Source organism: Camarhynchus parvulus, chromosome 5 (assembly GCF_901933205.1).
Source record: "Camarhynchus parvulus chromosome 5, STF_HiC, whole genome shotgun sequence".
NCBI classification, from domain to species: Eukaryota; Metazoa; Chordata; class Aves; order Passeriformes; family Thraupidae; genus Camarhynchus; species Camarhynchus parvulus.
Genome location: NC_044575.1, coordinates 56522808 through 56811165, shown reverse-complemented (window position 1 = coordinate 56811165; position 288358 = coordinate 56522808). Strand labels below are relative to the sequence as shown.

At 45.5% G+C, this 288358-nt stretch overlaps 5 protein-coding genes across 6 annotated transcripts in view; 2 read left to right on the top strand and 3 right to left on the bottom strand.

Moving 5' to 3' along the window:
- The window catches only part of DAAM1 (dishevelled associated activator of morphogenesis 1), a 93537-nt gene extending 28823 nt beyond the window's left edge, over positions 1-64714 (top strand). The window contains 26 exon segments of the mRNA XM_030948901.1: positions 11460-11686; positions 24823-24912; positions 34783-34854; positions 36032-36126; positions 38033-38366; positions 39490-39600; positions 39726-39829; positions 40230-40296; positions 40635-40752; positions 40867-41005; positions 41339-41397; positions 41726-41913; positions 42216-42328; positions 42330-42519; positions 42613-42720; positions 46700-46729; positions 48025-48128; positions 53550-53634; positions 54408-54514; positions 57119-57207; positions 57522-57690; positions 58405-58512; positions 61421-61481; positions 62108-62239; positions 63764-63934; positions 64505-64714. Coding sequence (XP_030804761.1) covers positions 11504-11686; positions 24823-24912; positions 34783-34854; positions 36032-36126; positions 38033-38366; positions 39490-39600; positions 39726-39829; positions 40230-40296; positions 40635-40752; positions 40867-41005; positions 41339-41397; positions 41726-41913; positions 42216-42328; positions 42330-42519; positions 42613-42720; positions 46700-46729; positions 48025-48128; positions 53550-53634; positions 54408-54514; positions 57119-57207; positions 57522-57690; positions 58405-58512; positions 61421-61481; positions 62108-62239; positions 63764-63934; positions 64505-64714 — 3237 coding nt within the window. The 5' untranslated portion in view covers positions 11460-11503.
- Positions 64715-75936: 11222 nt separating this feature from the next.
- On the bottom strand, positions 75937-78419 carry GPR135 (G protein-coupled receptor 135). The gene is given in 3 exon segments (XM_030949881.1): positions 75937-78273; positions 78275-78326; positions 78328-78419. Coding segments are annotated over 3 exon segments (1272 nt in total). The 3' UTR covers positions 75937-77145.
- A 1557-nt stretch (positions 78420-79976) lies between these two features.
- On the bottom strand, positions 79977-83137 carry L3HYPDH (trans-L-3-hydroxyproline dehydratase). The gene is given in 7 exon segments (XM_030949637.1): positions 79977-80475; positions 80781-80918; positions 81762-81884; positions 82168-82337; positions 82559-82670; positions 82672-82824; positions 82826-83137. Coding segments are annotated over 7 exon segments (1116 nt in total). The 5' UTR covers positions 83120-83137; the 3' UTR covers positions 79977-80349.
- Positions 83138-83346: 209 nt separating this feature from the next.
- On the top strand, positions 83347-89892 carry JKAMP (JNK1/MAPK8 associated membrane protein). Its single transcript, XM_030949493.1, has 7 exons — positions 83347-83403; positions 83545-83636; positions 84207-84361; positions 86845-87051; positions 88094-88275; positions 88926-89002; positions 89313-89892. Exons 1-7 carry the CDS (start codon positions 83391-83393, stop codon positions 89529-89531), a joined length of 945 nt encoding a protein of 314 aa, XP_030805353.1. The 5' UTR covers positions 83347-83390; the 3' UTR covers positions 89532-89892.
- A 32643-nt stretch (positions 89893-122535) lies between these two features.
- On the bottom strand, positions 122536-246458 carry RTN1 (reticulon 1). 2 transcript variants are annotated; one of them, XM_030948681.1, is made up of 9 exons: positions 245914-246458; positions 174547-175284; positions 169491-170267; positions 127148-127355; positions 125588-125726; positions 124672-124741; positions 124238-124284; positions 124097-124155; positions 122536-123356 (listed from the first exon to the last, which is right to left on the bottom strand). In XM_030948681.1, exons 1-9 carry the CDS (start codon positions 246101-246103, stop codon positions 123314-123316), a joined length of 2271 nt encoding a protein of 756 aa, XP_030804541.1. In that variant the 5' UTR covers positions 246104-246458; the 3' UTR covers positions 122536-123313. The 2 variants fall into 2 exon arrangements, with proteins under 2 accessions (XP_030804541.1, XP_030804542.1); XM_030948682.1 differs by lacking the exons at positions 169491-170267; positions 174547-175284; positions 245914-246458 and adding an exon at positions 140409-140710.
- Between the last annotated feature and the right edge of the window lie 41900 nt (positions 246459-288358).

Sequence of the window (288358 nt, the reverse complement as noted above, 5' to 3'; positions counted from 1 at the left end):
TCATGTTGCAGTCCATGGGGAGGGGTAACTCTTGCCAGCTCTACAAATCTGCATTTTAAGGGCATTTGGAAAGTTTTTGCCTGGAGGGGTGATTATTTCAGGGTGCTTTCTCTCTTCCTGTGACATCTCTGGCAGTAGTGGAGTGAATCTGGAATTTTCAGGTACCTAAATCCAGTTTGCAGCTTCTTCAAGCTTTCACTTCAGTGTTACGGGTCTTGTGCTGGAAAATGCTGCAAAGATTTGTTATCCAAAAGCCATTTAACTTCCTTCCCCTGTGGGCAGTCAGAAGATTGTGGATGATCTGAGGGTCAGTCTCTCTTTGCATTATGTCATTACCCTGTGTTTGCCATCCAGTGTTAGTTTGGGGCAATGGGATGCAGAGGTCAGACAAGGAGAAAAAATGTTTTTCAGTGTTCAGGGCAGTGTCTGGGCAGTGAGCCTGCAGAATCTGTTCTAGGAGAGGGTTTGAGATGGAGTCATGGGTTTCAGTCCTGGTTGGATTTTTTGGGCCCCACTTTGTTATCCATGGTGTTGCCTGGGCTGTGTTGGAAGACCTGACGCTCTGGTGAAGGCAGAGCTGCCCTCTGAGTGGCCTCTATCAGCCAGTCCCATTGCCATTTTTGCTGATAGAGGTGTCTCCAGAGCTGCTGAAGGAATGGGAGAGCGCTTGAGGCTGTTGGGGATGAATTCTCACTGCACAGCTGGGCAGACCTGGTGTCAGTCAAACACACTGCCCTGAAACCACGACAGGAGGGCAGCTTTGAGGGGTTGCCACCACTCACTGATCACCTGAAGCCTTACCCAGGTGTGGAGAGCTCTGCAGGACCCACCATGTAGGACTCACCTCTTTAAAGTGTGAAGTTCTCCATGGGTTTGGATGGCGGGTGAACCCAGGCTGGTGTTGCTGGGTTCAAAATGCCATCACTCCAAGATTTAAATGCTGAGCGTGACTCCAGCTGCTCTGGAGTAAATAAATAAATAAATATCCCTCTAGATAGTGACCCCCCCCTTTGGTCACTTGGGGTCATCTGTCCTGGCTGTGTCCCCCCCCGGCTCCTGGGGCACCCCCAGCCTCCTCTGGTGGGGTGAGGAGCAGAGCAGACCTTGACTCTGTGCCAGCCCTGCGGAGCAGTAACTCAAACATCTCCGAGTTAGCAACACAGTTTCCAGCACAAACCCAAAGGAAACGAAGCATTCCAGCCACAACCAGCTTGGGAAGGGGAAGGACTGGTTTGGGGAAGGCAAGAGGGGTGAAGTGGAGGTGTGGGAGCATCTCTGCAGAGAGCACTGGGCGGGTGTCACAGTTTGGTGCTGCTTTATACAATCGTCTCCTTTTCCATTAAAAAAAAAAGCCTAGAAATTGCAAAAATTGCAGATAACCACTTTGAAAAAGTGACCCAAGGGGATCCTGAGAGGCTCAGGCACCCTGAGAGAACATAACTCTGCACTGTGTCCCTCTGAGCCCACACCAGGCCTGCAGTGGCCTTGGGGAAGCTGCATCTGTGCTCATGGGCACCTCTGAAATGTGGTGAGTCCCACATTTATCAACACCCACTCTGCCCTCCTGCTGCAGATGCAATTAAATTTTAAAAAAATCAAACATATTTGTGTTCTCTCAGGGTGTCTGAGCCTCTCAGGAGCCCCTTGGGTCAGCTTTTCAAAGGGGTTATTTGCAATTGCTAGGCTTTTTTTTTTTAATGGAAAGGGAGGTGATTGTATAAATATCTACAGGGATACTTATTTATTTATTATCTACAGGGATATTTATTTATTACAGGATATTTATTTATTACAGCCTTCCAGTTGTGCTGGGTGCAATGTGAAAACCTGCAAAGGAGAGAAATCCACTCCCATATTTAGCCCTGGCAGGGATGTGACCATTGTAGCTGTGATATTGCTCCTCCAGGGGGTTTCTTCACTGAAATGTTTGCTCAGGAGGGGTGGAGAGGCTCATTTTTTGAGCAGTTTATAGAGATGAAGGCTGCCTGAAGCACTGGAGATGCTGTGGATGCCTTGTTTGGACTCCAAACTCTCTGGGGAAAACCAGATTTGGTTCAATCAATGCGCAAAGGAAAAACTAACAGTCCTGTGCATGTACTCAGTGTGTTCAAATTCAGTTTGTATTGACACTGCTGATGCTGATACTTTCCTGGATTAAGCATTAAAATAGCCTCTATTGATTTTTAAATGCATCCCCTTGGGACCTCCACTGGGCTGACATTCCCCTCTGGATGCTCCAGCAGGAGAAGAGGAGGTTTCCTTTGGTCCATCCCCAGCAGCCATGTGTGGAAGGCTCCCTCCCCTCTGTCAGAAGCTGGATAATTAGGCAATTAAAACCACGTGCTCCCATTAAGAGAGGTCCTCTGAATTGGGGGTGGTGGATTTGAGCAGCTGTCCTGGTGGAAAATCGAGTCCTGCTGCCCTGTGCCTCAGGATGCTGCAGGTCCATCCTGCTCAGAGCAGGGCTTTTGCCATAAGCTACACTTTGTGTTGTAGCCACATAAAATAAGTCTGACCAAGCCTTCCAATTAATTTCACTTGCTGTGCTTGACTGATTTTTTTTTCCATTTAAATGCCAAGAGTATTTCAATGAAATGTGATAAAAGTTGCTGTTTTTTCCCAGGCTGGGTGGGAGCTGTTGGGATCACGTTGTGCCTGGTCTGAGCTCACATGCTTTGTTTTTTGGTGCTCATCTCCTGGAGCACAGGGAGGTATTAGTGTCACACTGGAAGGAAAAGTGGCCAGGGGGCCTTTTCTGCCATTAGACATATTTATCAAGGAATTCTCAACCCCAGGTTTGTACTTAAGGGGGGAAAATCACTCTGGATTAACATCAGAATTTAAAAAGCTTTAAAAGAAAATCAGCATTGCAGATGGGTAGGCCAGCTGAGAGATCTGACAAGTGTGTTTTGTTTGCTCTGGGCACCTTCAGTACTCTGAATTTAATGGTATCTTGGAGTTTAATGATATTTGGCCATCAGGGTCCCTGCTGGGAAGGACTCCTATTTACAGCAGCCTTCATCCAGTTTCCATTTTGAGAGAGAAAGAAACCAGCTTGCTCCACACCACAAAATGCCTCAACACCTGTGTCGCAGACAACTTTTATGAAAAATCCTCTCCTTAGGATTTTTCCTCCTGAGAAGCTGAGAGGCCTCAGGAACAAAATGTAAACAATGGTTATCTGCTGCTGTGGAATGCAACAGGTGCATCTGTGACTGGTCTGATGTGGTTGTTTCTAATTAATGGCCAATCACAGTCCAGCTGGCTCGGACAGAGAGCCGAGCCACAAACCTTTGTTATTCATTCTTTCCTATTCTATTCTTAGCTAGCCTTCTGATGAAATCCTTTCTTCTATTCTTTCAGTATAGTTTTAATGTAATATATATCATAAAATAATAAATCAAGCCTTCTGAAACATGGAGTCAGATCCTCGTCTCTTCCCTCATCCAAGAACCCCTGTGAGCACCATCACACACCTGTGGTTCCAGTAGCCTCACCTTAAGCACAGATAATGCTAAAAATCTCCAAACACCACCCAAAAAAAGCCCTCTGGGACTCAGCCAGCAGCTCCTTGGTGCCTTGTCCTGGTGGTGGCCCCGTGGCAGATGTTGCTGTGCTGATGGACTGGGAGCATCTGCTGCTGAGAAACTTGGAAACCCCACTTTGTGCAGCCAAATTAAGGGGCTTTAAAAGAGAAAAAAAAACTGCCTGCCTTCAGCCAGTCCCACCCCAGGGATCACTGCTGAAATGGGGAGCAGTGAAATGGAAAGCTCAGCAGTGAGGGTTTGCATACAATAAATCACAGGCACAGCCCAAATATTCATTGGAGGAGCAGGGATGAAAAAAAAAGGAGAAGAATTAAAATAAAGGAAGGCTGTTGATTGAACTGTTGTTCTCCAGGAAAAGGCTAATTGGGCAAACAAATCTCCTCCTCCAGTGGGAAATGCAGCTCCTCTCTCTCTTGCCAGGCTGCTGGGTTTGTATTAACAGCATTTGCATCGTCAAAGGGAGTAGTCAGAACTTGTGATACCTGGTGGAAATCAGTGCAAAGCTGGGCTTTACAGCTGGTTTTAGCACCTTCTGGAGGTGTGCTGTGCTTTGAAAAGTGTGCTTTTGGGGCCAAAACCAGCTGTGGAGAGGGGCTGGGGCTGGATTGGTGCTGGTGCTTGTGATGGGGATGGAGCCAGGATGGAAGAGGATGCTCCCCCTGGGATGCTCAGTGAGACTGTAGGAGCCCCCTGGGATGCCCAGAGGGTCTTGAATCCCTCTCTCTTACCTGGTTTTGTGCTTGAGGGCTGCCTGGACAAGGCTGGGCATCACCCAGCCCGGGCACTCCCAGACCAGGTTCAAATGGCACATTCAGGCTTTCAGGAGAGCTTTGGGTCATGCTAATCCCTCCCTGCAGGTAACCTCAGCCCTGCAGCCCCTCATGCTACATTTCCTTTCTGATGGTTGTTGGTTTTTTTTTTTTTTTTCCCTTTTTTGGCTGTTTTTTTTTTTCTGTGTTGCCTTTTAGAACTTGGCTGGGACACAGGGAGGTCAGGGAATGCCCCAGCATCCTTCCTGGATGCTCTTCCATCTCTGCCTCCCTCTGCCTTCCTGGAAAATCTCTTGGGCTTGGACAAGTGTTGTGCCTGGGTTTCAGGGTGCACATCATGGAGAACATATAAAGGAGTGATATGGGACTTGAGAACTGTTTCTTCTTCCCACCAGTGCCAGCCCACCCCACTTTTTTTTGTTTGATTCTGTGAAAAGAGGACCACGAATCTGCCTGGTTTCTGGGAAAATGGAATGTGTGTGCTGTAAAATTGGGTCATTCAGTCACCCTAGTGAATATCGAGAAATATATATATATATATTTATATAGGTTTGCAAACTGGGTCTTGTCTGTGGCTCCATGTTGTTGTCCTTCTTCCTGAAATAAATGGTATTTATTTCAGGAGCTCCTGTAAGATCTGTAGTGGTTTGGAGGATCTCAGCTTGTCACTGATGAAATTCACCCTTTTAGTGGAGAACTTGTGACCTTCAGTGTTACTGTGCTGCTCACCATCTAGATGGCTGGGAAACTTCCAGCAAGGTTTGGTTTTTAATCCTCAAAAACCAAACAAAGTTTTGCTGCAGCAGCATCTTTCCTGGTTGGATTAATGTGTGCACTGAGCCGTGCACCACAAGGGCTGTGTGGGGTTCCCTGGCCCAGCTCCTGATGGATGCTGCAAGCCCTCAGCTTCTCCTTGGATCCAAGCTTGTCCCCATGGCCTGTGTGAGAAATAGCTACTCACTTTTCAATGTTTAGGGAGGTTTATTAAACTTTATCAAAAATACAACAGAAGACTGAATAGAGAAAAAAGGTTACGGCGCTGGGAGCAAATGTGCTCAGCCTCCCCACAATGGAGGTTTTTTCCCTTTTAACCCCTTAACCCTTCCCAAAGTTCTGTCTATCAGCCCTTTCTTTGCTGTCCAGTGCTGGAGATCCTGACTGGAGGTCAGATGTCACCACAGTGACAAGCCAGCCCTCCCAGATGTCCCAACCACAGCTGTCCCTTGATAACCACACGAGGGGATACAACATAACTATAAATCTATAAAACTTTTCTTAACCTGTATGCATGATATTTATCCATTAATTGTGAGAGTCAATCATGGCATTACTCATCTATCACAACTGTCATGAGCATCCTGCAGCTCACCATCAGCCATCCCCTGCTCCAGACTTTGGCTGGCTTGCCAAAGCGAGCAAGGATTGATTTCAGCTGGAGAGCGTTAAGACAGATCCCGTCTCACCCTGCTGTGCTCCACACTTCCCTCTGAAAAGTGGATTACAGAGCCAGCAGTGCTTCCTGTGGCAGGGACCTCACTCCTGTGCTGGAGGGGTGACAGGCAGGCCAGGCCATGGCACTGTCACAGCACCTGGAGGTTGTTGCTCTTCTCCCTGGATAGCATCAACACCTCCAGGTGGGAGCCCCATGCAAAACAAGTCTCTCCCAGCACCTTTGATAGGGGTAAGTTTAAAGTGGAAAGAGGAGGGCTTTGCTGGTGTGTTACAAATTTGTGAAGCCATGTCTTTCCCTCACTGGCTCTGTAATAAACTTGGTCTAATTTTTCTTGCTGGATGTGGCCATCAAGCCCCCAAAGCTCATCTGCCCTTGAGCTGAGTGAAATGTTTTCTTGTGAGACAGCAGGCCCAGATGTGTGCTTCAGGATGTGACAAATGCCACAACAAATGGAAAAAAATAGAAAGAGGAGGTGACAGATTTTAGGCAAGCACTGGGTTTTTGATGATGCTGGCAGATGGGGCTTTGCTGGAGTGAGCAGAGCAGCCATCTCCTCATGGCATCAGAGGCAGGGTCCTGGTGGCCTTCAGGTACCAGGTAGCCCAGGCAAGGTATGGAGACACAAAACACTCATTTTGTTGGGATCATAGAGTATAATAGGATTTCTGGGATGGGGAAAGAGGATCAGGGTAATTCAGGATTTGGCAGGTGTATTTATAAAGCTATGAAACTCGAGTCTTTGAGATTTGCTTGTGCTGAGAATCAGAGCTCTTGTGATGCACTGGTGATGAGTCAGGCTCCTCCTTGCAGCTGCATCATGGAAAGGGTCCTGTTCCCATCCATTTTGGGCTGCTGTTCTGAGAGTAGATGGGTGGAGAGAAAAGGCAATCAATAATTTAAAGCCTTTTAGCTGAATGTTTTGGGCTTTTTGTCCCCTCCTGACGACATGCACTGATTTCCACCAAACACAAGCTTTGCTCCCCTGTACAGCCTATGCCTGAAAACAGCTTTACACTGGAGAAAAGGGGTTTTGGAAATCAGCATGAGAGTTTGTGGCCAAAAAATCATTCTGGTTGCTTTAAACAGGAGCAGCTGTGCTGGGGATACCAGCACCATGCTCAGCACAGTGGAGCTGCTGGTAATGGGCTCAGATCCTTTAAGCTTCTGTGCTGGAGGGAAGATGATTCCTGCTCAGGGGAAGGCAATCCTATTTCTGAGCATTTCATCCATGCAAGAGCTCAATGTCAAACCTTATATTTTTAAAATTGAATAATACTTAGATCCCCCCCTCAGTAAAAGGTGTTTTCATGCACCATTGCACATTTTCATTTGCACATTTGGTGCAAATATGAAATGGAGGAGCACTTTTCTCTCTTGAGAGGGATGTGCAGCTGCCTTTTGGATGGGCAGAGCACCATGAACACACTTAGGTGGGCTCACAAGCAAAACCAAACCCAAGAAGAGGTTGGGCTACTGAGTGGAGCCGAGGAACGTGCTGACTGTCTTGGGTCTGTAAGGTGGAAAATCAAAATGTGCCTGAGAAGGGCTTTGGTGCTGCTCAGGGAATGCTGCAAATGTACAGCTGATCTGAAGAATGTTGTGGGAGCATCCAGTTTTTATTGCTGTGGAGGTCTGGATGTGACTTAGACGGGAGAAAAAAACCATCTGGAATTGTTTATTTAGAGAAATGGTGCAAGGTATCTTGCACTGTGCCCTGCTCTGGGTGTTGAATTCATGGGGAGAAACCCCAAGGGAGGATGAGCTTTGCTCAGTGGTGGGGTGGGACAGGTGTAGGGTGCACTGTGTGGAATGCCAAATTCCTGCTTTGTAAGAGCTGAGGAAAGAGGTCCAGGTCACCTGGCTCTAACACTTGGTGACAGTGATGGTGTTTCCTAAAGTCCTTGCTGAAGCCAAGTGCCTCCCAACCATCACCAGCCAAGGACGTCGCTCCGCAGTGATGGATGAGAGTTGGAATATTTCCATTGTTTGGGAGCATCCCAGGCTGTGCTGGAGCTCTTGCAGAGTAAAGGCAGGCAGAGCTTGGCATGGCCCAAGATGCTGAAATTGGTGAAGACACCAATTCCCAACTTGGTGAGGACACCAAGGCAGGGGTGGTCAGTGATCGCTGTTACACCAAAACCACCTGGAATAAAGCTCCACATTCAGAGGCAGAGCTTGCTCAGGATCTTGCATCCTCACTTTGGGAGGGGAGCCAGGAAAACAACAAGCTAACATTCATGTTTGAGGATTTAGCTGCTGGCTCCGGGGTGGGTTTGGAGGAGGCGGGTGTGAAGGGGAGCGTGCGGGCTCCTCTGCTCCTCTGCATGTGTTTGTGCCCTTGTTGGGTATTTTTAGGCTGCAGACCGCAGTGCTGCAATACCGGTGCTGGCTCCCAACCAGCTGGTTGGGGCATCGGTCACAGACAGGCTTTGGCAGCTCGTTGCTCCAGTTTAATTTAGCTTGCTGAGGAGGCTGTTGAATATGCAAGCGGTAATTGCTGCTCTCCTTTCCTTAAAGCAAAGGCGGAAGCGACACCAGGGTCCAATTTTCTCCTAATGACTGATTTCATTTAAACACTGCTCAGGGCGATGCAGGCTTGATGCTTTTCTTTTTAGGGCTGGGGAGAACTAAACTTCTGTCTCTGGGTATCACTGAGCCAGGTGGCCTCCATCCGTCCTCGTCACACACTTGAGCTAAGCTCCTTCTCCTCCTTCTTTTCAGTCTGGGTTTCTAGTTTGAACCCATCACAAGCACATTTTCACCCTTGTTTCTGTGAAAACAGAGTTGTTTGGGAATGATTCAGCCCCATCAGCCCTGCCTTGAGATTTGGGCTTGGCTACAAGTTCCCTCAGTGACCCTTCCCAACCTATCATCCCTGGCTCTGTTCATACAGGGGCAATTAAGCTTAATTTATTCTGGCCTGTTCAATAGTAGAGGCCAGAAGGCACCATCAGATCACAATCTGACTTAAATTTATTGATCTAATTAGCAGTCAAAGGTACAAGCAGGAGGTGGGAGCAGGACACTTAACATATGATGCAGCGTGGAACTTGTCCCTTCTGTTCTCCTTAACACAAGCCTCCAGATTGCCAGGGGCTGCTGCTTTTTCCTCTTGAATAACCAATTTCTGCAGGATTTGCAGGGGAGGAGGAGGCTGTGTAGCTGGACTTTGTTCTGAGGATGCAAGCTGCTCTGTCTACAGCTCACAACGACCTGCCAGGGAGCTGTGTTTTGATTTTGATCCATCATGTCAATGAATATTCATCAGCCTTCTGAAGGTTTAATGCTATTTGCCTGGTAGCTAACATATTCTCTCCCTAACCTTTTTTTAGCCTTGGTTGCTAATAACCTACAGCCCACTCAGTCTACATTATAGGGTGGTTTGGTTTTTTAAATTGTTTATAGATGAAAATGAGGAACCTCAGTAGCTCCAGAGCTGGAAGCAGCTCAGAAGTACCTTGTCTTGGTTGCTGCGTGGCTGTCTGCTTTAAACCCCAAAATAAAACCTTGCCTTTTGGTCTGTCATTCAGATGCCTCATAAAACATTGTCAGGAGTGTGTATCTCTGAAGAGCAGGTGTTGTTCTGATGAAAGCTTTCCACACGTTTTTGTAAGCCCAAGTCAGAGCTTGTGTGTAGCAGCAGGTTTCAGGGACGAGGCTGACATGGTGTTGAAAAGGGGATGGAAAATGCCCTGTGGAAGAGTTGGGTCTGTTTGCTCCACACCAGCTCCTGGAGCAGGAGCTGCTTTGGGAATGGTGTGAGTTTACCTATGGACTTGGAATCACCAAACTTTTCATGTTTGAGGACTCAGTGTAGGCTGGGGCAGAGCTCCTGGGCTGGGCACAAAGCGCTGAGCATCCGCCAGCATCTCCCTTTGCACCCTGCTCCTTGTGGCTCTTTAAAACCCAAACCTGCAGCATTTTCTCCCGTATTGGAGTGATCAGAAATCCCTGTGCCTTTGGCTTTTGTTTCCCTCCCTTCTTTGGGAGAGAAGCTCTGCAGCAGGTCCCCAAGCCCTGCTGACACCGAGGGGATGCCAGCAGGCAGCTAATGGATTTGCTGCGGTGCTGGCTGCCGGGGAGCCGTGATGAGAGACCTCTCATGGCAGCTGAAATTCCTCCAGCGGCTGCATATTTCTACATCCAAGATGTAAAAAATGTGAAATGAGATTTGGGGCCTTTCAGGAAGAAGGGGGGACTCTCCAGGCTGGGCACAGAGCAGTTGCACAGGCTGGGATTATCCTGCGTGAAGATCCAATAGCTGTTTCCCATCGTCCGTGGTTCAGCAGATGATTACACCATGTGCTAGAAACGTGCCATCGAGATCATTTCAAGGGTCAAATCCTCTGTTAAAGAACTGTGGGTAGTGCTTGAATTTTCTGCAAGCTCCCTGCTTTGAGAGGGCAGTGTTGGCCGTGCTGTGGTGGTGCAGGGTCTGACCTCGGGTCTGACCCCAGCCCTGGCTCTCCACAGGGCACAGCAGCTGTTTATTCTGCTGTATAAATCCATAGTTGGAGGGAATGGCAGGCTCCAGGGAGATCAGACACTCCTTTCCAAATGCTGACCTTTTTTTCCCCGAGTCTCTTCATAGCTTTGTTAATAAATCTGAGTCATCCATATTTCAACCTTGGCTGTTTGTCCAGTCTCTTAACATCTCAGTGTCTTGTTTCGCAGAGATAAAATATGTGGGTGTGTAACTTTGTAAGACAAATGTTTAGGCTTTCAAAAATTCCCTACTTTGCTGGTTGATTTTTCTCATTAGAGTGTTTCTCCACACTCCTCATTCCTCATAGGTGACTCTCCTCTTGTGTCACTGACTTAAGAGTCCCAATTTTGGGGCAGTTTTTACCTGATCCTCGCTGTCATTAGGCAGGCAGGGCACATGGTTCCTGCCCTGAGCGTTGCTCCCAACCAGAGTTTCAGAAATCAGCAAAACCCAAGCAGCTGCCAGGGCGAGCGATGCCCGACGTCAGCAGAGCTTAGGAAAATCTGAGCTACCGGCCCCGTGTGATTTTTATCAGCTGAAATCGCCTCTTGTAAATATTTACTGGAGCTGCAAGTAAGGTTTATCTAATTAAAGCCAAGCAAAACTTTCCATGAAAAAGAGCTGCCGTACAGGGGGTTGCTGGTGGATGTTTAGGGACACGTTTAAGAGTTGGGGGAAGCGTGCAGGATATTTTTTCACCTCTGCTGCTGTCTGTAGCTCGGGGCATGCTGAGCCACATGAGATCTTCAAGGATTGAATTGCCCATGGTGGGGACCTGGTGGGCCCAAGCACATCCAGCTGTTCCTGACAGCAGTTCCCTGAATTTTCCATACCCCTGGCATGATGGGATGTGAGGTGTGGGTATGAGGGGGGCTGGCTGCCATGGCGTGGGGAGGTTGGTGCAGCTTTGCTGGGACTGGGACGGGCCCAGGACTCCTCATCCCACGGGGACAGTGGCGTGACCCCTGCGGCTGCCAGCTCTGGCACGAGGCAGAGCAAATGCATCTTTTTTAATTTGCGTGGTCCTCAAGGTTGCCAGGACTGTAAACGTCAAATCTGAGCAGAAATATTTGGCATGGAAACCGTCTGTGCTCTTCCCCTCGGTGCCGAGAGCGTGGGTGGCTCGGTCCCTCCTCCCTCCGCGGGACGGGAGCGCAGCGCTGCGGGGCTCCTGCTCCAGCCTCCTCTCTTCTCTTCCCCAGCAGGATCTAGTGCCCAGCAGGGAGGGACACACAGCATTGTGGCCATGGCCCCGAGGAAGAGGAGCGGCCGGGGGATCTCCTTCATCTTCTGCTGCTTCCGCAGCAGCGAGCACCCCGAGATCACGTACCGGCTGCGCAATGACAGCAGCTTCGCCCTGCAGACCATGGAGCCCTCGCTGCCCATGCCGCCCGTGGAGGAGCTGGATGCCATGTTCACCGAGCTGGTGGTAAGTGGGATGCTTCTTAATTTCAGTGTTCATTTTGGGGCTTCTCCCTCTTTCCCCTCAACACCCTGTCTGTAGTCTCCCCGATCTTGGTTTTGAGTTTTCAGGCAAACTTTGGCATGAAGGGAGGCTGAACCGTGAGCTCTGCTCCTCCCTGAGGTCCTGCCACTTTGGGGTGCTCTCTCTCATTAGAAACTCTTAATTTCTTATAGCAGGGGGTTGGGTCCAAGCTGGTAAAGCAGGGTGTTCCCCATAGGTGCAAAGTGACTTTACTTGCTGGGCACTCAGCTTCACAGAAATTGTCAGGTGTGGGCTTCACTGAGATTTGGAAAGTCAGGATATTGTTTCTTTACCCCTTGGTTCCAGAACTTGGAAAAACATGGATTAAGAAAAAAATTGACAGCCAAAAAAGCTTTAATTTCCTCTAAGCAAAAACATTTTGGTGTGGTATTTTGGATGGCGTTCTACTTTGAGTTCATTCAGCAGTGAAATGAGCTTTTCCTACAGTGCTTGGATGCATAGAGGCAGCTGGGAATTGTGACACTGGTCACACCTCAAGGTACAGCACATCCCATTAGATGGCAGGCAGCATGGACCTGTTGAGCCAGGCCTCTTGGTAGAGGAAAGCTCCAGGTTGTGTTATAAAAGCTGATTTTGCCAAGACATCCTTCTCCAAGGGTGTGGCAGACCAGGACACCAACACAGCACAGTGGGGATGAAGTATCCCTGCAGCAGAACTCTTCTGGTCAGGTTGGGTTTGTTCAGGAAAAGTGGCTGTCTCTGTGCCAATGTATTCTCCACTGATAACTTGGCCAACTCAGGTTTTCCTGGGGAAATTCTTTCCCATGGATCACTTTTCCCATGCCCCAGCCAAAGCCTTTTTGGGCTGAAGGAGGCATCTCTGGAGGCTCATTTGCTGGAGCTCCACCAAGCCTGTGCACCTCATCTCAGCCCAGGATTTTCAAAACATCTCTTCCAAACTCCTCCAGGTGCTTTGTGCAGTGGCAGTGCCACAGGGAACCTCTGTGTGTGCAGCAAGGCAGCAGCCAGTCCAGCCTGGGGCGCAGCCTGGCGTGGCCCTTCTGCTCCCCAGCCCAGCCCCTCCATGCTGTGGAGATTTTTAGTTATTTTCCCCCAGCCAAGGGTGAGAAAAAGGCCCAGAGGCAGCTGCTGCTCCAGGGCATGCTGGCAGCAGGAGCTCCCTGGGGACTGAAGCCATGCAGGGAGGGGGACAGAGGGTGCCCACCGTGCTCCTGTGCAAGCAGCTGCAACCCCTGGCTCCCAAAAAACCCATCAGGCAGATCTCAACCCAAGAGGGTTGAGAGGGAGGGAGGAGGAAGCCAAGCTCTGCCCTGTGGGCACAAGGAGGCAGATTCCCATTCAGGGCAGTGCAGTTGCAAATCCTCCCTCTGTCCTTACAACAGCTTCTTCTTGCTCTCTGTAACCTGTTGGTGTGGGGTGTTGAATTTCAGCATTCATTAAATGGTTTGGAAAGTATCCCACTGTTCCTGTACAAACCCACTGTGTAACGTTTGGAGGAGAGACAGAGGAAGCACTCAGAGGTGCTGGGCTGATCTTTGGGCCTGCAGGAGCCCCATGCCATGGTGCTCAGCCCTCCTGGGTGGGATGGCTTGTGCTGCTCTGTGGGTCTGAGGATCCTTGGCTGTCTCAGCCCATTGGGTTGAGGGAAGTTAAAGGGGTTGGAGGGGATCTGGAGGCTTTGCCAGCTGGAGTTGGTCCTTTGCCAACTGTTCCCTTGCAGCTTTATCCTGACTTTTCTACTCCACTTGTTTGCATCAGGGATCAGAGAGGAGGGATGGAGGATTTCAGGCCTGGGATGGGGGGGATCTTTGGGGACATTGCAGCAGCAGGCATGGACAATCCTCCCACAAGCACAAACAATGGAGTGGGATCCCTGCTCCTCAGATCCCAACCTGCTGCTTACATTGAAGGGCAAAGTCCCTTTCTTTTTGGAGCCATCCTTCAAAATATTCCTTGAGCTTTGTGTGTTTTTAAGTGTGGGTTGTTGATCTGAGGCAGGAAACATCCATAGTGTGAGAAATTGGTGATTGTCCCATGCCAGCAGCAGAGGATGAGGGCCTGAGCTGCAGAGGGATGTGGAGCAGCTGTGACTCCAAGGTCAGCTGAAGGCTTGGGCTGCTCTCCCAGTGTCTGTTTTTTGGCCTGTTTTGTGTTAGATGGACACTTTGGATTTTAATTGGGATAGGTAAATAGAACAGATAAATAGTTAGGGGTTTATTCTGTGTCTGTGCAAGTGTTTTTCACTTAGTTGCATTAGAAACAACAGGAAAATGTTTTTTTTTTTTTTCCACAAATTTCAGCAGTAAGAAATGCCTGACCTTCATCCCAGACTGCAGGGACGATGCTCCCTGTCCCAGCCAGCCACATGCAGCAGGCAGGGGCTTTTCCCTGGCTCGGGCAGATGCAGATGTTGTTGTTGTGGTCAATGACTGATCACTGCTTCCTCCCAGAGGAACCTTTTCCCTTTCTCTGCCTCTCCCCAGCCTGGTCTGAATGGGTTTTGTTGGAGCATTGTTGGGATGTCACTCAAGCGGGCACTGGCCCTGTCTGAAAGGATTTTCTTTGTCCCCTGTCCTGCCGGGGCTCCGGCCAGGCTCAGCCACCCAGGGAGGAGCAGGTGCTGGCAGAGAGGCACAAACAAAAGCAGAGGATTTCAGCAAGATTTCCTGATTTGCAGCTCCTCTGGCTGGGACAATGCTTTATGATTTTGTGCGCCGCTGTGTCCTGCCGGCTCGGGCAGGCACTGGTTGCTTCCCAAGGCTCCTGCAGAGGTGTGGCACCTGCCAGGCAGCATCCACTGGATTTAGGGAGTTTCAGGAGCCTCCCATAGGACACATCAGGAGGATCACTGTGCCCCAGAGAGGAGGAAATGTGGGGTTGCAGGAACTGCCTGCGAACCAAGAGAACAAAGCTGTGCCATCTGCCACAGCTTCTTTCAAGAGGCTCCTGCGTATCCAGGCTAACAATACAGCATTTCTTCAAAGGCTGAAATCTTGCTTGCACACTCAGAAAAAGCACTTGCAAAGCTCCACATAATGGTGCCATATGGTAGATCTTGCCATAACAATCCTCTCTATTTTCTGCCAGCAACTAGACTTTCCAGCAGATGGGTGAATGACTGATGTCCTTTATATCTGCTTAACACTCCTTGTCACTCCGAGGCTTGTAATGAAATGCTCTGTGTCTGGTGCTGTGCACCGGGTAGAGGGCTGGGATGGCTTGCTTTGGAGAGGGTGGGAGGAGCCCCAGCATGACCCAGGACCCCTCTCTGGCTCTCCTCACAGTGGGGTGGGTCACGGTGGCATCTCCATCCCTGCAGAATGAGAGTGATGCTCTGATGGCTGCTGGCATAGCTTAGGTGCTCAGAGGAGCTGCTGAGTCTCGGTGGCTTTGCTTGCCCCTGAAGCACAAGATTCTGCCTCTCCCTGATCCCACAGGCTGCTCCCAGCCTGCATCCCTGCTGCTGGAGGGGTGGGTTCAGAGGAGATGCTGCCCCAGACATTCCTCAACGCTTGCCATGCCCGGGCTTTGAGGAAATTCCATTTACTGCTCCCAATGGGGCTTCACAGCCTTTTCACTTCTGAGTTAGTGATGCAGAAGAAATTAGAGCAACCTCCATCCTGCCCTGCATCCTGCCTGTGATGTGCAGCCTGCCTGTTTTTAGCCTGTGAGACCAGAGCAGGTAACCTTCCCTGGGTGCCTCTGCCCAGACTCCAGCAGCTGACAAGTTTTTTGGGATTTGGGGAGGTGACACCAGGAGGTGAATGGCTGTGCAGTGTCCCCAGGCCCCTGGACTCAGGATGGGTGCAGGCCTTTGCCCAGTGATGTTGCCTGAGCTTTTTATGCCTTCCCCTCACATGGAAGGCGGCTGTATCCCCTCCCTGCTGCTTTATGAAGTAGTGGAAACTTGTGAGCCTGAGGAACAATAAAAAGGTCTCTGGCAGCTTATAAGATTTATCACAGCATTTGTTTTTGCTGTACTTGGGGCAGCTAATGCATTTCATCCGAGCTGCTCTCTGGATGCTATCAGGAGATGGTGAGGAGATAGCATCCCCTGTACAGACATTAAATCTGTTGCCTCTGAAATGTTTCCTGGTGGTCAGTAGGTCTGTGGCTCATGATGTGCAGTGCTGGGGCAGGATTCTCCATGGATAACTGTCCCTTGGAGCTGTGCCTTTCCTTCCTCGTGGCACGCTGGGATGATGATGGCTGTTTTATGTGCTGCTTGAGCAGGGAGCATAGAAACGCGAGGAGAAATGCTGGTGTGGTCAGTGTGAGCACTGCTGTGTGTCAGTAACAGCTCAGCCTTGGGAACTCACTGCTAGCAATCTCCATTGTGCTCAGGAACTTCAGCAATGTGCTTTCCCCCCCAGTTTCTAATCCAATAAGGAGAAAGTATGAGGTTTTGGGCTTTGCAAAACAACACGGCTTTTAAGAGGCAACTGAGGGATCAGCTGCAAAGCCAAGCTTTGCATTTCATGCTTGCAGGTCAGCTGTCATATTTTGCTGCCTGGTCCTTCCAGCATTAAGGGCTTCAGGATTTTGAGAACCACTGGATGGTGACCAAAGCCATTTCCCCTATATCTGCAAAGAAAAGCACGTGGTTGGTGTCTGGAAAAAATGACAACTGCAGTAGCCCTTGTGTCCTGGGCAAGCCACCCCTTTCTGCAGAGTCCATCCAGATGCTGAGCATGGAGCTCCTGACCCCATCCCACTGCTGTCTCCCAAAACCAAGCTCCCTTGGCTTATGAATCACTTTTAAGAAGGCAAACCAAATGACAGGTAACATCTGCTTTTAAATTCACTCTGCAGGGATCCGTGTGCCATATGGACACTTCACCAGGCTGCCCAGTTTTTGGTTTTTTTTGATGTGAGCAGTCTGGACCTGCCAGGCTGCCATCCCAGCCCAGCGCTCACGGGCGCTTGTTTTCATCACCTGGTGTTGTTAACACCCTCCCAGCTAATCTCTAAATGTACCTTTTGAAGGGCAAGCATCTGATAGGGAACTTACACACCTACTCAGTCAGAAAATAAGGGTTTTCTGCCTACCTGTGTTCCCTGGACCTGAATGAACCTATCCACCAAGGAACTCTGTATTTCAGCAGAAACAGCCCTGTAATTGCAATATCTATTACTGCTACAAACCAGCGTGGGGGCTTGCCCAAAAAACCAACCCCAGATTCTACAAAGGAGCCACGTTACAGCACAGTGTAAGGCAGAGAGCACATAAGGAACCCCTTTGTTTCCAGGAGAAGTCCAAGTGGAGTGGAAAAATCATACAGTCTACCTGCTAAATGCTTTCCACTTTGCACTTCGTAAAAGAGGAGGCCACATCCCTGGGAGATGCCTGGCAGCTCGTTTGGTAACACATCAGTGACCTTAATTGAGGCATTCAGGTTTTTGGCTTGCACTTGCTCTGAGTATTCCTGGCACAGGTCACCATGGAGGGTACCAGGCTCTCTGGATAGGGAATCTGCTCCAGGAGCAGTCTTCTTCCTCAGTGCTCAGTGGTTGGGTGGTGTTGCTGGAGTTATGAGCAGGACTGGACAGCGGATGAGCTGTGCTCTGTCACCTTGCTCAGCTGGAAGCATTCCTGCCGGGAATAGCCTGTGCCTGCCTTGTATCCATGTGCAGATACCAGTGGAAGCTGTCCGTGCTGCTGTAGCATCTGCTGTTGGCAGAGGCTGGGTGTTCCTCAGCGTGGGAACATCACCAAGGTCAGCTTTTGGCAGCTGAGGCTTTTGCAGCCCTGCAGGGAGGATCCTGCCTGAGTGCCCAGTGATCCCAATTCCCATGAACTCCAGTGTTCCAATCAATACCATTATTTACAGGGATCAGCTTCCCTTTCCCAACCACACGAACATCTCTAATCCAGTCTATGCCTGCTTGCAGGTGACATCTGCTGGGTGTCAGACCCTGAAATCATAGAAATGGTTTGGGTTGGAAGGGACCTTAAAGATCATTCCAGCTCCCTGCCATGGACTGGGACACCTTCCACCAGACCAGGGTGCTCCAAGTCTCATCCAGCCTTGGTCAGAAGTATCCTTCTCTCAGGGTGACTCTGCTTTGCACCTAAATAAGCTCTTAAAAATGCTGTTAGGATTCCAGGTGTGACTAAAGCCAGGCCTGTGGGGGATGAGGACTTGTCCCATCCATTTCCATCCTCTGCTGCTCCATCAGCATCAGGCTACAGCTGGCTTCTGCTTCCCGTTGCTGCATTCTCCAGTTCCCACAACCACAGTGGTATCTCTTGGGATACTTATAGGATTAAGTTGGTGTGGGGCTTTGTAGCCTCTGATTCCACCCAGCCCCTTTTGAAACCCTTCCCAGAGCATTATGTGGGGAAACCTTGGCACGGTTTAGCCCCAGACCAGCCATCCACAGTTTTCCTACCTGAGCATCCCTGTCAGGCAGAGGACATCTGGAGCCACTCTTGACTTGATTTCCAGCTTGAGCAGCTCCCTGGGATGCCAGCAGCAGCAGCAGTGTATAATCTGACTGAAAATGGGAGCTGCTGCTTGGGTTCTGTAAAGAAGTCCACATTTTAAACCTTACTTATTTGCCAGCTCTGTGCTTTATGGTAGGAGGTGCTCCCACCAAAGGACAGCCATCCCCAGCTCTGGTTGATTGGATTGAATCCACCTGAGCTGTCACAGTAGTGGATAATAGGCTGAGACATATTTTTGTTGTTTTTTTCAGGGTGTATGTACAATTGTGTGGAAAAAGCACTCTGGTAGTGCATCTGCAGGCCTTCTGGATCTGAGAGTGCTCTGCAGGGTGAAACTGTGTAGATCAATAACTCAGGCTGGAAAAGTACCCTGGGTTAATTAAAATGGGAGAAAGGTTTTCCAGATGAGGTCTATGAAAAGGTCACAGGAGGCTGAGCTCAATAAATAACATTAAAAAAAAGCGTACATGAGGTTGTATATATATATATATATATATATATATATTTAACAAAAAAGGAGAAACTAAGTGGATACCTCTCTTAAAATACACTAATATTGAAATATGAGCAGCTTTGAAACCTTTATCCTATTAAAATAATTATTGAATTAAAATATTAAAGCATTACATGCTGTCTGCCTCAGTTAGGTGTCTGAACTGATGGGAACATGAATCAGCTGCAGCTGGAGTTTATTGAAGGGCTAAATCAGCTATTGATGGCCATAATCTTTCCTGCAGGAGGAGGAAGGAATATATATTTCATTTGTGTCTGTCCAGTGTGCTCAGGTCAATAACTGAGCAGGGTGGATTGGGGTCTTTCTGATACTAGGAAGAAAAATTAATTGTGGGAGGAGGTTAACTAGGCATGAGCACTTCCAAGTGCTTCTGTGATTCCTTGTTGCTGCTACTCATTCATTTAGCTGTAAGCAATTTGCTTTATTCAGGAAATTCATAAAGGCAAAATGAATAATAATCTTTTATCTGTTATGCTTATTCATTAAAAATATGAATAGTTGATTTTTTTGTTCATGTTCTGTAATTGCAGCTGCAAGTTGTCATGGAGAAATTAAAAATACGCAGTGATAATATTAGCAGGGGTTGGCTTGTCTGAGGAGTTGTTTTTAAGCTCTCAGGGTACTGTAGCTGCAAAGAAGTGTGCTGAGGAGGAGGCATTTTTATTAGTGATAATAAAAACAAAAGACTTTAAAAAACCCCCTGAGATAAATCTGCATACACTGAGAACTGCAGTTGCCTAAATAAAGCTGCAGCTGGAGGAGCACAGGGTGGCTGTGGAGGCAGGGGGCTGTTTGTAACAGCCACTGGTTAATAAGGATTAATATGCTTTTTTTTTTCCCCAAGAAAACAGCTTAAAAGGAAAATAAGGAGCTGAGTGGGGTGTGCTCTGAGGCAGGGGTTTGCTGAAGGCAGCAGGGCCAGCAGTGGAAGCAGCAGCAGCTGCTCCGGCCACAGGGGCAGCGGAAAAACAAGGGATGCGGAATGGGGGGAAAAATGCTGATTGCCATTTCCCCTGAGACCACAGCCTTCTGGGATAAATCACATTGATGAACTTGGAGAAGAATGCCTGGAAGAGAGTGAAAAAGCAATATGACCCCTGAGAAAGGAAGGCGGTGCAGGCTTCAACAGGCCGTTATTTATGGACTTTTTAATTCTCATGCTGGACCCCTTAATGCCAAACATTGCCAAAAAGTTTACACTTGGTATTTTCCTTCTATTTTTTTCAAAATTTTTGGACAATCTTGGATCTCTCTGCTTCATTTGATGATGCAAGAGATCTCATCTTAACATGCTGTAGCCCCACTTACAGAAGTTTCTAAACTCTCTGCATCCATCCACCAGGAGTAAATTCACTTGCTGTTTATTATGTTGGTCATTTATTGATCCAGTGACATCTTTCTGTATGTGTGTGCATATAAATATAAATATATACACACAGATATATATAAAATATATATATGTGCACACCTGTATGTGTAAGTAAATCCAGAGAGAGAGAAGTTCTGGATGCCTCATCCCTGGAAGTTTTAAAACCCGGTTGGATGGGACATGGAGCAGCTTGATCTAGTGTGTGGCATCCCTGCTCACAGGGAATGTGTTAAAACTAGCTGATCTCTATGGTCCTACCCAAAACAAGCTTTTCTATCATTCTATAAACATATATATGTGTGTTTATACAAATGCAGCACAAACCAGCAAATTTTAAATAATCATTTCAGTTACAGCAATGGGTGACCCCCACTAAACTTACACAATTTATCAACCAGAAAGGTACATTGGATGTAAAGGTTTTTAATCTTCTTTTCTTACAACCTGTAAGGATATTTTGGAGTTGCAGACCCCTCTATTGGAAGTTGTTCCTTATTTAATCTCTACTCCCCAGGTGCTTCATGCAGAATGTTTGATGGCACGAAGGACCTGTGGGAGGGATGGGAAGAACCCATGCTGATCACGCTGTGGCCTTGTGGACATGGGTGGGCAGCATTTGGGCTCCCCCAGCTCCAGGAACCCATCCTGGAGGTCATTCCTGAAGTCAGGAGATTTGCAGCGTGCTGCTGTCTCCCTCCTGTTGCCCCCACTAAGTAAAGCTGCAGCTGGAGGAGCTTTCAATGCCCTCAGTCTGTGGAAGGTGCTCATTGAAACATGGCACGAGTGACGTGGCAGGGACAGGAGTTTGTCTCAGTCTGTGGAAGGTGCTCATTGAAACATGGCACGAGTGACGTGGCAGGGACAGGAGTTTGTCTCAAAGGACTGTGCTGCGAGTCTGAGGTTGGACTTGATGCTTTTCCTGCTGGGAGGGTTGAACATTTCCTCCAGTGGTTTGTTGGCTTTGCCTTCAGGAGGTGGTGGGAGATGGCAGTGGCTACCAACCGGAGAGGTGTGACATCTCCCTCCTTGCAGATGCTCAAAAAGCCATCTGTACGTGGCCCTGCTTGACCAGGGGGGTTGATTGCCCACAGGGCACCTCACAGCATTGAGCTTGGGGAGGTGCAGGCCATGGGGACATCTGTCCCTGAGTGCTGCTGTGTGTCCTCCAAGGCAGAGCTGGGGACCACTTGTTGCTTGTCTGGCTCGCAGGGTTGTGCTCACCATGTGCTGAGCTGAGCCACACATTTCTCAGGTAGCTTTAGGTGACATCTCACCTTCAGTGGAGCTCGTGCTGTGCTCACAGAGAGGGGGTGAGGTTTGCTTGGCTGAGGTGGAGAGCTGTCAGCAGAACACACAGCATGGAAGTGTTGTACCTCCTGGAAATAGCAAAATACACACTGAGAGTCAAAGCTTCCCTATGAGGTTTTTTTAAAAGCCGTATTCAGATGAAGATTTAATGTGGAAACCTGTTTCCTGATGTAAAGGTGAATAGTTTAGCTGTACAGGATAAATATTTAAGAGTAGCATATCTCTTTCCAGTAAAAACACTCCGGGCAGAGACTTCCTTTTGGTGGTAAAACGAGGCTGTTATTTTTTATGCCACTGACCTGATTCCAAAAAAAGTATTAAAAATAGTGAGGTTGGCAGATCCTGACACAGCAGGCAGCCAGGTGGAAGGGGCAGAGCTGTGAAAGGTGAGGGGTGAGGGCTCTGAGGGTGATGGACACCAACCCATGGTTGTCTTCTCACTCTTCAACAGCTGCCAGCATCACACGCTGTAGTGCGAGTGTGTGGATTGCAAATGGCCCATAAAATGAATTTCCAGTTAGAATCACCTAATTATCAAGCTCATGATTATTAATTGAGGGCCCATATGGGTGTGAGTTTCTGCACAGCTTCTCTGCTGTGCTGTGACTCCAGTTGATTGTTAAAGGCTTTGTGGGAGCTGCATTTCTACACCTATGAGTCCCCAGAAAACAGGTGCTGTTCCTGTCCTTTCTTGATCTTTTGGAGCTGGAAAGGGCAGGTTCTGAGCAGCCTGCACTGAGATGCACATCAGTGAGCCTAAGCAAAGGGCTGGAGGTGGCTGCAAGAATCCCCAAACACATAAAAACCAGCAAAGACCTGACTCTTCCCAGCTGAGTCACTGTTAGGGCTCTGAATTACAGTCCTCAGTCACTCTTTGATTAGGAGGATTTTCATATTCACCGGGTGCCACACAGCATTTACTCAAACACCTCTCCCAAGCATCCTGCAAGATATCATTAGGTAGGTGTTGTTGAGTGATGCAGGGCTGTGATGACTGAATGTGTTAGAGCTGAGGCATGATGAAATGTGCTGTGTGAGACTTAGAAGCATTTCTGCACCTTTTTTGGATGTGTTTGTGCGTTGTCATGTGCCAGCACCTACCTAGTATGTTCTTCTGTTTTGTCCCTTCTTGCTCCTGCTTAGGTTTCAGCTTGGTTTAGGTTTTTTTTTTCTTGTTAATAAATCTTCACATTTGCACAAGTTGTATTTTTAGGGTATGGGCATTTTGAAAGTTTCAGTAAATATTTTTCTAAGGACCTAAGTGCAGATGTGCATGGCTGGTGCTTTCAGGCCAGATTATCAGATTCACGTGGCCAGAAAGTGGGGTCACAGTGGGAGCAGTTTCCTGTGCTCTCTCAAACCCTCACCACAGAGGCAAATATTCATCAAGAGCCCTTTGTCCTCCCCCACACTCCCACATTTACTTTTCCAGTGAGGTGAATTTCAGCCAGGTCCCTGTGTGGGTGTCATCCTGTTGGTCACCTTTAGACTTCCAAAAAAGTGTTCAAGGCCAGGTTGTATGGGACCATGAGCAACCTGGTTTAGAGGGTGGAGAATGTTGATATTTAAGGTCTCTCCCAACCCAAACCATTCTGTAATTTCTATGAACTGAGGCTGAAGCAGAGCTTGGATGTTTGACTGGCTCATAGCCTGAGGAGACAACGGGGAAGTGCAGTTTTGATTTTGAGGCATGGAAGGGTGAGGAGACCTGCCCAAGGCTGGGGTGGAGGTTGGTTGATAGGGATCTCTGACCTCCCAGGCTGTAAGGACATGGCAATGTTTGAGCATGGCACTGGTTGGAGTAGTCCCTAGCCCAGGTGGGTGCAGGAGGATGAGATGTGTCTTGCACTGGGCTCAGGTTTTCTGTTGTCTCTTTTCCCCCAGTCTCTGTTGTAGCAGCATGGTTCTTTTCTGTTGTAAAGGTGTCCCAGTCTGCTTCCAGAGCTCCACCAGCATCAGCTCTGTGCAGCATGGTGGTTTGAAGATTTGGGGTAAAAAGGTCAGGGAAGAGGCAAAGCCTCCTCAATGAGTGTGTAATAGAAAAAACTCTGCAACAGCTTTCCTTTTGAGGAGTAATTTCAACAAGAAGAGAAATCAATCCCTGCAGTGCATAGATAAGCCTTTCTGAGATGTTTGGGACTGCTAGCAGCCCTCTGTCACTGGTTGTTGTGCTGGAGGGCCCCTGGGTTTGAGTTACAAGATAGCTCAAAGCTCCCTTCCTTGGCTGCTGGGTGCAATATGAGCTTGAATTATATCAGCTGAATTTCCTGGTGGCCTGTGGGCTTGCTGGTGCAGGGACCCATCTTTTGCCAGAGGCATCTTGCTCAGCCTTCCCCAAATGAGGCTTTGATTGGGGTACAGAAGCTGTTTTAGTTGCTGAGTGTTATTGTTGAGGCAGGGAAGCTTTGACAGCTCTCCATATGGGGTTTTTTTTGATTGCTGGAATTAAAAGTGTAATTTTTAATGGGGATCCTCTTACTTAAATCCACAGTCTGGGTGGGATGAGTTGGCTTGAAGCCATGGCAGGGCTTTCCTGTGACCTTCTGCAGCCTCTCAGTGCTGCCCCCAAACCCGTCCAGCACGAGGATTATCATCAGTGGGGGTGGTTTTAAGAGACACCCATGGCTCTAAGATCGATGTTGGCTTCAGCAACGAGCCTCCCAGCCCTGCCTGAATGTTTTATTTAGTTCCCTCATAAAAGCTTTGACCTACATCTAGCACCAGGAAGCGATGAGGCTTTGATAATGCTCGAGCATCCTGGCGGAGGGCACGCTGCTAAGAGAGCTTCCCAGTCAGAAATGGATGTGTGCTTTAAAGCATCAGATAAACCAATAAAGGCTTCAGTCAGTAAACAGCTTTATCTCTGCCAGGCAGTACATGATGCAGTTTTGATGGGGAGGATGTACCTCTTTATGAACTGTAGGTATTAGGAAAAGAGCTTTCTATTTTTAGCTGGAGGAAAACAAAGCAAAAGCCAAACAGTTTTTGATGATAGGAGGTTGTCAGCATTGGAAATGGGCTGGACCACTCGGGGTGAGGTGCTCCAGTGAAGTAGTGATGATAAAAAGAAAGGTCCTGTTTGAATTTTTCTTTGCTGTGTGTCTTAGATGAGATTGCTCACCTGAAGCTGTCAGTGTGAGTCTTGTGGGCAGCCCTGATGGCTTCATGGGCGTCCTTTCCTAAACACTCACAGCCTTTAAAAGCAATGAAGGAGATGTCTGGGAGGGACAAGGCAGGGAGGTTTGCAGCCCCGAGGAGGAGAGGTCAGCAAGAGCAGCGTGAGGATTGGCATCATTGCCCTGACAAATCCAGAGCCACGGGGTGATGCTGTGGGGTCACTGCTGTGCCATGGTGTGACCCCACATTGATTTACACTGCTTGTCTGGGGGGCTGTGTCTGTGCCATCACCTGTGTGAGTACTCATGGTGCATGTTTTGTGTTTCTTTCCCCCTTTCCAGGATGAGCTTGACCTCACAGACAAGCACAGGGAGGCCATGTTTGCGCTGCCGGCGGAGAAGAAGTGGCAGATCTACTGCAGCAAGAAGAAAGTAAGAGACTTGTTGGGTGCTGAGCCTCTTCCCTCTCATGCAGGATGGGGAGGAGCTGGGGGGAAGGACACAGCTCTTTTGGGGTTCCAGGTGATATTTGGGGTGTCACAGAAATGGGCCTGTGTGACAGTGTTCACAGGGGTCCGAGGAGGAGGGAAGAGATGAGGATCTGACTCCATGTTTCAGAAGGCTTGATTTATTATTTTATGATACATATTACATTAAAACTATACTAAAAGAATAGAAGAAAGGATTTCATCAGAAGGCTAGCTAAGAATAGAAAAAGAAAGAATAAATAACAAAGGTTTGTGTCTCAGACAGAGTCTGAGCCAGCTGACTGTGATTGGCCATTAATTAGAAACAACCACATGAGACCAATCACAGATGCACCTGTTGCATTCCACAGCAGCAGATAACCATTGTTTACATTTTGTTCCTGAGGCCTCTCAGCTTCTCAGGAGGAAAAATCCTAAGGAAAGGATTTTCCATAAAAGATGTCTGGGACAGGCCTGTTCCTGGAGTGACCCTGGGAGAAGAAAGTCTTTGGTCCCCAGCCCGTTCAGGCTGGAGAGAGTGTCCCCACAACCCACATGGGTGTCCCCACCCCCATGCTCATCCCTGCCAGCACATCAGGGCCCTGTGGAGCTCTCTGGGCACTGAGGTTGGCCTTGCAGGGGTGGGGGCTGCTCACCACCTCCCTAGAGCCCCTCCCAGTACCTGAAGGGGCTTACAAAACAGAGGAGGACAAGCCTTGTAACAGGGGCTGTTGCAGTAGGACAAGGGGTAATGGTTTTAAGCTGGAGGTTTATTTAGGTCAGATTAAAGGAAGAAGGTTTTTGCAGTGAGGGTGTTGAAACACTGGCACACATTGCCCAGAGAAGCTGTGGATGCCCCATCCATGGAATTTTTTCAGGCTAGGTTGGGTGGAGTTTGGAGCAACCTGGTCTGGTGGCAGGTGTCCCTGCTGGCAGCAGGGCATTGGAACCAGCTGATCTTTAAGGTTCCTGCCGACCCAAACCATTCTGGGGTTCTGTTGATGCCATTGCCAGATTTGCCACAGTGCCCCTCACCTGCCTGCAGGGGTGGCTGGGCAGTGCTGGCACTCACTGCCCCTCTCAGAGGCTGCTCACTGCTGTAAACGTCTCTTTTCTCCTGCTGTAGCAATGGCACCAGATTTTCCATCCACATTTTAGGCCAAGAGCAGGCTTACCTTGCTCATGTAGGATTAAGTTTTAAGCCTCTCATAAATACCCCTGAAATCCCTGTATTATTGTTAGACAGAGGCCTGCCATGCCCCAGATTTAAATGGGAGGGGAGAAGGGATGTGAACAAATTACAGGCACTGCTCTGGATCAACAGGAGAATGGGCAGGGGATGCTGCTCCTCACTCCCTGGTGGATAAGCAGAGCCTGGCCCTGGTGTGTCTGGATAATGGGAGAGTTAAATCAAGCAAAGCCATGTAATTATTATTGTGAGTGCAGATTACATGCTATCTAATCTCCTGAGGAAGGGTTTAGATGGAGCTGATGGTGGCTCTTTCCCTTTCCAGACCCTCCTTGCTCTCATGGGGTTTTTACAGGCTGAGCTGTGAAACTCCTTGCTCACAGGGGGAAGGAGCCACAGGGGAGTCTGGGGCATCCTCTGAGGATCCATCTGAGCCTGGATCCTGCCTCTGGTCCTCATGCCTCTGGCTGTTCCCAGCCACTCCTTCCCTACTTGTGATGCCATAAATATACCTATAAATATAAATACAAATATACCTATAAATATAATATAACAAATATACCTATAAATATAATATAATATAATATAATATAATATAATATAATATAATATAATATAATATAATATAATATAATATAATATAATATAATATTATATTATATTATATTCATATAACTATATATGTAAATATAAATATACTATACCTATAACTATATATAAATAACAATATATAAATAAAAATATAAATGTAACTATAGATATGTGCACACCTGTATGTATAAGTAAATCCAGAGAGAGAGAAGTTGTGGATGCCTCATCCCTGGAAATTTTAAATTAAATTTGAATTTTAAAATTTAAATTCAATTTAAAAATTAGCTGCAGAGCACATGTGCCACTGCTTGCTCTGATGGAGACAAATGCTTTTGAATTAAAAATGAGTGAGACCGTATCAGTGAAGGCTCCAGCCATGGAGGAAATGAGGAATGACATGGGCTGGAGAGCAGGTCTGTGCACAGCAGGCTCTGGGCTGTCCTGCCCTGTGTGGTGATGGCTGGGGAGCAGCAGAAACACTGCTGGATATCCTGGCAGCTCGTGGTAAATCTCACTTGTGCTCCTGGGTATTTATGAGGCCAGATCACCCCCATGGCAGCCTGGCATTGAGCAGAGGGGCTGGATTCCAGCTGAGAGCAGTGTCTGCTTCTTGGGCAGGGCAAGGCTGGGGATGGGACAGTGGTCCCAGCTCCCTGGAGTGGCAGTGATTTGGGGATGGGACAGTGGTCCCAGCTCCCTGGAGTGGCAGCGATTTGGGGATGGGACAGTGGTCCCAGCTCCCTGGAGTGGCAGTGATTTGGGGATGGGACAGTGGTCCCAGCTCCCTGGAGTGGCAGTGATTTGGGGATGGGACAGTGGTCCCAGCTCCCTGGAGTGGCAGTGATTTGGGGATGGGACAGTGGTCCCAGCTCCCTGGAGTGGCAGTGATTTGGGGATGGGACAGTGGTCCCAGCTCCCTGGAGTGGCAGTGATTTGGGGATGGGACAGTGGTCCCAGCTCCCTGGAGTGGCAGTGATTTGGGAAGTGCAGGGTGTGCCCCAAGCCTGTGTTTGACAGCAAATTGTTGCTTGAGATGCTTCTAACACCCAGTTTCACCTGGTGTGTCCCAGGGGGCTGGAAAAGGTGGACATCAGTGTCAGGCAGCTGCCTGATTACCAATAACTCAGAATTGTCCCCTGAGCAGTTTTTGCTCTTTACTCTGCTGCCACTTTGGCTGGCACTTCTGCTTTGCTGTTGGTGTCATCCACCACACTCAGCTCTCCAGAGCACATCCCAGATGTTGCTGTTTTATGTATTCCCATGACAGGCAAGATTTCATAAAAAGGAACCAAAAATGAGATATTTTTTTGCTGGGTTGTCCTGGAAAGAGACCTGACAGCCTTGGCAGCACCTGTTGAGAGGAAATAGGGGAAATCCAGCTGTCCCCCAGGCATGTTTCTTTCCCTGGAATGTTTCCCCCTGGCCTGCAGCCCTGGATCCTGGTTTCTCTGCCCTGCTAGCAGCTGGTTTTATCCCAGCCCACAGGCCTGGCTTGGCAGGGTGAAGGCTTTGTCCTCCCTGATGCTCCATCCATGGAGAGAGTGGGTTTGATCCCATCCTTGGGGTTGCACTGCATGAACTCCTCGTGGTCCCAGCCCTCCTGCATCACCCTATGTCACTCAGGGGACAGACAGAGGGACAAAAAGCATCTCATGGTGGGGCTGCCCACTTCTGTCAGCAGCAGCCTGAGGAGGAGCTGAGCTCTGCACTGAATCCAGCAGCCCTGCAGTGCTGGGATCAGGAGAGAGGTTTATAGATTATTCTCTGAAGTTGTCAGCCCCTCTGCTGCTGGGGTAAAGCAGGGAAATGCAAAGGCAGAGATGAAATCTGCTTTTAGGAGTGGTATTTCTGGACCATGACTCGTTTCATAGCTCATCCCAAAATATTGCACTCCCTGCTGGCCCCGCTCTCCAGGAGAGGATATTGCTAGGAAGTGCAGGGAGGAAGCAGGAGGGCTTCCAGATTTGCTGTTTCTTTGGCTGTGGGTTTGCCTCAGTGCAGGAGTGTGACTCAGGATGGCCTTTTTCCAGGGGGAGTTAATGATTAACCCTTGCTGCTTAGGATCTGTTTAAGCACAGGAGATTTGGCTCCTGACAGCCCATGCAGGTCATGCCAAGCTGTTAAAGCAGCTCAAAGGGTGGCTTTTATGAGCCTCAAAATACAGTACAGGCTGTTGGAAGCTCAGAATAAATAACCAGGTGGGAGGGATGGGTAGTGAAAAACAGCTGATGTGGATGCAGGGTTCTGCCCCTCTCCCTTTGGGTCCAGCTGAGCATTTCCAAAGCTGGAGCAGAGGAAAAATCACCTGCAGGGATGCCAAGGGATGCTGAGCTCTGTAAGCTTGTGCTGAAAACCCAGTGGCATCACCAACCCTGGCTGCATTGCTCTGAGCAGTGTGAAGCAAAGCTTGTGTCTAAAATTTCCTCAGGGGTCAGATAAAAACCTTTTGCACTAGGAAAAGGCAGCAGTGGTGATTTTTCAGGGGAAATGTGTAATAAATGAGTGATGTCTCTGCAGTCATCCTCTATTTCCCAGGCAGACAGCCTCTTTCCCCTCCAACTGCTCCTTCCACCCACTCCCTCCAGAGAGCTTTGCTTTCCAGCTCCTTCTTCCACTTGTCCTGCTCAGCCCTGCAGCTCCTTTTTGGGGTTTGCCTCCCATTTTTTCCTTCATTTAAAAAACATCAATCCCCCATATTTTTTTGCTGCAGTAGCCAGAACTAAGAGCAAAAGCTGACAGAGATGGCATGCAGGGGAGGGGAGGATAAATCAGCTGGGCATTTTGCCATGCTCCAGGGTCACCTGGGATGGATGAGAAGCATTTCATGACCTCTGACCATGCAGATAGACCTGCTGTTATTGCAGCAGCAGGTTGAAATACCATCTCAGGTGTCATTTGCTCAGGCTGACAGAGAGAAACTGCCTGTTTGCATGGCTGGGGATGTTTTTCACTGGGAAATGTTTATAGTTTTTATCTTTCAGGGTAAATTCCCCTTTTAGGTCCAATCACAACACACTTTTGTTTAAGCAAGGTTTTTCTCCCTTTCACCAGCCAAAAAATGCATCTGTTAGCAATCTTTTTTGGATTTTGAAGCAGAGCTTTTCAAACAATGAACCAGCTGACTACCAAAGGCATCTGGTCATGCTATATTTGCTTATGGGGAGCATAATTTTTAAACCCTGGGAAAAGTGTACAGGGGCACGTGTGTGTTTGTGGAGGAGAGGGCATAGCAAGTGTTAGCATATGGAAAAACCAGAGCAGGCTGGGCTGGGCTGGTTCAGACCCTGAGATCCCAGCTTGGGGAGAGTCTGATGAAATTCCAGCCCTTTGCAGCATGGCTCCATGGGGAAGCAGCTTTGGGTGCTGTTCCAGGGATACCTGGAGGGAGGAGGGAGCCTTGGGGGGGCTGTGGTGGGTTCAAACCTCCACCAGCACACTCCTGGCAAAGGCTGGGCCGTGTTGGTGGAGCTGGGCTGGATTTAAACATCTCCTAGAGGCTGCTTGGCTTTAAAACCCATCCATGCCACAGCCTGCTTCGTCTCCTCATCCAGGGGGATCATCCAGAGCACTCAGGGAGGGAGGGGTTGCCAAAATCCAGTGAGCTGCCACTGCTGCCAGCTTTCCCTTGCCCTGCTGTTATGGAGCAGCAAGGAGGGCTGGGGAGCACCGTGCAAAGTAAAAGTTATGTCAGGACAATGTGTAAAAATGAAGGGGGTGTTTCTGTTTTTGCAGCTGGTGCCAATTGAAGAGGGCTTGTTTTAATCCTTTCCTGGGGAGTTCTCCTGGGGCACACCAGCCTTGGAGGTGGTGCCAAGAGGGAGGTGAAGCACCAAAATAATAAATTGTTAAGGTTGGAAAGACCTCTGAGGTCGCTGAATCCAGCCCTTAAGCCAGTGCTGCCGTGTTCACCCTTAAACCATGGCCCCAAGTGCCACATCCCCACTTTCCTGAACACTTCAGGGATGGTGATTCCACCACTCCCTGGGCAGCCTGCTCCAGTGCCTGACCACATTTTTAATGGAGAAATTATTCCAGACATGCAATCCAAGCCTCCCCTGGCACAACCTGAGGCCATTCCCTCTTGTCCTGTCACTTGCTACCTTGGAGAAAAGCCACTGGTGGTGTCCCTGAGGGGCTCTGGGGCTTGCTGTGAGCCAGCCCTTTCCTTCCAGCCCTGTGGGATGTAGCCTGGTGTGTTGGACATCAGCTGGGTGGGGAGCTGAGCCAGCCACCATCAGTTATCCCAGAGCAGCTCCAGATCCAGTTATCCCAGAGCACCACCATGGTAGGGAAGCAGGCTGCTGGCTCAGGTGTGGCATCACCTGCAGGCTCAGGAGCTGTGAGATGCTGCCAGAAGCTGGCTTAGGAAGCAAAGCAGGTGTGACAAAGCACTGAGGAGCATCACAGGTGTGTTTGTCCCCACCACCATGGGGACATGCTGGGGGCTGCACTGCTGCATTCCTGCAGGTCAGGAGCTTGTGGGGAGGCTCCTTCCAGGTGCAAATAGGTTGAGAGCAGCCTTGAAATTGCTTTGAGGCACCACTGGCTGAGCCCCCACCTCCTCTGCCCAGTGGCCATTGGGAAATGAAGGAAATACAGGCTAGAATTAAGGAGGAGGTTTTTCACAGAAAGAGTGGTCAAACACTGGAATCATCTTCCCAGGGACGTGGTGGAGTCACCATCTCTCGATGTATTTAAAAAAAAGACTGGATCTGGCACTTGGTGCCATGATCTGGTTGAGGTGTTTGGGCATGGGTTGGACTCGATGATCTTAAAGGTCTCTTCCAACCTTGTGATTCTGTGAAATCTGGCAGGAAATCTGACACTCCAAGGGGGAGGCTCAAGGGCTGTGGAAGTGTCAGGCTCATAACCAAGGCATGACAGGGCTGGGGAGTGTGAAATCTCCTTGGGATGGCTGGAGCTGCCAGATTGGTGACCCTCACTTGGGAAAGCTCCTGCTAATGACTGGGCACTGCTTTCCCTGCAGTGCTGAGGAGGGGATGGAGCTCATTTATGGGGTTCACATCACAGCAGCCACTGTCACTGCCACCATGGAACAGAACAGCATCCATCAGCCCCATGCACAGAGCTCAGGACAGCAGAGGCTGTGACATGACAGGGTGACCTGGTGACACCAGGGCTGCAGCTGATGGGATTTGTGGTTTTGCCAGGCCCCTGGAAAGAAGAAACAGGTGAGGGGCTCAGGTGGAACAAAGCAGGGGTGCAGCAAGGGCTGCCCTTGTCTGTGCAGCTTTGGCGTGGCTTAATTTTCACAGCTGAGCACACGTGGGCCTGGAGGACAGTGAGGGATGTTGATGTGCAATTAAAGCCATCAATGTCTCTAACAGGGCAGCTCAGCCTGGGTTCCAGCAGGGTTCAGATCAGCCCTCACTTCTTTGCTGCTTGAGAGCACCCACAGCAGCCTCAGCCCAAAGAAAAAGGGTTTGGGAGATGCTCAGTGGTGCAGTGGAGCATCCTGGAGACATTCACATCCCCAAACCCACCCTGCGTGCTGGGAAAGCATTTTTCACACTCACCCTTTCAATGCCTGGTGCTGGAGATGTTCCTCCCTGCCCCTGGCGCTGAGCAGAGCCTTGTGACTCACTTCCCTCCGGGCTGTGCCTTTGCCAGGAGGTTTCTTTACCACCAGGAGCACACCAGAGGACACTTCTCAGTGTGCTGTAGACCATTAGCCCCAGCAATTACCGCTGAGCCACGTCCTGCAGGGAGCTGAGGGGAGGGAAGCCCCTGCCCTGATCTTTGCCTGCTTTATTGTGCAGCCCCCCTTTGCCTGGGAAGCTGCTTTCTGAGGAGCCTGCCCAGCTGCTGGTCGGAATTAATGAGGTTCTGCTGCACTTAATTGAGAGCACTCTCTAAATTGGGGGTTTCAGGGAGGAAATGCAAGAGCCCGAGGGAGCCGAGCAAAGGGAAATATTTATAATGCAGCACGTTAATTATAAATGAGCAGTTTAGCCAATTTTGTTGTTCAGCCTCCCCTCCACCCCCCTGGAGACCTTTATTTGCTCCAGTGCTTCTTTTCAACCCTCACAGGTGTTCCCAGCACAGGGCAGGTCCTGGGCTGTGGGCTGAGCCAGCCCTGCTGCTTTGCCTCCCCATTCCTCAGCAGGGATCTCACTCCCTGCCCAGATGTGCTGGGCACATCTGGACACCTCCTGCTGCTGTGCCATGCTGGGGACCTGCCCACCTTCCCAGCTGGTGTTTCTGATAAGGCAAGCCTCTGGACCTTGCCATCTTTCCCATCTGGACACCTCTTGCTGCTGTGCCATGCTGGGGACCTGCCCACCTTTCCAGCTGGTGTTTCTGGTGGGAAAGAGATGCTCCTTATAAAGAGGGACAATGGGAAGGACCTTCTCTGACACCTCCAGGAGGTGACAGGATGGTGCTCAAGGCACCTGTGAGTGTCCCAGCTCTCCCCTGGAGCCCATTTGCAATGCTGGACTCTAAAGTGGGGCAGGAAAGCTGGGAAATTCAGAATGCCCCCAAGCTTTGTGCAGAGCCCTGGCAGGGCACAGAGAGGGTTGGCACGAGTGCCCAGGGCTCAGTGAGGAGCTGAAAGCCCCCATGGCCGTGTCAGACACAATTGACAGTGAGCAGACAGGTGGCCTGAGCCTCAGCCCAGCTGCTTGGCACCTCTGAGGGACTGTGGGGTCAGGAGAAAGTGTTAAAGCAAAGGGCAGAGCTTTCCAGGCCCCTTGGTGCTCTCACACTTGTGTTGTCCCTGCCTTGGGGCCAGGCACAGCAAAGGAAGGGTCAGGTCTGCAGGCACCCCTGTTCTGCCCAGGGGCAAACTGAGTCTCATCCAAATTACCTGTCCTTCACTCTGCTTGTCCTCATCTTGGGAAGTTTGGATGCACAGGAGTTTTCCAGATCAGCCTCTTGAGGCACAGTGAATGTTTGGGGCTCGCTGAAGGAGCTGCGGTTGTTTGTGAGCACAGAGCTGGGGGCAGAGAGGAGCTTGTGTCCTGCTCCCCCCATCACAGGTGTTTGGGGTGTGGGATGAGGTTTACAAACAGCTCTGAAAGTTAGGGAAGGGGCAGAGCCATGCAGCCAGCCAGGCTGTGATCAGGAGATGGTTTCTGATGGAAGATGCTGGGGATCTGTGTAGAATTTGTTGACTCCTAGACACACATTTGTTGACACACAGCCTAGACCTGTGTGGCATTTCTGCTGTGAAATCCTCTTCTTCTTTTGATTTATATGGCTTTAGGAAAATAAAGTGGGGGAAAAGGTTAATTATGAATTATTCCCTCAAATTCTGCCTGCTTGCTCCGTGCAGCCCCTGGGAATGTGCAGCATTACCTGAGCTGGGCTCAGAGGTAACTGAGGGATTTTAATCCTTCAATCCTGTCCTACAAGAACAAGGTAGAACCTGAAAACCCCTCATGAACCCTGACAGATGCAGGGCATCATGGACCACGATGGCCAGATGAGGCTCTGCATCACTCAGTGTCACAGACCATGGCCCTGGGGTGACATCCTTTAAGAGGTGACATTGCCAGATGCATGTTCCCTCCCAGTGACTTATGAAGTCCCCAGAGGAACTGTTGTGCCTGGAGTCTCTCTTAGGCTGTTGGTATGTTGATAAGTCACGGTTCTGCTCCAGGAGTGCAGCCTAGACCACGTCACATTTAAACATCCTTCATTGCTTGTAAACATTTTCCCCCCTGAGCATACTCAAGGCTGTGCAGCCAAAGCTTCAAGGGCACTGTGCAGTTGAAACAAGAGAGATTTGGATGTAAAATTTCAGTCTGGTTTCCCTGAAGCTGATAATCACAAGACTGATGCAGTTATCAGTGGGGCAGTGTTTGGTCACAGGCAGGTGGTGTAATTGTATTTATGGCAGTTCAATAAATCTGGTAATGTTTGCATAGCTGGAGTCAGGGGGAGCTCAGAATACAGAAAGTCACACTAATATTAAGTAATGCAAGAGCTCAGGGGTGCTTCAGAAATGGTTGGTCACGAAGGGCAGGGGCTGTTAATACTATTTTTTACTAATCTGGCTTTATTTCACTTTTTTTTTTATCCCCTACCCAGGACCAGGAAGAAAATAAAGGAGCCACCAGCTGGCCAGAGTTCTACATTGATCAGCTGAATTCCATGGCTGCTGTGAGTATCCCCCAGAGCCCTGGTGCCTCTGAACCCCAGGTGGGGCAGCAGCAGGGTGGGGACAGTGCCAGCACTGTGCCTCAGAGGGTGGCAGTGTCACCTGTTAGGTCACAGGTACAGCTGCACAGTGGAGATGTTCCTGCAGCACCTGGGGTGTTCTGTGCAGCCACAGAACCATAGATGGGGTTTGGGTGGGAAGGGACCTTAAAGGACGTCCAGCTCCAACCTCCTTCCACCAAACCAGGTAGCTCCAAGCCCCATCCAGCCTGGCCTTGAGCAGTCCCAGAGGGATGAGCAGGGGCTGTGAGCCAGCAGGGAGTGTGCTGATCCCTCTGGGAAGGCAGGAACACCCAGTGCTGGCCATGGGCTGCCAGCCAGGCAGGGCCCTGAGCCTGAGCAGAGCTTGTGATCAAAGCCTGCCAGATGCCTGCAGGGTGCCTTTGATCCCCCTGACGTGCTGCTGAAGAGGAGCTGGGTTCAATGGAGGGGTCAGCTCCTCATATCTGCTGGGAGCCTTTCTGCCTTGGATTAGCCTCAGCCAGGGCTGGCAGGGCTCACCCTGACACCTCTGGGGCCCAGCACTGCTGGCTGCTGCAGGACCCACTCAGGGAGCTGCTTTAGCTGCAGCTGTGCCTCGTGCATGCCCAGGGAGCAGGCAGCCCTGGTGCAGGAGGCAAATCCCAGCCCCAGCCCCAGCTGGAGAGCAAAACCCAGTGTGGGAGATGCATCCTGTGCACACAGCCCTGTCCCCAGCTGAGATGGACACTGCTGGGTTGCACTGGGATGGCTGTTCACCATCCCCATGGCCTACTCTGGATGATCTCCAACAGCCCAATGCCTTTTTTGGATGTCTTTTTTTACATCGTGGTGCCCCAAACTGCCCCCGGTACTCAAGGTGAGGCCAGGGCAGTGCAGAGCAGAGCAGGAGTTGTGTGGGGGCTTGGAGACAGTGCCTTCATCCCTCTGTCCCCATCCAGGCTGTCTCCTTGCAGAGCATGGAGTGGTTTTCCTCACTGCTCCTTTTCCCGAGTTCTGGGATTGCCATCAGGATTCCAGACTCCCAGGGTGGGTTTAGGATCCCCATGGCTTGGCACAGTGGGTGGTGGGCGCTGCCACTGCCACTCCTTGGGCACACAGGGAGATTCCCCTTCTGATCTCTGCCTTCCTCCTTGCACAGAGAAAATCCCTGATCGCCTTGGAAAAAGAAGATGAGGAGGAGAGAAATAAAACAATCGAAAGTTTGAAGACTGCACTGCGGACAAAACCAATGAGGCAATTCCTTTTCCTTTTCCTTTTCCTTTTCCTTTTCCTTTTCCTTTTCCTTTTCCTTTTCCTTTTCCTTTTCCTTTTCCTTTTCCTTTTCCTTTTCCTTTTCCTTTTCCTTTTCCTTTTCCTTTTCCCTTTCCCTTTCCCTTCCCTTTCCCTTCCCCTTCCCTTTCCCCTTCCCCTTCCCCCTTCCCCTTCCATTGTTGTGGCTTTGGATTTGAGTTCTCTGGCAGAGCAGGGGGTTAAATAGGAATATAAATGGGAGGTGAGGACTCTGAGGCACTAACTGCCTTTTTTTGGTTTCACCAACTGCTTTTTTTGTGTCACATTTTGTCATTTTGTTCCTTTTTCTTGGTCCTTTTAGTGACCAAGAGCCACCAAGACCTCCTTGTTAATTCAGGCAAATCTGGCGACTTTTGTATTTTTCCAAATTTTCCTTTGTGCTGAACAGAATGTAAAAATTCCTTGAAGATTGATTTTTTTCCCCAAGAAAACAGCAATTTTTATTGTTCAGCTAGGACCTTTGTTTCAACTCCTCTTGCACTTTATAAGGGAATAAAGTCACATGAATCTTCAGGCTTTTATGAAATGGAAAACACTATTTGATGGGAGGATAAATGAAGGCTAGGATGCTTTCTGAATGTGTCTGTAGCTTTTCCTAATTTCATTTTCTCTGGAGTCTGCATGCACACTTTTGCAACACCTCAGGTGCCTCAGGTTGACATTTTCTGATGGGAATATGTTCCATTGGGAAGTGCCTGACCTCTTTTGGTTATGGAAGAAACAAATTTACTATTTCTTGCAAATACCTTTCCCTTTTCCACCTGTGGTTAATGGTAAGAAATTCCCAGGGTCTGAGGTGAGCATCTGATTTCTGTGGCACCTGGACCTTGTGGGTGCTGGCCCCTGCAGTGAGCAGGGCTGCTGGCCAGCCAGGAAACTTCATAAAATCCTTAAAAGTGATGTTTGAGTGTTTTTTGAGGGATGCAGCAGGCTCTGTAGAAAATTTTACCTGTTGGACCTACCTCTGCACCCAGGGAAGTGAACACCAACTTTCCTGTTGACTTTGGCTGGAAGAAGAGCAGCTCTGAAGCAGAGAAAGCAGTTTTCCCCAAGCCTGCAATTGCTCCTTTTGTTGCTACCCATCAGCATGGCTTGTTTTGAATTAAAATCATCCCAGTGCTGGGATGTTCTTGGCTCGTTTGCCTTCCCAGCCTTTTGCCAAAGCAGAGGACACCCAGCCTGGGTGGCACTGGGCATGGGGGCCCTACAATGCCTCAGCAGGGTGCAGGGCTGGGTCTGCCTGCCCTGGTGAACCTGCCTGGGCAGTGCCCTGTGTTTGCTGTTTGCTCTCTGTTCAGTGGTGTTGTAAATCATCGTAAAAATCAGAAATCCCTTAACACTGGGAGCTGTGCCTGAGGGAGGAGAAGGGTGTGGATGGTGAGGCAGAAGAGGTGACACTGAGGTGTCTGCAGCTGATGAGGAGGTGACTTCAGGGCTTGGGATCTTCTTCCAGTTCAAAAATTGTCTCAAAACTCAGGTTGGTATTTTTTGCAGTGTGACTGCAAACTTCCAACCTCCATCCTGAGACTTGTGTTGGTGGCTGGGTTAGCTGGTTCTCTTTGAAATATCCTCACTCTGAGGAACCTTGTGCAGGTAGCACAGGCAACCAGGCTCCAATTAAATCGATTTTTACACCCCCCATCCCTGTGTCTGGGCCACAGGAGTCCTTCAGGCTTTCTGATGAAAGTATATTCCATGAACAAGTATACAGGATGGTTCTAGGTGTACATCAACAGACTGTTTGGGGGTAAAAGGCCAATCATAAATGAATAAATAATTAATAAATAATTGAATTAATTAATAATTAATTTATAAATAATTATAAAGTGAAAACCCCCTTTTCTGGCAGGTTTGTGACCCGCTTCATCGACCTGGATGGCTTGTCATGTATCCTCAACTTTCTCAAAAGCATGGACTATGAGACGGCCGAGTCTCGAATACATACCTCGCTCATTGGATGTATAAAAGCACTAATGAACAACTCCCTGGGCAGGGCCCACGTCCTGGCCCACCTGGAGAGCATCAATGTCATTGCTCAGAGTCTGAGCACAGAGAATATTAAGACAAAAGTGGCAGTGCTGGAAATCATGGGCGCCGTGTGCCTGGTTCCCGGGGGCCACAAGAAGGTACTGGAGGCCATGCTGCACTACCAGAAATATGCCAGTGAAAGGACTCGTTTTCAGGTAGGTGGGTGTGCTGGTTTTGGTTTGGTAATTTTGAGATTTTTACTAATTTTGAGATTTTTTTACTAATTTTGAGGTTTTTTTTTGGTTATTGGATTAAAGAGGATGGTGGGTTTGGTGTCGGTTAATTATTGGTGTGTTTACTTCTTGTTGTGAGGTAGGATTAGGAGAAAGGTAAAGCAGGTTTAAAACTTTAAAAGGGTATAAAGAAAAATTTATTAATAGTAATTAAAAAGAAAAAAGGTAGTAGGAATTAAAATAAACTCTTCAGAGCACTTCACTCCAAAACCTATTTTTTTCTTATTGAAAATGAAAAGAAACAAAACCTAAAATTTCTAGTCAGTTTATTATTTCTAAAATAGGTTTTTTTCAGTTTACTTAGGGAGATAAGTTTTTTTTTGTTAATGTTGTGGAGATTTTTTTATCAGAGGGAAAATACAGTTCTTTTGTGGTTTCTAATTTCTTCACTGATAACAGTTCTTTGGGGAATCCTGTTACCATGAAGTCCCTCCTGTCTTCTACAAGTTTTCTTACAGTTTGTTGATGGGTTATGTTGATTTATGGGGTATTGTTTTAAAGATGAGTTGTTTAAAGCTAAAAATTTTCATTATTTATTTCTAAATAAGTTCCTTTATTTCTAAATTTTCTTCCTTGGGAATGAAAAGTTTTACATCACTGCCCTAGATTTCCTCCATTCCAAACCACAACAGTGGGTCTCCACTCACCCCTCAGCCCTTGAAATTCAGCATTCCTGACCCTTTCTCCTCCTGAATATCTAAATGGCAGCTTGCAAATGTTTTGTTATGGCTGTTTGGAAGTTGAAAAATCCAGAATTACCCCAGAGCTGTGTCTGATGAGATCTGCAGCCGAGCAAGGAGGGAGGAAACAGTTATTTAAGGTGAAACCCACCAAAAAAAAAAGGCTTGTTTGTGCAGGTTCCCTGGGACCAGAGCTCTGCAAGGCTGCAGCATTCCTGGATGGGCTGGTGCTGGCCCACATGGGTGCTGGGGTGGCCAGCAGCTGATGGAGCATCACCAGGAGCTGCTCCTGCCCGTGTTCCCTGGCTGTTTGGGCAGCACTGGGGCTGTCACAGGGCACTGACCTGAGCCCTTGTGTTTGGCAGACGCTGATCAACGACCTGGACAAGAGCACGGGCCGGTACCGAGATGAAGTGAGCCTCAAGACAGCCATCATGTCCTTCATCAACGCTGTCCTGAGCCAGGGGGCAGGCGTGGTGAGCACCAGGGCTTGGCACAGGGAGGCCTTGGGGTGTGCTTGGGGGGTTTATTTTATTTTATTTCAGTGAACTTTCTGAGGGTGTGCGCCTTGCTGTGCTGAGCCCACACCTGTGCCTTGCAGGAAAGCCTGGATTTCAGACTCCATCTGAGATATGAATTCCTCATGCTGGGCATCCAGCCAGTCATTGACAAACTAAGGCAGCATGAAAATTCAACCCTTGACCGGTGAGTAGGGACCCCCAGCACATTTGTGAGTTTTGTCTGCTGCCCTTGCTTCAGGTGTTGGCCTGGAGTCACACCTCTCATAGAAATTCCTTGCTGTCTCCAGAGAGGGAGAAGAAAATCCCAACATGGTTTTGCTGCATTCTAATGTAGGGTTGAGCTGGGGAGGATGTGCCATCAGGGGATGCTGTCAGCCCTCATCCACCTCTTCTCATCCCAAAAGATTCCTTGCACATCCTGTAGTGACTAGGAAGTCAGAGCTGAAGGTCCCTTTGGTATTTCAAGCCCTCCCAGTGTCTGGTCTGCTGACAGACCAGCTGCCTGTAATTTATTAATTGTCACATTTATATCTGCTTTTAACAGGTTGTTCTGGTTTGGTTTTTTTCCCCCTTTCTTTCCTCAGGCACTTAGATTTCTTTGAAATGCTTAGAAATGAAGATGAACTGGAGTTTGCCAAAAGATTTGAGCTGGTGAGTACGAATGCTGCTGATGCAGACATGGCACTCAGTGTCATGGTTCATTTTAAAAGAGTGGTCAAAGGGACAAAGAGTGGTCTTCTGGGTAAGATGTGGAGCTTGGAAATCTTTTCTGTTGCCCTGTTCTTTGCAACATCTGTCCTAGAACCTGCTTGAGCCCTTTTGTGCTTTGCCTGCCCAGCAGCTCTGTTTGCCCCTCGCAGGGCAGTGAGGCCAGTTTGTCTGTCAGTTTTGGGGTGAGGGTGGCTCATGGGGTGTGCAGCTGAGACTCAGGGATCAGGAGATGCTGTTGTGGCTGCAGTGGCCTGACCTTGCCTGGCTCCTGCCCACAGGTCCACATTGACACCAAAAGTGCAACTCAGATGTTCGAGCTGACGAGGAAGAGGCTGACGCACAGCGAGGCGTACCCGCACTTTATGTCCATCCTGCACCACTGTCTCCAGATGCCTTGTGAGTCCCAGGAGAGGCCAGGAAAGCCAGGGCTTGGTTGTGACACTGCTTGTGCCCAGCAGTGTCACAGCCTCCCCTTTGCTCACGTCAGTCTGTCCCCTTCCTTCCCTGCAGATAAAAGAAGTGGCAACACCGTCCAGTACTGGCTGCTGCTGGACAGGATCGTGCAGCAGATTGTCATCCAGAGTGACAAAGGGCAGGACCCTGATGCCACTCCCCTGGAAAACTTCAACATTAAAAATGTTGTACGAATGTAAGTGCTCAAGGGTCACTGTTCCTTGCTGGTCACTGTCACACAGTGATGTTCCAGCATCCCTGGAGCTGTTGGCTTCCCAGGACTCACTCACCCCACCTTAGCAATGAAGCCCACCCCTTTTGTTAGGCAGCATTTGCAAGTAATATTTGAGATTTAGGAGTTTTTCTGTGTTCTCTGATGAATTTTATATAACCCTGCTGAGGGCAGACACAGCAGAGCTATTAGTTTGGAGCCTTAAATTCCACTTTCTCAGTCATGTTCCTTGCTGGTGATGGTCTCCTCTTTGCTGTGGTAGGATTGTCTCATGTGCTACATCTCCTCTCCTTTTAGGTTAGTCAATGAAAATGAAGTGAAACAGTGGAAAGAACAAGCAGAAAAAATGAGAAAAGGTGAGTAGTGGAGGAATACACAGTGTGAACTCTAACCTTGGCTAAGCAGTTACCATACACATGTATTTATATGTTTATTTATACATTTATCTGCAGGCTTTATTGAAGGGCTGAAATAGTGTCATGCCATGGGGCTGACATGGTAAATGGGCAAAGCAAATAATATTTTTGATGGAGGGGCTCCAAATGGGGTATTGAGGCACAGCACAGGCTCCCTTTTGCCAGCTGCAGCTTCTCTGCAGGGCAGAGTGGGGTTTAGCCCCCCGTGGGCTGCTGTTGGCAAAAAGGAGTGTTTGTCACCCAAAGTGGTCTCCTGGGGCTGTTTCAGAGCACACAGAGCTGCAGCAGAAGCTGGAGAAGAAGGAGAGGGAGTGTGATGCCAAGGCCCAGGAGAAGGAGGAGATGATGCAGACGCTGAACAAGATGAAGGAGAAGCTGGAGAAGGAGTCCAGCGAGCACAAGCAGGTCAAGCAGCAGGTGGCAGATCTGACAGCACAGCTCCACGAGATGAGCAGGGTGAGACCTCAAACCAGTCTGTCACCCCCTGCATGTGCTGTGGGGTGATTCCAGGAGGCTCAGCTGCATGGGAGGGCTGAGAAAGAGGCTTGTTGGAAGAGCCACCAAGGTGTCTGTCCCTAGCGATGGGCTGATTCTGCCTCTCAGCTGCATTGAGCCTCAGTCAGGAATGTTGAAGTCTGTGAATGCTTCCTTTGTTCCCTAAAATTTAACCAAATCAATTAAAAATCAGCATGGGGGTATTTCTTAGGTGGTGTTCCCTAACTCCATATGACCAGTCCCCATTCCTCTTTCTCTCCCAGAGGGCAATCTGTGCTGCCAGTCCTGGAGGACCTCCCATGGCACCAGGAGCACCTGGGGGCCCTTCACCTTCTCCAACTCCCGGCTCCCTCCTTCCCCCTCCACCACCCCCCACTCCCAGGGGGGTGTCCCCCTCCTCCTCCCCCACCACCTCCTCCAGGTGGTCCCCCACCTCCCCCTGGCCCCCCACCCCTGGGGGGGCTGATGCCTCCCCTTGGGGCACCCCTGGGCATGGCCTTCAAGAAGAAGAGCATCCCTCAGCCAACCAACGCCCTCAAGTCCTTCAACTGGTCCAAGCTTCCAGAGGTAAGCTGGGCAAAAATTTGGGCAGTGATGCTGGAGGTGATGTGAGGGCAGTGGGTGAGGACCCCCACCTACAATGCTCCCACTGTCTTGCAGAACAAGCTGGCAGGCACCGTGTGGACCAACATAGATGACACAAAAGTGTTCAAAATCCTGGACCTCGAGGACCTGGAGAGGACATTCTCAGCCTACCAAAGACAGCAGGTAACAGCTGGCCCAGAGTGGGCACACCTGGGTGAGGTGCCACCACTATGGGATCGCGTGGTTTCGCAGGTGGTCCCAAAACACATCTCCCATCATTAGTTCATACCAAAGCCATGTTGGCCAGATCAGCTCCATCTGCTTTGTCCTCCCATCCGTGTGCCAGAGCCTTGCTGTTGAGGCAGCTGTTCATGGCTCATGTGCCTGATTCCACACACCTGACCACGTGCACCCTGAAGATGGATCACCAAAAAAACACACACAAAAAAAAAAAAAAAGAGACAGGGAATATTATGAAAATAACCCCCAAATGTGGCCACAGTTGGGTAATATTTTTGGATTGCTCCTAACAGCAACTTCTCCATGTGTCTGAATTGGGTGGAAAATTTCTATCCCTCTCTGGCCAAGAGGGACTAAGTTTTGCCCACATCTACCATGGGTGGGTCTCTTCTTTTATTTTTGTAGTGAGCCAAGAGCAAAATGTGAGCTTTGAACAAATATCCCAAACCAAAATAATGTCATCGCAGGCAAAACTCTCTGCTTTTTAATCTCCTGCTCAAGCACTGTAGCCCCAGTTTGGAAGGCATCAAAGCACATGAAGAAAATTAGACATTTTACCCCAGGCAGGGTGAAAACGGCAAAAGCAATGAGTGTTTCAAGGAGGCAGGAGAAAAAGCAAGGAGAGAGGCTGAAAAAGGATGTTCACCTGCTGAACACCTGGCTGTGTTGCTGGGAGGAGAGAGCAGCTTGTGTGCTTTGTGCCAGGAAGGAGTGGACCAGACCCATAAGCTCATTAGGCAGTGTGAGAGTTTAATCTGTTCCAGAGGCTAATTGAGGGAGAGATCAGGGTGGATTAGAGCAGGGCAAACATCAAGAGTAACCCACCAGCAGTACGTGCTGCCTGCCCCAGTGTTTTGGGAAGAGGTGACCACAGCAATGTCTCTTTCTCCTGGCATTCTTTGAGCTTGACTCATTCCTACTGCAGGGCATGTCTGAGGACAAGGGATGGAAATGGAAGAGGAGCAAGAATAGAAACCTGAGTGTCAGCAGGATGGTTTGCCCTCGGGCCCCAGCCCATGAGTCACCTGGTGTGATGAGGATTATTGCCAGGCAGGAATTTAAAAATAATTTGGCTTGGCTGAGGTCCTGCTGGGTGAAGTGGCTGGGTAGGTCTGGGGCCAGGAGGAGCGGGGAGATGGCGCAAGGAGAGCTGTGACATGGGATGAGGACCAGAAAGGAGCTGAATGGAGGAGCCAGGGGGCTGGGGTGGCACTGGCAGAAGATGCTGTGAGAGCATCTGAAAGGCAGATGGGAGAGACAAGGCAAAATCCCACCTGTGAGATGCTGCTGGGGCTGGAGCTGCCCTTGGGGCCGTGATGCACAAGTTCCTTGTGGCTCACTCTGTGTGAGTGGAGCCATGGGACACATCTCCCTGGGCCTGAGGGCTGTGTTTGTCCAGCTGGGAGTCCCCAGGGTGCTCCCAGTGTTAGTCCCAGGATGGAGAGGGGGTCATGGCTCTGCAGCCAGCACCAGTGTGTGGGGTTGGGGGTGCTCCATGAGATCAGGAGAAGTGGAGGTGGTTGAGTAGGAATGCTCCCTGCCCATGGTTGCACTAGAGGTTCTTTAAAGTCCCTTCAGCCCCAGCCATTCTGTGACACATGCAAACCACGGGGCTCTGTGTACATGGAGGGGGGCTGGGGCAGTGAACAGCCTGTCCCTGAGGCACAATGAACTCAGAATAATGGTTTCACAACTCCCAGCATTTTTGAGCTCCAGCAAAACTTGGTTTCTGTCACGAAGAAGCAAGGGAGGAGCAGGGTTCTCCCTGCCTGTTCCCTGTCTTGGGCCACTTGCTCAGTGGTGATGCCTCTCCCTTGTCCTGGATCCCAACAGCCACAGGACATGGGGCATCAGGGGCTGCCTGTCTGCATGCCCCCAGACAAGGCAGAGCTCTGGAAATGCCTGCTCAGGGGGTGCATTGCTGTGGCCCTGCCCCAGCAGGACTGGGGGGCAGCAGGCAGAGGTGTGTGCAGTGCACAGAGCTCTCTGACCCCCCCGGGGTGGCTGCTGTGGGGCTGCCTTTGCTGGGATTTGTCTGGTTTTGCCGCCAGAGCGCCTGGGAATCCCAAAGTGCTGCACAGACCCGAGGCTTTAACCATGTACTTAATTTTAAGCATCTCTTTAAATGTTTTTTCCCCACATCACAGGCTGGGATGTAAATGCAGGCTGTTAGCTGAGCTCTGCAGCTTTTGGGAAGGGCCCTTTCCATGTGGGGAGGACAGGAACCCTCTGGGCTTCCTGGGCCTCATCCCTGCCTCACAAGGCTTGAAGCTGTGAGCAGAGCATGCAGCCTCCCATCTCTGCAGATGTCCCTGTCCCCAGAGAAGGTCTGAGCCCTGCAGCTGTACAGAATACCAGCATTTGTAGGAAAGCAAACAGGAGATTTTGGCTGTGGCATGAGAACTGGCAGCAGGGTGTGGCTGTAGTGATGGAGAAAAGCAAGTCCAGGACCATCAGGGCTTGAGCTACACGGGGGTTTGTGCCTCTGTCAGGGATGTCTTGAGTCTTCCTGGGGGCAGAGGCTGGGGGTGATGTTGATGAGTAGCAGTGACACAGCCAGGGCAGTTCTGGCAGGTCCTGCAGCAGTGACTGATGTAAAAGAGTCAGGGCCAAGTGGAAAAAAATATGTGTTGTTGAACCAGGGGCTTAGCAGTGAGCTGGGAAAGAATTCATCTCCCAAAAAAGGATGAAGGAAGGAAAGGCTCCAGCTCCTCCATGCAAGGGAGAGTGACCTGCACAGGGGCCAGGGACAGCAGGGCTGGGAATTGTTTGTGGGGATGGTGGCAGCACATTCAAAGCTGCTCCTCCTTGCACCATCGTGCAGCAGGGGCTGGATCACAGTTCCTGTGAGGGAGAGGGGCAGGGATGAGGCTGGTTTGAGGCCTTTTTGTAGTGAACCTTTTCTCTACCCTAGTGCATGAGGAGCTCTCCCTGTCCCGGAGCAGGGCATTGCAAAGAAAGCCACCATGTCCTCCCTGTCCAGCAGCCTGGAGCAAGTCTGAGCATCGTGGGGCAGGTCTGAGGGTTGAAATGGAAGGAAGAGCTCCTAATTAGGGAGCAGTTAAATGAAAATAAAGATACCCATTGCAGCTTGTGGGTGTGCTTTGTGCATGTCCCACAAATGAGATTGCTGGGTGGAGATTGATCAGTCAAACACTGATCCTTAGCCTTAACTGAACCAGAGACTTTTAGCCACAAGATTCTTGATCAGCAGAGCTCAGCCAAGGGGATGGGGAAGGAAAACTCCATGTGTGTGTGTGTGTGTGCACATGTGTGTGGTGCCAGCTTTACTGCACCTGCTCCCAGCCTGCTGGGGAGAGCACAGCCAGGTCTGGGGAGGGACATGCTGCTGGTGGGCACTGGGGCCAGGCTGCTGAGCCCTGGAGAAGCAGGCAGGAGGAGGAGGAGGATGAGAACTCGAGGGGAAGCATGTTGCTGTGGCCAGTGGTGAAGTTTTGCTGCGGCCAGATTTGCTGCGGGATGCGCCTCTCCTCATTTCCACTCACCAGCCCTGTTTTTCCTGGCAGTCCCATTGGCATTTCAGTCCCTCAGATGTGCAGGAACCAGCAATTTTCCTCCAGGCACGGCAGGCTGAGCAGTGCTGTGCCTTTGGGCCAGTAGCAGGGCTTGGCCAGCATCCTCCCACCTCACCCCGTGTCCCCTGCTCACCCCTGTGCACGATGTGCCTCGGCCTGATCCCTTCATGGAGCCTCCTCTTCATCAGCTCTGCCCTCCTGCACATCCCCTAACCCACATTTTCACCTGCATCACCCCTGTTTTGGCACTGGCACCCCCATGCTGCCAACCCCCCCCAATACTGCACGTTTCCCTTCTGTGTGCTTCAGTTCCCTCTGGTTCTGCTGAGATCACTGAACTGCATGTGTTTTTACTGCCTTTTTCCATGCTTCTGCTATGGCTCTAGGACTTCTTTGTGAATGGTAGCTCCAGACAGGTAAGTGAGCACCTGCAGGAGTGTGGTGGTGTGGGGCTGGGGACATGGGGACACGTGGCTGCTTCTGAGGGGGGTTCATGTGGGACAAGCGGGGTTGAATCGGAGAGGTGCAAAGATCACCAGAAGGAGCAGCTTGAAAGTTGGGGCTGGGGAGGCTGGTAAGGCAGGACTCACCCTCTCTGCTGTCTGGCCTGAGGTTAAAGCCAGTGTCTGAGTCCAGGAGTTGGGTTTTTAACTCCACAGAGAAGCTCCTACCCCTGAGCAGTTTTTGTTTTCAAAAGATGGGAATAAACCCACGGGTGGAAGCTCTCTGCTTGGTCAGAGCTGGCAAGGCACAAGAGAGGGGCAGCTGGTGCTGGGTGACCTGGGGCTCATTTTCCATCACCTGCCCCTCTTCCCACTTCTCATATCTGCATGTTTTCTTAGTTGAAACAAGAAAATGAGTAAAAAAAATGGTGATTTCAGTGCTCACTCTCAGCCCTTGCAGTGGCCATGTGCCAGGTCTCCTATGCTCATGGATGTTTAGTGTGGATCTGTAACGTTCAGGACCTTGCAGCTCCAGATTGTGTTCCTTTCAGGGGGATTAAATAGCCAGCTCTTAATTGATTAACCTTACTAAAATATGCAATATGGTAAATTAAAACCTGGGGCAACATGAACTCCTCGGGCAGCCCTACAAAGCTGCTGTTATGTACATCTGCCCATTTGCCCACAACCACAGTATTGTTACTCATCTGAAGGTGTGTAAGCCACGTAGGAGATACAGGTGCTTATTCCATACCAATTCCTGCTTTCAAATCCCTTCTTTTGGGAGGATTTCACTGAAAAAGCTGCTGGTTGCTTTTGCAAGTCTGAGAGAATGTATTAGCTGGCTCAGGAGGACTGATGCATGAAGGGTGATCACAGATGTTTGGAGCAGGGGTGAGGAACAAGAGCGATGCTGAGTGTGTGCAGCAGCCCATACTGAAATCCTCCATGCCAGGGTTTAATGAAGTATCACAAGTATGTATGCTGAGAAAGCCAGCCTTTATTTATTCAGCAGCTCCCCTGTGTTTGCAGATTTTTAAATCTTCCCTGTCTGAGAAAATATTTACATTTCTAACCAGTGGCTTCAAAGCCAGCTCTGGTTTATGAAATGACTTTCTGTGTTTCAGTCACAGGCGAGGGGTTTTACCCATAACCTGTGGTGCCACTCCTGATTTATGGGGGCCCACTGTGTATCACACTGAGAGTACTAAATGTCCTTGCTGCTCCATGGCTCTTCTCCAGGCTTTTCTTCTTCTTCTTTTCTCTAGAAGGAAGATGCCATCGATGACACGTTGAGTTCCCGGCACAAAGTCAAGGAGCTTTCTGTCATAGATGGCAGGAGAGCTCAGAACTGCAACATCCTCCTCTCCAGGTAGGGTGAGAGCCTTGCTGTGGGGTGTGACAGTGTTCACAGGGGTCCCAGGATCAGGGAAGAGACAAGCCTCTGACTCCATGTTTCAGAAGGCTTGATTTATTATTTTATGATATATATTATATTAAAACTATACTGAAAGAATAGAAGAAAGGATTTCATCAGAAGGCTAGCTAAGAATAGAAAAAGAAGGAATGATAACAAAAGCTTGTGTCTCGGACAGAGTCTGAGCCAGCTGGACTGTGATTGGCCATTAATTAGAAACAACCACATGAGACCAATCACAGATGCACCTGTTGCATTCCACAGCAGCAGATAATCATTGATTACATTTTGTTCCTGAGGCCTCTCGGCTTCTCAGGAGGAAAAATCCTAAGGAAAGGATTTTTCATAAAACATGTCTGTGACAGTGGGGGGATGCTTAATACCCTGCCCTGAGTGTGCTCCTCATCCCTGGCTGATGACAGGAGCCAGTGCAGCAGGAGAGCAGTGACACCTGAGCCCAGCTATAGCCTTACAGCCTCAGGGTGGGGTGACTGGAGGGGGGACAGTGCCATTCAGTGGGTACGTGGCAATTTGGTGTCCTTGGAAAGCCCTCAGGGGGCTGGGATAGCCGGGACAGCCAGGGAGCTTTCACAGGAGGTGGAAGGGGGTTGATGTCACCTCTTATCTTTCTCAGCCTGGATTTTGTTTGCTCTTTGCTGGTGGTTGAACAGGGTCAGTCTGGGCTGGGGAAGTGCTGGGTGTCAGCAGGAGCAGCACTAATTCAGCCAGGACCTTGCTGCCCACGTCTGAATTTTGGGAAGGGGATGTTCCCCTCTTACAGCTGCCCTGGTGGTCTGACAGCCTCCCTCCCACTCCTCACCAGGCAGGCTCAGCACTGCTACCAGCAATTTAATCTGATCTCCAGATGGCTGCCAAAATTACTAAAATTGCTTTGGCAAGATAAACGACACCAATAAGACTGAATTTCCTGAGAAAAGGGAAACCAGGTTGTGGTGGTCTGAAAGGATGAGCTGTCAGTGTAGCTACTTGTAAAAAAACACCCAAAGAACAGCAGAAAATGCCACTTGTTTCTGACTCACCAGGCAAAAAATAAACCCCCCATCAGTAAAATTTAAAAATATTCACTCTGCTGTCTGGAGGCACAGAAGCTTCTGTGCCACCCAGCACTGGCCAGGATGCAGCAGCATGGCTGGCAGGTTGGCTTTGCAGCAGAATTCAGTATTTTCCCAGCCTGTGGGTTCTGTCTGGGTCTTCCAAGTGGAGATGGTGCCTTATTTGGGTGGGTACCTCAGCCCCTGGTGCTTGTCCCAGAGGTGGCTGGCAGCCTGTGGGCAGTGAGTGCCACGGCATCTGGGGGTAAAGCTGCCCTGGTTTTGGCTGGCTCTGCTCTGGGCTGCTTCTGGGGATTTTCGTGCTTCCTAGCAGTCCAAATAAAAAAGGGTGGTGATGAAAGGAGAGTTTAAAGCAGGCAAATGAGTGTGTCTGTGGCAGGCAGCTATTAGCAAGTAAAACGATGGGATTTGGGGCTGAGCTGCTCCTGGCATTCGTGGGCTGAGCGTGGAGTGGGTTTAGGTGTGATTCAGCCAGAGCTTTCAGTGTATATTTGGAAGTTAAGCACACAAATAGGTCCTTCAGTGGGAAGGGGACAGACCCAAGCACTCAACTTCAAAGGCATCTTGCACATCCTACTGAGTGAAGGTCTCAATTTCATCTCACCAGCAAACCTTTCTCTTCCAAGAAAGCAGTGGCTGGAAATGAACTGCCAGTAACTAATCCCACAAAAAGGGCAGCATGGAGGTTGCTGCCTGCCTGCCTCTCCCTGTGGGCCAGTTCCTAGGGGAGAAGCAGGATCAGACTTGCCCTGCAAGGTGGTCCTCAGGCCTCTGTATGGCTTTTCCCAGCCCCATCCTCATGCAGGGATGGATGTGTGGCTTTGAAGTTGCAGTGGCTTGCCCCAGATGCTGCTTTGGAAGTGCTTTGGAGTTCATCCCATGGTACCTCCAGGACCACAAATGAGCTTCTCTCCCCAAAATCCCTTTGGGTGATTTGATGCCAGGTGTCTCAGAGGTGATGTAGGGATAAAGCCCAAGCATCCTTTTAGCATTCTCAGGTCCAGCTCCTGCATCTCCACCAGCAGACTCTGTGTATCACTGGGCAAACCCTTCTGCAGCTGCCCATCCCAAAGCTGGCCAGAGCAGTGGGTCCCTGGTCCCAAGGGTTCCAAAGGGACTGCTCTGGCAGCTGGGCTGCTGCTGTCCCACCTTGCATGGCCACCGTGGGGCTGAGCAGACTTTCACATGTGAAAGGACCTGCAGGCTTGGCCCCTGCTTTAGCCCAGACATTTGTGAGCTCACCAGGCATTGTCTGGCTCGCAGCGTGGAAAGATTGCAGCCACTGAGATACTTTATCTCTCTCTGTAGATTTATTTTTTTGCCTGTTTCCCTTGCTTTGGGAGAAATTACTGCGCAGTGAGATCACTGGATTTTCCTCCAGCTTGTAATGCAGCACAAGAACATTTTTAACACTTGCTTTTTCCTCCTGTTCTTTGGAGAAGGCTTTGCTGATGTCAGTGCCTCACCGTGTCTCCCTCTGTGAACCCACCACGTCCTTGCTTTTGCTCCCTGTGCATGGGTGTGTATTTTTAGTCCTGCTTTCTGCCAGATGCAAACCCACCCCTCTCTCCATCGTTTTCCTGCTGTGAATGGCTCATTTGATTCCCCTCTCCCAGCGAGGCGACATGAGGCATTTTTTCCCCCCTCAAAATCAATGTGGCTTTTCAGGGAGGGCGCGTCCCTTTCCTGGCAGAATTTGTTTTTCCCCTTCACACTTATTACATCCTCCACGGGGTCTGACAAAAGCAGCCCGGGCTGGTGAGCTGTCACCTCTCATTGCCAGGCTGCTGCCTCTAAATCCCTGTGACAGCAAGTCCTGTGACCCCGTTCCTCTCAGACGGCTCGCCTTCGACAGCTGCTGCCAACAATGATAATTATTGTGGTTATAGATAAGCTTCTAGCTTTCACTGGCCCCTTTCCCATCAAATTGTCTGAGAAGCTGTTTTCTTCTCGCTCTCTGCTGATGCAGAGAGCAGGCTCTTGTTCTTGGCACTGGATTGTGATGATTCCTGAGAAAAGTTGGGTTTGTTTTTTTTTTTTTGGTCCAATCTCTTTCTTTTAAAATGCATTTTTATTGTTGACTGTGCTTTCAATGAGTAAGGGCTTAGAAAAGTCACCCTCGTCTTCCCCCACCCTCCTGGAGATGAGCATGGTACTTCTCTGTGCTTTTTAGGGGTTTGCTGTGGATGAGGAGTAGCTGCCTAACCACCCCTTTCTCCCAGGAGCATTTTTGTCTCCCCAAATACCCAGATCCAGCCAATGTCTGCTTTTCATCAGGGTAGAGACTGGTGTTGGTGGTCTGAGCATTCCTTTTTCTGCTTGGGTGTAAAAGGAGTTCTCCTGCAAAAGGAGTTTCATATCCCACCTCGGATCATGTCCCATCCTGGCCACTGCCATTGTAGGGGACAGGCAGGGTGACCCCAGGATGTGGCTGCTTGTTGCTGCAAGCAGCAGAGGGGATGTTTTCTAAGAATTCTGGATTTGTTCCTTTTATGATGACCCCAACAATTGTCTTGGCCTCTGCTCAGTGCAGTCTTTGATCTTCCTCCCCTGGCTGAGGTAGATTTTAATTCTCTCCTGAATTACCAGGCCCTCTCTAGGGTGCTCCCTTGAGGAGGAGGCCAGAGAGGACTGAGTGCAGGATGAGGAACATGGGCTCATAAGGAATGGAGAGTTACTTACCAGGTCTGTGAGATGCACCTGTCTCAATAAAGCTAACCCTTCATTCCAGTCTTGAGCCAAACCCAAAATATTCCAAGCCAAACCAAGCTCTTGCTGCCCTGGCCTTAGAGACCAGAGCCCTTCCTGTATCAGCTTTAGCTCCCAAAAGCCAACTCCACAGTCTCAGTCTGCTCCCTGCAGAGATGTGGGGGTGAAAAACACCCTCCTTGTTTAATTACTCAGGGTGATCAAGTCAGCTCCCCATCTTCTGTTTGATCTGCTGGTCAGGTTGACTTCCAAGGTCTCACATCCTGCTCTAGGGTGTGTTTCTGGTTTCAGCTCATTCCTTGGAGCCACATCCAGTGTTTCAGCATCACTTGGCAGCACTGATCACTGATACATGGGGTTCCTCAAACAGGTCTTTTCAACTCTGTGGTTTTTCCCTGCGTGCAAGTACAGGGAATTACATTTTTTAAGCTGGGTCTGTTGCAATGGCTTTAACCATGACTGCACACCAGGAGAGAGAGAGAGAGAGAGAGGATGTAAATGGAGTTGCAGGAGTTTCTGGGCTTTCCCTTTATTTAATTTAGATTATTTTATAGACCACAATGCAAAGAACCAAGAAAAATACGTGTGGTTTTGCAATCAAAGTCCTTGCAGGGAGCGGTTCCTTGCAGTCAAATTAAAGTGTAATTAATGGCTGCTGCAGCCCAGGAGGAGCTGAGGGCGTCTCTCCATCTCTCTGTTGCCTCAGCTCAGTGTGGGCTGCTGGCAGAAAGATCCCTGCCAGGAAAGCCCAGCCTGGTGGTGCTCGCTGTGACACAGTGGCCTGTGGTTTTGGAAATCTCCAATTTGAGGCTGCACCTTCAGTTCCTGTTAGGTGAGGTAGAGGAAGAAAAAGGTGGAGGAGAGGCTGGTTTCCAGCATCTTACACTTCCAAGAGCATTGAATCCCCACCCCTCCAAAGAAAACCAAACTGATGGGTTTCCTGGGATGCTGAACATCCGCTTGTCCAAATTTTGGATTTCTTTCTGATTTTTTCCTAGAGGAAGACTCCAGCCAAAGGTGGTCAGAAAAAGTGGGAGAGACAATGTGTGAATCCAAGAACAGCAGTGGAAATTGGCCAGATTTTCCTTAAGAGTTGAGGCAGTGGGTTCAGGGGCAGTGCTGAGCTGCACTCCTAAGCCTGGGCTGGGCTGTCTTCCCTGTGGGAATGTAACCTCAGTGGCCCTGTGGCCTTTGGGGGTGCTGGAACTGCAGGAGCAGCATTGCTGTGGGCAGGAGTTACATCTGAAAGTTGGATCTTTAATGTACTGCTTACAGTCCTTACAGAGAGTACTGTTAAACAGGGAAATAGGGAATGGCAGCTGCAGTGTGGGGACAGGGAATTGGTTTGGGGGGATTTGACCCCCTGTTTGCAGCAGGGCCAGGGCTGCTCTGTGCTGTGCTGAGCCTTGGCAGAGCTTGGTCCTGCCACATTTCCCACACATCCTCCTTCATAACACGCTGGATAGAGCTGTTTGTGATGCTGCTGCTGGCTGGGGGTTCAGCTGTTCATGCTGCACAGGTGTGTAAGGAATCTCTCCTGAGCCTTCCCTCGCTGCTGGGCTGGGAATAACTGTCCTTTCCCTCCACCTCCCAGGCTGAAACTCTCCAATGACGAGATCAAACGAGCAATTTTGACGATGGACGAGCAGGAGGACCTCCCAAAAGACATGCTGGAACAGGTGGGCAGCGAGTCTCCTGCTCCTCTGTGGCTGCCTTATGCTGGGACAGAGCTGTGCAAAGTGCTTGGAGACCAAAAGCACAGCTTTGAGTGTGCTGGGCCCCAAATTATTTACCTGCCACGTGCTGAAAAACCACACGGGTGGGCAGGAAAGCAGCTTGGTTGTGGCATCAGTGCTGGGAGCAGCATGGCCCCCATGTGCCATTCCTGTACCTGGATCTGCCCTGGGACCCTGAGGTGGGGCCATTTCGCCTTTTTGTGGCTGCAGCTTGAAGTTTGTGCTCAGTAGTGGTTTATTTTTGAAAGGTTTGACAGTGTTTTTGCAGTCCTCAAAAGGGGAATCCCATTTTCACTCCCTCTGAATCCCTTTGGAGGCATATTATTCACCTGTCCTTAAAGCTGAGCTGGTAATTGCACTTTGAGCAGAGATGTGGGAGGATTCATTTCACAAAATTTCCATCTGCTAATAAGTAGAGTTGCAGCAAATGGGAGTCCCTGACTGACATCTCCTCTGGCAGAGCTGATGTTGAAACCTCCTTGGAGCAGACTTAATTCATTTGTTGTAAAAGTTGAGTGATGGCAGGGCAGAGGCAGGAGACACTGACGCGATGGAGTAACGTGAGGAAGGTCACAGGGACAGCAATAACACTTATTTCACAGGTGCCTTGGGGTCACTGCTGAAAAGGTGTTAGACTCAAGGAAATAAATCACTTTTTAGCTCCTGAAAAAGTGTGCATGGATCTCGTATCCACTGCTGTGCTTTTTCCTGTCCAGCTCCTGAAGTTTGTTCCTGAAAAGGGAGACATTGACCTGCTGGAGGAGCACAAGCACGAGCTGGACCGCATGGCCAAGGCTGACCGGTTCCTCTTCGAAATGAGCAGGTTGGTGCCTCAGGGGACACAGTTTGGCCTTGGAAATGGGCAGGTTGGTGCCTCAGGGGACACATTTTGGCCATTGGGAATGAGCAGGTTGGTGCCTCAGGGGACACAGTTTGGCCTTGGAAATGGGCAGGTTGGTGCCTCAGTGTCTTGGTTTGGAAAGACAGGAGTCTGCTGAGGAAGGCAGGAGCCTCCCCTGAAACAGAGAATGTAAACCCTCCCCACCCCTCCAAATTGCTGTAAATTTTAAATTAAGGGGCTCTCAGGCAAAAAAATATGGGAGCAGGAATAACAGTTCTTTAATAGGGAAGAAAATAAAAGGATAAAATAAACAATGCAGTCCACTAGAACAACACTGACAGAGTCAGAACCCAGCCTGACACCCTGTGGGTCAGGGTGCTGGCAGCAGTCCCATTGGAAATGTGGCTGCAGCCCTCCTGCAGTGTCAGGGGTGGTTCTGCTGGAGCAGGGATCCTGTAGAAAAGGGTGTAGTCCTCCTCTGAAGATCCAGTGGAAGAAGAGGCAGCTGCTGCTCCTCTGGGAAATCCAGTAGAGAAGCTGTGCAGTTATTCCAGGATCTCCAGATTATATCCAGGTAGGAATGCTTGGCTCCTCCCTCTGGGCTCACATCTCCCAATGGGATGCTGTAGTTCTTATCAGCCATGCAGTGACATTCAATGGCTGTTATCAGCAGATGTCCCCTCCCGAGGGAGGAGTGATTGTGATCACTCAGAGAGAGAGATAAGGCAAACTGCCCACTGACAAAAGATAATCTGCCGTACAGATGGTAATGGAATACATCTTGCCTTGCAACCTGGAACACTCAGGGGACACTTTTTGGCCATTGGGAATGAGCAGGTTGGTGCCTCAGGGGACACATTTTGGCCACTGTCTGCATGGGTTGGTCAGGAGGTGGCTGTTCCATGGAGCCTGTGTGGGAAATAAGCCCTTCTTACTGTTTTTCACATCAAGAAATGAGTGGGCTAAGCAGACAGGAGGGCAAGCAAGGTGCTGCAAATTATAAGGATTATTTGTGATGCTCTGGTCCTAAACTCAGGGTTATACTCCCATACAAGCAGCAGCTGGACAGAGCAGGGGAGAGGGATGGGGAAATTGATTTTTTGGTGGTTCTGGGTCGATGGTTGGACTGGATAATCCTGAAGGTCTCTTCTGACCTTGATGATTCTGAGATTCTGTGATCTAACCTGGTCAGGTGGAAGGTGTCCCTACAGGGCAGAGGGGTTGCAAATAAATGATCTTTCAGTCCTTTCCAACCAAAACTATTCTGTGATTCATTGTGGCCCAGGTGGGAAGTGCTGTTAGAATGATAACACAATGCTCCTTTCCCTTTCATCCTAATGAGTATTCAAGCCTTATGTATGTACATTTTGTCCTGCTGTGTGGATGAGTCCCACTTGTCACCTCAGCACTGACTCATCTCCAGGGCTCCTGAGACTCTATGAGACTGAAAGGAAATGTCATTTCTTCCTGCTCCTGGTAGCAATCATTTAAGACTGAGGAGTCTTCGGGGATGAATAACCTTATCTATTGCATGCACATCCTCTAGAGGTGCTGGGTTAAAGTCTTGAAGCTCCTTATTTGAATTGCACTGAGCTCTTTGAATTTCTTAGCTGAACTTCAAGCCAGTCACTTGTTGGCAAGGTCAGTGAGTTTTACAATCAGAGATTGCACTGGGAAATCAAAAATAGAAATGCTCCCATCCTCCCTGAGCAGTGCACCGAGGATGGGCTGTGTACTTGCTGAGTGTCACAGGCAGGCAGGATGGAGCTGTGCAGCTCAGACCTGAGCCCTCAGGGCTCACTGACACTCAGAATTAGCTTTTCTATCACAGGTCACCTTTCTTCTTCACAGGCTCTCACCCAAGTGCTGCTCCCATGCCTTCATCCTTTGGAAAGCACAATGTGCTGATGCAAATGTTTTCCTTGATTTTTAATTTTGCCTTGTGGTCTGTAACTGAGTGTGATGTCTTTGTCACCTCTGATTAGTACAACAGTGCAGCTCATGGCTCTGTGTGTGAGCGTGTCTCCCGTGGGTCCCTGGTCCTGGTGACTCAAATCAGACTGCCACGTGCATACAAGTGAGATCTTGGTTAGCATAAACACCACTGACACGAGCAGAGCCATCACTGACTTGCCCAGGAGAGGGCCTTTCCAGCCCAGTCCATCATTCTGATGACCAGGAGGTCCAGTTTCATTAGTTCTGGTCACAGGTGAGCCTCTCTCCAGCTGCAGCTCATCTCAAAGCCATAGGGAGCCCAGACCTCATCAGCACCTTTGCTTAGGAGTGGTTGTGAAAGAACTGTTTGTTCATACCAGTGGGGTGTAAAGATCCACTTGCTGAACCTGCTGAGTTAAGGGGATAGGCTTAAGCACGTACTCAAAAACCCACGGGGATCCACCCCAGGACAGCTGTAGCTTCAGTTGTCATTTTTTCCCATCCCAGCACAGTTTCAGGGAGAAGAGGGGTCATTATTTTTTAATCACCCTGGCTCAAGAGTGCTTTGTGAGCACAGCTGTGAGCAGTGGAGCAACAGAGCTCTGCCTGGAGCAAGCAAAGCTCAGCCTGCTCCTCCTCCTTGTTTTCCAGGATAAACCATTATCAGCAAAGGCTGCAGTCCCTCTACTTCAAGAAGAAGTTTGCAGAGAGAGTTGCAGAGGTCAAACCCAAAGTGGAAGGCAAGTGACAAAGACGTGCTTAGGGACTTTGTGCCAGCACAGGGATCACTCCCAGGAAGAGCATCCTCTGTGCCAGGATGAGCCTGGATGGAGCTGGCAGTGATGGGAAGGGAAGGGAAGGGAAGGGAAGGGAAGGGAAGGGAAGGGAAGGGAAGGGAAGGGAAGGGAAGGGAAGGGAAGGGAAGGGAAGGGAAGGGAAGGGAAGGGAAGGGAAGGGAAGGGAAGGGGTTGCTGGTCACTCCTTGGGGGTACTGAAGGGGTTGCTGGCGGGCTCCTGTGGCAGGGGGTAATGTCCCACCCGTCTCTGCTTTCAGCCATCCGTGCTGGCTCCAAGGCAGTGCTGCAGAGCAGCAGCCTCCAGCAGCTCCTGGAGGTGGTCCTGGCCTTTGGGAACTACATGAACAAGGGCCAGAGGGGCAATGCCTTTGGGTTTAAGATCTCCAGCCTCAACAAGATTGCAGACACCAAGTCCAGCATTGACAAGTGAGCAGCCCCTGCCCTTATCCTTGGTACCATCCATGTGCCCCAGGGGTGTTGGGGGGATGCAGGGGTCATTAGCATTACCTCTGGGACATGGGTAGGTGGGAGCAGTCCCCTCCTCCTGCTGCCCAATTTGGCACACCCAGTGGTGTGAGTGTGCATTATTTTGAGCAGGACAGCTTTCAGGGAAGCCAAACTGCAGATCAGCACAGCAATTGATGGGGCCTTTCCTTCCTGGGCTGGCTAAACTGCAGCCAAGGCTGATTAGGATGATCATCTTTCAAGTGCTTTTTAACCCCTTTGAAGATGCCAAGAGCCAGAGAAAGGGTTCCCAGGGGCTTTTCTCCACAGGAACTCCCTCTGCCACTCTGCCATGCTGATGCAGCCATTGCCTGGTTTGCTTTACCCTGCTGAGCTCTGTTCACAGAGCAAGAGGAGCTGGGTCAGGTCTCAAACCTGCCTGGTCTCATCCATCAGTAAAGACAGTGGAGAACAAGAGCAGTGATGCTCAAGTCACCTCCCCTGGGTTCCTCCTGTAGAGAGCCCTTCCTTGCAGGGACCAGACCCATCCCATGTCCCCACACAGGAATCAAGCAGCATCCTTGCAGAAATCCTCAAATAGCTCATTACCAGGGTTAGGGTTTAACCAGGGGTTTTGGCTGAACAATGAGCCCCTCAAGATGCTGCCAGACTGACCTCTCTGCTCCTCTCTCCTAGGAACATCACCCTGCTGCACTATCTCATCACTGTCGTGGAAAAGAAATATCCCAAAGTGCTCCGCCTGCACGAGGAGCTGCGAGACATCCCACAGGCAGCCAAAGTCAAGTAAGCAGGGGTTGAGGTGGCACTTGGGCAGCCCTGGGAGCACCTCTCCCCTCATTTCAGCCTGCTTTGCCATGTCAGCTCACCCTCCTGGCCAGATCCTGGCTGCTGGGCTGGGTATCCCATGCCACAGCCACGCTGGCCCAGAGCAGCCCAGCACTCAGGAGCAAACATCACCTGGAAGCTTTAAATCCCAGCCCTTTGCAGTGAAGGCTCTAAACTTCTGAGCTTGGGGGAGGAGAGCTGCTTGGAGCAGCCGCTTCCTGTTGTTATCTCACCACAAAAGCATTTAATTAATTTCTAATGGTGCATTAAGTAATCTGGGAGGAAGCGGTTGCGGTGTGGCTGCAGATAAAGGGCAGCTGTTTATCCTCATGTGCCAGGGAGGCTCTGCCTGCAGCACAGGCAGGACCAGGCAGCTGTGGGAGGGGCTCACCTGCATCCAGATCCTGCCTGCCTCTTGTTCTGCCAGCATGGAGTTTCTGGGCTTTGCAACCAGATTTTTAACCCTGCCCAGTGAGCTGTTGGGAAGAGGCTGCCCCAGTTCAGCAGAGCCCTTAAGCACAGCCTGAGCCTTTAAGATCAGGAGGAATCTGCTGTTCTGTTGCTCTGCAAAGCCCTCAAGTATGTGCTGAAGTACCTCTGAAATCAGTGAGGCTCTGGTTTGGTTTTAAACTCCAGCTGGAGTTTATGGGCTTTGATGCTTCAGGGATGTGAGCAGCAAAGATCACAAATTTCTGCAGCCAGTTGTGTTAGCTGTGGACATGAAAAGGGGCTGAAACTGCACCTCTTTAGAGAGGATGCAGCTAGAACAGGTTACCCAGAGAAGTTGTGGATGTCTCCTCCCTAGAAGTGTTCCAGGCCAGCTTGGATGGGGCTTGGAGCAACCTGGGATAGTAGAAGGTGTCCCATGTGTCTTGGAAAGACAGGAGTCTGCTAAGGAAGGCAGGAGCTTCTCTTGAAATGGAGAATATAAACCGCCTCCACCTCTCTGAATTGCTATAAGTTTTAAATTAAGGGGCTCTCAGGCAAAAATATGGGAGCAGGAAATAACAGTTCTTTAATAGGGAAGAAACAAAATAAAAGGATAAAATAAACAATGCAGTACACTAGAACAGCACTGACAGAGTCAGAACCCAGCCTGACACCCTGTGGGTCAGGGTGTTGGCAGCAGTCCCATTGGAATTGTGGCTGCAGCCCTCCTGGAGTGTCAGGGATGGTTCTGTTGGAGCAGGGGTCCTGTAGAGAAGGATGTATTCTTCCTCTGAAGGTCCAGTGGAAGAAGAGACAGCTGCTGTTAGAACAGGTTACCCAGAGAAGTCGTGGATGTCTCGTCCCTGGAACTGCTCTAGGCCAGCTTGGATGGGGCTTGGAGCAAGCTGGGATAGAGGAATGTGTCCCATGGCAGCAGGGTTGGAACTGGGTGGGCTTTGAGGTCCCTTCCAACCCAAACCATTCCATGATGCTATGAAATATACATGGAGTTTACAGTGGCTTGAAGGTCTTCCAAGCTTCAAAGGTCTCTTGAAGGGAAGATGTGACTAGGCAGAGCCAGGATCCTCATGTATAAAATGCAAAAATAATCATCATCCAGGGGTTGAGCACAGTGACAAGACAAATCTTGGCATGCAGGGAGGAGTGTTCTTCTGCCAGAGCGTGGCTGGGCACTGGAACAGGCTCTCCCAGGGCAGTGGTCACAGCTCCAGGCCTGACAGAGCTCCAGAAGGATTTGAACAATGCTCTCAGGCACAGGATGGGATTCTTGGGGCTGTCCTGGTGTTGGACTTGGAGATCTTTGTCAGTCCCTTCCAGCTCAGGCTATTCCATGGTTCTGTGGGTGTGTGGTGCTCAGTTTGTAGGCATCAGCTGAGGGCATGGCTGAGCAGGACATGCTCCATGCTGGTGCAGCCTCTGGCTTTCCCATGCTCCTGACCTGCAGCTGTTGCACAGACACACGTGTGGGAAAGAAAACGCCTGCACAGAGGGTTTCTTCACCCCCCTAAACTTTTATCATTTCTCTCTAAACTGGACACCATATGTAACATTTGGGTTTGGTCCAATCCAGAGCAAAACCAAAAAAGTTTCTAAAGCTCAGGAAAACCCTGAATTCCCCCCAGTCCTGCAGCTGTGAAGCAGAAATTGCTGCCTCTGTCAATCCCACCAGTAGTAATGAACTGCTGGAGCACAGAGCTCCCAAAACTGCATTTTCCCAGACTAAACCTGCCAGGAATGCTTGCCCCATGACCCAGCATCAGCATTTCCAGGGACCCCAGCCCTCGCACAGACACCCCTGGAAAGGCATCAAGCCTGTGGTCACTGAGGCTTTGTGAGAAAGCTTCCCCTAGCACAGTAGTGGTAGAAACCCATAAGCACTTGAATTTGAAGCTCATCAGGGGCTTGAGCCTTGTGTAAACAAAGGCAGTGCCAGACGTGGTGATTTATTTTGATTTCTCTATATTTGGGCTGTCTCCCTTTGTGAAAGGCTCGCTGCTCCTCTGAAGGATGCTTTGCCTGGTGGTCACCCAACCATGGTACCCTGAGTAACTCTCCTCTGTGCACTGGGACAATGATCCTATCTTGGACCTGGAGACAAATCCGTGCCCAGCAAGGCACTCTCCTGAGCCATCCTTTCACTTGGAGAGGGCTGGAGGCTGCTGAGCTTGCTAAACCTGGGCAGTCCCCTTGATTGAAAATACAGAAAAGTGCTTTGCTTTGAAACAAGCAGCTGCAGCCACTGTGAGATAGTCCCAGCTTAGAGGCTGTCAGCTGATTTGCTGCTTGAGACACGCTGATCTGCAAAAAGGAGGCAATGTGGGCAGGGTTGGGGTCTTTTCAGTGGGAAAACCACGGTCAGAGAGCTGTAGATTTTGCTGGGAAAAGCTGAAAATTAACATCTTGCTATTTCCAACAGCATGACTGAGCTGGAGAAAGAAATAAACACTCTGAGAAGTGGCCTGAGAGCAGTGGAGACTGTAAGTATTGTTTAAATCAAGTACAGTCCAACCTGGCTCTGAGCAGCACTGCATCCCTCCTTGGGGAGGCAGGCCAGGGAGCTCCCAGTGAAGCTGCTTTTATCTCACATCCTGGAGATGTGTTTGCCTTTCCTTCCTGCCCTGCACGTGTGCCTGTCCTCTCAGGGCTGTTCTGGCACTGAAGTTACCATGTGTGATTAGGCACACTCATGGTTTATGTCCAGTACATCAAGGGAGGCTGAGTAAGCCTAGTGATGATGCCCAAGGAGGACCTGTGATGTGCTGCTGAGGAGTCTCCCCTTGGCTGTAAAAGCACTGAGGGTTGGGGAGCACTTCTGCAGCACAGCTGGAGTGGTGATGAAATGGTGGAGGTATCCCAAAGGACTCCCTGTCTTGCTGAATTATCCTGCTTCCATAAGCTTTCCTGCAGGATTTGGCTTAAAAGCTTACTTCAGGCAGTGTAATCCAGGGTGTCATGCATGGCAGGGGGAGCAGCAGTGGTGGTGCCAGCAGAACCCCTGGCACTGATTCAGGCACACTCCCAGTGACCCTACCAGAGGCCAATGGTATTTGTGTCCCTCATCAGCCAGGGCCTGACCAGATTTACCTTTTTTTCCCCCCCAAAGGAGTTGGACTTCCAGAAGTCTCAGGTTCAGCAGGCAGGTGACAAGTTTGTGTCTGTGGTCAGCCAGTTCATCACACTGGCCAGCTTCAGCTTCTCGGACGTCGAAGATCTCCTGACGGAAGCAAAAGAGCTGGTAAGGCCACAAAGTCCTTGAGATCTGAGCAGCTTTTCAGCCTCACCTCTTTCTCCCTGGCTGTACCCAGCTGGCATTGTCCTTCTGACCCATGCTTGGGCATTACATGGACCTCCCTGAGGCCGTGGCTAACCCAGGCCACCCCTTTGGCCCTGCTGGTGGTAACCTGGCAGAGATGTCCTCTGCAGTGAGTTAGGAGTGGTGACAAATGCTCTGCAAAGTGTATCATCTTCTGCTGATGTGGCTGGGTCTGGAGGAGAAGGTCTGGTCGTGGTCCCCAGCATCTGTGGAAGTCCACTCTGAAGCAATTTTCCATGGTTCTTGGAAGGGATGGGCTATGTGGAGTGCTCCAGCTCTTTGCTTTTTAAACACGTGTCCAGAGTCAAGTTGTGTTCCTGTTTTCTCTTAGGAAAGCAGAAACATCCCTGTTTTATAAACTTTATATCACATGAGGAGAGCATTTTCAGCCTTCCCTCCCCCCCCAGAATCTCTAGTAACATGGCAGAGAATTGTAATATCTTCATTAAAATCAGCAAGATTAACCTCAATTATATTGACTTATATAGTGGCACTTCTCAGATTCCTCCCTGCATCTTGAAGTGTTAAGGCTCTTAAATAAACAAAGAAATAAAAATGCACTAAATGTCTTTTGAAGAGCCAGGGGCACCCCTGCAAATAAAACTAAATCATACAGGCAAGGCTTTAAAAATGTTCCTCTTGGTCTACCCTGCAATATCAAAGCAACTAATAAATCTGTTGGTGCTTTGATTTTGGTTTTTCTTTTCTTTTAAGCGTGCTTATCTCCAGAATGTGCCTTCACAGTTTTAACAAACTTGCTGTGCACAAAGAGTCTCCTTCAGACTGGAAGTGAGAACAAAGAGTGTCAGTCCCAAGGACAGCTTGGGGGCTGCTTGGGGACTGGGACATGTTGGCAGATTGTGGATGTCCTGTCCTGACCTCTGCTATGGCCTCATTCGACTCCCTCACATTAATGGTGTGCAAACAGCTCAAGAGGCAGGAAAACTCCCTTATTTCCCTGCCCAGGGCTGTGCCTGAGCCTGGGCAGAAATCTCTTTTAGAAGTTTCACCAACACATTTGGTTTCAATAGCAGAGCATGTGGCAATGATAAATAATACCCCAAAAATACTTCAAAGAAAAACTTAAAAGTGCAAGTTTCCCTTCCCCTGCCGTGTTTACTATTAGTTTTATGTCTTCAGTCCCACAATATTTTGCTTCCTTGTTTTTACTGCTGCTTAGTTAATAAAGTGGAGCTGGGGCAGGGGAGGCTCAGCAGAGCCAGAGGCAAGATGGGGAGAGGGGGCTTGATAGTGATCCAGGTCTTACAGGGCAACAGGTAACACATCAGGTGATTTATTTCAGCTTTAAATCAAGGCTTGATGAGGCAAAGCCCTGCTGTGTCCTGTGGCTGCTGGAAGTGTTTCACTCTGCTCCATCAGGTTGAAAGTTTCACCAGTCCAGTGGATTTATCCAAAACTGATGCACCCCTGTCTTCTCTCTTCCAGTTTTCCAAGGCTGTGAAGCACTTTGGAGAAGACACAGACAAAATGCAGCCTGACGAATTCTTTGGCATCTTTGACCAGTTCCTTCAAGCTGTGACCGAGGCCAAGCAGGAGAACGAGAACATGAGGAAGAGGAAGGAGGAGGAGGAGCGCCGGGCACGCATGGAGGCACAGGTGAGCACACACCAGCAAATCTGGCAGCACTCCAGGGCATCTGGGAGTGGCAGCTGTGTTATGGTGTCCCCATGGTGGCACAGGCAGCACTGAAGGCTGGGAAGGGAACTTCTGTGGTCTTAGACCCAATGGGTTTTCACTTTGGATTACTTGATTAATGACCTTGGGTTGGGGAGGTCGTGCAGCAGAGCTCGTGCTGTCTATCAGCTGCTGTGGCCTACAAGCAGCAGCCATGGGGCTGTGACCCTCAGGCCATGGGTTTTATCACAGAATCTCAGAATCATAGAATGGTTTGGGCTGGAAGTGACCTAGTTCTAGTTCCAATCCCCTCACTGTGAGCTTGGACACCTTCCACTAGACAAGGTTGCTCCAAGCCCTGTCCAACCTGGCCTTGGAGCAGGGATGTGGTCTATCAATAACCATGACCAGCTCTCATGTGCTAAGCACTGGGGGGGGAAACAGCCCTTGAGTTCCACGAGTTTGGGGATCACCGTGCATGTGCTGGGCACCCCCACAATGACCTGTGTGAGACTGAGCTGCCTTCTTTGCCCCCTCCACCACGGCCTGCAGCTGAAGGAGCAGCGGGAGCGGGAGCGCAAGGCCAGGAAGGCCAAGGAGAGCGGGGAGGAGAGTGGTGAGTTCGATGATCTGGTGTCAGCCCTGCGCTCAGGAGAAGTCTTCGACAAGGACCTCACCAAGCTGAAGCGCAACCGCAAGCGCATCACCAACCAGCTGGCCGAGAGCGGCCGCGAGAGGCCCGTCACCAAGCTCAACTTCTGAGAAACAAACGGACAGCAAAGCCCAGCAAAAGACACGTGGGTCAGTCTTTCTGAAGTGGCTGTGGTTTTTGGGTTTCTTTTTTTTTTGTTGTTTCCATGACACTGCCTTGCAATTCCAAGCGGAACAGTGGCACGCTCTCTGTCCCCCGCGCGGGCGAGTGCGTGTGTGTAGATACTGTGTAAATAGTCGGGTCAGGGGTGTGGAGGGAGCTGTGTGGGCAGCTCAGTGCCAGCACCACCTCCTCCCCACTCCAAAAAGTAGTTCTCCCCATGCACAAGCACAATGCCGCGTCCGTGGAGCAAGAGAGGACCCAACCCCAAGCCGCCGGTTGTCCCCATGGTCCCAAAGCCGACGGGGAAGCTGCCTCCTGCTGCTCTCCTGCTCAGAACCCCCCCAGGGCCATTTGCAGGGGACGCCTTGCACACAAGCCGAGCGGTTTAAAGAAGAAAAGACAAAAAAAAAAAAAGCAAAGTTGACTGAACGTTAATCCATTGTTTGTTTGTTTGTTTTCTCTCATTGTTGTGATTATTCTGAGAAACTCGCAATCCGTGCGTTCGCGCTTGTTCCCGAGCTCGGCGCCGCGTGTGCTCCCGGCGATGCTCTTCCCGTCATCCTTGGGAAATGCTCTTTTTCCTCCTGCTGCCACCTTGCTAAAGGGCAAACTTTACCCCAAAGTGCTTCTTGCTGTAACACCACACTGATGTATTTATACTTTTGCAACGTTTTCTGGCCCAAGACAGTGGGAAAGGTTCGGTTCTCAGAGGAGACGAAGAGCATAAACTTTTGCGTTGTAACTTTTGTTCTTGCTTTCTGTTCAATGGGACAAACTGTATCCTCTGTCAAGGTGGGTCAGGACCAAAGGTCTCTGAAATACAAAGGGGTTGGGGTAAAACCCAGCAGCTTTCACCTGCCTTTTTTCTTTTTCTTTCTCGGACACACAGAAGCAGTGATGCCAAGAAACACTCGTCTCTTAGCCAGGTCCTTTTTTTGACTGGTTTGCTGTTCATTGTCATTGCAAATTTGTAAGCAGAACTACCTGTCAAATGTCAGTCCAAAAAAAAGAAAAAGACAAAAAAAAAAAAACAATAATAAAAGTAATTCAGAGCTCTCAGGGAGTAATAATTTAAGGGTTTAGAAAATTAAGAATTGGAGAATAAAAAATAACCACCATTAACATATTAACATTTCTATTCTTAAATTATGCTGAGTATATAGAGGACTGTTACTTTTTACTTTTATTTATTTGTGGTATGTTTTTTAAGAAAGCAAAACAAAACCTTTTTATACCACCAATACTTTTGTGATCTTTTTTTTTTTGTTTGTTTGTTCTTTTTCCTGTGGAGAGATGAGTTTGTCCCTGTTGCACTAGATATTAACACTATTTGAAACAAGGTCGGTTGTTCTTTTTTTTTTTTTTTTTTTTGTCAGATAATCGGTATTACTGGTGGGTATGGGATGTCAGTTAACTATATGTACTGTATAGCAAAAGTGCTGTTTAAACTAATTTGTATAAAAAAAAATATGGTTCTAAGCACCTGAAGGCCACAGGGTCTGTGTGCTGAGTGAAAGCTGTGAAATCTCTCTCGAAGCAGAGTTGTCAAGAGCTGTGGTTTTACCATTTTGTTCTTTTCTTCATTGCAACGTTTAACGCACTGTAGATTTAAAAAAAAGAAGTAAAAAAAAAGAGGAAAAAAAAAAAAAAAAACTTTCTGAGTAGCATTTAAAGCAGTAATAAATAAAGCAGGTAAGTGCAAAAATAAGGTCCAGCACCTCATAGCCAAGCAGCTGCAAAACCTGCAGATTATGTTCAAAGGTGGAGTTAAGCACTTTGCTTTAAGAAGGAGGGGGAAATAAAGACAAAAGGTAATGATAATACTATTCCTTAACTAAAGTGCCTCTATTTATATTTTTTATTTATGGCTGAAAAAAAATGGGGCTGATACAATTGAGGGAATGGACTATGGGGGGAATTGAAAATATATAAAATAAGAAGGAAAAAAAAAAGGTTAAAAAGAAAAAGTTTGGCTTCTGATGGTTTAAGGAATGGTTGGTCACACGTGTTTAATTGGGCAGGTGGTGGGGTCAGAAAGGGCAATCTCCTCCCGGGGTCCCTGGGTGCCAGCACCCAGCCCGGCTCCTGCCTCTGCAACCCCAGTGCCACATCAGGACCTTTCCTGACAGATTTCCTCTTGCCCTTCCAAACCTCTTGGGTTGTTTTTATTTTTAAATTGTTTTACAACAGCCTGATTATCAGGCTGACTTTGCCATTTCTTTGCTTTCTTTCAAAAAAAAATAGAAAAAAAGGAAAAAATATTATATCTCTATAAATAAATACAAAGGCTGTGTGCAGGTAATTCCATGTGCCATTGTCGAAAACTACTTTTAGATTGGTGCTGGTGTAAGTAGCCACTCTTTTCTCTTGGGTGTGTATTTTAAAGATGATTTTTTTTTTTTAATAATGCCAAAAACAAAACAACAAAAAAAAATCCATAATGATTTGTAAACAAAAGTTTATGTCTTGGACCTTATTAGCTTCGTAGTGACTAAGGTAGTCTGTTAGGTGCAAGGATGTTAGTAGTTCTAGCTAGTGGGAAATGCTGTGTAATGTTATGAGACTGTACATTTTCTAAGATGGCAATATGCAATAAAGCAAAACGATTTCGGTGAGTGTACACGGCAGAGCCTGAGTTATTTTTTAGGGGAAAATAAATGGGATAACTAGGAATTGAGGCAGGTGTTGAAAAAGAGGCTCTCTGAGGGTTGCTCTTTTTTGGGTGTGTTTGCAGGCATTTCTGGGGTCAGGTGATAACCCCTTCACCCTTGCCCTGAGTGCTGGGTTTTAGGAGATTTGGGTTTTTCCACCCTGCTGGGTTTAAGGCAGTTGGGTTTTTCCACCCTCCAGGACTGCAGCATCCTCATTGTCACCCACACGTGGGTTCTGAAATGCCTCCCAGTTGGTGAACCCATTCAGTTCTCCTCGTTTTGTTGTTGCTGATGCATGTTCCCACCTTGGTGGGAATTTTTTGAGAAGCCCACCGGGGCTTTTCCAGGATCCTGCATTGAGGCAGCAGCCAGTTTTGTATCATGGGATTGGATCATGTCCCTTTTTCCAGGAGAAGTGCTGGCTGGGCTGGCCACTGTGCCTCTGGCTAGCCTGTCTAGGGATGTTTCCTTGGCAGTAGCCCAAACCCCTCCTGGCTTATTCCTGCTCACCTTTTCCTTTCCCACGCACCTTTCCATCCAGGCTGTGTTACTTTCTTTTTCCAGCATTCTTTGAGTGAATTTTGCAGCACTCAGAGACACCCCCAGACCCACTGCCTGTTCCAGCAGGAGCATCTGTTCTGACCCATGGGCTTCCCATTTTGGATTGGGGCTGGCAGGAGGAGCACAGATTCCGTCACCACCCCTGGCAGTCGTGGGCTGGTGATGCCATGGGAAAGCAGCCCAGGGCTGGGTGGTGATAGGACCCAAGGAAAACAGGAATAGCTTCAACTTCTCTTCTCATCATAAATCCCCAGGGCTGGTTGGGGTTTGTCCATAAATAGATGGGAACAAGCTGGCCAAACCCCACAAACCAATGAGGACCTGAAATTCTAGTTTGTGGCAGATTGCAGGTTTCCTGGGCCACGCCATTGTGTGACACAGGGGGCAGGGTGGCTGTGAGCAAGGTCAGGACACAGCTTTTTATTCAACCAAGATACTCGATGGGAAAAAAATATCCTAGTAACTTTCAAGCTTCCTTCCTTGTGCAGGGCTGGCACTGCTGGACTGCCACAGGACAGGCACAAGTCTGATGAGGAGCAACTGGGAGAGCTGGGGGGGCTCAGCCTGGAGAAAAGGAGGCTCAGGAGGGACCTTCTCACTCTCTACAACTCCCTGAAAGGAGGGTGGAGCTGGTGGAAGTTATCTCTTCTCCCAGGTAATAAACAACAGGACAAGAGAAAGACTCAAGTTATGCCAAGGCAGGTTTAGATTGGATATTAGAGAAAAGTTCTTTGTCGAAAGAGTTACCAAACATTGGAACAGGCTGCTCAGGGCAGTGGTGGAGTCACCATCCCTGGAGGTATCTAAAAGCCATGTAGATATTGCACCTGGGGACATGGTTAATGGTGAGACTGGCAGTGTGGGGGGAATGGTTGGATTCAATGATCTTTGAAATCTTTTCCAATCTAAACGATTCTGTGATTCCAAACAATTCTATGATTCTCAACTCCCATAAAAGCTGGTTATTTCATCGGCCTGTGCTTTGGGTGAAAACATTCTCTGAGCTTTGCTTCTGAGGGAGACAGCAGACACCAAGAGGACACAAAGGTGATGGATGCAGGAGGGAGGAGATGAGCCCCATCTCCACTCCATCTCCTGCAGCAAATCCTGCAGACATCTCTCCTGTGAGCTCTGTCCCTGGCATTGTTCAGGGTCCTCCAACAGATGCATGTGCAACGGAGAGTTCTCTGTTTGAATCAGGAGTGCTCTGACCTGAAACCTCTGAGCATTTTGTGTCATTTTTAGCCTTAAACCAGGCATGCTGAGAGTGTGCAGGTAAGCCAGGGAGAAATCCCGTGCTGCCGGGCCCCACCGGAGCCTCAGCAAAGGCAAAGTGCCATCTGCTGGCTCTTTCCACCTTCAGCATTTTAGAGCTGCAAAGTACAACATAAATTCTGCTTCTTGTTTTCCTCTGCGATCTCTACTGTGGTCTGAAAAGTTCTCATGCTACATTTTCTATGGAAATTTCCCCCAGCATGGTTGAGGAGGGCTAATTTTAATTCCCTCCATTGTAATTCGAGTCAAATAGCTGAAGGTCACAGCCTGTGGCTTCTCTGTGACTTTTGGCAATGCCCAACCTTCAGGTGGATGCTCAGGGTGTGCATGTGCAGGCACCAAAAATGCACGTGTGTGTAAGATAAAGTAACTCTGAACAGTTTCATGGATCATCTGCACTTACTTTCATGGCTTTTGAAATGACCACAGAATGCCCCACTGCACTACAGTGTCCCCAGGGCTCGCCCCAGTGCCAGGGCTTGTGCTGGGAGCCTGTTCCTGTTCCTACCCAGCTTTCTGCTGGGGTACCAGTCATTGTTTTCTCTGGGTCTGGATTGAAGGCACTTGAGACAGTAATTCATGCTTGGACTCAGGTGTTTATTATTTCTTATCAGTAGAACAGTCTCACTACTGTGAGTTCAGCAGCTTTTCATTACAAGGCACAAAATGGCCAACAATCTCTTGTTACAAGGCCTTTTAAGAATAAACTATCCAATTAAGAACTGACACCTGGATTATTTCCCCTTTTAACCCAATAACTGATCCCCAAGAGCCTGCAATGTGGACTTTTCTGACCAATTACAAAATGCCACCCAAACCCATGGAGAAGAAGGAAGAAGAAGCATGAAGGAGAAACCCAGGACAACACCCTGTGCCCTCCATCTTGCTTCCATCCGCAACATACTAAAAATCCCAAACCCCAAATTTCTCACCAAGTGATGCACCTACACTCCTCTCTATAATCTACTTCACACTTTTGTGGATTCTAGTTTATCTTGAAGTCTGGGAAACTTTCTCCACAAATGAGGGTCAGAGTCAGTGCTCCCCTGGGAGTCAGGGCACCCCAGAGCAGACACAGAAATATTCCCAGTGCCCTGGGTTTCCACATTTTGTATGCACTCTGCTGTCACACTGCAAAGAACTTGAAATTAAGCTGGAGTTTCCCAGTTCTCAGAGCAATTCTGTGAAGGCAATTCATTGAAATTGCCATTTTCCCATTCCTTTCTTTACTGGCCCATATTCCAGTATTTGCTCATGTGCTCTCAGCTCAGGGGTGGCTCTGCAGGAGGGGCAGGACGAACCCACTTTGGTTTTGGGGAACAGCAAGCAGAGCTGCTCTAAACCAGGATTATCCTGAGCACCAGCACAGCAAGTCTGGAGGACACAGCTTTGTTCCTGCTGCCCAACCCATGCCTTTGGCCAGCCAGGACACTGGGCTGAGACAGTGCCCCTGCCTTCACCTGGGCTGTGGGTGCTGAGGGTGCCAGCAGCTTTTCCATCTGCTTGAATTTGTGCTGTGTACTTTGACATGGCTTTACTTTGCCAGGCTCTGTGCAGAGCATCCCCTGGGCTCAAGGAAAAGTAAGAAAGTCCCAGTTTTGTGCTTTGTCCAGCTCTTGATCATTGCCTAAAACCCTTTTTGCTGTGAAATCAGTGAGAAGCACTCAGGCAAGGCCTGGTTTCTATGGCAAATCTTTCCAATTTCATAGCAGGAGGCGATCACCATTTGAGTTACATTTTCTGTAAAGACTGCACAATTCAGATGCTGTATTCAGAACTTGACATGACCTCAGGGATGCTATATTACCAAATGTTCTGTAAAATGCACCAGACTGAGCACAGAAGCCACAGGCACAGATCAGGCACAAGTGCTGCAGCACATTAGATTCCACTGGCAAAAATAAGTGACCTGGTTACTCAGAGCATATTTCATCCCTGATGCTGAGATCAGTTCAGAGTATGTTGCTAAATCAGGTAAGCAAATTACATTTATGGCGTCGTGAGGGAATTGCTGGGAGGGCAAGATGAATTTCAGAGAAAATTTATTTTGCTGGTTTTGTCCACATCTGCCCTGAGGGTAGATGAGCCTGGAGGAGTGTGTTAATTAGTAGGGCCCATCCAGAGGGGTTTTGAAGCACCAGCATCCTCCCAGCTGCTCTCTGATGGGAGTGGGGAGGGCTGGGCTGATGTTTTCCATAATCTCACATAGGAGCCAGCCTGGTGTCCATGTGCAGCCCCAGCATGGGGACAATTGTCACCTGCTCTGAGTGTAAATCCCTCAGTGAATCCCTCTGGCCAAGCCCCAAGCACTACCCAAAGTGTTTAAGAGCTGCTGGCAGAAGCAGGAGGAGATATCCCTGCTGCCTTCAGCCAGATTTCCTCTGGCCCCTGGGAGAAACACGGATGTCCCTCCAGATGTGGAAGGCTGATCAGCACTATTTCCTCTCCCCATCTCCATCCCAGGAACTGAGGAATATAATTTTCCCAAGTGATTTCTCCAAAGTCATCAGGGCTGCATCTTTTATTTTATGGTGGCAAGGAGGTGTCCCCATGTCTGAAGGGAAAGCAAATGTGTGGAGCTCTGTGGTTTGCAAGCACTTTAACTCTTCAGTGCACACAGTAATAGGCCTCCGAGGAAAGGCACAATCCTCTGGTCTAAACAAACCTTTTTAAAAAAACTTTGTTACCTTTATGATTACTTTTTGATGTTCCCTTAGCTTCTGAACTGCCTGTGCAAGAGATAAGATTAAAAATAAAGAATAGTGGATGTATAAAATTAAGGATCCCAAGTACTCAGAAATTTCTCCCTGGTTGGTTTTGTGGGCTTCTGGCAGTGCTTGCCTCTGTGCAAACAGCTGAACCTGGAGGAGCTCAGTGCCAGCAGTCAAGAAATAACACAAATAACAAGCAGTTCCTCTCAGGGTGAATTTACTTCCTCTGCTGAATCACAGCTGGATCCTACTCATCTCTTATGATCACCAATGAGCCTGTGGGCACATTGGTGTGCTCTGCCACCCAGTACAAACAGCCCCAGCACACAGCCCTCCTTGTTAAATTTCCTTCTGTCACAGCCCCCTGGGGTCTTCATGGCTGAGCTCATCCATAGCTCCCCAGACAGATTAGTGCAGGTCTCAGTGCTGTGCCCTGGGGTTTCTGCTACTTTGATTTCCCCTGTGACTCATCCATTTCATGCCACTCAGAGAGATTCACAGTCTGTCTCTCCCCACATCACTTTTCCTCCTGCTTTTTGCAGCAGTGATTTCCTAGGAAAAAAAAACCCTAGAAATGCTGAGCTGCTGCCCAAGCACTTTGGCTGTGGTGAGTGTGGATGCTTCAGTACCCAGGTAGTGGCCTGCCAGCAGCATGGCACTGAAAACCCATCACTCCTCTGCAAATTGGGAGCAGCAGGAGGGCTGGCCATGCTCTGGGAGGGAGGGTTGGCTTTGTCCTCCCACATTCAGCCCCAGTGAAGCCACTGGGACTCACCCCAGGATCAATAAGACTGGATCTTATTGTGGGTTATTCCTCCTGGAGGACATGAGACCTTTGCTTTCTAGCACTTACTTTGTGACTCTGTAATGCTTTGCAAGCAGATCTAGATGTGCAGCCATTTATTATTAATAATCAGAGTCATCATGTGAAAATACAAAAGCATCCAGAGCGCAGCTGTGCTGCTGAGCAAAGCATGCTGCCAGCACTGGGACTGATCCCACCAGCCCTCCAGGCTGCAGCTTTGCAGCTCTGGCCTGCATGCACAAAATGCCACTTTTCTGATGTGCTTTCCAAATTATTCATTCCAGCCTGTACAACAAACTTACCAAAGAGCAGCACATGCTGAATCTGTATTTTAAATTAGGTTTTGGTGAGGTGCTCTTTGGGCATCAGTCACAACCCCTACCCTGAGTGCTCGTATTTGGGATGCAGCAGTTCTGAGGGTTGATCTCATTAGCACAAAGGCTTTTCTCAGGATCACTGCTGGGACAGCTCTGCTGGCTGCTGAGGTCTCTGCTGGCATCTGCTGGATACAGGAATCAACACCAGTGCTGAAAGAGAGGCAGCAATGGGGTATTTCATACTCCGGAGCTCTCCCCGTTCTGGTGATTGATGGCAGCTATTACAGCCCATCTGGCTGTCACTTGTAAATATTGCTAATTGGACTGCTAATTGTTCACAGCTCCTAAGCTATGCACACAGCATTTGCTTTGAACAGAAGCTTCATCCACACATTAGGAAGGGAGTGGAAAATAACTACTTGAATGAATCTGATGATTAAACCAGCAGGAAAACTACCACTGCATGCAGTTGGAGGAGTACATTCTGAAATGCTTGTCATTCATCAAGACTTAATGTTTTCCTTCTAAGATATGATGCATTAGTTCAGTCAGTGGCATGTTATCATTGCCAAATAGTAAGGTACTCTTAAACTGAGGGTTTAAATATTCTGGAAAGTCAACAAGAGACTAAAGAGCCCAAAGACTAATTTTTAATTTGCCTTTGACTGCAGTTGTCTCCAGTATCCAGGGCTGAACTGGCCTTCAAATCACTTGAACTCCTCTTTCTCCTATGCTGAATATCCTGCACTGAAAAATCCGTGTGATTTTTGGTTTGCTAAAATATGTCCCCAATATCCTTGAGCAAATAAGATTTGTGTAATTTGCTTTGTCCAGCCTCATCTCAAGGGAGGAAAAAGGAAAGAAGCTGGAGGGTTGGAGCCTCAGAGCCAGTGTTGAAGTGTCTAAAACATCAATGTCTTCCTGCCTTCAGAGAGAGGGGATCTCTAAGTGGGGTGACACCAGCGTGGGCACGTGGGAGATGTGGGGTGATGTCCCACAGTGGCTTGGCCAGAATCCACCTGCTGCAATGTTTTCTCACCCAAGAACAAGCAGCTGCAACCACAAAGGGCAGAGTTTTCAGAGCTGGAGTAAAACAGTGGCTTAATCCACTGCTTTCTTTCTCCCAGATGAACACATGGAGCCCCATGGTGAGGTGCAGGGACAGAATTTCTCACCCACTCTGGTGCTGGGTGAGAAGCAGCAACCTTCAGCAAAGCTGAGACACAGCAGCATTTCAAGGACTGTTTTGGCAGGCAACCTGCAGCCCTTGGTTTGGTTTAGTTAAGACTATTTGCTTGTATTTTTTAAAATGCACTATTAAAAATGTGGCTGTAGAGACCTATGTACCTGACTTGTTCAACAGTGCTGTGATGTGAGCAGTGGCTGAGGGAGTGTTTAGCCAGGAGAAAAGGAGGTTTGGAAGGAACTTCTCTACAATCACCTGAAGGGAGGTTGTAGCCAGGTGGGGTTGGTCTCTTCTCCCAGGTAAATATAACAGGACCAGATGAAAATGCCTCAAGTTGCAGCAGAAGAGGTTTAAATTGCATATTAGGGAAAATATCTTCACAGAAAATGTTGCCAAACACCAGTACAGGCTGCCCAGGGAAGTGGTAAAGTCACAATCCCTGGAGGCATTTAAAAGACACGTAGGTGTGGCACTTAGGGACATGGGTTAGTGGTAGATTTGGCAGTGCAGGGACTTGATGACCTAAGCAGCCTTTTTCAACTGAAATGATTCTATGATTCTGTGATTATGAGGAGCACAGGCCAGGCACAGCTTTGAAACACAAGCTGCCTCTCTACTGAAGCTGCAGCAGGTTCATGTCAGAAAGGATCAGGTCAAGAATCTCCCCTTGCTACAGCCCAAGTTAGCTTTTCACAGAAATGTGCCAATTTGTGATGCCTCCAAGCCCACAGCCAGCTGCCCTCCTTCAATTCCTCACATGCAAGACTAACATGCACCAGCCTGAGCTTGTTAAAAATAGGTTGAAGTTTGTGTTACAGCAGCTTCACTACCATTTTCCTAGAAAGCTGAGTTTCTTCCACTCCCAGTGCAGCTCCTTCAGTCCTGACATCCCCAACGCCTCCCTGGCCATACCTGACTGCCACAGAGGAGCTTCCCTGGCCTGTGGTACATCAAATCAGTAGAGAAGGAAACCAGATGAAAAAAGAGGGAATCAGTGGTTGTTCAGTGCCTGAGTCAGCTGGGGTGGTGGGGACAGAAGGGACAGGGAAGGTGGCCAGAGCCAGGCACTGAGGGCAGCAGCAGCACCCCTTCCAGGGGATTTCATGCATGATCAATTATCCCCCACCAATCTCCTTGTTACCACCACCTGCAGCTACCCAGGTGAGAGTTCAATGCAATCCCATCATTCACAACCACCTCTTTCCATTTACACTTAGCCAGGCATTGCTGTGCCAGGAATTCCTCTCCTGCCCTTCCAACAAGCCACTCGTGTCAAGCAGCTCTTGTGGAGAGCTGTGGGCTTTCTGCACAGCTTCTTTCTGAAACACAGCAAGGAAACACTGCAAAATCCAGTAGCTGCAGGGCAAATTAGCAGTGCTGAGTAGTCAAGGGTCAGATTTTCCCTCATGGGCTTCAGGAGCATCAGAGAAGAAAGTGACAGTAATGCTTACAGCATGGAAACCAGCTGCATTAAAATTTCACAAACAATCAGGTCTCTCTGCTATCATTCATCTGGCAATTTTTTACAGGAGTTCCCTTCCCAAGGCTGGCCTGAGAAGCTGAGACACTTTCATTTCCTGCATAAAAGACAATTTATTTCTTCACTTACGAAATAATGACAGAGTGGTTCACTTGCGTCACAAACAGCTGAAAAATCCAGTAAAACCAAAACACTGTATTTTTAAAGCCTGTACAAGGAAAAATACTGTCTCACAATAAACTCTGGCAAAGACAAACAAAGGCCAAATCTTAATTTCAGATTCAAAATACTAATTTAAGGCTTTGGGCCCTTGAACAAAAATATTACACTGATAAATTTGTTCAAATTTAAGCAGTGCAATCACATTTCCATGGCGTTATTTTCCTTTTTTTTTTTCAACAGCAAACAGCTGGTTTTTAAATATTGTATTCCAGTGGATTGCTGCCATCAATAGAACAATATCTGTTCTGTGCATACACACATTTTCACATGCTGCAGAGCACACAGAGAACACGTGGTATTGCTTTGCCTCTCCTTTCAGACACTTCTCTCACGCAGCTCCTCTAATTATGGTAAAACCCTTGGAGATGAGAGACACTCTGGATGAGCTCAAAAAGAAAACATACATCTTGTGCACACCACAGTTTACACCCACACCCTTTTCAGTCTGTCTGAGGAACTCATGTTTCTCATATTCATAGTATTTTAAGTTGACCGCACCTGCAAAAAAAAGAGAAAAGGCTGCTGAAATTCTGACACTTGAGGTATTACCTTCCTTTCCTTCCCTCCTAGTATCATACATCTTCCCTTTCACAATTACTTTTCTTATTATGCTTCAGAGTTTAAATTAAAAAAAAAAAAACAAACATATAAATAGATAACTTTTTCAGCCTGTCCTACAGTCTGTGACTTTATGACTGTTGGCACTTCCACATATAACGCATAAAAGCAACATTGTCCTGCCATGATGCTGTTTTTCACAGTGTGACGTTTTCAGAGTGGCTTGCAGCTGCCAGTGCTCAGCTTTCAGTTGCTTTTTTGGCACTTAACAAACAGCTCCCAGTCATTCAGTCAGTTTGGTGCGTCAGCCCCGGAGCTTCACAGTGGCACTTTCTGCAGGTCTGGAACAAACTCTGTCCTGTTCTCGAAGCTCTTGCCTTGGCTGGGCTCCGTGGCTGTCACCGATGCCTCCATCAGGCCTGCTGAAAAGGAAGGGGGATTTCCCTTCCCTGCGGAGCTCTTGCTGCTCACAGATGGGGTCACCAACGCAGAGCTCACACAGTGGAGAAGAAACACAGTCCCACCACAGATTCTTGGTAATCCGGTGCAAAGGGCTCCAAGCAGCAGGATTTCCATCAGGGGCCAGATGCCTCCATGCCAGCCCCACATCCCTTCAGAGGCTGGTGTCGATGGCGCCTGCTCTGGCCTTCAGGGTGGCCTCAGAGACAGTGTCCGGCTGTCCATCCCGGCAGAAGAGCACAGCGGGAGTCTTGCAGGCCCACATGGCCACCTCTGCCCCGCTGGCCGGGCTGGACGAGGACACGGCGCTGCCCGGGGGCCCGCTGTGCCGGTTGATGTAGCGTTCCCGGACCCGCTCAGCCCGGCTCCGCGGCTCCGGCTGCCGGCCCGGCACCGACAGGTAGGCCACCATGTTGTTCCTAGTCCTGTAGCCGCCCTCCCGGCTCCGCCGCAGCAGCACCGAGATGTTGGGGTTACGGGCGGCGTAGATGAGCGGGTTGATGGCGCCGTTGGCCCAGGCCATCCCGCTGGCCACTGCGTCCATGGTGGGCGAGAAGGGCAGGCGGCCGGCGGCGGCGGCCAGCCCCAGGATGCAGTAGGGCCCCCAGCAGCAGATGATGGAGACGATCATGATGAGGACGGTGGTGGCCGTGCGCATCTCCCCGTAGGCGCGCAGCAGGTGCCCGTAGGTGGTGAGCGGCCGCACTCGGCTCTCTGCCAGCCGCACCGCCCGGCAGATGTTGAAGTGGCAGAAGCACATGACGGCGAAGGGCAGCAAGTAGCAGAGCACGATGAGGGCGGCGCCGTAGGGCGGCCCGAGCCGCGAGGAGCCCCAGGGCAGCACGTAGACGCAGCGGTAGGCGCCGGGACGGGCTTCGCGACGCCCCTCGCCCGCCAGCCCGTACCAGGGCCCGGCCAGCGCCAGGGCGGCCAGCCAGACCGCGGCCAGCAGCTGCGCGGCGCGGCGCCGGCCCATCTTGTGCCGCGGCTGGCGGACGATGGCACAGTAGCGGTCGAAGGAGAGCAGGGCCATGGTGAGCGTGGCGGCGATGCCCAGCCCGGCGTGGAGGGCAGCGCTGGCCAGGCACAGGCGCTGCCCGAAGAGCCAAGCGCCGGGTGGGCGGCTGAGCAGGCTGAGGAAGGCCAGCGGCAGGCAGAGCAGGGCGCCCAGCAGCTCCGACAGCGACAGCGACAGCACGAAGGCGTTGGTGACCGTGCGGAGCTGCCGGTGCCGGGCGATCACCAGCACCACCGCCCCGTTGCCCAGCGCCGAGAGGGCGAAAAATGAGCAGCAGTGCCGCCGCTTGCGAGGCCAGCGCCGCCGCCGACCACCCCGCCGCTCCCCGCCGCCGCCGCCGCCCCGCCGCTCTCGTTGCCGCCGCCGCCGCCGCGGGAGAGATTGCCCGGCACGGCCGCCGCCGGCTCCATGCGCAGCCTCATGGCCCGGCCCCGCCGCGGCTGCCGAGGCCCCGCCGCTCCCGGCCCCCCCGGCCGCTGACGTCGCTCGGCCGCCGTTGCCCGGGGAACCGGCCCGGCCCGGCCCAGCCGGACCCGTTGGCGGCGAAGCGGAGCCCCTACAGACGAGCGGCGGGGCCGGGGGACCGCAGCCCACAGCGGCACCATCCCATGGGTCCCCACAGACGTGCTCCCCTGGCAGCTCCGGTCAGCTCCTCTCCCGGCACAGCCCCCAGCCCGTCACGGAGGACCGGCTACCCCCAGACCCTCAGCTGGAGGCCAGGACCATCACCCCGGCTCACCAAGCTGGGCTTTGAGGGACCATCAGGTGTAAGATTGAGGGATCAGGCCAGGGAGCCCCCCAACATGGGCAGCAGGACCCTTTCACCCCACTCTCATCTATGCTGTAGCTGCCTGCCCCACCTGAAAATTTTCTTAAGGATGGGGGTAGAGAATAGGTAATGAAGGATGCATCCCAATTAATGCCTGAAGAACCTCCAAACATCCTGTTTGGAGGTTCACAAAGCCACTTCTGGACTTTGTGACTTGCTGTCCCAGCTCTTTCCAAGGAGCCAGGCTGGGGGGCTGATCAGAAGGAGATGCCCAGAAGATGAAAACACATGGAAGAGTGTGCTCCTGCAAGCACGGAGGATGTGTGTGTCACTTCTTGTTCTCCTGGACCAGAGGCTGTATGGGACTTAAATCAGCAGGAGCCCCAGACACCATCCTAAAAAACCTCTATTGGCAGCACAGCAGTTGCATAAATCAGGGGATTTTTGTTTCCTCCTGCTACAAAGTTATTTTCAAGCTGACAGAAGAAATTCCTCCCAGGCTTTTCTGTGCCAACCTTATCTAAGTTCACCAGTATGCACCCTTCTGCTGCATGAGCTTCCATGAGATGATCATTCTCATTTTCATGTCTCATTTTAACAAGTGCCCGTTCCTCCCAGGAGTATCTTCATTTAACAAGCAGCATTTTATCCAGAGACACAGTGGAAGTGACGGGCCACCAGAGGTCTGAAGGTCTCCTCCTGCCACTGCAACTGCTTGGTTTTTGCCTGGAGGGACTCTGGCAAAGCAAGCACTGACTGCACTCTGCTGCACAAGCTGCCCCCAGACTGGGACAAAATCAGTAAATAATTAGCAGTCAAAGGTCATAATGGCTCAGACTTTCAAACACAGCTGCTCCTGTTGAAAGTTAACCACAGGGTATTTGCAGCCAGTGGTCCACGATAAGCAAGAGAGGAAGGCTTAGGGAAGCAGCACAGCATGGACACTCAGCAGGAACACAGGAAATTCTGATCAAATACCTGCATCCAGCCCCAGGATGCAGAAGAGAGCCCTGGTGGGGTGAAATGAGTGAGGAAGGGGTTGTCTGGACAGGCTGAGCAGGGAAGCTGGGGCATGAGACAGAGCAGCACAGCTGGCTGAGCAGGAGACAACAAGAGCTAGCAATTCAAACCCAGAGTCATGACATACTCAGCAGAATCCTGCAAATGAGCTCTGGGAGTGAAAACAAGGCAAATGGCAGAGTTTTCAGCGTACATTTAATAGAAATCTAATTCTGAAATTCATAATTTGCAGACACAGAGAAGGCACATAAATTTGAAGGCAGCTCTCCAAGATCAGCTCAGTTTTCTGTGAATTATGGGGAAGAAAAAGAAGAAGAAAAAGACTACAGCATCTCAGAGCAGCTTGTATGTGCTAATCACAGTGCACCCAATATGCTAATCACAACAGGGCAACAAACAGGGCAACAAGCCTGTTATCCTGAAATGTGACAAATGCTGTCACACCACCCAAGTCCGTTCATGTTGCAACGTGTGGAGAAGTAAAACAGAAATTCCTGGGCAGGAGAAGCACAGCACCATCAGTGAGGCTCTGCCACCACATGTGGCTTGGGTCACTTGAGGAAGAAGCCGTGTTTCAGTGGGTCCTCCTCTTCCACAGTGAAGGTGGCTGTGCCAGTGTAAAAGGCTTCTCCTGAGACTTCCACAATGACAGCGTTGTAGCTCCCAAACTTGGCCTCCTGCAGAGGGATCAGGATGAGGATAGAGGCAACAGAAGGTTCTCCACTCTCCCAACCCCACAGAATTCCAGTGCTACCTGACATTTATGCAGACATCCCTGCCCTGGTTCATCCCAAAGCAGCCACACAACACAACAAGGCCCTAAAATCCTTTTAGTGCCAGGTTTGTGGGAAGGCAAGACCCACAGGCACCTCCCTCCTTCCCTACACCCTTCCCTAGGCACAGAAAGGCTTTTCTGCTTCCCCACTGAGCACATTTCCAGCAGCCCTTGATTCAGGGGGCAAGTCCAGCAGCAGCCACTTGCCTTCACTGCCTTCCCAGTGAACAAGGAGCCTGTGGTGCTGCTCTGGAAGGTTCTGCTCTGGTCCAGCTGGATGAGTCCCTTATGGTACTGCAGGGCAATGCGAGCTGTCACCCCCGAACCCGTCGGACTTCGGTCAACCTACAGCAGAATAGATGAACCAGCTCTAGATTTTGGGGTTTAATACAAAATGAGATTGTTCCCCTCAGTTCTCTCTGCCACCTTTACACTGCACTCAAGGGAAACCCCCCCAACCCAGGGTTTTGTAGAGAATCCAGATACATCACACCTGAGAAGGAAAAAAGCAGCAAGTTTGGGGTACTTCTGGACTGTTGGCACAGTTAGGGATGGATAATCTAATAAACACTGAGGCTATTTAGGAGCACTTGAAATCTTCCCAGCATCATCTCAAAAGGACTGAGAGGGGCTGAGGTCACCTGCTCCATTCTCACCCCTCAATGCAAGATTGGTTCTCCTTACACTGAGGGGGCTCCTTGCCAGCCTGGTTTTTAAAATCTCCAAAACCACAGTGTTGGCCAGCTTCTGAGGTGACCTGTCCCAGTGCTCCACACTCCTCACTGCTGGCAAGTCCAACCAAAACTTCCCCTGCAATTTTTGTGATACCTTATGCACTGCAGACAAAACCAGAATTTTAAAACCCCATTTCTCTCCTGTTGTTCATCACCAGCAGATATTCCCTGGATTAGGACTTTAGGGACATGTACTATGCTGGGATCCTGTCTCAGCTCCTGAACTCTTGGAAAATTCCAATCAACAAGTTTTGGGTATGAAGCTTTTTAAAATGCCACCATCTAAGGTGTGCAGAAGTATTTCTGCTATTAGTAGCAAAACCAGAATGTGTGCATCGACACTCAGCTCTCCAGAGACATAACAGCAGCACAAGCAATCTTCTTTGCAGTGGATCTAAGGGACAAAAGGACAATTGTGGTGCCTCTTGTGCCTGAGAAGAGCCTGTTTCTGTACCTGTTCATCTGCAAACACACAGATGTTGGTGGTGGGCTCCTCACTAAAGGCATCTTTCCCGTCCGTCAGTATGGTGCCGTAGAGGAAAGCCAGGTCTTCACTCTCAGGGTGATGAAGCTTGAACTGGGAACAGCACAGAGAGGGTCACAAATACACACAACAGCAGCAATGTGTGCAGTGCAGCTTCTGTGAGAGACCAGAGGAAGGGGACACGGCCACATGGCTGCGTTTCCACCTCTGCTTCACAGGTAACAGAGGGAAGCAGGAAAGTTCCTTCCCCCATCCTTGTAAGGACTCTGAAATTCATCATGGGGCCGGAAGGATGGGACTCTCCCACCATCCTGAGCTGGTCTGGTGCAGTCAGCCCAGAGGGAACATGCTGGGATACCACAGTGCTCATCCATACCTGTTTCTTCACCGCTTCTGTCACTGCACTCGCTGCACTGACAAGGTCTCTGGTCTTTGAAGAGCACACATCAAGGCCCAGCTGCTCGGCGCTGAGGAAGGCGTAGAAAGTGCCACCATAGCCGATGTCAACCACCACCTTCCCATGGCCAGGGACATCAATGGCCAAGTCTGGGCAGAGAAAGGGAGGAACGCGAGGAGGCAAAACTGCTGAGCCACAGAGTGAAGGAATGCAGCCACATGCAAGGGCAGCGGACAGGGATGATAACTTCAGTACTCCTGTGGCATCTTACAGCATCCCTGACGAACAGTGGGACTAGGGAGACAATTGCCAGATGCCCCTCAACCAGACCACTAAACCCCCCCTCCCCCGAACACGCAGCGGTCCCCACCGGTGGCGGCAGCGAAGGCGGGCACGCTGTGGAAGCGCACGGGGTTCCCGCTGCGGCGGCCGTCCCAGGGCACGAAGGCGGTGACGGGCCCGCAGGGGCAGCGCAGGCGGACGGGCGGTCTCGGGGCGGGTGGGCGCCGCTACCAGCCCGTAGTCGAGGGCGAAGCGGCCGAGGGCCATGACGGCGTGGCCGCACATGGCGCTGTAGCCGGCGCAGTGCAGGAACAGCGCCGCCAGGTGCGCGCGCCGTCCGCGGCCGCCGCCCGCCTCGCACCACCACGGCCCCGTACATGCCGGCGTGGCCGCGCGGCTCGTGCATCAGCGCCCGCCGCACGTGGTCGTGCCTGGCCGCCACCTCCCGCCGCAGCGACAGCAGCGACAGCCCCGCCGCCGCCGCCCGCTCCGCCGCCTCCAGCCGCGGGATGATGCGCAGCGGCTCGCCGCCCGTGTGCATCTCCACCGTCTGCAGCACCGCGCCCGAGGGCGAGTGCGGCGGCAGCGCCCGTCCCGCTCCGCCACCGACACTGTCACCGTCACCGTCACCGCCGCCCTGTGCCGCCATCGCACCGCCACGCCCCGAGAGACCACGCCCACAAACGCGAGACCACGCCCATTTCGGGCTCCTCAGCCCAAGCCACGCCCACTCACGCACACCCGACTGACGTCCCGCCTATGTTCACGCCCATTCAGTGACCACGCCCCTACAGAGGCCACGCCCTCCCGACTCCCCGCCCCTTCGCGTTCCCGCCCCGCATTCCCGGGCGGAGCCGACCCGCGGCGGAAGCGGAAGTGCCGCGGCGGAAGTACCGGGCCGCGGTTGCCGGGTTACCGCGATGTTCCGCGCCGGTAGGACGGGCCGGGATGGGGCACCGGGATGGGGATGCGGGCGGGGGCCTGGATGGGGTTGAGGGTGTTGTCAGCGGCTGGAGCGGGCCGGGACTGGCGTTCGGTGCCTCTCCGGTAACGCGGCCCGCGCTTTGCCCGCAGCTGTGGACATCCAGCCCGCCTGCCTCGGGCTGTACTGCGGTAGGACCGTGCTGTCGGTGAACGGCTCCGTGGAGACCTACGGGGACTGCGGGGTGAGTGCGAGGCTGGGCCCGGTGCGGGATGGCTCAGGCGGGAGCCCCGGCCCGGCCCCTGCGGGTCGGTACCGGGGGCGGCTGGGGCGAGAACGGCTCCTGACCGAAACAGGAGCTGCACCGTGACACGAGGTGCTGGGGGCTCGGTGCCGTACCGGGGCTGGAAAAGCTGACCCAGAACGGGGTGGTGCGGGGAGATGTGCTGAAATGAGTCCCTGTGCACGCCGGTTTTACCGGAGTGCTGAGGGAGAGCCAGAGCCGGGAAGGGTGGGGTGAGACGGGAGAGCTGTGGTTGTGAGCAGCCTGCTGAGGGAGCTGAGATGAGAGGGAGTGGCGTGACAGCAGGAGAGGAAAATGGAGGCTTGCATAAAGGCTTTTAATCATGCTTCACCCTTGTTTATATTAAAAAAGAAGAGTCAGAGAGAGCAAGTGTAAGCTGAGAAATTACTGGGGTTATTGTTTCATCTCTTTAAAAATCTGGTCTGTGTCTTGCCCCAAGCTGTTTTTCCACTAACTGCAGAGATTTGCTGTTGGTGGTGGGATTGTCAGTCCAACCTCTGCCTTCTGCAGGTGTGTCCTAGAGGCCAAAGAACGGATGACCACAAAATCTGCAGGGAGTGTTTGGGATCTCCAGACCGCTACGACTGGCTGTACCTCGGCTTCATGGCCATGCTGCCCCTGGTTTTACACTGGTTCTTTATTGAGTGGTATTCTGGAAAAAAGAGGTTGGTGTAACCCTTTTTCTAAATGAGCTGTTTAAAATTGGAAATATATTACTCACAAGTGATCAATCTGAGATGCTGAACTGAACTGTCCAGCAGTTCTTATAATCCTAGACTGGTTTGGGTTGGGTGGGAACCTTAAAGATCATCCAGTTCCAGTTCTCTCTCATGGGCAGGGACACCTTCCAGCAGACCAGGTTGCTCAGAGCCCCATCCACCCTTGTTGATTGAGCTGATACGGTTGCACAGAAGTTTAGAGCAGCTGTAGCAGGGTTTATTTACAAATGTAAATGTCCTGCAGGGCACCCTGGCCAGTCACTGCCCTGAGGGCATGGTCTGTACCTCTTTAATGTGGCAGTGCACAGCCCATCTGGCATTTTGGGCTGGATTTGGTTTCCCAGCAGACAGAAGCAGCAGGTTGTATCATCCCCTCTCCCCTGGGTCAGTATCAGCAGGGCTGCACAGGTGCAGTGAGAGGATGGGTTTGAGTTTTCTCTTCTGGGTATTGAGTTTTATATCTGAGTTTTCTCTTCTGGTATATGTATTCTGGGTTTGGGTCTTGATAGCAGAGCTGCTGTGGCCTTTACATCAGAGAACTTCTGTAAAAAAGAGGTTTAAACCCACAGCTGCATGTGGCCATTAGGTGTTAGACTGGAGTTTTTTAAGGAGTGATGGCTCTGGAGTGAAGTGAGCTGTCCATGGCAGGGGGTTGGAGCTGGGTAGTCTTTAAAGTCCCTTCTAACCCAAATCATTCTGTGATTCTCTGAGCACTGAACAGATAGGGGACTGGGAATGTTTAATATATCCATATTTACCATCTTCAACCTGCAGCTTTGGCAATTCTGCTTGTATCACAAGCAGCAATGTCACCCCTTCTGAGATGTGTGGTGCATTACCCTCACCACTCTTTTCTTTTACACACTAAACCACCTGGGATTGTCAAAGAGCTTTCACACTGAGCAGGTTTTAGCTCTGCAGAAGGCTCTGTGGGATTCCAGGGCTGTTGGGATTTGCAGGAGCTGGCAGCATGGTGTGGGATCCCAGGAAATTCCTCTGGCTGCCCTGGAGGACTCGAGACCCTGTCAGGGGGCTCGGAGACCTTGCACAGAGCCCAAGACCCATGGAAAAACAATTACCAACCTTTATATGAAGAATTACAAGTCAAGAGATGTCATTATGGAGCATGACACAGCACAAAGTACCACGACTCCATCAGAAGGGTGCAAGAGAGGTTTGTTATAGCAACATGTTGCTTTTATACTCTTTCAAGATATTTACATTCACTTAATATACACATTCACTGCCCATTGGTTATAGGAAGGAAACAAAGTTCTCAGTAGGTGATCAGGGAGCCAAGTCATTCTGTGAGCCAGCTAGAGTCCATATCTCTTACCTTTCTCTCCTTCATCACATCTCCATGGTGACAACCTCGGTGTCTTCCTCAGGAGAGATATGGGGCTTTCCTTATCATCAGGAAGCCTTTGCTGGCTCACAAGAACAGCACAGAATCTTTCCTACAAAGAGAGTTTAAGTAGAATAATAGTTAGTTTGTCACAGGGTGAAAAACAGATTTTTGAGGTTTTTTAGAATGGGAGTTCGGGGGCAAGATGGAGGAATCTGAGCGTGTCCAGTCTTTCTCCTTCTTCTTCTTGGCCTCCATCTTCTGGGTGATGTTGGCACTTACATATTGGTTTAGAGTAGAAGCTCACTGTCTAACACAGGTGATAGGTATTGGGGAAGTTATGGTAAATAATGTACACGTAGTTTTTAGTATAAAAGATAACATTGCCTCTGAAGGTGCTCAGTGTGCCTCAATCCGACCTGCCAGACAGACACTGGGGGGTCAGAGAAAGAATTTTATAGATAAGAAATAATAAACAACCTTGAGAACAAGAACAGAAGAATCCTGACTCCTTCTTCGACTGCCAGGCTGGGAGAAGAGATTTAGTAACGCATCTCAGGGTGGCTGTGGCCAGCAGAGATTCTGAGAGCCCAGCAGTGACAGTGAGACAGAGTAGAAATTCTCCAGAGTAGAAATCCATTTTGATTTAGGTGAAATGTACATCTTTGAGTTAAGTCTGTAGTTTGAAAACATAGCTATTTAGTCTGACTGCCTGTTCTCATAAAAAGCCTAGGCTCAGAGAAACTGCTTCAGTGAAGGACAGAGATAAGGGGAGGGAGACAGACACTGCTGTGAGAGCAGGTCAACCTGACCTGGGAATTCTTTGTGATAAAGAAGAACTGGTGGCAAATGTCACGTGAAATTTGTAAAAATGAATATGTATGAACCTATTGTGAAATTGCATGCATATGGATTTGGGAGGGGGATAAAAAGGGCCCTGGAATTCCCAGAGGTACGCATGTCTTTTAAGGAGAGCAATCTCCATGTGTGTCCAGCGCTGTAATAAACATGCTGGCTTTACAGCTTTCACAAAGTTGTGCAGTTTTGTTTATCTCCACAAAACAACAGTGCTGTTGTCCCTTAGCTCCAGCGCGCTGCTGCAGCACCTGACAGCCCTGCTGGAGTGCAGCGTGGCAGCCCTGGTGACCCTGCTGCTCAGCGACCCCGTGGGCTCCCTGCACATCCGCTCCTGCGCCGTCAAGAAACTCTCGGACTGGTACACCATGCTCTACAACCCCAGCCCCGACTACATCACCACCGTGCACTGCACCCACGAGGCCGTGTACCCCCTGTGGTGCCCTGTGAGTGTGCACCCCTGTCAGTGTGTATTTGTTCATGTGTGTGTGTAACTGTGTTCTTGTAGTGTGATTTGTCAGTTACCTGTGTGTGCTGTGAGTTGATCTGTCAGTTGTATGTGTGTACCCCTGTGAGTGTGCACCCTCTGTCAGTTGTCTTGTTGCTGTGGTGTGCATCTGTCAGTGTGTACTCTCTGTCAGTGTGTACCCCTGTGTGTGCCCCCTGTCAGTGTGTAACCCTATGTGTGCCTCCTGTGAGTGTGCACCCCCTGTCAGTGTGTACTGTACCCCCTATCAGGGTGTGGCCCTGTCAGTGTGTACCCCCTAGGAGTTTGTACCCCCCTGTCAGTGTGTACCCCCTTGCCTCTCCTCCAAGCTGCCAAAATTGTTCAGGTAGAACTGGGATCAATGGCAATCAATCCCCTGAATCTTTTGTGCATTGAGCTGTTTTACATGGATGTAGCAATGTTTAATGACTTTCTGAGTAATCAAAGAAGGTGGCATAGCCCAGGCTATGACACAATCAGTTTAGTTGGAAAAGACCTCTGGGATCGTTGAGTCCAGCCTATGGCCCAAGACCATCATGGCACTGAGCGTCAATTCCTGTCTTTCCAGATTAAAGATAATTTCCAGATTAAAGATAATTTCCAGATTTTAAACATGTCCAGATGTTTAACATCTCTAGGGATGGTGACTCCATCACTTCCCTGGACAACCCATTCCAGTGTCTGGTCATCCTTTCTGTGAAGAAATTCCTCCTGATGTCCAACCTGAACCTCCCCTGGTGCAGCTCGAGACTATGTCCTCTCAGCATGTCACTTTGTAGCTGATAATTTCTTTTTTTCTTTTCATTTTCCTGTCCTTGGAAAGGAAACATCCTGACTGTTTCCCCTAAGGAAAAGTGAGCCCATCATTCTCTGTTTAAACCTTTTACCCATAAAGTCTTTAGAGTTCACTGACTAACCCCAAATTCCTTGGCTGTGACCTCTGTGAGAAAACTGCACGTTTTAAGGAGTTTTTCTTTTTTTTATTCTCCAGGTACACCATTGTGTTTATTTATTATGCCTTCTGTCTCGTGCTGATGATGCTGCTGAGGCCTCTCCTGGTTAAGAAGATTGCATGTGGTTTGGGAAGATCTGATAGATTTAAAAGCATTTATGCAGCACTCTACTTCTTCCCCATCCTCACTGTGCTGCAGGCCGTGGGAGGAGGCCTCCTCTGTGAGTTCTCTCCTGAAAACACTCCTGGACATGCCTATCAATGCACACTAAGAAAGGACTTAAGGGACAGAAAGAAGGGACACTTTCTGCTTTGGGAATAAGGATGTTGCTTAGGGTTATTTTGAGGAGTTTCACCTGAAAAGGTTGCTTGTTAGGAGCTCTATCCTTATCAGGCTCCTGACCAACACTGCTTTGCTTCAGCCAGTGCTGCCTGAGAGTGTCCCTTCCCCCAAAAAGGAGAGAGGGTGGGAGAGGAAAGTACTTCAGAGTGAGTTAGTTCCACTTCTTGCTAAGGCAGAGTTTGTCTCATTTCAGAGTTGGATTTCAGTGTAAATTTGGGGAGACTGGCTATTTTTGATTTAGCTTCCAGCATTCTTGTCACATTTGGAGAGGTGCCACAAAATCCCCACTCAGCCTGACTACTTTTCTCATTATCATTTTTCAATTTGTGGTATAAGCATTGAGTTACTCCACTGAGAAATAGCAGAAAACCTCAGAGGGAAGAGCTGTGCAGGTTGTGCTTGGCTGACCCTCACATGCTAAGAGGCAGCTAGAGCAGCTCAGTTTGCTTCACACCTGTGGAAAAACTTTGCTGAAGGATAGGCTGTGCCATTTTTCTGCCTGCTAATGTGTTGTATGTTTGCCTTTAGATTATGCCTTCCCATACATCATCCTGGTGCTCTCTTTGGTCACACTGGCAGTGTACATGTCTGCTTCTGAAGTGGAGGTGGGTAAACATGTTTCCTGTGTTAAAAGAGTAAAAAAGACTTGAGTGAGCTGACACCACTTTGTCTCTTGCCTTTTCTCTGTGGTGTATTTTACATCTAAGCCTCTTCCTTTATCCCTTCCCCTCTTGGCTGGAGGAATCTCATGTGAGAATTCCCTCTGATGGTGCACTGAGAAGCTGGGTGTGTGCTGGAAGGGCTCAAACCCAGGAGCCTTCACATGGTTTTTGTGCTCTGCCTCTCACACCTCTTAAATGTCATGTGTTGGCTAACAGGCTGACTGCTAACAGGAAATTGTGTTTATTTTGCAAGTTTTTCAAGGATCTGCTCGTGAGGAAGAAAAGGCTCGTTGTCCTCTTCAGCCACTGGTTACTCCATGCCTATGGAATCATCTCCATTTCCAAACTGGATAAGCTTGAGCAGGACCTGCCTTTGCTTGCCTTGGTACCTGCCCCTGCCCTCTTCTACCTGATGACAGCAAAGTACACAGAGCCCTCACGGATCCTCTCTGAAGGTGGGAATGGACACTAAAAAGAGCCTGTGCCAACAACTCTGTCCCAGTGATCTGGATGAAGCAATTTCAGTGCTTGTCATGCTCTGGAAACTTTTGTTTTCAAAAAGAAGTTGTTTATGTGCCAGACTTCTGGTGAAACACCTCTGGGTGAGACTGTATAATATTAAAAAGCTGCACTTTGTATTCTTCCTAAGTCTCTGGTATAGATGGAAAGCAATGTCTTTTTATCTATTTATCACTGTGAATCTGTGTAAAAAGCTTGTGACACACCCTAGTACAATGGTTTGCTTGTGTATTGTTCATTTCCTAACATGATATTTGAATAAAACAATAGAGCCTGGTTTTCAATAGACTTTAATAAAAAAAATAGAGCTTGAATATACCAGAGAACTTAATTTTTCATCACATACTCTAGCTTCTCTCCCCACCAGTGGAAACAGACTGTCTTCTTCCTTCCATCAAAAGATAAAACATGTGCATGATTCCTCATGATGTTTGAGTCTGACTGCTGGAGAAGAAATGCACTGTAAAAGGAGAAGAAATGCACTGCAAAATTCTCTGTAAGGTAGAGTTTATGCTCTGTGTGTTTCATTTATGGAGACCTTCCTGGAGAGCATTAAATAGATCAGATTAAAGATTTTCTTTTTTTGGCAGTTGGGTTAGTATTGGTCACCAGAACTTGATGCTGTAGAGGGTCTAGAGGAAGATGCAGATCAGTGCTGAAGGGCCAAAAACAGAACCAAAAGTAAGAAGATCCTCTCAAATTAAACTCTTACTGTATGGCTCACTGGCTGTAACTGCATATTTCTGTATGTCTGTGACAATAATGCTTTTTTCATCCCATCACCTGCCAGCACTGCTAAGGACAGAGTCTGCCAGGAGCTCAGAGGCTTTGAAAGGTGTCACATCAGCCAGGCTGCCTTGAGTGTCACTCTCCTCCATGGAAGGTTTGTTTTTGTTAAATCTGATAAACCCTTCCTCATAGCTTTATGTGATTTTTTTATTTTCATGTGAAATGCCACTTGACAGGTTCACCGCACCTAAAAATTGTGTGCAAACAAACTCACTCTTGCATGCAGAAGTGAGGTTTTATTAAAGGATTGGGGAAGTAATTGATCTTAAATCAAATCTGTACTGGTGTGTACAATGTTTAATTTGCAGACACAGTGATCTAGAGGAGAGTTCTAAAATTCGTGTTAAATACCACATCTGAGGACTTTACTCATTCATGTGTATTTCTGTGTGAACTGTGTATTGGGCTTAAATGTTATGCTGGATTTTGGGTTCAAATATTGTGCTGGATCTTGTTTTTAAAAGGAAACTAACAAGTCCCAGGTAAAGAGTACATATTTTGCTCGGTCTGGAAAACAGTGTGTTGATTTTGAAAGAATGAGAGATTCTATTAAAAGCAAAGCTTATGGGAGGGCACTGCACCCCATGGACCTAGCCTGGCACCTCAACCACTGACCCTTTCTGCTGGACTCCAGTGCTTTAGCCTTTAGCAAAGCCTGGAATGTGAAATACAAATTAATAAAGCCTTTTATCATCTCCCAGTAGCAATAAAAGAATTATAAATACATATACAATGGCAGCCACAGGAACAGCAGTACAAATTACTCGCATGAAAATTTTAAAGAAACATAAACATTAATTAACCACAGTCCTGCAGTGATAACCACCCAGCCACAAGCTGCAGGAGTTGAAGTCTGTTCATTTTATTTATCCTTTGAGGAAAGGCAAACAGTTCTGGGAAGATCAGTGATGCTCAGACTATTTTACAGCCCCCTCATTGCTATTACCACAGCTCTTCAGCAAGTGGAAGTTAAGGATGATGAAGGAAGTTAAGGAATACCTGAAAGCATTTCTGGTTCTTCACAGAAATCACAAAATTCACAGAATCACTGGGTTGGAAAAGACCTTCAAGATCATTGAGTGCATCCATTCCTTCCTAACCTTAATCCAATCTAAACCTCTTTTCTTTCAGTTTAAAGCCATTCCCTCTTGTTCCATCACTACTATGTCTGATGAAACCAGCAAAGAATTAATATATTGTGGGATTTAGCAGGAAAAAAGAAGTGTGAAAAAATAAAAAGTTCAGTATATCTTACAGTGATCACCCATTCAAGATTTTTTGACAACCAGTCCTTCCAGCTTGTATTGTAGCCTGCTATAAAAACCACTAATCTTTTTCCTCTTATTGCTGAATTTTTGTTGGCACTGCATTCAGTATTTCCCACTCATTTTCCAGAAATTCATGTAGTGACACAGTACAATATTTTTTTTCTTAAAATGAAAAAACCCCTCACAAAATGTTAAGAAACTTGTTTTGCTTATCTTGTTTTCCCATAGCTTGACTGGCCACCAGACCTGTAGCTCTGCAGGAACCTTTTCAAGGTTTACCCAATCCTTGCATTAAAAAAACCCCAAAGTTTGCTTTTCTGACAGGATAACTGGTGAAAAAACTTACTTGATAGTTTATTTGAATTTCTGTTAAAGCCACCCCCAACTGGAAAAATATTACAAGGCTGATGAGCTGAATGAGAACAACAAGAACATTATGAGGTACAGATTTAAGGAAAGCTTGAGTATCAGATCAACAAAAGGAATAATATCAGGAAAAAATATTTTTATAGCCAAGATTTTATAAATTGCTGGAAAACACAGATTTAATAATTTGCCTCATATGGCTTCAAAGACAGTAGTGGCTTATTTGCAAAATGCAATTTTGTTTTTTACATGGTAAGTGAAAAAAAAATCAGTACAGCAGAAAATTTAAGTTCATCTTTTGAATAAAGATCTCCTCTGACCATCCCTTGAGAAGATTTACAACAGAGTTAAGAGTTAAAATGGGGTAGATTGCTGTGCCAAAAAAATAAAATATAAGGACTGAAAGATTTTCTCAAAAATGTCATCTTAAAAAGAAAAAAGTATATTTGTTTTGTTTTGTTTTGTTTTGAAGTAGTTATTAACATGTTACCACAAAGCACTGTCAGGTCATTCTGCCTTTTGCCTATTCCTGGCTTGAATTCACTGCAAAAATATCTTTTATTATTGCTCTGTGAAAAAAAATAATTACAACTGAATATACCACAGTTTTCTAAATATTTTCCAAAGAGTTTCACTGTTTCTAGAGAGATCAGGAAGAATAAAATGAGTTTTTGCTTATGGAAATACAAAGGTTAATGTATTCCTCTGACATTAAAAAGACAGTTTTTCTTTTAACAACATCATCCACTTCACCCTGTTGAACAAATTTTAGGAGTTTCCAAAGCCAACACAAACCACTCATGTCTATGGCACCAAATAAAATGGGTGAGAACAGCCAGAGCAGCACAGGTCATGCTCAAACAGAGAAACTTTTTCTCCTTTGCTCCCACAAAATTGTGTTGACTCAATAATGTTGGATCAGCTCTACCAGTACCCAGCTAAATTTCATCTTGGCTCCAGACAGATATGATCAGACAGAGCTGATAGCCAAGGGCCTGAAAGATGTACAGAATCATTTCAAAGCATAAATTCCACATTTCACAGGCCTGTTCCACACCTCAGCTGCATCCCAGGCCTTTTCCTACAATCCCTGGCTGAAAGCACCAGGCACAGCATATTGATTACGCCTCAGGCAGGTGCCTTGCCCTTGGATACTCCTCTTTGTTTCCTTCCAAACTTCATCTCTCTTTTCTGCAAAGCAGAGAAAAGGTTTTTAAACAGTGTAATGACTGAAAGACTCAGGCTGTTATGAATAAAAGCAGGGTCTGGCAGTAACTGATTGGTTTAACCAGTCTCCATTTTTCCTTTTTTTGTGTTTTTTTTTTTTTCTTTTTAAAATTTTGTATACTTCTCTTTTGTTTCTCTCTTGGTCTCTTCCAAGATTAGCCTGCTTAGGTTTAATTCCTCTTATTTTTACAGTAGAAGGAAGAATACTGAAAGTAATCTCAAAAGGTCATCTTGGTCCATCTCTGCTGTACAGCAGAATCAATTAGACCTAAGAACCCCTGACAGATGTTTGATTTGTCCTTAAAAACCCTGGTGGCAGAAATACTCTGTCTCTGCAAAACTCAGACGATTCCAGTTGGATTCCAGGGCCTCCCTCTGTGTGCTGTCAGTGCTTTCTAAGGGCCTTTTTCTTCTGTTAAATCTGTTCTGTTCCCAGTTATTTGTCTGAAAAAGTAGGCAAGGAGAAAAGCTTACTGTCTTGCTAGGAATTTTCATTTATTTGATGGTTCCTACCATGCCTTCTCTTAGATTTACCTGTTTTAAATGGAAAAGTTGCACATTTCTTCTACCTTCTTCTCATCATCTTTACTGAATTCCTCCTCAATCTCAAAATAATCTGCATCCCCTTTTAAACTCCAGGTCTGTCCTATAGCAAAGTTGCAGGTGAGAACACACACCTTAAACCTTGCCAGGTCACCTTTTCACACACACTGCTCTGACTGTTGCCTTTTTTGTTGCTGCAAATCTTTGTTGACTTTGTTGTTCAGCTTTTCAGCTTTAATTCTGTTTATCTCTGCTTGAATACCTCCCTCATGATGCATTTGCACAAACAACTGTTTCTACCTAAATGCGGAAACATGGATTTTTAAAAATTATTATGAACCTTTTTCCCCTTAAATTAATTTTCTGGCTTGCTAAAATAATTCTTAATTCTAGTTCTGCCCTGCAGAGGGTGCTCCCACTCTTACCATGTTTGTCATCCACATATGATAAGCTTTTGTTCTGTCCTATCACCTGAGTCCTTCAGGAAAAAACAGATTAATTCCAGTATGAGGCCAGACCTCCTGCAAACCAACAGGAATCATTATTCTATTCAGTCTAAGCATGGGTAACAATTATCAAGGGTGATTTTTCCAACTGTTTTTGCTCAGCCTCAAAAAGAGTTGAAGGGACATATAGATTAAAGGTGTGTAAAAATCACACACACCTTTGCTGGAGGTGTTGAAGAGATGAGTTACTGTTTCTCATAACACAAGAACTGCAGGATGCCAATAAACTTTCGAGACAGCAGGTTTAAAACAGGAGAACTCTTGTCCTTATTAAATAAATTATATAAGTTATTAGGGAGGATAAATGTATATGTGAGCTAAAAGAATCAATCAGTGATAGGAGAACATTGCAGTGAAGATCCAGCATGGCATAAAATTCCATCAGAAGCTATTAAAATGCAGATATCATCCTCATCCAGAGAAGTTCCTGACACTCCATTTGTCATGGAGATTATACAGAAGAAGGGTCATTCTATATTTGACTGTTCTTGCATTACTTCTCCAAGGAGGACTATTGATCACTGCAGAAGACAGGGTCCTGGTAGGACCAGCTCTGAGCCTTACCCAGCAGGGCTATTTTGGGAAATGAAGCTGATTTGAACTTCACTCACCTATTTCTGATGAGCAATTAAATATAATCACGAGTAGCTCTGGCCAAAAAAAAAAGTCTAATTTGATGTATGTGCATCTCTCAGCATTGTGGATTCTCATCTTGGTTAAGGCCAAAGAAACACAAGTCACAAGTTAAATGACTTTTCAGTGGAAAAATACATCCCTTCAGTTTTGCTGCAGTAGGTGAAAGCACAGAAAGGGAGGACAGGAACAAACTATGCAGGCTGGGAGGCTTGGAGAACAGAGAGACAAGATGATACCCAGGAAATAAAGCCAAACAAAGGAATGAAACTGGGCCCAGGGTGTGAAGCAACACAGGACTGAACTCATTTCTGTGCAGGACTTCAATGTCGAGTGCTGCACTACCTGGTTTTGTTCCCTCTGAGACTCTGAACTTGGGTAAACCTGTCATATCCACTCCTGTGATCAAAGGCTAGAGACATCAGATAAAGTATAGATGTTTGGATATTCTCATGAGCTTTTTTTTTAATAAAAGACTGCAGCAGAAAAATCAGCATAAAAATAATTTTTAAAAAGTAAAATATGGAGAACAGAGGAAATGGCTCACTTGGTAGAAACAGGTTTGTGGGGAAGGCAGAGAAAGGTGAGCTGAGTCTCGTTGCTGTGAACTACTTTGATATTTTACATCACTGTAATGCTCCAAATGGAGAGGAATGAGTTTGATCAGACATGATTCCTACAAAGGAATTTATTCCCCTCACACACATCACCTCCATAACACAGAGTGCAGACTGAGGCATTTTGCAGATGAAAATAGTGGAGGGCAAGTGCAAGAAATACTGAAAGCCCCGAAAGAAAATGGAGGAGAAAAGGAAACAACTTCAGTTGCTTTTTTTTCCTCCAAATAGGATGAAATAAAGCAAAGTAGGAAAAGTTAAAAAAGGAGAAAGAGTTACCAGTGTGTCACTGAATGAAAATAAACAGTTACAATTGCTTTTTATACCTAGTTCTGTTCAGGACACAAAAGCAAGAGCAATCCTCTGATAACAGTCTCATTTAGAATGGATCATATTAAGGGAAAGTCAGAGAAGGAAAGTATTAAGGTATATTTGGCATCTCTTTTGTATGTTGTGCTTAGCTCAACTGCCAGAAAGAGCAGGAGAATGAATCCAGCACAATGGTTTACTCAGGAGTGACAGCCTCAGCCCTCATTTTTAGGGATGCTTGAAGAGTTACAGACCATGGCTGTCCTTGGTGATGTGGGAGCACAACCTCTCCACCAGCAGAGAACAATCCTCAAGGTTGGCTGTAAATCCACCTGTCTGAGGTCAGACATGCACAGAGAATATTTCCTGCTCTCCTGGCATCTGATTTACCCTGTCTCAGCTCAGACTGGTGACCAGGAGTCAGACAATTCCCCTGGGGACAGAGCATCTGCTGCAGACCAAAGGAGCTCTGGAATCTTTGGAAGCTGCACAGTTCACACTCAGCATTTCAGTGCTCTACTTTCTTGGGGAGGGAAGCTCCTCATTGTTCTAAGGAACAGTGACAGCAGCCTTGGGGAATGTCTTGACCACCATCACCCACTCCAACAGATTTACTACAATAATTCAGAGAAAACTTCGACCAGTGCCTAAAATGGGGAAATCTTGACAATGAAGGCTGGGATGGTAGGCATGCAATATCAGTGGAGGCAATGTCTTGGTTTGAAAAGACAGGTGTGTGCTGAGGAAGGCAGGAGCCTCACCTGAAATGGAAAATGTAAACCACCTCCCTCCAAATATTTATCCTGGCATCCCAGCACACAAAACTTCTCCTTCAAGCTCATCAGACCTCTCAATGCCTCTCAAGCCTTTCAACATTAGCCCATGGCCTCAGCAGTAAAAGCTCTGAGCCAGGATAATTTTGAAATTTAGGGACTCTCGGGCAAAGATATGGGAGAAGGAACAACAGTTCTTTATTAGGGAAGAAAATAAAAGTAAAATTAACAATGCAGTAACACAAAAGAGCTCTGACACAGTCAGAACATGCCCTGTCGCCCTGTGTGTCAGGGGGTGGCACAGCCCCATCCCATGGGGGCTCAGCCCTCCTGCAGTGCCAGCTGTGCTGCTGCTGCAGCAGGGATCCTGCACAAGGGGGGAGTTTTCCTCTGCAGCTCCAGGGCTGCTGCACATGGGCCTGGGCTCCTCTGGCAATGCAGTGAGCAAAGGCTGCTGTGGTGTCCCAAACCTCAGATTGTATCCAGGTAGGAATGCTTGGCTCCTCCCCTGGGCGGAGGATGATGTAATTTTTATCAGTCATGCACTGACATTCACTGGCCCATTAACAGAAGATATTTTCCACAGAGAGGGTTGGTTGTGGAAGAGATAAAGAAAAACTGCCCAATGAGCAGAAGATAACTGCCCCATCTCTGACAGATGACAATAGAATTCACACCCCCCGCCCCCATCTTGAAACCCAGGACAGGCAGGCAAGTGCAGGAAAATGAAAGAGACGCAGGAAATAGGAAATGGGTGATTTGGGTCGCTGTGAATGCTGCAGAAGAGCAGGTGGAGTGGCCATGGGATGGGGTGAATGTGGCTCCCAGCTTGGGCTGCCCAATGGCAGAGTTTTCAATGGCCCAGCCTCTTTTTTGCTTTGTACACTTCTGGAGGAGAGGTTGTGGATACAGCCAGGAGAGCCCCTGTGGACAGAGGAGTGTAGAGCCCCCAGCAGATTTAGATTTTCCCCACACACAGTGAAAGTCAATAATAAATTTAAAAAGCACAGAGAAGTCAGCCAGGATGACTCTGAAATCTGCACACTCAACTTTCCAGACCAGGAACCCGACCTCACCCCTGCTGACAAATCTCCCCACAATCCTCCCACATCCATCTGTCTGCCCCATGTTCTTACTGCACATGTAGTCCCTCCCAAATCAACATCCTAACCTCATCATCCTCTCTTCCCTTGCATCCCAGCACACAAAACTTCTCCTTCAAGCTCATCAGACCTCTCAATGTTTTTTAAGTCTTTCAACATTAGCCCATGGCCTCAGTAGTAAAAGCTCTGAGCCAGGACAAATATATCTCTCTTACCTTTCCAGGTTCCTTATTGAAATCCTTCTTTCCCTGGGAAATATTTGATTGTAAAAGCAGTAACTCAGAATCAAGCTGAATCCTCATAGAAAAAAAAACCCAAAAAACAAAAAACCAATGTAAACATATTTAGGAGGTTGTTAAAAAAATTAAGAAAAAAATAATGCATTTGAATTTTCAGGTCTCTCATGTGAATATGTGTCTACATGCTTTTGAGCTCTATTCCATTCCATCTTTATTCATTAATTCCCTCTGATATATCTGATGAGAATAAAGCTGGCAAAGAGGGCAAGGACATACAGAACTAGTAGGATTTCTGCTACAAGGTCTTAAATTACGAGTCAAGGCAGGCTTGTGGGGAGAGGCAATATTTTCCACGGAAAAAGTACACAGGGAGAAAATAGATGATTTCAGGTAGGTAAAGGATAAAATTTTGAGCACAGATTTATAGTTCTCTCTTGGGTGAACATTGTGCATTTGTGTGTTTTATAGGGTGCGCTCAGAACCAGGGATAATTGTTTCCTTTTTTAATTTCCTACACAGAACAGGAGTTGTGCAAGAAGCACGAGCCTACCTAAAGAAGTGTATGAGGAAAGAAATCTGATACAGAAGGAGGAAAGGATAAACCAAAGGGAAAAAAGAGGAATGAGAAACCCCAGCACCCTTACAGCAAACAAATACAGAACCAGAAGTCCATCTTGAACAGGACTGGGGAGTAAGTGGCAAAAAATGTGAAGGAAAAGATGCATTGATGAGATATTTTCTTTAACTCAATTCAACTGAACAGCTGTAAAAATGCAGCACAAAGAAAAAAAAAACAACAAAGAAAAGAAAAAGAAATTAAAAAAAAAAAAAAAAAAAGGACAGTGCTTCTGTTCCACTCAGGCTGTGAAATTCCTGGCCTGCAGCTCTCTGGTCATGACTCCCTGGACCCTCAAACAACTTGGTCAACTTCCCCAGCAAAAAATATTTCTACTGAAGTCAGTGCTCAGAAGAGTAAAGATAAGACATTTATCAGTGCCTACAAGATCAAGGGCCAGGGCTGGATGCTGGCTGCCGCTCATTTTTTGCAGTAATTACATTGTTAATTAATGGCAACATTCATTTCATGAGGACATTAACGAAATAGTTCTGCCACCAAGAAAAATAGTAGAATTCTGAGCAATGGTTTTACACAAGTTTCCAGGAACTCATCTTTTCTTCTCTGTAGGGATTCTGAGCTCAGATTTTACAGGGAAGGGGGTTCAAAAGCAGGATTTGGTTCACCAGGAAGTCTCAGCTTTTCCCCCTTTACTTTTGTCCTACAACCCTTCAAAAGGCAGATCAGGAGAGAAGCAATTAATATAAGAATAAAAATAATAATGACATTATTAAAATATATAAAAATTAATTTTAAATAAATATATAAATTATAGATTAGAAACAGATAATATATAATTTTATATAATTTATATAATATATAATATATAAAATAATAATGATAAATACACAATTATTATTATAGTGCTAAATTGAGGATCTGCACATTGAGCTGCATGGATATAACATGGATAAACCCAGAGAATATTCAGATTATTTTGCTTGCTCACACCTTTTGCAATGCCTTGCAATCCAGGTGACATTCAGAAGGAGAAACATCTATGCCACAGATTCTCTTTTCTGAGAATGCCAAAATGTCTGTCTCTTTAAATTCCATTTTTTCCTTGTTGCTTGGGTTTTTGGTTTTTTTTTTCAGTTTTGCTATGAGAATTAAATATAGCCAATAAAAATAAAACAGAATATGTCAAAACAAATGAAATTTCCAAAACAGCAGATAATTAATCCCTTTACTGCCACTGGTGGGGATTTTTAATGTTTTCATAATATCTGTGTGAAGATCTACTATTTTCTAGCCCCTCTGAGATTTCACAGTTGAATTTCAACAGCCTGCAAAGAAAGAATATTGAAGGAGCAGTGGTTAAGGCTGTACTTTCTGTATTTAATTGCATTTAATCACAGAAAGAGTTAAAAAAATAACCAAGGCAGCTTGGCAATGAAAAGAAGCTTTAAAATGTTAACCTGTGAAATCTACTATTTGAGGGACCCTCACTGCAGGATTTACTCAGGTTAAAATTCTGGAGGAGTACAAAATCTTTCATAATGTCTGAACGGTCTTCTTTTCTAAATTTCTTCCTATTTCACATCATAGTTTCCATCCATGAAATATTTGTTGATTTTAATTTCTTCTTTTCAGTTGGTCCTTCAGAGGTGTGGGAGGGACTGGGATCCAAATCAGCCTCTCACTGACTCTTTTTAATATTCCTTATAAAAATGTCCTGAAAAATTGACCAAAAGAGTAGCAAACTCTCCCATGAATCTGGTAAAAACAGTCTATACAGACCTTGTGTTTTTGAAAGTGATTCTGTAACCAAGAAATTAACAGTTAATAAGGTCAGACATCAAAAAAAAGCTCATTTTCTTCTTAAATGAAGACTGCATTTCTCTATAAATGCTCTCACTTTGACCAGTTATGAAATTGAATTTGAATGAAATTGAATTTGAATATGAAATGAAATTGAATTTTGACCTTTGCACTGATGGACCCAAAGAATTTTGTGTATAATGTACCATTGAATTCAAACTTATCAAGTGCTCTAATTCCAAAACTTTTATACTTGGGTTTTTTAATTCAACCTTTTGCTTGGAAGATTTTTTTGGAAGAGGAGCATCATGGGATTTTTTTTCCTTTTCATTTCTTTCTTCCATATTAAAAATAATGCAATTAACTGTGCAATGTTTAACACTTTGAAACATATGAAGCCTTCCATAATTAAATGAGTACAAAACTTAGACTGGAAGAAAATAATTTGCTGCAAAAACCACAGCTATGTACCAAATGACAAAATTCTGTAAGATAAAGAAACGATGACTAATTAACATATCATGCAAATTAGGACCCGATCAAATTTCATGTGAACTTATTCCAATGTAGGAACCTGATTATACCAGATTTAGTAAAAAATCGAAATAATTTTTAATCTGGTAATCTATCTTTATGTTATCATTCAGAAAGAATATCAAATATACACAACAGAAAGTAGGACAGAACATAAAAAATCCAGTAAAACCTTATCTCACAGCTTGCTGGGAAATGCAGGTGCCTTTATTTTAAGCAGTTTGCCTGGAGGGAGTGAATTCCAAGTATGTGTTTGTTTGTCTCACAGTCTGTAAGAAGCATCAATGCAGATGTGACATTCTGAGAGGTTCTGACACAGAAAAAAAATTCACATTCCATGTCTGTGAGTACATTTATATAAACCACACACACAGAAGTGCAAACTGCATTTGTGCACCCAAGGCAGTCACTTTTCTGCCTGTGCCACTGTGGAAACAGATATGAGAAGGCAAAATTCAACACTTGGAATAATGTCTAAGGTAATTTCATTTTTGGCACTCTCTGCAGAGCTGGGAGTAGGTTTCAAAGCCTTTACCTTTTTATCGCACTCACAGAAGCACAGAATGGTTTGAGTTGGAAGGGGCTGTGAAGATGATCTCATTCCAGGTTTCCCTGCCCATGGCAGGGGGGTTGGAACAAAATGGTCATGAAGGTCCCTTCCAACCCAAACCATTCTGTGATTCCACCATTCTGTGTTTGCTGAAATGAATCCTTGCTTATCCACACATGAACAAAATTAATACATGCACAATAAAGCATGACATGACCAATATCTGTGATCATCCAAGACTTTGTGTTCCAATGAAACAAATTCCAGTTATTCGTGTCTTAACTTCTAGAAAGTTGTGCTTTTTCTGGTGCAGCCGTTTCCCACCAGTTTCATTAAAAATGGAAGGGCTGCTTGCAAGCACTGGAAGAGGCTTCCCCAAAGAAGGGGCATTGTGATTTATTTTTGAACAGCTCTGGCAGCGTGGCAGAAGGTGACAGTGACATGAAATCTGGCAGGGAGAAAACAAATATCTCCCAAGTCTCTGTTGGAGCAACTCTTGAAGAAGATGGATCTCTAGCACAGTTACTGATTCAGAATTCTTCTTCTGTCCTCTTTGTTTTAGCTGAAAACTGTGATTTTTGATGAGGGAACAGCCTCAAGTTGTGCCAGGGTGTGGTATTTTCAGGGTCCCCTGTGGCAGGAAGGAAATGATGTAACTGACTCATGTTTTTAGAAAAAAAATATTTTAATATAATAATATAATATATAAAATAAAAAAAAATAATATAATATATTATAATATAATAAAAAATGTATCTTATATTATATGTTATTATATATGTTATATTATATTATTATATTATATGATATTATATTATATTATATTATTATATCAAAGAATACTATACTAAAACTATACTAAAGAATAGAGAAAGGATACTTACAGAAGATTTAACAAGATACCAATGAAAATCTCGTGACTCTGGAGAGAGTCCTGACACAGCTGGACTGTGATTGGTCATTGAGTAAAAACAATTCACATGAAACCAACAAAACAATCACCTGTTGGATAAACAATCTCCAAACCACATTCCAAAGCAGCAAACACAGGAGAAGCAAATGAGATCATATTGTTTTCCTTTTTCTCTGAGGCTTCTCAGCTTCCCAGGAGAGAAATCCTGGCGAAGGGATTTTTCAGAAAACATGGCAGTGACACCAGGGAAGGGTTAGATTGGATATTAGGAAAAATGCAGTCACTGAAAGGGTGACCAGGCACAGGCTGCTCAGGGAAATGTTGCAGTCACCATCCCTGGAGGGGTTTAAAAAAATGTGTGGACATGGCATTTAGGGCTATGTTTAATGATGGGCTTAGCAGTGCTGGACTAATGGCTGGACCCCATGATCTTAGAGGGTTTTTCCATCCCTAATGATTCTGTTCTATGATTTTTGTCTGCAGCAGTTCCTTAACATTAATTGTTAAACCTCCAGATTTCCCTCAGCGACCTCACCAGGGCTGTGGAAGGCAGGCAGCAGCAGGCAGGCTCCGCTCTTCCAGAAAAAAAAGATTTTAAAAACCTCTTGCAGCCGAGAGTTGCTTAGGAACATCAGCAGTGAGCTGCAGGGGCGAGGGCCAAGCACTGCTCACCATGTTTTGAAAATATTTCCATTCTCAGTAATCTCAGTGCAATTTTCCACGCATGCCATGGTGCAGCATTCTCTCTTTCCAAAGGCTTCTTTGCCTTTCACACAAGAATTCAGTTCCATCAGCACAGCAAGCTGCAGCTGATGTGTCTGAGCAGCACTGGATTCATGTGCAGCACTAACAAGGGCTAAAAAATAAGTGCAAACACGTGGAAGTCTCTTAGGTATAAAAAGCTATTTAGATATATAAGATAATACATTAAGGGATTGATTTATAATCTTCGGTTCTCTACTCTTGATGCTGTCAGCTAGTACAGCTGTGATAACTGTGATTCTAACACCCCAGAAATCACATAATTTGCATTTACTCCAGTAGTTTAGTCCCACCACTTTTTCCCTGAGTCATCTGCATTTATCAGTGAGAAGAAGCCTGCTGTGTTCTCACACAACAACTGATCTTTTTCATGCTGTTCATCTAAGAAACTCACAGGACAAATAGTGAACTGATAAAAATTACTCTTTTCCTCCTCAAAAAATCATCTGCACAATGAGCTCTGGCAGCCCAGGATAAGGAGTGGGATCACCTGGCTTGAAATTCAGTATTTTTCTCCCAGAAGAGCCACTGCTGTGAGAAAGGGAAGAGCATGGAAAGATGGTGGATGGAGCTCCTCTGTGCAGGGGTGTTGTACCACAGCATCCCTTCAGTTTCAGAGAGAAGAGACACACCAGGGTACATCCATCCCTACAAAAAAAAACCCACTTAGGGAGTGCAGGATGGGAGCAAAAAGTACAAACAACCCTCTGGCTGCAAAGCAGACACATGCTGTGAGCAGAGAGAGGTGAGGCAGGGAACCAGCTGTAAAGGATAAACAACAAACATCAAACACAGCTGTGGGGTGAGAAAGAAAAAAGAGAAATAAAGAAAAGGCCTGGTTGCTGTTTCCTGATGAATCTAAAGCTGATTTAGTTTGGTGGTATTCATAAAAAGCCAGTCCTGCTCTCCCTGGCCACTCTCCTCCTGTGCCTCCACTAACAGTCATGCAGCCTCATGGTTATATGGATTAAAGAACTGCAGCTCCCTTGCTTCTCCCAAGAAAAGGAAACCCTGACTTTCACCTCTATCAGCTCCCTGAATGATTTGTTTTGTGACCACAGGGAAAAGAGAAGGGTGGCAGCAGAAAATGCCTTGGGGACCCTGCATGGCAAGCCATACCTGAGGAAAAGGAAGAGAAACAGCTCAAGCTTTTTCATGTGGATTTCTAAATTGGAGCTGAAGTTTTAGCCTCCTGTCATAGCCAAGGAGAGAAAGAGGAACTTCCAGCTTGTGATGAGCTCCAGCTCCAGCCTGGAGAAGAGGAGGCTCAGAGGGAAATTTCTCACTTTTTGCAGCTCCCACACAGGAGGGTGGAGCAGCCAGGTGAGGGTCAGGCTCTGCTCCAGGGAAGCAGGGACAGGATAAGAGGAAATGGCCTCAAGTTGTACCAGAGGAGGTTTGGATTGGGTATTAAAGAAAAATCCATTCGCTGAAGGGTTTGTCAAGCGCTGGCACAGGACAGTGGTGGGGTCACCATCCAATCCTTGGAAGGATTTCAGAAATGTGTGAATGTGACACTTGGGCACATGGGTTAGTGGTGGCCTTGGCAGTGCTGGTTGAGTGGTTGAACTTGATCATCTTGGAGGTCTTTTCCAACTGAAATGACTCTGTGATTCTTCTGACTTGCTTTAAACAGATCTTCCAGGATATCTGAAAATGTCTCTTCCTCTTGGCTGTCCAAAAGGGACAGGTGACAAACATTTGGGCAGGTGAACCCCACCCAGAAGCAAAGTGACATCTGATTAAGTATCATTATCCCTACCTCAGGGAGAAGTTGCAGCACAGAGCCGGGATCAGAGGAAATGCTGCAGCTCTCCAGTCATTCCTCTAAGTGCTTGTGCAGGATCTTCACTAAAGATGCCTCTCATTTAGACTCTGATGTGAGAGATTTACCCTCACAGGATCACCCATCAGCAAACATCCATCTTCTTCCATTAATAACTTATTAATTCTTATTATTAATAAGAATTTTTAGCAGCAAGATTTATTTTATAGAATACTTTGAATTGTTGAAATGCATATACAATTCAGTTCTCTTCTTGGGGTTTTTTTGGGGGGATTATTTTTTTCAGGGCTGGTTAAGTCAAGACTACCTGTCATCTCTGCAATAATCTCTCCTGGAAAATTCTGCATTCTGAAGCAAAGATTGCTGCTATTTATAGTCTCTTCTAGACATTCACGTGTGTGCCTTCAAATTTCTTTCTGACAATTAAAAAAACCCACAAGTGACAATGAAGTAATACAACTGATGAAAAAGCACTTTCTCCTTACGATTTAAAAAAAAAATTATTTGATACTGGATATTTTCCATGTTTAGGTAAATCATTCTGCTTGCTCACCTTGCTCAACAGGGTGCCCAGAGAAGCTGTGGCTGCTCCTGGATCCCTGGCAGTGTTCCAGGCCAGCTTGGATGGGGCTTGGAGCACTCTGGGATGGTGGAAGGTGTCCCTGCCCTTGGCAGGAGAGTTGGAACAAGATTGTCTTTAAGGCATCACAACTTACGCATAAATCCAATTCAATCTTTCTCCTTCAGTTTTTCTGGAAGTCACAATCACCTGCTGAGACACTATGGAAAGAAATTATATTGTTGAAATTTGCTGTCTGCAGAGCCAGCTCTGCATGCATGCATATAAATTATTCTCCTTCCCTTGCAAAGGTGAAATATTTAGAGGTGTAAAATAAATGTGTAAAAGGTTTTAATTTTTCTGTGAGTTACATCCTCAATTAGCTGAAGTGGTGAAAAGGAAAGCAGCTTTATGGTTTCAGCACCTTGCACAAAACACTCACCTGATAGACTAATGCAGAGCTGGCCTGAAACAGGTGATTTAGAGACCCACTGGAGGAGAAAGGGAAGTTTTAGGAGTTTTACACCTGCATAGATAAACACATTATGGAAATGCTTTTTAAACACCTTCTGTTTGAAGCCATTCTGGCTTTTATGGGCTTCAGAGGTCCTACAGCAGTTCCCTGTGAGCAGCCATCCCCAGCTCATAATTCTGCCAGGACTTTTGTTATCAAGCAGTCACCGTTCAAGAGGTGTTTGGACAGCACCCTCAAGCCCATGGTGGAATTTTTTGGGATGCCCTGTGCAGGGCCAGGAGCTGGACTTGATGATCCTTGTGGTTCCCTTTCAATTTGAGGTATTCTATGAATCTGTGCAAAAGTTTTAAGTAAAGATTTTTTTTTAAAAAAATCACTTTGTATCCAATGCAGAGAGCCCCCGACACAGGGAATGATTGGCATCTGACTCCATTGATTCAGAATGCTGAACAATTGCTTTATTAAAATTATACTATATCACATTAATACTATATTATAACTATACTAAAGAGATACTATACTATACTATACTATATAAAAGATACTAAAGAAAAACCTGTGACTGTCTGAGACAGCCAGGACACAACTTGGACCCAATAGGCCAAGGAAACAAAACTACCCTCAGCAGAATCCAACTGACAAATCACTTCAGGTAAACAAATCTCCATAACACATTCCGCATGTGCAAAAACAACAGGAGCAGCAAGTAGAGATAAGAATTGTTTTCTCTTCTTCTCCAGGAAAAATCCTGGGAGAGAAAATTTTGTCTCTCCCTGTTCAGAGAATGTGAAGGGCACAGCTTTGCACCCAGGGCAAACCCCACTCCTGCTGAACGCTGAGCACCTGCAGAACCCACTGGGTGCATCCTCACAGCAGCCCTGAGTGTTTCCCTCCCTTGCACTGACAGTGCTAAGCTCTTTATGATGTAAAAAGCTCTACCCAAGCAGACCTTTGCCTCCATGTGGTTTTCGTGGTGCTCCTGCTGGGTCAGGGCAGATTCAGAGCTTGCACGTGTGTGGGATTCACATTCTCTGAACAGAGAGACACAATTCTCTCTCTCAGGTTTTTTCCTGGAGAAGCACAGAGGGAAAACAATTCTTATCTCATTTGCTGCTCCTGTTGCTTCTGTGAACATGTGGAATGTGTTGGAAGATTATTTACCTGAAGGGATTTGGTAATTGGATTCTGGTGTGAGTGTTTTGTTTTCGTGACCAGTCTCTGCAAGCCGTGTCCTGACAGTCAGTCAGGAGATTTTGTTCAGTTGGGTGCTTGTGCAGTTTCAGTTTAGATGTAGTGTATAGAATAATATAGTATAATAAATTAATTAATTAGCCTTCTGAATCAATAGAGTCAGATGCATAATTTTTCCCAGACAATGGGGTCACCCTGCTAATCCCATACACGCGCCCAAAACCAAACACTGAAATCACAACAGATCTGAGAGGAGAACTTCACCCTGAGTCACAGTTTACTTCACTGACCACAAGACCCTTTCTCTTTTTACTTTGGCAGAAGTGTAGGCACACATCAAATTTCCCCAGCCCCTATAATGTACAAATCACCTCTTCTGCTCCCCCATTAAAACCCCTCCAGGTGAGCCAAGGCCTGCATCAGCTCTGCCATCTTCCCTTGTCAGATTGGTTTTTTCTGTGACAGCCAAACCTCTGCAGGCAGCAAAGTGCAGGCAAGCACCCCCTTCGCCCCAAAATGCCTTTCTCTCTCTCTGTTAATTCACACAAGAGAGCACTTCTAATAGTACAACTGTGAAAGATTAATTCCATGGTTACCAAGTAATTTATTCCCATATGTTTGAGACTAAATATTAAATTTCCCGTACCAATTTCTTAATAGCAGCATTAGTACCTTCAAGACACTGCACAATTTCCCCACTGAATGCAGAGCCTTCATTTTCCAAGTGTTTTCCTAAATGAGAAACACAATGAAATTAGAATGTATGGTTTCTGAGTGTCAAATATTGCTCTATTGTTCTGCAAGGATTACTCTGAAAGAGAAGGATTTTTTTTTTAATTCTTTGCTAAAGCTGTTTTCCCTTGTTCCAAAGTAGGTCAGCATCTTTCACACTCCTCCTCCTCCTCCTGGTGCACAGAAGAGGCAGATGCACAAGCAGCGTTTGAAGTCCACAGGACCTGGTGAAATTTTCACTGACAAAATGCTTCCAACTCCAATTCTGCTGAGTTAATATTTTAAAATACTCATTCAGAGAAGTTTACAGAGGTTATTAAACTGAATTAAGAGCTGTGGATCAAAATAATTTTCCCTTAAGCAGGGTGTAGCTAATCTTCAGAATTTTTCCAGGCAGTCATGCCTTCATTACTTCTTTTTCCAACCAAAAATACTAATCTGGATTTGTCAAAGCCTGAAGTGAGATTTACGTTAGTCCAGAAGCTACTCTTTGTGTTGTGAATTTTAATTTAGCTTGAGCTGGAATAATAACTGCAGGGATTTGAATTCATCCAAAACATTATTGCACCTGTTAGCGTGGCGAAAATTTCTTTTTATATCCTGAATTTGTAACAGAGCCTAAATCCTCACAGGAGGGGGAAAAAGAAAATTTGTAATCCATGAATAAGTGAATTTGTAGTGCAGATGAGGCACTCAGCCAGCTGAGAGCTCTGGTTTTAATTTGATCCACCAACTTGTTGGAAAACCAGCAGCTGCCCCATGACCATGGGGTCTTTATCTGGTGGGAACAGAGGCCAGGGGAAGCTCCTGCCTCAGCCTTACCTGCCCATCTTCATCCCTGATGCTCATCAGCCATTGGAATGGCATTTCCTGTGAGACATCAGCAGGAAAAATGTTGGAAAACAAGTCCACATACGCAGGAAACAGCAGTTACTGTTCTGGAAGGGCAGAATTTGCCCCAGCTTCACCAATTTGTAGCAACTCCAGGCAATTCTTTCTAACAATAGCAGCTCAAAATCACAATTTTTTTTGCCACCTTCAGATCAATAGAGCTGTGAGTTATTTTCCCCAGAAAAATCAGAAAATTTAAGGCATTTTGTGCATAAATTAAGATAGATGATAAAATCTAACTCAAGTGCTGCCTTCTGTCAGTGGGAAGCCTCTGCCCCTGGTGCTGACCCTCCAGGCCCTTGTACACAGCCCCTCTGCAGGTCTCTTGAGGATCTTCCAGGCACTGAAATGCAATAAAATGTCTCTTTCTCTTGCTTCCTCCAAGTATCTGTTGCCTAGATTAAACATCTCATTCAGAAAAAAAAAAAAAAAAGAAAATTTGATATAAAGCATTTTGATATTTTCGATTTCCTTCTACGCCTGTTTCTAAACCAAAAATAAACGCCAGCCACAAACTGACATTAGTAAAGTAAAGCTTTCTCAAATATAGGGGTTTTGTTAAGGAGAAAGTTTCCTCTGGAAAGTCTTGCCATTTTTTTTCCTACATGTTCCTCCAAAATCCAGCCAGCCTTTTATCCCAACCTCTTCACTGCTGAAGTTTTTCTCCTAGTCAAACCTTTAAGCCTTTTAAAACAGGCTTAAAAATTAAGGTGATATTAAAAAAAAAAAATTAGCTGGCCCTTTTCTATCCCTCCTGGGCTCTCTCTCTCACTCATTGCCACAGGCACAAACTTCTGCTTTCAGAACAGCATCAGCTCAGCAGAGCACTGCTTACACACCATGTTCCCAAAAACCATGGAATTATCTAGCTTGGAAAATACCTTTAAGATCATCAAGTCCAGCAGCTCCCTCAGGACTGCCAAAGCCACCACTAACCCATGTCCCTGAGGGCCACATCCAAAATCCATGCAGGGATTTTGACTCTATCCCTTCCCTGTTCACTGGCATCACTGCCATGGACACAGCAGAGCTTTGCCCCACTTTAAATCCCCCTCAACCCCGCTGGCTCCTTTGGGCATGGGATGGAGAGCAGCCTGGCTGCGGCCAGGAGGGCAGAGAGTGCTGAGACCATGGACAGTTACTGGTGAAATGTTTCCAGGCCATCCTACAGCTCATGAATCAGCTCATGTCACCCCCAGCCATCTGTCTGATCTGTGAATGCCTTTTTTTTTGACCTCCTGGTTAAAAGCTCTTCGAGGGGCATTATAAATGTGCAGCATTTCAAACCAAATTGCCCTGAAACTCATCCCAAAGGCAACAGGGCAGCTCAGGCCCCCATCCCATACAAGTCCTTATTCTGACAGCTGAGGCCTGCAGAGTGAATATTTTGTGCTGTACATGTTATAAAGCACAAGCTGTGCCAAATCCTCACTATTTATAAGGAGCCAGTTTTGTTAGACAGGAATAACTTTCCATTACAGCTGAACAGATCTGACAAGGATGGGAAGTTTTGAACGTTGTGAAATTGGACAATTTGGAGTGATAACCAGAGGCAGTGTGGAATCCATCCCTGGAGATTGCTCAGCCATGTCTGCCCCTCCATCTCCAAGGGGGGCATTTTAGAGACAGATAAAACTTGTTTGAAATGTGTCTCCTGGTACTTAGTTTATTTGGTGCTTTTTTTCTCTGGGCAACTTTATTACTCATAGTGCAATTTCCTTGCTTGCACTTGAAGCAATCCTTCTCCTGCATGATGATTAATCTTGCCTTTTGAAACAAATTTATTCTGTTTTTAGCCATTACTTCATCTCTTTCAGGAAGGCCTTCACACCGAGATGCTGATTGCTGAATTGTTCCAGTTTTGCATGCCTGTAATGCATCCAGGTACCCTGACAGCAGGCTGTATTTCTCACAGCAGTCATCATGATAAATGGCATTCAATAGGTCACATTTATCTTCCAAGAAAATCCAACAGCTCCATAACCAGGTTCTTGTCTGATATGGCACTGGGGAAAAAAATTAACATCCAAGGCAGTTCAAGAGCTCCTAACCTCTCAAGACCTGAAAAGAACGAATTTGTGCTCTGAGCATATTTTAAATTTCCTTCTGCCTTCAGATCTCAGGCCACCTGATCACTCGAGAGGCCGAGGGGACGAGGAGCATCTGTCTCTCACCACCTGCCACTGAAGCACAGTGCAAGCTGCAGCCACCTCATGTGCCACCAGACCTGTCAGTGAAAGAGGATTTCCCAAGGCTGCCCTACAACACCAACACTGCTGACAGCCAGGTTTGTGTGACAGGTAGAGGCTGCAGCTCTCTGTTTGTTTTTTTTCTTTTTCTTTTTTTTTTTTTTTTTTTTTTTGAGCAGGGTTTCCAGAAATAAGATGTAGTAGAAAGGCTCAAAGAGGAAAAACCGCAGACATCTTCATGGATGTGCTTGCCAAAAAGTCTTGGGAGTCCCACAGAGGAACCAGATGGCCCCATATGTGAGAGTAAAACCAAAAAGACAAGGAGGAAATGCATTAATGACCATGGCAGCCCCCTCATCTAGAAACACACGGCCTTCACATGGCCCTTCCCCACCAAACACTTGCTGTGACTCTTCCCTTTGGATTTTATGTCTTTTACATTACCCCAGAAAACAGGAAAAGACAGTCCATGGCCATTGGAGCCATGGGGGTAACATCATGGGGATAACTGTTTTCTTAGGCAGATCTTTAAACAAACAAAAAAATTAAAAATAATAAGTTAAAATGAGACCCATTTTCCCTATTAATCCTTGGCTCCAAATATCCCCACATGAGGAAACATGCACAATACAAGGAGAAGGTCCTTTCACAAAACACAGTGCATAAAATACCTCTAGCAGTTAAAATAAATAATTTCCAGCCTTAGAGACTATGCTGGCACCCCAAACTTTCAAACCACCAAAGTTTAAAAAAGATTAGCAATAAACCTTACACACTTTATCTTCCAAGCCTGCACATTGCAGCTGAGCTGCATTTTGGGGGTTTCCCATGGATGTGTTTAAATGCAGCCATCCGTGTTTTACAGTCATCACAGGGGGGTCTGAGTGCAAATATCCTCAATTCAGAACTGAACATGGAGTAGAGATTGTGTGAGGGAATATCAGGTGGCACTGCTGATCATTTCTGTGAGAAACAGGCAGGAAACAAAGAAAAACAGAAGAAACAAAGAACCAGCAGGACAGCCTCACCTCTTTTCAATCATCTAAAAAGGTCTAATGAGAAGTGCTGCATCTTTCCTCTGGAGACAATCAGCTTGGTAGGAGCTGGCCCCTTTCTCTCCATCATTATTTACAGCTGCTGCCACCTTGCCAGGCTGCTCCTGGAGACCTTCCCCTCTCCAAATCAGCATCAATTTATGGCTCAGCAAGGCACCATCAGCAAAGCTGGGGCCATCCTTCACCCCCAGCACCCGGAGAAATTGCCTTGGAAATTGAGCTGTGCCAAGGACAGCCAGGTGTTGAATGATCTGTGCGGCAGGCACCTGCACAGGACCTGAGCCCATCTTCCCATTTCTCCTCCTGGTGCTTGCAAGGCATGGGGGGAATGAGCGCAGCACTGGAGCAATGCTCTTCTGTGGTTTGAATGGGCAAAGTGTCTCCAGTTCACCCCCAAAATAACTGGATCCATGTCTTCATTGCCCTGCAGGCAAAATGTCATTATCTGGATGAACAGTTATCCCTGGAATGGCAGAAGGCCTATTTTACCTGGCTTTATGGGGGGGAAACTCATCTGCTCATTTGATGACAGCCAATCGAATAATTAGCAATTAAACTTTGCTAGGAAAAAGAGGAGGCCCTCTTTTTTTGAATATCTTTTCAAGTCTTAAGCAGAACTCAGGTCTCAGTGAACCTGCTAGTTGCACTTTTGTACCTGACTCAAATTCAGGCAGCTCTGGGCCAAGTAAAAAATTGGATTTATTCTCACAGAATTGCTGAGGCTGGAAAAGACCTCTCAGATCATGGAGCCCAACCATTAACCCAGCACTATAACACCAAAGTACTCCATTCTCCTGGTGAGCTTAGCCCCTCAACTAGAAATTGTTCTTGAGGATGAATAATAGGTTGGTTCCTTTTCAATCAATAAAAAATTTCTAGGTAGAATATTTACCTATTCTTCACATTTTTTTTCAGATGTATTATGGTCCCGCAGCTGTGGTGGCACAGCTTTGTACAAACACATCAGTGGAATTACAGATTTTAATGGGAAAATAATAGTAATGCTCCTTTTTCTTTAGGAACTCTATATATATATATATTTTTTTTTTTTTTTTAAAAACAGCCTCAAAGTCAGTACTTCTGATATGACAGAGTCACTTATTTTTTCCAGCAGATATTATTTTTTCAAGCCAGGGCTTCACTTCAAACAGCTCTGCAGAGTTGCACAGGAATTTCAGTCCTTTAACACTTAAAAGATGCCTGGTGACTCCTACACCAAAGGTGCTCCACAAGGCTCTCTCCTCCCCTGGAGAAATGCCTTTTCCATTGCCTAGAGAAATGCCTTTTCCATTGCCATTTTATTGGACATGCTGCCTCTGCATGTCCAATAAAACCTTTTCTGCAGGTCTTACTTTCAAATTCCTGTCAAAGATGAGGGTGCTAAATAAGTTACAGACACACAAAGTGCAAAAGCAAAGGATAAGTCATGAATTGGGATGGTTTTGCTGCTGCCACAGGACATTTAAGCTCAGAAATACTCTGATTTCTAGCCCCAGATCTCTAAGGATTTATTGCTGCCCTGCACCTGAAATAAATTCAGCTACTGCAATGATCATCAAAGGGGCAGAGAAAAATGCCTGCCCAGCCTGAAGGTGAGAGGAGCTGGGAAATGCAGCACCAGGCTGCAGGAGCAGAGGTGGTTTTGTGTAGGAGGATCTGCTCCCTCCTTCCTCACACTACAACCCTCAGCCTGAACAAATGCATGCTCACTGTGAATGGAAATTTCCATCTCATAAATCACCTGCATCCTGACAAGTTTATTAAAAACTAAGAGGGGAATTGGAGCAGATTTTTTTTCCCCCACTTCTATTTACTTATCCCAAACAGAAACCCCCTGTGGGTTTGTTTGCACTCATTTCTATGAACCTATCCATCACAACCTGAATCTAATCTGGTTATCCTTTTCCCCACCTGCAAAATTGTGGCACAGCAAACCAGATTCACAGAGGAAGACATGGAATCTGTCTTTATAGCATCTTTCCAACTCCCAGCAAACAAGAGGAGTCATGAAGCACCATCTGCGTTTGGAAGAATTGACAAGCTTTTAAAATGTTGTCACAAGCCTAACAGTGTCCTCATGAGTGAGTGCCTGCCTCTCTGATCACCTCAGCTGAGCCTGGAACATCCTCCTTGGGATCCACACATTGCCAGTTAGTAATAAATGACAAGACAAATCTTTTCTTCCCAAGGAGAATGGGCCAAATTTTGAGTTCATGTGATTTGGACAGATCAGTCAGAGCTTCTCTGACTTCAGCAGATCTGCTTGTTCACATCCCCATCCATGTAATATTCTCTTCCTGAAAAACAAACACAGGCACTCTCTGCTGGCTAAATTTACTGGTGCAGTAATTGCTGGGGAGGGGGGGGAAATATGTGTGGTTCCTTTCAATCCTCTCTTGTAAACTCACTTTTTTTTGTAAATTCACCTTTCGTGAGGGAGAGCCACATGGGAACTGCACATGTTATCAACAAGACAGCACTCTGCATTTTACATAACCTATTTCCCACCTTGAATGACTCAGAGATTCACAGGGCTTGTTTCTAACTCCTATTTGGGAGCCAGTGTTAATTTCCCTGACCAAGAATAAATTTGAATGTACAAACCATGGAATGCAGTTTTTTTTTCCTGTGTCACCATTTAGCACCTTAATTAAGCACCAGCTTAGACAGATTTTAGCTTTCCTGTCTTTATGCCCTATGTACATGTAAAGAGCAATTCTATTCCCCCTTCCCAGCCTCTGGTTTGCTAAAAGTAACAAAGCTGAGCTCTTCTGGACTCCAGTCCTGTAATTCCCTTGTAGAACCCTAGCAGCATTCCTCTGCCCCACTCACTGAGCATTTTCAAAGAGTGTTTAACCAGAATTTTCCCATCAGTATTTGTTTCTAAGGTATGTGTTTGTATTTTCCCATCAGTATTTGTTTCTAAGGTATGTATTTGTATTTTCCCATCAGTATTTGTTTCTAAGCAGCAGCTTTCTAGCCAACAAGGCAATTTTCTGTTATCCATCCAGGACAGAACTCTGCAATGTAAAATACAATCTGATTTTTACTGCTCAGGGGTATCAAGATTACCCCTCTCCTTCCCTAAGACATCCCCTCCTGACACTTCACCACTTTGTGTCTTTAGCAAAGCTCAGTTGCTTTTTTATTTTCATTTTATGTTACCAATTCCCATCTGCTCCTGGAGATCTCCTTAAAAATCTTGCATTAATCAAGGTTTTATGTGCTTTACTCATAATTTCTCTCATGGCACCATATCCATGACACCTTGACTCCAGGTACTTCACTCTAAAGGCTTCTCTGGCTGATTTTTCCTTTGCAAAATTTAGTTCTGAACCTCATTTCATCCTGCACAACAGAGACAGCCCCATTTCTCCCTAGAAGGCTTGACTTACTCAAGTCTCTTGTGACTGGGGAGCTGTGGGAGTACCTCTGGCTAAATGGCAGGAGGAGAAATGTTTTCTTTTAGTGTTGGTATAGTATGTGAGTCATGGACGTGTGACTGCTGAGGGGAAAGTGGGTGGGAGAAAACACTTGAGATGAAGAGAGATCCTTGATTATGTGATGATGTCAGAATTAAAATTGAAGCTGATTTCCTGAAAGTCTGGTGTTCGAAAGAGACAGTAGTACTATCAGAATTTTACACTCCTTCAGGTTTTTTTTTAAGCTGGCACGTGAAAACTCAAGAGTATGGATTTTCAGAGTTTTTCTCTCTGCAGTTCATCATATTTCTATATTTCATCTGGGAAAAGTTGTAAATTGTATAGTTTTTGAAGGGAGAGAGATGTGAAGAAGGTTTCCAGGGCTTCAAGATTTCCAGCTAGAAGGAATACAAGAGGTGCTTCCCCAGGTAGGTTCTTCTAAGGAGGCTACAGCCCACCTCTTCCTAGCTGAGCGCCTCAAATTTGCTGGATGCTGACAAGTCAAGCTGATGTTCTGCTGCTAACTGTTCAGCAATTATGCTTAACCTGTGCCAAAAGTGGTACTTTTTCACTCAGTGTAATGATTGTGTGGATGCTGCTTTCTCCAAGCAAGCATCCGTAGAATTAGGAGAAATGAAATTAGACCTCACGTCTAACTCGGCAAATGAGGAATATTTTGTGTAAAGACATCTGCTATTGAAGTCACTCCACTGCCTGGATGGTACATACATTTTTTTATTGTTTCTGGCACATCTACAGAATGTTATAAGAATTTTTGATGGTACTGTAGATCACAGACCTGTTGAAGTGAGTCCAGAGGAGGCCACAAAGGTGCTGTGAGGAAAGGCTGGGAGAGCTGGGGCTGTCCAGCTTGGAGAAGGCTCCACAGAGACCTCAGAGCCCCTTCCAGAACCTAAAGGGGCTCCAAGAGAGCTGGAGAGGGACTTTGGACAAGGACATGGAGTGACAGGACAAGAGGGAATGGTTTCCCACTGCCAGAGGGCTGGGTTAGGTGGGATGTTGGGAAAGAATTCTTGGTTCTGAGTGTGCTGAGGCCCTGGCACAGGGTGCCCAGAAAAGCTGTGGCTGCTCTCTCCCCGAAAGTGCCTAAGACCAGGTTGGATGGAGCTTGGAGCAGCCTGGGATGGTGGAAGGTGTCCCTGCCCATGGCAGGGTTGAAACTAGACAAGCTTTAAGGTTCCTTTCAACCCAAACCATTCTGAGATTCTATAATTCTGTCATTTTTAGACCAGTCTGGGGTACTTTATATCACTGCATCTAAATTAGAGGGCTGTGCAAAAGAAGTAAAAAGGTAACTAAATCCTCTTTACAGCTCCCTCGTAAAGGGAAGTGTGTGCAGAGGGACCTTGGGGCGAATGACAATCAGCTTTGCAGGACTGAATTATTTTTTCAGCTAAAACAAAAAGACTCATGAGGAGGCATAAATTACAGCCTTGAGGCTGAACCTCTTTAATATTCAATGAACAAGGGAAATGAGTCTGACTTGCTGGTGGAGGGGCAGGCAGGAGGGAAAAGGAATGAAAGCATGTCAGCATAGGTGTCCTTGGTAGTTTTGCTTTCTTAGACAGACCTGTGCAGCTCTTTCCATCCTCCAATGCTGCCCCTGGTGCCTGCAGCATCCCCAGTGCTTTGGCTGGGGCAGCAGGAGTGAAAGGGAGGAGGAGAAAGGGGCAATGCAGAGATGGGCATGGCCCAGCTGTGGAGGGATTGCCAGAATGCTGAACAGAACAGTGACTGCACGGGTAACTGACCTGCCCTGCACACACCTGCTGCTGTCCCCAGATTATCAATCTGACATATTTGTGGATTTAGATCTCTTTCTAGGGGAGCTGCAGACGTGGCAGAGCCACTTGGATCAGATGCTGACCAGAGGAGAGCTCCAGCACACAGTGACCTGGCTCTTCCCTTGTGAGCAGATGTTCCAGGTTGCAAGGCAAGATGTATTCCATTACCATCTGTGTGGCAGTTGTCTTTTGTCAGTGGGCAGTTTGCCTTATCTCTCTCTCTGTGAGTGATCACAATCACTCCTCCCTCGGGAGGGGACACCTGCTGATAACAGCCATTGAATGTCACTGCATGGCTGATAAGAACTACAGCATCCCATTGGGAGATGTGAGCCCAGAGGGAGGAGCCAAGCATTCCTACCTGGATATAATCTGGAGATCCTGGAACATCAGCACAGCTTCTCCACTGGATTTCCCAGAGGAACAGCAGCTGCCTCTTCCACTGGATCTTCAGAGGAGGACTACACCCTTTTCTACAGGATCCCTGCTCCTGCAGAACCACCCCTGACACTGCAGGAGGGCTGCAGCCACAATTCCAATGGGACTGCTGCCAGCACCCTGACCCACAGAGTGTCAGGTTGGGTTCTGACTCTGTCAGTGTTGTTCTGGTGTACTGCATTGTTTATTTTATCCTTTTTTTTTTCTTCCCTATTAAAGAACTGTTATTTCCTGCTCCCACATTTTTGCCTGAGAGCCCCTTAATTTCAAATTTATAGCAATTCGGAGGGGTGGGGAGGGTTTACATTCTCTGTTTCAGGGGAGGCTCCTGCCTTCCTTAGCAGACTCCTGTCTTTCCAAACCAAGACAGCAGACAGCAAAGACAAGGAAACGAGCAGTTCAGACAAATGAGAGAGCAGGACAAGCCTGTGACTGTGTTCACAGGGGTCCAAGGATGAGGGAAGAGATGAGAATCTGACTCCATGTTTCAGAAGGCTTGATTTATTATTTTATTATATATATTACATTAATACTATACTAAAAGAATAGAAGAAAAGGTTTCATCAGAAGGCTAGCTAAGAATAGAATAGGAAAGCATGATAACAAAGCTTCTGTCTCAGACGGAGTCCGAGCCAGCTGACTGTGATTGGTCATTAATTACAAACACAGAATCACAGAAACATCCAAAATGGGCCAATCACAGATGCACCAGTTGCATTCCACAGTAGCAGATAACCATTGTTTACATTTTGTTCCTGAGGCCTCTCAGCTTCTCAGGAGGAACAATCCTAAGGAAAGGATTTTTCATGGAAAGATGTCTGTGACACAAGCCCATTTACCTGCTTAGAATCCACTCCCCTTTCCCTGTGCACCTGTGGAGAAGGGTCCCCACTCTCATCATCTTTCCCCTGTTCTGTCAGAGAGAGGGCTCTGCCCCTCTCTCCTGCACAGGTGCTGAGCACCAAGGAAGCCTGGCAGCAATGAGCAGAGCCCACTCCTCCTCCTGCTCCAGGCACTGCAGCTTTTGACTCCTGTCAGTGCCCACATCTCACCCTGACCCCAATGCCAGATTTCCTGCAGTGCTGCATGCTCCAGCCAGGCTCCCTGGTGCCAGCAGCCTCACTCCAGCCATCCCTGGCATCCCAGGAAACCCTCACACACTGATGGAGCAGCTTTTAATCCTCTGCCTCAGAAAAGGATGTATTAAGAGGAATCAGGAAGAAATACATCACACTTGCTCTTCTCAAATCTGCACTGGGCAGACCCTGGGCTTGCCACATATTTCCCTGGCCCACATGGAGAGGGAAAGGCTGGTAAGATCACAGCTGACTGACTTGTAACCCACCAGGACAGGGATGGGAGCCAGCTGCCATCTGAAAGCAAGCAGGGAGACAGCAATGGGGGAGCAGACAGATTCTCTTTAAATGGATTGGCTGCTCACAGAATATTATAACATTCTTATCTCCTCCCAGTTCCATGGCTTTCCTGGCACTCATGTGCTTTGTGATCCTACTCTCACTAGATAAATATTAAAGAGCAGAAGGAGCATAAAAGAGATCAGTAACAGAGGCAAATACAAGGTGTAGATGAGTGGAATGCTGCTGAAGCACCAAGAACCAGGGAAACAAAACCAGTGACCTCAGAGAATATTCACATTTCACATGAAATACCAATGCAGTAATCATTTCAAGGTGCAGGAACAGACATTTAAGTGACATAAAGCTCTGACAGAACTTTTAAGTAACCATTGAGTCTCTACTTAACAGGCAGCAGTTTAGGAGCAGGGTTATAAAGTTTCTGCAAGGTACAAGTCAAACCATGGAGAAGATATTTTAAAGTCACAGAGAATGAGAAAAGACTCATGTAAGTATTCTGACAAAGTTTTGTCACCTGCCAGCATGGCACTCCTGATTTCATATGCCCAAGTCAGAGTTAAATTACTTTCAGTTCCAATTAGCCCAGTCATTTGGGCTGCCTTTCGCAGCTCAGCTCAGCAGGAGGACTTGTTATCTTCCTTGAAAAACAGCACCATGTTGAGCAGATCAAAAGCTTTATTTACATTACCCAGCCAGCTCCCAGCCACAGAAAGGTCTGGTCTGTACCTGTCCCTGCCTCTAAAAAAGCCTGTGACATTCACCCTGGAGAGCTCTCAGTTTCCTCTCCAGAAAGGGAACATCAGCACCACAAATCATGCAGAGATGAGGAGGGAGGCAGAGCCCATCCCAGCAATTTGGTACAGACCATCCTCCAACCACCTGAACACCCTCCCTTGGTGAGTGGGTCCTCAAAACACCCATCACTAATCACCCATCACTGCCTTATCTCATTAAAGCAGCCTTGGAAGCAGGTGGAAAAGCTGACCCCTGAATCACTGGTGATTTGTTGCGCAGGTTCCTCACCCAAGGGACAATCTGAAGATAAATGAATGGTTTAACACCATCCCCGGCATTTTAGCCAGGCAGAGTGAGCTACTTCCCAGGTTTCACCTGCCTAGAAACACCCACAAGTTTACTGCTTTTCCTAGTCAAGCTTTCCCACTGCTGATTTTTACTTTGCAAATGGAGATCAGAAGCCAAAGGGCTTCACAGCCTGTGTATCTCAGAGCACTGCTCATGAATGTGTTATTCTGCTGTCTTCAGCCATCTACTGTAATCACACCAAAATATTTTAACATTCTGCTGTCTTCAGCCATCTACTGTAATCACACCAAAATATTTTAACATTCTGCTGTCTTCAGCCATCTACTGTAATCACACCAAAATATTTTAACAAGTACAGCTCAGTGTTGGTTATTTCCCCCCACACTTGTTCAAGAACCAAAAAATATGGATGTCCAACCCTTCCACAAGGTGCTGCTTTATGAGTGAGACTTACCAGGGACACTGAGGGTGTCACCAACCTTCCCTCCCCATATGCACAGGGATTCTGTTATTGCAAGGTGTGTAGCAGGACCAGGAATTAGCAGAGTTTGGCTTTCTCCAAGCTTCCATGTCCAGAGGTAGCACAGAAAGTGCTGCTGTGATCCCAGTAAGGGGATGGTGACCACGAGCACCATCAGCAATTCAAACCCTGCCTGAAACCCTCTGCTTCCCCCACATCCCAGTGTGGGATTCCCAGTTGGTCCCACCCACCAGGTTAAGCCACCCCAGCTGCTCTTGCAGGCTCTTACTGGCAAATATATGGAAAGTCAGAGCAGCTCTGAGGATGTTGGGAGGTTTGTTTGGCAAGGTGGGATGTGAGAAAAGGACGTGGGTTTGAGAGGTGTGTGTGCAGGGGTACAGTCAGGGTGATTGAGGGCTGGGATTGGGGGTTTGAGAGAGGGTGATGCTGGAGGAGACAAGATGGGAATCTTGATCTCTATTGGTTTAGGCTCTTGAGAATCGTTGTACTCTTCCAGAAGGTTCATTCTGCTTTATTTCTAAATGTGCAGGAGATGTAGCTTTTAAATTGTGCTTAGGGTTCAGCATTGCAAAAGGCCAATCTTGGAAATTACTGCTCTGGGAATGTGAGGGAAAAACACATTTATGGGACCAGGGGGATGGGACATTAAATGGGCTCATTTTCAAAATCAACATGTTGGGCCCACGCACTCCTCTTGTAAGTAATAAGAATTCTGGTGGTGAATCTTTATCTTCAGGGATGCTTTGTATGGTCTGCACTCCCTTCCTCAGAGACACAGGGAACTCCAAGGCAGATAAAAATGGGGGTTTCTGTTGAATTTTAACTCCTGGCTGCAAACAGCACCAGCTAAAGCAAACATACTCCACTTGATCAAAAGCAATATATGTTGTTTTAAGACATTAGACATCAGTTTCTCATTGAGGAAAAATGTTCCCATCTGGCTGCAGGTGACATTTAAAACCCAACCTAGTATTTTAACATTTAGATATAAAGCTTAAATGAAAATAAGGGTATTTGAGACTTGTCCCAACAATTAACTAGCCCACAGCCATACCAATGTTTCTACCAACTCCTTACATACATTTGGGTTTTACATTTAGATACAAACAGAACTGCAGCCTGGCCTTGGACAGGTGTCACTGTGGCCGTGTGGAACTGAGACAAAGGTGAATTAATGAGTGAGTCTAAGGAAAGACTTCAAATTTACAAAGTTGGGATGAGTATTTAAGAATCTTTGTATGAAAATAAATTCTTCATAAAACATTTGTGATTGAAAAAGAAAACCAGCAATTTGACTGAAGATATTTTGATGTTCACATTTTTATACCAAAAAAAAAATATTCTGCAGGTGTGTTCCATAAATGGGCAAATCAAGCACTTAACCAATTGTTTGTTTTGAAGCACTTTGGATAATTTTCAACAGCTGTTCCTCTCCTCTGGTGGTTCTCAAACACCAAATTGCAATTTTTAAAAACCTTCACCTTTGAAACAGAGTAAACGCTCGTTTCAGCTCCCAGCCTCTGGATTTGACATTGATTCTGTCTAAAGCAGATTTCAGAGAACAATTAGAACAATTTTGGGTAAGAGAGCAGTTGATGATAAGGAAACTGAAGAGCCCTTTGTGCTCTGCTGACACCTCCACACTGTGCTGCTCGTGGTTTGCACAGTGAGCAAATGGAGGAAGAGACCCTGGTCCATGTACCTGATATTTTCTACACCACCAACAAAAATAAACAAACTGTGTGCAGAGATCTTCCTTTTATTCCAAGGAAGGTCATCAAGATGTAAAAATATTAGATGAGCTACTTACTCTTAGTTAGACACCTAAGATGCCTAACTAAGAGTAAGACATCAGGTACTACTTGTTGGACTACACCATGATGTAAGGGCAAAGTGTGTGCAGATGTCCAGAGGAGAGAGAAAGAGGGAAAATGCTCCTTTTTGCACAGTGTGTGTCCAGTGCCCAAATGTCAAGGTAATCCCAGTGGTGACAAGAAAGAGAACTTTTTACATTTAGTAACATTTATTTCTGCATTCGGTATCAAGTACATAAGTGCAAATATTCAGAGTCCATAATTAAGTCCATTAGGAACTACAGAGAATGTAATACAAATTGTAATAAATTGAACATGCTGGAACTTTCCAGTTACCATACATGTAAATCAGCCTGTCAATCCTTTACGACAAAAGTACTGGGTTTTGTTTTCTTTTTATATTTTTTTTTTTTTTGAGTTATACAAAACTGATTACCATAAGTACTGATTACTGTTCATTTTATTTGTGCTGGAAAACACTAAAACATCAGTCTACAATTCTATATAGTTAATAAAGATGAATCCAACCAGCAACCCAGTGACGTAGAAGCAATTTTAACTATTGCATCAAGTGCGCTAAGCAGGAAAGCCCCTAGCCACATGTAACATTAAAAGTTATAGAAGCAATGCCAATAGAAGAAGGAAAAACACTAAAAAAAAAATTAAATAAAGAGGTCAATATTATTTAGGCTCTCACCATCATGCACTTTATAAGCAACACAAAAAACCACATCTAGTACACTTTTCTCTTTACTATACTTTAGTGCTTGACACAAGTGATTGCAAATATTCTAAGTGCAGAAGCAGCAGGGGAAAAGCACTGCTTCTGAGTTTTATGTTTCTAAGTTTATGGTGTCAAGAAAAAAAAAAGAATGATAAATTTGCAGTAAAGTGTAAGAACAGAGCTGTTTTCACTCCAGATTTCCCCATTATGCACTACTGTAGTCGATGAATTCTTGATGTCTGCTTTACTCTGCCTTTCTCTTAGCACCTGGGATTTTAGCTTGAATCCTAAAAAATAAAGAAGAAAAAGGATTATATGGTGAGGCAGTTATTCCATTCCAGTGGTTCCCCACTTGGATTCTTAGGCAGGGATAATCTCTAGTCCACGCTTGGTGTGTTGTCTCAACAGGTGAATTAAAGTGCCACGAGAAACAGAAGTGATGCCCATCAGGTGTTCTTACAGGCCTGGTTTTTGGTGGTTCATGTAATCTAGGGATATGTTCAGTGCTATTCTCCCCCCAGCATTATTTCTCCATGGTCTGTTGTCTACAGAAAGCCAGGAATATAGAATTTTGAGAACAAAATTTCAAAATTGCACGCAGGTCTTCTGCCTGTTCCATGGGGATTGGAAACACTGAAGATCACAGTGCTTCCAGGTATTTGCTTTCTGTGACAGGATGGTGTCCTAATTCCCACTTTGGCCATTAATGGTATCAGCTCATGCAAAAAAACAGGCTTGGAGTGGTCAGTGGGGAAGAGAGTGAACTCATTCCTTCCTGTTTGTCCTGGCCAGGTACCAGTGTGACACCAGTCTGTGACTGGGCTGCTCTGCCCACGATTCCCCCAAACAGCAAGGGAGGGGACAGAAGGATGGAGCGCCTTAGTTTGCACTCACTGGGAGGGTTTCTCCAGGCATCTCAGCCTCTCTGGCAGGACACCACTGACAGGACACAGTGTCCCCAGGGCCACCCAGGTCCCAGGCACCCCCGAGGGCACCACAACCTCCCACAGCTGGCTGCTGAACTCACTTTGCCACGACCGTGTTTATGTGGGTCCGCACCAGCCCCAAGTATTGATCAATCTGTGCCTGCAAAGAGCAAGAGGAGACCAAGTCAAGGAGGCAACAACCAGGCAGAGGCACCCCAAATGCACCCTGCAGACAGACCTACCTGGTACTTGTCATATACAACGGGGAGAGTAAACATAGACACCACAGCTGAGGAGAAAAGGAGCACAGTGTTATGTTCTGCAGATCAGATTCCCCCAGAGGAGAGACCTACTTTGGTGGCAAACACATTATCGTGCCACTTGGTCAGCTGATCCACCAGGGAGCTTTGTATTAAAAATGCACTTTGCTCAAGCCTCCCAAATATGGAATTCCCCATTGCTCTGGGACTGGGAGCTGCACAAAACCATAAACTGCAAAGTAGCTCTAGCAGGAGGGACAGCATAACAGAACAATTAATATTTACGGGGAAGGGAAATAAATGTTGGTGGTTTAACTGAGGGGAAGGCAGGCCAAGGATAGGCTGTTTTGTCTAAGTTGAAATCTGGAGGGAGTTCAAGTTAAAAATAGATTTTTAAAAGAAATGCTGATTTTTACCCATTATCAGAAGAGTCAGGCCATTGAAGAGGGCTCCCACGTAAGTCAGCAGCCACATTAGTACTGCAAACTAAATTAAAGATGGATCATTACATCAGCTCCAGTGCCAGCATAAGAAGAAAATAGTTTGCTTAACTAGCTAATATAACAGCACATGAGCCTTTTTTAATGCGGAAGAGAGTGGTTAAGGCACATAAGGAATGGGGAAGTTTTCTAGGTGTATTAACCCCATTCTCTGTTCTGCTTCTCACCCTCTTAGCTCAGCTTTCATGTCTATTTAGGGCTTAAATTGCATCCATGTAGAACTCTGCATTGAGAATGGCATAAGCAGATTTCTGCATCAAATTTTTATGATGTCAGGGCAGATGTTTAACTCCAAACAGGTTAAACAGAGCCCTGAAGTGGTAATCCCAGGGACTGATAACACTTGAGGCTGAAAGATGGGTACACTTTCCTAAAATTCTTTACTAATTTAGGAGCCTAACTTATATCTGCTCTCTTAATGATCTTCCCTTTGCTCTAAAGGACACCTGCTTGAGTGTAAGGCTAAAAATCAATAGTTATTTCAGCAGGGAGTGAAAGATCTTCCATAGCAGGTAATGCCACCAGATGAAATCCAGATTAACAGAGGGGACCACTATTTTATAACAAAGCACACTGCTGGCATGCTTCTAGAATTGAGGTGGAGCTAAGCTGTTTCTGCAAATTTTTACATCCTGTATTACCTATCAATACATTCAAATGCCAAACCTCTGAAGTGCTGGAAACAGTTTTTAAATCAAAAAGCAGAGCAACTTTCATATTTGGAGCTACACAAAACTAGGTTTCATGACAACCCTGTCAACATGGGAAGCAGCTCTTTGAAATGTAGATTTATCCTCTAGAGAGGGGTTAAAAATATTTAAAGCAATCCTACTTTTAAAGAATCCACAAGGTCCTGAACGAGAAAGAGTCTCCTCAGCTCTTTGACTGTGCTGTTGACGTATAGCTGGAGACAATCTGTGTATTTCTGGATCTGGTCCTGTGAAAGATTCATCTCCATCTCCAAGTAGGCTCTGCCAGAAACACAGGTCCCGTTACAAACCTGGGAAGTTTCCCCTGCTGTTTGCGCTCAAACCCATCCACCCCATCATTTCCTCCTTCCCAGACCTCATTTCTTTGTGCTGGAGCAATGAATTCCCCTCCCTCTCCAGGCCCAAGGCCACGAGCACACCCTCCTCACCCTGCATGACCCATCCCTCTGGGCAATGCTGAGCTGGGGTTGCTCACCTCCAGCCTCGCCTCTTCCCCAACAGAGCCTGGTCTTGATGGGATTTCTCTCTTTTTCTCACCCAAATGGGGATACAAATCTGACCTGGGAGTTTTCCCCACAAGCAGAGGAAAAAGGATCAGTGTTCTTGTGGAGCAATCCCCCCAGACCCTGTGGAGAGTGGGGAGTGCATTGCCACTGGTACCATCACTTAGATATTGGGTTGCTGGAGAAAAGATATAGATAATTGCCTTCTGTGCCCAATAGATTGTGCCCAGAAACAATGCTCTTTTCTCTTGCAGATATGCTGAATTACCACCAGCTCTAAAGAAACTAATTTTCTCTGTTTGCTTAAAATTTCCTGTATCTTTTTGAGAAAAAAATTCCACGTCCTACAGGATGACAATTTTTGTGGTGTGCTGTTTTTCTTTCTCTCTCCAGGACCTAAGCCGACAGAACCTTAAAATTTTTGAGAAACTGTGAAAATATCATTATTTCCTGCTTTATGAGCAAGAAGAGAATTTCTTCTGGCACAAAAAGCAGCACTTGGGCATCACCACTGTAAGAGCCTAAATGAGAGATGTGAGACTCCGGGTGGCTCTTCAAAATGCAGTTTATTACATCTAAGGGTTATAGCAGTCCAGGGTGGTGGGTGACAGAGCTGTGCCTCCAGCTGTCAGCTCCAGCTGCAGGCAGGCCTGGAGACCCTTGGTTCAGGTTACAAATGCATTATATACTTTTCTTTGCTGAGCATCTTAATACAGTAGAACCAACCTATACCTTAACTTTTATCTATAGCCTATCATAACTACTATAATTACCATATTCATGTTACTGTTCTCCAATCACTAAAAGTTAGGGCATTACAGTTTAAGCTAGAAGTTGGTTTTCAGTTTTCTTGCAGTGGAAAATTCTGAGAGCTTTTTTCTGCTTGCAACATTTGCTGACTTGTTTGCCTGGGCTATTTTTCTGCTTGGTAAAAACATCCTCTTGTTTGAGGTGGGTTTATCCTTTGCTCTAAGCTCATAAAACCCCTTCTATCTAACATACCCTTTGCCTCCTTGGTTATCCAGTAAGACTGGCTCAGCAATTCTTTCCCTCTATGCCAAAACTTGCTTCTATTCCTTCTTCAGATTCTACATGCAAAAATCTTTCTGCTAAGCACACACATCTGTGAGACTTCCTTGTCAAACTTTCATCCTTCCCAACAACCACAAAGCCACTCACTTGAAGGGGTGACCCTCGTCCGTCTTCTGCACAGCCTGTAGGACGGATTTGTAGATTCTGAAGCTGATGGTGGCTGAGAGGCCGGCCAGGGCCAGGTAGGCCACAACACTGACAACACTGAACTGGGTCAGGGAGAAGAGCAGCAACAGCAGGCTGCCAAACACGATCCCCGTCTGCTTGATGTCGCGCCAGTACAACAGGTCGATAGCTGGGGGTAGAAGAATAAATTGTTAAAGGCAGGTGGTTCACATTCTCTGAAAAAATCCCTTCGTCCCAGGATTTTTTCTCCTGGGAAGCTGAGAAGCCTCAGAGAAAAGGAAAACAATTCTTATCTCATTTGCTTCTCCACTGTTTTGCTCGTGTGGAATGTGTTTGGAGATTGTTTACCCACAGGTGATTGTTCAGTGGATTCTGGTTTACATTCTCTGAAAAAATCCCTTTGCCCAGGATTTTTCCTCCTGGGAAGCTGAGAAGCCTCAGAGAAAAGCAAAACAACTCTTATCTCATTTGCTTCTCCTGTGTGGAATGTGCTTGGAGATTGTTTACCCACAGGTGATTGTTTCATTGGATTCTGCTGCGAGTTGTTTTGACTCTTTGGCCAATCAGGGCCAAGCTGTGTCAGGACTCAGGAGAGAGTCAAGAGTCACGACTTTCCATTATTAGCTTTTTAGCATTTTAGTAAATATCCTTTCTGTATTCTTTAGTATAGTATAGTATTCTTTACTATAATATAGTATCATAAAGTAATAAATTAGCCTTCTGAGAACATGGTACATCATTCCTGCCTTTTCTGGGGCATTTCCCAGCAAATACAAGAGGCAGGAGCTGCAAAGGCAGTGGTGGTGGCCGCTATGGGCTCTGTGTGGCCCTCGGGGAGCAGCGATGTCTCTGCTCACAGCAGCACCAACAGGAGCTCCTCAGGAGGAGCAGCAAAGGGACTGGAGCCACAGGCTGAGGAAATTACAACTGATGACCTACTTGAAATCCTTGTTTTGCTTGTGCCTGTGCCTGGGTTAGATAAGATGGATGAGCATCTCCAACCGCAGCACGGTGGGTGGGTCTCTTGCAGCAGCAAGGCAAGTGCAAGCTGGTTGCAAGTGCTTTGTGTTGTTGCTAGGGCTGTATGGAAGATTTCAACCCACCTTGCATTTACTCAGTCTGAAAATTCCATTTTTAAAATTTGTTTCTGTTTTTAACAAGTTCAAATGCCAAATGCTTGATCAAAGCGTTTTCTAGTTTTGGTTGTTGATAAATGAACGAGAAAGTTTGGGGCTAGCCACAACAAACCACTTTCCCATTCAAAGTTTTGACAATTTAATTTTGTTATTTTATAAGTTTTGAGAAAGGAGAAGACTCCTGGTTTTATCACTGCTTAATAGTTCCAAGAGTAGGAAACCATTTTTCAGATAAGGCTTTCAAATACAGAATTATCTCTCTTGCGACTCAATCCAACCTCAGAATCAGAAAAAAAAAAAAAAAAAGCTTTCTGCTTGTTATATAATTTCCCCTGTCCATGGGGGGTGCTGGCTAGAACAAAACAAGTGCATATGACCATTTTCAACTAGTGCATTTTTACATTTGTAAAGCAGTTAACTTTTACAGTGTTTTCCACCCACTTCGTATATTTTATTTCAACCTCTCCAGCAAAAAATTTTAGTATCGGAGACAGCCACTAAAATAGCAAAATTTTATGAAAGGATTGTGGAATATCCAGTCCACAAAGGTGAATTTAATCTGTTTACACCCACAACCTGCTTCTGAGGGGACTCTTCATCCAGCCAGAGAACGTGCTCATGACAAGCTAAACAAAACAGCTTTAATTTCACACACTGCACAAGTCCTCAAGAACAGCTTGAACACAGCACCAGCCAAACAGATCTGAGAGATGCCACTTGTCAAATCATTCGGAACAAAGAGTAAATTCAGGAAAACTGCAATCTGTCAGGAAAAAAAAGTCACCGATACTAAAAGAAACAAAATTAATCCAGCCTCTTAGTTCTTACCATCAAATCAAATCTCCAAAAATTGTGAGTCATCACAGAGTGTTTGCCTTGAGTCAATGAGTTACATTACTCATTACTATTACACATATTAGCCTTGCTTTACAGTGATGGGCTTGAATGCAAAAATTGCTGTTGTATTACTGAGCTCTCTTCATGCACCACTCACATCCAATTATATTCTCCATCAAATACACTATATATGAATCTTTTACTTTTTTTAAGTGTTCAGCACTGGACCTGTGGTCATGAGCACACATGGCTGGATCCTATGGGCTGCATGGAAGGCACAGGACAAGGGACCTTGGTGCCTGTTTTTTGGGATCCTGGGTGCTGACTCCACAAAACAGGGACGGGTCTTTTACAGATATGTGCCCATGCCTGCTTCCTGCAGAAACCCTGGGGCAGGGAGTATGGAATGCTCCAAAACACAGCTCCAGCATTGTCAGAGCCCCTGGAGGAGGAGGTTGAGCAGCAGACACAGCTGTATGGCAGACACAGCTGGAGCTCCACAGATTCCTCACAGTGATGAGGTGATGGAGCATGCAACTCCAACATTACAAACCATCCTTACAAAATGGCATCCAGAACACAGGAGTGCAGGTTTGGCCATTTTTCATATTCTTTTTCAGTGAAGGTACTTCAAAACCCTGCAGCTCAACAACTGGGCGCTGTCACCAGTGAGCATTTGGACAGGAGGTATTATATTTTCTGTGAGGGTGCTGAGGCCCTGGCACAGCGTGCCCACAAAAGCTGTGGCTGCCCCATCCCTGGAAATGTTCAAGACGAGGCTGGATGGGGCATGGAACAAGTGGAAGGAGTCCCTGCCCATGGCAGGAGGGGTGGGATGAGATGATTTTTAAGCTTTCTTCCAACCCAACCCATTCTAAGATTCTGTGATTATTCACAACCTGATATTTTTTGTGCTCAAAAATTACTCTGTCAGAGTACTGAAAATTTATGCAAATCTGACTTTGAGATACTTAAGTTGTCTATCACACAAAACTTCAACAATAAATTGCACAGGTGAGCTGGTGTACGTGGTACATCATCTGCTGATGGCAGAAAAAGGACACGTGCCAGGGGAAGACATTCCCTGGGACACAGGCAGTAGAGAGGCAAACAAATGAGAACTGAGCCAAAAAATACAAACTCAACTCCAACTGAGTTCCCTGAGTCAATCCCAATTAATTATAAGATCCGAAATGACCAACTAAGCCTTTTCCTTCCAATGATCTTCAAACTCATACTCCTGCAGGCTGGCAGTGGGCTGCATTCTCGCGCAGAGAGATGCCAAACTGCATTTTCTCATTCTCCTCAAAAGGGAAGATGCTGAGTTACTCAAGAGAGGCTTGACCAGGTATGTTTAAATCCTGAAAGTCATCTGTTCCTGCCGTGGAATGACTGGGATATTTACCCAGCTGTATCAGGTAAGGAAAGGATCAGAGTGAGATGGACGGAGGCCAAGTGACACAGTTCTGGGAACAAGAGCATGTGAGAGGGAGGAGATGAAAAAGCATCTGGCCTCTTTCTGCAGCCAAAGGAGACCTGGCAGAGAGGGATCCTGTGTCTTTTAGACCTGAGGCAAATATTCCCATGTGCATGGAAAAAAGAAGTGCCAACTGCTAGTTAGAAAATCTCAGCACAGAAAAGGGAGATACGAGTTCAGTGATTTTTACATGGCTCTCCCAGTTCCCAGGTCCATCCTGGGAGCACATTCCCCTCACCCACAGCCTGCCAGCTCTGTCAGGATTCTCAAGGGCAGGAAGAACATCTGCCTTCTCCTCATCTCCCTCGAAGGGACAGGGAGCTGCAGCCCTGCTGCCCTGTCCAGCTGTTCGGGTGGGATTTGATGTTCCTGTAGCCATTCCTCCTCTTCCTCTCCCTTATGGAGAAGGAGCTGAGCCAAACCTCTTTGCAAAAGGTGATACAGGAGGGAGGTGAACCTCAAAGCTCCTTGGGAAGGGAAGGGTAAGAAGGACAATCCAGAACTAGAAATCAGTGGAGACTTGGGAAGATTTCGGCTGGACAGGACTCAGGGATTTGAGCTGTATCAGTTCCCCTGGAATTTAGATGCTGCTAAAAACACCTGAGCTACACCTGTCAGAGCCATGTTTTCTCTTTCAGCTGCAGCTTCAGTCACTTCAAAAGCTTTTTAAATTATTGGAATGGAATGGAATGGAATGGAATGGAATGGAATGGAATGGAATAGAATAGAATAGAATAGAATAGAATAGAATAGAATAGAATAGAATAGAATAGAATAGAATAGAATAGAATAGAACTGACTATTTCAGTTGGGAGGAACCTACAACCATCACCTACTCTAACAGCCTGACCAATTCAGGGCTGACCAAAAGCTAAAGCATGTTTTTGAGAGCATTTTCCAAATGCCTCTGAAGCACTGACAGGTCTGGGGCACAGACCATTTCCCTAGAAGCCAGTTCCAGAGTTTGATCTCCCTCTTGGTAAAGAAATGCTTCCTTGCTGAGACAGTGGTTAAACATATTTTTCTCCTACATTTCCTTGCCTAAACAAGGAAGGCAGGGAGAGGTGCTCTGGGTGCAGAATGCCCCAGCTGGGATCCTTTGCCTGGCTTCCTCAGAGTGCCATTTTCTCCTATAACCATTTACACCAGAGCCAAATTACCTGTCACATCAGTGTCTTGTGCTATAAATAGAGACCAAGGGGCAAACGAATGAGAAATTTTCTCATTGACCATCAGGTGAAGCCAGACTTGCATCAACCTTCCTCACACCCTTTCTTTTTTATTCTAAACAGGAACTAAATTAAAGATGAGGTTGTCCAATGTTGGAATCTGAAACGCAGGCAATTCTCAGAACTTCAGGCCTGTAAACCAAAGCTTAGAATTAAACACAGGATTTGATTTGAGACCTTGGAAAAGGCTTCCAAATTTAAGTAGTAGAAGTGAGAATGTGGATTTATAGTTTAAAGCAGAGACACGCTAAGCTAAGTAGAGGAAAATTTAAAGTACAGCACTGTAGGTTTGTGTGTCGTAACATGATTGGCTTAGAAAGCTTACACTGTAATATGAGTCCATAAGACGAAATATTTAAGGATTGGGTCAAAACCATAAATATCCTTGTTAGCAGTGTTTCATTGGTTAATAAATCCTTAAAAGGTCTTGTAACTAGAAGTCTTGTGACCTTCTGAACCATGCAGTGAAGATGTGAGCTGAGCTCACCCTTCCTGCCTATGTAGAAGATAAGAAAAATAAATTGCATCGTCAAAAGCAATTCAGAGGTCCTATCTCGAACTTATTTGAAATTCCTTCACAAATCCCCACAGTCCACCACATTTATATGTCTGCTTTGAGTTTTATCTCACCCTATATTCATGTAAAACTGATTAAGATACCGAACAACTCCTCCCAAACACTCTCTGACCCCATGGGTTTAGTGTCTTCCAACAGGTCCCTAAGTATAACCAGTGCCTGAGCCTTTGCTGAAGGGCATCTGCCTGTTCCTGCCAGTACCCCTTCCTTGGCATACTGAAGAGACAACCAGCCAGGCTCAGAGCAGCCTCCCCAGCACATGGGGCCTCAGTGGGAATGAGGATGACAGGCCAGGAGCGGAGCTGGAGCTGGAGCTCTCACACACACCCTCCTCTGCAGGGCCACTCGCCAGCACGCGCCAGCCCCACGCTCAGCCAGGCTGAGACAGCTTCCAGCCCAGCTCCAAGGTGGCTGCAGCATTTCCCAGACCAGCCAAAGGACAGAGGATACCTCCCAGCACAAATTAACCACATAATAACTGAGTGCTTTGGTCACCCAGAAGGGAAGGAATAAAAGGTCCTGGTGTGGTGCAGGGTCCTGCAAGCACGCGTGTTTCACTGGGAAGGGGTGTGTGTGTGCATGGTGCTGCCCAGACCCCACCACAATGGCACAATTCTGAGCAATGCACGCTGAATATTCATGAGGCAGGAGGCTGGTGCCACGTGAGGCTGTGATGTGTGCTGTGCATGCAATTGGACTGGGGCTCAGTCTGTTTGGTTAAGCAAGATCCACTTCCGAGAGCCAAAACTTCAAACCACCCAGTTTGCAAAAGGGGTTTGGGCATTGAAATCAGCCTTGGCTTCACTGGAGGGTCAGGCTCCTTCTGTTTTGAAAATCACTACTGTAAAATCCTGCCCATGCCCATTAGCATGCAGAAGCTGTTCTGCTGTAGCTTTCCATGATTTCCCTTTAGCCTCCTGGAAGGAGGGAAGCAACATCATTCACTTTGCACTCTTAACAGTACAACTCACCAGAAGTCTGAGTCATTTGTGGAGGTATAAAAGGACTCTGGGTTTTGCCAGAACTGCCTCAGACTCAAAACTATTTGCATTTATTAAGGAAGACTTACCAGCCATCTTTAAGACAGCAGCACTGCAGGTCACTGCTGCTGCCTTTGAAGAATTTTTTGGGAGAAGCATGTCTGATGAGCTGTTTGTCTGCAAGTATTGCCTGCTTGTGCTTTTTAACTCACAGCAGAACTTGCAAAATGTTACTCAAGTGGTCTTCTAGTTGCAAGATTTTTCAAGGCTACCAAAACACTGCTTTAAAGCCACATTTCTAGCAGAACCTCATCTGGCTAACCAAATGGCTAAACTGTTAATATGGACAGCTGGTAAAAAGCCATGTTTGTGGGGCAAGCTGAAATGAACCACACAAATATAAGAAGCAGCGCAGCAGGCAGTGTTTGTGCCTGCAAGGAATGGCTCCCTAATGCCCAAAAGCTCTCACAGCTCTTACCATGGCCTGCAGCAGAAAATATTTCTGCTCCTCTTGGTATCAAAAAAGCCAGAAGACAGATGTGGGGGCTGGAAAGGGCAGTGCCATGTAGACTGATTAAAAATGCTCCTGAATCCATTCTTGTTAGGATGTGGAAACACAAGGTCTGGGCTTTGGGGGTTTTGTGGTCCCCAGAACCTGGTGGTGTGGGGCAGCTGCAAGCCCAGCCTCCTGAGCAGACACCCCAGAGTGAGAATAGAGGATCCAAACCAACCTGTAGCTACAATGTCCTCCTGCATGGTTGTGTTTTCCAAAAATACTTTTGTAGGAAAAATAGGAATCTTTCCATTCCATATCTCAAAGAAAGCATTTTAGAATGAAAATTAATGATCAACCAAGCAGAGACTGGACAATTCAAATCTTCCACAACTCCTCTGAAAATCTCTGTTCTCTCTGTCTGACTTTGCAAGTTTTTCCTCCACTGCGACAACTGTGTGAAAAATGATCATGCAAAAAGCAGCATTTCTGTGGAAGTTATTATAAAAAGTGTGAGCAAACTGCTGGTACCCAGCCTTCAAATGAAGCCCATGGGCCTTGATGATTATATAAAAGGTTGTATGCTCTGTAGTACACCACTAACACCTTTGGAAGTAATCAAGCTGCCCTTCCCACCATGGAGATACCACCAGGCCTGCTTAGGAGGTAAAATCAATGGGTTGTACTGTTTCACTCCCTATCTAATAATAGCTTTTAAGAAAAGTGAGAAAAACCTCTCTGTACACAGCATTTACTTCCATACACAGTGCAATATTACAACTTCATAAATATAAATGACTTCATAAGGCATTTATCAGACCTTCTGGGAGTGAAAAAAAACCAAGAAACACAATTTAAGAAGAACAACCTTGTTTATAGTGCTGTCACAAAAGTATTTGACAACAAATGAGACAATGCTGTAGGTTTTGAGTAGAAATAAATACTGCTTGCACTCAAAGCAAGCCCAGCTTGCAGGTTTAACCACAGGCTGCAGGACCAGCCTTTCCCTCTCCTCTCCAGTGAAGGATCCAATGTGGACACTGCTCCCCTCCACACAACAGATTTGATTCTAACGTAATACAGATGGATACACGGTTTAATGAGCAGTCTGCTGCCTTCAGGAGACTGCTGGGATGAGCAGCAGAGCCAAGAGAGGGTATCTGTGCTGTTTCATGAGCTCCTGATCCTTCATCTCCAGCCTTGAGGAATCTCTCCATGCCTCTACCTCTTGTATATACTCTGACCATTAATTTCCTGTCCTCAGTTCAGCTTTATAATTTTATCATCCACCTGTTTCAAGGTTTAACTTGAAAGTTCAGAGCTTCTTAGTCCCCAGAGTCTGATGAGAGGAGACCTGGAACAAGAATAGGGTCAGGGAAAAGGAAACCCTTGATGCTCTCCATGTTATTTCCGACAACATCTGCAAGATCAAGATGTGAGCAAAAAAATATTGATGGATTGCCTTATGTGAGGCACCAGAGTAGGCTTGGGTAGACAGGAGAGGACTGGCAGTAAAAGAGGATTGTCAGTAAGAAATCAACCCTTCAACCACACCACACATGAGTCTACGGTAGCATTTATTATCATTAATTATTAATTATTATGTGATTGTTGCTGCTATTAACGATTATGCTGTTGTTATTTTCATTTTCATGTGAGAGGTGCTTTAAGACTGGGATTGAGCACAGGAGAAACACACAACTCCTGCTCATCAGACTGTATCACTGCCTGCCTTGGGCAGTTTCTGAGGAGGCTATTATGGCTCTCACCTTAATTGAGCAGAAACCAAGGAGACCAAGCAGAGTCCCTGAATGCAGGCTCTGAATGCACATAATGCTATGGAAATGTGAAGATTCTCCTGAGATGCTCCTGGACCAAAGGAATAGACCTGGGATTTCTCTTAGACTCTATCCAAACATTTGAAAATCTGCAGATTTTCAAAATGAGTGGTTCAGACCTACGTTACTTATAATTAAATATGATGTGGAGAAAATCCCCCTGCTGATATCATAAAAGCCTCACCAGAACTCACTTCCCAGGGACCTGATGAAAACAAAAGCAGCCCTTCAATACTGCCTTCAGCTATTGCCCCCCGTTACCCCCTTGATGGAGTTTAAATTAATCCTCAGGGAATACCTCAATATACTCTTACTTTGGGGGAATTTTCATCTTGTTCTGGCAATGAAATGATATTGTCCATCAGATCTTAAAAAACATGGCTCTGAGCAACCTGGTCTGGTGGAAGGTGTCCCTGGTCATGGAAGGGAGGCTGGAACTGTGTGGTCTTTAAGGTCCCTTCCATCCCAAACCATTCTGTGATTCTGTCCTGGCTCAGCAGGTGTGCAGAGCACGTTTTCTCACTGATTTCTTTTGCCATCAACAGGAACGTGCTGGAAGAAGAATTGATACAATTTCTGCATCGAGAAAAAAAAAAAAAAAAAAAGGCAGCAAATCTGAAAGTCGTAAACAATCTTGAAATTCCTTCAAACTTCACAGGAAACCATCTGGGAAATTAGGAAATAAGCTACCCACAAGTTGGGGTAGTTTTACGAAACTGTGAGCTAAATTGGTTATGGCAGGCGTTGAGTTGGTACCAGGGTTTTAGCCCAGCCAAGATCCAACATAAGAACCAGATACTGGGGCAGATCTTTATCAAATGGATCCCAGCTGAGAGTTCAGCCCACAATATTTTCAGTAAAGCACTGAAGGTACCAACTGGCTGAAGTTTTATTCTCATTATAAAGCTGTAATTAGGCAGACTTCACAACTGTCAAAAAGATTACAGATTGACTTCATGCAACTGTATTATTGTCATTGAAATTCTTTATCAGTCTTAAAGTGAGGAACATTGCCATGAGCAGTTGCTGCAGCTTCCCATCACCCTTTGGAAACCAATGGATTTATCAATCAAGTAAGGAAACTGCCTCTCTGAAAACAGCTGCCAAGGAATGATAATCAATAACTGCAGTCCTAGCAGAGTTATGTCAGCTAGATGGATTTGATGGTCTGCAGTCCTTTCCCACATTAAGTTATAATTATAATGTGGGTACTATTTAGGATTGTTTTTATGAACACTTCATGGGCCTGTGTCTTTGGGTCTTTTCATTTTTCTTTTTTAATAAGTCTTGCAGAAGGGTGAAGCTGCAGGAGCAAGCCTGACCAGCCAAGAGCTGGCATGTAGAAGAGTGAAAAAGGGAATATTCATGAGGACCAGTGTACTGACACCAAACAACTCCTCCAAGCTGGGTGCAAATTTGGGCACTGATCTGATCTCTGTAGTGCCCAGTGACAGGACCTGAGGGAATGGCTGGAGCTGTGCCACAGGAGGTTTAGGTTGGATATCAGGAAAAGGTTCTTCACCCAGAGGGTGTTTGGGCACTGAACAGGCTCCCCAGGGCAGTGGGCACAGCACCAAGCCTGGCAGAGCTCAAGGAGGGTTTGGACAATGCTCTCAGGCACAGGGTGGGATTGTTGGGGTGTCCTGGGCAGAAATTGGACTTCAACGAACCTTGTGAGTGCCTGCCAACTCAGGATATTCTATGGTTTTATGTCCTTCCTAATCCAGAGAATGTCTATAGCAGGGTATGAACCTGCAATTCCCCAAAGCCACCTGTGTCCTGCTGAGCTGAGCCCCTGGGGAAGGCACGGGGACCTGCCCTTCACCTGCAGCTGGAGGCTGCCCTCGCCCAGCAGCTCCCAGAGGGAAGCTGTGCACTCTGTCACACTCTTGTGTCACACACACAGCTGGCACAGGCTATAGGCTGTTCCTCCAAGGCCCACAGCCACCAGCACGCCCAGGCAGGGACATTTCTCCTCACACTCATGCATTATGCATGGCTCCATCCCAGCCTGCTTCGAATGCATCACCTTCCAGTGCAGAGACGACTGGGGCGTGGAAGTCGCTGCAGTCCCCCAGAGCCACCCATGTTAATATTCTGAATGAAGCAGGTGCCCAGCAGGGCTGAATTACTGTCCTGCTCACCCAAGGGCTGCTGATGATCTACCTTTGCTCTAATCCTGCTGTACCTGCAGGATGAGCAGGTAAAAACCAGTATTTTCAAATGTGTGCAGCAGCAGTTGATTCACTGCAAGGGAAATTCACTTGACTGAGTGGGGCAAAGTCAAAGCCTCACCAAGAATCTCTGCAGCTTCTCACGATCCCCACCCAGTTTTACATCAATTATAACTACTATAGGATCAATCCAATGATACAGCTAGTTGCAGGCTTGGTTGTTGAGTAATCAAAACTTTTGTTAACCTCATTGTCGAATCTCCATAATTTCCATAAAAATATGCTCTGTATTTACTGAGGTTTCTCTCTGCATCTGTTACACTCACAGACACATTCCAGACTTTTCAGGGAGGAACCATAATTCCATTGACAATCAAGCTGGCAAAATTATACAACTCCAGATTTGCACAGAACTGATATTCCAGGTTGAGACAGAGACAACATGAATAATAGATATTAAAGGAATCAATGAATCGTCTTTAGTCTTCCTTCTCCTGAATTTTAAATTTCCTCTATTTTATCTGGGACTGATCAAAGAATTTGGATGACAGAAACAATATTCCGTGGCTATTTAATGTTTTCTGCAGGATCATTTTGGAATCATAAAGCACCACCCAAGAAAAAGAAAAAAAAATGCAAATGCTGTGGAAGTGAGGCAAGTGATTTATTTTAACTGCGTTGATTTTTCAGACCTGGGATTTTTTTTTTCAAATCAGCATGGGACATATTGTGTCATTCCATTTTCACCAAATCTACCCCATTTTCAAAAAGGAAAGCACTGAAGGAGAGAAACCCCACTATTATTATTAATTATTAATTAAACAAGAGCAGTATGTCCTTCATTATTCCCCATTTTTTAATTTATGATTTTTTTTTTCTCATGAGAAGGAAAATACTCAGTTTGGTTCTAAAAACAGGTGGTTCAGCAATCTGACTCAGCAAGTCAATGCTTTTATAAGAATCAGCAAAATAATGAGCATTTTTGAAGAAAAACCTCTACCCAAACCCCACCCTAGGAGGAAGTTCATCTGCAAAGCTCAGATGAAAAGACCCTGAAGTTTGGTGGTGATCCTCTCATTTGAGCTTAATAAATCCCACAAACACATGGAAAATCCTTGCCCTTCATGTCGGTGTGGAAAGCCGGAGCTGCTGGAGCCTGGCATTTAACAGGTGCATCTGTTTACTTTCCAGCTACTCATCTTCCTTAAAAAACCCTCAGCCTCTAAATACAATTAGATGCTGAATTGAGAGATTGCAAAAATATCAACCTCCCTAGAGACAGGCATCTGAAAAGTCTCTCCATCCCCGCCCCCCCAAAAAAAAACCACTTTAGGAAGGTTTCTCTTCTATTGCATCGAGCTGCGTTTATGAAACTATGCCTGCGAGCATCCTGGACCCTTTAATGAGATGATGCCTGGAGTAATCTCTCTCCCAGGGACCCTGCTGTGAGCATCAGCACCATGAGCTGACTCTTCAGCGTAAACATGCACCTTAAAATTACAAAAATACATCCAAACAAAGCCTGCCCGAAGCAGCCCCAGCCTGCCCGGCAGGATCAGCCGCGAGCATTTCTGCCTCTAATCTGCCCACCAGAGCAGCGTCACAGAGACTGTCTTTTATCAAAACAAAGGCTGGATGCTGCCTGGGAAGTGTGAAGCCGACTAAAAATGGCTGAAAAGCTGTCCAAGGCACCCGGGAAGGTGGCCAGCCCCACCCAGCGCAGACACCGACCCGCTCAAAACACGCTGAAAAATCAACCCAAAAGGGAGATGCCATTGTTCCCTTTCGCCTCCGCGGCAGCGAGACAACATCCCCGCAATATTTCACCCCCCGAAACGAGTGCTCAGGAGCATAATGAAAGGATTAATGTATTAAAAAAAAAATAATAACAATCCTAGAGCAAAGTAGGAAGCAGGGGGCCATGCCCGGCTCTGTCGCCCTCCTTGCCGGAGCTGCGTTTTCTTTGTGTGACACAAGGCTCTGGGTGTGTCCGTGGGCAGGAGGCACCAGGAGCCCAACGCCACCACCTCCCAGCCCCAGCGGGCACCAATGCACCGCCACCCGGCTTCCCTACAGCCCCAAAGGTGGGAAATCATAAAGCCCCAAAGGTGGGAAATCATGCCAGCGGCATCCCGACGGAGAGAGCTGGGGATGGGGAATGACGCCGCTATCGGCAAGGGCGGATGCTCTGGGGATGAGCCGCAAGGTGGGAAGAAGGCAGGACCTGTATCCTGGATGCTTTCAGGGTGAGACACCTGCGGATGGGAGAAATGCATTCCAAGAACAGAAATCAGAAATAGGGGTTTTTAATCTTGCTTTCTTTCTTAAATTACCCCCAAAGAAAAGCTCCGCGGGCGCGGGGAGGGAGAGGAAACAGCATGCAAAGGCCCACACAGGTGAACAATGCAAAAATGGATGGATCCTGCCTTTGCCTCCTCTGCCATGCAGCCCTAGCATGCAACACCAGAACAGATAGAATACCCTGACATTTCCAGTTGCTCCAAAGACAGTCCATCTTGGTGGAGTCGGCACTGGCTTGCATCTCGGGGGGCTGCGGGCTTGCCGGTCCTGTTGTTTCGGAGGCACTGCGTTAGCAGTCAGGCATTCCCGAGCATGGGTGCGCTCCCGGGTACCGCGGCCGCCTCCCCGCTCGGCTCCGGACTGATGCTGTAAGCAGCACAGGCGGAGGGGGAGGGCATATTGTACGCGCTGCGGTCTCCACTGCAGCAAATCAGCAGTGTGATGTGGCTGCCCTAGGGAGCAGGCTCCTTTTGAAAAGGGGATGCGGGTCCCTTTTCAAATCAAAAGCTTGAGCTCGGGCGGCTTAGCCCTGCTAAGCCGTGGAAATGGTTAAAGGCAACCTGATGGCGAAGAAATAAAAGCAAATTGGGTGTGGGTAAATAGGGAGGGGGTGAGCAGTGTTGCCTATGTGTCAGTACGGTTGTGACTGTTCCAGAAATTTCTTGACAGTGATGGAATCTGGTATTTTCTTATTTCTTTTTTTCTTCTTTTTCCTTTTTTTCTTTTTCTTCTTTCACACCACAACCCCTCCAGGTTTTCATGCCTCCCCCTCCTCTGCCCAGCTGGGTGGGGTCGGGGAGCAGGCAGGAAAACAAACAAGGTCAGGATCCAAGCCCTGCAGAGCAACCCCTATTTTGCTATATTTTTTTGGAAAACCCTGCGGGCACGGGGTGACCCGTGTGGCCCCCCCATGCCAAGCCCTGCCACACCAGGATGCTGAGGACTCCCAGGTGCACCAGGTTTGGGTGTGCTGCCTCCTCTTGTTGCCCAAAATGCTGCATAAATCAGGATTTGAGGTGTAAGAGTGCAGGAATACAGGACAATTTGGGAAAGGCCCACTAATAGCTGAATTTTAATATTCAGTTTAACAATGGTGGGCCCCACCACTCCTCCCCTAGCAGGACACAGCCCCTGCCTCAGTTTCCCCACCAACAAACTTTTATGAATAGCTTTGCAGAGGCATCAAAACCATGCAATGATCATACTTGCTAAACACTGGGAAACACTTTTGCCACTCAACCTGTTTGCATTTTGAGATTTTGGGGTGCCTGGGAATGTTAAGAAACTCCCCAAAAAGTCACCCCATTTCACTGAAGAGTGACCAGTATTTCAGACTATGTCCAGTCGTTTTGGGCAGAATGACCCCAGCTGGGCACCTCTCAGCTCTGAGGCTGGATTAGATCATGAGAGTTCATAAAATAATTTCACTTTAGCAGCGTTTTACTGAATTTTGTTTTTTTCATGTGGAAACAGACACCAAAACACACACATTGGGCCACATACTCATCAGCATGGGGAATAGAGTTTGAACCCCTCTGCTCTTTTGGCTCCAAAAATAAAAGGTCTTTAATGCCTGAGTTAACAGATATCTCCTCCAACTGGCAGCAGTAGGTCACTTATCCTTCCCTCAGGCAACTCATCTTAAAGAAGAAAGCCAAAATTTAAGGAAATTCACCATCTTACTCTTTACCTAGCAAACTCTGCTGGGATTAGAGAGGCCAACATATATTGTTCATGTTTATAAACCAACCCTGAGATCCCCAAAAACACTTGCTTAGGCTTGAACCCAGCATCTTCATTCCCCTAACAGGGAAATCCTTAACTAATTGGGGCAGAATTGGCTTCAGCTGTTATTGCATGTAGTAAGACTAAACCATCTACAATGTTACAAACCTGGATTTTGTGTTCTTCCTGGCTTTGTTAAAAAAAAAAAAAAAAAAAGGAAGAAAGAGGTTGGCAAGGGATGATTTCTAAGCATGGACTGATTGGTTTAGACCCTTTGTAAGAACAGAAAATTTCCCTATTGATACATTTTGCCCTGCAAACCCTTTGCAGCTCTACAGCAGGGTTCCCAGCACCAAGTCATAATATGAAGTATTTACAAGCAGTGTGTATAAAACAGAGACATAATTCACATAAAACTTCTGCATCCTTGTCCCTGGAATAGCCATAGACACCCCAAACATGGTGCATAGGTCAAATTCACGGCTACTGGGTGTGTGCCACCAGCAACACAGCAGAGAGAAGGCAAAAGATCTCTGTTTGGTTTCTCTATAACCCAAATTTCTCAGTCAAGTATGAAGGACAAACTCCCTTTGGACAGAAGAGTGGTCCATGTACATTTAACATCCCAATAATGATTTCTCCTTGCCTTCATTGTTTGTAGAAAGTTTTCTCACCTCAGACTTGATGTCTCCATTTCCTCTTCCAGGCTAGAAAAGTGAACCACACCATCAGGTTTCCTGTTTAAATTCTTACTCCCCTTTGGAAAAGTGTCTCTTCAGACCTGGCCCATGTGATTGGACTCTCCCACACTACTTCCAGAACTATTTTAATCCACAGACACCAGAACCCATCGCTACCAGCAGTAACAAGAACACTGCATTTGTGTTGGAAACAGAACGGAACTGGAACAGTGAGATGAAGACACTTAGAAAATGCACATGGGCAAAGGAGAGCTTCCAGTGTGCACTCACTTGTCCCAGGACCTGAGGCAGGTGGGGGACAGAAGCAACTCTGTGTGTGACTACAGAAATTGCACAAAATCCCAATCAGCACTGGGTGGATCCAGCACTAAAATGGCCATTGATTAAAAAAATGCATTTCCACAATGAAATTTTGAATTATGCATTCAGTAAGTAGTGAGATAGAAATAACTAAGCATCTGGCCATCAATCCTGAGGTTAAGAACTGCTTCTTTGCCACAGAATTAAACCAGGAGCAGGCTGGAAGGCACAAATAAACATTGCACTGCCTGGATCTGAAAAGCGTGAGATGCACAGAGATCTTGACATCAGCTGCAGGAAAGTTTGGTGTTGGAAGGGAACTTTCCTGTGATCATAAATAGGAGCAGGATGAAAAGTAGTGAGTGGAATTTGCTTCCCTTCAGAGCACTGTCCATTGGGCGCCTCCTTCTGCTATGGATGTTACTGAAATTGTTACAGGTCTTTAGATGTGTTAGTGAGGTCACATGAAGCTCAGTGTTGATGGCACAGTCACAAGCCAGGAGGGCTCATCAGCACTTGCCTGTTCATAGCTCTGCTGGAGATGATGATCTGTGTGTGCAGGATGTGTGGGGTAAAATAAAGGTACCCATGGGATCATTGCAGGAAACCACTGGCCAAGTGAACACGTGTGTAGGGTATTGCTGTTTGCCTCATTTCTTTCCATCCTCCAACTCCAACAGGGATCACAGAATCATAAAATTATTGAATGGTTTGGGCTGGAAGGCACCTTAAAGCTCATCCAGTTCCAAACCCTTTGCCCATGAGCAGGGATGCCCTCCACTAGACAAGGTTTCTCAAAGCCCCATCCAATCTGACCTTTAACAATTCCAGGCATGGGGCACCCACATCTAGATGGCCAACTGAGGTGCAGACTGTAGCTCTGCAGAGGACAGGGACACCCTGCCATGGGGTGTGGCCCCCAGGGTTGTGCTTCTTCCAGGGACATGGGAAATCCTCCAACAGGACTGGCACTCCAGCCCTATCTTGTTTCCCTCCAAAGGTCCTTCCACGGTGACCCAGCCCACCTGTGCACCACTGATGAGCTTTGATGAGGTCAGAGTTAGCATCATTTAAGGCTTTTTAGGTAAATATCCTTGAATGGACCATAACAGTCCATAAAAGCTCAGAAGCACCCATTGTTCTACCACAGGAACTAAAATTCGGGGCCATCCCTTAACAACACTGTTGGAGGGCAGGGGTGGAAGTCAGCTGGTTTCAGTTGGTTTTAAAGATGATTTAATGATTAAAAATCCACAGACAGAGCTGAAACCACTGTTTGGAGTGCAGTGACTTTGAAGGCACTTTGGACTGACTGCGTTTTCCTGCATCACTCCACGTCAAGGCTCCGTGGCACACATTGAGGGCAGCGCCAGATCTGCAATATGGTGCTGAAAGATCCTGACACTTAGCACTTTAGGAGAACAATAGCATTAAGGGAGATCATTTGGGTTATTTTTCTAAGCTAATTTGTTCTTAGCATTAGCAACAAAAATAGAGAGGATGCTATTTTAAAAGTCGCATTAATATGTCTCGAAGCTCTAAAGAGCAACAGGGAATTTTTGCCTGAGCGCTCCAAGCAAGGGCAGCCAGCAATTACATTTTCGTGAGGAAGCTGTCAATAGCAGAAGGATGGGCCAAATCCTGGCTCTGCTCTCATCCTTTTCACTGTCTTGTGCTCATTCTTGCACATTTTCTGGTCTGCAGAGCTGCTCAGAGGCAGCTGAAATGGCAAGGCCATGAGCTGGGAGATGCTGATGGCTATTTCAGGTCCATCACTTCTCACAGTACAGGAAGCACATAGACAGCTCTGTCCTTGCTGTCTTTTGCCCCAGGTCTTTGCTACTTTCTCTTAGAAGATGTAATGCAGTGACGAATTACCTTTTTTCTCAGGTCTTCAGACCACAAAAGGAATCAATAAGCTGGTAAAAAAAGACAATATGGTCTTAAACTGGAAGAATTGAAGTCTGAAGCTGAACAATCACAAAAAGAAGCCCCATGTCCGGGCATGTCACATAATGTTCCAGCCTCCCTGCAATTTCTTTTTTAGTCTTGAAATGTCTGGATTTATAGGGTTTTTTTTTAATCATCAGTCAAAATATTTGGATTGTTCACAAGGACAAGAAGTGTGATTTTGAGACGTGCTAAGCTTCTGCTCTGCTGCCTCTGTTTCACTTTCTGCTCAGCAAAACTGTTCTTCATACCCATCTTTGCTCAAAGGCTGAGATTATTGATGTATATATCTATATATAGGTATAGATGGATATATCTAATCATAGAAGTGTAAATTGGAAGGGACCATAAAGATCATCCACTTCCCAACTCCTGCCATGGGAAGGGACATCTTTCACTATCCCCGGTTGTTCAGAGCCCCATCCAACCTGGTCTTGGACACTTCAGGGTTGGGGCAGCCACAGCTTCTCTGGGCAGCCTCTGCCAGGACCTCACCAACTGCACAGGGAAGAATTTATTCTTAATATCTGATCTAAACCTGCCTTCTGTGAGATAAAGCCATTCCCCTTTCTCCTATCACTCCATGCCCTTGTCCAACATCCCTCTCCAGCTCTCTTGTCAGCCCCCTTTAGGCACTGAAAGGTGCTCTGAGGTCTCCCCTTCTCCAAGTTCAAGAGTCCCAACTGTGTACAAGGATTATATAATTACTACAGATAACTATAACCATCTATAACAGTATAATAACTGCATATAACTGTATTATAAGACCATATTATCATAAGATTTTCAGCAGCAAGCCAGTGACATGAGCCAAATGAGTTGGTAAAAGACCCAGGTGAGACAAGCTTTGTGCTTGCTTCCTTCCCTGGGAATGAGGTGGCCTTTCTTTGAATCCAAGTAAATGAGCCCTTTGGGGGAACTCCTTAGATTCAACCTTGTTGTTAAGAAAAAATTTTGGGTTTTGAGCCTCTGATGTGCCTCAGTGAACACAGCACAGATCTTCTCAGCAGCCATGCCAGAGATGGCCAGGACTCCTGTGGTGCCATTTGAGCTCCCTGATTCCTGCAGGCAGCAGCACAACTAACACATAACAATCAGTTTTGATTTACTCCTGGCTCTTCAGAGGTGGATAATTTCTCTTGGTCCTTTAATGTTATTTTCGAACTGCGAGGTTCATAGAAATCAAGGCTCTATTCCTGCCATCGACCTAGAAAATTCTTTTGATTCTTTCCAGTGGGACTACTTTTTACAGTTGCCGGGAACCTTAAAATCATGAGTTTCTCTCCTCTGGGGGAGGTAGTTGCTACATCTTCATTCCTTCTTTAAGATTTGATCAGTAAAGCTGAAGAGACCCTAAAACTCTCTCTGACCTCCTGCACTCCCCCATTACAAAGGAATTGCTTCCAGCTTATTACCATTTGCAAGCCTTCTGTTTTTAAGCCTGTTCTGTGAATTTTTTCTCTCCTACAGCATTGCTGGTGCTGCAGCTGGCATTATTAATTCCATTTCATTAACTGATCTTCCTAATGTACTGGAAGACAAAAGAGAAGAGAGTCCTGAGACCACAGCCTGGCTGAGTCTCAGGAGATCTCTGCTCAGTCCTCATATCTGCCACAGGCTCCCTACTACGTGACCTTGGGAATCATCTCTCTGAGGTCTCTGGCTCTGCTTGGACTATTTAAATTTGGGGCATGGTCTGCTTTTTTGAGCTTTGTTTCTGCAGCACCCAGCACAACATCTGCAGCTCCAGCAGAGGAGCCTTGCTCATTTTTGCAGCACAGCTTGCAAGGCTGGTGTTGCTGGCTGCCATTCCTGGACCCGGGGAGATGAAGCGAGGTGGTGAAGATGAATTTGGATTGCAGTGCTCCTGGAAATGGTGAAATCCCCTCTGGTGTTGTGTAAGGGGCACAGAGGACTCTTTTCTTTGGCCAAGCATGCCCCAAAGAGATGATGATGATGCATTTTCAGCAAATTCTTGAAGCAAGATCTGGTGTCCAGTGCCTGAGCTGGAGAAGTAAGGCTGTGCCACACAAGCCACCAAGGAGAGGTCCTGTCCTGCCCTTGGCTCCTCTGCACATCCCAGTCCTGGCAGCTCTGGTGCATCCCAGCAAAGGTGTTCCCACAAAAATGCCAAAGTTTTGCTCCCAGCTTGCAGGGCCACCCTTTGCTCTGGCTCTGCTGGGATCAGACCCAAGTTTTGAAGCTCCAGGTGCTGATTCAGAAGCTGGGATGCTCTGCCCAAGTGCAAAATGCAGCTACAAATTTTGCAAATGTGACTGCAAATTAAACCAACAGCCTGCAGGCAGAGGCTCAGCAGACTGAGGCCACTTTTGCAGCAGTGCCACAAGCCCTTAATTGAGTTTGGGATGCTCATAAGCAGCCAGGGGTGCTTGAGAATGTGCTGTGGTTTGCAGCATTTCTGCTGGCTCCTCTGCTCCAGTGCCTGGCATTCCTGCTGCCAGCCCAATCCAGGCCAGGGGAGAAGGTGCAGAATAATTTAATGTAGATCAAGCCCCTTTCCCCAGCTTCAGATGTGCCCCAAAAATAATATTCCATGGGGAAGGGTGCTCCTCAGAAGGGCCTGAGCTTCTCACCATGTTGGAGAGCTGCTTCAAGCATCTCAGCACGGGCATTTTTACATCCCCCACCCCGCCCTGCAGGGAGGGCAGGACGCGTTCCTGGTGGAGGTGTGGGGATTCTGCAGCCCTGCTCCGGCTCGGCCGGCACACCATTGCCATGGCAACCCCAGCTTTCCCTGGAAAACAGAGGCAAAGCACCGACACACTGCTGGAATCAACAGCCTGCTCCACGGGTGGGAGACACCTGGGCACCAAGATGCTCCCTGCAAAGGGACAGCTCCGGTCATGCCCAGTCTGCAAGCTGGATGTTAATATGGGAAAATCCTGGCTGAGCTCGCAGAGAAATGGGCAACAGGGTGGGCAGGGGGAGGTGAAGAAGCAGCTGATCCTGTCCTGAGCAAACACAGCCTACAGTGCTTGCAAAAGTGATGGAGGAGGCAGTGGGGCTGCTTATTGCAGCAATGCCAGAGGTCCTGCGTGGCACAAAGTGGGGGAAAAATGTCAGAATTCAGGACATCCCTTTGGCTGTCCTGAATTGCCAGGACCCCTACCAGGGGACTCAGAGACCCTGGCACAGACCCAAGAGGCCTGTGACTTTGATTATGGCCCATGGAAAAAGTTACCAACCTTATATGATGATCTGCAAGCCATGAAAGTTTAAGTAGAATAATAATCAGTTTGTCACGGGGTGAAAAGTAAACTTTTTGGGGTTTTTAGAATGGGGTTCTGGGGGCAAGATGGAGGAATCTGAGCGTGTCCAGCCTTTCTCCTTCTTCTTCTTTGCCTCCATCTTCTGCTGTGCTGGTGGCACTTTTAGATTGGTTTAGAGTAGAAGCTCACTGTCTAACATAGGTGATGGGTATTGGGAAGTTATTGTAAATAATGTACACGTAGTTTTTAGTACAAAAAGATAACACCACCCTGAGGGTGTCAGTGTGCCTCTGTCTGACCTGCTGAACAGACCTCAGCAGGCCAGAGAAAGAATTTTATAGATAAGAAACAATAAACAACCTTGAGAATGAGACCAGAAGAGTTCTGACTCCTTCTTTGACTGCTGGGCTGGGAAAAGAGACTTTCTAACACATCTCAGGGTCACTCTGGCCAGCTAAAGCCCTGAGAGGAAAAGAACCCAAAAGGAGCAATGAAGGACATGAAACAGTGATGTGTAAGGCAGAAGTGGCAGTGCAAGGCTGGGAGAAGGGGAAAACAAGGAGAGAAAAGGACAGGTTCTGATGAGAATCTGTGTGGGCACTGCTGGAGAAATGCTTTGGAGGGCAAAGCAGCACTCTGAGTTTTAAATGCTATTATAGGCCTCTAGGGCCATTAGAAGAATTAGATCAGGAAATGCTGTGCCAGAAGTGTTGGCTGAAAAGTGGTCAGAGTTGTGTTTGTTGGGGAAACAAACGAGGAAAATGGTTCTGTGTGGCATTTTAGGACATGGGTTGGAAATGAAGCAACACAGAAGAACAGAAATGGTTTCAGTAGTGGGGGACTGGCCCTGCCCCAGCCCATCCACTCACAGGGGGCAGAGGGATGAGGACAGATCACATGTATGGATACCATAAACAAGGTCAAGCAATCTGTCAGCATCCAATCAGCAGAATATGCCATGAAAATCCACACCCTGGAGCCAGCTCATTAGGAACTAAAGATCAGTCATCCCTAAAAGTAGTTATCTCATGCAAACACAAGTAAAAGGAGGAAAAAGAGAAGAAAAAAATGGAGAGCCCAGTTGAACCCAGTGAATTTGTGGAAATTTGTTCTCTCTGAAGAACAGATCCTATCTCTGAGCACTTGGCTATCATATAACCTCACTCCCTCTGCACACAATGAGAAAATCCTGATTTGGTTGCTGACATCAAGTATCTGAGAAAAGACAATTTCATTTCCCATTCTCAAGGCTAAAGGAATAAAGATAGATCAGCAAAACTATTTCACATTTAGGAAACCAAATGAAAAAGCCTGAGGAATTCAGATTTCCCTGGCAATATTGTTAAACACCGCAAACCACATTTTCCTGATCGCTTCTGCAGAAGGACTGACAGCTGTCTGTGCTGGGATGAGGGTGAGCAAAACAGAAGGTGGCTTTGAATAGATCCATGAAAAACAGAATTATTTTTCCATTTTTATCAATGAACAAGTAGCTTGAAAGTCCACTGGACAAAACTAAACAAGGGAAGGTGTTTTCCTTATTGAAAGCACATTTAACCATAGCATGTGGATATGGTAGAAGCATCAGGAATTTCAGGGTAACTGCAGATTTGCAGAGATCCAGAAATAGCTGTATCCCAGAGCACTGCACACGAGCACTGTGAGGTGGAAGGAAGCATATTTCATATTCTGCATTAATAGTGAATTCCCTTGCAACAGGTTTGGCTTTTGCAGAAATGGGGGATTTCCAAAGAGAACGGTAAAATAGGTCTGGGCAAGATTCACCAAAGGTCTACTGGGATTTCAGAACTGCTTTCCTAAAGTGTTTCCCTCCTTGCAAACATTTAAGTACATGGGGCTTTGATGAAACTCCCTGACTGAGACAGGTGCCACCAAATACCTCATTGTATTATATCAGTTAGTTCATTCCTAATAAATCTACCCAGGGATCCAAAGCACCATATCCCTTCTGGCCCATGTGAGGTTCTTGAATTTCAAATGCCAGGTACTTAAAATTAATGTCTTGCAGATGAATCAGAGATAAACCATAATGGCATGACATTAATATCAAATTATTATAAATTCAAGAAAACCACAATCTTAGTTTGGTTTGCAAACCAAAAACCCCAACCCCCAAGCTCAATTGGCATATTTTGTTTTGGATGAACCTTCTCTTTCACAGGTGCAGGAGATGTGATCAGCTCCTGCTGAATTCTGGGCAGGACTCTGGGTCCAGCTGGTCCTCAGCATCTGTGGGGCTTTGGAAACCTCAGCCTCTGAGTACCCCCAGCCTGATGCTCAGAGACACCAGCCCTCAAGGTTAGGATGAATAATACTGGGGGCCAGAAGAGAAGGACTTTGTTTTGGAAGCAGCAGCAGCAGCTCTTGCCTTTTCCAAAACACTTTCTTTTTAACTGTGCTTTTTTCCCCCCTCATTCTTTTCCCAGACTGCCTGACATTTAAAGTGATCAAAGTTCCCTGTGAAGCACAACTTCTAAATTTCAGATAAATATAGCCATGCTGCTCTGCATTTGTTTGTTTTTCTCAGGTTGCAAACCTGCAGTGGAGACCTACTTATTGTGGAGCAGGGGGAGCTGCTGGTTTGGCACCACATGTTGGGCAACCAGGAGGGAGCAGAGCCCTCTGTGCAGGATGTGGCTCTGCTCTGCTCCCAACAGAGGGTCCAGCCCTGCTCTGGCAACTCAGAACAAACCCACCAGCAGCCCCCTTGCTGGCTGGAGGAGCCAGAGCAGCCCTGGAGTGGGTAGAAGGCACATGGGGACATGATACAGGGAGGGGAGGATGGAGATGGCCGTGGCTGAGTGTGGGGACATGTCCAGCCCACGCTGACACACAGGGGGACAGCCCTGAGCCCTTTGAGACACTGGGAAGCTCTGTGGGCCCTCAGGTATGGATGGAATCACATGGCAGGGCAGGAAGGTCCTGCCCCTTCCCGCACACACACAACCACTCAGCCACTCACAATTTATTTTGGCCTCCCCGTTAGCTGGGAAGTAAACGTGGCAATTACTTTGCACATCCCAAGTGTCAGAACCCTTTGGCACATTTCCCTGAAGGTAAATAATTAATGAAGGGCTCTGATTAGTGTGAATCTTGTGGAATCATCAGGCAGCACGGAGTGACATTCACTTTTACTTCTTGATGCCTGAGACAGGGCTTTGTGATGAGGCTTCCACCGTCTCCTGCAGCTGAAAGGGTGTGGCCTGGAGTTTGTTCTGTAAAAAAGGTTTCTGCCCTGCTTTGTGCTTAGCCTGCCACAGACACAAGCAGCCTTCAAAATATGAATGCTTTGCAGGTGATGGAAGATAAAATACATTTCTTTTCCATGCAGGAATGATATCCTGCAAATGTAGCGCTCAGCAACTCATTTCCCTCAGTGCCTCATTAGAGTCACCACATCTAAAAGGGTTTTTTCTTTCCTCTTACTGACAAATAGGAGTCAACTAGAAGATACCAGGTGTGCATTTGCCAGGGCTGAGGCTCAGATCCTGCAAACTCAGCCACCACAGCAGGATCTGGCTCCCATGGCAGTGGGATTCCAGTTTGGCACTGGGTAGCACAGCAAGGGTGAGAGCCCTTCCAATAGGAGACTGCTGCATGTGAGGAATAGGAAGAACTGCTGGCTGTCACTTCAGGTCCATTTTCTCCTACAACTTCTTTCTGAGTGAGTTCCCCACCTAGAACACACCAGAGAGTTGTACTGAGCTATGACACAGAGCTCTCTGTGAGCTGCTGCCCTTCTCCCAGCCCTCCCTCATTTTACCATCAAACTGCAAATAATCTGGTTTTCACTCTGAGAGAGACAGGTTTTTACTAGGGAGGAGAGGGGCTGCCCAGAGAACACAAGGAGCTATTACACTTGCAAACTGGGTATCTTTGGGGTCCTGAAGTGCAGAAGAAGGTGCAATCTTCACCTCTCCAAGAAGGAGATGAAAGTAAAGCAAAGAGTTGACATAAAAGCAGAACTTTCTGATCCCAAATGCCACAGCCAGAGTGACACCAGCTCCAGAATGCACTGTCCCTGCTCTGTCTCATGCATTTCACTCTGAGCAGCACGTTCACATGCTCAGGAATTATACTTTCAAACCTGTGCATCAACAGTCAGACACCTCAAAAAGCTGCCTCTCCCTAGAGAGATTTCCTCCTCACACAGAGTTTTGTAAAAACAGGAGGTAAAGGACGCCTTGCAAGGAAAAGCAAATAGTTTGGAAATCATGTACTTTAAGCCTGTGCCTGGTTCTGCCTCATCCAACATGTGTTTCCATGGAAGCAGAGGAGGAAACGGGCAGCCTGTGGCTGCAAATCACAGCAATCTCACTGCCTGCTCACAAGCCTGAAAAGACAAATGGATCATTAAAAATAAAAAACACCTGAATTTTTAAACATCCCTTTTGATGGTAGATATCTGGTATTTAGTGCTGCAACATTCTCTTCAGGGACAGGGGTTCAAGAGCATCACAGCTGAACAAAACAAACTTGGGCTCATTCTCGGAGGAAACAGAGTATATGCCAAATAAAATGATTTTTGCTCTTTTTGTTGGTCACACTGGTGTAGTGACTGTGTGAGCACAGAGAATGGCAGCACAGCACACAAAGGCAGTTACATAAATGGAATAAAACATGTTTTCAGCATGGTTTAGAGGAGTGAGAGATACCAAACCAAGGATGGTTTAGGAAATACAGATTGTTTAGGAAAGGTTTATCTGTTGATAAAACCTGACTCTGATCTCAGGAGTGAGCCTCCTGAAGTCAATCTGTCAGACAGTCACTTGTCTTATCAACATGTCCTTCAAGCATAAACCTGTTTCTGACTGTAACCATGAAGTTTTCTTGGCCTTAAACAAGAATCTTGATGCATTATCTCATCCACAGCAAACACACAGCTCCTAACAGTTCATAAGCCAGCTGCAAATACATCTTGCTGCTGAGCCAGGCTGTTCCAGGTTGCAAGGCAAGATGTTTTCTATTACCATCTGTATGGCAGTTGTCTTTTGTCAGTGGGCAGTTTGCCTTATCTCTCTCTGTGAATGACCACATTCACTCCTCCCTCGGGAGGGGACATCTGCTGATAACAGCTATTGAATGTCACTGCATGGCTGATAAGAACTACAGCATCCCACTGGGAGATGTGAGCCCAGAGGGAGGAGCCAAGCATTCCTACCTGGATATAATCTCTAGACCCTGGAACCCCAGCACAGCTTCTCCACGGGATTTCCCAGAGGAACAGCAGCTGCCTCTTCTCCCACTGGATCTTCAGAGGATGACTACACCCTTTTCTACAGGATCCCTGCTCCAACAGAACCACCCCTGACACTGCAGGAGGGCTGCAGCCACAATTCCAATGGGACTGCTGCCAACACCCTGACCCACAGGGTGTCAGGCTGGGTTCTGACGTTGTCAGTGTTGTTCTAGTGTACTGCATTGTTTATTTTATCCTTTTATTTTCTTCCCTATTAAAGAACTGTTATTCCTGCTCCCATTTTTTTTTTTTGCCTGAGAGCCCCTTAATTTAAAATTTATAGCAATTTGGAGGGGTGGGGAGGGTTTACGTTCTCTGTTTCAGGGGAGGCTCCTGCCTTCCTTAGCAGACTCCTGTCTTTCCAAACCAAGACACTGAGGCACATTTGACTGGGAGTAATTACCCTTTATCCCCAGGTGAGAGCTGCCTCTTGGCCAAAATGTGGCACTGGGGGACTTGATTGTAGCTGCTCTTGAGTGACTGAGCTGGATTTACCTGGTGCCAGCTCCCAGCAAGGCACCAGGGCTGATCTGTGTGCGGCCATTACAGGATCAGATGCAAAATGTCCTTATTGCACTTACCCCCCTCAGAAAAACAGATATCTCTTTTACAGCAGCCTGCCTTGTCCCAAAAGGCTGCAGAATCTCTCACCAGTAGATGTGGGTTTCTTTTCTTTCTTGACTATCAGGCAAGAAAAATTAGGCACAATGACAAAAACTGCCAATTAGAAAACAGAGTGACTTAAAAATTTTGAGGGTTTTTTTTTGTGTTTGGGAGATTTCCTCCCCCCAGCTCTCTGTGCAATGCATTTGGAGCTGCTCTCTGTAGCTGCCTGAATGCCGAATTTCTGAATACTGTGGTCAATACTGTATTGAATAACAATACCTATGATCTAATGACAGCTCTGTGTGCATCTAGGACCTAAGTTTATTAGATTGTTTTCAGGCAGAAACCAGCAAAATTTTAAAGAATGGGTCAAATCCATTTGAGTTTCTTAGAAACTACATCCAAACAGGGAAATATGAGAGATGAAAATAAATCTACTGGGGAAAATGAAGAGATTGAGCTTGTACCAGGACTGACCCTATTTCCAGAGCCTGCAAAGGTCCCAGAGAACTCAATACCAGCAAATCCCAGTGAGCAGATGGGAGTACTACAGAAGGTTTCCTTCTTCTTTAGAAACCTGTGAACACATGGCTTAAAGGGAGGGTGCACTGGATTGGTTTTCATCTCTGGCCGGTGCTTAATATTCTTCATCTCACAGTGGAAATCACCTGGTGCTACTGGCTGGTGCCATGAGCTGTGATAATCTGAGATTTTCCCTTTTTTTTCAAAAATACAGATGTCAAATAATAATAATGGTTTGTGCATTATTATGCTTTGATTGAACTGTAATAGTGATTTGTGGGTTGTTTTTACCTTTGCTATTGATAAGTGGGCCGCTGAGTGTCCACTGGGCCCAAAGGCCTGAAGGGGAAGGCTCCTGTATCCTATTCCCAACTCCAAGAGCGTTCAAGTCCAAACTGAAAGGGATTTTGGGCAACCTGGTCTAGTGGAAATTGTCCCTGGCCATGGCAGGGGGTTGGAACTGGGAGATCTTTAAGGTCCCTTCCAAACCTAATTGTTCTGTGATTCTAGGATTCTATAAAAAGGCTCTGCAGGTTTTAAGAACATGCAAGGGAAGGAAGAACACTGCAAATAAATTCTTGGGCCAAGTAGGAAGGAACTGAAAGGCGAGCAGAAAACTGGTGTGGATGAGCCTGGACTAGGAGGATATCAGAAAAGCATTTGCTTGCAGACAGCCAGAGATATTGATCTGCAGTCACACAGCAGCACAGGCTGGGCAGGAAGCATCATCAGAAATTGGCTGAGGGGAAGGGAGAAACATGTCAATAAAATCAAGCTGTGTGTCAAAGGGAGGAGGAGGAAGGAGGAGGCCAGCAGGGCAGCCTGTGCTGGAGCCATGGGTGTTTACCTCATGGTGTATCAGTGACCTTGAGGGTGATGCCATTATCTAATGATGCCAAATTTGTAGGAGGCACAGAACAAATTAATTACAAATGGGAGATTAGGCTTACGGTCTGATAAGCAGCTCACCGAGTTCAATGGAGAGAAGTTTTAATGAGATTAAGTGACAAAGCCATCACTTAGGAGGAAGCTTTAAACAGACTACAGGCAAGGAGAAAGAAGTGGGGGCGAAGGCAGAGAACTATTAAAACCATCTGTGTTATTAAAAGAGGAGTAAACAAGGCCTGTGCCTCTCAGGGAGAAATGGGGATGATAGTAAGGCATGCTGGCACTGGCAGTGGGAGCTGCTCCTGTGAATGTATTGTATGAAACATCTGAGTCAGACTCAGGGGAAAATTGATGGGAAACCCAGCACAAACTTGGGATTAACACCAGCAGCAAAGCCCTGCCTGGCTTGGTATGAATAAGCCTGGAGAGGAGGTCCAGGAGGCCTGGATGGGTGGGCTATGGGAAAGGGTTGGAGCTGGCTTGATGGAGAAGAGCTCTGCTTCGGCCCAAGAGCAAAGAGAGCAGGACACTGGATGGTAGCAATCAAGGAAAGAAACTGGCCAGCAGTTAATATGTCAGGCTCTTAAATAATAATAGCTGTTGCTAAAGATGAATAATTAAAGCACAGCTTGGTCCTCAGGCCCTTGTGTAGTTCCTTTCCTCTAATGCCTGGCAGAAGCAGCATTTATAGTATGTGGCAGGAGGAATCTTGTGATCCCAGGGGCTGGCTCTGCTTCACCTCCCACCAAACCCACTGCATCCTTCTCTGTGAGCTATATTTAAAGCTGAGTTCAAATGAAATGGGAGTGGGAGCAGCTTTGAATCAGTGATCAGAGACCTGGGCTGTGAGGATTGGCAGTAATGTCCTGTGTTTATGTTATCTGCAGGCAATGGGCCAAAACAGCTCCTCAAAAGGAGGAGAGACGCATCTCTGTGCAACATCAGTGGGCAGACTTGTGTGGCTGTGTTATAGAACAAATGTCAGGCACATCTCCCCATCCTTCCTCTCTGTGATGGGACAGATGCTCTTGGGGTGCACTGGCATTGTCAGGCATATAGTGACTCACTAACACCTGAGTCTGCCAATTCTCACCTTTCAGATGCATCTAAGCTGGGAAAAGGTTTGAGAAGAAAGCAGAGCAGATCCCTCTTTTTTTTCTCCCCTCTGCCTCACCTTTCCACCCACTACTCCACCCAAAGGGTAACACCATTGGGAGGGGACTGAAAAAAGGAGCAGGCAGCAGGCAAAGCAGAGCTGACCCTCAGACAACACAAAAAAGTGATAATTCCTGCATTTAATATTCCTCCTCACAGTGAAATTCATCCTGCAGGCTCTCCAAGGAAAGGACCTTACTGCTTGCTCTTGTCTTGGCTAACAAAAGAGCCTGATCTTGACTGGGTCTCCAGGCACTACATCTAAAACAAGATCTAAAAACAATAATCAGTCCAGAGCTTTCATTTTCCTGAGAAATCAGGGAGCAATTTGTGCATGTTAAGAAACACATCCAGCACTGCAGCCTTTCAAAGCCATCTGCTATTCCCTTGACTTCCCTTGCAATGCAGATTATCCAAATGCAGATCCCTGGGTGCTCTCTGATACACAATTCCAGTAAATATTTACATCCTATTTTGGGTCAAAATATGCTGAAAGGGTGCAGAGGGGATGCCTCAGCATTTTACAGTTTCTTCACTTTGGTCAGCAGAAGTGAGATCCTGTGGCGGTGACAGCTGAAAGTGTGTTGCAATCTCACCTTTCTGGAAAGATTCAAACCCCTACATTAAATTTAGAAACTCCAGGTAGAGGGTTATACACACAGGTATGATATGGGTCTGTGCCTGACTCAAACCCACAAATAGAGTCTGCAGCTCTGATCTCCAGCGTTGCCCACAGGGCAAAAGCAAAGCTCTCATCTGAATAAATCCTGAAAATCTCATCTGCCAGCATCTCCAACTCAGTGCAACAGCAACAGGAGCTGAAGCCAAGTGCTCTGAATATTTCCTTGCAGAATACCCAGGAGAGCACAGCTATATGTAACAGAGATATTTACACAGTGTTTGAGGCAACATTTCTACTCTTAGCAGACACAGAGGTGCCAGGAAATGATTCTAATCCCCAGGCAGGATCCAAACCACAGCACAGGCAGGTCTGTGAGGCCCAGGATTATCACATTGATCTTTTTAACCCTCTCCATGTAGCACCAAGCATGAGCTAAGTGACCACTGCTCATTCAGACGCTCCTCTCAGCTGCTGCTGTGGGTTGTAGCAATACAGACAGTTTGGTGAGCCCTTGTTGCTCTTTTTCTGTGGGATTTGAAGTGGAGGGAAGAGGAGGAATAGCTGCAGACAGCTGCCCACATTGGTCAGGGAAAGCACCTCTCACCTGGAGAGGAAGCACTGAGGGAAGGCACTGATATAACCTAACAAAAGGTGCAGGAACAGAAGGAAGCAAAATTCCTTTAAAAGGGATAAGAGATGGCATGTTCCCCAGACAGGTGTGTCTGACACAGGTTAATCTTTCACTCTGCATGGCTCCACGTGCTCCATGAGCTGCCCCTTCAGCCCCTGTGACCCCAAGCAGTGGCCTGCTGGCCATTGCCAGCTCTTTGCAGTGTCTCCCCTCCAAGGGAAGGTCTCACATCCCAAACTGAGCTGGTCTGGGCCCACAGACATCACTAAAGTCACTGCTGTGTGCACAGCCAAAACACAAAACATCCATTCTGTCAGGACCCAGGACATTCCTCTGCCTGCCCTGGAGGACTCGGGACCCCTGGCAGGGGGCTCAGAGACCTTGGCATGGAGTCAAAAACACCTGTGCCTTTGATTTTAACCCATAGAAACAATTTCCAACTTTGTGTGAAGATTTACAAGCCACAAGAGTTTGAGTAGAATGATAGTGAATTTGTCACAGGGCGAAAAAGTAGAATTTTTGGGATTTAGAATGGGGGTTCAAGAAGCAAGATGGAGGAATCTGGGCATGTCCTGTCCTTCTTCTCCTTCTTCTCCTCCATCTTCTGCTGCGACAGTGACCCTTCTGGATTGGTTTGGAGTAGAGACAAACTGTCTAACATAGGCGATAGGTATTGGAAAATTATTATAAATAAAGTACACATAGTTCTTAGTATAAAAAGTTAACACCACCCCAAGGGCAGGGACTGTGCCACAACCCGACCTGCTGGACAGATCTCAGCAGGTCAGAGAAAGAATGTAATGGATAAGAGAAAATAAACAACCTTGAAAAGCAAAACCGAAGAATCTCGACTTCTTCTTCAGTCGTGGGGCTGGGAGAAAAAAGAGATTTTCCAACACCTTGGGGGCCATTTCAACCACAGAAACCCGAGACCACTCCCTGCTTTACAAAAGGCTTGCACCTGACAGCCACTGGCACTTGAGGCTGGGGTCATTCCCTTCGAGCTCTGTGACACTGGGGACATTTGGCTAACACATCCTTTAGCATTTTTCCTCCAGCACCCTCATTTATTTCCTTTTGCAATGTCGATTTGCCCAGCCAGCTCAATGAATAATTCAGCAACATTAAACACATGCCAAAGCTGTTTCAGCTCTTAGTAGGATCAGTTCTTTGGTCCTTTTCTCCATTTAAACTTCATTCCATCATCATCTCCCCTTCATTGCTGCTGGGGGAGCAAAATCTACGAGTGAAAAGCACATTGCCATAGTTATATGGAAATATAACAATATATATGGAAATTCCCTCTTTGATAGGAATGGTGTGCTGCTAATCATTCTGCTGTATGCCTTGCTGCTTCTGTTAATGATGGAAAAAACAGCTATTTTTTTCACAGACATCTATTGGATATAAAGTTCAATAACCACGCAATAAGAACAATCTCACAAACCAGAATTCAGGAAAAAACTGAGATAATTTCCCAGTTTTGTTGCGTATTCCTGCAGCAAAAGCAATTCATCACACCCAACAAATCAATTACTCACACAATAAATTAGCCAATATCATCCTTTTTCAGCAGCTTTTCCAGACAAAAGGGATGTGCACGTGTGGTGGAGTCAGTGTGTGACATCCAGCTGCAGTAATTGTGCACATGAAAGGTAAGGTGAGTGCTCATTTCAGAAGGACACAATTGCTACTATGGCTTTTATTAAATCCCACTCATTTATCACTCCCTGGTCGGAGCAATAAGCCTTTCACTGTCAGCTAAGGGTGAAACATGGCCCTGTTTCTGCAGCAGCAAAGCTGCAGAGCAGGAATCCCAGGCAAACAGGGAAGACAGCCTGTTCTCCCTCTTTAGGAAGTAAATTCCAATTCTTTGGAACAACCCTTACACTTAACCTCAGCAAGTAAGCTTGTGTTTCAGTGTTTCAGTGCTACATTGGCTGACCAAGTAACCTTCAGAAATCCTGGCTATTAATCTCTGCTGGCTTTTCTTCAGGCTCCCCTCTCTTGCTGGTTGCTCAGATACAGACCTTGCCTTGTTGATGCTATCAGCATTTCATGAGGATGCATGCAAGGACCCCCTCACACACTCCTCTGTGAGGAACTGCCTCTATTCCTAAAAGAGAGCAGAAAAACCTGTCTGTGCAATGCCTGCCTCTGCCAGCAGCACACACTGAGTGAGCAGAGACTCTAGGCTGCTTTTATGGGATTTGCTCAGAAAGCAGTGTCTGTGGGATTGCCAGAGGCTGGATTTTGATCTTACACCACTGTGGATCCCAGGTAGCACCAAGCAAGGCAGAGAACTTGTACCAGCCAGGCCATGGGGGTACCAAACCCTGGAAATCTGAATTAGCTTTACCCTTTGAATTTTGCAGTCTTGTTGCACCTTCTATTCAAAAGATAAGAAGCTATGAAAAAGCTATTAAAAGAAAGTTAATAATAAGTTCTACTCTATATAAGTTATTATTATATTATTCTCATTAATAACAAATTATTATTATTATTATTATTTATTATTATTATTATTATTATTATTATTATTATTATTATTATTATTATTATTATTATACTAATAAGAAGTTATAAGAAGTTATTTTAAAAATTACATTTTGCTCACTTGTATGAAATGTGTTGCTCTCATCACAGATGGATGATGCAGCAACATCAAAAGCTGTTTCCCTGGCAAATTGTTCTTTAGGATCCAGTTGGAAAGAAGACAGTCTTTACTGAGATTCCTGCATTACCTGGCAGTCTGCATAGCCTAATGAAAAATCCTTAAGGCAAGCTCAATTTGCTGCCTTGGAAGCCTTATATCTCCTTTTCTAAGACATGGCTTTTTTGCAAAGGTAATACTGATTATCTGTGTCCTTTTAGTGCCTCTCAAGTTACCCCAGCTCAGAGGACTCCTGAGGTCACCTCTCAGTGCAGCTTGCACTCTGATGAGCTGAGCTGTGAATTATTTTGATATGAACTGGGAGAAGTCTTGTACATCTTTCCCAGTGATGTTGGAAAGTTGCAGGGAAGTATTGGAGGACTAATTTAATACAAAATCTCCTGGCACCAGCTGGGAAAGGGTTTCTCTGAGCAAGTGATATCAAAGGGCTTTCAGTGCATAGATTCAAACAGGGAGTCAAGCAGAAGCTGCAAGAAGATAAACCCCAAAAATCCCCAAAAGAGAGGTTCTGGCACCAAAGCAACTCAACTGGCAGGGTTTTTTCCCCACAAAAAGTTCACTGCTATGTAAGGTAGCTGCAGATCTGTCATGTTTTGTGTCTTCTGAGCCTTGAACATGCAGGAAACAATCACTCAGCCACCTTGAATGGAAAAACACTTATTTCAGAAGCACAAGTAGCTTTGTATGCCAAATTTTCAGAAATCAGGCTCAGCTGGACCCTCCCAGACCCAGAGCACTTGTGAAATTGGTCATCACCACTGAAAAGACAAACCTTCACCTTCATTTCTACAGCTGATTTAAGCAACCCTGACATCCCCATGTATCCCACCACAGGCAGGCTGACCTGTGGTGGGGGCAGGAAGTTACTGCAAACAAAACCAACCTGTCTTTTGTGTGCATTAGGGATTTTTCTCACAGTTGTTTGTATTTCTCACACACAAATGAAACACAGCAGAACCAGAACACCAGAATGACCTCTCACCACAAGAGTTCTCATGAAACCACTGAGCTGCTCTCAGAGCCAGAGGGGAAAGAGGGTATTTGTGATATCTCTCTGGAAAAAAAAAATAACAGACTAAATTGCCCAGGTTGTGTAAAGGTCAGGAGAGCTAGAAAAGAATATACTGCAAAAGAATAAAACAAAGTGGTAACCAAGGTAAGATGAAGAGCTGAAGTGACAAGGACACGAGATGCTTCCTTCAGGGGGGAAATTCAAGCCCTTTGGATTGAATGTTGGATCATTGCATGTCCCTTAATTTCTATATTGTTGTGAACTGACATGAACTCAGCAGCTCCCCAAGGAAAACAAAAAAATAAATCCCCTTTTCAGTCAATATAGCTATTATGTCCCAATCAGCAGTGTACCCTTGGAAGCTAAGGAAAAGCACCAGGAAAATCAATACCCACCTCCAGGTTTTATTCCCAGTGGAAATCTATCACATGCCCACCCTTCACTACAGTCAAATACATTAATTTTAACTTCATGCTATCTACCAGACACAAATAGCAATACCCAGGGAAGTCTTTATTCTGCTGAACATCTGAGGAATTAAAGCCAACAGGTTCAGGAATTTGTATTCCACCGCTCATTGAGACCTAGAAATGTATTTTGTATCACTGGAGCTTAATCTTAAATTTAAATCTGACCTGAAATTGGTCCAAACTCTTCAAATGAATTAATCAATGAAACTGGTGAAAAAATATAATTCCCATCTCACAGAGCATTGCAGAGGTTAAGAAGCAGCATTTCTAGATCAGAAAACAAAACATTCCAGGAGTTCCCCGCAAAACACTAAATTTATGAGAAAACTGCATTAATAAGACAAATATTCTGTGCTAACATAAGAAATATAATTTGATTTTCCCTTCACCTAATCTGTATTCCACTGTATAAACTTCCCTAAGCACCTTCCCAGCTGAAACCTTGAATTGGAATGGATGCCTCAACCCTGGAAGTGTTCAAGGCCAGCTGGTCTAGCAAAAGGTGTCCCTGTGATGGCAGGGGGTTGGAACAAGAGGATTTTTAAGATCCCTTCCAACCCAAACCATTCAGTGATTCTAATCAAGATATTTTAACAGAATAATAATTTACATGCATATAATTAATATAAAACAATATATAATTTATGTTATTATAATATATAAATACACTGATACATAATCAATATACTCTAATATATTAATATATAATATATAATATATAATATATAATATATTATATATTATATATTATATATTTTATATTATATTATATAATATATAATATTATATATATTATATATAAAATATATATTATATATTATATGTATATAATATGTATAATAGCAATTATCAGAATTATATTAACGAATTATTATATATTAATTATATTATAATTATACAAATACATATGATATATATTAATGTAATTTTTATAAAATAATTTACAGAAAACCTTATAGGTTGTATAACTTTCACCCCATCATTATTTATGACTTAGGGGTTGGGTTTTTTCCTGTTTCTGTATGCTTGGAGTAAACATCACCTCTCACTGTATATTGTGTCAGCCACAGCAAAGCTTTCATTGCTATCTCATAGGTGCTAGATGTTTCTCTGTCCATGACATCTCTCAGATCTGCTGCAATATCCAGGCAAAGCATCCCTGCATCCAGGCATCTGCAAAACCTGGCCACCATCAGATTGTCAGGGTCACAGCCTTGTCTGAAAGCTGAGTCACGGATCCCTGACATGAGAAGGCAACAAAAGGGAATCTGTGTCAAGATTTTGGCTTTTAAAATGTGTCTAAACTATGAGTGATGCTGCGGTTGAGGTGTGACTGAATAAACAGAAAAATCACACATGAAAAGAGCAGTTGTCTCCTTGCAGCCTTTCCCAGGAGCAGAACTGAGCCAGCTTTGGGTGCTCAGCTAGGTGTGGCATGGACACAGACATGGATATAGGAAGCTGTGGACTCCCAGAGGCAAATCTTTGCACAGAACAATCTTTTCTCTCCATTCCTCCTGTTAGCAGGTTCTTGTTTGTCCACAGATATGGTATTCACATTCTCTGAACAGAGAGAGACATAATTCTCTCTCCCAGGATTTTTCCTGGGGAAGGCAGTGAGAACCTCAAAAAAGAGAAAACAATTCTTATCTCAATTCACTGCTCCTGTTGTTTTGCACGTGTGGAATGTGTCATGGAGATTGTTCACCCCAAGTGGTTTGGTTATTGGACAGCAGGGAAGGTTGTTTTGGTTCCTTGGCCAATTGAAAAAAAGCTGTGTCCTGGCTGTCTCAGACAATCAGAGGTTTTTCTTTAGCATCTTTTTAGTATAGTATCTCTTTAGGATGTAATTTAATTTAGTATTAGTGTAATATAGTATAGCTTAAGGAAGCATTTGTTCAGACTTTCTGAATCTTGGAGTCAGAGCACATTATTCCCTGTATTGGGGGCTCCTGGCATCGATATACAGACGCCTCCCAACTCTCTGTGCTTGGCCTGCACTTTGCTACTCATGGCCTTGACACTTAAATATTTGACACAACCATCAGCTCCCTGCATACAGTTAAACAAGTGGTTTCCTGGGGTTTGTTTTTTTGTTTGTTTGTTTTTCTGCTGGTCACTCTGTAATCTTGATCTGGCAGGAAGATTTTATAAACACCATCTTGTGTCATATCTGTCAGAAAGCTACACTTCTGTCTGACTGCTGCAACTGATCACAGCTCTTCAGAGGCTGTCCCTTGCTCTGGAAAGGAAGATATATAAGAACAGGAGGATAAAGCTTGTAATTTTTTATAGCTCAGTACTTAACACTCACAGGCAGTGGAGTAGACAGCAGTCCCAGGAGAGGACATGTGATCCTCCCACTTTAGAGCTATACCCAATTTTAAAAGCCCCTCTGAGCATCCAATCACTGGGTTTAAGATGCTTTGACACACATGCATTAAAAGTTTGACCTTACCCAATAGATGGGGAGTAATTTTCACAAACAGAGACAAAGATCAGGGAAGGAAAGAGATGCTAGAGATGAAGCAGGCCAAATCTCAGACTATGGATAACACAGGTTGTGGAGTGAGGTGCTGAGATTTACTGAGACATTTCTGAAGGTCATAAAAAGGTCATGCTCTGGTATGTACATGGTGTTCACTGTGAGAGGGATTACTGCAGTAATCACCACTGATCCCAGCCACTGCCCAAGCAAACCATTATCTAGGGAGAAAATCCCCTGTTCTTTACTTTGTTCTGATCCTTTCCACAGTGCAGGCATCTCCTCTGAGTGACCCTGCTACACTCCCATCAAGCCAGGACTCCAGGAAGAACTCCAAAGTCAGCACCTGACTATTTTTCAGCTGTGTCCCCTCTATAGATGGGACAGGTGACACTGCAACCACTCCTAAGGCCAGAAGGGGCCAAACTCACTCCTTGCTTTCAGAAAAAGAAAAGGAGTGAAGGACAAACCCTGCATGGCACAGACCCATTGGTGTGCACGCTGCTCATTGCCACCAGCATGGCCTGCACGTCTCCAGCTCAGCTCTGGCTGAGTTATCACAGCTTGGTGGGTGACAAGCTGTCAGGTGGCAGCTGAACAGCATGAAACAGCCAGAAGTGGGGAGGTGGGGCAGAAATGTGTGCCTGGGAAGTTCTCTCTCCTCCTCCAAGGGCAGAGGAAGAGTCAGTGCTGGTAGGGGGAAACTCCTCCAGTCACAATGGCTGGAGATGATGGTTGGGGCCCAATGGTAGGAAAGAACAGAGGGAAAAAGACAGTTTAGGAAGCTCAAAAACATAACCACAGAGGGGAAAAAAATTGAAGAAACCAGAATTGCTTAGCCTAAAGTAAAGAAGGTTGGAAGACTTAACAGTTTTTGAGAGACACCTGGAACTGGTGGAGGATCTGCCAACAGAGGCCTTTCCAAATGAGTCACAAGCATCTGTCAAGAGTGTTCTACCAGGAATCGTGGCTGTGGGCCAGGAGATGGGCTCCTGGGACCCCATGGAGCTCCTGCCAGTCCTCTCTGTCTGAGCTGCATTGAGTGGCACCTCTCCTTTACCCTGCTCTGTCCACAGGCAGCGGCACCAAGGCATCAGCACAGGAATGACCCAGACCTGCAGGCTCCAGCTGTCAGCTCCCCAAAGCTCTGCCTCGGCTGAGAGAGTGGACAGAGGTGGCAGAGAAGGCCCTGATTCACCTGACCAAACTGCTTTGAGAGCAAGGGCATGGACCAGCAGCCTTCACAGGCCCCTTCCCACCTGAATGGTTCCATGCAGGAGGAACCGCAGGGGTTCACTGAGCCACTCTAAGATTTTGCGGCAAGACCAGTGTCAGAGCCCAGGAAATTCCTCTGGCTGCCCTGGAGGACTCGAGACCTTGCCCAGGGGGCTCAGAGACCTTGGCACAGAGCCCAAGACCCCTGTGCCTTTGATATTGACCCATGAAAAAACAATTACCAACCTTTATTTGAAGAATTACAAGTCAAGAGAGTTTAAGTAGAATAATAGTTAGTTTGTCACGGGGTGAAAAATAGATTTTTGGGGTTCTTAGAATGGGGGTTCAGGAGGCAAGATGAAGGAATCTGGGTGTGTCCAGTCTTTCTCTGTGACAGTGTTCACAGGGGTCTTAGGATGAGGGAAGAGATGAGGATTTGGCTACATGTTTCTGAAGGCTTGGTTTATTATTTTATGATATATATTACATTAAAACTATACTAAAAGAATAGAAGAAATGATTTCATCAGAAGGCTAGCTAAGAATAGAATAGGAAAGAATGATAACAAAGGTTTGTGGCTCAGACTCTGTCTGAGCTAGCTGGGCTGTGATTGGCCATTAATTAGAAACAACCAACATGGGCCAATCACAGATGCACCTGTTGCATTCCACAGCAGTAGATAATCAATGTTTACATTTTGTTCTTGCGGCCTCTCAGCTTCTCAGGACGAAAAATCCTAAGGAAAGGATTTTTCATAAAAGATGTCTGCGACATTTCTCCTTCTTCTTGGCCTCCATCTTCTGGGTGATGTTGGCACTTTTAGATTGGTTTAAGGTAGAAACTCACTGTCTAACATAGGTGATAGGTATTGGGAAGTTATTGTAAATAATGTACACGTAGTTTTTAGTATAAAAGATAACACCACCTCTGAGGTGGTCAGTGTGCCTCAACCTGACCTGCCAGACAGACCTCGGTGGGTCAGAGAAAGAATTTTATAGATAAGAAACAATAAACAACCTTGAGAACAGAACAGAAGAATCCTGACTTCTTCTTCGACTGCCAGGCTGGGAAAAGAGAATTTTATGTATCTCAGAGTCACTGTGACCAGCAGAGATTCTGAGAGACCAGGACTAGGTTCACGTTTGCTTCTCTGGACAGGTTTTTATCCCACTCCTCCCACAGCATCACAAGGTGTGGACACTCCACCCCCAGGCAGGACATTCCTCTCCCCTACACCTTTTCCAAGCAGGGGCTTTCCAAAGGATGCAAAGCTACCAGAGCCCCATAAAAAGCAAACTGAAGCACAGAAAACAGATGGGCCAGAGGGTGGAGGCACTTACAGCAGATGGCACTAAAATATTAAACTAACATTCCCGTATGCTTAAGCCTTGGCCTGGCTTGCTGCTGGTTGCAGAGCCAGCCTGGTGAGAGCATGCAGATGAGAAATGAGCCTCAGATTGCTAAAGCACCCAACCAAACATCCCCTTCCCATGGAAAAAATGCCTCACTAGCAGCTCCTCCAACAGTAGGGATGTGCTAACTTAATGCAGATGATGTTTAGCTGAACAAAAAAGCATTCCCAACAAATTCAGGTCTTTCCCAGATCTCTGCTGGAAAACCAGTTCCTTGAGAAACTCTGTAAAATCAGTTTGTCTGTGACATCAAATGGGGGAAAAGCCCACACTGCTTAGTGCTTGTCCACTCTGGGTTAGCCCTGGACACCGTGGGACACCACAAGAGGCACCAGGAAGGAGGAAAAACACCTTCTTCAACCCAGGGAATTTGCCACTGTCACCCCAAAACCTTGACTGCAGCTTGTGATGCTACCTAGGAGGCACCAGTATACCCCACAGTGATGGGTGCCCCTGAACCTTGGTGTCCCTCATGGGTGCTTAGAGCCACAGCAGCCACCCAGGGTGTGTGGTAAGGACACACACTTGTAGGGGAATGACTGGAGCAGTGCTGTGAAAGCCTTTCATAAGGCATTAAAATCAAGATGCTTTGTGTCAGGTTGGCACAGGACTGTGCTGCAGAATAATGCACTTGAAATGATTAATTTTATTTGACTGTGTGTCCAGCAGGATCCTGCCTGGGGCCTGGGTCCTGCCCGTTGTGTTATCCAACCTGTGAGTGACAGCCCACAGCCCCAGGCCTGGGCTTTCCTTTTCTTAAGTGAAATTCTGCCATAAAGCAAAAACAAAATTAAAATAACCATTGCTTTGAATGTCCACATGTCTTTCTTTTATATATCCTGACATCAGGCATCTGATCTGAGAGGTAACAAGCTGCTGTATATTTCATTAAATGGATCAAGAAGAAGGAATCTTCTAATACTGTAGAGGGGCTGGAGAGAGACATGATCCTCCAGCACAAGGGAGATTTCCTCCCAGGTCCTCAGGCTGTGGGACACCAGCACAAGGTAAGCCAGGCCATCCTGGCAGAGAGTGGCCAAAAGGCCCCACAAGAGAAGACAGAAGGACTCGGCCAAAGAGCTCCTTCTCAGCTTGCCTTGATCCAGGCTTCTTGTAAAATGCCCTGGACCAAAGGATTCATGTCTAGAGGACAGCATGGCTTTTCTGAAATTCCCTGTATGCCCAAGCCATGTGCAAGTCAAGCACATAATAATTTAAAAAAAAAATTAAAAGTAACAAGAAACTGAGCTGGCAGCCTCCCTTCCTGCAGTGCCACAGTCAGATATGCTCCAAGCCCTGCTGTGTGAGGGATGTGCCCACCTCTGGGAGGAGATCCAGGAGTGATGTGAGGGCTGCTTGGCTGCAGCTCTGCCCTCCCCTCTGTGCTCTGCAGGAGGAGTTGGCAGCACTAACTCAGGTAACAACTGCACAACTCCTGCCAAAGCCAAGCCCGGGGTGCATCAAGCAAAGCCATCATTCCGACCACGTGGAAAAGCAGGAGAGGCTGCTTGGTGATCAACAGTGTGGGAATAGCTCCACTCCATTGAATTCTGACAGCTCCAGTGAAATGGAGCTGGGAAGTGGCTGCCCATTTTTGTTACTGCCACTGGATGGCAACAGACGTTAGGCAGAGATCGCTGTGCAAACCACACACGCACTTGCTGTGCCCCACCTCGTTATTCAGGGCCATAGCCATGGTGTCAGCACACCCAGCAGGACACCAGGGAGCTCCAGAGCCCACAGGCTGGCAGCAGCACAACCAGCAACACTGCTCTGGGGTCGGGCTGAATGCGGGCTTTTCCTTTGCACAGCCTTTACATGCCTTTCCTGCACCCAAAATCAATTTTTGGCCATCCAGTCCGGCCTTGAACACTTCCAGAAACACCCAGACTTGCCAAACCCAACTCCAAGTCTTTCTCTTTTTTTTTTTTATAAATGCATCCTCAAAATCTTTATCCTTACACTTCTGAGAGGTGCAGGACCCGAGGTGCAGGACCCTGATTGCACCCCTCCCCTGGGACAAAGCAAGTAGTATTTAAAAGGTAAGATGATCATTTGCTCCTCTTTGTCCTCCAGATACCTGATGTACAAATCAGCCTCACGTTCTGGTGCTGCATCATCCTGTATCTATGCTTAAGCCTAAGAATTATTGTTGCTGATATTTACATTTTCCCTAAGAGGATGCCTCTTTTTTTGCAGGTATCTATTTGTTCACTAAGAGGATGGGCAGGTCAGGGATGCTGTATGGATTGTCACAGGCATGCCCAATTTCCCCCTGAGAGTTTCCTGTGCCTGCAGCTCCCCCTGCTCCGCGCTCCAAACCTCTCCCCTGCAAGGACCAGGCGCTTCTCCCTCCCCCTCCTCTCAGCAGCACTGCAAAAACCAACACAACATCTGCATTTACCTTTCTGCTTATTTAAAAACGGCAGTAGCAACGAAGCCAGAGGACTTTTTTTGCCAAAGTCCTTGGAAGACACTTTACTTTGGTTAACAACAGTCTCTTCAATGGGTTTCTTCAGGTTTACTCTTTCCTTCAGCTCCTCGGTGCTGACGGCAGAGGTCGGGGGCTCAGCGCCTATTTTTGGTGCAACAAAGGAGCTTTTCAGGTAGGACGAGGACTCCGCCAGGTTCTCCCTGTTCATCCTGCTCTCCGTCATTTTACCGGCCTCGTAGTCCGAGGCGTCAGTGCGCGAGTTGTTCTCCTCCTTGATAATGTCCATGACCTTGGGCTTCATCAGGGGGGAGTCCTGCTCCCTCTTGGGGCTCTCCTCGGAGGCCGAGGAGGCATCGCAGGACTCGATGATGAGCTCGCTGTCGAGCTCCGCCTCCCGCTCCTCCCGCAGGATGCTGTACTGGATGGAGGGCGAGGCGGGCGACGGAGGGGGCCCCCCGATGTGGCTGAAGGTCATGTAGTTGGAGTGCAGCACCTCCTCGGCAGCCAGGGGGTCCTCCGAGACCAGCTCGATCTCCGAGTCGCCGGACTCGGCGCTGCTGGCTTCGTGCTCGCCGTGCGGGGCGGCGGGAGGGCGGCCGGGCTTGGAGCGCGGCTTCTCCGCGGGAGCGGCCGGGGAGCGCTGCGCCTCCGCGGGCTCGAAGGAAAAGCTCTTGGCTTCCTTGATGGCACTGATGAGTTCGTCCTCCGACAGGCTGCCTTTGCCCTGCGACTCGGAGCCGGACGGTTCTGCCATGCAGGAGAAACAAAAAGATAAAAAAAAAAGGAAAAAAAAATATAATAATCTTATTTTCCAGCAGCTTAGATTTTTATCGAATTATATACTATAATTATATAATACTATACAATAATATAACAATAATATAATACTATACTATAATTAATAGTATAGATATCATACTGTACTAGAATTAATACTATAATACAATACTGTTGTGAAAAATGCATCTTTTATGATTGGCTTTTCATAAATAATAAAATGAATTTTAGATGTGTTATGTTAGAAAGTTATGCTGTGTAAATTTTCTTAAGTAGTGTGTTAAATATAGTTTTAGGTTATAACATAATGTTAAAATAGAAACTATGCTATGTAAGATACTTTTCTAAAGAAAGGACTCGCACTGAGATAGCAGCCACAGAACACCTAAATCTTTCAGAGAAAAAGAATTTATTGCTCTCTTATTAAAAAAAAATGAACTTCTTCCCTCCTTGCTCAGCCCTGAAGATCCCATCAGGATTCAGAGGAAGAAGCTGACACTGACCAGACAGAATCCTGTGTTTGAATGGAATTTATGCATCATGTATGAGGTGTATGAATATGCAACAGGCTACTGGTTTTAAGGGTTAATCCTCTGCTAACGTGGGTCCTTTTTCAGGCTTATTTTGCCCAGAAAAGGTACCCAGACTGTCCCTAACTCTTTGTTTCTATTGTCTCATATTGTCCTAATCCAAATTGTTCAAATTTTTATTACTCTAATTATATTACTATTTTTATAACCATTTCATTACTATTAAACTTTTAACATTTAAAAAAAAGCGATTGGCGTTTTTCACACTATAATTATACAATTACTTAATAATAATAAAAATATATATTATATCTAATATAAAACTATATAATTATATATAATATATAATGTAATCAATATTAATTTTTTATCTAATTATACAATAATACCCAAATCTATTTTTAAAAACCCACAAAAAACTAACCTCTACCCTAAAAGCTCCATCTTACTTTATATATATGACTATATTCTAAAACCTTAAACTCTAAGTTTTCTACTATATAGTTTAACTATATATGGTTTAACTATAACTATAGTTATAGTATATAACTATATATAGTTATATATATAGTATAGCATATATATATGCTTATTTTCTACTATATAATATTACACACTTCTATTCAAACTACACACCTATAATATTCATTCTGTCATTCAATTCAAAAAACTTTCTCCATAACCTCAAATCAAATGCAATATTCTCAATACCTCTCAACATAAAAAAATCTAAAGTTCTCAATAACCAAAATTCCAACAGGAACCAACAGAACAGATTTCACAGCAGCACATTTCCCTCTAGGAGAACTGGGAGCACAGGCACAAAGTCTCCCTGCCTGGGATGACTCGCAGCAATAACAGCTTGACCTTATACAGCATCTCCCATGCAGGTACTCCCTATAAAAGAAGCATCACTGACTGAAGAAAAAGCTGAGGCACAAGACAGTGCTGGTCACTGCTTGACCAGTGACTCAACAATGTTGTTTTAACCAGGAAAATCCTCAGTCAAGAGGAGCATGGGCTCAGGACACACATGACAGCATCAGACTGTCACCAACAGTCTGTTCTGGGGACAAATACACACATGGGCTGCTGGGTTCTGCTGATCCTAACAACCCATGCGTTCTGCTTTACCAAACTTTAACTTTCAGGTGTGGAAAATTTCAGATCAGACACTTTTCTCTCTCTCTCTCTTTGTTTTGTTTTGTTGACTAGTTGGGGTTTTTTATTAATTTGGGGTTTGGTTTTTTTTCAGGGTGCGAGTGGTGAATTCTCTCTGCTTTTAGGTCTGTTGCGTTCAAGAATTAAACTATTTTTTTTCTACTGTAATTATTAATATCATTATGAACTATATTAAGAAAAATAATGACTATCTCATCACCCAAAATTTGAAACAAAACAAAAATATTAACAGTCTAGTCTGCGTTTTCTGACTGCAATTCCCCAGTCACAATTTACACAGCCATCAAGAACACATGGAAATTTGTCCTCTGGAATCCTGAGTGTTCATTTCCTAATTAAAAGTCATTATTAATGTGATGGGCTCACTAAGTGGCACTGCAGGTTGGGAGGAGCCACGAAAGCCGCCAGGAAAATAAATCCCCAAGTTTCCTCCAGCAGATGCTGATGAAGAGGTCCCTGACAGGACAGTGCCTGCAGGTGAACACAGGGCTGGCTCCCACAGTGGAGTGGAGGAAAGTTTCCAACCCACAAAAATGACACAAAAATGTCCTTTTGCACCCCAGATTGTGGCCACAGACAGGATTCAGGTGCTGGTGCTCTTACACCACACTCCCATTTGGATGCTGGGAATTTTCTGGTGCACTGGGAGCTCCTGCATCCTCCTCTGGGTGCAGGAAGCAACACGTGAGGGTTTTCTCCCAGAGCCAGACTGAACCCGGCACCAGTCCAAGCAGGCATGTGACTTCCAGCCCTGGTAACACAGCAACGCTGTCCCTGGGCTTCACCCTGCTCCTCCCAGCCCTGGCATTCACCTTGTGAATAAAACAGCCCTTTGTGGCCAGCAGCAGGGTGTCACATTCACTGCTGGCACTGGGAGGTGGATAAATATCCAGGGCCTTTCAGCGCAGAGACAGACCCCATCTTCCTTCCCCAGAAAGATGAGGGCCAGAGATTAAAAGCAAAATGTTTTCAAAAGTCTTGATCCAAGCAGGGGGTGCTGGCAGCTTTGCCAGAATGCTTGAGGGGTATCTAGGAGCCACGACTTTGCTGGGTCACTGCATGGGAATAGCAAGGGCAGGTTTTGAATTTCTTCATCACTTATGAATGTGGGGTCTGGGCATGGAACATTCTCAGCTGCAGGAAAGGAGGGAAAATCCAGAGGAAACACCCTTTGGGAGCCAGCCTCTAGAAAGAGATGCCTTCTTCTTTCCTTAATAGGATGGATAAGCAGTTTTGATGTGATACGGATACCCAGCATCCCCAAGGCAGCCTTGAACAGACACCAGGACTGAATAAGTAACAGTGCCTGAAGTCCTTAATTACCTTGTAGCAAAAAGTGTAAATCGATGAACAGCGGCACATCTCAGGAGCAGTGTGTGATTTCACTCAGTCAAATAAAAGAAGAAAAATGTGGCTCTAAAGTCTATTCATTAAAGTTTCTGGCTGATGCAGGCAGAATAAATTCACAGTGTGGTGGACTCTATCTCCTTTTCCTATGTGGAAGTGCACAAATCCTCCCTCACTTTTCTGTAGGAACCAAATATTCCTCCAAGGAGAGGTATTTGTGTGGGTGCCAGACTGCCATTTTAAGGAAATTCTAGTTGTTTTTTTTTGTAATGCTTCTAAATCAAATTGAAGCAATGGAAGTTTCAGCTTGCGGATGTTCTTTGTCAAATGTTCATTGTTAAAGGATTTTGATCTGGGAAATTTAATTTTCAGTCTAAAAATTTGGTTTTCTGTCACAGAACTTTAGTCCTTTTGAAAGGATTATTCTACTTTTATATTTTAGCAGTGTATAATAGGAATAATGGGCAATAAATATTATGGACTACTGCAGTAATCAGACAGTAGGAAAAATATATAAACATGGGGTTTTGGTAACCCCCCAAGAGCAATCAGGAGTCTTTTAAAGAATCTGGCCCTTTGTCCCTCTAGTTCCCTTTGTAAATGAGGTGACAGCATTTCCCTCCTCAGCACTTTATAAAATCAGCACTTTGTCATGAAAACAGCACTGATTTTTAACAATTTAACCTTATTTTCTGCAGGGCCAAAGAGATGCTAAGCCAGCCACTAAAATTTTCATAATATCAACCCAGTCAGTTGCATTGCCCTGATCCCACATGCCTCATTTCTCTTGGGGAATCAGGGCAGCCAGGGTAACCAAGAGACCCCCAAACCACCAGGATCCAGCTCAAACCATGGCCTAGATGAAGATACCCCAGTGATGCCCACAGAGATACTGCTTCCCCTGAGGAGAGGTCCCTAAGGACTGGGCTCAGCAGGCCTGGATCCCTTTCCACACAGAAGGACAGCCCATCCTGAGGTGTGCCATGATGGGGAGAACAGTTTGCCTCCCCCTTCACTTTGGCTACACAAACTGGTGCCAGAGGAGAGCACAAACACCTCCTGCCATGGATACTTGTCAATGCCCTCTCTCACCCCAAAAATCCACGGTAATTCTCCAATGTGCAGGGTACAACTGCAATCACTTCTTGAGCAGCAAAACCCTCAGTGCCCTGCACCAAGACCAGCATTACCTGTGCCAGAGGAGGGTGGTGTGACAGATCCTGGGCTGTCATCCTCAGGCTCTGACACCGTCACCGTGGGCACCACCTCATGGCTCGGCTTCAGGCCGGTGTCCGGCTGAGTCGGGCTCGGCTCTTTGCTGGCAGCTTCCTTGGTGCTTTCTGTCTCAGTGAGTGTGATCTTGACAGGGGTTGTAGCCACAGAGGGACTGTGCTGACCCGCAGACTTTCTGTCTTCCAGCAGGTCTTGTTCCTTGGCTGCCTTTGTGCTCTCTGAAGGTGTCCGTGGAGGTTCGGCGGCATGGCTGGACCCCACGGGTGTTCCCCGGTACTTATCACTAAGGCCTGGGCTCTCATCTTCTGAGTCAGAGTCGTGTTTTTCTTGGTACTTTATTTCTCCTGATCTACTCATGTCCATGTATTTGTAAGCTTCTACTTTCATGGGATCTGCTAAGGTTTTGTCGACTTCAGTAGACTCTGCAGGAGTCATCTCTATTCCCGAGTCTGAGCTAAACAAGCCACGGGACTCAAACCCAGTCACGTCTTGAACAGGATGGCCCAGGGCATTAAACCCCTCTGTGCTGCCTGAGCAGGGAATGGGGGTGTTCTCCTGCTGGTAGATGCCTGTGAAATAGGTGGAGTCCCTCGGGGTGGTGTAGTGGACATCAGAGATCAGGGAGGTGTAGAAGGAGTTGTCCCCTCCGTTGGCAGTGGAGCCGTAGTCAAAGAGATGTGACGAGCCTGTGACACCTGAAGCAAACACACAAAAAACAGGCACAGTGAGACACAGGTGCCTGCAGGATTTCTGCATCAAGCTTTCTGCAAAGCCACACTCACCCCCTGCTGAGCTTAGATTTGGTTTGTGAACCAGACTTGACTTTGCTTGCAAGCTCTTGGGGACTGTCTCTTTCTCTGCCTTTGGGCAATATAATGGCACATCTGTCACACAAGGCTTCCAGCTGCTGCTCCATCTTAAAATAGCTAGAAGGATCCCGATAGTAACTAAGCATTCCTGGCCAATGTTTGCCAAGCCTGTAAATAAAAATTTCCTGTGGTTGCAACCTCACAGCATCCCTCACAATCCAACCCAGGGGCTTGTCATCCCATATGCTTAAAAGAAATCTAATGTCCAATACTAAACCAAAATTTCTTTTTGAATACATAGAACTGGAGAAATTTCATCTTAAGGAAAGTTTTCATTATGAAAAAAAATTCTGCTGGACAGAAATTGAGAGGTCAAGTTGGCAAGCAGATTTAGATTACATTTTCTCTTAAGAGTAGCCTAACCTTAAATTTGTGAAACACCAAGGCAGAGACTCAACATCCTCATTTAGTGATTTCCACATGTTCAGAAAGCCGTAGCCCGTGTGCATCATCTAGAAATCATGCTGGCATGAAGGTGGTTAAACCCATGCATCATTTTCATGCCTCTAATTCCCTCTGCCACGCTCTCAGCTCTTCGGGATAATGCTAATTAAATTAGAAACAGCGGCCACTCTCCCTCTGCAGCATCCATACAAAGCACAGCTCGAGGACAGGAACAGCGAGATCCCCCACCAGGGAGGTGGAAGAGAGAGGATTCCTGTGGGGGCTGAGGGAACAGGAGGAGGAGGAACAAAGCCAATGTCTGTAGGAGCTGCTGCCTATGGGAGGGAGCAGCCTGTTAACCCCTCGTGTGCTGAAGCATCACAGGAGCTGGCTGGCTTTCTCCAACCTCTGCCCATCACCTGCGAGGGATGTGAGGCTCCCGACCTGCTCCACACATACCTGGGCTACCACATGCTGTCACAGGCACATTTTGTGAAAAATCCTTTCGCTAGGATTTTTTCTCCTGAAAAGCTGAGAGACCTCAGAAACGAAATGTAAATGATAATTATCTGCTGCTGTGGAATGCAACCGGTGCATCTTTGATTGGTCTCATGTGGTTGTTTTTAATTAATGGCCAATCACAGTCCAGCTGGCTCGGACTGTCTGGTCAGACACAAGGTTTTATTATCATTCCATTCCATTCTCTTCCTTGCTAACCTTCTGATGAAATCCTTTCCTCTATTCTTTTAGTATAGTTTTAATATAATATATATATCATAAAATAATAAATCAGCCTTCTGAAACATGGAGTCAAGATTCATCTCTTCTCTCGTCCTGGGACCCCTGTGAACACCACCACAACACACAGTGCAGATTTCATCACAAAACTAAAGGGACATTGCTGCAGGTGCAAAGCCAGAAGTTGGAACATGTCTATGCAAAAGCTCCCGAGGTACTTGCATTTGAGTATTTCCTTCCCCCTCACACACACAGAGACTGATACCATCTCTAAACACCACCACAACTGCTTTTCCCCACAGCCCTCCATGCATCAGGCATGTGCAGCTCATTTAGGGAGCCCTGAAGCAGTATTTTCTGCCCTGTAATACTTCAGAGTTGTAGCTGAAGGCTTTATTTTACTGCACAACCTCACTGGATTTGACACACACACACCTCAAGCCCTGCACAAAGGCAGAGTGATCATTTCCCTCATCTTATTTCTGCATTGCTCAGTGTTGTGATGTCTTACAAGCAATTTCTTTTCCCCGGATTGCCTCTAGGCTGGGAACAACATGTCCCTCCCATTACAAGGGGAAACCTGGTAGCACAGGGAAAAAAGCAACCCAAAGCACCACTCTTTGCTTTTCAGCCTACCTATGCTACCTACTCCTGTGTCCCCATCCTCCCTGGCTTTGGGTGCAGTCCTCCCTGCTAAGCTGCTCCTGCACACACAATGCAGGCAGCAGCTCCATCTCCACAGCCAGGGATTTGTAGCGGCCTTTGCCACAGGAGAGCACAGAGCAAGGGGTGCTGCAGCCAGCAGGTGGAAAATCATCCATTCCCAGTCATTCCCAGCCTTCAGCTGGGTGTTCTCACTGCTGTGTAGCACTGCACAGAACTTTTCATAGAAATATTTATCATCCTGGCAAGCTCTTGCCTCAGAGTAGGGAAGGTTACTGTGGAGATGTGAACTTGGGGTTTTTTCCCTCCTCTCTATCTATGCACCTTTACATTTAACTGTGGCATTCACATTCTCTGAAAAAATCCCTTTGCCCAGGATTTTTCTCCTGGAGAGATGAGAGGCCTCAGGAAAAAAAAAAAAAGGAAAACAATTCTTATCTCATCTGCTTCTCCTCTGTTTTGCTCGTGTGGAATGTGTTTGGAGATTGTTTACCCACAGGTGATTGTTTCAGTGGATTCTGCTGGGAGTTGTTTTCACTCTTTGGCCAATCAGGGCCAAGCTGTTTCAGGACTCTGGAAAGAGTCACCAGTTTTCATTATTATCTTTTTAGCATTTAGTAAGTATCCTTTCTGTATTCTTTAGTACAGTATAGTATTCTTTAATATAATATAGTATTATACAGTAATAAATTAGCCTTCTGAGAACATGGAGTCAGATTCATCATTCCTGCCTTTGTCGGGGCGTTCCCAGCAAATACAATATTTTACTACTCCAAATTTCACCTTCTGTTTTCCTGCCAGCTCACTCAGGGCTGCAAGATGCTTTTGTGACTTGCTGCAGGCAGATCCCATCCTCACTGCTCCCAATAACTCAGTCCCAAGCAAAGCTACATGAGAATGAAGCCCAAGTGGAAAACCACAGTGAAACCAAAGCAGAATAAGGGATAAACTGGGCTGCCCAACACCCAGGTTCTACCTGAGGTCATCCAGTGCCTTGCAACGAGCTCATATCCAGAGCACTGTTTATTCCTAAATAAACAGTAAGCAAAAATGGAAAGGTTCTATTCCTTGCCAGTGCTCTTCTTGCTGAACTTGCCTTTCTGAAAATTATCCATGAACAGGCTTGGATTTTCACAAATGTGTTGGTTAGCTGGAATTATCTGATGCACTGTTTACACCAACATATTCCAGACTGTGAATTGCTGACTACAGACTATTCATGCCTGTTGCTGCCAGTATCTGCTGTTTGTAATTTACTGTTTGTGCTGGGTGAGTGGCTGTCTAAATCACAGGGTTTCAGGGCTGCTCTTTCACTAAATGCTTCCTCAGTGCCTCCTGGACCTGATCCAAAGCCCAGTGAATCCACTAGAAAATCCCCACTGACCCTGAGTGGCTGTGGACCAGCTCAAGATAGCTGTGGAATACTTTCTGCTCACAAGGAATACACTGTCACAACACCATCAGAGGGCAAAAATCCATTCCTACAAACATCCCACTATTGCTGGGAGAGAGGGAGCGCAAACAGAGACGAAGGAGGCTGAAGGCACTGCCAAAGCAATATTCACAGATGCTGCTCACAGCTTTCATTTGTGCTTTGTCCACAGTACATGGGAGCCAGAAGCACAAGCGTTTGCAGCTCTTAGCAATGCTGATCAATAGAGCAGTGAAAAGGTTTCTAATGCATTTGTGTCAGGTGCTTCATAGCAGGAGTTATAGCCTGAGCAGCTCACAGAAGTGATAAAGTGAGCTCACGGTGATAAAGAGAGGTTGAGAAAATACCACCCTATTCTTTAGGTTATTCCTCAGCAGAAAGAAAAATAACCCTGAAATAGTCATTGACACAAACATCACATTTTCAAACATCATATTTTCAAGCAGTACAAACCCAGTACTGTAGCAGATGCTAACAGAGGAGATGAGTTAGAATGGAATCACTGTCAATCACAATCCTTTTTGTTTTTACCCTGCAGCAGCTTTGCAAATAGAAATGAAACCAGAAAATGCATTTCCTGCTGGGGTTGAGGAGGAGAGAGGGTTACAGGGTATGTGAGCAAAGGGAAGGTTCACATTAGCAGGACATATGGGGATCCTAATTCTCAAGGCGACAGCAGAGTCAAAAGCACTGAAGACAGCTGAAATTGCCTAATTAATAGGATTTAATGTAACTCCCTATTTCCACTGGGATTGATTTAAAGCCGTTGCCAAAACTGCCTCTCATTTGGGAAGTGTGAATCTCTCAGCTATTAGACTGGCTATTAAAGACACGGAAACTGATAATAGCTGAGCAGATTTTTGCTGTAGAATAGCATGCTCAGAGCCTGGTGATTAAGCAATGCCCTCTCTGAATTTAAGTTTATTTGGTTCAATATCCGTGGGAAGGAGAAGCCTTGAATAGCACCGATAACAGATGACAGTAGCAGGTCTGAATTTACCCTTGTTACAAAGGTTGGGGGTTTTTTAATCTGGATTTCACTCAAAACTGCCCAAAAACTTGCCTGCCAATTCAGGTGAAGGAAAGCTATTCAGCTCCTGAGAGCAGCAGTTGTGCTTTCTTGTAACATGAGCCCTCGGGAAATAATTTCACTTCCTGCAACCAGCTAAGAAGTAATGGGTCTGATTCAATCACTCCAGCCCAGCTGAGATGCTCAGCAAGTTACATGTGTTTTCATCAACTGCAAAGGAAAAAAAAATTGGAAAATGACTGTTTTGTTTGCTCAGAATAAGTGAATGCTCCAGAAATCTTCTCCTGTGGAACTGGATTTAGAGCTATTTAGCAATTGATACAGGAAATAATTTAGAAATCATTAGTTCCATGCAGAGTAGCTCTTAATTTAAGAAAGGCAGCTCAAGACCAATTTGGATCAAGGCAAGCTGCTCTGCTGCAGCACACTGGAACAAGGAACAAGAAGTTAGCTGAGGATCACAGGCAAGAAAAAGAGCAGATTTAAATAAAAGCAATTCCTTTTTCACCCCAACTAGAGTATTCTTTGCCTTATTAAAATTGATCACTTCAGAATATTGTGCTCAACTTTCAAGAAAATTTAATAAACCTTATTTCATATTAACCTGTCAAGCTCCACATGCAGCTCTGGTGATCTTCACTGGCACAGACAGAGTGACATTTGAGGGAACTGGTCTAGTGGAAGGTGTCCCTGACCACAGCAGGAGGGTTGCAGCAAGATGAGCTTTAAGGTCCCTTTCAACTCAAACCATTCCATGATTCTGTGATGTGAAATTTCAGTTCCCCAAAGCTGGCAACCCCTCAATGCAAGGTTCTGTATTTATTGCATGTCACTGATTTGCTCAAAATTAATAACTTTCCAGAAGAGAGGGGAGAACTGATCTTTAATTAGGTGATGCAGCTTTTACAGCCTGGAGCTGTGCAGAGAAGACAAAATCTTTTTGGTTGCAATGGGAGGAATCAAGGTTTCAGTGACCTTTTCACAAAAAAGCAGAACAGTGGGAGCAAGCAGCTTCCAGCAACTTCCTGTAAGTCTTTTAAATAGCTGGCTCTGACTTTTTGCTTTGGATATTGAGCTTCAGGAGTCATTACTGGCTGCTCCCAGGCTGCAGGGATGAAAGCTCCCAGAAGCAGGGAGCTTCTTCCCAGCTCTCTCCCATGTCCACCCTGTCTGATTTCAACAATTCCTGACCTACAGTAATTAATCAACTAGAGATACAATTTCATTTTTATCACTCAGCATGACCACTAGGAAAATGTATCTTCCTGCTTTCTTCCAAATGCACAACAAAAATAGTGATTAAACAGTCCTGCCTCTCTTTTCTATATCAGATTTACAATTTTGTCATCAGCCACTAGTAAAAAGCCTTTCCTTGACCTTGGTTTCTTTTTATTCCTCACACTTAAAAATGAGGGGAAAAAAAGGGAAATAATTTTTCCTGGTTTTTGACCTTGATACATGATGTTTCATTGCATCCTTTTAGTCCCCCAACTCAGTTACTTTCCTTTTTAAAACTCATAATGTCTTACTGCATTCTCTTCTGTATCCATACAGATCATTATGCAGATGGTCAGTCTTACATCACTTTTCCACTCCTCTTTCCCATACCCAGACAGAACAGCAGTCCCAAGTCTGTCTCCAAATTCAAAGCATACCATTTTCTTGGATCCAGACCAAGCTGTTCTTCCCTCTCTGCTTGATTTCAAATTCACCCCAAACCTCAGGAAACTCCAGATTTTCCAATGTCTTTCACTGGTACCTTCCTGGCAGTGGCAAGGGCAGCTTGCACCAGTGGCAGAGGCATCTCTCAACCCCAGCCCAAATCATGCACTGCTTCAGAAGGATCTGGCCACCCTCAGGGATATTGAGTGCACCACTTGTGAGTTACACTCTCAGTTCTACAAGACCCTTCTGCATGAATTTTCTAACCCCAAACACTTCAATATCCATACAAAACTCAAAAACACTTTAGCAATTGTGCTCCAACTCGGGCAGAGCTTGAAACCCAAATGGCTGAGAGCTCAAAGAGCTGAGATGCTCACAGAGGCACCACTGTGCTGTGGATAACACCACTGGATCAGCTCCGAGTGTCCCCTGGATTTGCCTTTTTCAGTGTCTGGTGTAGGAATGTGCCCCTTGTTGACAGAGTGGAAAAACTATCCTTTGTTCTCCTAAAAAGGAAAGAAGCCCAGAAGTTTCTCTCATCCACTAGGTGAAAAGCCACCTCACAGGACCTTGGGGACTTCACCTCAAACTTAAGGATAGCTAATTGGACAGAAGCCAATAAGTCCTGCCTGGGCAGTTAACTAGAAAAGGACGTGAACAAAGAAACTAACTGCTTTTGCAAAGTGTTTTACCTGGAGCAAGAACATCTAGCACCTGGCTTGGTTTTTCTGTTTGTTATTTTGCCTTTTATTAAACCTTTTTGTTTCCAATGCTGCAACAGAAGTCATCCTGCTGATTTTTATGCCTCCAAGGGTAGCTGAGCTATCTTGAGGGTGTTATAGGCTTCCAAGAGCTTATTAGACCTGGCTCCAGAAGGTTACTATAACAGGCTGGAGCTGTCAGCCCTGAGCTATCCCACCTCCAGATGCTCTGGGCTAGACAGACAGAGCAGAAAGCTGCCTGCAGGAGAGCTGCAGCAGGGCGTGCATCCCTGCAACCAGTGCCAGCTATTCCCAGCTGCCAGGAGATGGTGCTCTTTGTTTTAGCTTGGGATTCCCAAACCCACTTTACAGGTTGGCAACTTCCTTTCCTCCAGAACTCTCACCATTCTGTCTGCAGCACAGATGCATCCCCACAAATGGCATTGGCAGACACGGACGGCCACACCCCGAGAGTCTTTTGGGGATTCATTTGCACAATGGGTGCCTCAGGAAAACCGGATTGTTAAAAATAGGCTAGAAACTGCTGTAAAATAGTTGATAGATCGTTAAGTATGTATTGTTAGTTTGGTTATTATATTGTAAAAGGGGTTAAAAGGGGAGTTGTAAGAAATACGGTACTCAAGGTACCATAACACACCTAAGGAAAGTGCACCACGAGCCAGCCTGGACAGAACTGTAATGGGCCAATCAAGCGCCTTAAACCTTCATGCAAATGAAGAATCCAAAAAGAAACCAATCCAAAGGGACAAAAAACAGGATAAAAAGGGGCTTCCGACCCACTGAATCCATGTTGCTCCATCTGGGACATCAGGACATCGCTGTTCAAGGAGATCCAGCACTGGCTCTGCAGCATCCTCGACGGGAGCGCTCCTGCTCGGCCCACGGGCCCCCTTGCTTTAGGCCTTTCTTTTTCTTATCATAAATGCTGAAATCACTTTAGTACCGGGAGCTTGCTCTCGTTTTTAACAGGATGGTTCAAGAGGGTACCTGACCCTATACTGTTATTGCTCCTGTGGTTCTCTGCATGGTCCTGATTGTGCTGGGGACACAGAGAGCAGCAGGAAGGCATCTCCTTATTGCTCCTGTGGTTCTCTGCATGGTCCTGAATGTGCTGGGGACACAGAGAGCAGCAGGAAGGTGGCTCCTCGCTGCCTCCAGCTGCTGGCAGCCCGTGCCTCAGCTCCTGGGGACAGCAGGGAGTCAGTGCCTCAGGTGTGCAGGTTACCCATCTGTCCTAGGGTGACATGATGATGCTTGAATCCCCATTCGTGTGCTCTGTTTATGCTGGATATGATGTTCTGTGCCTTCAAGACTGGCTCTGAAGAGTGAAAGTTTTGTTTTGGTTTTGTTATCAGCTGCTCCCCCACAGCTGGTGGGACACACAGACAGGGCAGTACATGGTGCTGCTTTTGCTTTTTGCTTGGCTTTTCGCTTTGCTCTTTGCTTCTGCTTTGCTCCTTCTTTGCTCTTGCTCTTTGCTCCTGCTCATTAGTTAGTTTAGCTAAGTAGACCAAATTTTTACCTGGACAGTTTTTCCTTTCCTTTTTTTTGGAACCACTCGTGCCTGCTCCGGACTGGGGCCTGGCAAACACCGAGAGTTTGCACCCTGGGGCCTGGCGGGGCCTGCTCTGGGCAGCAGCTGCCCCAGGCCGGAGGGACTGAGAACAGAGCCACCACCCCCAGAGAGACTTTCTGAATTTGTCATCTTTTTCAGAGAGGTGACAGAGTGGTGTCACCCAGTATTGTCCATTTTGTGTGCTGGGGGTGCTGTGCCTGTTAAATAAACAGGTTCTTTCCACTTCTCTCTGAGGAATCCTTCCCGACCCAGCTGGGGGGAGGAGCTGTGTGGGTTTGCTTTCTGGAGGGGTCCTCTTTTGGAAGTTTTCTCCCAGATTTGCCCTAGATCAGGACACCATCCTTCCCCTCCAGATCTCACAGCCACCAGAGGAAACATTGCCATGGCGGGTTCTGGCTCCTGCACAGGTAGGAGGGCAAGAGGACAGCATGGAAAAAACAGGCTCAATCCTATTGACACTCAGATTACTCAAGTGATTTCATTGGAGTGACTTCTGATTCATCCCCCCCCTAAGATGGAAGCAAGTCCTAAATAAGTTAATGATAAGATTAGGTGTATGTAAAACCTCTCCTCCAGGTCATTTTGCAGAGGATATGAGTTACTACAGCCTCCCAGCTGGAGTTGCATCACTTTCCCACAGCTTTAGCTGTAAACAGGCCTTGCAGCTTCCAGACCCAGGGATACCCAATCTCAGTCCTCTGCATGATAAATACATGGGGGAAAGGGGGTCAGCTGGGATCCCAGCCCCCAGAAACCTTGGCTGCTGAGGATCAGCAACCTTCATCAATTCCCCACCTTCTTGTAAGAAGAGAAACTGGAGCAGGGAACAAATCCCTTTCAGGATCCAACCCCTAGAGGCCCTAACACTTTTGGGAGCATCAGCCTGCCTGGTTGAGAAACTCTCCTCAGCAGCTGGTGGCAGGTCACCACCACGTTATGGTTCTCCCCTAGGACCTGCCTGAGGGCTTTTCCTGTTGCCCCAGCCAGCTTCTGGTTTCTTCCAACAGCTGGGCAGGCATGGATCAGGTCCTGGCTCTGCTCTGGAGTGCTACAGCCTCATCTGTGGGTGGGATGTATAGGAAACACTGCTGAGCTTTTAATAAGATTGAGATGGTCCACTCCATCCCAGCAGGATATTAACAGCATTGTTTTTTTGGCCACAGGTGCTGCAGCACAGCAGCTGTTGTTTCCCTGTCAGTGCCTCTCCAAAAAGACACCAGGGTCCACTTTTTGCTGCTGCTGAGGGTGTTGTGGTGTACCCCAGACCTAGCCAAGTCAAACAGGGGAGCAGAGCTGCCAGGTTTGGTGATGCTGAAGACCCTCAGCTCCCGTGGACATCCAGAGCACTCCAGGGCTCACAGCACCAGGCAGGGGAGGTGCCCCAAAGCCAACCATCAGTGTGCAAAGTGAACCTATCCTAAATGATTCAGCACTTCCCACCCCCAGCTGCCCTCGGGGCTTTCTGCTTCAATAAATTGTCCCAGAGAGCTCCAATTTGACCTGGCAGTAAAACCCTGGCATAAGATCTGTGACAGCTCTCCACAGCACTCTGGACAGCATGAAAAATACAGAGCATTTTAAAAGGAGGCCTGAGAAAGCACAAGAACAGTTTGAAACGTGCACAAATTTGCAAATGCTGCTAGATGTCCAGCATTACTTAAAAAGAATATATATATATATATATATATATATATATGTAGATAAAGATCATTTAGTGAGTTAACAAAAATCTGGTTCTTGTAAAAAGGTTTTCACTCCAGTGATAGTAAGATGACTGGTTGATAGGTTTCAATGACACCATGATACTACCTAAAATACCTTCAAATGCAATTTCCTGAGCATAATTAAAGTCCACTTATAAGATTAATTCTTTCTTATTTCATCACAGTCACATTTTCCCTGGAATGATAAAATTTCACTGAGCTCCACGACAAAAATACTCCAAGCACTAAGTGAATTAGCACCTAAATCATGCTTTTCCATTACCTGAAATGGGGCCCAACTCCCTTTAGAGCAATAGACTCCAAAGCATCTCACAAAATCTGGATGTGTTTGGCTAAGTCTCATTCTTCTTTTAAGTTTTAAAATACTGAAATCCCATTTCCAGCATGATTCAGGAAATTCAGCTACTCACTGCTTTTACCCCTAGAGCAGACCAGGTTGTCCTCCAATCTCCCCTGCAGAAACACCTTCTCTCCTGGGCAGATTCCATCCCTGTAATTCCCTTCTCAGGCACCTTCAACCCATCCAGCCCCACCTTTGCTGGGTCCCAGTTCCTTTTAAATTCAGCTTTTCATGATTGCTCCAAGTCAATCCCCAGCCACAGAGCCACAGATTCCAACTCAGCCTGGAAAAGGGAGAAATTCCAAAGCCAGATGCTTTTGATGCTGAGGTAAACCTGGGACAGAAATCACAGCCCTGCAGCTCCAGGCTCTTCTACAGTGAGGGAAAACCCAGTGCTGGAGAGGAGCTTTGCTGAAATAAAAGGTTTTTAAGAAGAATCTGATACACATCTGGAGGGACTGCTGGATTCTCTCTATGCCTCTTGTACCTGACCACAACAAATTGTGGAAATTTCATGGAAAGCCATGTATAAAAATGAGAGAAAAGGCAAAAAGGGTTGTCTTGCACTTGGACTTGGCTCCCCAGCCCCCAAGGCTGAATCCACTCCAGCTGCATGAATCTTCCAGGGAGACAGAGCCACAATTGCAAAGAGGTTCAGCTGAAATCACTGAGGGCTCTCGAGAGGAAAATTAATTTTGTGACAATGCCTAACACCTACAGTGATGTGTCAGGCACAGTAATTCAGGGAGAAAACCAGCTGTCAGGCACTGCAGGCTGGGGTAAATCAGGAGTGACTCCACCAAAGGTACAAGAGTTACACCTGCATAAAAACTGTCACCAGGGAAGGAAGTACGAGGCCCTGGGAGCCAACAAATAGAGTCTGAAGACAAGGCATTACTGGCCATAAATCAGGATCAAATCTAACGCCCAGGGGACAGCAGGGAAATCTAGGTCAGAGAGGACACAGCAGTGCCAGGCTGACGCAGGCAAACACAGAAAAATATCAAAAATCATCATCAAGCTCTCTTTCCACCCAAGGTTTTCCCACCTCAATGTGACTTGCTCCAGAAAGGCCAGAGGACCAGGTGTGCTGGCTCCTGGTGTCTACAGGCAGCAACAAAAACATTAACAGGACAAAAAACCCTGTAGAACATTGAGCAGAATACAGAATATGTAATATCAGATAATAGTTAAAGAAAATAAGAGAGATGGGGAGGTTCTGCAGAGACAGGTGAGGCAGCAGACTCTGATCCAAGAGCTAATGGTGTTTCCTTGCACATTAAGGGATTTCTCTCTGTTTCTAGAAGTTGATGCCACCAAGGATGCATCTGAAAGTCAATCAAAAAAGTTTTCAAAAATTATTAAAAGTTAAACCTCTCCAACTAGTGCAGAATTTGGGGCAGAGCCACTGCAGTCATCAATCAGCATCAACCTGCTGGCTCCAGCTTCTGCTTGTGGAGGATTGGGCCATGTGTGCTATAACTAATGCTAGAAATGTCCTTGCCTTCAAGGTCTCTCCTTTCTTTACCTGCCACTGTGTCTCTTCTCCTGTGACAGATGAGTTCACTCCAAGCAGAGACAGGAAAATCCTCCCCAGACATCTCACCCCTGGAGGATGTTTTTTAGACCTATCCCACTCTTCTCTCTGTATTACAGAAGAACCAACACAAGTCCTTCCTTCCCTTTACTGGGAGTACATGACACTAAAACTGCTCACCTATTGGAATCCTGGATGCTGAGAATTTTAAACTTTCTGTGCTTAAAGGCACAGACCCACAAGAGAACACTGCATTTGACCTGAGGTCGTGGAACAGGCTTCCAAAATTGATTATAGCACTGGGATTATGGGCATGTAGTTGGTTAGAAGTGTGTAATATCACAGGGTGGAAAACCTAGAGTCTGGGATTTTAGAATATAGAAATAAATATGAAGAAAGATGGAGGTTTCAGGGTGGAGGCAGGTTGTTCTTCTTTACCTTCTTCTTCATGGGTTTGGGTTATGTTTTGTAATTGGACAGAAAAATTTGCATTGAAGGGTTCCAGGGATCAGTTATTGGGTTAAAAGGGGAAATAATCTCAGTGTCCTTTCTTAATTGGATAGTTTAGTCTCAAAAGACCTTTTAACAAGAGATAGTTAGCTATTTTGTGCCTTGCTAATGGAAAGCTGCAGAACTCATGGTTGTGAGGCTGATAAGAAACGATAATCACCTGAGTCCAAACAGGAACTACCATCTGGAGTGCCTTCAGTCCAGACCCAGAGAAACCAACACTCACCCACCCAGGAGAACAGCCGGAAATTTTGAAGTGAAGGTATAATTAAGAATTCAAGGAACACAGGTTAGTTTGACTGTCACCTGTGGCAGTACCAGTTGGTTTCTCTGGGTCTGGATTGAAGGCACTTGAGACAGTAATTCATGTTCAAACTGAGGTGTTTATTATTTCTTATCAGTAAAACAGTCTCACTACTGTGAGTTCAGCAGCTTTTCATTACAAGGCACAAAATGGCCAACAATCTCTTGTTACAAGGTCTTTTAAAACTAAACTATCCAATTAAGAACTGACACCTAGATTATTTCCCCTTTTAACCCAATAACTGATACCAGAGAACCCACAATGTGGAATTTCTGCCCAATTACAAAATGCCACCCAAACCCATGAAGAAGAAGGAAGAAGAAGCATGAAGGAGAAACCCAGAACAACACCCTGTGCCCTCCATCTTGCTTCCATCCACAACATACTAAAAATCCCAAAACCTAAATTTCTCACCAATGATACACCTGCACTACTCTCTATAATCTATTTTACACTTTTGTGGATTCCAGTCTATCTTGAAGTCTGGGAAACTTTCTCTATGAATGAGGGTCAAAGTCAGTGCTCCCCTGGGGGTCAGGGCACCCCAGAGCAGACAGAGAAATATTCCCAGTGCCCTGGGTTTCCACAGTCACCCTCCCTGAGAGCCCAGGAGCTGTTCCTGCTCCTTCCTTCCTTTCAGGGACCCAGCTGCCCATAGCTGAGCTTGGTTGCTAAATCCCAGCCTTCTGCAGAGCTAATAACAGCAGAGCCTGCACTCCTGAAAGCTTTTGAGGCTGTGGCAGAGCAAGCTCGATCCAAACCACCCATTTGCTGGGATTGCTGTGTGTGATTAAAGCAGGAGGGGGGCAGCAGCTCTGCAGCAGCGCCAGGACCAACCTCCCTGTCGGAGCTTCTCCTGGAGCTCAGCTCGGCTTTTCCTCCACGAGGAAAAAGCTGGGGATAATTACACAGGTCCTGGTAACCTTGTGCAGCTCTACCAGAGCTGGGTCAGGCCCCAGGTGCCTGTGGAAGCTACAGGGAAAGGCAGGAGCAGAGCTCTCCTATTGCTCTGCCTCTCACCCCATCCACGTGCTGTGTGCTGCTGCCTCATCCACACCTGCTGCAGGATTTCTGGGAAAAGCTGCAATGAAAACTTAGATTTTTGGGCACAGGCAGGACTGCTTTCCTCCAAACAATGTCCCTTCCCCCAGTGGAACACCCTGGACTCCCACCCTGGCCCTAGAGGAGGCAGAAGGCACTAAAATAGCTCTCTATGCAGGCCAGGAAGGTTTCAGACCCTGAGCACCTGGACGTTTTGGAGAGTAGTTACAGAAGGAGCTCTCAGATGCAATCAGGGGAGGTGCTCCTTCTTGAAGAGACAGGGTGAATACATGATCTGCAGGGCAGTTCTCCTGCTTTAGGCTCTAGCCCAAGCTGCTTTTGGAAAACAGCTACACACCAGCCAGAATTGCATCTGTGATGACCAACAAGGACCTTTCCTTCCCAGCAGATGCACCAGGTACAGCACTTCAGCTGAGGAGAGAGCAGCTTCTAGAACCAGTTCTGGACAGGACATCTCTGCAGGTATTGCTGATTCACCCCCAGGTCTGTGCCACAATGATAAAAATGTCCAAAGAGAATATGAAAATATGGCAAGCAGTTTTTTCCATGCTGTTTTCAAAGAGATAGGAGATCCAGAAAACTTCAGGGCAAGTGAAGCAGTTTATCCTCTGGGAAAAGCCCATTTTTAGAGTCCACCACTGTCACTGAGCCAGAGGGCATTTGGAAGAGCATCACCTCTAGATTAGCTTAAGTATTAGAATCATAGAATGGGTTGGAAGAGACCTTATAGATCATCCAGTTCCACCCCCTGCCATGGGGTGGAACTATCCCAGGTGGCTCTAAGCCCCAACAAACCCAGCCTCGAACATTTCCAGAGTTGGAGCAGCCACAGCTTCTCTTGGCACCCTGTGCCAGGGCCTCTCCACCCTCCCAGGGAAGAATTTCTTCCTAATCTCCAATCTCACTTCACCCTCTGTCAGTTTGAAGCCATTTCCCCCAGATCCTGTCAGTCCATGCCTTTGTAACCAGCCCCTCTCCAGATCTCTTGTAGCCCTTTTAGGTACTGAACAGCCTCAATTAGGTCACCCCAGAACCTTCTCTTTCCCAGACTGAACATCCCCAGCCCTCCCAGCCTGTCTCCAGAGCAGAGAGGTCCAGCCCTTGGAGCATCTTGGTGGCCTCACTCCAACAGTTCAATGTCCCTCCTGTGCTGAGGATTCCACAGCTGGATGCAGCTTTCCAGGTGAGGTCTCACCAGAGCAGAGGGGCAGAATCCCCTCCCTCAACCCACTGCCCACATTGGTTTTGTTGCAGCCCAGGACACAGTTGACTTTTTGTGCTGCCAGCACATATTGCTCAGTCATGTCCAGCCTCTGGCTTGTGCTCTGAAATAAAAGTGTTAAAAAATTTAATCTAATAGCCTTCTTGGCTATAACATTGACTCTAGGCAGCACAGGAAAAATACTGAGTGTGGGAAACTTCATTTTCTCTTGTAATTTTGACATTGGGTTCCCTCTGGCAATCAACTCATAACGTCCATACAGGATATCAGTCAGATGGATAAAGTGATAACAGGGGAATTAAAACACTGAGATGTTCTGGAGTGAGGTCTTTACATGCAATATCAGCTTCTGGTAATCATTCATTGCATTACAAACCTCAGCCAGGGTGCTGTGAATGCCTCAGGGGGTAACTCTGTGCCCAGGGGGTAACTAAAGGAGCCCAGAGCCAGCGCATGAACAGAAATAATATAAATAGCAGCTCATGCACTAACCCTGCAATGCAAAACAGAAAGTCTCTGATAGAGATGGACAAAACAGCAGAAGAGATCCTGTTATTTGTTTGTACCTTGTCCTTTAGCACAGAAAATCCAGGAGCTGGGCATTTCTGTGAGTTGTTTTCCCTGTCTAGGAGGACAAAACCAGAAAGATGCAGAGAAGCTACAGAGGATGTTGATGGCACAAGCACCGGAGGGCAGGACACCAGGGGCCAGTTTGGTAGGGAGGGAATAACAGATAAATTTATATTGCACAGCAGAGGGAAGGGAGGGCAAGAAAAGGATCACAGGCTATAAATATTCTTAAGGTACAAGTGAAGGGAAGGAATTAGTCACAGTCTTAGACGATGAGAGAAAAAGTGGCTTGAAGTTTATATATAAAATTAGGCTACATGTCTACAAGGTATATTTCTTGATGGAAAAGGGCAGGGGGGTGGAGCAGGGAGCACAGAGGTGCCCATACAGCATCTCCCCATTACAGCACATCTGGATGAGGAAATAAATTCCAGTTCTGCCTTCTGACAGGGTTCCAGATGTCTTTTCCTGGCACCACCATAAACAGCCCAATTTTGCCTCTTGTAACTTAGCACTGCAGATGAAAACTGGGCAAATAAGAGACTCTTCACTCTGGCAAGAGAGAAAATTAAAGGGAAGTAATTCTGCTTGGAACTGAGCTGTAACAGATTTTTTTTAACCATTTTTTAACGTGAAACAAAAACAAACCAATAAAAATCATTCTAGGTCAAATCAATTTAATTTGACCTGAAGCTAAATGTCAGATCTGGTTTACAGCAAACTTCTAATACCAAAAGGGAGCTGCTGTGCATCAGGGTCCCTCATGGCTGCACATGCAAATTGGTGCACAGAGAGGATTCTGTACTGTTCTTGATTTTCACTCTCCCTTCAGAGCCAGAGGAGCATCTTTTATCTTCTACCCTAACTTTTCCCCAAGTCCAATCATTCCAGCACAACACCCACATGACCCAAGTCCTAAATCATGCTCAGACCCGTCTTGGCTCCCAGCATTTTGGATTTAAGCCCATGAAATTATTCACCACATCATATGGTTGCTATAGCAACATCCTATTGAGTATTAATATAAATTGCTGTTCCAAAATCCCATCTATTGGAAGGAGTTGTGCAGCAGAGGTAAGAGACATCTTGGCTTTCCATTTCCCATTGCTCTCAACAGTAGATGATCCCAACAGCACTGGATCAACCATGTCCTGTCTTCCTCAGTGCCATCAGTTGTGGCACAGAACTGTGGAGGGCAAAAAGCAAAAGGAACCCCACTTTGAAGGGCTCAGCTTGCCCAAAGCTGCCTCTTCACAGCCAAGTTTCCAGAAGTGAGCAAAATATGCTCTAATTTAAATACAGGCAGTGAGGATTTTTAGTAGCCCAAGCAAACATGTTAAAACTCAGACCTTTTCCCTTCCTTTTTTGACAAGAATTTAAAGTATGATGCTGCAGAGGTTAAATTTTTCAGTAGAAATTTCCTTTTCATTAAGAAGGACAATAAACAATTTTTTTCCTGATGTTGAATGTTAGAACTGTGCACAATCCTCAGCCCACATGAAATTAGGTTAGTACAGAGCTGAGGATGGACAGAGAGCACTGGATGGAGGAAGAACAAGGCTGCTCATGTTCTAACACAAAAGTAACTACATCCTTCCATTAAATTCCTCTTCCAAGAGGAAAAGTGGCTTTGTGTGATTAAACACAACTAATTTGTTAGGCAATGACTTTCCACAATAAGTTAGGGATTCCAAGAAATTTTAAATAGCATTTGATGCTTTCTCATCCACATGGCTCAGGCTCTTTCCTTACAGCCCATCAGATGCTCACATCAGCCATGGGGTTTTAACACAAAAAGAGCTGCTGAGGCCCACACAGCTCCCAGACTGACCTGAAATATCAAAAAACCCCATCATTTTTCTCCTCTATAAACTGGAAATGGGAGAGATGAGGGAAGTTGAGGATAGGAGACAGCATGAAGAGCATTTCCAGCAAGCTATTTATACCCTCCCTGGCTTGAATCCACTTACCCTGAAGGCATTTAACACTGTATAATAGTGTGAAAGGGTCTTCATGTGGATAAACATTCAGGTCTGTCACTGTAAAGCACTCACAACATATGGGCAGACTCTTCATTTCTAACGTTTTCATCCATTTAACTACAGCAGATGCAGGCTTGAGGATCTTATGTCTGATTTCTGAGCAAGATGACAAGTGTAAACAGCCATTTCAGTGAGGTATTTCTGCCTGCACATCCAGGATGCAATAAAACACCTCCCTTTGGCTGCCATCCCTGCTCCTGAGCCAAAGGCTGTGCTGGCAACCCAGGTCAGGGGTGGCTCTGGGGATCAAGAGTCCCCAAAGGGAAAAGGAAGAGGTGACAAGAGGGAGAACAGGGAGCACTGGCTAAGAACGGGGAGAAGTACTGGGAGAGAAGAAAAAGATGAGGGGTGGAGGAGCAGGATGGTAAGCAGAGGCAAGGAAGGACACTGATGGGAAGGGAGAGAAATAGGCAGAGCAGGGTAAGTGTTAAATGAAAAAAGAATGATGCAGGAGAATTAAAACAAAGCCATGGGAACAAATGACAAAGAAAGGCAGAGAGGAAAGCAGAAACTGGAGTATGAAATGGGAGAGAAAAGAAATTTTAGAAGCTCTAGGATAGACACACAGACCTGTCCATTTGTAGGCTCTGAAGATTACTACATTTGTTCTTCCCTCATTCATATTTATCCAACATACAGTTCTGGGATGCTATTTTTAACCATGCACAGAAAACACACAAGGAGCTTTTCTCACTTCCATTTTGGAGGAAGGGCCAGGCACTTCCACAAGGCAGATCTCTTTTTAGAATAAATTCAGAAAGACTATCAGAGCAAACCCAATGCCTGTGAATAAATAACTCTGTTCCTGCAGAGGAGGCTGTGGCACAGTGCTATTCTCAGAACAGCACACAGCCTGAAGAGGAGGATGTTTGGGAGTGAATGATGAGGTGGTGGCCTCCCTGTATGGAATTTTACCTGCCTCCTCAGGCATTTTACCTGTCTTCCTGCAGGGAATGAGCTTTTCCAGTCTGGAGCAGCAAAGAGCATGAGGAACAACACATGCACAAAGGCAGAGGAACACGGTGAACACATCAGCTGCTGGGCAGGTCCTGCTGCCTGCACCAAGGTAGCAGTTTCTTGCACCATGGCCATGCCAGACTGCCAGAGGATAGCCTGAAACAGGTCCAGGAGAACCAGCCTGGTGCTATTTTGGCTCCATATCAGGTGTGGGGACCTTGTGTGGAGCAGACGTGCTCCTGGAGGGATGCTCTGTGCATCCTCACCAGCAGGGCTGGGAATTGCTGCAGTGGGAAATGCTGGGCAGGGAGGGGATTAGCTGAAGGCAGAAATGTGCTGATTTAAGGCTGAACCTTCCCCCAGGGTCATCTATGTGCTTGAATCAGTCAAATAAGCTGCTGTGTTCTGCTCCCTGCACATTACAGCTGCTCTGCCCCTCTCTGGAAGCACCAGCTGGGGATGATTTAACCAGTTACAGCAGGAAGAACCCAGAATTTGTAAAAAAAACCACTCATCCCTTCTTGGGTAGGAGACCAAGGAAGGCAGGGATTGAGTGTGAGGAAGCATCACGTCCTGTTTCTTCCCCTTAGGGCTGCTGGAGGCTGGCTTAGCCCTGCCTCAAGGCTGCTCCAACTCCAGTTGGAGCCACTCTTGTTGCTCCACATGAAGTGGGAGCACATGGAGTTGCACAAAGCCATTTCTACCCACCCTTGTGACATTGAACCATAAAGTACATTTAGCCTGCTTTGAAAAACACATGTCCCTCTCTCTGGAGAGGGGACACCCATGAGCAGAGATGCAGGAGCTAAACACAGTTTGACAGGACTCAGGCAACAATCTTCCAGCTATACTTTTAATTTTTTTAATGCTCCTTCTCTTTGGCTGCTAGATTTTACTGCCTATCTAAATTGTGCAGCCTTATTTGTCTGGAAGTTTATGAAGTAGGACATTGGTGAATTTTATAAGATGGCACTGGAGGCATCACTTTTATAAGAGGTAAAAACAAAAGACTTTGGTCCATCTGCAATTTGACTTTACTCTGCTGCCTCTTAGAGCCACTGGGCTGACAGAGATGCATTCTCCTGAGAGTCCAGGCACTAAAAATATCAGTGAAATGCACCAGAGTCTGAGTGCCTGCATAATTTATCCTCATTAAATTGATGTGCAATTTGAAGGTACATATCCTTGCTTAAAAATTTGAATGTTTCCCAGTTCTGGTCCATTCCCAAAGTCTCTGGGGTTGCAGCTCCAGCAGGCCTGGCTGCAGCAGAGATGGCTTTAATGAATTTAGCTGGTCGGGCTGTGTCCTGTGGCCAGAGGAATAAGCCAGAGATGAAGGAAGATGGCAGGAAGGTAAAGCTGGGTGGAAATAGAGCAGCAGTGCTGCACTCCTGGCCGGGCTGTGGCTCAGCAGCAGAGGCTGTGAGGATGCAGAAGTGCTGCTTGATGGTTGGAAGCACATTTTCCTGGTGAATTCAATTGCTAATGCACATGAAGAAGGTGGAGAATGCACAAATGTCCAGATGGGAATCAGTCTCTCCTGTGAAACTTCTCTGTCATCCCTTGCAAACCCCTGCAGAGCACTGGAACAAAACCCTCAGAGGGTTTGAGATATGGGAGAGGCTGCAGAGTTTCAAGCACAGCCTGCCTTGGTGCCACACTTAAAGGAGGAGATGGAGATCTTGGATCTGAGGCTTGCTGCCAGCCTTGGAAATGGCTGAAAGTCCTTTCTGCCTATCAGCACTGCAGCCCTCAAAAATAAATCTATTTCCTATCAGCCCTTGGCAGGAAACACTGCTAGGAGGGAATGGCAGCAGTTCAAAGGGGCAAATGGAAGCAGGGAAAGGCCTTCCAGATGTGCAAGGCAAGGGCTGGCACACAACAAGGGGATACACTTGGAGCTCCTGCCCTTTCCACCCCCACAGGGTCTGGCATCTCCATGACTTTCTTCTCAACTCCACTTTTTGGGGTCTTCAGATGAAACAAGGCCATCCTATATACCTGCAGCTACCACACCTTTAAACCAAGGAGTCAGATTTCTGTAACCAAGCTGCTCCCTCACACAGGCCCCTGCTGCTTCCCAACACATTTTAAGGACACTCCCTGGACAGAGGAACCAGTTTTCCACAAAATTCAAAGCTAAAAGTGGGGAACATTTGGATTACTAGGCAAAGCCATCTTCTTGCCAAATGACAAACACTGTCACAAGGCCCTTTTCAGGACATCAGCCTCTGTGGTGGTGTTTGCAGGGGTCCCAGGATGAGGGAAGAGCTGAGAATCTTGACTCCATGTTTCAGAATGTTGATTTATTATTTTATGATATATCTATATTTTTATATATATATCCTTTCTTCTATTCTTTTAGTATAGTTTTAATATGTCATTCTCTTTTAATGTAATATATGGAATATATATCAATATAATATATATAATATAGAATATATAATATATAGTATATAATATATTATATAATATTATCTAATATAATAGATATTGAATGTATATATTAATATAATATATATGTTAAAAGAGAATGATATATTAAAACTATGCTAAAAGAATAGAAGAAAGGATTTCACCAGAAGGCTAGAAAGGAAAGAGATGGAATGATAATAAAATCTTGTGACTGACCAGAGAGTCTGAGACAGCTGGACTGTGATTGGCCATTAATTAAAAACAACCACATGAGACCAATCAAAGATGCACCTGTTGCATTCCATAGCAGCAGATAATTATTGTTTACATTTTGTTTCTGAGGCCTCTCAGCTTCTCAGGAGAAAAATCCTAGCAAAAGTATTTTTCAGAAAATATGTCCGTGACAAACCTCTGTCTCAGAAAGCAATTTGGTTTTTAATTCCTTATACTCACTAGAAAGTTGTTAGACAACCTGTCTGATATCCAGAAGTCTCCTAAATGTCCAGCCTGGATTTACTCATCACCAACCTACATCCATTAGTTATTCTGTCAGCATCAGCCCTTGACCCTTGAAAGCATTCATGGGAAGCAATCCCTCCCTTGGAGCTCTCATCTTGCCAGACTGAACAAATTACTGTCACCAGTCTCCTAAGGAAAGCTCTCCACCCTTGGACTCTAAATCTCCTGGAGACTCTAGGATGCCTGCTGCTACACTCCAGAAAGTTTCTTTTATTTTTTTGTCCAAAATTCTACTTTAATGCTGTGTACTTTAAGCCACTCTAATGATGTTTCTACACACAGAAATGGGTTTTAGTGCAGTGCAGGCAGCTCACACCATTATTTCAGTTGGCTGGAGCAGCACGAAAATCCACTGATAGCAGTAGGATGGTTTCTGAAGCATTATTCTTTCTGGTTCTATCATAATAATTTCTGCTCTGCGATCATGAAAGGAAGAGAAACACTGATAAGGAGCAGAAATGGTGCTGGAATTGGAAGCATACAGTATTATCAGAGTCAAGAAAGCAGTTATCAGTTTCCCTGGCAATCATGGCCACACAGTAAATGCCACATTCAAGAATCAAAACCCAACTACTCCAAAACACATCCATAGGAAGGCACATTCATGTGTGCACATCCCCTTCTCTCCCAAGCACAGGGATGAACTCTCAGCCTCTGAAATTGCTGGAATCACATTTCAGGATGACCACTACACTCAGTGCCTTTTTCCAGTCCCTGCACCACTGTGCTTGAAAAGGGAAGCTCTGTGCAAGTCAGCAGGCTCACACTGAATGTTAGCCAGAGTATCCTGGCCCATCTGTTGGAGATTAAGACCACAATGGAGCAGAGCATTAATAAATGATCTGCAATTCCTGCTCTCCTCCACGTTAGGACATAGGGGGGAAAAAAATATTCCCAACACCCAAAGGCACTTTTCAGCAACAAATAATGATTTGGCTGAGCATTAAACACAAAAGAAAAAAGTTTAATGCAGAACCTGAGCACCATCCTGTCTCACAGGGCTTTTGTTTCAGCATGAAGAATTATGTATAGCTGAATCTTTTTATTAGATTAATTCAATTCTTCAGCTGCTTAGACTGCTCCTGTATATCCTTTCTAAATTAGGTTTGGTTTTCTCTACCTGCAGCTATGGTTATCTTGTACATTTTCCTGTGTATTCCACTGTGAAAATCACGATTAAGTTCATTTGTCATAAAACAAACATGATGCCATGAATGATAAATAAGCAGAGCATGCTGCAGAGACTGGCAGTGCAGCCCAGCTTCCTCAGTGCCTGGGGAGCAGGGAGGGTTTCTGTGCCACTCATGTCTGAGATTAGAAAGCTCCCTAATGAAGAAATCTGCTCAACAAAATGATGTCATTTCTGGCAAAGCCACAAGCTAATTTGCAGGGAAGGGCCCAGCGACCCCAGCATCACCTCCCCAGGCGCCTGGAGGAGAAGTTTTCTTTCCTGGCTCTTAGGAAAGCAGGATGTGGAGGGAAGGCAGCAGTGGGGGCTGCCTGCCTTGCCCTGCCCCTCACACCCACATGCACGAGCATCATAGCCCCTGACACCTGCTCAGGAGCTGGGGGGGACATTCACCCCAAGGGGACACAGCCTCCTGTCACCATCACTGCACCCCTGGAGATCCCAGGAACCCATCCAATGCTCCACACTCCCACAACCCTGCTCCCTTTAATCCCCCTTCCAGAGGACAGAGGGGATCAGTGCAACACTCACAGGCTTATTTTGTTAAATACATCTTGGGATAAACCATCATGTTAGGCAGCATTTCACCAGCACCCCCAACAAATCATTCACCCCAGCTCTGAGGCAGCAGCAGGGAGCTGTGAGCTGTGTTTCTCACCATCCCAAACTTCAGGAAGCTCCAAAGCAGCCTGGCCCACATCCAGGAGAGTCACTTCAGCACCCTGATGAGGTCCAGGGCACAGGAAATCAGGCCCTCAGCTCTGCTGGGCACCACAACCTCCCTGACCCACCACTCTCATCTTCTGGCCACTGTCTGTTTTATCACCATCCCTGGATTCCAGCACTTCATGGAATAGAAGCCCATTTTCCCTATCATGATTATTTAACTCAAGACAGATTAAATGTTAAGCTCAGTTCCCAGAATGTTTTCAGTGTTTTGTGGCACCCCTGGCTGAAGAGGAGGTGGATGTGTGCTGCAGTTCTCAGCCTCTGCTGCCCTGCTCTTGCTTCCCATCCTTCTGCTGGAGTTTCTCCCTCTGTTGACTTGATTTGCACCAATTTGCTTCCTTCTGCAGAGCCCACAGGTTCTTACTCAGACCTCTTAATTACATGTTTAACATAAAACACAGGAATAGACAGAATACAAGCCCATGTTTTACTAAGTCATAGCAAATACAAAAAGCTGCAACTCACAAGTTATAAAGACATCTTCACTGTCTATAACTCAGTCCTACTCAGGCTCTTCCTTCTCCAGCTCCCAGCCCACCCAGAGAATTTTCTTGCTCTTAAGTTCTCTCTTCCTCTGCTATTTCTTCACCTAGCAAGCCTCAATAAAAACTTTTTTTTTTTTTGCCATTTTCACTGCCCTCTTTCTCCAAAGGTCCCCAGGCTCATTGACATGTTTCCCACTAACCTCATGCTCTAAGGTCCATAGGTCTTTGTGTTGGAAACCATTTCTGGAGCTAGAGTCCTAAACAAAGCCCTAAACAAAAGGCTTGTGAAGGCAGCCAGCCAAATTCTGACCTGCACAATGCAGTAGCTGCAAACCAGCCAAACACAGCAGACACTGGGATGTGCACCCAGGAGAGTTGTCTCTAGAAGAGAGGCAGCTTTTCTTTCTTCACAGGATAATGGGCAAGAGATAGGAATCACCTGCAAAAATCCAGGGCAAATTTGTGACTTCTCCCTGTGGATTTGCAGAGCATTCACTCCATTCAGCTGTAGGCTAATCCTTTTCCATTTACCTTATTTACAAGTACCACAATTGTGTTTGCTTAATTCCCCTGTCCTTTCTGTCTTCTGCTTTCCAGAGTGGATTTAATTTCAGCTTTTCCCATTCCCCAAAATCTCTTTGGCCAATTCTCCTCCTAACTAAGTTTCAAAAGCTTCAGTTAGCAGCAGTTCAATGCCTTCCCATTAATGCAGTATTTTATCTTCCATGCCTAATGAAGGCAAGATGCAAACACATCCTGCTTCCCTCTCCAAGAGCCTCATCTCCTCCATCAGACCTGCACTTCCTCACCCTTCTGACATGCTTTTCAACAAGGTTGTCCCCTCTTCCCTTAATTGCTCTCATTACATGCTGTCTGCTGTGCTGGGAGCAGCTGTAAATAAAAAGCCACTCACAGCATTACCTGAATCCATTCTGTGTTCCAAAGCAGCCCCTGTGTCCCTGTGGCCTCTGCTCTCAGTGCAGACAGGCTGGGGATGTATTCTGTGCAGAGCTACCTGACCAGCAGGTCTCTAACATGGAAAGGCAAATACCACAGGCTTGGCTGTGTGTGCAGGGGCTCACCACAATATTTAACTGGTAACAGACAATTCTCCATGTACTCAAACTGCTCTCCACATCCTGCTGCATGATCACAGCAAACTGAGTCCAGGTCTGCTACAAAGCATATTTTTACCTGCAGAGTTTTTTAGGAATGTATATCCCAGTTTTGCAGCTATTCATGTATTTGAGATCTAGCTGAAAACTCAATAAAGCCAGTCTGAATTGTTTCTACTTACATAAAGCTTTCAGTCAGGTCACCTCCATCCCCTATAGGAACAAACCAGGGGAGGAATTAATAAGTTTCTACAGAACGTAGCCCAGAACTGGTAAAAAGACATATCCTAGCTATAAGACCCTTTGGGATAATTTGAACAGCACACAGGCAGACAGGAGGACTGTGCCAAGTGCTGGGAATTTTCCTATAGACATTATTAAACAAGGAGAGGAACTTCTCCTTGAGAGCAGAGGCTTTTTAAATTCACTCTCAGGAGGACCTGCAGTGAATCTCTAAGTGCAGACTAGGAGCTCCCCAGTCAGGCAATAATGGGGTTTGTCAGACCAATTACATTGGCAAATGCATTTTTAGGTGTCACCAGGTGACTGGCAATGCTAGCAAGAAGGACAATTAAAAAAAAAAGTAAACCAAACAACCTGCTGCTCAGTGAGGGAGCTACAGACAGCAAAGCTCTCAATCAGGCTGCTCACAGGGATTTCACAGCCCTGCAAGGCAGTGCTGCAGGTTTGTATCCCGTTTTCCCAAGCCATGGAGCACTGCAGGCAGGGCAGAGCAGGGCCAGGCTCCAGCTGCTTCCTGCCAGTGCTGCAGTCACTGGGCACAGCATCCCTGCTGGAGAGAGCCACCCTGCACAGTCAGTCCAGGAGAGGAGCAACCCTTCCCATGCCAGGTGAGAAACTGTGAGATTGAACATTTAAATGATGTGCCCAAAGCCACAATGGGGGGGTCAAGGAAGTGACTGGCCACCTCAGGTCACTGCTCACCCCACAAAGTGGGTGTCTGCCATGTGTCCCCTCACTCGTGTGTGTTTGTCAGGCTATCATTTACTGCCACAGCAAACCCCACTGGGGGCTCACACAGCCCTGTTAGAACAGACCCAAAGTCTTTCAAAAAAAGCATGTTTTCAAATTTAAAAACCTCTTTTAGGGTATTACTCTTGCATTCAGACAAAGCAGCAGCAATGGAGAGGCATTCACTGAGCTTGGTCAAAGACTGATCATAACAGATTTTGGTCCCAAAAGGAAAGCTCCATCATCAGAGCATGAAAGTGGAGGTAAATGGGTTCATGCAGACATCCAAGGCAGCAAGCTCCTCACTGTAGCACAGACTTTGTAACCCACTAACCTGACATGTGATGGCAGAATAATATCAAGCTCTTAGAGAGTCCTTTTCATCAACAGATCTAAGAAAACTTTGTAAATGCTGGTTGTGCTAGTGTTTGTGAGTGCCTGGAGAGCAGGGAAAGCACAGAGAGGTGTTTCTGAAGAGCTTTGCAGCTCCAGGTTTGATCAGTGCCACTCCACAATGGGAAAAGGGACTCAAAGGCTGCCAAGATTCAGTGGAGCCATTATTGCAGACTTCAAAGGGCTTTGAAGCAGAACACCAGGGATTACCATAACTTTTACTACAATTGCTTTTACAACAATAAAACCACACAATGACAACACCTACTGCCTCAAATATCCAAGAGCTTAAAATGATCTGTCTTTTTCTGTTCCTAAAGGCACATCCACAGTGCTTCTATGTGTCATGCGTCCAGCTGTAAGTGATGCTAAGGAGGCTAAAGAGACTCCAGAATGCCAATTTACAAAATGTTTTTTCTAAGGTTCAGGGCTTTTCAGTGCTTTGCACAGCATACTGAAGCTTTAAGACAATGCCATCTGTCATGATGTATTTCTTGAACTAACACCAAGAAGGATGGGATAGTTGAAAGCACCATCAGTCCAACTCAGATGTCACACCTCAATATCTGTGTAACAGCAGACTTCAGCAAACAACTGATGCCCACAAAGTGCTTTGAGGTGTTTTTGTTTGTTTGTTTCATTTTTAAGGTGGCCTTGCTACAAAATCACACATTCGTGTAAAATAGATTACTGCCACAGAAGAACAAGTGCACTCAACAGATGCAGCAGGGTCTCTTTCCACATTTTTCCTTGAATTGCATTAGCAGAACAATGATAAAGAACTTCATTTTCAGGATGCCGTAACAGAAAGCAGATTGTGAGCAGGAAAATAATTTTAGAGCAGAGGAATAAATATTAGGAAAAAAAATTCTGACTGTGAGGGTGATGAGGCTGCCCACAGAAGCTGTGGATGCCCCACCCCTGGCAGTGTTCCAGGCCAGGCTGGACAAGGCTCTGAAAAACCTGGGCTAGTGGAAATGCCCCTGCCCATGGCAGGGGGTGGAACAAGATGGTTTTAATGTCCCTTCCAACCCAAACCATTCTATCAATGTACATCTAATGCTGAAATGACTGCTCTTTGCCAAATAAGAGCTCAACCAAAAGTATTTTTAAATTAGTGAGTTGGCCACAAATCTGGCTGAGAAGATGGAGCCATGTCCAGTCAGCAGGAATACAACCACCAGTAATTCTGGTGGGAGGTATCAAATGAAACAGCCCCACAGAAGGGCTGCTGGTTTACCAGGATGGGCCCATACCCTGCAAAAGTTAGATCTTTATGCCAGTTGAGAAACAGCAGTGTCCAATCTGGGAGAATCTAACGCCAAAAAGAGGACATGGGAAAGCAAGCAGGAGTCTGTAACCAGTCAATCAGACCATGCACTTGGAAGCAGAGATGCACAGGCTCCACTGCCTGCTCCAAAAATCACTTTATACATCTTTAACAGCTTATAAATAAACCAGCACAAGAACAGGGACAGAAATTGCCTCCTTTGCCTTGGAGTGCCTGTAGCACTGGTATTTTCCATCTCCAGCTGGCTGCACAGAGGCTCCTGCATTTATCCTGCCAGGGTGCAGCTTGTGCCCAGCCCTCCTGAAAACAAGGATATGGCACTAATGTCCTGGGGAAGGGCAGATTCCCTCCCCATCCCCTTTCCTCACCCCAAATCAGCTGCTTTATCAACTATTTGAGCTTCCCAACCTCTGAACTAAAGGCGTGGGTGCCAAAATCAGATCTGCTGATGGTGAGTTGAGCACCTCCAGACTCACCTGTTGTGCAGACCCAGCTGGAGATGCAAGTGACCCCCAAAAAAGAGGTGTGTGAGGAAAGCAGGGCTGGGACCAACAGCTCTTTTCTGAAATGGCTTTGCTCCCCATCACATTTATTACTACCTCACTTGTCCAACTTTAAGGACAGGGCAATGACTTAAGTGCTTTTACTAGCCCAGTGCCAAGATTAAATTAATGCTATATGTTAATAATACACAGCATTCTTAATGAAGCTGAGGCCATTTTTTGATGCATAAAAGAGTAAGCTAAAAATGACTAATTTTAAAATCAATACAAAATTCACTCCCTGGTGCTACTGCATAAACTGTAACTTTTATGCTGTGTCTTAAATATTAGATGGAAGCAGCTGGAAAACTCTGACTGAGAAAGTTCTGCTCCTCTCCAGTCTCAGAGGTGACCTGCAGGTTTACAAGTGGTTTTGGACCTCCCTTGAAAAGAAAAAAACTGGAGAACCACTGAATGCAGTGAGAGACCCTTCAGAAAACAGCTTATTAATTGGTAATTCATGAACAACACATAGACCCACCAACTACCCAGCTCTGTGAAGCAAAGAGCTCTTTAAACAAAACAGAAGGACTTCAGAGAAAGCCACCCTAAGCCATGGAACAGCTCATGCCAGGTTTACCAAGTAATTCCTCACCTTTGAGTTAAAAGATCACATTTATGTACCCTTGTCCCTCTTTTCACCCAGCTCAAAACACTATAAAAAAAGGAACCCAGAGAGACCATAAAACACTTGCCCTGGGACTCCTCATGACCACCTCTGGACCCAGAGGTTTTTTGGGGTTATTGGAAGGTTTTTCTGTTTTGGTTGGTTGGTTTGGGGTTTGGTTTGTGTTTAGTTTTTGGTTTTGTTTTTTTTTTTTAATAACGAGCACCATGGCAGGCAGCACAGTGGTATTTATTTGTGCAGCATCACCCAAGACTGCACACTCAGAGCTGTGGCAGGGGAGCACCCAGGGGTTTCTGAGGGCACAAAACCTTCCAGGATGGGGCCAAGGCACACAGAGGATGGAGTCAGAGCCCTGGACTCCCATATGGAGCTGGTTCTGAGCCACATTACTGCCTAAAGTGGGATTTAGCTAAAACCGTGCTATTGAACTCACTGAATAAAACACACATGGGACACAACAAAGCACTCAGGATGAAAATGATCCAATGTTTGAGCTGCAGAGTTGTGGACTAGGAGACATTCACAGGCATAAACATCAGATGTGAAACATTAAGAAAGGCACCTTCTTCCAAGTATTTGAATTTCAGCTGTGTAGAAACATTCTCCTGCTTTTCTAACAAATAAACGTTCTGTTTGTCTGTTTTAATTTTGGAAGAAATTGCTGTAGCCCACAGATACTTTAATCTGGACAGACCAGAAAAATTAAAAGGTTCCCATAACAAAATCTCTACTGGCTCCCCTAAACCCAAACACATCAGAGCAGGACAAACACAAAGGAAAAGAATATTCCTCTTAATTAAATACAAATATTAGAAATAAAATAATTTGCTTTCTGTGTTTGTCTTTTTCTCCATCATCTTAAATAGGTCTTATTCCATCAAGATAATCCAGAAAGCCAGTTTTAAAGACACTAAAGCCAGGTGAAATGAGTACTATCCCATAATATCCTGGGCTAGAAACGTATTTCATAGTTATAGGCTCCTAGAAATATCCAGTATTTCCTCTTATAACATGAAACCACTACTCCTTCCAGCCATATCCCCAGCTGGTAGCAGGCAATAGAGCAGAGTCTTAAAATAGATACAGATGTAGGACACACTCTATTTCCCAAGGCAAACTTCAGGCAAAATACCATGACCATTATAAAAAAAAAAAGAAGGAAAAACCCCACACGCTAAACTCACAGGCAAGAAACAGGTCGGCAGTGGAGGGACAATTTAGTGCAGGTACATCCAGCTCCTGCAGTGACCAGCAGGGTGACACCAGTGCAGGGACACAATCGAACACCTTACCAGGGCACAGGGGTGAGGACACATTGTGCAAACCCCAGGGAAAATCCCTCCCCCACATAAATCCTCAGCTCTGGGCTCTTCACCAGCACAGAATGGAGGCACTCCCATTTGGGTGCTAATTAGATAAAGCACAGCTAATCAGCAAACGCTGGTGTTCCAAAGTTGTGAAAAATGTGTATTTTATGATTGGTTTTTCACAAATATTAAAATGAATATTATATGTGTTGTGTTAGAAAGTAATGCTGTATTAATTTTCTTAAGTAGGGTGTTAAATATAGTTTTAGGTTATAACAAAAATACCTTTAAAAAAGGTATCTTATGCTATGTAAGATACCTTTTTTAAAGGAAGGACTTGCACCCAGATAGCAGCTACAGGACACCTAAATCTTTCAGAGAAAAAGAATTTATTGCTCCATTATCAGAAGAAATGAACTTCTTCCCACCTCACTCATCTCTGAAGATGCCGTCAGGATTCAGAGGAAGAAGTTGACACTGACCAGACAGAATCCTGTGTTTGAATGGAATTTATGCATCATGGATGAGGTGTATGAATATGCAACAGGCTGTTGCTTTTAAGGGTCAATCCTCTGTTAACGTGGGTCCTTTTTCAGGCTTATGCTGCCCAGAAAAGGTATCTGGACTGTCCATAACTCTTTGTTTCTATTGTCTCATATTGTCCTAACCCAAATTGTCCATAATTATTATTACTCTAATTATATTGCTATTTTTATAACCATTTTATTACTATTAAACATTTAAAATTTTAAAAACAAGTGATTGGCATTTTTGACGAAGTGGAGACCAGGGGGCTGTAGGAGAGGAGATTCTGGTGTGTGTGTGTGTGGCTGGATGAGCTCTGCTGGCCTCTGAGCAGCTCTGCCCTCTCTGGGTGTGCTCGCAGCACTCACATCAGCCCACTGGAGCGGCCACTGCTGATGCAAGCCCGGAGGTGGGAAAGGGCAGGACCTGGGATCGAGGAATTCCCTGTGGCTGTGGCTCCAGCAGCAGCTCCAGCTCGCTCAGCTGCACAGACCAGCACCAGTCCTGCAGCCAGCAGAGCCCTGGCTCTCCCCATGCACCTGCAGAGGTGTGGGCAGCTCTGCAAAGCCAAGCTGGGGTGTCCTGATGCTGCAGAGGGGGGAACAAGGAACTGTGCCCAAGAAAAGGCACCTCTGCTTGCAGCACACACCCCCCAGCTTTGGTCCTTGCTGTTAGTAAAGCCTCCATGCTAAAGCCTCCCTGCATTAAATCAAGGCACCTGGAGCTTTTTGTGTCCAAACCAGCTTTGGCTGAGCCTCCTTCATGGAGTTATTCTGTACAAGAGGTACAAACAATGCATTTTCCAGGGTGGCCTCACTGTCACACACAGCCCTGCCACCTGCACCATGGACACGGCACTGTCACACCAGCAGCACAGTGAGAAGCTGCATGGGCAGGAAGAGAATCAAGCACAGCACCTTTAATTCCAGCAAAATAAATCATAGGCATGATACACCATGTCCTGTGAGGTATGAAAAAACCACAAGAAATTGTATGTGCAAGTTACTGAAATCCAAGGGTGGCTTTTTTTTCCCTAAGAAATGCCCTGCAAGCCCCACAGGTGGGACAAACATTGCACATCTTACCCTGATATGGTTTTATTCAAGCATCACTCTGCCAGTCTGCATTAATGCCAGAATGTTAATATCTAGGGAAGCCAATCTGACTAAATACCATGCTGCTCTAATGAGCAATTTTTCTGTATTCACCAGCAGCAGGGCTCTGTTGTGGAGTGTGGCTCTCCATAATTAGCACCCACTCGTCTTAGCACTGCTGTGAGCTGGAGTCTGAAGGCAGAAAAGAGAAGGGAAGCCCATAAAGTTGGAAACATTCCTTCAGTGGGGTTTTTATTAGGGACAAAGATATTCCACAGCCCTTTTTAGCACAGAGAAAGGAGAGGGATTGGAGGAAAAAACAGTGGTGTCTTCCAAAGGACAAGGAGCATCTCAACAAGGCACATACAGGGCTAAAAAACCCACAGCTATGCTTTGAAAGCTGTGTCTGTAGATACCTGGAACAGGGCACATCCTCTATTTTCAGCTCACAGAACAGTTCCCCTCTGAGCCAAGGAAGCTCAGTGACTTTTCCTCTCCTTATCCTAAGGGTTTTGGTGGGAGACAGCAGTAAATAAAGGAGCCCTACATTGCACAGCTCACCCACAGACCTCCAAGCAGTCAAAGGTTTTACAGAGCTTGTTAGGAACCAGCAGCTCTGAGAGGCTCTGGCTGACTCAGCAGGTTGTTACATGGCTCAGAGGATGGTGTTAACAACCTGGATGGCTTTGATCCTGGGCACTGAATGAAGCAGATCTCACACTCCTCAGCCCTGAGCAATTCCAGAGCCACGTTGGGGGTTACAGAAGTGTTTTGTCTGAGACACAGAGAGGAAACAGCATTTTGAGAAAGAGAAGTACCTGAATTGCCTTTGGCTGGGTGGAAGAGGCTTTGCATAACCTGTTGGCAGTAGCAGTGATGTCCTCCCTGCTGTGTGTTAGCTTTCCAAAACCTCCCTACCCATGGTACCCCTCCCTACCCAATAAAGACCCCCAAAAAGCAAAAAATGTTGTCATAGATTTTCCCAATTAAAAAAAAATCTCTTTTAGGCTATTAGAACAGCAACTACAACAAAATAGGGCACATTTGTGGACCGGTAAGCAAATATAAAACCATTTTAGACATCTTTTCCCTCAAATCCCTGACTAATTAATTGCTGAAGAGCTCAGGCTGAGGGAAGGTATTATATAACCACATGTGGTAATCCTCAATACCACTTAAGAAAGGGGAGGGGAGGGGGTAAAGGGTCTAAGATGCTTTTTTATTTTCCAGATTTCAGCTTTGAAACACCTGTGCTCTGTAATTGTTAGGGGGAAAGACTGAGATTTGTAGTCAGGCATTAAAGAAGCTGCTTCTTCTGCAGAAGGCAGAATGGCTTTGGGGGGCTTGGACCAGCCCAGAGCCCAGTCCTTGCTGCTGGGCATGGAATCCACCCTCCAAAAGCAGCACAAATGGGAATCCTAATGCAAATCTGAAATTTCAAATTCACTGGCTGAAACTTTCATGTTTTAAGACCAAAAGATTTTAGTCTATACTAAAAATACCACTAAGGTGAATTGTGCACTAACAGGGGCTATGTAGGGCAGAGCTACTCAGGGCAGGTGAACTTCCTCTACTTTGGTTCAACCAGCAATGAAATGGATTTTTATCTGCTGAAGTATTTGGCTGTCAGCAGCTCCATTCACAAGCAATGCACTGAAAACCTCATCTCCCCTTTTTTTTTTTTGATGGTTTCAGCATTTGTCCTGTAATAAATCTTCACCCAAACCCACGCTGCCTCAGCAGCATCCCCCATCTGCAAACCAGCAATGCAGTGACAGATGAGATGTGAATTCCCTGCTCAGTTGCAGGCACATGTTTTGATAAGTTGGGAGCTTATGGGAGCCATGTGTACCAGCTGAAACAGCAGGTCATGTTAAATCAAATCCCTTTTGAGCCCCTGATCTTCCACATGCATGAGACCAGCTGAGTCACTGCCTGAGCAGGGAGGAGAACACTGGCCTCTGGTAGTGACATTGAGGATTTTCCAAATAAAATCTCCCTGCTTTACAGATCAAACTATCTCCCCTTTGTACAGTCCTGGTACATCATGGTCATCCTGGTTGCCTCCTACAGGAACTCCTCTCCTGCAGATTGAGGTTATAAAGTAGACAGAAAGGTGAAAGAGCATCAAAAATCAAATTACTTCCATTTTCCCATCTCCACCCACCTCTGGAAAAAAGACAGCAAAATGCCAAGCTCCAGTAGGTCACTTCCCTCCTACAAAAATTTACGGAGAGAGGGGGAGAGGAGAGAGAGGGTCCAAGTGAGGCAGGGGACATGCTGGTGGCATGGCCAACCCCATGGCTAGTGCTGAGCTGTGAGGGCCAAGAGCAGCAGCCCAGGAGGGGTCAGAGATGTCCCAGTGGCACTGCTGGAATCAGGGAGCACACAGGGCAGAGCAGGCTGTGCCGTGGAGTGTTTCCATCCACAGGCCAGGCTGTTAAAAAGCCTTTTCCCATTCCACCACTGGATCACCCTGGTGGCTCCACAGAGCTTTCCCTGGAGGTTGCCTGTGGTTGCATGCAGCTAAAAAATCTTCTAATAGGAACATTTTTTTCTCTCTCTCCTTCTCTGCAGATGTCTCCTGTACGAAAACCATGTCCTTGAGTGCAACCATCTCTTGGCTTGATCTGCTCCTTATTTCTGCCTCTCATTCAGCAGACATTAATGCTGGTACATTCCCAAACATGTATTTATAGCCTTCTTCAAGTGTCCATCAGACTACACACCATGCCACCACTCAGCTGCCACCTTTTTATAATGCTGCTGTTTTTACTGTTTTGCTAGACCTTCCACTCTTCTATTACAACTTCAGTCCCCCAGGATGACACACCAGCAGGGTTAGGGAAAATACAGATCCTGCACATCTCACCTAGAAGGATTAATAAAAAGCCTAAAGGTTGTTAAAACCCCTCTCCTTTCCTTTACTGTAGCAAAACAGGGGAAAAGAGGCAGCTTGTGACTGCTCCCAATAGCCATCTGAACCTGATTAGTGTCCTGATTTGGGGAATCATGTGGAAAAAAGAAAGAAAAGGTTCCTATCCAGGGATGCAAACAGAATTATAGAATTGCTCACTTATAACAATCACCCTCTGCCTGTGCTGAGCTTGAGGGGCTGGTCCTTTATCCTGGTCAGCAGGAACTTCGTGCCCTGGAGATGCAAATCCTTATTCTGAACATCCACCATGCTGGAGACAGCCCCTGGCAAGCGGGAGGAGACACGAGGGAGCACTTGTGCCTGCGAGCTGTCTGTTTTCCCTGCCAATATTAGCTGGTCCATTAGAAGTTGTTATCTCTCCTTACCAGTTGTGCCTCATGTGTCCCCAGGCCATCCCAGCTGCAGCTGCTCTGACTCTGACAAACAGCTCTGAAGGCCAAGTCTGAGGTGTTCCAACACCACAGAGGCTGGGCTGAAGGGGGAGGGAGAGTAAGCACATGAACCCTTCTCCAGATCTCACTGAACTTGCAGCAGCACTTCACAGGATGATATCCTGATCCTTGCCCTCCCTGGGAACTCCACCAGGCTTCAGGGTGATTGGGATTTACTCCTCATTTCTTCACCAACAAGAGGGGTTTGACCCCTTTGTTCATTCAGATTGCTCCTTCCTTTGCTAAAAGAAATTAGCTGAATATCTTTCCCTTCCCCCCCCCCACCATTTCAACTACTGAAAAAATAAAATCATTCTCTGTTGGGAAGGATGAAAGTTTGACAAGGAAGTCTCACAGATATGTGTGCTTGGCAGAAAGATTTTTGAATGTAGAATCTGAAGAAGGAATAGAAATGAAAGCAAGTTTTGATATAGAAGAAAAGAATTGCTGAGCCAGTCTTACTGGATAACCAAGGAGGCAAAGGGTGCGTTAGTTAGAAGGGGTTTTTATTACTTAGAGTAAAGGATAAACCCACCTCAAACAAGATGTTTTTACCAAGCAGAAAGATAACACGGGCAAACAAGTCAGCAAATGTTGCAAGCAGAAAAAAAGTCTCAGAATTTTCCACTACAAGAAAAACAACTTCTAGCTTCAACTGTAATGCACTAACTTTTAGTGATTGGAGAACAGTAACATGAATATGGTAATTATAGTAGTTATGATAGGCTACAGATAATAGTTAAGGTATAGATTGGTTCTGTTGTATTAAGATGCTCAGCAAAGAAAAGTACATAATGCATTTGTAACCTGAACCAAGGGTCTCCAGGCCTGCCTGCAGCTGGAGCTGACAGCTGTAGGCACAGGCTCTGTCACCCACCACCCTGGACTGCTATAACCCTTAGATGGAATAAACTGCATTTTGAAGAGCTGCCTGGAGTCTCACATCTCTCATTCAGGCTCTTACTTCTCTTACTCATGTCCCAAAAGCCAGCAAATACCTGCACATACCACATGCAATCAGAGAGCACGCAGCTCATGGAGGCAGAGTTGGTTGTATGGGAAACGTGCTCCTAGCACAGACCTATCCATGGGCACCTGATGGAATCAGGAGAGTGAAATTGAAACTTGGTTTTTGGCAGATAAATATCTTTCCCTCCCAATTAACATCCTCACCACAAAAAGCAATTTCTGCAATAAGGACCGGGGTTTCTATGCAGAAGCAAAGAACATCCACTGCAGGCAGTGATGGGCTGAGAAACCTGAGGAGAAACGCAGAGTCCTGAGAGGAAGACATCTGGATTCTCTGAGGAGAGAGCTGTGAGCAGTGTTTACTGCAGAGCAGTAGTGGCGCTTGCAAATGCAAATGTGTGTGTGAATCCCAAAAAGCAACAGACTGCAGGAGCAACACGAGCGCGTGGGATGCGACACGGCATCAGCTCTCTCTGCCTGCTTTCCTTTTTTTCCAAGGGTAGGGAAAGAAAGAAAGAGTTTGTAATGCCAAGGGAATTTAGCACACTAAACCTTGTCACTATAAGGATTGATTTCTGGCTTGAGTGTTTAAAAGAAAGAAAGAAATCTGTCACCCAAATAATTCATTTATCCTTCTGCTTGAAGTCAGTGGCTGTCATTGCCATCAAGTGTGGCAAATGTCCTTTGATCACTGCATGGAGGGGTCAATGAAACCTCTAATAATCTAGATTTAACAGACAATTACAATGAAATACCCCTTTAAAAAGCCAGCCTGGAAAGCCTTGCCTGTCTCTTAAGAAGCAACATGGGAATTTCAAGAACTCTTCAAAGGCTCTGTTGTGCTCGCTAAAAGCAGAGGTGGAGCAGTAGCAGCTGCTGGTGCTGCTCTCTATGAGGAGATACAACTGCTCCCCACTCATGCTCAGTCACTCTGCATTGCAGGTGGGTTTATTGTCTCCTACAGTGTCTCCACACAGCACTGTTCTTAGAATACATAAGTGCAGGGTGCCCCAAATAGGTTCAAAACAGGTTCAAGCCTGACTTCCAAGCCATACTTTCCAAAGAGAAATGCTTTTAAAAATGTCACCTGCCTCTCTGGTGCCTCTCATCTGAGGCACTGTTACCTTAGGGCTGTAAAAACCTGTGCTCTTGCATACAAGAGCACAGTCCATTACTGTCATGCACATACTATTATTATCAATAATTTCAATTTCAATAAATTGAAATAGGAACCCCAGTAGTGGTTTCTACTCCTATATGCTGAAAGCTGAGAAAAGAAGACAGTGTTGCCCCAAAAGGCTACAGCCTGAAAAGCCAGAGGCAGAAAGTGAAGGAGAAATGGGGAACACAAAGTCATGTCAGTGGAACTGGGACCATTTTCTATTTTGGTTCTGTGCATCTCTGAGGAAGGATCTCTCTTATTACATATCCACAGAGTATCAATCTCAATAGTGCCTTGACCTTGATTGATATTATAAGATGGATATGATAATAAAGCAGACATTTTCTGAGTGTGCTCACCTGAGATGCATGGTTTCCTGAGGGCTGGAAGTAAGAATCAAGCACTGCCTTGCTGAAAACAGGTTGGCAAGAAATTTTCTTAGGAGGGAACTGTATCACCAGTGCCAGACAAAAAGGCTGGATTGCTTTTAACCAAACACAGCTTCCACAGATGTCCTCCCACTGCTTTCAATAAGATCTGTAAAAAGGTTGAACTTTTAAAAAGCTAAGAATTACATCTGAGTTCCCAAATGGCATGTCTAGGTTTTTAATCTGGATCTCCTTTACTATCACATTGTTAGTTTTGAATAAATGATCCATAAACCTGGGCCCTTTTATTGTCTCTCAGTTGTGCTTTCTACAAATACATTCATTATTTGCATGTTGTCACTGAACACTTAATACTCCCTCCCATGGAGCTATGGAAAATTGTTATATTGGAATATATACACTGCTCATTAGACACTGCAGAACTAAACAATTAACTCACATTATGTTGTCTCCTTCAGCTGATGAGAGTAACCAGCAGCAAATTATGAATAACAAATATCCACATTATCAAGGAACAGCACTGTAGAAATGAAGAGGAGCATTGCTGGATGAGCCACCTAGCACTTGATCAGAGCTCCAGCAAACCCTTGTAAGTGCTGCTTTATCCCACTGCCATAACCTCTTTATTTTTAAACAAAAAAGCTGTCAAAGAAGATTAAAAGAAGTGCTGTGAAATAATTTCCAGCTTTGAGCCACAGAGGAAAAGAGGACTTGATAAAAAAGATCTCTGTGTGTTTTCACACTTGTGGATGGTGCAGAAGAGAGAGATGGGGTCAGGCAGCCTGCACACAGCACAGGGCTGCAAACCTATGTCTGGGGAGAGGGGTGTGCCTTTGGGCACTCCATTTCCCCATCTGTTTACTCACTTGGCCTTGATATTTCCACACCCACTATGAGAAGAGGCAGCACATGTGAATTAGAATCCATTAAAAGGGTTGAAGAACCACACAATGTAAGGGAATCCATTTATTTCAAATATACCAAAAGCCAGGAAGAAATGAAAAAGCATCTTCTATCCCCATCCCTTCCAAATGTGGACATGAACAGCAACACACTCTGACTTCCAAGGTAATTACTGACAGAGTGAGTTTGACCTTACCATGGCACTATAAGGTAAAATCTTTAAGCGTGAGTTCTGCAGGATGTCAGATTAAGTGATGCAATTTTAAATTCTGATTTAAATCCAAGGAGGACCATTTCCTTCCATCAGTAACCCTCCATCCATGGAGGATCTTTAGCTTTGCAACTGATCTTTAGCTTTGCTTTCCTTTTTTTTCCTCTTTTTACATTAAACTGTTCCAGTGAATGGAGAAGGCCACGTGCTCCTCCTCCTGCTCTTCCATCTCAACTCTGCTGAATCCCAGGTGCCCACACTCATGCACCACAATTCCCTGTGTATTTTTAGCCCTTATGGATACTTGAACTCTCCAGGATGGTAACTACAATTTCAAGTTGTGCAACCTCCCAAGGTTGCCAAGGAGCCAAGAGCAATGCACTAATGCATTCTGGAGCCCCTGTAACAGACCAGCACAGCATATTGCTTATTGCCTTTTCAATAATAGATGGATTCAGATCTATTCATGGTTTTTAAGAGGGAACACTCTTTACTTTGATATATTACTTTATCATAACATCAGCAGCCATTAAGACTGCAAATTTCAGTGTGTCATGGTCCATCTGTAACAGCACAGGGCTTGATCTTCAGCAGATTTTTCCCACTCACAGTGTCTGCCCCAGCCCAAGAGCCCCAAATAAACTTTGGTGTGTCCCTGTGGGCATCAGATTTGCATCTTGCTGCTCTGTGGGCCTTGGCTGACAGCAGATGTGGCAGAAGTGTCCCAAGGAGGAGTCCTAAAAGTGCTCTGGGAAACAGCAGGGCGCTGATGGCTTGTGTGAGTCACACAGCTCCTGTCAGCAGAACCACACGCTAAAGATGCATCCAAAGTCTCAGGCATCAAATGGCTATTTTTGATTTTCACCTTGAACGTTTAGAGACGTCAGAGATGTTTATGGTTTACAGAATTTGCCTCTGTTCCTTTGACCCTGCAGGAGGGACTAGTCACTACTGCACTTCATGCTGAGGGCAGGATCCTGATGCCACATTGCAGGAGGATGGACTGAATGCACAGGACTAATTCCAATATACATGTGCACAGTGCATCAAGCAAAGAAGATAGCAGCTCTGGGCAGGGCAGTCAGGCATGTTTTGATGATAAAAGAAAGGAAAATTCCACCCAGGTATCCTGTGGAAACTCTCTTTGCAGGTTTAATCTGGTTGCATATCCCACTTCAGATTTACAGACAGTCCCAGAGCTGCCTCCTCCTTCTGAGACTCTCTAAAAAAAAAAAAAAAAAAGGAAAGAAAAAAAAGTTGACCTAACTTAACGGAGAAGTAAATCAAATTGTGTTGGGGTACATCCATGTGAAAGACAATGCACAAAACAGCCCTTAACTAATTAAGCACAGGCAGTGCAGTGGTATTTTGCACATGAAAAGAAGAGTCCTGGGCTGTTTCCATAGCAGGACACTACATTTTGGTCTGCTTAGGAGCTCTCCTATTGCTTGAATGAAAAATGTTATTCATCTGATGAGTGCAGTCAGCACCAGCCACCCTCTATTGTTCCTCAGGCTGCTAGCACTGCACACCATGAGCAATGTCACAAGAGAAATGATGTCTTTTTGGTTTTCCTGCTTACTCTGGCGTCCCAGCCCATGCCAGTGGAGGCTCTGGATGCCCAGTGCACTGACAGCAGGTGTTTATCTGAACATGCACTGCAGACACAGCTGGTATTTCTGGATACCCAGGGGCAGAGCTGCTGCTGTAACCTGCTGGGATGCCAGACCTGTACAAGTGTGTCAAATCCCCTAATTCCCTTTGGACAACATTTGCAGGTGGTAAAGGAGGCTCAACTCAATATATAGAAGAGCTCTGCCCTCTGTGCAAGCCCTGCTCCAGCAGCCTCCATCCCCTGGGATCTTGCCCTAATTCTGCCCTAATTACTGCAAGCTGAGTGGTGCCTGGGGTCAGGCACAGAAAAAGGCTGGGGGGAACCAGCTGGGTTGCTCTGCCCTACATGGCAAAGGGCTCCTGGGAATGAGGAACTCTGGTTTCTATTCCTGGCTCTAGAAAGCAGTGTAGCCTCTGGGTGATGAACAGCCTGGTGGGGATGGGCAGATGTCCCCTGCTCACTTCACAGGCCAGCTCCCCTGACATTTTATTCAGTGGTTTTTAAACAAGGTACTTTGTTGGAAGAACATCTTAAGCCAGGATTTTATCCTGCTTTCTCAGGCACAAATCTCACACTTAAATTAATGAGTTAATCTTTAAAAGAGCTACAGTAGGAGGCTTTAAAATGACTCAATGCTGTATTTTGAAAAGAACTCGTGGATCGCCTGTGTCTCAGAGCTATTTATGTGCTACCTGCCAGGGAAATTCACAGATGAACGAACTAGCAAGAAACATGCTATTCAAGAGAGACATTCTTAGGCTCTGGAGTGAAAAAAACACACAAAATTGCATAAGGGTTCTGGTTCAGAGGGCTCTACATCATTTCTCCATGTGCTGCTAAAAAGGGGCTCTCCCCTCTGCCAGAGAAATCACTACCAAGCAGGTTTGGAGTCCAACACATTCCAACAAATTGTTCTTGCAGCAACATTATCTGTGCTGTAGCTGTCATGTGAAACCAGGCTGGAAAAAAATGGGAGAATGCCTATGCACAAAACTGCCTCATGGCCTGTAGTTCCGTGGGTGAATAATAATAAATACAAATGAAAATCCAGCATGCTTCCTTGCCTTCCCCTTAAGTGCACTGGTAAATGTCATCTTTGGAGGGCCATGGTCTCTGTGTATCACCACCAAATAATCCCAAGAATTTCTCCAGGGATGAAAGCTGGGTTTGAAGGTGCTTGATGCAGCCTGCAAGGTGCTGGAGAGGGAAATCAGTGAAGAGGGGGAGAGGCAACACTGAGACACTCAGCTCCAGGATTAGGATGCAGACAGAAATCTTGTGTTAGGCTCAGGTACTTAGTGGTTTTAACAACACCAAGGACTGCAGGGCATGTCCCTAAATCCCTTTTTGGGGTGGTCCTGACAGCCTCAGCCTGGGCTCCTATTGAGCAGTTCAGTGCCTGCCCAGTGAGTGCAGGCAGGGGCTCTCCTACATCCACATTTGGCAGGGGGCAAAGATGAATTTCCTGCTGCTGCTGATGCAGGAGCAGCCTGGGACTGAGCGCTGGTGTGTTAGTGGGGTGTCAGCATGGCACAGGAGAGGGGAAGTGCCAGAGGCACCTTGGCAATCTGGGGACATCCCCTCGGAGAAGGGCCTCCCTACACCTCCCACTACATTGCAAGGAAGTCCTTGGAGATTTTTTCTTCCTCCTTCTCCTTCTCCTTCTCCTTCTCCTTCTCCTTCTCCTTCTCCTTCTCCTTCTCCTTCTCCTTCTCCTTCTCCTTCTCCTTCTCCTTCTCCTTCTCCTTCTCCTTCTCCTTCTCCTTCTCTTTCTCCTCACCCTCCTCCCTGCAGGGCTGCAGCAGCCTGAGCTTTGAGGGGACACCCCAGTCCTGCAGCAGATCATGGCTTTGAGGCCAGGCCTCGTCCTGCTTGCTGAACTTTCCTCTTCCCTCAGGTATTTTTCAGGCTTTAGGGAAGGTCTGCCACTTTTCCCCACAGATCTCCCCTTCCTTGGTGCTTTGGCAGACTCACTGCACAGTTTCAGCAAACACTTGGTGTCTTTGCCCCCACAGGTTTTATGAGGCCTCAACCCTGCTAACCTGTCCCAAAACTGCATTTATTCACGTGTGAGCTCTCTGCAGCCTAATTCATCTGCACAAGGCTGTGGAAATGATGTCTCACCACCTCTCCCTGGGCAGCCACAGAGCTCTCTGGAGGGCCCATGGTGGCTGGGACAGCTGAGGGGTCACTCACCCACCTAACAAAGAGTGAAACCCCTGCCATTTCCCAGATCAGCTGCATAAATATTGCACGAGCTGCAGATGCAGAGGCCATCCCTGGGTCTCACAGAGACAGAAAAACCTGCTGGGCTGATCTCTCCTGATGAGAGCTAAAGGAGGCTTTGCCTCCCTGCACCACTGCCCATGGAGGATGCTCTCCCAGCAGCAGAAAGGCCCCAAGTGACAAAACCTAAAAACCCTTTGTGCTCATGCCTGCCACAGCCCACTCCCCAGCTCTGAGCAGTTCAGCAGTTCCCCTGTCCCCTCAGACCTGGCCTAGGGTGGTGGTGGCTCAGATTTGACCCCCTGAGCCTTCTCTGCCCATCCTACGGGGGAGAATTGAGGGTGTTTGCCAACAGGGAGGTGATTAAAAAGCCTGGCATGCTCAGCTGCTGAGGAGAAGCTGCAGGTTTGGAATGTCAGCCATCTCTGGGAGGCCCCAGGCCACAGAACCAGCAGCCAGGGCCTGCCTGCTGCAGACACAGGGTGTGGGGAGGGTGCAGGAGGGAAGCAGCGCTGGGAACACAAAGCCCAGCCCTGCTGGGCAGCCCCTGAGCTGCAGTGGAACTCCCACCTCCACAAGAGTGGTTGTCCAAAGGCACCATGAGGGCAAAACCACAACAAAAGTACAGCATGTACTTCCACTGTTCTCTTTTTTATTACATCTGTTCAGGTCCTTGCAGGTTGCAGGGGATCTGGCAGAACTGCTGCTGGAAAAGGCACCTTTCCTACTGAAAAGAGTGGGAAAAACCTCCTCCCAGTGTTTCATGATCCTCTGTTCTGATTTTGTGATTTATGGAGTCTTTTTTTCACGTGACTCCCCCCATTCCTGGCAAACCCCACTCTGAGCATGTTTTAAAGTCAGCATAACCCACAGGGTTATAACCCACAGGTTATAACCCACAGGGACAAGTCCCCTCCTATTTACACCTCTTTACACTGAATGTCAGGAAACCAGCCCCAAAGACAAATGAAATACAATTGATCTAAAATTCACTCCTCTTAAAAAGGCATTTAAATTTTTCCTTTAGAGGTTCCCATCAACCTTAACAGGAGCAGTGACAGGGAAAAATATCAGTGGCCAACACTGCAGGTTCCTCTCCACAGATACCAATGCCCATCCTGTCTGTGCTCTGAGAGATCCATCCTCCCAGAGAGGTGCAGCCCTGCACTGTCTTAGTCCTTCCTGCAATATTTTTATAATCAACACCATTCAAGGCTCCTGAGTGTAACCAGGGGTCAGCCTGTTCTCAGGTTCATCAGCATTTTTGTCCTTTTAAAGGGGAACCACAAAGCAAATGCTTCAAATCCAGAGGACTGGGTAAACAGCACCATCCCTGCAGGGTTTCCCTGCCTGCCTGAAGATGCCTGGTTTTTTACAAAGAGACACAGGCTGAAGGGTTTCCATAGGCTGCTAGAACCATTGATTCCAGAGCAGGATGGGGCAATGAGGGCTGAAGCCCAGCAGAACTGTGAGGTCTGGTTGTTGCATTTTTCTCCTTGTGCATCCCAGTGATGGAGGAGCAGTTGGAATGGGCAGACATGCAGTGGTTGATCTCAGGGGCTCACAGTCTAACAGGGAGAGAATCACAGAATTTCAGAATTGTTAAGGCTGGAAAAGACCTCTAAGATCATCGAGTCACACACTTAACCCAACGCCACCATGATCACCACTAAAGCAGGTCCCAAAGTCCCATCCTTATCTTTTTTGAACATTTGCAGCAATGGCATTTACAACAGTTCCCTGGGCAACTTATTCCAGTGCTGACCACCCCTGGCATTGGGTGGTCATTTTTTCTTATTGTCCAATCCCAACTCCCCCTGGTATAACTTGAGGCCATTTCTTCTCATCCTGTTGTTTGTTCCTTGGGAGCAGAGCCTGAGCCTCACTTGGCTCTGTCCTTCTGTCAGGGAGTTGTAGAGACAGAGAAAATCCCCCCTGAGCCTCCTTTTCCCCAATCTCAGCCCCTCCAGCTCCCTGAGCTGCTCCTCATCTCACCTGTGCTCCAGACTCTTCCCCTGCTCCATTGCCCTTCTCTGGACACATGAATGGAGACAAGAACCTATCAGCACAGAAAATAAAATAAACTATTCCAGGCTGGACTTCGAGTTTCTCTTGGGTCAAAGCCTTTTGTTTTTCATTCCAAGCATGAAAATGTTGCTATCTGATGACATGGAAATTGTTCCAGGAAGACTGACCCCCTTCCTGACCCTCCTCCTTCTCCCTGTCCTGCACTGTGTCTCTGTTGCTTTGAACAGCCCTAGATCAAAGAATTTCAATTTTTTAGTAGCAATAACTACCTGGAAATTTTGGCTTCTGGTTGCAAACAACATGAGAATTGTTCTGGAAAATGTCAAAACAAAGTTATAGCAAATATACCACGTTCTTCAAACACCTCCAGGGGCTTTTCCTATTATGGGCAGGGAAAGCATTCCCTTGCTGTATTTACTGGGATGGTTTTTGATGCTCTCAAAGATTGCCAGGTCAGTACCCTGTGCACATTACAAGGTACTGCCATGTACCATCCTGGGACTCTCCCTGGTTTCACAAAGAGCAGGGACAGGGGAAAAGGTCAGGAAAAATATCCCTTCTCCAGAACTTTGTGTCCACCTGTGGGAATTTTGCCCTGCTAGGGTTTCACTCTCAATTTCAGCGTCCCAGTGTGAGCCCAGCTTTCACAGTTCAGTATCTCCTGAAGGATGCCCCTTTTCACAGTTTATTTCCAAACACAGAAACAGCAGCTAATTCCTCTTTGGGACAGATCAAAGCAAGAAACAGAAATATTTCTCAAACTTGCTCATGGCCCTCAAGGCCCATTTATTTTTCCTGTTTTATCCTGACGATGCATTTAACTGATTGTTGAGCCCCAGGTGTCTGCCTGGATGGGCCAGAAAGGCCACACAAACCACGCTCACAGCTGCAGAGCAAATCCTCACATCCCACCCAGCAGCACATATATTCAGCTGGAGCCACTCCCATAAGGGAAACACCATTGTACAGGAGGATCTGGTGGGGTTTTAATCACTTAGTAGAGACAACAGTAAATATTGTCCTTACAGCAATGTCCCTGAGCTCCTGCATGGGAGTTTTACCAGATTATAACAGCCAAAGTCAAGCCTGTGCATGGTGGTTACCTTTCCATGCCTGACACACATGTTCTCCCCACCACCTGCCCAAAGCACTGGCTGGTGCAGATTTATTTAGCACATCTTCCTGTCCACTCTCAACTGGCCCCATCTGCTTTCCAGGAGGAGCTCTCCTCTGCATAACCCTGCCTGTCAGAGCAGATAAGGCTGCTCCTTGTGCTTTTCCCCACGAGACAGATAGGAAGGAGGGAAGCAGGAGGCATCTCAGACGTGGTGTCAGCAGGGGCTGGCTGTCACAGGCTGGTGGAGAGGGGGCCTGTCTGACACCAGGGCTGTGACAGCCAGCAGGAACCATGGGGACCAGCAGGGACAAACAGGGACCAGGAGGGACCAACAGGGACCAACAGGAGCCACGTGGACCAACAAGGACTAGGAGGGACCAGCAGGGACCAGAAGGGACCAAGAGGGACCAACAGGGACCAGCAGGAACCACAGGGACCAGCAGCAACCACAGGGACCACAGGGATCAGGAGGGACAAACAGGGACCACAGGGACCAGGAGGGACCAACAGGGACGAGCAGGAACCAGCAGGAACCAGCAGGAATCACAGGGACCACAGGGACCAGCAGGGACCAGCAGGAACCACATGGACCAGAGGGAATCATAGGGACCAACAGGGACGAATAGGGACCAACAGGGACGAACAGGAACCAGAGGGATCAACAGGGACCAACAGGAACCACAGGGACCAACAGGGACCCGGAGGAACCAGCAGGGACAAACAGAGACTAGGAGGGATCAGCAGGGACCACAGGGACCAACAGGGACCAGGAGGAACCAGCAGGGACAAACAGAGAGCAGGAGGGATCAGCAGGGACCAGGAGGGACCAACAGGGACCAGGAGGGACCAACAGGGAGCACATGGACCAGCAGGGACCAACAGGGACCAGCAGGGACCCTGTGACTCAGCTCGATGTGGGGAGTTACAGTGGCAAATAAAGGGATGTCCAGCGGGTGCTCAAGAGGGAAAGGGAGGCAAAACCAAGCAGGGAGAGGTTTCATTCCCCAGCAGGAGCAGAACTGCTTGGTTGCTTGCAAGTAGGACAAGCTTGGATAGTCAGGATGACCTGCAAACATCACATCTCCTTGGAAATGGCCTGGATACCAGACCACATCTTAACTCCTACTCTAACAGAGCACAGTGCCAAGGGCTTCATTTTCCTACTCAGAACAAAAACAAAGGACATGCTGGCTTAAATGTGGCATTTAAACTCCCCAGCAATGCACCCACCCAGCTGGTTTTATAGTAGGGGGATATGTATTCCTGCTTCCAGCTAGAGAGAAGCTCAACTAGAGCAGCTGATGGCCTTCAGATTTCATCCATCCCAGTTTCATAACTAAGGGATATAGCTGACTAATTTCTCAATTTGCAGATTAGAGGAAGCTCAACCCCAGCTTGATCAGCTGCTGCAAGGGGTCAGGAGGCAGAGTAGCTCGTAAACAGTGTGAAATTAATGAAAGTATTTAGCATGTTGTGCATGCAGTTTTCCATGCCTGCAATCCAAAGAAAACAGAAAGGGGAGTCCAAAAGCCCTCCAAGCAATTGCCAAATATGTTCTTGGAAAAAATCAAGATAGGAACGCAGCAGGGAAAATTCAACAAAGTGCAAACGATGAGGGATTATATTCACCCTTCCCAAGGATAGTCCTGGGACAGAGAAGGGTTTTGGAATGGTTTTTTTGCAAATCCATGGCCCACCTGGACTCCAAGAACCAGAGGAGAGACTTCAGTGGAGCTCTGCTGGCTCGCAGTGTCCAAGGGTCCAGGTCTGCCACCCCACATGTCACCCTGGGCACTCACAGCAGGGCACAGCCCATGCAGGGGTGGCAGAGATGTTGTGCATGTCATTGGTCTCACTGGAGGAACTCCAGCAGAGATTTTCCAGAGAAACAACAGAGAGGCTGAATTCTGCAAAAAAGAGGTAGTAAATATCTGTGGTAAATATTTCTTCTTTGTTTAGGCCTCTTTTCAAAACACATTTAAGGCTTAACAATAGGCTTCATATTTTTTCAGGATTGAAATACATGTTTTCATCAACTCCACCCAGTTAAGGGTTGCTGGAGTTTCTGCTGTGAGAAAAGACTCTATTTTGTGCAGATAAATAGCACAGCAGATTGTATTTGGGGCAGACTGTATTAGAGTACTTAGGAATGAAGGCTCAGCAGCACAGTTTGACTTCTGGAAAACTACACTTAGGAAATGAATGTTATTCAGCAGGGCTGCACACCTCACAGCTTCTATAAACCAGCTGCAAAGCACAGCAGAGTTTTCTGTCAATACCTTCACCCCTCTATCCTACAAACCTCTGTGTGCCATTCCCATTCTCCACTTGACTACAATCTCCGTGTAATCCTCTATAATTGGATGTCCTGATGAGGCTCCTCTGGTTTCCCAAGCCTTCTGGAGACCAGTCACCACCACAAGCTGGAGACTGACTGCTTCCAAACCCGTTCACCTTTTACAGCCTGGATGGTGGCAAATGTCCACCTTGGTCCTTGGGCACAGCTGCTCAGTCCTGCTGAGAAGCCTGTTCTGTGCAGACAGGCAGAGCACGGCAGCTCACAAGGCCAGGATGGCACCTTCACAGGGCATGGCACTGCCCAGGATGGTTGGAGAGGTGGCTCATCCACAGTGAACTGCTGGCTCTGCCTACTTTCTACTGCCCACAGCATCTCTCTGAGCAATCTCCCATTCTCTCTCTATCTGAACATCCTGCTTTGCCTCCACATCATCTGAGGCTCTCTCATGCCCACTGTGGTTGTAGTCAGGTGGGGTTGAGCTCTTTCTCCAGGCAGCACTGACAGAACCAGAGGACACAGCCTTAAGGCTGTGCCAAGGGAAATACAGGTTGGATATCAGGAAAAAGTGTTTTACAGAAAGGATGAGAAAGTTCTGGAATGGCTGCCCAGGGAGGTGGTGGAGTCACCACCCCTGGATGTGTTATCAAAGCCTGGATATGGCACTGGATGCCAGGGTTGAGTTGAGGAGTTGGGGCTGGGTTGGACTCGATGATCTTGAAGGTCTCTTCCAACCCAGTGATTCTGTGATTCTGATCTCCCTGGGAATACCCACCCCACATCACACTTTGTCCTCACACCACAGCATTCAACAGAGGGAATTTCTCCTGAGAAAGTCCAGGACTGAGGAATCCAAAGTGAGCATCACTTTGAGCACCACCAGCATGCCTGCATCTACTGACTGAAATAGATAATGGTGCTCTGTTTTTCCTTTCCTTCCTTGCTCAAGAGTTGTAACAATCTCAGGGTGAGCAGAACAGCAGGAGAAGTGCACAGTGCCCATGGAAATTGGGCCAGAAATTAAACAAGCCAACCCACAACAGCACAGATGTGGCCAGACACTCTTGCTCTCCTCCCTCTGCCTTGGTCCAAACCAGTTGATGTGAGCTGGGTACCAACTGGGAGCAGCAGATTCATGGCCAAACCCTTTTTCCCCTGGAGAAATCAAGATTTCAAGTGTTAATCAGGTTTTCCAGCCATGAGCTGGAAGCACAGCACACAAGCAAACATCAGCACTTTTGTCACTACCTTGCCCTTATTCTGTTATCACCACCCCTGTGCACAAAACGCTGCTGGCAAAGAGCTCCAGCTCCAAGGGAAAACCACTCCTCATCTCTGAGGATGGGGGAAAGAGGGACAAAGACAGGAAAAGAGATGTGCACAGAAGAGGTGGCTGTCCCCATTCCAGCTGCCCAGTCAAATCACCTCACAGAAAACTCATCCCTGCACCTTCACAGTTCTCCTTAGTTTCTGCCCAGCTTTTCACTCCTATAAGACAAGAAAAAACACTCAATTGCCAGATTATTTCTCCTTGAAACCAGCAGCAGCTTCACCAGTGCAAATCTCTGCTTTACACTGTTAAAAACTGGCCTTTGTAGCACAAATAAGGGATACAGGAATTCCCTGCTGCACTGCCAGAATTGAAGAAGGCTGAGATTTGAGGTCTTGATAGGTGATTGAGCGAAAAGCTCATACTTGATCAACCCCAACGTTTGGAAATTTCTGCCAAATTCAGCCAATTATTTTAGCTAAGAAGAAAGATTTTACTGCACAGTGGTAGTGGCAGACTGTAACGCAATTTATGTGCAGTGTCTTTTCCCCAAGCTGACTTTTCATAAAAGTAATAAGTAGCTTCCAAAGTGAAGTGAAAGGAAATGGCAGGGAGAAAAGTGAACACCTGGGATTTAAGAAAAACAACTTTTTATTTGGTTTGTTTGTTTGTTTTCCTGAGGAAAGCGAAAATTCCTAGTCTCAGGCAGAAACACATATATTTTATTTTATTAATTCAGTCTGTGAACCAGAAAGAGTGAAGGGACTTACACAGCAGAGTCACAGGAAAGGCAGCTGGGTTTGAGAAGCAACCCAAGCCCTTTGTTGGTACAGAAATGCCTCAAGGGCCAGCAGCCAACTTTTAAAATAGCCCTGATTATCTTTATAGCTATAATGGGAAAACAGGTGGAAGTGGTCAGGAACAGTAGGAGAAGAAGAGCAGAGAGAAAGGTGATAAAACCAAGTCTTAAAAGTCAGAACTACAGGAAAAATCTGGCTGGAGGGGACCTCTGGAGGGCTCCAGCCCAAGCCCTGCTCAAAGCAGAGGCATTTCTAAGCTAGCTCAATTTCCCTTCTATCCACCCTTGGCTGAATAGAAGAAATAGAGAGGAAGAAACCTCCTCTGTCAGCTCCCTGGCTGAGCCCACACTGCTCATTCCAGCCCATCTTACTGACCACCAGAACCTCTGCACATCATTCAGGCAAAACAACTGCACCACACGTTTGCAACATACCCAAATATGTTTGCATGAATAAATGCATTATTCAGAATATGCTAGCAAAGTTCTGATGAATTTTAAATTACTGAATTCCAATTAAAACCGAAGAAAGACGCTAAAAAAATCTAATGCTATTCACTGCCTGAGTAGGAAGTGATTTGCTTTCAGTTATGTGGAGTTTTGACTTCCTTTCAGTGACCCACATGGCACCAGGGACACAGAGCAAGTAGGTGGCAGGAGGGTGACTCAGGGCTGGAACAAAGCCTGGAGCCCTCCCAGGTGTGTTCACAACACCCACAGCTGTGCCATGTCCTCTCCTCAGATCCCCAAAATATGAGGCTCCCAGCAGGTGGTGTTGCACCTGGGGGTCCCTAAAATGTGGGAGCATCTTGTATTGCAAAGGTGATGTCCAGCTGCATGGGAGCATCCTCAGGATAGCCTCAAGAAACCCCCAGGTGGAAAATGGCAAAAGAACTTCTCTAAATTCCTCAAAAATCGTGTTTTTGCCCCATGGGATAATGATGCTGACTACAGCCCCACTCAAATCCCAGCATTTGATTGTCAGGCTGTATGGAAGTTTATCTCAGCATTGCGCACAATGAAACTAAAGAATACCCACAGTCCAACACTACTTTAATATCAGGTTTTATAAGTTTAAGACCATTGGTCTCTGAAAGAAAACACAAGTATTTTGTAGAAAACATAATAATTTGCTGTTATAGCTATTCAAGGTTACTTAAAATGCGTATGTTTCCTCCTAAGTGGGGAAAACAGTGATACTTCAAACCTCTAAAACAGGGATCTGTTTAAAAAAATGGATTTTGTCCTTGGCTTTTTGTGGTGGTTGATGGGGAAAAGTGTATTCCTGCAGCTGAAAATCTCTCAATCAAGAACTGCACCACCAGCCACAAGCAGAAATTAAGGAAAATTATTCTAGTCAATGCCACCCTGCTCAACAAGATTTTGCTGTGGTGAGAACATAAGCTAAAATCTTCTAATCATGAAGTGGCCAGAGTTTGCCTCCCTAAATAAAATCCTTTCTGTAATAGGGGTGTAGCATTCCCAGAACTTTAAAATCTTAGGCCATTTAGGCTGAGTCAGCAAAGGAGAGAATATCAAGGCTATTTTAAGCATGCACAGAGTTCTGTTTGAGACCTTATTTTCCTTCTTACATACAGACTGAGATCTGTAAATATTGAAAAACAGGAAAACTGGGTCTTCATATTTTATGAGAAAAGTACTGGTCCAATCAAAAAGGAAACGACCATCTGGCACCACATGTTTCAGATGTTCTCCTGACCATTCTCCATTTTTTCTTCCCAAATGTGAGTTTTCTGTCTACTCAAAGAACTGCCATGATCCCCTTTTGTTTATCCATGCCCAGCTTCAGATTTCCAAGCCTGTTATTTCTTTTTCTTTTTTCTTCCTTAATCTGTCATTCCTTTGGTCAGTGAATCTATTCAAAAAACAATGTTGTGTTTTGGAAAGAATTTGATTTTGATTGTGTTTGTTTTTCAAGGAGTTGTGGCTGGCTTGGCAGTGTGTTTGTAAGGACAGTTTGTTAATATTTTAAACCAACACATAAACCAAGGAATTTTGGAAATAACCATGCCACCACAATGAATTTACAACATTCACTTGAGCTGGAAAACAATCATCAGTGTTTGGAATGGTGGAAATCATAGCTGGAAGAGAAAATTACTGTGTTTTACCTGTGGAACCCCTTTCCGAAGAGATAATCTCATTTTTGTACTCTATTAAAAAAATCTGTAAATTCAGCAATCAAGTAGGTCAGGTATCCTGGACTGATGCAACTGCACTGACCTTTACAGTGAAAAAAATGAAGATTATTTTTCAACCCAAGCAGGTCATTGACTCTGTCTTACATCAGCATCAGCCTTTGCTGCTAGGCAGAGGGAAGATCACATATGTCATGTTTTATATTCATGAAACACAGCTTTAAATCCAATGAAATGGTACTTCAGAGAAGGCTCTCCTGAAATCTGGGGTAGCTGTGTGCTTTAATAGAGTTTTCAGGAAACAAAAAGTGTTTTTCTTCCCCAAACTTAATAAACAAACTTCCAAGAGAAAATTGTCACGCAAGCAGTGTACCACAAGTGGTAAAAACTACCCATCTCCTCTAGCTGGAACTAGATGGCCTTTGAAGTCCCTTCCAACCCAAGCCTTTCCATGGTTTTTGGAGATCTTTTGATCTCCATTAATGCTGGGTGCAGGATGAGAGCCAGAGATGTGGCACTGGAGCAGCTATATTGGAGCTGCAACACCCACTCTTGTTCTGAGGTGAGAATTACAGCCACCCTCATGCCCAGGAGAAACCTAAACATACCAGAAACACCCAAAAAACCCCAAGATCCCAACTCACAGCAGAGCTAAGAAAGCAAATGGATCAGCATTTCCTGAAGAGGATTCTGACTTCACCTAATAAAATTCCACATGCTGCTGCCACCCAAGCGTATCTCACAAGTGAATCTTAATGTTATTTTCTTAATTTTGTTACAAGGGAGATGATACAGAAGTGGTGAAGGGGAGGATTTAAAAGAAATGGGGATGTGGCACTTGGGGACATGGGTTAATTGTGGCCTTGGCATTATTGGGCTCAATAATCTTAAAAGTCTTTTCCAACCTGAATAATTCTGTGATTCTATGGCTCTATTGTTCCATGACACACTTTATATTAGCTAAACCCATGTATCATTTTTTGTTGATACTTGAGAAATGATTTTTTTCTGGCAAAGAAGTGTTTGCCAAGGCCAATGACAAATGTGTTATGTATCAGCACTGAGAGAAAATGAGCCCTGAAATTGGCACAATCAAGTGTGTGTAAGAGATGTGTTTGCTCATGCCTCCAATCAAGGATCCTCATTAAATAATCATGTGACTCATACAAGAAGCTACAATTAAGCAGCACAGCTCACACTTCCAATATTCATGAGCAGTCAGTCCACAGAGCCCAAGTATAAAGGGAGTCATTTCCAAATTTGACTCACAAGTTGGTCTGATGAAATGCTGTTTTCTCACCAATATTAGCACAGTTGGGAAGAGGTGCTATATTTCTCCAAACAATGCTCGTTGATTATTTCCTTGCCCTTTCAGAAGCATGGACATTTTTTACCTAAAAGAATTCACTTGAAAAATTAATTTCTATAAAACCAACATTTTATTCTTGTTTTATTTTAATTGAATTAAAACTGCTTCAAAGCAAATCAAAAACATTGGAACCAAGTGTTAGGTATTTAATATTTCAGCTCTTTTTCTCTGATGTCCCTCCCATTGCTTTCACTGCTTCATCCCAGGTTAGGGAATATAAGGGAATAAGGGACACCTTTCACTATCCCAGGTTGCTCCAGGCCCAATCCATCATGACCTTGGACACTTCCAGGGATGGGGCAGCCACAGCTTCTCTGGACAACATGTGCCAGGCAGTGAAGAATTTCTGCTTAGTATCTAGTCTGAATCTCCCCTCTTTTAGTTTAAAAGGTTTTTTTTAGTTTTAGTTCCATTCTCCCTTGTCCTGTCACTGTCTGCCCATGTACAAAGTCATTGTCCCTCTCTTATATAAGCTCCCATTAAGTACTGGAAGGTCACTCTGAGGTCACCCTGAGTTTTCTCTTTCCAGACTGGAGAACCCCAAATCCCTCAGCCTGTCTCCCCAGCAGAGGTGCTCCATGCAGGGCTGGGCTTTAAACTTCACTATAAACCTGTCAGAAAACAATCAATCTCTCACTGAAGTAAACCATCAAGTTTTCACAGTCCACATTTATAAATGCACTTTTCCCATCTTCCCTTTATGTTTGCAACAATACTCATTAAATCAGTTTAATAAGACTGTAGTTGCTGTATCTTTTTCCATTTCCTCCTTCCTTGGATGCAGGCACTATGCTCTTAGTATCCAACTATCACTGCACACTTTATCTTCTATAATTTCTCTCTGCCAGGCCTGCATTTATTAAAAATCCTTGTTATTATTTTGTGCTGAAGTTTGCTGTTTGTCCAACTTACTGAATGCTAAATTGAGATTTGTCTGCAGGAGTCAATTCACCCACTCTGCCTAAGGAAAGCTGGGCTTTCCCTGTAAAACACACATAAAGCTATTTTTCTTTAAAAAAATAAATAATTACCATAAAAAAGACACTGAAACACAAGAATATCAGCCATTCCAACTTTTCTGTGACTTGTGGTTGATGCACATTTTCAAAGAGGAAGAGAAGCTGCTGGCTTGTACCAGGTGGGAACCAAAGTAAGATGGGAAAATAAAACATTAGTGTATTTCCTGCTGCCATCCCTCACCTCAGCTTATAGATTCACCAAAACCAGGGCCAGAAGGACCTGAAAGACCTGATTTCACCACTAGGCCCAGACAGCAGCATCACTTTGCCATCTAGGTGATGTCCCTCTGCTCTGCCCACTCCTGCACCTGCAGCCACGACCCACCCAAACGGTGTTCTTCTGTCCCACAGGCCCACATTCTGCCAAGGTTTTTTCCAACTGTTTAAATCTGAATGTTGCAGCTGAAACCACACAATTTCTGGACATTGGGTTGAGTCAGGCTCTTTGCTTGGGTTTTCATGACCTCAAAGCACTTTGAGACTGCTCTTGTTCTGTGCCCCAGTGATTCTCACTTTTAGCTTAAACAGAATTCACAGGATTCACAGAATCACTGGGTTGGAAGAGACCTTCAAGATCATCGAGTCCAACCCATCCCCAACAGCTCAACTCAACCCTGGCATTGAGTGCTACATCCAGGCTTTTGTTAAACACACCCAGGGATGGTGACTCCATCACCTCCCCAGGCAGCCATTCCAGAACTTCCAGAACCAGAACAAGCCTGGTTCTTTCAATCTCCCCTCCTAGGCTGTATTTCCCTGACATCTGATCACTCTGGTCCCCCTCCTCTGGGTTTTCTGCATTGCTCCTGATGTGTTGTGCTCCAGACTGGACACCACACTCATCCCCAGGCCATCTATTGCATCTTGCACATCAAAAACACATCACCACATCTCAGCCTGGTGTTTAGCAACAGCAAAACAGCACGAGATTTTCAGCCTGTGTTGGTTTGGGTTTTGCTTGTGACCCTCAACACCCCAGTTCTTCCCTGATGGATTCATTTGGGGTTTCCCATTCCATATTTAGGAAGCTGGCTCTCCCTGCTGAGGTGGCCTGTCCCTACATGACCTCCTCCTGTTTATTCTGAATGTTTATACAGGTGGCCAAGACCATTCTGCTTTTTCATGGTCTTCCTTGTGGTTTCCCAGTGCTAGATGTAGGAGCTGGGAGAGCTCAGCCAGCCTCCAAGGGTCTGGAGAGTGAACTCACATTCCTGCTGTAGCTCAGCACTCCTCCAGGTACTACTCACATGGTGAAAGGCTCAACAGATCTGTCTGGGCTTTGAAGAATGGGGATTTCAAGCCCTTTCAATTGACTGAAAGAAATAACTGAGAAACAAAAATGCATTCAAAGGCTTTTTTTAAAATGCAATTATGTTAATTGCTCCAACTGAACAAAGGGTGGAGGGAGATGGTTTTGCAGGCAAACTTCGCCTCCGGATCTTGTGAGCACAGGAGACATGGACCAAAAGGCATCTGCTGAATTTATAAACTTAACCCCCATCCCTTCATCCCTTCATAAACTGGTGAAAAATCCATTGCTTGGGAAATCCAGACTCTTGAGAGTAGTTGGGATTTCTTTTCTTGCTCTTTCCATTTTCCCCTCCATGCTGACTTCCTCTTCTCCTTGGACTGACACTCCTGTGTAATTTTTTATTACACAATTTTACCCTTCTGCCTACACTGATTTTCAGTGTAGCTCATTTCTCCTGTCAGTCTCACCAAGCACCAGGAGCAAACACCCCTTTCCCTCTCAACTTTATGCTGGACCAGGTTAGAAACCAGCTTCTTTAATTAATCTTCTCAGAGGAGTCTTAATCTTCTGGTTACAACTGCTCTGGCTGGCACAGCAGAGCAGTTGTAACCAGAAATCTGAGTGAGCAATTCTGCAGATTCTTTGCTCAACATGCTTTTTTGCTCACATCTGGCTCTTTGTTTCTAAAAGTTACAAAGGGACCCCTGGTGCTGGAAGCAGGTGGGAGGACTGCTGGTAAGATTTGGATTTTGCCTACTTTAGCAATTGCTGAATGATGGGACTGAAATTGGTTGAAAACTTCTGGAACAGACTATTTATTTTTTTTTTTTTCCTGACAAGCTGACTAAAACAAGCAGCACAGCAAATCTGAGGGAGCAGTTGTTGCAGGTCCAAGTTCAGGGTGAAGAAAGGGAATCTGGTGGCTCCTAAAGGCTTCACTTCCCCTTCATGGGGAGCTGCATTGCTTTCCTGCTCACACAGTGTGAGAAGGGAAGGGCTTTTCCAAAAGGAAACTCTTGTATAGAGACTAAGAAAGAATTTCATTTGCTGCCTTCCCTCACTTTAATTCCCTTGCTCGGCATCAACAGGCAAGTCACATTTTTAAGTGAGTAAAGAAGGAGCACTATATAATGATGTTGACCTGTTGGAATGAGTCCAGCAGAGAGCTACCACAAGCCTGGAATACATCTATAAAGACAGGCTGAGACAGTTGGGGCTGCTCAGACTGGAGAGAAGAAGGCTCCAGGGAGATCTCAGAGCCCCTTCCAGTGCCTAAAGGGACTCCAAGAGAACTGGAGAGGGATTTTGGACAAGGGCATGCAGGGATAGGGTGAGGAAGAATGGCCTTCAGCTGAAGAAGGTAGGTTTAGGTCAGATATTAGGAAGAAATTCTTTGCTGTAAGGGTGTAAGGCCCTGGCACAGGGGCCCAGAGAAGCTGTGGCTACCCCTGGGTCCTTGGAAGTGTTGGACAGGGCTTGGAGCAACCTGGGATAGTGGAAGGTGTCCCTGCCCACAACAAGGGGCTGGAACTGGGTGGTCTTTAAGACCCATTCCAACCCAACCTATTCTATGATTTGTGATTCCAAGGACCCTGGGCAGCTGCTGGCTTGGGGGACACTTCATGCCTTCCTCACCACAGTGCTGGTGAGGAAGGTAAAGTCATCTGCCATAAAAGAGAAAATAACCTGCTTGGTGTTACAGCCCTGAGATGGGCTGGACCAGGAGGCAATTTCATTCCCACTGACAGAAAACCAAGGTCACAACCCTGTTGATTGCATTAAATAGGTGCTCACAAACCCTGCCTGCTGTTGCAGTAGCTCTCAGTTTTAATGGGTATTTCCAAGCTGAGAATAGTGGGTTTATGTCATTATTCTTCAGACAGAAATGTCAAGGAATAAGTCATAAATGCAGAGTTGAAATTAAGCACACTGATCACAGTGGTTTGTGTTATTCCTGACATTACCTAGAAGCTGAGCTATTGCAAAAGAAATTCTGTCCTGTGGGAAAATTTCATATTATTTTCAATTTTCTTTTCATCTCAAATCAAGGGGAAACAGAAAACCATTCTATGGAAGAGAAAGCTCCACAGGAAAAATGTCTGGAAATGTTGAAACACATTGCTTCAGCAAATCTACCAAAGTCAGTAGAACTGGCAAATAACACATGGTATTCCCTCTATTTTGTTGAGCTGGAAGGGTGAATGCCTTTGTAAAACATAACTAAGGATCCTCAATATTAATTTAAAAGTGATAACATGCAGGAAAAAAATTAACCATCTTCAGGAGCTAAGTAAAAATAACTGCCCTACATTTTTTCAGGGGAGAGGAATGACTTGTAGGAGTCTCAGCCTGAGAGGCCCTGTAAACTGAGTCACTGATGATGAAGCCAAAACCTCTTTGGAGAAGCCCGGTCCTGCCCAGACCTCACCAGACCCAGATTGAGTTCAAATGCAGCTCCTGGAGTCTGTTTGTAAGACCTTCCACCATCCTGTGGATCAGATGTTCCACCGGGAAAATAGTAATAAAGGTATCTTATGTCTGCCCAGAAGACAACCTGAGGAACACCAGCTCTGTCTTGCCTTCTGTGCTTCCACCATCTCTGGGAAAGCAAAGGGAGATATTGGCAGAGAGCTGGGCAAGAGAAAGCAAATAGAAACACAGACATTATACAGCAAAACTCCAAACACAGGTCATGCCAAACTCCTAGTTCCAGTCAACACCGAGTGGATTATGGGCAGGGAAGGGGAAAATTTACTCAGAAAGTGCTGGAAGATGTGGCATTTCCATTTCCAAGATGTTGCTGATATGCTGAAAACTCCCCTTTCTGCTTATTTAGCACAGCTGGAACATTGCAAAAATCAAACCCTCCCTGTGAATTTTTTTTTTCCTTCTGCAAATCAGCACATTCTGCAGCACGGTTTTCCCTTGCCAGGCAGGGAGGTGTCAGGAGTTACCATCCAGCTGTGGTGACACCTTGTAGGAACAGTCAGAAGAAATTCCTGAAACATTTTATTGCTGAAGTTCAGGCTTTGGCCAGTGTCTCAGACCCTCCAACAGCTGCATGCAGCTGTCTGCAGGCTGAGGTGGGAAACCATGCACCAGGTTTGATGCAGATGTCAGACAAAGGGAACAAGTAGTAGAAAATGGAGACACTGAAGCTGCACTTCTGGGATCAAGTCACAGAACCATGTAGAAAATTGTTCACCAGTGCAGATCACATCAGAAATTATCTTGATGACAAAAAAAAAAAAATAAGCTACTCTGTACATCTTCCTACTCTTTAGGGTGCAATCAGGGCACATCTTCAGCACTGCTATTAGCATTCCTCCACCAAAGAAATCCCAGCAAAGCACCGAGCTCTCATTTTCAAAGATGATGCTGGAAAGCTTCCCAGATTATATATTTTCCTCTTTAATTTATACCTCTGAGGATAATGCTAATCAAGGATGCAGTGAAAGTGGTGAGACATCCCCAGACCCAGGCTGATTTATTAACAGTGGTTGCATTATTCTCACTTGGAGAACAACGTTAGCATCCCAAGATTCCATAAAAAAAAGCTCCTGCTTGCTGGTAGGTTATCAAATACAAGCTGACAGTGTACTTGCACAGCAGATATGCATAAGTGCAGTGCACAGTATGATTCATCTGCAAAACATCCAGCATGCTAGAAGCTCAATTTAAAGTAGGTTAGAAGAACGATTCATTAAAAAGCAACAGCAGAGAGAGGGGGGAAAAAAAGAAGCCCAAACTCTAAAATCCCCTCCTGGGAATGGTTCACTTCTCACTCTTTGTTCAGCCCCCTTCTCCTCACTTTTGAATAGAGTTTGGATGGCACAGGGAGGGACAAGATGTAAAAATACATGTAGCTAGACAAATATTACAAATGCCATCTTCAAGGCCTGGCAGATCCACCAAATATTCCAGGGATTATACATGGTCTGCTTAGCACGTTCAAAGTGGAGGGAGATTGCATTTATTTCACACAGCATTAATCCCCAGGCCTGTCTCCTCAGCTCTGACCTGAACTTCTACTCCACAGCACTGAATTATAAAGGCTAATGTCAAAAAGACTTTGAGGAAAAAAAAAATATTCCCAAAATGGCAACTGGCTTTTACTACGATAACTGCTCAGATAATCCTCCATAATCTCCAGTGGTATTTTTTAGGGTAGTGGGAAAAAAAAATAAAAAACACGAGAGAAAAAAAAATGTACATGACATGGCAATTCTAAAATAGAATAAAGGACTTTGCAGGCTGGAATTAGTGTTTTTTAAATGGAATTTATGCATATTTGGAATAAATGTCTTCCTATAAAAGCAAAGGTACTTTTCTAAACACTGTTGTCAGCCAAATAAGGTGAAGCATGAATTGATCTGAGAATAATTTGAAAATATGTGCACTTATTTTTTAATATTTCACTATTTTCATTCAGACTATTTTAATCTGTGTAACTCCTGTGGGAAGGGTTTTTTTGTCTGATGACAAATTTTTTAAAAACTTTAAATTTCAGGAAATTCAGTCCTTTCTCCTGGCAGCAGAGGTAGGTATGCATTTTCATAGGCAGAGCTCCTATTTCATCTACGTAAAAGCAATTCAGGTTTTACTTAATGACTCCACATCTGTCCATGCAATCAATTAATTGCTTGTTTGACTTTTCAGTCCTGTGTGCAACGTACCCTCATTAAACACTCGCAGAACTTTTTACGGGGAAAAATAGATACCACCTAAAACACTGAGAATCTACAAAAATCCTCTCTTACAAGCAACAAAGATGACACTTACCAGCCAATTTGCTACAAGGATTTCTTAGTTAAAGTGATAAACAGAGCTACTGCCCAGAGGTTCCAAACTCTTTATTTTATTATTTTATTTTATTTTCCCATAAATGATGTGTTCAGTGGAGGTGAGTCCTCTGGGATTTTAACTCTCACACATCATCGTGGAGTGTCACCTTTGGGCCCAACACCTTTTCAACAAGCTAATTAAGCTCTGAGAATCACAAATTATAAACTGAGACTTTCAGGATAACCAGGAAATTCTGAGGAATCAATTCTATATTCCACTCCAGGGATAATGTGCTAGAGCAGTAGAGAAATCAGCAACTACATAAATGCTGCATTATGTCTTTTTTTAAAGAACTGCAAAAGCTGCAAAAGAGAGGAATCAGCCTCAGCTTTAGGTTAGCTCTACATCAAAGGCAACTGTCTCAATTCAAATTTAGTGCACACCAATTTTGCAGTTTAGAGCATTTCCTCAATGATGTTTACCAAAACTATAAACCTTTGTAATAAAAAGGAAAAAAATACCAAAAAAAAAAAAAAACAAAAAAAAAACAACCCAGCAAACTGACAAACATGCTACATCCTTAGAGATGAGCACTAAAGAGAGGATGAAAAAAAGAATTTTACATTTTTTAACTTTCATAAGGAGCGGGAGAAGAGGTTTGCCATTTGACTAAAATCAGTCTGCAAATAAGAAGTTCCTGCTGCTGCTATCACACAGCCACACCTGCAGGAGCAGCTCAGCTCCCAGCTCAGCTGAAGTGCACATTTCATTTCCAGCGTGTTGCGTCGTGCTCCAGCACTGAAGTCAAGAGCAATGAAAACATCACGAAATGCAAAACACCTCCCATGCACGTGAGCAGAAAGTGCATCCCTTTTTACCCCTGCATTAAGGACATCAAGGGAAAGAGCCAATTAAGATTGATTGGGATTCAGAGCCCTCTGTGCTCCAGCAGCCAGGGGAGAGCTGGGAGCTGTGAAAACTCATTCCCCCTCCCACAAAGCCCATGGAATACTGCTCCACAGAGAGAGCAGAGATGAGGCACTGATCCCCAGCCCTGCCCTGGGTGCCTCACACAGGGAGAGGGATGCAGCTGAGCTGGATACAGGTGAGCACTTGAATGGTGCTGGCAGATTCAGAGCAACCTTTAAGCTGTGCTCAGGATCCAGCCCTTTGCCTGCCCAGGAGCTTGGCATTAAAACCATTTCCAAGCAGAGCTGCTCTGCTGGTTACATGTGCACCAAACCCTGTGTGGGGTGAGGGAGCCTCCACCTTCCTGAGATGCAGAATGATGTCTGGGGGGGGTAGGCCCCTACTTATGGGATGGATTAGGCCTGTGAATGGCAGAACTCTCTTGCTGGTCATGATGGCTCAGGTTTTAGCTTTTGTATTTCTCAGATTCTGTGCTGCTTTAGTGTGTACTTCTGAGCTTCATATTAGGGGATGGTGAGCTCTCTTCACAGAGTAGGGAGACAAAACAATTCCTTCTCTAGCTGGGGACCAAGGACAAATGATCCAAATCTCAGGCCCAAGAGCACAAACAATGTGGACTGAAGAGAGAAAAACAAGAAGGATGGGACTTCATAACCTAAAGCTATAACTGGACAATTAACTCCAATATGCAAATGGATCAGATCATATAAGAGACCCTGTGACTGGTTGTCCATTTTTTGATGATTTTGGTTCATCTTGGGTGCAGCCCTGGCTGGGCTCTTGTGCTGCCCAAGGTGCATCCATTGAGGCCTCCTAATAAATCCCTACTTTATTCTTTAGCTCCATCCAGTCTCTGTTCTAGGTCAGCCTTTACAAGGCATCAATCAGAACCCTTAAATGCAGTCTGTCCCTCCAGCAGTTCTTTCACAGGTGCCCCTGAGTGTTTTGGGAGCTGTGTGGAGGAGCCCAGCAGGAGAACATCAGCACAAACTCCGATGGCTCAGGCTGTCTGCAGCCCTTCTGTGCACAGCTGTGCTGCAGAGCCTGCCCAGGGTGAGGATTTTTGTTTGGTCATGCAGCCAGTGACTAATGCAGTGCAGGGAAAGCTGGGGATGTCATTTGGGTCTGTAACTCCTGCATTTGTGGCTTTGAAATGTCCATGAGGGCTCCAATGGGGTGAGGGATGGCACCCAGGGCTGTGCTTGGGATACAAAGCCCTGGCCAGACTTGGTGTTTCCTCTTTCCCAGCCACAGAGCTCACCCAGGGGCACCCACATGTGCACCCAAGACGTGGACTGATAATCTGGACAGGCAAAAAACCCCCAGAGATGAGAAGCACAAGATCCTGAGGGACTGGAAGCCGGAAAGTTTCCAGCCTGACAAGGCTGCCCCATGCATTTGCTTTTTACTGGCCACAGTTAATAAGTCCCTTCAATGTCTTTAAAGCTACAGGCAATAAATCAAGTGCAGTTAATAAATTCAGCACTGCTGAAAAACAAGCCATAACTCATGTCCTGAATGGCACAGAAAAGGCTCGAGCTGACATAACTCTGCAGGTCTGCAGAGTCACCCTGGTGCAGAAAGCATCCCCCCTGCCCCATCACCTCCCTGCATCCAGGATGGGAGAGAGGGAGATGTTGGGAATGCTGCAGCTCTTAATGGCAATTGTGTCCAAATCATCTCTGAAGAAGCAGCTCCCTTTCCTCGCACCAGATCTCGTGATAGCAGGAGGCTGTATCAAGGGTATGCGACTCATAACAGCAGTGAAAGAAATATGCAAGTAACTCTTTCATCAGCTGTTATTTAAATAAAGGTGGGAAAGCCCTCTCTTAAGGAATATTAAAGCACAAAGCCAATGTTTGTGAGGTAACACCTCAATATTTGAAAGTGACAGGCTTATGAAGGATGTAGTCATTTCTAACAATTTTTACTCTCACCTAGAAGCACATGACAGATCAAAATAAATGACAGCAACATGATTATGATTTTCATTCTAAGTTTTTGATCTCTTTAAAGGTTAATTTTCACAGTGCTGTAATGAGATGGGTAAGTGCAGGTGTTTCCATTTCACATGCAACTATCCTGAAGCAGTCTGGTCTAATGGGTAATAAAGCCAATTTATACATGATATATCTTCTACCTCATTTATTCCTAAATTAAACAAAACATGCTCACCTTTATGTATATACTTAAGATCATCTTAATTTTAATAACAGTTAAGAATGCACTTATGTTCCATAAAATTAGAATCTTAAATACTTCACTGAAACAAGGAGGGCTGAAATAGGTGATTAAGGTCCTCTCTATTTCAAGTCTTGCCTTGCAAGTGAGTGCCAAGAATTTATTCTCACTGTTGAAGGTATGAAGTTTCTTGGAGGAATAGACTGACCATAAATCAGAAATGTCTTAAAAAACAACACTAAATGTGAGGTGTGCTCCTGAGTGCTGAATCATGCCAACTCTACAGCTTGTCCTAAATTAGAAAACTAATTACAAATAATGCTTCATTATTTGAAACATGGTTTTCATGTGGAGGCCACCTTCTCTTTTGGGAAAAAACCAAACAAACAGCAAACAACCTAAGAAAAACAAGAACCCACAGAATTTTGTAAGCATTCCTGATTTAGAAGTAAGAGAATAGCACATGAAGAGCAGACATAAATGCTACATTAAAAATGAAAAATCTCAGTGTGTACTTGGTCCATTTTACAGGTACCAACTACTAAGGAGGGAGAGTGAGGGAAATTCCTAAGAAATCACCCATTTAAAAAACTCCATTCCCTGCTGATGATGTGGTCCTGCAGCACAACTCCTTGGCTGTTTCAGGAACTTGGAGCAAAAACTTTTGTGCACTAAATAATTGGGTCTTGGGTTGAATTTGGGCTGAAATCAGGGCTGGAAGCAGAGCCTAACCCTAGCCCTGAGCATCCTGGGCCAATCCAGGCCATGCAGCTGGGCCAGGATCCCTCGTGGGAAGGTGTGTGAATGATGAGCAGATCTGTGGGATCTGCCCAGACTTCTCTGGGAGGATTGAAACAGAGACAACATGCAGGCATTTGCAGGAGTTGCTGTCCCCAGACAGACTGATGCCAGCACAGGTTTTATGGTAAAAATAAGGCATAAGACGTGTCATTGAGTGGCATTTCCAGAGCTGAAGGAAAAAAGGAGACAGATGTGCCTCCTGGGACCCTTGTAGCAGTGAGAGATAATGAACCAGCCAGCCCAGGGGAGATTCACAGCCCAGAAAATACTGCAACCCACAAAACCCAACACCTGCAGTAACTGGGACATCCAAAGCCTCTCCCCTCCACACCATTCCCCTCCTCCCCAAACTCTCCCCCTCAGTTCCTCATCTATAAATAAAACATTTCATTACTGAGTGATGAAGGTTAAAATAAGGCAGGTGAGTCACCCTCCCTGGTACTACTTTACTCTTTCATCTGCTTCATCCTCTTCCTCAACCCAGTTGCAGCCCTGAAGGCTGGAGGAAATTCATCAGCGTGGCAGTAAAAGCAGGCAGAACTATCTGCATCCCTGAGAGGAACAGGGAAAAACCAGCTGCATTTTGATCTGTCAGAGTTGGGAACTACAGTGCTGCACAGATTTTATGCCAGGAGTTGTAGGCACCTCTGAGAGCACCCGAAATGCAGAGCATTTCTGGAAAAGCCCAACAGGAGCCATTGCTCCAACTTTACAATGAAGGATGGTAATTCAACAGGATTTTTTTTTTGATGGCTAACTGTGGGCTTAGGCTACTTTCTCAAGCTTCATGAGGATTACAAGAACAGAAAGATCCAAGAAGAAATCCGCTTTGTTTCTGTCCCTCTGCAAAATCTGCTTGCGCTAACAAAACACCAGGGAATGGGGAGAACCTCCACCAAAAGATCTCTGTCCCCTTCACTCACAGCAGTAGATCAGAAGTTGTGAGTGGATGATCCAGACAGCAGAGGAAAAACTAAATTCAGTTCTCTAAATCAAAAATGTTGATAGTAGAATTGGCATGAATAGGTACTCTTCCAAAGTGAGACTAAATCTGGCCTCAGTGGTTCAATCTGAGCAGGATTGCCTGGAACTTCAGGATTATTTCCAAACACCCACTGAGGCTCCCCTGTGTCATGCTTAGGTCAGTGAATCCCCCATATCAAGACTTTTCTACAGCAACTTGAAAAATTAGGGTTTGTGTCTTGGCCTTTCCAGTGTGGTGGCTTAGAGCAGCACATTGCTATGGATGTTTGAGGAGAGGGGGATCTTCCTAGAGCAGCACCTGGGGAGGGGTGGGAAGGCCACAAAGAGCCATTTGTCTTGGGGAATCTGCTACATTTGTCCATGACCTGACATCCCAAAAAGTGTCAGTGCCAAACCCAAGCAGTGCAGACATTCATGTCCATGCCTAATTCTCTTCACCCAGGGGAACCACAGGGTTCTCAACCTGCCTGAAAACCACCAGAAATCTCTTTCATGCTGAGGTGCAAAGCTGCCAGTAACTGGAGAGAAACCATAAACTGAGATTCCTTGGTGCAGCATTATCCATGCAAATTGGGGCTTATGGCAGGAGCACCTCACTGCAGCCCCTTGCAGGGCTGGGTTGGGTTGGGAGGTATCTCATGGTGAGAACATCTGGGTACACAGCACATACCTTCAAACCCAGCCTCTACAAATCATGGGAATTAGAAAGGGGTTTTTAAATGGTCTTTACTTAAAGCACTGACATTAGGGATGGTCCTCATCACGGAGCAGTGGGAGCCAACACCCCTCAGAGTCTTCTGTGTTACATCTGCCCCTATCAGAGCATGAAGCACTCCTGGGATCTGGTCTCCCGCTGCTCCTCAGCAGTTCCTCAACTCATCTGCCTCACCCAAGCAGCTCTGAGTCCCTCACTGGCACACACCAAATGGTGCTGTTATTCCCACGAGCACGGGAATTCCACACCACTGGGGCACCCCAGGGATCCTGGCCAACCCCTGGATGCTGTTCCAGAAGGGTTCCCATGGGCCATATCCGCCATCCCATTGTGTCCCTGTAGACATGTCCCAGTTATTCACGCCATCCCCTGTGGCACTGTCCTCCTCTCCTTTGGGCTGTTGGTCCCCAGTGTGACCTGGCTTTGGAGGCAGCTGGAAATGGGCCAGGATTGCCAGGGATGTCCTGCCTGCTGTGGCTCTCTGAAGGCCTGGAGCGAGCAGGAGCTGGCAGCTCTCTAATTCCAGCTGCATGGACATGGGGGCATAACACCACTGATCTATCACCCATGCACCAGGCTGCAGGAAATTTCCCAAATCCTTACACAGGAATCACCATGTGTATGAGTTCCTGCCCTTTCCCCACTATTTTTCCCTGAAGAACACATCCAGCATGGAGGTACAGTCCATTCTACCATCTTGCCATTTCTCTGCAGGAAACCATATGTATTTATCCTGGGGAATGCCTGTTAGCCTGTGTAATATTGTTGGAAATAATTCCTCTCCAAGGTTTTTAATCACTGTTGGTGCATAAAAATAAAATAGCAGAATCTGTGACCAGATGGTGTGTTGGGTGACATGGGGCTCTCTTCACCAACATGTAATTCCTCACCAGCCCTTCAGGACTGCTTCCCTCACCAGTCCTTGCAAGAGCTGCCTGCAAGGTCCTCTCACCCTGAACCAAATTAATTTTTGGGAAGGAGGAAAACTTCGAGGCATTTGAGGAAGAGAGACATTTTCAGCAAAAGTCAGGGGCCAAAGAAAAAAGCAAGAGAAGCAGCCTTATCTCTGATCAGAAGCTGCTGGAGTTTATCTTCATTGGAGCCCTGCAAGTTCCTCTCACCCTGAACCAAATTCATTTTTGGGAAGGAAGAAAACTTTGAGGCATTTGAGGAAGAGAGACATTTTCAGCAAAAGTCAGGGGCCAAGGAAAAAAGCAAGAGAAGCAGCCTTATCTCTGATCAGAAGCTGCTGGAGTTTATCTTCACTGGAGCCCTGCAAGAGGAGAGGCTGATGAGGGATCTGCAGCTCCCTGTTGCCCTGACTTTGCTGAGAAACTTCTGAGCTTTCCATTCTCTGAGCTTTCCCACTCGTGGGAATTTTTTTCTGCAGTCTCAATCGCTGCTGATTTTGGTTGATCCAAAGAATGGGGAGTGGAATCCATTGCTTTTCATCATTCAGAAACCAGGTTTTGACACAAAGCCAGCTTGGCTCAAAGCCGGGCCCACGGCCAGCTTGAAAATATTCCTGAACCTTTCAACAATCCCTGGCTGATTTTCAAACTTAAAACAAAAGCCAAGATCAGGGAAAGTTTGCAAATTTTTAGATTGTATAAGAAAATATCTGCACAACCTGTGATAAATTCCCCCCATTTTTTTCAGTTATTTTCATGCTGAGAGGATCTGCCAGACTCCAGACCCTGCTCTTGCCTCAGAAAGCATAACCATGGTTTTCACAAAAAAAAAAAAGGAAAAAGAAGACTGGTCTGACAGGTGTGGAGGAAGATACAGGATGTGCTGGGAAGCTACCTGAAAATTATTCTGTCCAGTTCACTCTTGTTTGGATGGATTGCTCCTTGTCTAAAGTGTCCCTAGATAGCCCATTGTGTCAGGAATGTTTGAATTTATGGCAGATTATGGCAGTGTTATAAAAAAGCTGGAGCTCTATATCTCCTGCTGGGTCCATTCCTGTGGCTTAGGAACAGGCAGGAATGTCTCTCTGAGCAGGAGAAATAAAGAGTTTTCAGAAAAGCTTGACAGTTTCAGATATTCAACAACATGACAGTCTTCTTATTCAGGAACTTATGAATACTTAGTCACATGGAGAGAACAAGGAAATTATTTACTTCCCCCGGTGAAGGGGGCGGGAGTCGTGGCTCTCTAGGTAGTGTGGAGCAGAAATACAGCTGCTGCAGCCACAAACAGAGGGAGACTGCAGGGCTGCACTGCCTGGGATGCTGCTCTGCCTGCCATGGCCAGCCAGACACGCACACAGCCACACAACAGTTCTTTATTGAACAGGGAAAACAAAATGGGAAATGTCTAAAGCATGTTACTACTCTTACAGTGCTGCTGATTCGACAGCCTGAGAGTCCACAGCCAGCAAACACCAAAAGATCTGTATCACTCACTTTGCCTCCAGCTTGACACAAGCAAACAAACACATCTAAAACCCCTTTGCAGAGGATTACAAAAGCTGAATAATTTCTTTGCATCTCTTTTTCTTTCTTCTTTCTTTTTTTCTCTTTTCTTTCTTCTTTTTCTTTTATTTTTGTCCGTCTATTCTGCATTCTCTAAGTGTAAATCTACAGCCATGTCAAGCCTGAAGAAGCCTTCATTAATTGCAAGCAGTTCCACAGTGATTCCATTTAATGGTGATGTACACAGTTTAAGAGACCACCCCTCTTTGTTCTGAATGCTAAGATTCAGCATGGCCATATTTTTATCCATCAGTGAACAAAAAAAGCTCACAAGATTATTTTCCCCCCTTCTTTGTGTCATTATATGGTTGAGGCAGCCCTACCTGGAGACCCCAGTCCTGCCCTTTTCACACACACTCACACAGCCTGACATTCCCAGCCCTCTGCCTCCAGTGGAAAGTCACGTTCCACAACCCAACACTCGGCTCAGCGAATGAGCAGCACATCAGCAGCTGAGCTGCCTGCCCAGAGCTACAGCACAGCAAAACATTTCCCACATCAGCTGAGGGGTGTTGGATCCTGCTTTACCCCTGAGCTCGGTCACAGCAGGCAGACAGACAGACAGCAGGGACACATCCCTGTCGGGAGCACACTGACACACACTGAGACCCCGCGGAAGCACACGTGTGGGTATGAGCAGAGCAGCACACACAGCCACACAGACTGTGCTGCTCCTGGCCAGCCACTGTCTGTGCTGATTGACTGGAGGGGATTAGAAGGGACTCAGCCCAAAAACGCAGCTCCTAATGCTCCTGCAGCTATTGCATAACAGAGATCGATTCCTGTCCCGAGCCCTGACCCTCAACTTACTCAAGACAAGTTTAATGCTTCAGGCTCTGTAATGGAAACATCTACTTCCCAGTGAGATGGGATGCACAGGCTCCCCCAGGGCTGGGGTTTCTGGCTGTTTGGGTTCTCTGACACACAGCAGTGGGAAAGAAAGTAGGGAATTGTCACCAAGAATGAAAGAGAGTCATTTTTCCCCAAACATTTCTACCAGAAGCTATGGGGAGCTGAAGCCTCCTGGGGTCCATTAACAGATACACACCTGCTGTTAATACACCTACTAAAGAAAGCAACCCTAAACCGAGGGAAATGGAACACATCCCAAAAATAAACAGAAAATCAATGAACCTGCAGACCCTAAACTGAATGCACCTGGAGTCAAACACACCTCAGTGTTTAAAAGGTGGAAAACACAGCAAGCAAGAAGTCCACAAATAAATGAACTAGTCCAAAAAGCATGCACAAAATGTACAAACACTTCAGAACAGGCACTCCATTAAAAGCTGCATGTTGAAATCATATAAGTGGCCATGCAGGAATTCCAGGGGCACGGGGAATAGCTGAAGTAAGTCCATTGAGATCTGTCACTCCAGATGTGAACAGGTGTACGACAAATGAGGACAGATCCACATCAAGTCAGGTGAAATCAAATGCCTTTCAACATTTGCCTGAAATCTGGCTGTCTTGTGCCTAACAAACTGCAAAGAGCTTTAGGGAACTTGGCTGGCTCCGGCGTCCCCCCTCCCCCACATCAGCAAAAAATAACTATTTGCAAAGGCCGCATTTCCTCGTTATTTTCTGTTTCCCTACATGCTCTCCCTAACTCGTTAGCAATGTTTCCAAGCAGCCAGGCTGGGAGGAAAACAGAGGAAGCGTCAGCAACGAGACAACCGGGAGACGCTGCTGCTGCTGCCGCCAGGGCCCCTTTGTTGAGCATCCCTGGGTACCCCTCGCCTTTTACCTGGGGATGCAGTCGCCATGGTAACGGGCGGGTGTTCCCTGGCAGAGCCGAATCCCAGCTGTTCCCGCTGCTCAGCCCCATCTCCATCCCGCAGCGGAGCCCCAGCCGCGTACTGGTCCGCCCCGGCCGCAGCCCAGTGCAGCCCAGTGCCCGCCAGCAGCAGGTCCTGGGGGTCCGGCGGGGCTGACATGCTGCCTGCGAGGCGCCCGCTGCTCTCCGGCTCTGGGGATGCCGCGGGAGGGCTGCGGTGGGGCCGGGGCTGGGGCTGGGGCTGCGGCCGCGCTGGGGTCTGGCCGGCTGCGGGCACCGGGAGCCGCCGCCGCCGCTTCTGCTGGATCTCCACTAGCGCTTATTACGCAGGTGAAAATGGCTTGTTAGTTGGAGCCTTCCAGCCCTTGCGTCACCCTGTGGCTGGCATATCACAGGGCAGGAATCTGCCAGCCGGGCTGCTGCTCTCTCCCCCGTTTAACTGCTTCGGCAGGGTAGGCATCGGTTTGTGCGGGTGAGGGAAGAGAAGCCCCCTGGCAGGCGGGCACACGCCTCCCTGTCCCCTCCCGCAGCCCTCCTCCTCCTCCTCCTCCTCCTCCTCTGCATCCCTGCGCTCCAGAGCATCCCGCAGGCGCCGCAGCCGGGCACGGAGCGCCGCCGGCTCCTCCCGCACCGCCGGGCTCGGCCGATGGGGCACGGAGCTCTCCGCAAGCACAGCCTGGAACCGGCCCGGTTCTCCTCTCTCCGCCAGCCCCCGGCCCGGCGAGGGGAGCCGCGCTCTGCCCCTGGGTTTGTTCACCCGGGCGGCTCCTCTGTTTGCAGCCGTGATGGAGACATGATCGCAGCTCATTGGCACTTGTCAAAATAAACTCACAGCAGGGGTCTGTGGGCCCTTTCTTTCTCTCTTTCTTTCTTTCTTTCTTTCTTTCTTTCTTTCTTTCTTTCTTTCTTTCTTTTCTTTCTTTCTTTCTTTCTTTCTTTTCTTTTTTCTTTCTTTCTTTCTTTCTTTTCTTTCTTTCTTTCTTTCTTTCTTTTCTTTCTTTCTTTCTTTCTTTCTTTCTTTCTTTCTTTCTTTCTTTCTCTCTTTCTTTCTTTCTCTCTTTCTTTTTTCTTTCTTTCTTTCTCTTTTCTTTCTTTTCTCTCTTTCTTTCTTTCTCTCTTTCTTTCTCTCTTTTTCTCTTTCTTTCTCTCTCTCTTTCTCTCTTTCTCTCTCTCTCTCTTTTTCTCTCTTTCTCTCTTTCTCTTTCTCTCTTTCTTTCCTTCCTTTCTTCCTTCCTTCCTTCCTTCCTCTTCCTTCCTTCCTTCCTTCCTTCCTTCCTTCCTTCCTTCCTTCCTTCCTTCCTTCCTTCCTTCCTTCCTTCCTTCCTTCCTTCCTTCCTTCCTTCCTTCCTTCCTTCCTTCCTTCCTTCCTTCCTTCCTTCCTTCCTTCCTTCCTTCCTTCCTTCCTTCCTTCCTTCCTTCCTTCCTTCCTTCCTTCCTTCCTTCCTTCCTTCCTTCCTTCCTTCCTTCCTTCCTTCCTTCCTTTTTTTTGTTGTGCCATTATATTTCCTTGCTTTCTGCCTCACAAAACTCATGCGTGTCTTTACTGGGCTGATGAGAAATGTCAGAGATTTTTGCTGTCAGTGAGAGCAGCAGCAGGGTGAGATACAGCAAAGGGGAAAGCACAGGGCAGGGTCTGTGCTTTCACAGCATCTGTGCCACTTCTGAGGTGAACTAGGAGCAAGTTTCCTTGCTGTCCTTCTACAGGTGAGGAAATGGACTCGGGTAAAGGGTATGAGATCATTCCTGCATTGCACAGAGTTCTGGCACTGACAGGTCAAGGAAATAAATTCCCTGCCTTGCAGAAGGGCCTCTCTCTTGTCGTGTGACAGGTCAAGCTACAAAGTAGAGTATAATTGCCCCAGCCAGAAGATTCCATTCCCACCTGGCTCTCTGCCTGTGGCAGCAGCGCATCTCCAGCTGGGATCTGTGGGTCAGCATCCCAAGGCAGGCTTCAGACCCTCTCCACTACAGCAAGCTTGTGCTTGGGCTTGAAAACTGAACATGTTTCCACTTTTTCCAGACAAAGAGGGAGGAAATCCAGGGTAAGACCACAATTCAAGGTGAAAAGCCTCAAATGTAGCCTTGAGGATTTCCATTTGTGTTATCTTCCCATGGAATCGCCACCCTTATCCTCACTCCATCCTGCTGCTGCCTGAGAATCCTAGAATGGTTTGGGGTGAAAGGAACCTAAGAGAGCAAAGACCATCCATTTCCACCCCCTGCCATGGACAGGGACGCCTTCCACTATCCCAGGTTGCTCCAAGCCCAATCCAAGCTGGCCTGAAGCATGGCCAGGGATGGGGCAGCCCCAGCTTCTGTGGGCAGCAGGGCCAGGCCTCAGCAGCCTCACAGCCAAGAACATGCCCAGGCTAACTAGATTTTCTTTATTTCTGTATTTCAAGATAGGACATGTTTGCTGCAGATCAGCAGGAATGATTTGAGTCACCATGGTTGTAATGCCAAAACCCATCCCATACCATCAGGGTTTATTTACCTCATGAGCAAAGGAGAATAATTTTCCAAATTCATTGTTCTCCCTTTGACATATACAGCATCTGATCATGATTTCAGCAAGATTCTGATGATGTCAACACTGATATTAATGAAATTAATAATGTAAATATGTTTTGGTTTTAAAAATATGTCTTCCCCTAGTTCTTAATGCACATCCTTGTTTGGGTTTCCCAGTTTTCTTTTGCATCCACCACTCGCTGGGATGCCCCACGAGTCTCTGTGTGAGTGTGCAATGGACTGAAGCTCTCAGGAGAAGGGCTGTAAGAGCTCTGAGCCCCTGGCAGCTCTGCTGTGTGAGCAATGGGCCATCACAAAGGCCTTGTGATGAGGCAGCATCATCAGAATGTGTGCACACAGCCACTAGCAATGATTCATTCCCACAGACCAAAGGGTTATCCCATGAACACAGGCAGGGTTACTACAGTAAAAGACTGAGAAGAAAGAGTGTGGACTGTGTGTTCTGCTTACTGAGTAGAAACGGGGACAAGCAGGAGTCAGCAGGTGCCCAGGTGGCCAAAAAGGACATTGGCCTGTATCAAAAAAAAAAAAAAAACGTGGCAGCAGGACCAGGGAAGTGATTGTCCCTCTGTGCTGGGCACCGGGGAGGCTGCATCTCACATCCTGTGATGAGTTTTGAGCTCCTCTAATAAGAAAGACCTTGAGGGGCTGGAGTGTGCGCAGAGGAGGGAAGGGACTGGGGAAGAGCCTGGAGAACAAGTCTGATGAGGAGCAGCTGAGGGAGCTGGAGGGGCTCAGCCTGGAGAAAAGGAGGCTCAGGGGGAACTTCTGGCTCTGCACAGTTCCTGACAGGAGGATGGAGCAGCCAGGTGGGGCTCAGGCTCTGCTCCCAGGGAACAAGGGACAGGACAAGAAGAAATGGCCACAAGTTGTACCAGGAGAGGTTCAGGTTGGACGTCAGGAACAACTTCTTCAAGGAAAGGGTTATTGAGCATTGGAAGGGGCTGCCCAGGGAGGTGGTGGAGATGTTCAAGAAATGTCTGGAGGTGGCACTTCATGCTTTTGGTTGACAGGGCATTGATTGGTGAAAGGTTGGACTTGAAGATCCTGGAGGTCTTTTCCAACCATATGAGCCAACAATTGTATGTAAATAAATAAAAAAAAAAAAAAAGGGTGGTTTTTTCTTTGTTTGGTTGGGTTTTTTTGGGTTTTTTGTGGGTTTTTTAGTTTGTTTGTTTTTTGGGTTTTTTTTGTTTTGATTTTTTTTTTTTTGGTAGGTTTTTTTTTTTTTTCCTTTGGAAATCCCAATTGTAGTGCAACTCAGGACTTTATTTCACCATTTCCTTACAGACCTCAGGTGACCTGGAGCAGCCTCATGCAATACAGTCAGCTCTGCTCATCACCATGTAATACTGCAAGGGAAAACCAGATGTCTGATTTCAAACCTTGGATACAAACCCTGAGCTCCTACTGGCCATCACAGATGTGGAACATACATTTCTGATAGCAAAGCTTTGGTTTGCCAGGATGAGTGAAAAAAAATCAACAGGAGCAAGAAGACAATACTCAAAAATCGTGATACACCCATTTTTCATGCTGTAGAGAAAACTTTGAGCTTGGCACAACCTGGGATGTCCTGCATGAAGTTAATTCACAGGGTTTTTTTAAGTTCCCCACAGGAAAATCAGGCTGGATGAAGATTTAATCTGATATTATATTATTATTATTATAATCTAATATAATCTAATCTATTTAAGAGAGGTGTGAGTTTAAGTGGCAGAAGGACCAAAAATGAATTCTTTTTATTTTCAACGTGTTTACAAAAGCTCCTGGTAGTTTGTATTGTATTGTGCAGCAAACTGACCTGCATGGGGCTCATTTATCTCTGCTTATTGGTATTTAATTATCTTGATCTACCCTTTGGACATTATAAACCTCTGGATGTATGAAGTCTGAGAACACAGATACACAAATTGCTTCTCTTTCCATTATAGCCCTTTGTGTTCTGGGGATGCTGCACAATGCTGGGACAAAGTGACTTTGGACCTTGAGGGGATTTGTGGTCTCAGATGTAACATTACCAGCAAAGAGCACAGGATATATCAAGGGGTATATCAAGGGGTTCAGCAATGGAAAAGAATAATCTCCTCTTCCTTGAGGATTTATTCTCAAGGTTTTAGAATAAATGAATTGCAACAGGAAAAAGGAAAGGGGGGAACAAAAAGGGGGCTTTTGACATAAATAGGAAAATGAAGATAAGTAAAACAACCTCCCCTATCCCACAGAAAATATTTCAGCACTGAAGGAGCTACAGTCTCTTTTTCAGTTCACCACATCTGCACTGCAGCCCACCTTGCTTCCCCTGTGTCTCACACAGGGAAACACATCCTCACATAAGAAGCATTAGAATTTGTCCTGTAGAGATTCCCAGCTGTGTGGAACAGGACTTCCTTCCCTGAGTCCTGGCAGAGCAGTTTCAGAGGCAAATCATCACTGAGGAAAGTGTTCAGACTGACACCACCGGGTCTGGTGCTATTTAATTGCACTGTTAATGATCCAGCTGAAAGGAAAGTATGAGACAAGACAGTCCAGGTGAGCCCTGAGCAGATCATCCCAGAAGTTTATATGGACAATGGTTTGATACTGGTTAAACAGTGAAAGCAAACAAAAAGATAATTACAATTAAAATATCCACAGATTTGCTTAGGGAGAAGCTGGAAAAAGAGAGACAAGGGTCTGGCCAGAATTTTGTCAATCACAGGACAGTGAGGCTGGTACTTGAGAGGTACAGTCAGAGAGGCAGAAACAGATTTTTCAATGAATTCTCATTCCCTTGCATTACATCAGAAGGTATTTGTGCATCCCAGAAATTTATGTGGGCAATGGTTTGATGCTGGTTGAACAGTGAAAGCAAACAAAAAGATAATTACAATTAAAATATCCTCACCCTCACACAGGCAAAGCTCTGGCAGTGTGTGCCAGCACTGGGCTGGCCAGCAGGCAGGAATTGCCTTCCAGAGCCTGCAATCAGATCCCATTTGGGCACAGACAGGTGGGAAGCCCAGGAGCCCCAGGGTTAATCTGGCACATACCCACCTTACAAGGCACAGACAGGTACTGGAACACCCAAAGAGAGTCTGGTGAGAATAACAACCCCTGCTGGATGAGCCAAACCACTCAAAACTGTCACTCCAGAGAGGCAAAAGGCCTGAGAGAAGAGGTGACCTGTGGGTGCTCCCACAGCAGAGGCCATTCATCACCTTTCAGCCCACAGAGATCCTTCCCAGGGAGCCCTTTGGGTCTTTGGTCTTCCACCTTCTCCATCTCCACAAGCTCTGGCCATGAAGCAGGGCCAGGCAGCTTCTCCAAGGTCCTTTTCACCTTCTCCTCCCTCTGCCACACGTGTGGCAATGTTTCAGGTCTTCCTGGGAACAGGAACCCCAAACTCCTGAGCTTCAAGGCATCACCCACTCCCCACCTTCCCAGAGCCCTCCTGGGACCCACCACAGGCTCCTGCTCCAGCCTGCTTTCGAATTTGGAGTGTCTGCACCAGCCAGGGGTCTTAGACCCAGCTTTGCTGTGAAGGCACAAACATCTCAGTGCCAGGAAAATGGGCCAAGCCCAGGAAAGGCAGAAGGGGAGGTGTGATCACCTTTCCAGCTTTCCCAGACAAAAGCTGTGTAGAGAGTGCTTCCCTTTGTGATGAACAACCTCAGAGATGAGACAGGTGCTGAGTCCAAAACTGCAGCTCTCTGGAATGATCTCCTGGATAGTCCCACTCTTACCACATGCTGGAAAATGGGGAGACTGGTTCACCTTGGATCTTCAGTAGGTGCAATTTCAACAATACCAGGGTCTAAATAACAGCATCTTTCCTGCATGCCGTGTAATTGAACCTCCCTCCACTGTCACTGCTCTGAGGTTTGCTGGGGGTATCCCAGCAGTGCACAGAGACCCTGCCTGGCCCTTTAATTCCCCACCATGCAGGAGCTCTCAGCTCCTCCAGCCCTGCAGCTGTAATGCAATGTGATTAGAGGTAGTGCTTTCCCTGGGTAAGCCTGACTGACTGCTCCATCCTCCATCCCTGCACATCAACAGCTGCTCTGGGAGCACTGGGGATTACCTCTGTTTCTCTGGAAAGAAGGTTCTGCAAGGAAATCCAGTGACAGGAGCTCAAACAGCAAAACCATCAGGCCTGTGAGCTGGCACAGCCATGGGGTGGGTGTTGGTCAGAGAGGAGGAAACCCAACATGGCCAGTTCTCCCTTCTTCCCAGTTCCATCCTCTCTGCAGAGACAGAGAGCTGAGCAGAGTAGACAGGTGAGTAGGTGGGATATACAAGATAGATGCAGCACTGGCCTAGATTCAGCAGGATTGGCAGCTGGATTTCCCACCCAAGTGTCTGAAAAGCTCTGCACTCCCCTCCAGAACACACATCTACTGAAATGGCTCCTTGTCCTGGAGGGGGCTGGCCCAGCAGTCTGAATCTGAACCCATGGACTTATCTGAGGATGTTCTTTGCAAGTGCAAAGTGCATCCTCCGTGAGGATATTCATGCACGTGCTGCTCAGGAGCATCTTCAGAACAAGAATCTTTTTCTCCTTTTGCAGTGCTCATCCTGGGAGACCAGCCCAGGGATACTAAAAGAAGAAGCATTAGAATTTGTCCTGTAGAGATTCCCAGCTGTGTGGAACAGGACTTGCTTCTCTCAGTCCTGGCAGAGCAGTTTCAGAGGCAAATCATCACTGAGGAAAGTGTTCAGACTGACACCACCGGGTCTGATGCTATTTAATTGCACTGTTAATGATCCAGCTGAAAGGAAAGTATGAGACAAGACAGTCCAGGTGAGCCCTGAGCAGATCATCCCAGAAGTTTATATGGACAATGGTTTGATACTGGTTAAACAGTGAAAGCAAACAAAAAGATAATTACAATTAAAATATCCACAGATTTGCTTAGGGAGAAGCTGGAAAAGGGGAGGAAAAGGTCTGGCCAGAATTGTGCCAATCACAGGACAGTGAGGCTGGTACTTGAGAGGTACAGCCAGAGAGGCAGAAACAGATTTTTTAATGAATTCTCATTCCCTTGCATTACATCAGGAGGTATTTGTGCACAGAGTGCTCTGTACATTACACAGCTCCTCAGCAAGTCCATTAGGGGTTGGCTTCTGAGTCCTGATTGATGCTGATCCGTGCCTTTATCAGGCTCTGAGTGTTGATTATGCACCATTTGCACATCTCTGGAAACACATGGATACCAAAGATTGCAGCTTGTGAGCTGGAGGAAACTCAAATTGTTCTCATTTATAATTTGTCATGGCACAGAGGGTACAAGAGACTTGGCCAATGGAGATAAAACCTACAATCCCTTCCAAAACCCGCAAGAGATTGCTCCTTTTAGTGTAACTGAGAGGCACAACCTCCATTCCTGGGATCCAGAACTGCAGAAATATGAAAATATTGACAAAGCTGCCGTGAAAGGGAGCACATGCTTGGTAAAAACAATGTTTTGTGCCCAGAGATACCTCTAAGCAATTGTCACCTGAGGGTGATCAGCAGTGCTTCCAAGAGCTGGGATGAGGATATTGATGTGCAGGACATTGGTTCATCTAAAGATAGGATGCTATTGGTAACCTGAGAGACCAAATTTAATCTAAATGGTCTGAGGAGAGGGAAAACTGAACATTGCAATTGCTGCCTCAGTGTAACTTTGATAGCTGGGAATCACATTCCCCCAGTGAGCTACATATTTGTCTTTTCTCCCATTTTTATAGCACTAGGCCTAATTTTCTTGCTTTGTATACAAAAGAGAAGCAAGAACAGCTTTACAGCATCCATCAGGGCTCATCCATAAATGAAAATCCAGCCGAGAACTCCCCACCTCTCACTTTTCACTTAAACATTGCTCATGGGAAGGAGTTATCTGAGGAAGAGGCTGATGCCTGTCACCCAGCCAAGCCTGAGCACAGCAACTCTGTCCCAGAACAGGAAATTCTGGATGTGTCCAGCTGCCCTTTGGAGCTGAAGGTTGGGTGTGATTCCAGAGGGTTTGGGAAGGGTTGAACAAACCCCTTTGCCAGTCAGTGCTCGCGCACCCCATCTCAGAGATGGGAATTGTGGAGCTCTGCAGGGCAGTGTCAGACCCTGTCCTGCAGGATTTTGGATACCAGAGACCCACAGATGGCTGAGCCAGGCAGGAATTGCACTTTGTCAGTGTGAGGCTGAGCTGGAGTCGTTCTGAGATCTATTTTTTATGAAATTCATGGAATTAAACTCCAGTTAACTGAAGTGCTGTACAACCAGGCTTTATTTTACACTTGTAATTAGTCCCATTGACTTCAAAGAAGCTGGTTTTGTACAATATTTACAGGGTTGGGATTTGTTTTCCATTTAATTGATATATCATTTGGCACTTGATATCAGCCCTTCAAAGGGAACATTAATGTTTTACATTTCAAAATCACTTTGTAGTGCATTCTGTAAATCACATTATTCAAACTGGGGAGAACAACCTGCAAATTCTCACCAGCTCTACTCATCTGTGGCTTTATTTTGTGAATTAAATGCCTGCAATGAACACAAGCCTACATTCCCCAAATTCTAGCTGATGTCAGTGCTGAAAAAGCAAAACCAGGCAGGATTAATCCCTGATATAAATAACCTCTAAAATCATCTTTTTTTTTTCATTCTCTGTGTTTTGCAGTAGAGTTGGTAGTTAAGTAAATAAGTCTGATTACTTGTTTTTATAACCTGTGCCATGTTCTTTTCTTAATGTAACTTAACTCTTACCAAAAAAATCAAAACCTGAACTGAATGCAAGGCTCAGCTGGTTTCCTGTGAACAGTTCCATTGTATAAGTAAAATAATTTTCTGCCAAAAAAAAAAAAAATTAAAAAAGTGAAATCAGATCCAGGGCCCTCTGCTGGATTGTGAGGAAATCTTTATCTTTTATGTTCCTCAAAATGCTGAAATTATTTGCTGCCCTGGAAAGTTCAGAGTTTGCATCAACATAAAACCTTTGGCCTTTAACATTATGAAAGCAGAGCTGCAGATTACAGCTCATCTCTGTGACAGCTCACAAGCAATGCTACAGGGAGGATTTCCCAGAGTAAGGCATACAGAACCTGTCCTTTTTGTGTCCAAGAAGAAAAAATAACAACACCCCATTCACTGTAATTTCCTTATCTGAATTCTTATCACCTCATTACAGCTGAACATGGTAGAGAAATAGATAAGAAATCAGAGACAGATGAGAGCCAGTGAAGATGCTCTAAGAGGAAATGAGCTCTTGACCTTCACACAGCTTGGGGAATTGTTGAGAAACATTCAAGTAAATGGGAGGAGTTGAATATTTTTTGCACGTCATATTGGAAGTCCCATCAGCCCTTCCCCAAGATTTTCCTGCCTTCCAGGGATGGGAAGGCCACATGTCCTCATAATCCTGTCACCCACCCCAGGCAGCAGGAGCTTTGTGAGGTCCAGGACCTCAGTCAACACTGACAAATGGAGATGGGCTCTGGGGGGAAAAACAGTGAGATAAATGAGCTTGCAGGACAGAAAGGCTAAATCCAGATGGAAGGAGGGCTGTGACGCTAAAAGGAAAAATTTCAGGTCAGCAGTGTCTCTGTTCAGCTGCTGGTAGAACAGGTTTCACAAGCTCTTTCTGGACAAAATTAGCCTGGGTGCCACGACTGAGTCCTTCTTCCATGTCACACCACAGAATTCCTGTGACATTCCCAAAAAGGCTCCTGAGAAAAGGCAGAATCTTGGCAAGTCTGACTCTCCAGCTAGGGATGATGAATCCAAGTGAGATGAACACATAATAAGTGACTGCATGACTCAATACAGAGTTGAAAACTTAAAAGCTGCATGATGGTGCTTGACTTGTGAAAACAGGGAGGAATTATTTGCCATTCCATTTTTTATCTGATTTTTCAGAGCTTTCTTACCATCCCCTACTTGCAGCTGTATCAAACTATCAGATTGATTACCTTTGTGCTCATTAATGGGGGGACTTTTCCTGCACTTTTAAATGTTCACTGTTTTATATACGATAAGTTCGGAAATAATTTTGGTTAATATGCTCACTTCTGTGAAAGCTGAATGACACTATCTCAAAGCAGAGGCTTGGATTCTGAATTTGCATTTTCATCCTCCAGCTGAAGCAGTTTAGCAGAATCAGTAGGACATAATTAATGATTCTGAACCTATATTTTTGCTGATGAAAGTATTGCTGTCAGAGTTTTGTCCAGCTCTGGTATCCTCAGTATTGAAAGTTACATCAAGTGAGATCGTGAAAAAGAAATGTGAGAACTTGAAGTCTTTTTTTACTTTAATTATTCATCTGTCAGTGTTGGACAGAGCCCAGAATTTCAATGTTTTTATCAATTTGATTGTGTATTAGGAAAAAAGGGTAACTGCCTGGCATCTGATGTGTGAGTGGGCATGGTCAGATAATAAATGCTCCCAGAGCATATTTATTTAATCAAGGAATGCAAGTCTCAAGGGAGCAGATTAAAAGATATCTCTGAGAACAATGAAATGACCTTGTACTGATCTGCATGGAAATGATTCTTACAATGCAAAGAATCAAAACTGCAGTTTTAAATAAAATCAGAAAACTCATTGGGAGAGCCTAATTTCCCAAGCATGACTACTTTAACTTTGGCTTATTTTCTATTAAAACAGTCAATCAAAGAATCTGCATCTTCATCTTGTTCAAGATCTGTTCTAGTTTGCTAAAAACACCTCTGTGAAGTCATTACCTTATCAGTATTTACCTAAAGCATGCCTTGTCTAGTGCCACAGTGATAAGCTGCAAAGGATCCAGGTTATCTCAAAAATGCAATAAATCTAAGCACCAGTGACTCTTCTTGTGAGAGAAAAACATTCTGACCTGCTTTTCCATCCAATTTTCCATATACTCCAGTCTCCATGCCATCATTTTCACCACTGGTCACCCAGTTCCAGCTGCTCTGAACAGAAACCCTGTGCTGTGTTTGTCATTCTGATGACAGAACACCCTCCTGTGTGCCTGAGAAAGAGGAGAGAGGATCACTGAACATTTCCAACAACTTATTTTCCCAAAGTGAAACACAAAGTTAAATGGCAGCTTAATATTAAAAAAAAAAAAAACAAACAAAAAAAAAAACCAACCAGAACACAAGCAATCTCCAAAGAGTAGTAAGCTGTTCAAATATAAAACTAAAATTAATTTTAAAACTAAAAATTAGCAAAACTAAAATTAGTAGCTAATTTTGCAGTCTGCACTGGCCAATCCTTACACCTGAGGTCTGATCTTTTAGGTACCGACTTTCATGGCTATTATTGCCTCAGCTGTGTGAAGTTTTCAGAAGCCACGTGGCCTCAGAATCTGAGGTTCTTCTATGACATGTTGAGCTATGTAGCTGGAATTGGTGGTCCTGAACCTCCTTTTGAAGCCATAGAATCAGAGAATAGTTGGGACTGGAAAGGACCTTGCAGATCATCCAGTTCCAATCCTCTCCTGCCATGGGCAGTGACACTTTCCTCTAGCCCAGGTTGCTCAGAGCATCCTTCACATTAAATGTTTCCTCCTGCATCATCCTCTCTAGGAAGCAGATCTCGTTCACACCAACAAAAATGGAACCTAACACCACCTGGGATGAGCAATTAAGAATCCCCAGCCCAACATTCATAACTTTTGGCCACCGCCTCCTCCTTTTCAGCAGCTTTCAGAGAATCCACCTCCCTGTGTTTTGTACTTTTGCCATTGAGCTCCAGGGCTGGAATCACCAAGGCCCCGTGACATGACTCCTGATGAAGAGTGACAATTAAGACCGACTTGTTCATCGTGCTGGCACATCGTGAAATTACCTGGATTGCTGCTTTATTCAGCCTTATTTTAGACAACCCAAATGATGAGTCATCCATGAGTCCCTTTGAGAAAATATTACATAACCACTCTCAGAAGTTTCTCAAGAAAGTAATTCTCTCCCTGCCCTTCAAATGTTTATGATCTCAAATCTACTTTCATCTTATAATACAGAACGGCTTAAAATATAAAGATATAAGGGACTTCCTGGCTTGCCAGACACAGTCCTTTTCTATTTCAGGCAACAATATCATATAAGCTGTTCACTGTCATTTGAAAACAGAGTGATCTGTCTCTCTTGTTTCTACTAAAAAGCAGTTCCAAAAAATCACTCCTCTTAGGGTTAGACAAATTCTTCTAATCTCCATCCTGAATTTATTCATGGCCAGTTTACAGCTATTTGTTCTTGTGCCAGCAGTGTACTTCAGCTTAAAGAACTTTTCCCCCTCCTCGGTGTTTTCTTTGCTGATGTATTCATGGCTTTGTTAATGTCATTCCCTATTTTCATTTTGCTGCGGGTTTTAAACTTGGTGCAATTCGTTCTGCTTTTGTTATTGACAGTTTTCTGAATCTAGCTGCAGTGCCACAGGTGTGCTTTTACCATGGTTAAATCAAGAGGCTTCATGGCATAATGCCCCTGTATATGCAGAGCAAATCGACCACCCCCATTTCCATTTCAATATATCACTGTCATTCACTTCCCTGCTGCTGTGCACTTAACCTCTGCTTTTCTATGCACCTACTTATAATCCTGCCTCCCCTTGAGAACAGGAATATGGGGAAGAGGAAAGGCAGAGTGATTCCCAGATGTATCCATTTTAAAAAAGAGGTAATTTTTTAAAACTAATTTCCAGATTCCATTTCCTAGTGGCTCTATTTTTTCCCCCAGTTGGTGTTTGCATCCTGTTCCAGAGCTGGATTATTTACACTTTTTTTTTTCAGTTGTGCTTTAAAGTGCTCTTTTAGATAATGGAAATTCATTAGATTTTTTTTAGCCCAGCTCAGCTCCCAGTCATGCCCAGCAGTTAAAGCTGTGCCTTCAGTCCATGGTGTGCTCAGACATCTGCCCAGTCTTGCCTAGCAGAGTCTTCCAAAAACACCTCCAGTGTGCATCAAGGGAAATTAATTCCATGGCTCATGCACCCAGGAGTTAATTGAAAATCCTCCCTGCTTTTTCCAGGTGCTGAGCATTAAGACAAGGCACAGCTAAAACCGCCCAACAGCCCCAGAAGTCAAAAATTGTTGTGAAGTCTGGTCAGACAGCAGCTCTGCTACTGAGAGACTTTGTTCATCCAATGGCTTGGTCATAAAAACTGAAGGCAGATGAAGGGAAAGGAGAAATGAAATAAAGGAAGAATTATAAAGAGTCACGATGAGTCAACCCAAAGGATTGTTCAGGATCCTGTGTCTGAGACAATCCAGTTTCAGCTGTTTAGAGAAGGTGCACAGGGGAAAATCAGGAGCTAAATGATCCCTTTCACAAGGACTGAAAATCCTCTGCCCTCCTTCCTCAACACAGCCTTGAGATTTCCTGCAATCATTGCTGAAAGATTTCCCGAGCCAGATATTGAAACCACATCCTTCTGTTTTAACAGCCTTTGATGGAGGCAAATCCATAAATTTGTCTAATCTCATTTTTAATTCATTTATGCTTTCAGCTTCCATGGCATCCTGTAGCAATGAGTTCCACAATTTAATTATAGACTGCTTGCAGAAATACTTCCTTCTGTTTGTTCAGGACCCGCTGATGATTTCATGGTGTGCTTGTACAGTAAGAAATAATGGCTATAGTTCTCACTTACATCTTCCATGCCATGTGTGGAGCATAATTTATGTATTTTATATACCTCTGTGATTTAGTCCTCTGCTTTCCAACGGGGAGCACTTCTATTTAGCCTCTCCTCGTGTGGAAAATATTCCATGCTGCTGATCATTTTCAGTACTCTTCCCTGAGACTTTTTTAGCTATATTTTTTAAAAAATTGTCAGTGAGGAAGGGGGAAGAGGTCAAACTGCTTGCACAATGTAAGGTGTGGGTACACTGGGGATTTGCTGCTGCAGTGTGCTGGATTTCTGTCTCCCCCTTTATCAGTAATTAATTTTTTGTCTGTTTCTTTGAGGTTTTTTTTCATTGCTCCCAGATATTTTCCTGATATTTTCATTGAATTATCCACAATGACTCAGATAATTTTTCTTGAGTTGTTATACCTAATTTCCAGCTCATTGGTGCATATCCACTCATGCCTGTTCCTCCTCCAGCTATCAATGTGGAGTTTGATATCTACAGTTTCATGATCCAGTTACTCACATTTTATGAGGTCCCTTTTGCAACTCTTTGCACACAGCTTTAGTTCTTACTAGCCTAATTCCACATAATTTGTAGTCCTTGTCACATCACTGTTTGTCAATTCTTTAACTTCTTTTCTGCCTCTGTCAAGGTCAGGATTGAAATGTTTGAGATTGTATTTCATGTTCGGACTCAGATGTTTATTATTTCTTACCTGTATCACAGCCTTACAAGCCTGAGTTCTACAGCATTCTACTAACAAGCTACAAAATGGGTAACCATCCTTCTCTACAAGGTCTTGTAAGGCTAAACTATCCAATTAAGAAATGGCACCTAAATTATTTTTACTTTTAACCCAATAACCAACCCCCCGTGCCTCGCAATGTGGACTTTTCTGTCCAATCACACAATACAACCCAAACCCATGAAAAGGAAGGTGAAGGAGAAGGATCAGCCACCACCCTAAAACTTCTGTCTTAGCTTTATATATATCTATATTCTAAAATATAGAATAAACCCTTAAACTCTAAGTTTCCCACCCTGTGATATTACACACTTCTATTCAAACTCCACACCCACAATCCCAGTTCTATCATTCCATTTTGAAAGCCTTCTCCACGGCCTCAGGCCAAATGTAGTGTCCTCTTGAGGTCTGTGCCTTCCAGCAGAGAAAGCCCAAAACTCTCAGTATCCAGGGTTCCAACAACTGTTCTCTGTTTTCCACATCATTTATGGGTGTGATGAGCAGGACAAAGCAGCACTTGTCCCCCTGATTGTTACTGGGAGGATCCATCCTTTGAACACTCTTTTGCCCTCTCTGCCTCCTCTTCCCAAGCCATCATTTCCCAAAATTCAGCAATTTTGCCCCCAGCTCACTGAGCCTCCCCCCACTTCCCTCCCTCATGCCCTCACAGATGTTGCAAAAGCAGGGGAAAAAATCAGCAAGCTGTGAGGTTGGTTTTGGCATGTTTTGGTCCTTTGCACTACACCTCATCTTATCCTGGTCCATTATCTTGTAGTCACTAAATTCCTCAGTTTTCTGTTGTTTTTTTTTTTTCAATTGCATTTCCTTTGCTCGTATCTCCTTTCCAGAGTGTTTGCAAGTCCTTCTTTTCTGTTTCCAAGATTTCAATGGGGATCAATTTTGGCCAGCTTTGGTCCATGTCCCTGCACTTCCTGCAGGGACATTTGCAATCACCAGCTTGCAGATTCATCTCCCAGCTCTGAATCCTTGCTCCAGCTCTGCTGGGACAGAGATCCTTTCAGCCACTCTTGTGCTCTGGTTTTGGAGTCCCTGCTCTTCGGGGAGCCTGGAGGCCACCTGCCTTTGTTACAACTGTCTGAACAGCAGCTTCATCCATCTCCTCCAATCTTGGTGAAACACCAGATCAAAAAAAAAAAGACAAAACAGGAGCAAAAGGATCTAATCCACATCTTTTGAATCCAACTGCAACCCAAAACTCTAGAGATTAAAATGGTGTGTAAACTAATGCTAAAAATGTTGTTGCTTTCTGCCTGGCTTCTACCCAACTTGGACTTCTGGTATCTCCTGTGGTGACTGAGAGACAAGGGGCATTAAAATCCCACAGAAAGGCCAAATTGGTTTTGCAAGAGTATTGTCAATACCAAACCTCACTGCAGTCAGTGAGGAGGGAATGTTTTAACCATTGAACCAGAATTTAGAAGCACGTTGCACAGCTTGCTGCTTCCCATCCACACATCACCAATTTCTGATTTGTCTCTCACACCACAATCTCATAAGCAGTCCTCAGGGACACATGCAGTGCAGGCAGATTAATTTGGCCATAACTTTGAGTGGAAGAGATCAGGACAGTGTGGGCTGTGTCTGATGTACCCTGGTGGGGAAATCAGTGTGGCCATTCCTTCCCCTGCAGCAGGAGCAGCTCCAGTGCCCTCTGTCACTGATTGGATGGAAGCAGCACCACACTGTGTTTTCACTAACTTTTTTAAAGGCATCTGAGATATCATTGTTTCATTGAAAGCTGGAGACTTCACCTGATCACAGCTGCTTTCATTATAGGGTCTCACACAGGTATCACCAGGCCCCCTCTAAATCCCCTTCAATTAAGTTTTGAGATGTTTCAAATACATATTCCATCAAATGCAAGGGAAATTTTGGATTCCCTCTTTCCATTACATTTTATAATTCTATTAAAAAAGCAATCAAATTTCCCTGGCAAGAGAGAATCAGTCTGACTTGATCCTCGTTCAATATGCAGAGTTTCATTAGCATCGCCAAATTTAACATCTTTCTCATTCTTTCTCCTCTGTCTTTTTTTTTTTTTTTCCAGCATGTCCCTAGAAATGTGAGCTAGTTTTGGAAGGGAAAAGCAGACTCCTGAGCCTGTCTTTATTACCTCTGTGGCAGCACAGTCCTAGATCTGTCACACTGCTGGAAGCTGCTGGGGTGTTGGGTGGCTTTTTTAAAGTATCCTTTGGGGTTGACCTGTACCAACACCAAGCAGCAAATTAATTTACCTCAGTCCTCTACTTGTGCAATCTTGAGGCTCAGAGCTTGTCTTCCAACCATGCTAAGACAGTCAAAAAGGTTTTATTCACCACATGCCACCACCGTTGCAGTACAGTACATGCACTTCCTCTGTGGATTTATTCATGGATGTCATAAATCAGAGAATATTTTAGCATCCCGTTCTTTTTAAATATCTGAGTGTTTCTGAAATCAGACTCAATGCAAAATTTAGTTCAAGTTTGGCCCTGGCCTAGCATGTCAGCCTCTTTCATGGTTTCCCTAATTGTTTTCAAACATTGATTAAAAATTGTAGCCTGGAAGTTTGGAAGAATTTACTCACCAGTAAGTCTTTGAATTTTTGAAATTAAATGTCTCATGGTAGTAAATCCAGTGTGCTGGGCTGTAAACAGCAGAGTGTTATGACTCTATTTCTTCCAGCACAGCTATTTATCATACTTATCTTTTTCCCCTCAAACCTACAGAAGTTTTGTCAGGAGATTATCTTATCCTCACAGACAATAGAACCTAAACAGCTAAGTTATTTTTTCCTATTTTTCTCTAGATTTCACATTTGCTTCTTTGTTTTCCATTAAATATTTTCTGGTTTCTTCCTTCAACATATAAACTATAGAAAAAGCAAATAGATTTTGGAAATTGCTTTTGCCTTTTCCCCTCTTACTGTGGTTCCCCCCAGATTCCCCCTGTTGAGTTCTCCCTCAGTTTGGTGTCTCACAACCGCAACTGCTCTCCATCACTCTGGTAAAATGCTCTTATCCACAATTTGCAATCCTTTGGGTTCCCTCTGCCCTCTCTGTCTTGGAGGAATCTATTGTGCTGTTTAATTCCCCAGAGCTGTAATGAGAGAGGGCCCTCATCATCTATTTAAGTTCATATGCAATTTATAAATACATAAGTAAGGACCATACAACTGAATATCCATCAATACAAAGCATTTCTCTTCAAACACTGGAAAAACAGGAACATAATCCTTACATTGGGGAAACAAACTTCAGCCTAAGCCTTATCTAGAAAGCTAATTAGATTCTGAAGTAGAGAACCGGTTCATAAAAAAAGCTGCTAATTAGCATGTCTTTCCATCTTTTACTCATCTGTTGGAATTAATTTGGTCTGTGGGAAGCACAACCAAGAAAAAAGTCTCATCAGCTGAGTTCATTAAGTCTGCTGTCCCCGCTAAGCCCAGAAGGCAATTTCTCTGCTCACACGTGAGTGTTGCTGTTGATAGCAAACCAACCTTTGTTACAATTGCTCCACTGGGGTTTATGAAGAGTTTAGTTTAGTGAAATAAACAATTTGAAGCACAGCCGTCCCAAGATGTGCTCAAGAATATGAGGCTGTACTACAACCAGCATTCTGGGGAGCCACATTTCCCTCCCTCTGCAGGAAGCCAAGCACCTGATGCTGTCAGCGTTTGCGTTTCTGCCAACAGAGAAATTCTCCTTTTTGTTGTGCTGGCTGGAAATTCCCTCCTGAGACACACACCCACGACTTCCCCCACTCTGGGAATGAACAGCAACTGCCTTTAGGCCCTGTGTGGGTTTTGCATTTTCTTCAAGCGTTTTTTGCTTTGTTTTGCCTTTTTGGGGGCGGTGAAGGTGATGATGTTTGGTTTCTGCTCTTTTTCCAGTTGCATCTAAAAGAGCACAAGAGATCCAGGTCCAGGTCTGATTCTTGACAGTACAAGGGGAAAGGGTCTTGAGCCACACCAGGAGAGGTTCAGGTTGGTATTAGGAAAAATTTCTTCACTTGAAGGACAGTAAAGCATTGAAACAGGCTGTCCTGGAAATGGTGGAGCCCCCATTGCTGGAAGTGTTCCCAAAGTGAGTGTATGTGGTCATGGTATGGTTTAGTGGGATTTGAAGCTGGATGATCTCTAAGGTCTTTTCCAATGACTTTTAAATTATTTTATTCGATCATTCTATCATATTCTATCTTTTTATTTATTTTATGCTATCATTCTCTTCTGTTTTCTTATAAATAACGAGAGAAGTGGTAAGATGAAGGTCTGGAAAAGGTGTGTACATGAACTTTTCAACATCAGATATCACACAAACAACAGAAACATCAGAGAAAAGCATTTTCTTCACTCCAAAAATGAAACACTGCAGTGCCCTGAGCTCTGGTATCTAGTTCCTATATTATGCCCAGAAAGACTGGTGTATTATATTGCTAAAATAATTTCCCAGAAATGTGAGTGCAGCCTTTCAGCCACACTTTTGAAACCATAATCCCTCTCCCAGAGCAACTGCAGAGAGTTGTCAGGACTCTTGGTACCCAGGGCTGCACTGGCTGACATCTCTCTTGATGGAATCATCCCACGTTTCAGATGGACTCAGTCACTTGGCTTTCTCAAAATTCTCCTTTGCCTTGGAAAATCAGCACATCAAGCTGTCAGAGCACAGTCCCTCCATAACAGAAACTCATACATAATCCTTTTGTCCTGGAACATTTTTACCTATGGCTATACAAGAGGGATCAAAGACACGTTTTTGCTGCTCCTTTTCAAAAGAAATACATCAATTGTGGTCCTCAGAACTGGGCTGGAATTCTTCACTTTCTTTTTTTTTTTCTTTTTTTTTCTTTTTTCGAATTAACTATAACACAAAGAGAGAGACTTAATTTCTTCTTTACAAAATAGAGTTGTTTTATAGTAATACAAGCTGATCATCTCTCAGTCTTCCATTGTCTAAAGTATAACATTGTTTAGCAGCTTTCAGGATGTTTCATTAACTTATTCACAATATTAACTCTATTAATTGTTAATTCTATATTTCTAGCAATTTTGAGTTCTTTAGACTGTGTTCTAACTATTTTACAGTGGGGACCTGGTGACAGCTAAATATGATTTCCTGTTAGATTATTTCAAAAATGGCCTTATGTTTTCAATATTTATATTTTGAAGGGTTTTGATATATTGAGCTGTTCAAAACTCTAAATTGGGGTGGAGGGGGAGTTCTCCTCTATCACAATTATAAGTCAAAAAGCAAATTAATTCAATTTCCTATCAATCTTCAGCTCATGACTTTGAACAAGAAATGTATTCCTTGGGCAACATAAAGGAAAACAAATTTGCACAATTAATTCAGAGAGCTGACACAGTCAGATGACACTTTGAAACGTCCAGGTTCTTGCTCTCCTACAGAAAATCTGCAAGTTAATGTAATATCAAGTGGTCATTAAGAATACCACTATTTTCTCTTGCATTTATTTTCTCTGTGAACTTTCTCTGCTCATTTGGATTAAAATTTGCCATTGATCTTTGGTTTTGGGATTTCCACTACCAGAGGCTTTTAAAAGCAGATTACAGAAACAGGACAGGGGGATGGTTTGGAGAAAGTCCATTCTGCCTTGGAGTGAAGGGATGCCTTCCCAAGTGGCTTCCTAGCCTTGTCTCTCTGATGCAGACCAAAAATATTAATGAAAAACATAAGCACAAGAGAAATAAAAATATTCTTTTAAAGACTTCCTTAAGCTGGTTATGTAGGAGTCCATTACATGCTCAAAACAATGATTTAAATAACTCTTATTCTGCAAATCGTATCAGTAGGTTCTCTCCATTAAAAGATACAAATAGCTCAAGGAAGATTTGCTGATATCAGATCTCAGGTGCTTTTCTCATAATTTCTGTCAGAATGAGATTATAGGATTTGAGCAGTTTTGGGTTTTTTTCCATCCAGACAGAATCATTAAGGTATTATTTCATCCTGGAAAGCAGAGGGCACTTGTTCCAGTCCTGCAGGTTTTCAATTTCCCTTGTGCCTCAGAGAGGCAGAGATGCGCTGCTCACCATGGAAGAATGCAGGAACAGAATTCCTCAGGTGAGAATCCCTCACTGCATCTCTTTGCTGCTCTCAAGGGCCACTCTTTTGCCAAGAATGGCAGATAAAATATGCAGTGCTACTTTTTTGAGGTTCACATTTCCTAGAGATCTCTGGTAGCTGCTGTTGCAGCATTTACTCAAAACTCTCCTGACTCCTTTTGTCTGCTCCTCCCTGCCACCCTGGAGCAGGGGTTCTTGATCCTGGTGTATCCAGGCTCTGGGAAAGGATTGTTCACAAGGATGCCTCATAAGACTGAAATGATTCTTCCACACCTGCTCTGGCAGTTGTGTTCCATGTCCTGTGTGTAGATAAAGCCAAAACCAGGGAAGAATAGGACCAGAATCCAGCCTTGCATGGGGACAAAACCAGCATCATTCCATGGGATGCAGTGGAGCTGCAGGAGGGCACAGAGACTGCAAATGAGGGCCAGGATTAAAGCCTTTTGTGGATTGAAGCCTTTCCCATCCCTGGAAGTGTCAAAGACTGGGTGGAATTGGACTTGGAGCAGTTTGGTCCAGTGGAAGGTGTCCCTGCCCATGGCAGGAGCTTGGAATGGGATGGTCTTCAAGGACCCATCCAACCCAAACTATTCCATGATTCTGTGATTCACAAGCCTGGAATGACACTGTGTCCATGGAAGATTTACTTTTGTGCCAGTGAAGATTGCTCAGGCCTTGGATGAAAAGAAAGATAGAAAGCATGGAGACAAAGACAGTGATGTTTTTCAAAGTACTGGTTTCTTCTTTTATAAAAACTGGAAATATTCTTCACTACTCAGATGAGAAGCACACTCAAATTCCTATATATGCAGGTCCTCTTAGAAAGCTTGGATAATTTTGTTCCCCCCCCTTGGAGAAATTACTTACTTTACCATTCACAGGGTTTGAAAAATATAAACTGTAATTTTTAAAGGGTTTAGTGCATTGGATGTCATTGATAATTTACAAGGAAGGATAAAGCTGAAATTAGTGAAAAGCATTGCTTTGCACTTTTTTTCCCAGATTGTCCATGAAAACACCAGGATGAAGTTTCACAGGTGCTGATTTCTAAGCTGATCCTGATGAGATTGACAGTGCAGGAGGATTCAGCAGTGACACAGCACAGCCCCATTGATGCTGACAATACTTCACATGCATTTTACAGTACATTGGCCAACTTAAAACTGCAGAGGCTGGACATTGCTGCGCCTTTCCTTGTCATACTCAAAAGCCCTCTGCTACCAGCTGTAATTTTCTGCAGCTTTTTATAAGCTCCTATTCAATTCATTTCAGCATCCATCAGTGAGCAGTGAACAGTCAGGTTTGGTTTCCAGTTCACAGCTGAGATTGTGGCCTCCTTTTCTGGATCTCAGACAAAATAAATGAGCAGCATCACAGGGGCTGTTTTATGAGTGCTGCACACCGAAGAAAAATCCCTTCTTTGGGCCTTTTCTCTGTCTTCATCTACTTGATAAACCCATGAATCATGTTGGTTAATTTAAGCAGAGCACTAGAGCAAGAGCAGTTTGCTGTGGATGGCCCTTTATCCCTTTCCTGAGCCAAAGCATTCCAAGATGGGAACACCCATTGGGCAGCTGTAGCCCATGCACACCTGGTGTGTCAGAGCTTTTAGCTCTATTGAAGTGCATATTGCTGGACCATCAGCTTTTAATTAGGTAATTCAAATAATTTTGTGGGTGTAACTTCATTACTTACTACTCAACAAGTCTGTGCCATTTGCAGATTTAATTGGCAGGGACCCATGCTCCCATTTGGATGGTCAATGACATGATTAGATAGCTTTATTAAATTGATCAATAATCATTAAATTATTTTCCCCCATTTCGAGATATGCTTTTAAGTCAATTTCTTAGACAATTAACCTGTACCCTGCAAATTCTATTTTATTGTCTGCTGCTTATTTCCATAAGGTTCATAATTTGTTCATAATTTGGGTTCATAATTTGGGTTCATAATTTGTGTGTGTGCATGTTCTTTTCCCCTTGCAGTCTATTTATAACAACATTCCTCTGTAGCTACCTAGCTGATGGTTTCTGAACAATTCCCCGCTTCTGTCAACATTTTCCATTTTCAAGCTACTCTCCCTGTCAAAATTCATGCAAAAATTGCTGTGAGCTCTGGGACAGTGACCCTAACAAAAAATTGGCATGCATCCATTACTGCATAGTGATATTTTTTGTTTGCATAAAGTGAGCATGCCAAGACCATGAGTCACTAGGCAACTGCTAATTTATAGATCAATGCTGATCTCATTTCTGTCTGTGAGCACAACACCCAGACCAGAGCTGGCTGAAGAAGTTACTGCAATAATAAAACATTCTATAAGTGATGTCTTACCTGTTGTTTTTAGAAGCTCTAGTGAAGCTTTATTGGTTTGAGAGGAAGAGTGGATTTGTCTTTACAAACAAGCTGTGGGGCTGCTGGTAGAGAAAAGAAACAATGGGAAGGATTCCACTGATTGATGAATGGAAAAAGATATTTGCTTTTACAAATAAACTTTAGGTTTGCTCATAAATGGAATTCGACATTGAAAGATGAAAGAAACAATGGGGAAGAAAAACCCCTAAATTCCATAAGAATTAAAAATTAAAAGGGAGGGTTATACATTAGAGGGAAATCTCTGGTATCAGGCATTCTGGGAAGTCTGAACCTCTCAAGTACCTCAGCCAATGGGGAAAGAGAGCAGGGAAATGCAGCCAGGAAATTGGGATAAAAAGGAGGATGCATCCTCCAAAAATGTGAGAGACCCCAGGGGAATGGCCCATGGCCTCTCCCTTTATTTGAATAAAGTAAAAGGACTCCTCTGTCTCCTTTTTGGACACAAACCTCTGGTGTTTGTGGATTAATTTTTCTGACAGGTTTGTTCAGGGTGGGGTATAACCTCCTTACAGTCCCAACAGCTATGCCCAAAATATCTGGGATAACCCAGCCTTCCTATGTGCTTTTGCAATACATGAGAAGCAGCCCCATTCCATGCAGGCAAGTGACAGACTTGACAAAAACCACTTTTACCCCACTGAATGCTGAAGATGAGGCTGGAACTAAGTTGGGATACTGCCACAGTGCTCCCTAAATGAAATGTATTTTTGGCAGTGCCAAAATCAAGCAAGTGCTCTCTGCTCTCCTCCCCGACCACATCCATGCTCAGGGCTCATGGGACTCTTGTGAGCACACTCAGTGCATCACCACTCCTGCATCAAACCCTCAAAGTCTTGTTTTGATGCCTTAGGGTTTAACTTTTCTATTTTTCAGGTCCTGTACTGCTTTAGTGTGTAACTCTAAAACCCCATAGCCTGTCAGCTGCTGTTCTCCCATTTTGCTCAGACAAAACAATTCCTCTCTAGGCCTGAAACCCAAGGACACCTCATTGTCTCAGACCCCAAGAGATGCAAAAAACAGTGAATTGGGGGGAAAACTTGGAATAAATTACTTCATTACCTGAAACTGTAATTGCAGGATTAACCCCTGATACGGAAATGGACCAAATTTGTAACTGTATGAAAAACTTGTGACCATTGTCCATCTTGGGTGTAACCCCTCAGAGGCCTGCCCAAGGTGCCCCTAGTGAAGGCCTTCAATAAATATCCACTTTTATTTTCTTAATTTGATCTAGCCTCTGTTTTAGCCACTCCACAGCATCAATTTCAGCAATATTTTTCTCAGCCTCAGTGGGGGTAAGGACTCTGCCTTGCTAAATGGAGGCATCAGTGTAAGTAATCAGTTTTCCAACTGTTGCCTGTGCTTATCCTGCTTCCAATCACTGCTGAAGGGATGACATTACCCTGGTAGTGTCTGTAAATCTGTCATTTTAAATGCTTATAAGTCATAGCTGCATTTCATATCAAAATATTTTTACTGCTAAAATTGTTAGGAAAAAAAACACCCAATCCAAAAACTGTCTCACGTATCTTACCTGCTACTGAAAGCTAAATGATAACAGTTCTATTAAGGCTAAAGCACAGAGAGCGCAGCTTCTGAAATGTAATCTCTCTCAAACATTCACAAGAGCTCTATCATGACTGCTTCTTGCCATTTAATCTGACATTTCACCTGAACACACACTGGTTTGCAGAGAAGATTCCAGAAGCACTTGGTTTAACAAATGGCACAGTCAGAAATACCCAAGTGATACAAAGCAGAAGCTGACAAAAAGCCACACATTGATTACAAACAGTATTTTTTTCAAAGGATGGGGGACCCTTCTACAAAAAAATGACTCTTTAGCAATGTCAGTGAAACCATCAAATATCAACACCATAGAAGGCAGAGACAGAAACACACAGTGATCCATGAGAATCTGGGGAACATCAGTTTCAAAAGTTTCCATGGCAGTCAGCAAAAGTACAAGGACAATTCCAAAAGTAAATATACAGCAGCAAAGCACCATCAGCACTTGAAACAGTTGCTTTCACTGCTGTGAAATGATTTCAAATTATAGAAAAAGGCATTAGGAGAATTAGAGCAGAGTGTGCCACAGCAGAAGGTGAAAGATAACACTCAAAGTGATTAATCCAGTCTGAGAGAGATTTGAAAATCCTTTACACTGAAAGAGAAACCTAGCAACTGCTGCCAGACATTTTAAAAATACTATACATGCAAATATACATTTTAATGGCTTTAGGAACCAGCACAAGATTATCTAGCAGTAACATTAGCAAGCTTTTAATGAGCTGAGTTAATGATTAATTTTGTAATGCTGCCCTGTGTGTTTGCAGCTAAAGAGATTAGGAATCTCAGGCACTCGGGTTTGAGGCTGCCAGAGAAGCTCACTCTGAGATGATTCAGTTACCTAGAAAGGGCCAAGGTGTTGATTTGTACAATAATTCCCTCCTGGTAAGATAGGAGCTCTGTCCAGTCAAGCAGAAATCCCTGTACCCAAATTAGATCATTTGGCTTTCCTCACTGCCAACACTGAGTCACCCCTCAGACACTCAGAAACAAAAGCATCTCCAATTTGCCACTGATAGTACCAGTGAATCTCTGAATTTGAATGCCATGTCCAGTTTTAATTCTTGTTCATTCAATTGATGTTTAAAAATATCAAGCAGATCACAAAATGGTATCAGTTGGCCTTGTTGCATAAACTAATTTACAGAGCAGGTTGTCCCTAAGGTTCCTTGTCAATGAGAAGGGAAAGAAAAAAGGAGTGAATTGCTGTCAAGGAGAAAGGAAATAATTTGCTAGACAAGATCCTCTTTCTTGCAGGAGGTGGTGTAAAGAGAACAGAACACTTATGTAAAATTCCATAAAAATATCTCTAAAGAAAGCTCAGAATAGGCAATTGTTTTGGGGCTTGTTTTTCCTTCAATTAGAAATTGTGCACAATTTTCAGATGATTTACATCTCTTTATTATCATTTCAAATTGTTCCATTATGTGCTTGCCATGATATTTTAATTCAGGAGAACATATTTGGACTCATAGACTTGTTACAGACTTCTGCTAAAAGAAGCAGTACATTTAAACACAAATACATTTCTATTTCTATTTCTATTTCTATTTCTATTTCTATTTCTATTTCTATTTCTATTTCTATTTCTTCTATTTATATTTATATTTATATTTATATTTATATTTATATTTATATTTATATTTATATTTATATTTATATTTATATTTATATTTATATTATTTGTATTATTTGTCTTCGTGTAAGTGAAATTAGGCACCTATAGATGCAAAGTCCAAGATCAAGCCAAAACATCTTTTGCAAGGCAGAAATGTGGAAGGTTCTGCTTTATGTGGACTTGGAGGGACATCTTGTGACAGGAAAAAGCAGTGCAAGCAACGAGCTGCGGACAGAGGATCCACCTTAGAACGGCAGCAGCTGCTTGAGCAGTTTTCTCCCTCTCTACTGAAAATGTTTTGTAAAAACTAATGCAAAGGCTTCAACAAAAAGCTTTCCAATTTTTAATAAATTTAACTCCCATGCTCACAAACCAGGCATCTCTGATGACATTTGTTTCAGTGAGGATCTGATTTTCTGCCAAGTAATCCCACCCCTGGGAAATGTGCGCCTGGTCTGACACCAAAATAATGAGAGAAAAAAAATCCCAACAAAACATAGTGATTTAATTATAATTGATCTTGCATTGATAAAATTATTCCAGTGTAAATGGCTCAGTGAGCACTTGTTTTTTGGTTTGACAGTGGCCTGTTTCAGCTGAGGCTCACATTTGTCACTGATTTCAGCTTCAGTAAACTCCTGCAGCTTGGCACAGTTAATCTCCATTTCCCTGCCCCACAGACAGGACACCCTCCCAAGGCTCAGGACAGAGGAAAACTCCCTAACTCTCTTTTTTTTGACATTCCAGAACCCAGTTTATCAGCCTCTCTCCGCCACTCCACACACAAACACAGCAAGAGGAGATTTCACTGCAGCTCAAATTTGCAGCCCAGCAAAGGGATGGGGAAGGTCTCCAAGGGTTCTGTCAAACTGCCAGCAAAGCAGGGCTGAGGAGCTCAAAAAAATCCAATTTCCACTGTCCCATTAGGCTGGAGTACTGCTCTCATGGAGAGAGGCTGGAAGAACTGGAATACTTCAGAAGAGAAGGCTCCAGGGAGAGCAACAAGAATTGGCCAATCTGCAAATGCTGGGTAAAACATGGAGTAATCAATCCATGAGAAGGAAGAAACTGGAAACTGAAAATTCAGTTCATGATAAGGAAGATACAGAGAAGATGTGTCCAGAAATGTGAGACAGGCTTTGAGTACAGTTATCTCTGAATTATTTACTCTGTTATTTACTGAGTCCAGTGGAAGGAGAAGTGCAATTCCTCATCCTTCCTTATGAAGGTGGCCAGAATAGGTTTTATTATAAAAATATCTAGATGTTTAAAATCTCTAGATGTGTTAGAATCAGCCACCATCATACCCAACCCCAGGGAGAACTTAAATAACATTTCAGTGTCTCAAGGACCTACAAGAGAGCTGGGGCGAGACTTTTGAGAAAAGCTTGGAGTGATGGGACAAGAGGGAAAAGCTTTAAGGTGCCAAAGGGCAGGGTTGTGTTGGATATTGGGAAGAAATTCCTGACTGTGAGGGTGGTGAGGCTCTGGCACAGGGTGCCCAGAGAAGCTGTGGCTGCCCCATCTCTGGAAGTGTCCAAAGCCAGGTTGGATAGAGCTTGGAACAGCCTGATCCAGTGGAAGGTTTATCAGGGTTTAGTTTTCTGTGCAGTGCAATTAATACACCGTGCAAGTGGAGCAAAAGGAAATAAAACCTGCTGCAAGAATCCCACTCTTTGCTAGTAAGTGTTAATTCTGAAGATTAATCCTAGCAGCTGTGTGATTGCTTCAAAACATTCTGGCAGAGGTTTTTATACTCTCAATTATATTCTGGTAGATTTTTTTCACACATGCAGAGGGGTTTTGGTGAGGTTTTTGGGGGATTATGAGCTCTTTCTGGTTTGTTTTTACTTCATCTTTATGCTTTGTGTAAATAGATCTCATTGAGTCCAAGGATAAGTGAGTGCAATTCCTCACCCTTCCTTATGAAGGCAGTCAAAAGGGCTTTTACTATATTCTGTTCTGGTCCTTTGGAATCTAAGAAAGAAAAAAAAGTTTATTCAAAAGCATTCCAACCAATTTCAAATTTCTTTTATTGTGATCCCCATTGTGATTCTATCAGAAATACAGATTCTGCAATGCAGTAATTGAAAATTAGTTTTGGGAAAAAAGTTTAAAAATAATGGTAAAATATTTCCTTTTAGATGAAAGGTGCATTTTGGGGTGTGGTATAAAGTACTCCTGTAAGGCTTTGCAAATGTCCTTTGGGAACAGAAGAAGAGCTACTTAATTGCTATATATAAGCAGGGCCAAAATTGCAAACACTGCAGATTTTAGTTCAGAAAAAGTTTTAAAAGACACATTTGATGTTAATCAGCTGCCTTTGATTGGCTGTAATGGCACTAAGACATTCATGCATAATACATTTTGTACAGCAAGGGACATAAATAGAATAATATTTGCATTTCCAGTACAGATGTAATGGATTGTCTAATGAGGATGTTGATCAAGAGGGACTAAAAAGAGAATTGCTTTTCTCAGATTACCCCAAGTTTGTGCGCACAAAATACTCCTCAAACATATTTTTTTTTTAATATAACATTTTCCTTGGATAAAGTATTCCAAAGGTTTCAGACCTGCCTGTTGCTCAAGGAGCTGTGGATTCCCCTGCTGCTTAATGGGAAGTTAAATATGAGTTTCCTTTCCAGACAAATTCATACAATTTCCAGCACTTTACAACAATAATTATATTCTTTCACAAGCACTCCTTTCTTCTGCTCAAGAGTTCAAAGCAATCAGGATCTGGCACTTTTTCCCTTAAGTATTGAAAAATCCCATTTTATGTATGGATCAAATATTATTAGAGTGTTCTATAATTTAGAATCTCTTTTTGGATATTTTTTTTCTCATACATTTGAAACAATATTTGAAAAAAAAAATTAAATTGAAACCTTCTGCAAGAAACTGGTTAGATAAAAGACACTTAAATGAAAATAATACTTCATTTTAAAACACATAATTATTTATCTTGAATTGTGGTAGCTGTTACTACTTTGTTGTCTTGATTGAAAAGCTTTCTCAGAATTCTGCACAGAGGGTGAGATCCCAAATTATTTGGAGCTACCTAACTATTTTTTGTGCAAGTTATTAATATTTTGATTTAAAAAGTGATATTTGTAAAGTAATAATCCTTCTGAGAAAATAGAAAATAGGTGGTCTTCAAAAATGTGTAAATTTGCAAAGGATTTATTTTTATTGCAATGAAATTTCCAGGATTGAAAATCTGGAAGTTCTCAAAAAGGTCAACCTACTTTGGTTGAAAAAAAAACCTGATGAAGAATATGGAGGTGAGTTTTAAGTCTTTTTTAGGATTTCTTTTCTTCTAACTGGTCTAATGTATGATATTTAAATAATATGGTATATAAATGTGTCTAATAAGTCAGAAATTCATAGAACTATTGAACAACAACTAGGAAAAATTGTAACTTTCATTTCTAAGAACTAAGGCTGAAAAATTATTTAGATTTGCTTAAGTCTAAAAGTTTTTTGCATATACATAAGCCATTCATTTCCAAGTATTTTCTGAGATTCTTTCTAAGAAAAAGGGGTTTTTACTTTTCTTATACATGCAGATTTTTGTCTCAGTTTCAGTATAATGGGAAAGGATTGACATATGGGTTTTTTGTTGTTGCTGTTGTTTTCTTTTGGGTTTTTTTGGTTTTTTTTTTGGTTTGGTTTGGTTTTTTTTGGTTTTTTTTTCTTGTTCTGTTATGTTTTGTTTGGGGGTTTTTGTTGGGTTTTGGGGTTTTTTGTGTTTTGAAATTTTTTTATTCTTGTATAACTTGGAGACGTAAACTCCTTTTCAGAAGGAACTTTTTTCCTGTCTTTTTCTTAGGCTCTTATATATCTAATTATCTCCTATGAAAAATTATTTTCCCCCCATGTTAACCTTTGAATTGGAAACTGGTCCAGAACCAGGAAGAGCTCTGTGATTCAAAAGCAGCCAGAGCAGGAGATGCTGATAAGGATGAGTGAGACCAAATCACTGTCAACCTTCAAACCTCTTTAAAAAAAAAATGGGAGAGAGAAATTGGATCATGATGATAAAGAAAGGGAAGACAGAGAAATTAGAGCTGACAAAGTACAAGTGTAAGGGGAGCAGAGCATTCCCAGAAATGAGTCTGTACTAGCAAGTATCATCATTGCTGCTATTAATGAAGAAATGGGACTACTTTTGGGCTAAGAACAATTTATTACTTAGATAAACATCAGTCTTAGAGGCTGTGAGATTTATGAGAGTAAGCAGCTAGTTATATCTTAAGAGTAGTTACAAGTTTTTTGTTATAAGACAATATTTAACTTTCCAGTCTAATGGATAGATGATACAAAGTTTATTTAGCTTTTCTAACTTATTACTTTTATTTAATTTTGCTGCACTGCAGATACTTTTGCCTAATGGGTTTCTGTCACACTTACACACAGATTCTTCCATTATAACTTCTAAACTCATAGCTTTCTCTATATAATCACATTATAAACTATATATAACCTTACATTATAAACCCCTCACCATCTTATCAATACAGTTTCTCCCTTACTTAAGGCATATTCTTACTTACAGCTATAGAAACATAAGTTTAGGATTTTTCTGCTTACTGTCTATTGTGCTTTTGCATCAATCTAAACTTCTTCTAAGGCTGCAGATCAAACTCTTCAGTGTCTGTGGAAGTTTCTATTTTTCTGGTTCCCACAAGCAAGGACACTACAGACAGAAGGAACTGCAGTGTCATGGTGGAGAGGAATGATTGGCACCAGTGATTTAGTTCTCATCATTTCCCCCAGGCCAAGACGTGGGCTGCAGCCAAAAGCTAATGAGCACTCCTGACACCAGGCATGATCTCTGAGGTTCCTCATGCCCAGCTGTGAAACTGTTTATTTTCATCTCAGTATGATTTACAGAGGCTTTCCAAGCTAATCCCCTCTTGGCAAAATGCATTCTCTCTTTGCATGTCAAAAGGAAGCTATAGTTCACAACAGAGGCCAACATTGTTTAGACTCCAGTCAAATTTGTTTTTACATTTGAATGATCTGCCTGTAAGCCTGCAGGCTCCTCAGCATTTGCAGTGCTATATTAGATTAAAACTGCGTTGTTTAAAACATTCACAGGGTTTACATACTCTGCAGAATTTGCAAGAGGTCAACCTCACCGGGAAAAATAGGAAGGTGGCACCAGTCTTGCATTTTTATCATGATCATTCTCATTATTATCAAGGATTTATGTAAATGGTTTCATTTTTCTCTCATTTTAATAAGAATTTCCTACCAACTTGCACAATTTAAAGTCATATCCAAAATACACAACCCTGAGTGTCCCAAAGTCTGGGTCAGAACTCCCCAGGTCCCATCTTTGTGTACTCCAGAGTCCTTTCTACAAATGAAGTAATGTCAAAAAGGACAGAAAATACATATCAGTGGGATTTGTTCATACACTTGTTTTAAATTTTCAGTGTCTTTAGTAAAAAGGGCACTTAATTTAAATGTAAATCAAGACTGTTCAGTTGTAAATGGAAATGTAAATAAAGATTGCATCTCTAAGCAGATTTTAGAGAATCTACTATATTTTCTTGGTTTATCTCCATCTGTAACAAAAAAAAAATCTTCCAAATGCTATCCATACATTTTGAATGGAAAGAGAAAATAATTAATAATTATTGCATTTATGATGTCACTGATTACTATTCTTCAGCAAAATCAACAACCAAGTTTCTAGAACACTTGATGTGTTGCAGGAAATCCATTTCCAGTTTCAGTTCTGCTGAATAAAACTATTTGAATAAAATACCTCAAACCTCTGGTAGGAGCTTTGACCAAAGGGCTCTTAAAAGGAACAGCACCAAAACAGGAATCTTTGCACATATATCCATAAAATAGATCCAGAAAATCTTGATTACACAGACAGGACCCCTAAAAGTGCTTGGATCAAAAGTCAACAGATATTTTTTTGAGTGAGGGTGCAGAGACCAAGGACTCTTATCTTTTGGAGATACATAAACAAGATAATTTTCCTGCTGTGTTTTAATGTAAACTTTTGCTCCTGGATACTCGTGGGGTTTTTTTATCAGCTGGAATGTGAATTGAGCAAGATGCAAATGTTGGATGTAACATCAAATTATAAATCTCTAAGGAGTAATGATTTAGAAACTGAAAATTCAGTTAATAGTAAAGAAAACACTGAAAATGCATTCTTCAAAAGGGCAATCTTACAAAAAAAAAATAAATCCACTAGAGGAAAGAATAACTTTCTGCAAGAGAAAAGTGAAATAGCATGTTTAGTGAACAATCATAATATGATATGATGTGATATGATACAATAAAGTACAATATAATATAATACAATACAATACAATACAGTATAATTATATAGTGAATAATATATTCACTATGATATAATACAGTGAATAATAAATTGGAGAAATGCTTGGAAGATTGGAAGAGTTTTCTAGGCCTTTAAACAACAGAGATCCAGCAATGTGCTGTGAGTTTGTGTGGTTTTGGGGTTTTTTAATGTTTTTTAAATGGGAAGAGTTTCCTGTAATTCCAATGTGAACTTTATGACTTCTTTCTCTTGTCATTCTCAATTCTGGCTTAGGGCTTCCAATTTAAATTCATCTAAAATCAATGGCCAGCATGAAGTCTACACACAGAGAATCCCTCATTAATGGGACATGTGGAGGGTGTCAGTGATGCCACAGATCCAGGGCTGCATACCAGATTTATAAAAAATTAAAATCAAACACAAAAAAAATTCCAGTCAACAAATAAGCATTCCTGTAATCATTATTTTGTCCAAATTTGTAGTTTACAAAAAATCAAAATTTTACCAAAAAATCAAAATTATGTCAATTGTCCGTTGTTGTTGTTGTTGATGCAGGCAGAATTTTAAAATATTTCAAAGTGGAAATGAAGAAAAGTTTTATTTTGGTAGTACAATTCTTGTTGGCATAATTGGAAACAGTGGGAAAAAGTCACTTTGAAGGAGGCTTATTAAATAATCCATGGGAAACTTTTACAGATACTTCAAATAGAAGCTGTTTCTTATGATTCCAAGTTAATAACTTTTAACAAGACAAATTTATTACAAGGATCTGGAGTACTTTGAAGCACCAGAGCTACACAGTCTCCATTTACAGACAGCTGGCAAGAAAGGAAATTCTCCCTCTCCTTTCCTTCTCTTGGTGGCAGCTGAAGCTTTGAGCCCATGACTGAATTTCTGTTGCCTTTTTTCTTTTCTTTCTATATACGAAAGTCTTGCTTTTAAAAAGGAAATATAAAAGAACAAGAAAGCTATCCAACTGCCTCCTAACAACAGCAATTTGATTATTCTGAGTTGCTACGCATCCTTTCTTGTGGGGAAGCATTGGAAGTCGCTTACATAACCTTTGCATGAACAACCTTGACGCTCGGTGGAGGGGAGATTCAAATGTAGACTGGCAGCATTTCAAGGACTGTTTTCTGCTTGAATTCTCCAAGCTTGTCCACCTCAGGTGTGCCTTCTTTCCCTGTTCAGGGATGTTTGTTAGAGCTGCAGGTACTCCTGTACTTACAGCTTGCATTTGAGGTTGTTTATAAATAGAATTCTGCTCGCTTTTCATGCCACTGGCTCTTGAGCCAAGGATCTTTCTGTTCTGGCAAGGAGAAATTAATAAATCAGCCTTGTAGGGATGAAAGCCAAACCAAAGGGTTTTGGATGAGTAATCTTAGCACATAGTCATTTTTGAGAAAGAACACTTTTAACAGCTGCAGTAATTACTTTGGCTTTCACAGCTCATTCTTTTTAAGAAAACTTTCCATTAATTGAAAAGTTGGGGAACCTGCTTCTTTCCTAGAGTGGTTCTCTTTTTAAGGTGACTGATTACCACAAATTCTTTAAGGAATCTCATAGAATCAGGTGGAAGTATGGGAGTTTTTTCTCAAGTTTGACTGTAGAAACTATTGAAACTTTGCAAATCAAGACTGGTTCAGAAGGATTTAAACAGACTGAAAATATGACACTGCAAAAAGAGAAAAGGAACACTGTGTGATTAGATATTGGTATTTGGTGCTTAACTTGGAATGCAGCCCTTGAATAAAATACATTTATTTGCCTCCACTCAAGAGAGCAAAGTTATAATGAAATGAAAGAGGCTAGAGATAATGCTTGTGATTCTTTTTTCTGAGTGGGAAAAAGAAAATCATCCAGAAAGAACTGAAAAAAAATTTAGTGCAAAAGGAGAAAAAACACTATTAGCTTCTTCTTTGTATGCATTTCTGCACATGGGTTGGGTTCATGCTGCATAATTCAACATCATTCTCTGTTGGAGACTTCAGAGTAAACAGTATCATAGGAATGGAAATAAAATGCATATTTAGAGGGCCCAATTGAATTCTGAGGCTGAAATTTAAGACGTATTTCTGTAAAAAGAAGTTTTCAGTGTAGCAGAGTAAGTGCCTAAATTCTACAAGGCATATAATGTAACATTGGCCTGCTTAACTTTATGATTACAGGAACAGAAACATTTTGCAAAGCAGCAAATAACTGAATATTATTGAGAAGTTTTGCCCAGACAGAGGTGGCTTGAAGCCCCCTAAAGTCCCCATGGTTGGTGTTTCTTTGGCTCTTGGACTTCAGAAATATATCAAATCCCATGCAGATACTGCATTTCATTGTATCACAGGACAGGGATTTCAGAAGTAAATCAAATCCCATCCAAATATTCCATTTCATTGTATCACAGGACAGCATGTGCATGTCTGGACAGTCACAGGGTGCATTTTATCCATGCAAGTAAGTCACAACATTTTTTGGCTAAATCTCAGCTTTGAAATTTTCATGATTAAACTAATTTATTCAACTGCCTTACAAGAATCATTTTGAGATTGTGATGGAGCCAAGACCTTTGTCATAAACCCTGCCCTGAGCAGCTCACTGTGTCACCAGTGGTCTGACGACGCCCATTTGTACCTCTGAGACAGAACTGGTGAATCCATTTCTTCCTTTGCATAGTTGATATTTGTGACTGTATTGTTACAGTTTTAGTAAAGAAGGTGCTTTTCATCTTTTTAAAGTGCATTTACCATAAGCATGTAAAAGTTTATTTTTTATGTAAGCTGAGAGCTTGAGGGGAGCAAAAAGACCTTTTCAATCTCAAAAGAAAAATCCCATCTCCCTGAGGGACAGCACATTCTGAGCTCAGAACACTTCAGCTGTGTGAAAAATGTGTATTTTATGATTGGCTTTTCACAAATATTAAAATGAATATTATATGTGTTGTGTTAGAAAGTTATGCTGTAGTAATTTTCTCAAGTAGTGTGTTAAATATAGTCTAAGGTTATAACATAAGGTTAAAATAGGAACTATGCTATGTAAGATACTTCTTTTAAAGAGAGGATTCACAACAAGACAGCAGCCACAGGACACCCAGATCTTTCAGAGAAAGAGAATTTATTGCCCCATAATCAGAAGAAACGAACTTCTTCCTGCTTCACTCAGCCGCCGTCAGGATTCAGAGGAAGAAGCTGACACTGCCCAGACAGAATCCTGTGTTTGAATGGAATTTATGCCTCATGCATGAGGTGTATGAATATGCAACAGGCTGTTGTTTTTAAGAATTAATCCTCTGTTAACTGTGTCCTTTTTCAGGCTTATTTTGCCCAGAAGAGGTACCCAGACTGTCCATAACTCTTTGTTTCTATTGTCTCATATTGTCCTAATCCAAATCGTCCAAATTTTTATTCCTCTCATTATATTACTATTTTAATAACCATTTTATTACTATTAAACTTTTAACATTTTAAAAACGATGATTGGCGTTTTTCACAAGCTGCCAAGATCAAAACAAATACCCCGGGCTTCAGAGCATTCCCATTTGGAGATGCAGTATTTCACTTAATGGCATAATCATGTTTTGGGACTTTTTTAGAGGGTTTGCTTTTGTTTGCCTGGGGATTTGGGGTGGTGAGGCCCTGGCACAGGTTGACCACAGAAGCTGTTGCTGCCCCATCCCTGGCAGTGTTCCAGGCCAGGTTGGATGGGCTTGGAGCAACCTGGGATAGTGGAAGGTGTCCTGAGGAAAATAACTTGGTTGGGTGTTGTTCTGGGGACTTTTTTTGGTAATGCTGAGCATGGACACTCCTCTTACTTATAAAGGGTCAAGAGAAAAAAAAAAGTCTTACAAGTGATCTCATGCTGACAGTAAAAAACAGTTTATGGATTTGTGTTAACCACAGTCTGTTGTACCTAGTAAATCCTGTGCTATATGTAAACTTTAAATGGTCAGAATGTCTTTTCTTGTCTTTTTCTCATCATTATCATATTTTTCCTACCTTGCCCTTTCTCCTTTTTTTGCAAATCGTCTCTTCACACTCTCTTCTCACCAGTGCCCCCCACTAGAGTTTGGGGGGAGTGTTTGGAAGACCCCCCCAGTACCATCTGCAGCACCTGTATTTACTCCTGTGGAACAAATAAATTGGCTCAGTGCTTTCATGAGCTGCTTTTCAAACTATTTTCATTTGTATTCATTGGAACACAACATCATTTTGTTATTATTGTGTCCTTCCTACCAGCACTACACAGGTGTTAAATGCTAAATAAGCATACAGGAAAAAGATCTTGTTCCCCAGCTAATGGTCTGATTTTCTTGCACCTGTCTCTCATTCTGTTGCAATAATGACACCACAAACTGTTTCCTTGTTCACGGTTCTTTACTTTCCCTGCGTGCCATTCCTTATCATACACTTTATGGTATATTTTATGTTATTTTATAGTTCTGTTTTCATGCTGCTTAAATTTCCTTAAATGTCTAAGATATGGTCTCAGTCAAATAAAGATACCTGACCCTTGCTTCAAACTTTGCAGTTGTCTGACAGGAAAAAAAAAAGAAAAAAAAAACTTTAAAGTTTGGAGAGATCTTGTAAAATATGTGCTGTATGGCTGGAATAATTCCTGCTGCAGGAAGAACAGTTTGTAGATACTGTAGATGGCCATGGGGTGGCACATGCAGCCTTAAAAAGCTCTGAATTACTGCTAAATTCTTTCCCAGTGGCACTTTGGCATGCTAAAAAACTCCACAAAGGATTTTGGCTACTGGGAGTAATTCCCAGACAGGAGTTTGAAGAGTGAGAAATACCCAGATGTGTCAGATCTTTTCATGACACCAATTAGTGATTAGTCTGTCGCTGCAGTGGCTTAGGACTGGTCAGATTTCAACCAAATTTGAAAAAAAAAAGTAAGGAAGTCTTAAAGGTAATGAAGTATTTATGACACAAATCCAAAGGATACCTGGCCTCACAGTCTTTATGAAATTATTTATATTTTGGATTTCACATATTTTGGTTTTCAATATTAGCCAGCTACAGATGTCAGATTTCACAGTGCAATCACTCCTTTTTTTCCTGCCAAAGTATATTTTTTAATTAATAAATCAATAGAACCAGAATCATTATATAGATAAAATACTTATTTTTATTAATAGGCGCTACATCTATATTAGAATATTCATTTGCCGGACCAAGCTGCAGCCTGCCTGTTATTGCACTGACATCATTGTGTGTTATCCTATCTGCACTCCCAAGCTACAATTAGAACCATTAACTGGCTTTTCTCCCTCACTAAGGGAAAGTGATAATTGCAAAAGCTTTCCTTGGCCACAGCTCTCCAGCTTGTGCAATGAATCAAACCCATCAAGCCAAATATCCAGGAGCTGGTTCAGTATTCAGGCCATGGAAATGCCAAGAAAGTGATGCATCTACTTCTGGCAATGGTGTGTATTTGTAGGCACTCATTAGCATAAAGTTAAGGTTAAATTAATATTTGTATTCTAAACTCATCTTTGACTCTGGGCTGTGTCAGGGTTTTCATTCCTCAGAACACAATCTCTGGTCTGAAGAGAATGAACAACTGACATAATGACATGAAGTCACATATTCCATAAAATTCAAAGGACAGGCTGATAGTTTAGGTTGTGTCCTATTTTCAGATACATTCCTTTTAAAATATTCTTTCTTTGGAATTTTTGTGCTGAAGTGCACTTTTTCCAAAACAATAACAGGCAAGGAGGTTCCTCCTTGAATCTTCTCTGAAAGGTTTGTGCCTGTTCAGTTGACAGAGTGGATGGGAGAGGGGCCACGCTGCTCTTTAGCCATGGGTTAAAAAAAGCAGAGTCACACCTTCCCTTCATCCACTGGGTGAGGGCTGCAAAGGGCAATAGGCAAATATCACAGAGGAAACCTTCACCCTTAAAACCCACAGCCTTTGAGCAAATAACAACAAGAAATAGAGTTATAAGTAGCCAGATTAAATCACTCTCATATTTATCCTCTGATATGTTCTGCTTTACCCTATTTTCTGCAAGAAAACAGAGTTCACTTCAGAAATCATTTTAAAATTTTAAATAATTTTAATATCTGCTCTGATACACCCTCCAAGCTTTTCAGTGCTAACAGGGAGCAACATCTCTCTCTCTCTAAAGGAACTGAGATTGTTTCTGGGTTCTCAGAAGGGAGGAAATTAAAGCTAATTTGGAAGGTGATCACACCAGAGTATGTGCTGGAATCCAAAATGCAGGGAACTCTCAGAACTTTGGGCATGTTTAGAATTAAAGTTTAGAATTAAACACAGGATTTGATCTGAGACCTTGGAAGAGGCTTCCAAGCTTAGGTGCTATAAGTGAGAATGTGGATTTGTAGTTTAAAGCAGAGACACGTTAAGTTAAGAAGAGGAAAGTTTTGATTTTTAGAGTTTAAGATACAGAAAAAATAAAAGCAGTTACAAAGGTAAACAAGAAGTTTAGAATGCAGCACTGTAGGTTTGTGTGTCATAACATGATTGGCTAAGAAGCTTACACTGTAGCATGAGTCCATAAGACAAAATATTTTAGGATTAAGTCAAAAATATAGATATCCTTGTTGGCAGTGTTTCATTGGTCAATAAATCCTTAAAAGGTCTCATAACTAGAAGTCTTGTGACCTTCTAAACCATACTGTAAAGATGTGAGCTGAACTCCTGTCTGTGTAAAAGATAAGAAAAACAAATCACATCATCTAAAAAACTCAAAAATCCTATCTCTAACTCGTTCAAAATTCCTTCTCAAATCCTCCCATGTATGGAGCAGTTTTGGACAGTGCAGGAAGGGAGGAACTGCAGGAGAGCTGTCCATGCTCTCAGGATCTAAGCCAGACTTTGACAGGCTGAGATCTTCAGGCTGGAATCTGACAGTTTATTCTGCACAGGGTATCAGCCAAGTTAAAGCCCTTTATTGTTGCAGTGTTGTGGGTCCCCAGGACAAGGTGAGAGATGAGAATTGACTCCAAGCTCTCAGAAGGCTGATTTATTATATTATTTTATTATATTAAAAGAAAATTATATACTAGAACTATACTAAAGAAAGAGAAAGGAGACATCAGAAGGCTAGAAAAGAATGACAATAAAAGCCTGTGACAGACTTAGAGAGTCTGACACAGCTGGCTGTGATTGGTTATTGATTAAAAACAATTCACATGGAACCAATCAAAGATGCACCTGTTGCTAAGCAACCTCCAGACCACATTCCCAAGCAATCAGATAATCATTGCTTACATTTCTTTTCTGAGGCTTCTCAGCTTCTCAGGACAAAAATCCTGGCGAAGGGATTTTTCATAAAATATCACAGTGACACTTTATCAGCCTGTGCGAGTCTGTATGGCAAAGAACTCCAATGGGGCAAAGGAATTAAACTGATGGAACTTCACAGAAAAAGATACCTTTGACTCAACATTCTGACATTATCAGACTTAGTTAAAACACATCAATGTATTTACCCTGTTTTGCCCATTTTGGGAATGTGGGCTCCCTTGGGATAGGGGAATTGGGATTGCAGCCACAGGCATTGTGAGAGGTTTGTGTTTGACCAAGAGCTGGTCCTGCAGAGCACACTGCTAGATTTTAGTGTCTTACTCTGGTATTTGGTACACTTTGATTACGAGAAATGAAACCCAGTTTCTAGAAGGTCAGTGCTATAGAAAGATGATTTCCTGACTTGATTTCGATTCATTTCCTAATCAAACTCCTCTCATCTTACGCTCAGTATTGCATTTATAATTTAATTAAAAAGCAGAAAGTTTGCAGATTTCAAATGCCTTTAATTTTATATAGCTCAAAAAACAGCATCTGTTTCCTATGTTCAATATAATTGTGGAAGAAGAAAAGAAAAACACAGAAAGATTCATTCTGTCTCATGACTTGTAATGTGATTATGGTATTTTGAACATGGAACTGACAGTAAAGGTCAGGCCTCAGACTGCTGGAATGAAAAAAGCCCACAATATTTACAGTGTTAAGGCCAATATTTAGTCAGGTACAAGTGAGATATTTTTGTCAAATTTTCAGTTCTGTGAACGCATTATATAACTGTTACTTTGTTATTCAGCTTGGCCCATGACCTAAACCAAACACAGAAGTTAAAAATTAACATTTGGGCTTGATTCTGATGCTACTTGTATTTATTTAACATAACTAGAACTGGTATTTCTATGCCTTTCAGTTATTATGCAATGGGAATTATAATTATTAGGCTGAATCCTAATTGTATTTCTTATTGTGTAAAGGGCACAAAATTTCAAAGAAAAAATATTTTTAAAGGGATGTGTCTGAAAATAGGACACAACCTAAACTATGAGCTTGTCCTTTGAATTTTATGAAATACCTGACTCCATGTCATTATGTCAGTTGTTCAGGAAAATATTTCCTTTTTTGTTAAATCTGACGTCACCAGAATGCAGCCTGAGGAAAAAAAACTAAGAAATTTTAGAGGCAATGTTCAGGAAGAGGAGAAAGAGGTGAATAACAATTCTTTTCCTGTTTACCAAGGTGCCTCCTTTCCAGTGATTCTGTGTTTGCAGTGAGATAACAGGAATTCTCCTCTCTCTTTTCCTTTTCCTAAGGATCTGTTGCCTGTCTCTGCTTGGCTCCACTCTTCCCTTGCTGCTCTTTCATAATGGAAGAGTTGCCAGTTCCTTCCTGTCAGCAGCATCTGTTCCCTTCTCTCTGGCTCCCCATCTTACCCAGGTCACTTTTATTTCAAGAAGTTAGAGAATAAATAGTCTTCAAAAAACTGAAGAGTCACCACAGCCTTTGTTGACTTTTCACCATTTCATTCAGTGTGTATTTCCATTTTATAGTCTTTTTGTGGTTTAGCAGTAGGACAATATCTTATTAGCACTCAGTCAGTTGAACTTTTCTCATTTTAAAGGCAGCCATGGAGCATTAGAGAATTTGGCTGCATGTCTGGCAAAATTGTAATTTCTGATCTACTTTTGGCCTGGGTTCTGAGTTTGAGTAGGAGCAGCCTGGGCACACTGTGGGACACCTCTAGACTTAAAAACACTTCTAAAGCTTCTCTTCAGCTGTCTTGAATTTACTTCCTTAAATAATATCTATGATCTGGCGAGAAATTAAACTCTAATTCCTTCACAGGGAACATTTAGTAGCAGGAATATTCTTGCTTTGTGAGGTGAGCCCTCAGGACAGGCCTGGGCCAGGATGCACATGGGAAACAGAACTTGGACCATGAATTTGGGATATCAGCAGTAGCCAAAAGCTCTGGTGCCTGTTTATATGGCCTCCAATGTGAACCACAACATCAATGTGATATCACTTTATCATCCATCTGACCTTGATGGTGGTCACTTCATTTCAACAAATAAAGAAACGCTCCTGAGCACCCTGGGTCTCCCACAACAGGCCCAATACTGAGCAAGGGGAGCCCTGGGCTCTGGATCCAGAGAACTGTCCTTCAACATTAAATGTGTCTGATTGCTTTAACCAAATATTTGGATGTGAATCATAACTATGTGATCACTTTTGAGGGCAACAGAGGTTTGAACAAAATACACTACCTCAACCTGAGCTGGACCTGTGACCGTGTTCACAGGGGTCTCAGGTTGAGGGGAGAGACGAG

What these genes read in the sequence shown, in the direction of transcription:
- RTN1 (XM_030948681.1), bottom strand. Translation starts at nt 246,103, where the DNA reads ATGTCAGCCCCGCCGGACCCCCAGGACCTGCTGCTGGCGGGCACTGGG. An exon ending in CATGGCGACTGCATCCCCAG is followed by an intron (nt 175,285 to 245,913) that starts GTAAAAGGCGAG and finishes TGTTTGCTTCAG; the next exon opens with GTGTCACAGGCTCGTCACAT. An exon ending in ACCTTGTGGATTCTTTAAAA is followed by an intron (nt 124,742 to 125,587) that starts GTAGGATTGCTT and finishes TCTTTAATTTAG; the next exon opens with TTTGCAGTACTAATGTGGCT.
- JKAMP (XM_030949493.1), top strand. An exon ending in TGGTATTCTGGAAAAAAGAG is followed by an intron (nt 84,362 to 86,844) that starts GTTGGTGTAACC and finishes GTTGTCCCTTAG; the next exon opens with CTCCAGCGCGCTGCTGCAGC. An exon ending in CGTGGGAGGAGGCCTCCTCT is followed by an intron (nt 88,276 to 88,925) that starts GTGAGTTCTCTC and finishes GTTTGCCTTTAG; the next exon opens with ATTATGCCTTCCCATACATC.